Source organism: Anopheles moucheti, chromosome 2 (genome assembly GCF_943734755.1).
Source record: "Anopheles moucheti chromosome 2, idAnoMoucSN_F20_07, whole genome shotgun sequence".
In the NCBI taxonomy this organism is placed as follows: Eukaryota; Metazoa; Arthropoda; class Insecta; order Diptera; family Culicidae; genus Anopheles; species Anopheles moucheti.
In genome coordinates this window covers 87,222,864-87,511,221 of record NC_069140.1, presented here as the reverse complement: position 1 = coordinate 87,511,221, position 288,358 = coordinate 87,222,864, and the positions used below count along the sequence as shown (strand labels likewise).

Sequence of the window (288,358 nt, the reverse complement as noted above, 5' to 3'; positions counted from 1 at the left end):
GAGAATCGTCTCAGCAAACCACTGTTCTGTCCGAAGGAACGTTTGAGCGCGGAGCAGTGGTCCAAACTGGAGAAGCTCCAGAAAGATCTGGACAATGAGTATGATCTGCGAAGAAAGATGCTGCTCACACGGCTGGACGTAACGGTTCAAAGCTTCAAATGGTCGAACCGCGTAAAGGACAAGGAACAGATCATTGCGGAACGGTACGCTGAGAAACGGAAAGTGCTTGACACACTGGAGGCAGGTGGCCGAGATACAGACATTGCGGCGCTGCTGGCCGCTCGAGAAACCCTTGCCATCATCGAGAAGACGAGCAGTGCGTCCGTGCGAAAGAACACGAAAAGCAAAATCCAGCGTCACATTATTGGGCGTGTGCCGGATCGAGGTGGGCGTGCGTACGAGCATAACCCGCCGCCGCTGGAAATGCCATCCTGGCAAACTCAACGCAATACGGGCGGAGGGGGTGGTGGTCGTGGAGGTTTCGGCGGTGGCAGGGTATGTAAACCAGTGCATTATGTTGAGAAACAATTGCATTTCTTTGTAGTATTACCATGTTCAAAAAGAACAGCTAACCAATAACGTTTACGTAAGCTTATTGTAACAAAATTTCTTCTTAAACTCGCTTACAATTCTCTTATTGATCGTTTGTGCGTCTGTTAGGATATTGCTGTGAGTTAGAAATGGTTGAAAATGCAAAGAAAATAAATTGTTACTAAACTCTTGCTTTACTTCACAGGGTGGCGGCCGAGGTGGTGGTGGCAATGCCGGTGGTGGAGGATTTCAGCAACAGCAGGGAAACTATTCCAACAAGGGATATAACCAGGGTGGTCAAAGCTATCACCAAGGCGGTCGGGGAGGTGGTGGAGGAGGAGGTTACAATCAGGGTGGTGGAAGTGTTGCCGGAAACGGTACCGGCAATGGTGGCGGTTTCCACCAGGGAGGTGGTGGAGGCCATACTCAGAATCGTGGAAGCCGCGTTCAAGGTGGCTGGTCACAACCTCAACAAGGTTTGTTGCATTGAAATCGAAAGTGTGTTGGTTGTAGTCTTATTCGATTGTATTAAATAATTATATTACAGATTACAATCATACCGGCTATGGATCGGGATCGGGACGTAGTAGCTATAGTGGTAACAGCGATCAGTACAGTAACCATTCTGGGAGCAGTCGTACCAGTTACAATGACCATCGCGGTAGCTATAGTGATCGTGGTTTTGGAGGTGATCGTGGTTACGGTGGTGATCATCGTGGCGGAGGTTACGCTGGTGACCGGGGTGGTAGTGCAGGTGGCTATGGGGACAACCGCAACAACTACGACAATGAGTACAATAGCCGAGGTGGTGGCCGTGGTGGTGGTGGTCGTTCGAATTACAATCGAGGGGGTGGACGACGTTAAGCAGCTTTCATCACGTTCCATGAGCATTTTCAATTCGTTTCCTGGCCATATGTTGAAGCTTGGCACATTATCCGCATGTTCCGATCATTACCATCAATAAATCAATCTTTCGTTGCCTCATCATCTAATACCTGTGCTTATTTAGGTATGTCTTACTGCAACGGTCATTGCAAATATGATCTGTACTGAATTGTAAGTGGTCAGTAGGTTTAAGTTCACACTATTAGATCTGTTCCGTGTTACTGGTAGGCTTCGCAAAGAGAGACCGAATAAAATTACTGTTTCGAATGTAGGAAAGATAGTTTCATGGTTCGTACTTGATTATTAAATTTGTTTCTGATACTTATCTTGGACTGTGCAACATGTAAGTCATTTGCGTCACGAGCTAGTATTGCATTATCGCATAACTTGTTGGTGAAATTAATTTGTAAGCAGATTTTGCCATCTAGCGATCATTTAGAAAATTATAATTATACCTAAATTAATTATCGGCACTACAAATAATTATGAACAAATACAGTACAAATAGAGCAATTATTTGGCATCGACTGTAGCCAAACGAAAATTACTTGCCTAGTTGTTCCTGAAGGGACGCAAAGCTGTCAACTGTCAAAGCAACAAGCAAACGTAAACAAATATCGCGGCATTTCTTTCTGTGCACTGGCTTTTTGGTTAGTAAATTAGCCTGTACTCCCTTGAAATGGCAACCAAAATCGACCAGAAAGAATACTTAAAACGTTATCTTTCCAATGATAAGGACAAGAAAAAGAAAAAAAAGAAAAAGGATAAAAAAGCTGCTAAACCGGGCAAGTAAGTATGGCATATTTGGGTGTGTAAAGTGTGCCGGATCATTTGTTAATGCATATTTTTTTCTTTATTTGGGTTTAATCAGCGTGGTTATCGTCGATGATGATTTGGATTTAACGGAACTGCAAAGAAGGATGGATGCCGATGAAACGGATCTGTTCGGTCTCGACGAAGAGGCACCGCTGGTAGTTGGAATTATCGATGAACGACCGCCTGAATTGAGAGGGAAGGAGGATTTCAGCAGCACAAAGTGGAAAGCGGTTGCTGCAACGGATAGTTTTGATAGCATGTTACAGCAAACGAATCGAGCCGACAGATCACATACGAATCGCAAAAGTGTAAGTCCACTGTCTAGAAGTGTGTCACACCGGCAGAGAAAAGATTCGGATGAAAGTCCGTCTAGGAGGAGATCGAAGGAAAGGGAAAGAAGAAAGGCAAAGCGAACAGATTCGGATGAAAGTCCTCCTAGGAGAAGATCTAAAGAAAGGGAAAGAGGCAAATTAAGGGGGGCAGATTCGGATGAAAGTCCCTCGCGTAGGCCTTTTACAAGTAAAAGCAATCGGCACCAACATGATTCGGATGAAAGTCCAACTCGGAAGCGAAGGTCAATAGAAAGGCACGCACGACGGGAAGCTTCTGATACGAGTTTGCCACGCAAACGCAAGCAAAGAGATTATTCTGAGACAAGCCCTACTCGAAAACAACGTCCAAACGATTCGGATGAGAGTCCTCCCAGGCGAAAGGAAGATAAGGCATCGGAGAGGCGCAAACATCGTCGCGATTCAGACGAAAGCCCACCTAGACGGCACCGTGAGAAAGAACATTACGACAGAACGGAAAGAAGTGGTGGGAAACGGGATCACCCATCTACATCCAAGCCACGGCATCGAGCGAATGATTCTGATGAAAGCCCTCCGCGAAGAAAAAAGTCTTCAAATCGTCAGCGCAATTCCGACGAAAGTCCACCAAGGCGAAATCGTCCGAATGAATCGGAAGACAGATCACGAGGAGATGCGGAGAGAAGAGATCATTCAAGGAACAGTTCCAAGAATGGACGTCGTTGTAACGATTCTGATGAAAGTCCTCCCAGACGTAGAGGGAATGATGCCAGAGAAAGCTCCTCGCATCGTAATTCTGACAGCCGACTGCAACCTAAACCGAGTAGAGCAACTTCACCACGGGTGCGCATAAAACAAGAAAGAAACAATTCCGATTCCGACCTGTCCCCTCCGAGAAAGTCGGGGAAATCAACGCGCCAAGATTCGGATGAAAGTCCGCCTCGAAGAAAAGCATCCCAAAGACGCTTTTCAAGAAGCCCCGAGCGACACATAAAGCGGGAATCTGCACACCGGAAAGATTACCGTGAAATAGAGCATCGGATTAAGCAGGAACCACGGTCACCATCTCCACGAAGGAATGAATCGACCAACCGGATGACTAAAACGCTCGATGGCAAGCGTGCCGGATTGCAGGATGCAGCATCACTTCGCGAGGAGAACGAAAAGCATAGAGCAAGAGAGCGCGCCGCATTGATGCAAATGTCGGAAGATGTTTCTGGTCGCTATGCGGACACGGTGGTACGCGACAAATCCGGACGTCGACGAGACGTTGAGAAGGAGTTGCGCGAAGAGCTCACGAAACGAAAGCACGAAGAAGAGAAAAAGAAAATTTATACCCGTTGGGGTAAAGGGTAATTATTGCAGAAGGGTGTTTTGTGAGTGGGTACATTATGAAAGGTAATTTTCCTTTCCTTTTGTCTTTGCAGCGTAAAACAAGCGGAAGATTACAATGCCAAACTTCAGGAAGCGGCCCGGGAAATGGAGAAACCATTGGCACGGTACGCGGACGATAAGGATCTGGACGAGTACCTTAAGCAGCAGGAACGGGACGGAGATCCAATGTTGGAGTATCTGCGTAACAAACAGAAGGAGGAAAACAAACGCGCCGGGATTCCGGAAAAGCCAATTTATCAGGGCACATTCCCAGACAATCGGTACGGTTTGCGGCCTGGTTATCGATGGGATGGTGTAGATCGGTCGAACGGGTTCGAGAAGCGTTGGTTCGAGTCAACCAGCAAGAAGAAAGCGGTAGAGGAAGAGGCGTACAAGTACAGCGTGGAAGATATGTAAACGAGGACACGCTACCACCTCTCAACGGTTTCTCAACGAACGGAACATTTAGCATATATTTTTGGTAATAACGAAAAGGAAATAACGAACGCCCAATCACACATCGTTGTGGGATTTAAAGCTCAATGTAGTTATGCATTTATTTTGCCTATTGACAGTATTACATTCATGGCGGTGACATTTGTCCTCCACTAGCTTTCCTCATCACGTTTTCCCACGTGCGCGTACAAATCGGAGCAAATCGCCAGCGTTTTTGTTTTGCGGGGCGCAGGTTTAGATTGGTTTGAAGAAGGGGAAACAACCGTTGAACGCTTCGCTGTGTGTCTACTATACACGGTAGCTATGCTTTGGTTTGCCACCATCGTAACGCACACAAGCAAAGGGCAGCAAGGATTGGAGCTCCGAATGATAAGCTAGTTCCGATGGTACGCTCGATGTACGCGGTAATTTCGTTTCGGTGCGATAATTATCATCTATTCAAACCGTCCGATGGAATGTCTACAGAGGGTGTGAGATAACCGGCACGCTAAAAGTGGGATCCTTGCAGGTTTAAAACATGCTCGCATTATGGTAGTGCTTTATTTCTTGGAGCTGATCCCAGCCTACTGGGCGGTGCGAACCATTTCACAGATGGCGCTTTCCAAATGTTCGATCTCGTGCCCTGCTTTGTTACGGTTTGCGGTTTGTGTGGCTGTCTTTAATTAGACAAAATGAAACATCGGGCATTACCAACATGGTTTCGAGACTTGAGTTTTTTCGTAATTGTTTTTGCTTCCTCTTTGTGTGGGTGTTTGTTTCTTTTTAAAGTGATTATTTAATAGAAATGTTTTGACCGTGTTTTAGTAATCCATGGTTGTATTTATAGCATCTTTCTAATGTTTTGCATTGTATTAGCTTAAAGAGTAAACTTTGTGTATTTTTGTAGTTTTTTTTTTGTTAAATGATCTTTGATACTCGTTCGTTTCTCTATCGTGTGTGTAATTTATTTCAGGGGGTATCTTTGCTTCAATTACGGTTTACCATTCTTATACGTTTCCCCTTTTCGTCTGTCTACCTGTGCTGTGCTAATCCCACTTTTTCCCCTTTTTAACCGATACCCTTTTCTGGACTTGTTATACATTAGTTGCTAGAAATTCGCACAAACGTTCAGTAGAGGAGCTAGTGAGTGTGTAGTGTTTTGTGTTTCTTTTTGTTTTACTGTTTGTTGGTTCTATTCATTAGGATTGATTTTCTAGTTTTTAATATTCGATTCGATAAAATCGATAAAATTTATAAAATCATAACAAGTGCATTCATCCGTTTAGTTTAAGGTTTATCTGTTTTCTTTTCTTTCTTTTTTTATTAGATTTATCATTAAATTTCCACAAATTGCGATATACTCGTGGTACGCTGTCGGCATACACATACACACACACACCAAATATATCCCCTCTCGATCGTTCCCTCCGCCCCGACCGACGAACAGGGAGGATGATAATGGGGGAATGCCATCACCGTCGGCGATGGATGTGAGGGAACGATCTCGATTTACCAAAGGGGTCCGTGGCCGACGCTTCGACGCGGGTGTACAGTAAGTTGTTTGGCGCGCACGCCACCCGCTTAGTTTTCGTTCTCCTTCGGTACCTCCTTGCGCACCTTGTGTCCGCGGAAGGAGGCCTGAATTTTGCTGGCCGCTTTGTGCAGCTCCGGATCGTCCATGTCGATGTCCAGCTCTTCGGCCACCTGTGCGTTGGGAGTTGTAAAGGGAAAAGAATATTTAAAATCTACTGCCAGCCAGAAGGTAGCAAAGGTGATCGTTTAAAGCAATTTGCACTTTGTCGCGTCCGTACCTTTTTGGTAATTTCATCAATATCCACCTCCTTCTTCTCGTCCTCCTTCGTACCGGCCGTCTTTCTGGCCATGTGGCCGCGGAAGCTGGCCTGTATACGGGTCGCGGCGTGGGTCAACTCTGCAAATGAAACGTCAATCAAAAAAGTTAGCAAACGATTTGACAGCAAAAAATTGGATTTACGATCAGTGTTTTTTTTTTTCTAATGGATCAGCAATTGGGAATGACAAATGCAAAAAGGCAATTGCTTGGGCACTAGCCCTGCGGTTGCTTCGGGCTGCTGAACAATTGGCCTACATTTTATGTACATGGCAATGCGTGGGTGTACGTGCAGTGAAAAATCGTTAAATCAATTTCCATTTTCCATTTGATGGATCGCTCGGTCTCTGTTAAACGAAATTTTATTACACGCCACCCATTGCAGAGCGCTACCCACCGTTAGAGGCTATTTTAAAAGCTTTGGGTGGCTTTGTTTCGCCTCTGTGGTCTGTTTCCTTTTTAATAGTTGATGTGGTAGTAAAAAGTGATTGAAAGTTTACTGCGGTCGGCATTTTTTCCCGCATGCAAACTATTCTTATTTCCTTTTTTTTTTCATGTGCTGTTTAAAGGTTTTTCTCGTTTTATGTGGCAGTTTTGTTTATTTCCTTATTTTTTTTTGTTTAAAATTCGTTTCTTTTACGTGTTTTGTGTGTTATTAATACTTGTGTTTTTGCTTTGTTTAATTTGATTGTTCAAACTTTTGGTTGAAATTTTCAAATTGAGCTATTGCGTACTAGGTTCATTTGTTTATTTATGAATTTTGTATAGTTTTGTGTGAGACATATTTTTCTTATTTGTTAAATTGCGTTTGTTTTAAGCGCTCAAACTGGCTTATCCGTGTCTTTCTTTGTTTAATTTGTCCCTCTTGTCTTTGGCTCTCTATTTAATTGACTTGATTGTATTTTTATAGCATTTTATACACTTCGTGTTTATTTTTTTATCCGTTTTCATGTTTTAGTTTACACTTTTTTACTTCAATCAGGCAGCTTTTATTATTTTTATTGTAATTTAGTGTTTTCCCGTTATTATTAAATCATGCTTTGATTCGTTTTGCTTATTGTTTACATGCTTTTTAATTAATACTTTTGTTTTGTAACAAAAAGAAATGTTTCTGTAATTGTTGATCCTTGTTAATTTATTCTTTAGTTATTTTTTTTTAGTTTCACTTAGAAATGTCCATTAAAAACGACCATTAAAACTTTTAGATTGCTCTGTTATATTTCGCGAACAATTTATAGCCCCATGCGTGTCAAAGGGAAAACATTTTGTTATTTTCTTCGTGTGTCAAACGAGCAGCATCATTTTCACTGCACACCGAAAACACTTGTTACATCACTTGGCCCTCGCGTAATGATGGCTCGTTAAAGTGGGGTGGGGTTTACCATCCGGTTCTCCAATTTCCACTTATCGATCACACAAAACAACCGTTTGCGAAAGCGCGTTGAAAAACAACATCAGAAGCGGGGATCCAGCCTGGGGGATCTTAAGTGCGAGCAGGCATACTTAAAACCATCCTGGCTTCTTTCTGAACCTTCCGAATGCTCACTAATGCGTTCGAGTTGTTTGTGCTTATGGGCGTGCATACGTCGGGCTATGGTTGACTATATTGTGTGTTTGGGCGACAGTTACCTCGGTCCTTGCGAAGAAACAGCAGGACGGTATTTGGAAGGTGAAAAGTTTCTTTGTGCCATTAATATTACCAGCCGAATGGTGGTATTGATTGGTGCGAAATAAATAAAATTCTAAATCCAGCACGCAATAAAACGCTTTATTGAATTGATGGTCTTCCGAAGGAAACGCTCGTTAATGGTACATAATAGTTTGATAAATCGGGGCAAAATGGAAATAATAATAATTGACCGATGCTGATGGTGTTGTTTCAGTGATCGATAATGGAATGCTTATATTAAATGAGTAGCCCACAGAACTTTGAGCTCGTTTTTTGGGACGTTTAGCGACACTCGGCCCCATTAAAAAAAAAGCTGTTTCGTTATTCGAATACCCACAGGCGAAGAATTGGGTCTCATATTGTCTGATGCTGTGTTGCAGAAGGCTTCCTGTACCGCGTTGCTGACAGAAACCAGTCCACCGAAATTTTGTTCCCGTGCGTCCCCTTTCTTACGCGCTGGAACAACACTAAAAGGAACGTTTTGTGAAACGAATAGCTTAAGCTTTTTTTTTCTCCCGGCCATTCCCGTTGGTTGTATTCACGTCTAGAGACGATGAAAATGACATGGAAATTAGATTTCTCGGCGATTCTACCGAGACAGGCATGGTACACCTTCTTATAGCAACGCCAGAACAGATAAAACACAATCGTGTTGCTCGCTTTTGTGGAGATGGCCATTGCTGGCTTCTTTCCACTGTAGACAACATTTGTCGGCGACATTGTTCTGGTACGTTCTATTAAAAATTTAAAAAGTAAAATTTAAATGTTGCGTTTTCTACCTGTCTGCCGGAATCAAATATAAATGAATGAATTTAAAATTGTTATTTTTTTAACCGAAATGCCGTAAAGGAACTAACTTTACGCGTGAACGACAAATTTAACACTAATCTCACTTTAACTTTTAAAACTTTTTCCTTTATACACCCGGCGTGTTGATTAAAAGTTTACGTGGGCATGCGAAACGGAGCCGAACTTGCTGATGGAGGTAAATTTTGCTTCTCCTAACTTTTGTAACATTGCCCTAATTGGCCCCATTTTCGCTTTTTTCGAGCAAAAAGATGATTCTTAATTTAATGACACAATTTGTTTTCTTTTTCTACCTCAGTTAGCAGAAGAACACGTATTGCTGAGAGAAGGACAAGGTTTTGTAATTTTTAATCATTTTATTTGTATTTTTAAGTTATTTTTTCTTGAGAGAAGCGTTTATTAAGCTTTCAGGGAAAAATAATCGAAGCCTCACCACGCCACGCGCGGATGATATGAAAATATTGGCATTTAGTTCAGCTGTTTCACGACTTTGGCAATCAGATAACTCTTCATTCTTTCCACAAATGTATTAAAGAAGAGATTTTTCTAAACAAAAGATGATTAACCACATTGAGCGTGTTGTTAGTCTGCTGTTAAAATTGAATCTTTAATTAACTATCTTCTTCAGCAATTTCTTGACGTGGGCATTAAACATTAGAATGTGGGCAGCAACGTCTAGGAGACACTTTGTGACTATATTCCGAAATCCCGGAAGTATTCAACGATCGTAAAATGTCGAAGAATTGCATTTGGGGTGCATCAAGTTGGAGTAGTGATCGTATATGTCGGTTGTCTAGTAGATCTCTCGTCATCCATCAAGCCTGGAACATCTTTCATGCATTGATTGAGAGTTGCGTATATTGATGTCTATATTATCCAAACATTTCTTCAACATTTTGTAGGTTAGTTAGACCTCAAACTTTGCTTTTATTTTCTGGAGCCGTGGGAGCTGTCATTTATTTGATGTTTGAACATTTTTCCAGATGTCTCAGACCTCTCAGACATCTAAGAACCTAGTAGACATCTTTATCAAGAATAATAAGCTACATCTGGAGGACACATAGTGTCTTACGATGTCTAACTTCTTCTCTCCAAAGTGGAGTCTGCAATTTGCCACTAAACTTAATATTTATAATAACTTAATATTGCTACTGTTATCACATTTCTCTGAACCCATTGGGAAGGTTTCAATACACGATTAAATCTGAGCACTTTTGTTTCTCAAACGTATGATACGTTATTACCCCATAAATAGCGTAATTCGGTAAGCGAAATTCACCACCAGCGAAGCTTATTACAGAAAGCTTTCGATTGGAAGTAATTAACACGACGTGCTGCACCGTGTGCGTATAGCACCGAGTGTATCGTTTTAACGTTTCCAATACCAATCAATCCAAATTAAATTCCTTTTTGATTAATTAACACGCGCACATACGAAATTAATTCCATTCGCAGAAATGTTATCATTACTGACCATTTGTTACATACAGATAGTTCCTATTTTTTGTTGCTGTTGGTTGTTTCGATTTCATTCGACTCACGTATCCTTCTTTACGTTTATCGAATCATCAGGACGTGATAAATGAATGGCTTCCGGTGACAAACATCACCGTGAGCGGTTCCATAATACTCATTTGGGCGAAATGTTTCCCAATCATCGTGTCGAGTGTGATTTCCCCATTACCTTTTTCGCCGTGCATCGATGGAAATTGAACGACAGAACATGATATTGTTTATGCCTGCACGATGCTATGGCGCTGCACGTGATGGATGCAATGATGTAAAAACGGCTTCGAAAACATGACGGCACGCGAATGTACATGCGCTTGTAACGTTAAGGGGTTTCCCAATAAAGCAGCGCTAGCTGCGTGGATCGAGAGATTGAACGTCATTTCCGCAGCCCTGCCTTGCTTTAGGGGGATTAAATTTCCTTCATCCTTTAAAAAGTGTTGGAACCAGCCCGGTTTGTTGGGCGTACGGTGCGAACGAGCTTTCATGTGCTGCATGATCGAATGAAGCTGTAGCTGAGTGAGGTTCGTGTGTGGGTGTGCCAGCGCGTGTGGTTTGAGCGAACGAATCGAAATTAAATATTTACACAGAATTGTAGCAGAAGACCGTTCCCACCAAAAAAAAAAATAGTCAGCCTATCGAACACCGACGGAAGGAACTGTTTTATTTACAAAACCCGAAATGTTTACCGGAGGGGCGGGAAGTCACCGTGAAGCGACGAAAACGAAAGACCGTCGCTGGAATGATAGTTTGTTACGGCAAAAGTCCTTCGGATTCGTCGGTGAGTGGCACAACGACACGAGCGCCGTGTGAATGTTTTAGTAAAATTACTCACTTCGAGACGATGGCTACCATATTATCAAGCTGATTGTGTTTGTTTTATCCCTAGCCGAGCAAAAAAAAGGGGTTTGCCATAAGCGCTGAAGTCACGATTATGGGTAGAATGGAAATTTGGGTCAAGCAAAGTAGGATTGGCTGCTGGAATTGAGATATTAGGTAACGTACAACGGAATGCCGTTTTGTTCGGGTGTCCGATTATCCGTGCTACTCGAAAATGACAGTTGACGACATGGACGATTTGACATAAAATCTGCAAAACTGGTGATGGCAAGTAATAGAGTCATCATTTAGTATCATTCAGATTCAATAAACAATTTTAAGTTTTTGTTGCATTCATAACTCACAAAATAAAGTTAAACTTTCAAAAACAATAAAAAACTTATACTCTATACTAGTGTTGGACGAATAAGATTTAGTGTATTGAATCTAAATTAATGTTTGAGTGGAATGTATAAATCTTTATTTCTAAGAATCATGAACCCTCTAAGATTGATGTTGATATTTGAAGACGATGATTGCTTGATCAGTTGCCAAAAATGGGCCCTACATCCATTCCACTTTGACTAATGTTTTGAGAGTCGATGGCTAATTTGAATGACTCCTCACTAAAGATTCATACGAGGGACTCTTTTCAAAAGATTCATTAAGCAAAATACTACTCTGTACCTCTTAAACACTAATATACATGTTCAAAATCAGTTGTATCGATTATCCGTGTTCGTCCACTTATTCGGGCAAGGTTGACTCCTGAGCAGCACGGATAATCGATCGGATCGTATATGTATCTGTACCTTGGTAATTTTTTGTGTTTCCGAACCAATAAAGCACGAAACATGTGCACGCGAGAGAATAAAATTCACACCGCGCTGCCATGTGCAATGCTTCCAGTACATTAACTTTCATCGAAAGAATAGTGCAAAAGCTCCATTATGGCGTATTTATTAGCACGAGCATTTTTTTTATTTGTTTTGTTTACGCTTTACTCTATACTTCGATAAATGTCAATACTGCAAAACCAATATGGAGGCAACACTGGGCAGGCATTCAGCCGGAATGGTTAGATAATGGAGTTCCAGGCTGCAATGTTTATTTTGAATAAAAAAGTAGAATAGTTTAACCTGTTTTTTTCTTCACTCTGAACGTGTCCTAGACAGGTTTTGCATTTTTATGGCGGATAGATAACAAAACCGGTAGCCTTTTGAGCTGGTTCCTTCCTGGTTGACAAAGGACGACCGTTAAGAGTGCGCGATGGACTATTCGGCAAAACAGTTCACCAATAAGGTCAGCCTTTATTTTACTGCATCCGAATTATGCCAATTAAATGGGTATAAGTTTAGTTACACGCGCGAACTAAAGTGAAGTATATAATTCAAGGAAAGCCGTGGGGCTGGTGGGGGTCAAAAAGTTTTTTAATCTACCGCTCGGATGGGAGTGTTAGTTATGGTGAGATGGTCGCAAACAAGTCGAGAAACATTGTACCGGTGATCGATTTTTCTGCTTTATTTGCCAAGTTGCGCAGGACTGTTTGCTTGCTAATGTTGAAATATTTTCCCTTTCGTGCACACAAAGAAAATAAGCAAATAAATATTTGCTCTCCGCGTATCGCGTATCATTGTAATATATTGATATTAAGCAGATTAGGAAGATTCACCATAATCGCAAACCAATCATTCTGCCCACAGCGAATTAATCGATCCCCGGCGTTGATTGATTCCGTAAATCTACAAACCACCAGGCGCCTCCATCGATCAGCCGTTCCGGAAGCAATTCGATGTCGAAGAAATCCGTACGGTTTTTTGCGTATATTATTCACCATACCAGCGTGACCAGCGTAAGCCGCAAAATAACATCGAACCATGCCATGGTTTGTTTGCGACTGCGGAGAACATGCGAATTGAATTACCGCTGAAGCAGAACGTATCTTACATCGGTTTTGTCAGCCCGGTCTCGCGACTAATGGTTAAGGGAAGTTTCGATTACGGGGTTCGGACGTTTGGAGCGTTCGCATCGCGGGTTCTCTAGTGTAATTGTAAATTGGAGGTATGGATGGGACGAGAATTTGTGGCCGATGTGGATGGTAGTTTTTTTTCCCTCGCTCCCGGCTCTTTCGACAAGCAACGGAAACACCAATACAAACCGACAATCCGAAATCCTTCCTGTCAAGCGGCCTAGTCCTGTGGGCGGCCGAGATATGGAATCAAGTGTGCCAAGGGTAAAACAAAACACAACCGAACAACAACAAACACAATCCCGCATCATGGTCTCGGCGCATGGGGCGTAATTCCGGCTAAGCCTTCGGAAAAAGTTCGGCAAATGCGTAGCGTGGATTTATTTATTTATCGGTCTGTTATTCGGTTAGACGCAGCCACACAGCTACCGGCCGTACACACCGAGGACCGTTGGAAGAAAATTGAAAACACACAAAGGAAAATGGCGGTCCGCGGCGAAATGTGTTCACACGCACGGACGGAGGACGGGGCAAATAAATAATTCTAAAATCCAAAATTTTATGATATCGTACCGTTCGACCGGAGATAAAACCGAATCGTACCGATGATAAAAGAACCATGCCCCTGCTAGGTGGGTTTAGAACAAGCGGATTTTCCGGCTTCCGATCGTAAAGTTTGATTAGATGTATTTGGTACCGAACCGCTTTGGTGTGCCCAACGTTCGGATCCACAGATTCCGTTAATGAGTTCGCGAACGTATTTCTGGCGGACGCAGCAGAATATGGAAATTGATTTTCCAGCTTCCATTGATAGTATCGTTTTCTTTAAATTTTCATAATATCGGTTATTAATCCGTAGCAGCGCGCATCGCGCACCGCAGCAGGCGTGTGCCTCGGGCGAGTGTTAATGAACAGCCGCACACCGCTCGCCTTTTTCGGATTCCGGCAAAATTTTCGGCTTGATGCACCACGGGCACGGACGGCTGCTCTTCCGCTGAGAGTCACAGAAGATTATGCTCACGGTGGCGTGACGATGTAAACAGGCGTGGGTAAATGTTTATCCGCGGGCCGGGGATTAAATATTGGGTGGTATCGAATAAAAACAAAAGAGAGCACAAAACCCCCGGAGAGAAATCCCAGCTCAACTCATTGTTATTGGGGATTGGAAAAATGATTCTGCAAGGAAAGTTGGGCTTTGTCATGCGATTAGATGTTGGGAAAATGTCTTTGCACTTTGTGGGATGTTTGTCGTTTCGAGAGCTAAACTTTAACCATTAGATAATATCTGTTCTGAGTATTTTACTTTTTACTGTTTGTTTGTTTCGTTCTCTTCGCCAGAAATCTGGTTGGAATATTCTTAAATTACCGGGTAATTTTCACCATTTGCTTGCTGTTTTTTATTTACCTATAATACCAAAATGGGTCATTATTTCATAATTTTGAAGGATCCTCCTACGGTTTCCATGTACAGAAATTTTTTTATGGTATGATTAAATTATCAAGCAATTTTTCTACCCTTTTCCAAAGAATATTAGTGTGGGCGATTCTGGTCTTGATCCTAAATAAATAAGATTGTGAAAGAACCAGCCCTAAGGAAAATGAGAAAAGTGTTCGGCAGCTCATGCTGAAGCCACTTTTGTACCAACTATTAATTTTAATACATCAATTGTGTTTGAGCTTCTGGTATAGCATCGACGACTTTCAGAAACATAAGATAAATCGCTATACAAATTTTAGTTGGAGGCGACTCATAACGTTTCCATGGTAACATTATTTCCAACACCCTTGGATCATTTTTTTAAGTGGAGCGTTTTGATTTCCCAGCTCTTCTTTAAACTGCTATCTTTCAACGTCTTCTATGATTCCCTCGCCAACAATTTATTTTTCCATGCATGCTATGATTTTATCAAATGGAAGTTTTTTACACGGATCGACGTCCACAGACGCGCAATTTGTGAATGTTTTTATGTGTTGTCCTTGGGTATTCGCGCGTTTTCTTGCATTTTCAGTCGGATCCTTTACAAGATTTTCAAAAAGATTTTAATTTTGGTCGGTGATACAGAATGGTGAACGGTTTCTTAAACGACCTATTCGAGCCGTACCCCCGTACGCAGCTCTCACTTCTTCTAAGAGGTCTGAACCAGCCATTTCTGGTTTTCTGTATCTTTATTTACGCGAAGCTGGATAGTCAGTCCTGAGTACGGGTGATTGATCCGGATGGGATTTTTGTCAGGTCCGATCGTGTGAAGATCGCTAGGGTCGCTACCATCAAACCACCGGGCCGCTCCAACGCTTCCAAGTGCCAAGTGAGCGACTCACTATCCTGATGAATACAAATCAAGGAAGACCAGAAATGGTCGTTGAATCCACGAAAATAGCAGCATTATTTTCTAAAACAATACCATGCTTTACAGTAGCTTATAAATATTTTAAAGTTAAAGTTTACTGCTTGATTCGCTGCAATTTTTCATGTTTTATTTTTCACTAAAAGAAATGCGAGATTGTTTCAGGAGTAATTGCTGTTGTTGTGCTATGTTGTTTACTTCTCAGTTTAAATAGAGAATTTTTTATCAAACCAGGTAACCGAGAAGATTTTTAGTAGGGTCAATATTTTTTTCAAATCCTCTGTATTTCAATAACCCATGACACAAGCACAACATCAAGAGATATTGGCCAGCAAATTCTGGGCCTTTTAACTTTATTTACCCGCAACCTGGATAGTTGTTCCTGGGAACGAGGGATTGGTTGGGTTGTAATTTTGTACCGGTCCTATCTAAAGAAGACTGGCGCCGCTACATCTGATTAAATGGCACCTTATGAAATTTAAACATGTGTGTGTCTGTTACTGGAAATACATGACTCAAATATACTGTCTGTGAGGAAAAAGTTAGAAAAAAAACATGGGAAATCTGTGGTACCTGAATGTGGATGGCTACTTAACCTTAGATATATCCAATCAGTTGCTTTTATCTGATTGTGAAAGACGTCGACTTTCGACGAAATTATGTGCGATGCCTACGAAAAGCATAAATGCATAGCAAGCAACTGGGGAGCTGACGCAAAAATATTAAGAAGTGCTTCATTGTAATTTAGAATACTCATGTTAAAATGATATGTTGCATATGATCCAGATGGGAGCTGCACGCAAACACGACGTGACGTATATTTTTACGATACATTTCATTCGTGATAAATGACCAAGGTTCGGGACTTATCAACCACTAAGATCAATATATATATATATATATATATATATATATATATATATATATATATATATCAGACTAAGAGAAGAACGAAGTCATCAAGGCTCAAGGTCTGTTAAAACTAATAACAACAACAAAAGCTCAAAGCGACTTGGAATATGCTTTGCCAAATAGGTTTTTATGAGAGCCAAAGGGGCCCGAGGTGAGAAATTTGATAATTTATTAAACTAAATAAAATAAAATTAACAACATCCTCCAATTGGGAAGAAAACCTCTTTTTAAAACATCTTTGAGTTTGCGTACACAACAAAATTCTGCTGCATAGCCCTGTAACCGGGCCGATTAGCTAGTAACCTCAAATTGCATTTCCTGGCGAGTTTCAAGATTTCTTTTGTTTCAGATTTTTGTAATGGCTCTAGCTTTTCATAGGTGGTCGCAATGCAATTAAGAGACCAACTTCTATTTGTGTCGTTGGCTGTCCTTTTTGCAAGCAAATAACCTCCGTTTGTTGTCTCTCGGTGTGAGCACGTGCGGAAACCTTAAGTTATTATATTTACACTGAGTTCTAGGTAGGAAACCAAGTGGGTGCGGGATGGAAAGTGAAATGAGTAGATGTTTTATTTTTGACATTTGTCCACTTCTAAATCATGGAGTTATTCAAGTCTGTCGTTCAGATACACAATGCGAGACATTAGCTACTTTTTACATTTAGGAGAATTTGTGCTGTAGAAAATGAACTTGTTCCCTGAATGAGGCTATATTTCCATTAAAAATAGGCTATAAAATACTCTGGACATAGTGGAAATAGGATCATTTGGGCTGAGAGAAATTTCACTATTTCAACTTAATCGTATAAAATTGTAGTTAATTTCTTGTTACATTGCAATACTTTTCAAGCTAAAATCATGTAAAATGAAGTTAACAAATATCAATATATAATATATAATCAACTGTCTATTTTCTCAACAATCAATTACTAATCGCGTACGCTAGCGCCCTCTATTGTAAAACGAAGGCAACGTTTCGGCAGTTTTAATATTGAAAGCCTTCATTGCAAATTTATACGAATTATTATGTTAGGTTCAAAACTATAAACCGTTGTCCATACCCCAACAAACTCTTTCTTGAGAGAAACCTCATTAGAACGCAATTGCTCAAAGAGCAACATTAAATTGATAAGACTTCCGCTACGTTAAAATGGGAAACAATTTTAATGACACACAAACGAAAAACTCCCAACTTTCACGGCCCCCTTTGAAGCACTTCAAGCGATACGACCAGTGGAAGCATCCGTCACGTGCAGCAAACGCACTGACCCATGCTGATAAATGGTCCCGTACAATACTTACTAAATCACTCACCGCAACGCTACAACTGTCATTCTTTTTCACCATTTCCCGAACAGCGCCACGGTGACGGGGGAGACACTTGGAGTTGAAATAAAAACTCGGCAAAACTCAACCTCCTTCCCGCGTTGTCGAGTGATTGCCGGGCAAAGAATAGAAGCACCAGCACATTGAACGAGAGGGAATTCACCCCGTGCACAACAAGGATTCTCTTGCGCCATGATTAAATGATTAAAATTTTAAGAACTCCCACCGCGGTCACCGTTTTTCCCCCATTGGTGGCGAGGTGTGGCGAGCTGTTGGCTGGGTGGAACAAGATTTCATTTGATGCGCCCCGGGTCGGGCCCGGTTTCCACTTGAGTTCGTTCTGTTTGCGCACCGAAAGCACCGAAAGTTTCATGTACCATGTCCATGGTTTTGATGGTCGGTTTACTGTTGGCTGTTGTAGTTACGATTACACATCACATTTAATTAAGCTCCAAAGCTCTCGTGAGACAACGCTGTCCTCCAAGGTGGTCATATTGCTTCGCTTTTTGTTTTTTTTTTGTTTTGCTCTGTGCCCAACTTCTCCACTGTCTTCGCTGTCGTGAGTTCAAATACGCACCCAAACCCTCGCCCAGTATTCCGGTAGTTCTGAGAAGGATACGTCGGACAGATTATGGGCAGCAGTGTAAACATTTACCTGCTGATTTACCACGCTGTAGTGGTGGGGTCTCGCTTCTCGAGCTTTATTTGCGTCTGTTTATCGTTTTTCTCGTGCCTATTCCCGGTAAAGGTGGAATTGCCAACATGGAACCGAATTTCGTGACATCGGCGCCCCAAACCGTCCTTGGGGTTTGGCATTGGTTAGGAAACGCTGCCTGACAGGACCTGGCAGCGTGTTGCGGTACATAAGTGTGTGCTTATGTATGTGTTTCGAATACGAAGAACATTTCCTTGAGTGGCGAAACGTGAAGATCGCGCCCAGCCCAGGGTTCTGTTTGATAACGAAAGTGCCATAAAATTAGAGTGGATCTGTTTTATGTTGCGGAAAGGAGTGCCTGGCGCTGCGGGAAAGCTTCCAAGCACAACTAGACACGTTTCTTATTTAAATAGAGTTTATCAAATCGCACTACGCACCGGAGTGTCGTCGGATCTCATTTTTCATCTACTTTTTAATCAAAATCGTGATCTGCTTTTGTTCGCTTTTTTTTTGTTTTGGGCTCTCAGCCTAAACTTCGGTACGGTGCCGTACTTTTTAACTTCACTTCAAAGCTTTATACAACATTATAGGAAACGAGTTGGGCGAAAAACTTACCGCTCGGAAACAATCGCAGCCCGTGTAGTGTCAACCCGAAGGACAAGCATCATATTTCATTTGGCGCGTTTGGTTCGTTTGGCTGACATGGCCGGAAGGTGGTACGGGGCGAATTTTGCCGAACTGACACTGCAACACTGGTACGGTAACGAGCTTTGGTGCGCTGATCGCTACACAGGAAAAACATGAACATCCAACCCCCCCGCGTTGGCCGGGGTTTGATACTTCAAGTGATGGTAAAAGTTTTTAATTCACTTCATTCCAAAGGTTGGAAGTTGGAAACACGAAGCAAGCAAGCCCGGGAGCGTTGGCGCTGGCTGATGGCGATTATCTATTCAGCGCGAAGGGTTAGTCTGTTAATTGTTTTTCTTTTCGCTGGTACGATAATTCACTCCCCGGAGACCCACCAGTCCGGATTGTTGTCCACCAGCGGTGTGTTGAGGTTATTTTTTGTATCTTCAGTGCTTTAAATTCTTAATGCTGTATTTAATTACTGGGCCCAACAATAACGCAGGAGAAGGAGGTATTAATTGTTTGCAGATTGGTAGCTCATTTGAGAACTTTTCTACTTTATATAAATTCCTTTTTTGTTTCGGAAGGATATTCGCATTCGTTGATAATAAGTTTGTTAGCGATAGCCCTTCGCTGATACACAGGAAGTGATAAGAGTTTTACTATCGCACTTAGCAGAGGATTAAATGATAAACAGTTATACATTTTAAAGATAAAATACACGAAAGGGGCTGAATGGTAATGAATATTTTACGAGCAAATGTATAAACCGCTCAGAAAACCCTCCGAACGGATGTTGATATGATTAGCATGCGCATGGGCCCCAAAAAACAGCTGTGTCGATATTTGATGGATCGGATTTTCGCATACACACACACACACACACTTGAATAAGAATGTATGTTTCGGTATGTATGTTGATTTAACCGCCGGGTAGGTTGTGAGGTGGAATATAAATTTGCTTAAATAAACGCTTTCGACATTCGTGGTCCGTTCGGCTGTCCTGGCAGTGCAGCCCATTAGCATGTTATTTTTGTCGCTTCCCGTCGGCAAGTGTACAGGGAACAGCAAGGTACGAGGGTCAAACGGTGGCATAACATTACCGGAAGCATTACGATGCGATGGGTACTATTTATCGCAAAGCAGCAAAAAAGGTATGCGATTACGCTGATTTAGTACGCATCACGTACCCACAACAATCTGTGCGAATGGTAGGACGTGCTGATACTTATACCCTTACGACATTAAGAAGTGATCTTAAGCAACGTAAATTATTAAGGTTATGGTACAGTGCGTGAAGTTCAACAAAATTACTTAATCATATTTTGAGGGGCCTATCTCATCGCAAGCTTCACCCGAAGTTCATGAGATATTGCGTTTCAAAGTTACAGGTGTTCTTGCTTGCTTGCTTGCATGCTTCCTTTTTGAAATTTGGCGTCAGATTATTGTTATCGTTATCGTATCGATCGGAACCAATCTCGACTCTTTTTTTCGCTTAGAGCAGCATTGCCGTAAACACTCGAAAGCTCTCGATGCGCTTCGGCTGCCGTTTTCTTCGCTCGAAACAAAAACAGCAACACCTCCCGCATATGGCGCTTATCCGGCTCAAAATCAGACATTTTCAAGAACTAGGAACTTTTACTCGCACGAAATAATCACTAATCTGTTTACTCAGTTTGATTATGTCATTCCCGAACTTGATTTATGACGTTTGTAAACGTCAAAATCGCGCCACAGTCCACAGTGGCCCCATCCATTTTAAAACGGCCGTTGTTATTTATTTGCGGACCTAATAAATTAGTCAAAAATTACAAAATAATAAATAATACCAGCTTAATTTTAACTATAAGACCTGAATAAAGTCCGCCAATTTTGAGGTCGTCGTCGAAGGTGCCACGATACTCCTGATGTAGTTGCCTCAGGAGTTACCCAATGAAGGTAATTAATGTCGGAAACATGTATCCGTTTTTTTGTCATAAATTTTGAGTTATCTTTTAAACCGTCTCGAAAATCGCAGAGTTTATTATCTTTCCTCCCTTTTATCTTAATATTTTTAACTGTCTTAAGAAATGGCAAGGTAGTGTATCGCACAAAGAAATTAACCCTTGAAGCACATAATTCACACGATGGGAAATAAACACACACAATGAAAGGTGATTTAGTTTTGATCGCGTTTCAGTTCGCAACTTATCCAATTATCTGCGATTTTAAAGCAACCCAAACTAAGATATTCTTTGCACGAAACCCACGAATCACGAATCGATTTGGTGCGCAAGTTGTTTTGTACCGATACAAAAGTTTAAAGCGTGAGCAACAGCTATAATGTTTCGGCATGGAATTGAATTAAAATGCAATTTAGAACGACTGAAGTTATTTTGAAAGTTCATGTACAGAAAATTGAAGATAATGAGATTGATGTTTGGTTTATCTCCCGGGGTGTTGCCGTAATGCGCTTGTGGTCGTTTTTCCTCATTTAATCAAATGTGGAATCAAAATCAAAAGCGTGACTTTTCACCCAGCAAGCATATATCAAAAAGCTTTCAAACACTGACACGCCCACACTGTACAGAGTGTCTGGTGGGAGATGGGGGTTTTTTTTATCTCCTGCTGCTTCCACATTCAAATGCGCCACTCCACTGGTAGCCATTAATATCATTTACTAAGCTGCTTAGGATTATTTAAGAAGCTCAATCAAAACAATGGCCCATGCTACACGGAATGCCCTCCAGCAGGCTGCTTTCACGTTCGGGAAAGCGGGCAACGAAAAAACTCATTCGCAGCAACCATATGTGTGGAAGGAGGACATTGAGAAAATAAACATGAGCAGTCCACACTAGCAACGGCAACATAGCAACGTGGCGCTGTGAAAATTAAGTGAGACAACACAAACAAACAAAAAAAAAAACATCGGGAAGTTTCCAGTCGCCGTATCCATGTGATGTGGCCATATACAATTTTCTTATCCCACCTTCACCCTCACACCAACGTGGCCAGGGTGGAAAGTGCCACAAAAGTGCACAAATTTGTGGTGAATAATGAAACGAAAACATTGGCCGAAAATGTCTACCGGGTCGCAGTGCTGCCGGTGGTTGTGGTGAAGGTGAAGCGAAGGCAACAATTCACTGGTCTGGTGGATTGCATCGTGAGGAAAAGCGCTTGTGGGTGTGTGTGTTTTCCCTTTCGTGCGATGAATACAGAGTGCAGTTCTGACTTTTAAGTGGCTATTGTTGAAAGGAAAACAAAGAGCTCATAGTTGAAAGTTCTTTTGATACCAGCCCGGTACACCGACTTTACTATTTGTTCTGCGTGTTGTTAGGCACGTTTGGTGGGGTACAATTTTCTCACTTTGTACGTTCCAATTCTTACGGTTCTATTGTATGCCAGTGGAAGAAAGTGAAAAATAAAATCCGCAAACCAGACAAAATGTGTGTGCGACAATCAAATTTGTCTAATTTTTAAACAGGTAAGACAAACAAGCGCAGATGCAAATTTGTCTCGAGGGGAAAGAGAGACAAATGAAACATTTGACATGGAATACAGTGGAACAGACTTAAATTCAGACAATTGTTCGGATTTAGTTTTCTGTTAAATTGAGTTTAAAATTCGTTTATCATGTGGTCACATCAAGCAAACGGTCGTATCCAGGTGTGATGAAATATTTTTTTCAAATTACAGGACTTTAATATTGGAATTATTTTTCAAACTATTAAATTAGTTTGTTTACAGCTGTTTACAACTTATGTGTTACCGGATCATCATTATTTTGCCTCCCTGTCCTTTACATGTGTAACGGATGCGTAACGGTACGGATGCAAAGGTACGGCTACAACCAGCCTCCATCATTGGTATCATCAACTGTCGCTTCCAAACCGCCAATGAGTCCAAGCAAGATACCGTCACGTCAACCTACCATTTATCTACACACGTCACACTTCATTGCCCAATGATGTCTATAGTTAGATCATATGTCAATAGATCACTTACCAGTCTCGGCATTTGCAATGTTCTTGGAAGTGTCTTCTCATTTGATGGAATAAAATATATGAATTGAGCAACTCTGAGCGAAAAATTTCAACAGTAGATGATTGGTTGACCCTAACAAAATATTAAAAGCAACGATATACACTAAAGTTATGGATCTCTGCCACTGTTACAGCTAGTATCTTCAGTTTGTGTGCTTAATAACAGATGTTAGGGCTTAATAGCACTTTAGGGGTTGAGGCTCATGAAAACCCTTTATAAACAAAGATGTAGTACTTTGGAATTTATTTCTGGAATCAGATAACTGTATCGAGATATTGGCATGATAGGCAGATAGTAAGTTATTGAACCAGATATCAGTATTCAGACAATTACAGTCATTTTGCTGAAGGTATGGTAGACAGTATATGTTAAAACGAGTTATGAAAACAGTGTGACGGGTTAGCGATATTCCAAAAATAAGAATTATTAAGGGACGATAACAAATGAGTGCCACAAATGAAATAATTTTACAACTGTTCAAGGATTACTGAACTTCCTGTCACAGTCATAGTCCTCAACAATAAATTTATGCGACTCGAAGTTAATACAAAATACAACTGCAGATTTGATCATGAATTTATTGAAATTGAGATTTCCGATCGAATGTCTTAGGACTGAAATTATGCGTTAGTATATAACAAATATTTGTACTTAAAACCCATAAAAAGAGAACAGCATGCTCGTTTGATAATGCTAGAGGATCTAATTGATGAATGAGTTTGAATTAGAACACCTGAAAAGACTGAGAACTGCTTCATTTTCAGGTGTCCGAGTTCGCGTTTGCAGATCTGTCCATATGATAAAGACAAAATTCTGTTGTATCGTTGGTAATTAAGTAGTAATGACCTGTTATGTCATTACGTCAAAAAGAAGGGCTCATGAACACTGGCCAATGGTTCCGTACAATTATAATTTTAGTTCGATTATAAACTATTGTTCTTCTCGGGATTATTGAATGTTAAGTAGTCAATATCCGATTGCAAGACTCAAGATATATGCTCGATGACGTCGTGCATGATAAGCCTGTGTATGCAGCACTTCACTTACTAACAGGCAATTAATGGCTAAAATAGTCAACCATTGTAAAGCCAGCGAAGAAGAATAAATTTAGAAAAAAACAAAACCCACCAACCGATTGTTGGGTTCGGTGTGATGAAGTACATCCTAATGTGTAGAGCTCCTTGTTGTTTAACCAAAGGCAGCTTGACACCTGACACCCGCATGTTGTCAAGCGGAAAATAAGAAGCATGTGATTCATTCATCCCTGTTATCTGTTTCGTTTCCCACCGGTATCACTTGGTGCATCTGGAAGTGCAGTTGCAGGCCGCATGTGAGCGCACCATCCCGTGCACAAACCGATCTATTCATCACACGCATCGGTACGGCGTGCGGTTATTTAGCCACTGAAACCAGCACTTTTCTTTGTTTGCGAAAGCTCGTCCCGTCGCTTGCGCACACACAATAGCTACAATTCGTTGCTAGTGTCGTTCCTTTTTTTTTTGAAAAGGGAAACAGGATTGTGTTGTATTCCGATATTGCTACAGCGCTATTGGCGCTATGTGTGGGAGGAAGAGCTTTCTTCACTGCTGACAATGAGCAGATAAGTATTGTGCGGCAGATAACGCCTGGTACGCGGGGTGCTGGACGAAAGGCGCTCCCCGAGAGTACTTTTCACCTCGTTCGGAACAGTTTGAGGTTTTGACGGGTTTCTTGCTGTTCGCAGAAGGATAAAGTTTCTTCCAGCGTGTTGCGAGCTGAAAACCGGTCCTGGATGCTGATCTTACGGCAACCGGTACCACACTATTCGTCTCTCTTGTTAGCCACTTCTGCCAACCTGTGCAACGCAAAGTGAGCTGCCGACAGTCGGAGAAACCAATTTATTAATGGTGGTTAGAGTTGCAATTTCGTGGACGTAGCGAATTGCTGGGTCGTGTTTTACGTTCGCAAGTGCATTCGTGACCAGGAGCACCTTGGGCTTGGTTCAGGTTGTGTGCTGCGTCGCCAGCACAGCTTAAAGCTCCCAGCAGCAACTTTGTGCAGCAGCAAAACCACCGGCTGTGGACGGTTTGTGACTCGCTTGGAAGCACATTTATCGTTACCCAGTTTGTGTGGATTTTCGTGGAGTTATTCTTGCTGGTGGAAAGTGTTTGAGTAGGCTGAGCTCATTGAAAGTGGGAGGTGAATAAATTGTGCATTGTGAAAATTATTATCAACGGCTTGAGGCAATAATTGATTGCATTGTTGAACACGGTGAGCTAAGTTCGTCGGGCACGCAATACATCAATCTTTAGCGTTAACTATTTGTCGAGCTTATAAATGTCATTTTGCGACATTTATAAGGTTCCGTTTTTGAAATATTCTCTTATTTAGCTAAATTGAATGGAAATTTTTGAAGATGGTAAACACATAAATCAAAACCAACCAGGTATAGTCAGGCTTTAGCTCATCCACCATCAGATACTTCATTAAAAATATTGATATCTTCCACTTTTGCTATCCGCTTTACGGTGAAGTGGTTCTGTGTGAGCTGGTTCAAGCAGCGGAATCAAAATTGCCAATTAGTGTGCAACTGATTGGCCATTTTAGGCTTCCGCTCTTTTATCTTCCCGTTTTCGGGGCTGGGTGCATGGGTTTTTTTTGTGTGCCGGTGGGAGAAAGTGCCTGCCAGAGTCTCAAATAACGCTGCACGGTGCCATTTTCTTTGGGGAAAATGCGTGGAGGAGAGCCCAAAGAGGGCGCTTTACTCAAGCTAACGATCTTCCCTTAAGTCATTATACTCATCGTGTATCTGCTATTGTGGATCGCTATGTGAAGTCATGCTTGGGGATTTTTAGACATCTACCAACTACCCTGCGGTTATGCTGTGGCATTCAATACTTGGGATTAGTTATTTGCGGATTAGCGAGGAATTCTTCATCAGCAACATTATGGCCCGGAATGGAGGTCATTTCGGTTGATACCCATAGAAAGAAAACAGCAGCAGGAATGGCGAAAGCAAAAAGGAACGATTCTTTCTTTTCGATACCTTTTGACGTTTTGGCACCGCCGAAAGCGTGAACGTGGCACGCGTAATTGGTTGGGACAGGCACATTAAATCGTGTACCTTTCGACCATTCGGGCAACAACAAAAAAAGGGCAATTCCATCGGGTGCAAAAGTTGCGCACGAAACGGGTTGAATAATCTTTCGTTTTTTTTCTGTTGCTTTCTTTTATTACTCCCTCCAACGCGGGGGATCCCAGGCTGTCAAAAAAAAAGTATCCTGATGGGATCACCTGACCCATGGCCACCGTTTTGGGGACGGCGTGCACAAACACAACAGCAAAAAAGCACTTCTTCCCTGCTCCCATCATCATCACCTCACTCACCGTGCAATTTGTGCCCGGAGGGCAAAAGGGAAACGTCGTTTCGCCGTAGAATGTGGCGAAATATTGCGCTAAATTGGCATCGTGTGGGTGGAAAGAAACAATAAAATCCTCACCATCCACCAGCCGCGGTGCAACGGTGCTCCATTCGACCGTGACCGAAACTTCGGCAACCAACCGGGTCAGTACAAAAACCCGTGAGCCCCGGGAGCTAGAAGGAACGCCTTGTGTTGTGTTCTTTGTTTCAAAATGACCCTAAAACGGGGCATGCCGCTGGCATTCGCAGCATCCCCAACAACACTAATCCACTGCTGCCGGCTGCGGTCCGGCAAGGTAGCGGATGCAGGTGGTTTTGCACAATCTCGGCACCGGCCACCGAACTTTGCAGCAGGAAGTGCGTCCGGATGTGTGCCGCCGGGGGTGAAGTAAGTTTGAGCAGAAGTGATGCGCCCGATCGACCGGAGCCGCAACACTTGGCAGTTTGCGTTCTTTGGCAGCGCTGGAGAACGACCATTAGTGTCCATTTTTCGCAACGGCAACGATGGCGGTTTGGGCTGCCTGTTTGGGTCGTTCTGGCCCGGCGATCTCGTCTTTCACCCAATTATCCTTAATGGAGGATATCAATTTTAATTAATATTCTACCGCGCGTGTGATACGGTGTGCTCGCTGTCATAGCCGTATACAAACAGAGTCCCGAGGAAAACAAACATGGGGTTTGGTCGGGGTTTTTTTCGAGAGAGAGAGAGAGAGCGCGCGAAAAAGAAACAGTGAGCCACCTCGTGCTACATCGTAATTATGTGGTCAGAACAGTGGCAGGATCTGCAATGGATGTGGTTGCATTTTTAATGCTGTGGAGGGCTGTATAATCACACGTACAGGCGCGGGTGAATGACAAATTAACCTGTACAAGTCCGTACTGGATGAATATGTTGTCCCTTTGGTGATTGAGCAGAGTACGTGGTACTACCTACAGTGCGTCTCATAAGTATATGAATGTCTGTTTTTTGAAGAATAAATTAAAATCCTTAATTAAGTAAGAGTTGATTTAAAATGTCGTAATGGTAAGTAAAAGATAACATAAAAGTTTTCATCGTGAGTTTTCCATTTTTTTCTAACAATGTTTTATATTTCTTCGTTAGATCACGAGTTCGTACTAGTAATTTTAGCAAACTAACCCACTTATCACATTCTTGGTGATATTTTTCTTGCATTTTATTGTGTTTTATTCAATTCAATTCAATTCAAGTTTTTGTGCAGAAATATACCATCATGGTGCATCGTGGAGATTTCACATTCTTTTACTGTAATTATTGTAATTATTTTGCATAAGTCTTAATAATAATGATAATGATCTAATAAATAGGGATCTAATAAATTATAATCTCACTCGTCTATTTAATGCCTTTATAAGTTACTAAAACATCATGTTTCTTTTTCCATTGTTTTTTTCCCAGTTGTTTGTATAGTTATGATACGCACTGTATAATTAATCATCATAATTTATTAATTGGTGTAAGCGAGTAATTAAAACCACATTTTAAAGACGACAAATTAAGAGTTTCATATTTCACGACCATTTTTTTCTGGGGCTTTCAAGTGAAGTTAATTTGCAACTTGAGGTGTGTTTTTATTGCCTTAAACAACCCCAAATTTATCAACCCCCACTTTTATCGATACCCAATTATTGCTGTCACTGCGGCTAAAAATAGGAGCTGCTTGTGTCGGAAATGTTTTCAGATGATAACGTAGGATAAAATAATAGCGTCAATTGTAATGACATGGAAATGTAAGCAGTATCGATTCCTATCCCTTGCGATAAACGTTCGCGAGTGGTTGTTGCCCTTATAATTATTTAACCATTCAATTGAAGCTACCGCGCCCCGGTCATTCCCCGGATGGTCGCTGCCCCAAAAATAACGGACTGTGTATTTACGTGATAAAATTATCCACATTCTCTACCTTCCTTAACGATTGTAGAGAAGAACACCAGGGTTCCCCTCTCTTCGTGTCCCCTTACCTTGGTCGTTCGGGTCGAATTCGGCCTCCAGCTCCTCCTTGGTCGGTTCCCGTTCCGTCTGCTGGTCCTGCTTCTGCTGACCCTCCGCTCCGGTAACACCGTCTCCTTGCTTCATTTCTCTGCGCACTTGGTGGCCACGGAACGCTGCCTGGATCTTTGTAGCTGCCGCCTCGACTGTAAAGATAGCGCGGGAAATCATGATTAAATATTGCATACACTCATCGTGCGTAGGCAGCTATTTTTTCGGTGGAAATGGGCAAGTAGGCGGGAAAACGAAAATAAAAACAATTGAAACGTGGCGTTAAATAAAGTACCGGCCGTTTAATGAGGCCTTGCTGTGCTAACAATGGTAGCGCTGGTACGAGGCATTCTGCAGGGTTTTTGTTGTTTGCCTTTACGCTTACGGTGCCCTGAGAAAGGTACTTTGAAAGCTGCACTATTGTGTTAGGTATTTGCAATTTAAGCCAGATTTATTCCGCACCATTGTACGTCATTCTTTTAAAACAATCATAACATTTGCTTTTATGTACGGAATTTTATATTATTGAATGATTACAGGGTTTTCAGGTGAGAATGTTTGAACTGTGGCGGTGGTCACTTAGGTGAGCTGTGAGAGCAAGTTTTTTCACGTCGATGAGCTGAGTAATAAGTGTACTCAGCGAGGTTCTGAATGAGATGCGGTAATGTTTCCTTTCTAAAGATAAGATCCATTCTCTTAGAATTCAATTCTCTAAAATAAGACTTCACTTGTATTAGACAGCCTTTTCTGACTCCATCATCACTAGTTAAGAGAGCTAGTCAATTCGGATGAGCTTGATGTCAAGAATAGACAGAAGTTTCTGAAATAGCTAGCTCACTCGCGTGAGTGAGCATTTCTAAAGGTTAAGATATCTATGAACTTTTGCTCAATTAGGTGACTTGAACATTCGGTGTAGGTTCTGAGGCTTGAGGAGTTGTTAATCCGTAGGTGCTTCGCCGAATCGGGGTGTGATGTCTTCTGCATACGAGCGGGTATCTGTGTCAAGAAGTGAGTTCTCTAAGATTCTCTCCTCTAACAATCCAAAGGTGACCAGAGCACCGGAGCTACCTCTGTAACTCAGGACACAATATTAGTGAATATTCGAGAAGAAGTGGAATTCTTCTTGAAATGAATCCCGAAATGGTTTCAACTATCTTACTAGAACTCGAAAATCCTGCATGTAACATGAATGAAAGTCAATTGGGTGAATGAAGAGTAAAAAAAGAGAGTAAACTAATAAGTTTGTTAAGCTTTTTAATTTACACAAAATGGACCCTCTCCCATTACCATTATCCCAAAATCGAACGCGCTCGTATTATTTCAGCAGTTGATGCGATATCTTTAACTACACCTTTCGACCTTTTGCCAATCGAAGATGGAAAGCTTTGTGACAAACTTTTCAAATTAGAGCAAACTTCACTAAAGTTCCCGTGGGTATTGGTATCGGCAAAGACGTTCACTCCCACAGCTGGGGTGCGTATGGCATTTCGGTTTCGATAGCAATAAATCATGCAAGTTTCAAAATTTGCTTCCTACGGTTGTTGCGGTATGGGGACAGATTTCCCGCACTGTTTGCTTTGGAAAAGTCCCCTTGTTCCAGCACATTGGACATGTAAACAAATAAATATTGAATGTGCATTCATGCTGCTCGGAGTTGGGTGCTGTGCGGGCTGTGTGCACTATCTGCGCCCAAACTCGGAGTGGAGTGGACATTGCTGTGGTTTCACTGTGGTTATGATAGCGTGTGGATTGATGACGCTTTTGCTGTGCCAGCAAACGAAAGCGGCACCGTTTTAGGAGAAGCTCAGCTTAAGGTGTATAAATTATGATTTGTGTATTGTACATCAACCGGCACCATAGAACCATTCGTTTTCGGTCGTTACCAGTCCACAGCTCCATGCGTTTCGTACTTCACACACACACGCGCAGCAGAGACACATTTTGGGGTCGTTACTTTTCCGCCATTAGCATCATCAGCGCTCGACTGCTCGTACGTGGAACGTGCAATATACGGGCCCAGTGTCGAAACACGAACAATCACTTCCCGCACGGGAGCAACCGGTATTTGAATGGCGCTTTGTTTTACTGCTCCGCATCGTATGAGAAACATTTTTCAATAATGTTCGCACCGGTATTTTCAGTATGTTAAAATAGCATTACAGGCACGTAAAATTTGCCAATAAAGTGATCCACGTGTCCTTTGCAACGAGTTGTCTTGCACCTTCGCAAACGTGGCCATTAGCTGCAAATGGTGTCGAGAAGCGTGAAGAGATGTGCCTCCCGGGAGCGGACACGCGGGTACGGTGTGTGCAGAATTATTACGTGTTAGCACCCGAGCGTCACGGATCGTGATCCCTGGTGAGCAAGTGACAAAAAGTTCCTTGCTTGCTCTACCGTGGGCCCACACGTGACGTAGGTGAGGATAAGGATTTGGAAGGTGTGACTCGTGTTTGCCCGGGTATGATTAAATTTTGAGGCTGCAGAGAGGGCAGCAAAATTTTACTGCATAGGTTACCAATGCCACCGAAAGGGTGTCAATTCTGGCAGGAAATTTCACATCCTGTTTGGGAAACCATAATGTTTTAATAGCTTTTAACACTGTAGGTACCTATAAAAATAATGCCTTAATCTAAGCCGATTGAATCGAAAGCTAAAATATATGAAATTTTTTTTTGGATTTATTTTTCAAACCAAATGGAAAGCAAATCAGTTCATCAAATCAGCGCTCTGTTGTTGTATGTGATTTCAGTACAAAAATAAAATTGCCTTTTAAAACTATATGTTATATAATATAACATGTAATATAACATGAAAAGCCCTTTTATTTGAGAAAATTTTGACATTTGATTTGTACATAAAATTTTAGAAACGAATTGCAAGCTCTGAAGAGTTTCAAACGAAAAAAATCCAACGGAACCACAACGTAAAAGTACCAAACGCTAGATACTAGAAAATATATTTTGTAATACAAAACGTCGATGATTTTTTTTATCTATAAACCTTTGAACATATATATTTGGCAAATCTTGCATATCTTGCAACTTGAATATTTTTAACATCTAACAATAATTTTGGAAGAACGGAATATTCCTTGTTTTATCCTTCAACTAATCGAAAGATAAAATAAAACTCCTTTAACAGCACAATATTCTAATAGGTAGAGTTCGCTTTAAGTTGTTTTTGGAAGTTTTTTGCATTTTTGATCAAAAAAGAACGACAACATCTAGCGCAGCACCACTGGGCTAGTGATAGGAATCCTTCCAAGATTTTATCGACGAAATTTTATCCAGATTAGACGAAATGGTTTTGTCGAGTTTAAAGCTCTCTCGCTTTTCAAACGATTGCAGATTTTTAGGACGCTTAAGAACGCTATAATATAAAAGCCGGACAGTTAAGGTAAGTCAGAAACAGCCAAGTTAATGTTAAGGAAACAACAGGTGAAGGGAGTGAGTTGGGTAATTTATACGGTAATCATATGTCAAACCGAAAGCTCTCACGTTTGTCAAAAACACAATGGCACTAGATTGAGCTTTTTGTGAAACGTTTGAGTTTCATAATACCGCTGAATGTTGGTATGGATGAAAAAACGATAGAAATCTTCCTGTTTCTAGAAACATGGATGAAAAATCCACGCATTTTCCTTTAACTTTTGCAGTATGGACCTGTCAAGTAAAGCTTGATGGTGTCATGCAGTTTTTAATTTAGTTACTGCTACCTGCCAACAGTTCGCAACACTTTGTCGAAGTGATAATTTCCAGTCGATAATTAGTTTTCTACAGTGGCTTAATATGCTTCACATTTTCCACATTCCAATCATTGGATTGGACAAAAAAACGTTCTCAAAGTGTTCATTTAATGAATTCATCACTGATTCCAATTAAACTAGCTCGAACTAGCCCGACTTGGAGCTTTTGCTTTGTGCATGGTGGAAACACACTAATTACATTCATGTATGCTAATGAACGAAAATGGTGCCTTGGTTGTATTGGGGTTTTTTTTTCGTTCGCGTGAGGAATGTTTTTTTTCCCCCGGTGATCCTTCATTTCGCTGCCACCGGTAGCTCGAGGTTGCAGCATGCGGGAGCACCAAGGTATGCCACAGTCCCCCCCGATTAGGTTCCGGTGTGCTTTTGCAATTTTGTACCGTGCCAGGCACTAAAGTGTTGCACTAAACACGTACTGCAACTACCAGCACCTGGGAGGCTTGATTTGCATTTCAAATACTTCGCCCCAAACACTGACGGATGCTGTGGGGGTGTGCGGGATAAAATCATCCGATCGAAATGCTAATCGACTGCCGCCGTCTCCTACCGTCGCCATAATATTATAGCAACCGTGCAAGTTTGCATTGGTTTTGCACAAAATGTATGTCGGGAACAAAAAACGAACGAACCTGATTTTTCGTTTCTTTTTCCGTTTCAATCGACAGATCACACAACGACACCGCACCGCACAAAGTTTGCAGCGAGTTTCATCAGCCTGGGACGCCAAACTGTGTGTTAATATTTTCACCAGGTACGGCCAACCAGTAAAGAAACAAGTTTTGATGGAATGCAGAAGCATGCGTCTCCTGCTGTGACGGAAGCGAAGATGCCAGGGGAAATTCAATAAAGAAAATTTCCGTATTTTGTTTACCCCAAACCGGGCAGGTAGACGAAGATGATCGTTCCTGGTTCGGCGCACAAATTCGTGGCGCTGTGTTGTATGTTTTTTTTTTGTGGGTAGAGGTTTGAAGTTGTTTGCGTTACTTTGAAAATTTCGAAAATCATCCATGTTTTCTTCGCGTTCCATTTTCGTTAAAGGGAAGGAAACAATTCGCTTCTACAATCACTTTCGCAGCTGGGAGGCGGCTTGGGTGGTAAGGAATTAGGGAACCAGCCTCAAAATATGTTGACCGTACCTTACATACCACGGACCTTAAATGGATGTGGTAAAACTTGCGTACGAAACTTTGTCCCTTGTAGCTGTTGTGTTGTTACCTGTTTTCGTAGATTGTATTTTTTTTTGTTGCCTTGGTTGCGCTGCTACCGATCGTTACGTTTCGTGGCGGAGGTGTCCCGCGAAGGAGCGCCCGGAAGCTGTAGCGCGGTGGATGGATTCGTGAAAATTCATTCCACATGCGGGATTTTACGGTTCGTGTCTACTCTCCGGTGATCCATAAAATATGATGCGGATCGCCTGTTACGCTGTTGTTGTTGTTGTTGTCGTGGGTTGTACGGGGGGCCACCTTTGTCCAACCCCGTACGATACAGTCAACAGCGGTGGTCATTCATTCCTTTATATATATTCTTTTTTTGCTTCACACAGACTACCATCCTGTAACCTTTTTTTTTGTTGCAGTTTGCAAGTTTCGGGCCCTCCCCGGGTTTTAGGGTCACAGGTTGTTGATCGGGGGAGGGTTTTTTTTTTGGTCGATGGATATTTTTAGCCACAAGCATTATTTGCGCGAATGCGCGGAAGGGACGCGGGCACGTTAAAGTGGTGGTGTTTCGCTCTGTTTGTGATATTTTCATACAGTAATCCTGTAGGCTACCTGTGTTGGAACCATTTGTGTGCGCTAACGAGCGAGCGAGAGTGAGAGAGATGACCCCGATTTGGCCCCGTACCGAATCGATAGTACCGCGTGAAAGGATTTGATGGAAGAGGTTTTTTTTTGTTGTGTCCTTCTTCCAGAAGAATCGATAATGGTTTATGTGTATCGCATACGTTTATTATAAATCGCATATTTTTTCCGCGTGACACAAATCGGCCGGTCATGGAAATAATATGAACGATACCATTTTTTTCACCTTCATAATGCTGCAATACTTCCGGTGAACAGATCGCGCACCAAAAGCTTGCGTAATTTTTGCGTTTCTCCTTTATGAAGGGGCGTAGCAGGTAGGTAGGTTAGGAAAAATCAAGATTAATCACGGGGCTTTACCGGAATCAAGCAAATGTGCTACTCATCATGGTTGCCGGTTGCCTCCATCAAGCATCATTTCGCTGACCCGATTTTTTTTCTCTCTTGCTGGCAACCGGGATCAGGATTTTTCTTTCGGATTCGCCCGGCCGGAGAGGCATAATTTTTCATCTACAAATTTTCCCACGCGCCACGTCATCGCTCTTTTCTTTTGGGAAAGCTCGGAAAAGATGAAAGCGTATCGTGGCGAATTGCGCCATGATGTGTCCTGTGTGCGTGTGTATGGATCTTCATGGTATGTGCATCTCGTTGAGATGTGAGCATAAATCATTTTTCTTCCGCATTAAAACGGTTGGATTAGGATGATTAAAATTGTGCTTTTGATGGGGATTTTCTTGAAGAAAGTTTTTTTAATAAGCGAATGTTTATTGTTTATTATTATAAGTATTTTAAATACAATGAAACATGTTGTAAATTTGATTCCCCTCTGTATAAGGGACAGTCGCTATTTAGTACCATTAATATCGATGGTATCATCACGAATCCATACCGATCGGTTTTGCGCGTTGGAAGAGAAAACACATACAAAAATAGCCCTAATGGCGGCGGTTACGTGTACGCTTGTTATGCTGGCGGTTGGTATTAAATTATGTACCCGTCCCCCATCCAAAACCGGTCGGCCACCCGGACGGATAGGCACACCGAAGGACGCTGATTATGTGACGTTTGTTAACCAGGAAGCTTCACTACTTCCGACATTTGGCGGGCTGTATATTTAGGGCCAGAGCCGTAACGCCCATTCGGTTCAGGTTGGGCCAATGGTACGAGTTATGGATGGTCGGTAGGTAGGTATGTTTCGTGCAGCTAACTACACGATCCCAGGGTCGCTTGATGGACGTAAATAATCGAAGCTGTCAAGTGAATCCCTGTCCATTCCCGCAAACACCGAAAGGTCACGGGTACGGGAGCTCAGGTGTGCTTCGGAAATTTCGGGTTTTCCACGCGTTCTGGGAGCGAGGGGAGATGTTTTGGTAGTCGATTGGGTTTGTAAAATTATAACATGTTTGATTGCTGCTGGCAGTAAATTTTACAGGGGGTAGTTTTATAGCACAATTTTGCTCGATCAGAAATTCATTTTATTTTCATTCTTATTTACTATTTTAATGTTTCAAACTATAAAAAGCACGTGATTTTATTACTATTTGTGTTTTTTTTTATGTTGAGCTTAACAACTCCTTATTTTAATCATACATTCATTCATTTATTTGTTCGTGCAAAAATTGATTTCTTTTGATTTGATTTGAAATTTTTAGCAAAAACAGATAAAAAACAAGTAATACAATTATATTTCTCTCATTTTATATTCGATTCTAAGATTCTTGAATTTATTTATATCAGATTTAAAAAATTCAGAACATAAAAAGAGATTGAGGGGAATATAGGGGTGTTTTTATAGCACCATAATGGTTCATTCGATTCGAAATTTAAATATTATTGTATTGTCGTCTGTTATAAATTTTTTCGAAACAATGTTTATGAAACAATCTTTACTAGAACATATCGCAAAGCAAACGTTTTAATTATTTTTTATGCTTTATTACATGAAATTTAACGATTCTTTTATTTAATTATAAGGGTAGTATTGTAGCGCTATAAAGATTTATTTATTTATTCATTTTTGATACAGAAATATTCTTTCTATTATTCATATTTATTATTTTCATGAAACAAGCTATGCTAGAATGCGTCGTAAAGCAAGTAATTTAATTATATTTCATTCGTTTTTACTACATGCTACACTTAACGATTCTTTCCTTCCATCAAATCAATATCAGCGCCGACTGTCGTATCACTACCGGCACTAAATGGAATCGAAGGGCTTGGCCAGCAATAAACTTTGCGATCAACGATATAACGTTGCATTGATTTTTCTCCTCAAGGTTACGCGGCAAAGGACTACTGCTGGGTAATGGGGAGCTCTTATTTTTTTTTTGAGACCATCCAAATGGGTTGTCGAATTCTTGTCAGATTATGTCGAGTGTAGCAAGGCAACTACGTTATACGCTGTATTGCACACCGGCTAGAAAATGACGGCAAACAGTTACAGTTACACATTCGTTTAAATTGAATTTAGATTTTAACAAAGTAAGCCTTGCCCAATCCAATGCATGACACCCGAGTGTCGGTTCGAACATATCCATCTGGGATCGGTATCGTTATCGGTATGGATAGGGTTTTTTTTTTTTTTTGAAACATGTCTGTCTGCGGTGAAATGCTATCATTCTCGCAAAAGCTGGCCCAAGTGTCGGACGATGGTGAAAAGCACAAAAAAAATGGCGACAGATCCCTGCACCGATACGGGTCTTTAGTATGGGATTTTTTCCATCGAGTTATAGCCGCTTTGCAGCCTTTTTGGACCAGTGCTGCCAAGTAGCATTTTTTGGCCCACACCCAGCTGAACCTGCACGGCACGTGAGCCATCTGGGGCGGGTTGTGAGGGGTTCCACGCGTGCAGATGGAACTTTTCACAACGGGTGCCTTGTTTGTGTGTGTGTTTGGCCTGTCTGCGATTATCTTTCTTATTTACGATCGTATCGAAATCGTTCGCATTCGATCGAGCATTACGGTAACGGGACGGAGAGCGGAGCCCAAGAACGGGCGGAATTGCAGTGGAATTGGGAGGAAATAGTTTACTTTCTATTAGTGTTTTGTTCGCCTCTTCGAAACCGAGCGGTATGTACGCGTTCGCTGGGGTTGAGTTATGTGATTCGAAATGCTTCAGCTTCTTTTGCCCCGGTTCGTTCGTTAGGTGCGCCGAGTTTATTTATTTTTTGCTTTTCTTTTTTTTTATTTTTATCAAACAAAACTCCCTATTGTTAGCGAACTATACCGTCCCGTCCCTCTGTGCCGGGGTAACGAGCGAGGCACGACCTTAAGTGCTATCTGTTTGAGGAACCAATAAACGAGTGTTTACTTTTGCGGAAGAAACCGGCTGTGCCAAATAACCCTCGCCCGAGAGAGTTATGTTCTACCGTTGGTTCCGGGGTCCAAGGCTAACATAAATTCTGCACCGATTGCTGAGCGGATGAAAAGGATTTTACGAGATGTTCCGAGTTGTTGCGAGGTTGTTAGATTGCCGATTGCGTACCAAACTTGGACGAGGTTCATTTAATGGCTTATTCTGTGCGGATGTAAACTTTTGCTGCAAAGAATGCCAATTGCAAGATGTTTTCCGGAACGGTGGAAAGAATGCTTTTGCGAACGGTATTCCGAAAGTTTCGGCCAGACTAGTATTGGTTTACATGCTTTTGGGGAGGTGGAAATATACAAATAATTGAGTGTTGTTTCCGAACATACTTTAAAAGGTTTCAAATTTTTCAAGCTTTGTCATATCCTTGTTGATTGGATTTATTTCGAATTTAGTATATTGTTACAAAAATTCGGAAATCCTAGGCACTTATTATCATTCAAAAACCTTTTGTCATTCAAATGAAGAGTAGTTCAAAGTTAGTAGCTTAGTAGTAGCCGAAAAAAAATTGTTTACTCTATCATGCAATTACCAAAGTTTTAATGAGAAGCAACCTGTATTTTGATCATTATATTTTTTTTAAATTACCCCACAAATTTTAATTTGGCTTACAAATATTTAATTTAATAATATAATCTAAAGGTAATCTCTGAGATGGCTGATGTCCGATGGACTGGTCACGATATAAGAATGACACCGGACGATCCAAACCATAATTATTCCTTCAAGGTCGTCCACATGGACAAAGGACGCGTGGAAGGCTCCCACTTTGAGATGGAGTTATGGCGTTGATACGTCCGCCGGACGTATCGCATATCGTATCGCATATTCGCATATCGTATATGCCTGATGATTGAAGATTCGGCATCCTTATTTACTCACAGCTTATTCAGCATTTCAAGCGAAATTGTCAAAACGTTAATGAAAATCAAAGTAATAGTCCCAATATAAACTATTTGAGCTAACATGGTGCCTAAATGGCTGTAGTTTTGTGTAATAAGTGACAGTTAGTAGCGTATTACTTAGAGTTTGACTTTAAGTATTAGGTGACATAACTGTCAGAAGATGTCTTCTTCTTTTTTATAGGTTCTATAACCTATACAGGGTTATATCTGCCAATTGCGGAATTTCCTTTATAGCTGGATAGGCAATCCTACCCAGAAGGACCACCGGAAGGATTATATGTCGATAAAATAAAATTATTAGCAACTATCAAACAGTCGATCTGGCAACATCCATATCAATATCACCAGCTATTTATTAGTCAGTATCCAACAAATGGTATAATATCCATAAATTGTACAAAGACATTATTAATTTAGAGAAAAATTGACCAATATGCGATGTAAAATGCATCAAAAGTGCTGTGTATTTCGAAAACCAACTCTTTTCAAACAAATGGCCGCAAAGTGCTATGGTACAAGTAGTCTTAAAGTTCGTAATATTCAATTCACACTCGAGCATTTTGTTCGGTGCACATACGCTCCGGTATTCCATCATATGTATTTGATCAGAACCTACCACTTGCAGCTGCTGGAGAAAGTTCCCCGAAATCATTCGTCATGCGGATTGAAATATTGCTGACCGACGTGTTACCGGCGCGCATAATGATACTTTGCCAAACAATTTACATGTTTGGGCCGGCGGTGGATTACAAACACCCGGTAGATGCCCGGAGTTTGGACATTCCGACAATGGGTCGGAACCGTGTACGTGTGTCCTTAATTGAGAGCAATATTTTCACATTTACACAAGTTGCTCTTTTTCGTTCGTTTATTCCCTCATCGGTGTGGTGCACACAATTTTGTGTGCGCTGCCAGTGTGTGGTGAAGTTTTCTGAAGATACAACCTGACAAAAGTTTTCCAATTTTGTACGCCCTTGACCCCGAGCGATGGGAGTCCCCTTTCCTGTCTAAGATCGGAGACCCCCACCGTACAGTCTAACGTTACTGGAGTGGAATTGGATTTTTATCTTTTCGTGAAAGCTCAACAGCCGGAGAGCACTCGTGTTCCGGGCTAATGAGAATGGGATAAGAAGGCCGAACATGACAATCCGGCACGGCTCGTTTGAACTTTTCGACATACTCAGCACTAATCACGGTGCAGGCTAGAGGCAGGTGATGTCGAGAGCGCATAAATCAGACAGAGTAATGGAGTTGCCAAGGCACAGAGGTAGGGCCACCCAGCCCAAAGTCACAGAGGGATATGTGTTTTATCATGTCCCGTCTGTCTCGGGAGAGCTCGAGCGGGAACCCGAGTGCGGTTAAGGCCGCTTTCCGTCAGCTGCACGTGTCGAAGGAACGTCGCCGGATTGATGAAACAGCGTCATTCGTGGTCCGAGCGACATCGTTTGAACTGCTTGTGAATCAAGTCACATGATAATACGATGCTACAATTTCCCAGGAGTTTCTCCGGCAGAACCAAAGCGTCCTCCGCTCCGCAATGGGGCGGCTGGGACGACAACGATCGACGCGAGCATGTTATTTGTTCATGTGTATGCATCTAACCGAAGGATAGCATCCTTCTAACCGGATGCGGAAAAATGGCACGTGCGTGCTACGATGGCGGTTGCTGGTCATACACACACCGATCCCCGTGTTTGCAATTCTGTTGGTTTTTCCTTAGCAGGAAACAGGTACATGGTTTTGGCACGTGGTGTATTGAGTGAAATGCTGTTTGATATTTTCGATGTGCCAGTCGATGTGCCCGGTGCGCTGTGCCTTTTTTTCCGAATGGCAGTGGACGCTGCAGTTTTACCGAATAGAAATGTTCATTCCGGTTCGATGCCGGCAACGGTGCAACGAGTGCGTCCGGTGCATGTGTTTGCCGCCGCAGTTCGCTTTGTTTCACGCATCACGAGATAAGGCAAACATTAACGTACAGAAATGGGCGTCATGTTTGAATAAAAAAAACACATGGAAAACATGTTTCCATAAAATAAAAGAACTGAATTAAAAAAAAAGACTTTAAAATGGGAGAAACAGTATTAAGTATTAAGTATGAAATTTGTGTAAATTTTTATCACAGAAGTAAAATATATATTCGATAGAATCATTAAATTGATCATATGAAAACAGTAACAAAAAACCACTTTTAGACGACAGCAACTTTCATTTCGTCGTTAGTATCAACTTTAGATTTTAGTGAAACTAAACTTGACACGTTGTTTGGATTATAATTAAATTAATTATTAAAATAAATCTGACAGAAAGATAAAAACTTTACGTCAAAAACATTTTGTGTACTTCTCAAGATCAGATCTGTTGAATATAGAGGTAGTATATACAGGTGTTGGGTCGTGAGCGAAAGAGCTGTTTCAATCACTCTGCTCATCTAACTGAGCACGCTCAATGCGCTCCGCATCAGGTAGCTCTTCACTGTGCGATTGACGCTCCGAGATGCGCACTGTGCGATTATTGTTAGGAGCGGGATTATTGCCTTGCCTAATTGCTAACATGCCCGCTCTAGATTTCAGTTCGCTTTCGTAACACAGCATTCGAATGTCCTATTATTTTATTTATTTCATTGACCCTCTTTCCCAAAGTTAATTTTCCAAAAAAATGTGTATCTTATTTATTCCTCCTCAAATAGCACTCCTTACAGCTCGATAGCTTCCTTCTAGCGCTAATCGCTCATTGCTCAGCCCGCTCTTCGGAGCGTTAATCGGACAGCGCTCACCACGCTCTTCGGAAGACGATTCGCACAGTGAAAAGCTACCTCGCGCTCACCGCTCACTGAGATGTGCGAGAGCGGATCGCTTTGCTAATTCGAAACAGCTACTTGATCCATCACTAGTTCCAACAGTAAGGTTCTAGAAACTCTTGGAGTTACTATGAAAATTATCATGTTTGTTAGATGTCAGGTGCATATACACGATGTCCTGCTTGTGAATATCTACAGCAAAGCTTTCTTCAAAGAATCTCACAGCTAAGAACACTTGTTAGTTGTATTGGAATTCAACTATAGCGAGATCGCATTACTCTATAGACCTTGGTCCACAAGCTGATTTCAAGGTCAATTTCTTCTTGGAGCAACGAAACTTTTTCAACGTCGCCAGACACTCAATTCATACTAGGGTGGAATCCTTGCTATAGGATGTTTCATTACTGATATCTGTGTTTCAGTTAGATACGGTTATATTCGTGGGATTGTTGTTAAAGTAAAGAAAAAACTCAACTTATCATCAAATTCTTACACTCTGCATTCCTAATAATTGATGTCAGTAGTTTTCCACAATGTTAAGTGTTGTGAGTTCTGAGAACTAAATGTAATGAGTTCAGAGTATCAACAATAGAAAGTTGTCGTCGTTGAACGGCGCCTTATAAGATCTAATAAGGCAAGTTTCTTTTTTATTTTGAAATCATTAGAAATGTGTTATTAATAAACACAATGTATCTATTATGTCTTTCACTCGCTCCCTTTCTTTCTCATTCTCTCTAGCATTATTGGGGGTAGGTAAATTCAGGTGATGAAATAAAATGCAGTAAACTTTTTTGTCCAATTGTTTTGCCACGTTTTAGTCACTGCACAACCGTCATGAATTCATGTCCCGTAAATGAGATATTCATAAATAAAGACACAAAATGAAATATGCATCCCGTCGTACAATTCGCTATCCACCACTCAATTACCGGGAGCAATCGAATAATACCCCCCATTGCCAGGGTAGTTATGCAGATCAAACAGATGTCCGTGTCCGGGGACATCGAGTGGACACTCGGTAAATGCTTGCGATTATCATCGTATACCGGGTCCGGTAGCTACGGCGAGTAAATGGTAGGCATTTATTTCGTTTGTACAATCAATTGAGCGCAACGCCTGCTGAGAGCAACGCAAATTAGGGATGGATCGTTCCCAGTCGGCATTAAAATGGCAGCAAATCGAGTGCACATGCATGCGTGCATTTCGATGCTTGTTCGTTGGGTTTAAATTATTTACATCCAATTAGCTGCGCTCCAGAAGGTCGCATCGAACAGGCACGGGTCCAGCAATAGTGTTCAATCATCGGAACATGGCGGAAGTATGGTTTTAGCAGTTGTTCGTGTGGTTTTTTTTTGTATTTGATTTTATTGTCAATTTCCTAAGGAAAAATGGGGAAAGCCCTAATGTCCGCCACAAATTGGAAGTGGTGGCCTAATTAATGCCATTATAGATTCGCTGGTCTGGTCAAAGCCACCGATGCTTGACTAACTAAAAGCTTTTAACCACAGTCGCGGTCAACCACAAAATCAGTAAAAACCACAGAATATCGCCTGTTCTTCGGCGGGGTTGGCACCGAGCACATGAAGGGTTTGTCGTGCACAAATTGTTCCGAAAGGGTAGCCTCAATTTCGCTTACGGATAACATTTTGTCCGCGGAACGAAAAAGAAAGCGAATATTCATTTATTCTTATGGGCTTCACCACGTCCACTGCTGCACTAAAAATAGTAACCAGGCGGCTGTGGCTGGGAACTAAAATTTCTGGCCTGCGCGGGATATTGTCCAAACGAGAGAGCAAGGGAGAGAGAAAGCGAGCGAATGAAAGACACATCAAAAGAATAGATGGAAAGCATATGCAAGTTGACGTAAGCTGAGTATGACGCGAAGGTTAAAAGAACAAGCTGTCAACGCGCTTTCATCGGAACGTTGCGACTTTCCCCTTTCCGCGTGGTGCACGTCCCACCGTGGCTCGTGTAGTGCTGCTGTAATACAAACCCCCGGTATGGATGGGATTCGTCTTACTTCCGAACCCATTTATAGGCACCAGGCACCAGAAGGTCGTAAAAGGCGTGGAGTAAACAAAGCGCAAAACGGACAACAACTGCTACGATAACGAAGTGCCCTCGAACAGAAAAAAAACCAGGACCCCCGGGTTTGGATCGGTTTTATGGCTTTTGTTGTTATCTTGCGCATGGTAGCCAAATGCAACCCTCGACCTCGACGATTCTTGCGTTCGGTTCGGTTCACAAAAGGTTGAACACATTGAATAAAACATAAGCAAAAGCGAATAGGTGCCGACCATTAGCCGATGGATGGCGATGAAGAAATCCATCCGATTCCGAAACGGACTGGCCCGGGGGATGGTACGGGATGGTCCGTAAACCTGCCCCGGTAGAACGTTTCTCACGGGGGTCATTTTAAACTTTTCGGTTGGTTTTTGAACGAATGTACCGGGTCGTGGTATATGTTTTTTCCCTCCCCACAACTTCCACTTAACCGACTGTCGCCACATTTCGCTGAGCCGCATTGTTTGTGCTCCGGTACACAATCCGGCCCCCCTCAAACCAATGAAAAAACCGTGGACCAGGCTTTTGTTTAAAAATGTCCTTTTTGTGTGTGTTTGTTGCTTTTGTTTAGCTAGCTGCGATGCGAATTCCGTAGATCTGTGCCCGTGCCAAACAGCCACCGCGTTTGCCGGAGGTAATAAATTTCGCTCCAGCCCAGCTTTAACGCGGGCTACGAACGGTCAGGTGCCTCTTTTGACGTTGGGAAAGGATCAAAAAGATAGTGTGTTTCCCTTGTCGACGGGTTTTCCGAGTGCTGCAGTGACGAGTTTGGTGCCGGATTTTGGAGCTCAGCATGAGCTGGCAGCTTTAATTGGTTTGGCTGCTGTGAGACGATTGTGCAGGATGGATTTTTTTGTCTACCAAATTTTATGAGAAAATGTTAAAAAAATTTAGTTGCATTTTACATTAATTATACTATTTTTTGCATGCATTTTTCAGAACTCGATTTATTACATAATTTCCTTAAATTATATAACTTTATATCTTGTGTGAAATTTCAAATTTTATTGTTTACTCAAGGAACTCTGCTAACAATATTATTGTTACCAATATTTATTACTTTTTAGATTTTACTTAAAAAATGGTAAAAAACTAAAAATCAGCTTAATCAGCTACACGAAAGACTTGGAAAAATTCCAACCTACTGTGGAAAACTCCAATGCTTTCGCTTAGATGACTTCCAACTCTAATCGACTTTAGAGTCCTTTTTTTAAATTTTTAAACCCTTTTGTATGAATGAATGTATTGGTTTGCGTAAGGTTCATCATCAAAGTATCGTGTCGTGTTTTCACCCGTAATGATTAAAAAGAAATGTTTACAAACCCTTTAATATAAAAATTTAAAGAAGATTTATAAATCTCTAGCGATTCATCAATCTTTCGGCCGACTGCGACTTGGAATTTGACTCTTTACTGACGATTCGTTACTCACTAAATCCAGACACATGAATCAACGGCACTTAGGACCACGTTTATTTATGGTCAGACATAAAAAAATGATTAAAATATGCTACAACAGCTCAAGGACGGTGAGGTCGCGCTCAGTTTCGAATGGAATTATAAAAAACATTTCACTCGCACAAGTATGCACAAGGGTAGCATTTCGGTCGACCAGCACAGTACTGTCCTCGGTTCGGCTTCGCTTGTAACGGACAGACCACTCGTAAACTCATCCCCAAAACTACTTGAAACAATGCGGCCTCTTACCGCTCAAGGTGAGACCGGCCTGGTTGGATGAAACCATCCCCAAAACCAGCGCAAACCAGGGCCAACTCTTCACTCGTTTACAATCCATAATTCTTCTCCATGGTCCCATAAAGGCATTGGAGCCGCACTGGTGGATCAGGATGCAAAATCCGTGGCTCCGTGCTTTTGCGTGCCTAGTGCCCTTGCTCGGTAGAATAGTTTCATCAAAATCCTCACCAACTCTGCATGCCGGTGTGTCCCCATCCCTTGCGGAGAGGGCGAAGCTTTTCACCGTTTTCCCAGGGCGCCCCGGTACAAATCGGTGGCCGGCACACAGTCTTTCTATATTGGTCGTTTTTTACCCCCCCACTGGTGGCATACTGAATTTGCATACTGTTCGGTTTGCTGACTATTAAGTGACGTTTTGTAGGTGGAATGCAGGAAACGAGGGAAAAAAGAGTCCGCCTCCGGCCCAGTGCAGTTCAAGAGCAATAGAAACGAAAGAGAGGCACAAAAAAAAACAAACCAGCAAAATAGTGAAGACAATTTATCGCTGTCGAGTAGGACGATAAATCATTCAAAACCAAAGTCGGTGGCCGTGTGCTTGAAACAAAAATTGAAACTCGTTTTTGGGTTAAAAATTCAATTGAAGACAGATTTTCTAACTGGATTAAATGAAAAGCTCTGACAGATTTTCTGACTGAAATAAAAAAACGGATAAAACAGAGAGAGTGTTGATTTACTGATAGGTGTTATAGATCGTGATAGATTGATTGACATTTGATTGAGCTGGAATCTTTTTTTTCTTAGACAAATTGTACGCCTCACCTCAGTTAGCAACATCCAAAACGCCTCAATGTATGCAACCAGATAAAACTGATTTTTTTTTTTTGCAAGACTAACTTTCCACTCGACGATGGTGAGAAAGAAGTTTATAAATCATACCGACTCATTATGGCACTCGTATGCACAACCCTGCACAACCCTGCTCCACTCCAGTCGACAGTATCATCACGAAGGCCATCATCCACTTCAATCATATTTGTTTGCGAGCGGCAACTTTGTTTCCTCACCCTTCATTTCACCAACCACCATTTTCCACTTCCCATCGCACACTTGATGCCGCACGAAATGGAAATTAAAACATATCCAAACCCCCCCAAAAACGAGCCGTTTACGTGCTGCAAATGATTGGTAGGCTTGTCGTCATTAATTTTCTTGCAGCCTGTTGATCGAAAACAGAAGGACCGCGTGCCGGCCCGGTGATGACGAGGTCTAGGAGGTGAGCGGGAGAAGCGAGAGTGTGAGCCACTGTTCTGGCAGTGTCACGCACAGGACGAACGATTAATTTTTCAACCAGTTTTCCCTCGCGCGAGCTTCAGCTCACAGCTCCCCGCCACGTGGCGCTCACTGTCTAAATCATCCCAAGCGGCCTCGTGACATGATTTATTGGCGAAATTTGTTTGCAAATTAATCTTCCTATTCTAGTGTGTCTCATAGAGCTACATAGAGCAGAGTGCTGGCAAAGAAAAAGCGAAAACAAAAACATCACCATCGATGAAGAAGAGCAGAATCAGTCGAATGACTACAGTAGTTAACAATTATAAACATAATTACCATTAATGTTTTTGCTCGTTACGGAGTTGTCTACTGAATGGGTGCATAGAATTCACCCTGGGGCTAGGTATAAAATCAATAAAACCAACTGTCAAACCGGTTCGCCACACACACACAAGTGACAATGGAGTAAACCACCATGCGCCTCCATCGTGGTGGTGGAAATCATTTTAACAAAACGCTGCTGGGTTTCACTGGTAGAACGCTGAAAAGACGACTATTTGAGGCCGGATGTGAATGTGGCTATTGTTATCACACAACCACCCCCACCCCCCCCCCCCCCCCCCCTGGGGATTTGTTTTCAATGGTTCAACCACACGCGGTACCAGGCGTCTCCATCGTGACACATTTCTTCGGTTGCTTCGTTTGAGCAGACTAATTTTAATGTTTGAAAAGCACTGCGTGTGTCTGTGTGTGGTTGTCTGTATTCAACCAAGTGAAAGATGGACATGAAATTGAAATTGTTTCACGTTCGTAATCGTTTGTTCGCTCGGTTTGGCTGTGTGTGTGTGTGCCGGAGTGCTGTGTGTGTGCTGTGCTATCTCGCCGAGGTCACAAGAACACACTGATCATTTGACCAAATCGTACGTATCATCGCTTCGCAGTGTGTGTGTGTTTTTGCATTTGCAAATTCCGCATAATGCTAATGGTGTATGGTCGTCCCATGTTCATGGGCAAGGTCGCAGAAAGCATCCAACTCGGCCGGGGCACAAAAGTTCAATCAGCAGTACGTAATCCTGCTGCGGCAAATGCTTGATCCTCGGCAGCGGAGTTTAATCAACATCTCACAAACGGCAAAGGGCTTCGTTTTGCATGCAAACGGTCTGTGTCTCGCCGATTCTGCGGAATTTTGTGACACTTAAGACTCCCTTCTCTTTCCCTCTTTCCCCACACAGCACGGCCGCTGTCGAGGCAGCTTTGAAGTAGAGCTCGTCTCGACCGATGTCACTAGCATCCGTACCGGTTCCCCACCGGAAAGTGTGTTCAACCAAAATGCCATGTCGTGACGCAGGTAATGGCACACCGGTTTCGTAGCCGTCAACATTCCTGCGTGTGTCTAGAGTTAAATCAGAGCAACCTTCCCGTTGACTGACGGTGACAGTTTTCGGTTGCCATTTTGTGCTTTCCAAAAGCATGGCAACCGTAACCCGTAAGCGACATGTCGTCGTACGTCGGTTTTGCTCTCGGGTGCAATAAAATAATGTTCTCACGCTTATCTCGCGCCGGTTACAGGGTGGAAAATGTTTTTCTTTTTCTCCCCCCCACCCGTTGAAAATGTTGGTGAATAGCGGTTTAGTTTGCTGACTGTACTGTGCACCTGCGAGCGTATACAAGAGTGTAAAATTGCATTATGCCCCGTGTTCGGAAGCAACAGCACCCGGCACTCGGATTTACTAAACACTGCCACCCGGAAGTGGATCCTTTCTTGGTATGGTTTTACACCACAAAACCAAACCACTTAAGCTTGACGAGTGAATTCCAGTACTGACGCAGTGGTTTTTACCTTTTACCCTTACCTGAAGCATTGTTTGAGTGGGACTCGAAAAGTTTGATCTAAACTGTAAACGAGATTTATGTTAGGAACAGGAAGAATCATAGTATCAAACTGTTGCTTGCTTGGCCCCCCATTTTCGACCATCCCCATAGGTATGCCAATGGTAAAAAAAGCAATAAAAATGACATAATGGCAGTGAGCTTTATGGGGCGAAACTTTTTGTGCTTTTTTTTTGGTTTTGATACGACAAAACTTTGTCACATTATCGATCATTAATGACAGTTTTGTGGAGTGTTTTTTTTTCTTCTTTATGGTACAATCGATCAACATTCTGCTTTTGGGAGTGGCTTTTGGTTGAAAAAGTTTCTTTTTCTTCTACTTCTACACACTTGCCATTAACGGACGGTAACGACATAATCATTACACTGGTGTGCCCATCGTATGCTTTTTGGTGTTGCGAAAAGAGACATATTGTCTCAATTGCATCACTTCTTCTTGTCCTTTTCTCCCTTTCAGGCAAGATATTTTTCTTTGTAAGGTTTCATTTTTGGAAGTCATGTAGCTTTTTTAGTTTAACGAAGCGTTGTCCTGCTTAACCTTAAAAAGTGCTGATATATTCTTACCGCTTCTTAAAGGATATCACTACCTGTATTACTACCATCATATTCTTCCTTATTCTTTATTTCCTCGAAGATCAGGAACTCTTCGGAACTTCATGTCATTGCAGCTTTTCAAAGTTCGCCTGATATGATGCACAATTTCCACCTTTGCTAAGGTGGACTCCCTTGTGACTATTTCTAATCTGTTGCTCACCAATCTTCTCGAAGTCACTCCATCTTTAACGAATTTATCAGCAGGCTCATATCCATCAATGTCTCTGTCCGGACAACCATATTATTTCTGCATCTGGTATATGCTTCATATGAGTAAAAAACGAATGGTATCTCTTTTTATTGTTGGTACGAAGGTTTATTTTATATTTCAGGGGTTTCGAGTTAAAGAGAGAAAATTGGAAATATTTTTGGATTCTTTTCAAGTCGAGTTCAAATATGTAGATGTAATGAGGCATTGACACAATGGAAGCAATGGAGCTTTCTCTACTCAAACACTGGCTAAACTTACCGACATGATGTATTAGTCACATATAAAATAGAATAATATTCTTTTTGAACGACACCCAGAAATTGAGGCGACTTTCTACATATGCTTCAACACGGAATCATATTCTAAGCAAGTTTTTTTGTATGCGTTTTGACGTTTCTCCGCTGCGTTTGACGTTTGACGCTTCGCTGATCCGCTGACAGCTCCCTATACAAATGACAAGCTAAGCCTAGGAAAAAAGGATTTGATTGTTTTCCTGATGTAAGGCTCGGTCACCTGACGACAAATGTCAAAGAAGGTATTTTGCTTGCTTGTCAGAACCCAGGTTAAAGGTTAAGGTCCCGTATGCCAAAAATGTAAACAATCCTTTTTTATGAAAACAACAAAAATAGGATTAATGATACTGATTTCTACAGTTGTAACGCTCTAGTACAGGAGAACCTAATGTATCTGCCAATTACTCATCGTTTTATATTGCTTCGTACTTGCGAGTAACAATACACTAGTAACTAGTAGGACTTTAATAAACCTCACATACAGCTCTCATTTTTATCACAGCCATATTACACATAATAGTGCTTCAAAATGTAAACAGGATAAAACAAATATGCACAACATGGGTTGCGAAAAAAAGCGTGAAAAAAACGAAACTTCCAAACATATCTTTAAACATGGCCCATTTGCTGCGTCACCATACCACTAGAAAGTGTGAGGTGCGCAACGTGGGCAGCAAAGTAGCTTATCATGCTGTCCAGGATGGATGACGTGCAGAAGCACCCAGCACGAAACTAAGGGCGTGTTTTTTCGTCCAACGGTCCCCGCTGGTCCGGCCGTACTTTTGATGTTGAAAAGGTTAATTTACTCTCTCTCTGCTGGCTTTTTGGGGCGGTGTGTTTTGGTTTTTGCTGTCCACAACCCTTACCGAATGGTGGTGCAGCACCAGTATGCACTACGTTCGAACGACGTGCCGTAAACTGGGCCGACCGAAATTTCCAAGAAACAGTGCCCCGAAAACATTTTCTCACGGTACGGGAAAAAAGATGGAAGAATAATGTTGTTTCTTATGGTAGATCAATTATTCAACAGTTTTCTATCGGTTGTTTCGGCCGGCTGTGAATGCCTGAAGGGAAGGGTTTTCCGTTACGCTGTCGCTTCTTTCGGTGGTGGTTTTTTTGGTGGAGTGTGGCTTAAAAATGTTACACCCCAGCACGAAACGATGGTAATTGTATAGCGTAAGTGCCTATCGGGCTGCTCGGTACGGTCTGTCCGTTGCGATGGTACACTCTGTCAGCCTCGTTGTGCTGATGGTACTCACCAAGCAGAACCAGTTGTCCAGTGTCCGAATAGTGTCCAAGACAACGGAATAGGCCGGTGGCTTTGACGTTTTGCAGTGAATGGGTGCAAGAAGAAGAGGTAGAAAATAAGGGGCCCAGCTTTTTTTGCTGCTCATACGGTTGACCTCCAGGACAGCAGAGCGGTTTCGGAAATTAAATTCATCGACCAAATACGAGCTCACGCGATTTCGAGCATTCGTCGTACAGCTTTAGGTTATTTTTTCTCTTCGCGAATTTGATGCTTTTGACCCAATAAACAGGGAGAGAAGAAAATCAATCGAACCAAACCGTAAACGAAACCGTATAATGAAGATGGGTTTTTTTTGCGAAATTCGACAAGAAAATTTAGACACTAGAGTGTAGGAAGGCTCGGCTTCCGTTTATTTTTTTTCTGTCCGTTGTTTTGCTACGTCTATTTGCTACCCAGAAAGAAGCACTTTGGCGTGTACATATCGGAAAGAAAATGAACCAACACTTCCCGGAAACATTACAGCAGGGAAATACGGGAGGGGGGGAAAGAGAATTCCAACTTCCGACTTCCGGAGCGTATCCATTTCATACAACTTGGGCGTCTGTAAACCCGTGTTTTTGAAGCCTATTGCCACCCAAATTAAAATGAACTATCCCAACGGTGGTGCTTGGGCAGCGAAGCACAACGAGCGTAAGCAAACACAACGAAAAGCCCTAAAGTAGCCGCACATAATTGAGTTTGCTTTGCTGAGCAATGGTATGGCCGCAGCAGTTCCAGCTTAATGGACTGTCACCCAATAAACGGATCGTTTGAGTCTGACATGATAAATTACCGATAGTGAAACCGGTCCCGGTTGGCATGCAGCTGGCTTTCACTTTACTAGCGCCGGTATTGCACCGGATGTGAATTATTGAAACGTTGCGGATCAATGCCGTTCGATTATTCATCGCAATGTGCGCTAGATGCCTGCAGGAAAGCACACGGTAAGGAGAGAGCGCAGTGCAACAAAAAAAGGAAGCTTTGAAGTTACCAGTAAGGTAGATAAAAATGCATCCCGGGACGGTGTTTAAATTGCGATGCACAATTGATCAAACAAAAATTTGTGCTTAAAAGCATGAACATAAATCGAAACAACACAAATTCAATAACGCAACCCACCGCGTCGGAGTATAATGATTGGTGGTAGAACCAATAATCTAATTACTTCCACGGTCCTATGATATCGTGCGTTTTATTTGCTGGTTTTATAACAGGCTCGAGGTTTAAAATTAGTTTTCTGTTTATTAAATCAACCGATAAATTGGCTTTTTGAAAACAGGGAAATTAATTGGGTTTGTTACCTTTTAAAACCTTTACCACCAGTTTTTTTAATTAAAACAAAAATGTCATACGCTTGGAGGTGTTTTACAACCACTTAACCAGAATCAGCCACATTTTTAATTACAATATACTGTGGTTTGTTTTGTAATTTGTTTCTGGTTCAGCTTTTTTCGCTCCGTATTTACAGGGTTTGACGCGTTAATTGAAACCATTTCGAAATTCGTTTTAGTTTGAAGTGAAATGTGTAGGGAAAGTTGTAAAATATTTCCTTGATTTTAGATTATGTTTAGCAAAAGCATTTATGCGTTCCAACGCTTTCTCCGTTCTGTTAGAAACACAGTTGTGGCAGTTCACCAAATGTGTCAGTTGAGAAAGCTTTCCAAAGAATTCATTTTCAACATGATCCATATAGTGAGATTTTACTTTTACTTCCTACATATTACAACACTATTCAGTTCCATCTGAATAAAATCCAGGATGGGTTGCACTTTAACTACTACAGCTTAAATACCTTGAACAATAAAAGCTAACAACTTTAAAAGCTTGATAATATATTTTATTTCGATAAGCTTTTTTTTATAGGAAGAAGTGTTTTTTTACCTTTCAATAGTTTTGGTAAGATGAAATTGATTATCTACAAAGTATTCTACACTCGCTTAATATTCCTCTTAAACTTAAAAAAAGTCTGAAAATCTGGTCTGAGCTTTCTCACTTGAACTTGAAAACCCCTGTAATACGAAACTTAATATGACACCACGCATCGGGGGGGTGGTTTTCGTTTGTTTTCTTTTTCTTACGGTATTAACGGTGTAAAGTTTCAAAACTGCTTTTAATTAACATCATTTATTATCGTACATTGTAACACAAAACATTTCCCACCGCCGTCGCCGTGAGGATAGCGAAAAGCACACACATGTGCATGGAGGCTAAAAATATCTCACAGTCTAATGAGCACACGGGAAAAACTTTTCTCGTTAGTTATCATTAAATTTGTAAAACCATCTTTTGCGCCGAGCCCCTCCGTTTTCGGTTTGGTTTCACGGAAGGAACGGAAACGTGCAGCGAAACAGTGCACACAATTCGAAACGGGCCGTACATTCAGCGGGACTTTTAGTGGGCGTGAGCGATAGCGGCCGCCGGAAACGTGCGGAACAATGTGTCCATCAACCGCACACTGTTCCACCGGCGGTTCCGTAAGCCGGGGGTTGAGTTGACAGTTTGGCTGGAATGAAGGAAGTGGCCTGTACCGCATAGAAGGTTCAGTGCCGGTGAAAGTGTTGCTATCTTCACTTGAAAACTTATTCCTTATTACATTTATTGCCATCCTGCGCGGGAACGCCATTTTCCTTCACTCAAAACTGATGAGGGATATAAGTTTGTACCATTATCAGTGACGACACACATCAACTGGAGCCTGACGAAGAAATATTAAAGCTCTTCACTGGCTCACTGGCGGATAATAATTTGCTTATCATCTTTTTTACACACACACACACACACATCCGCCCACTTAATCTATTGCTTCGACCATATTACAAAGACATCCTTCCTTCGAATGATGACCGTGTGTGGCTCGGGGTGCTCTAACCGGTTGGGTTCCATTTCTTTGGCTGCTTAATTGTACGCTCTTGCAAACATTGACTTAAACAAGTTTTCCGGCCAATGCCGGCATGTGTCGACACGGCCGGGCATCGCCAATGATCCGAGGCTGATTTATCTTCTTTGGAAAATAATTTATCTCCACTCATGTGGCGGGTGAGTCGACGATGACGGCGACCACCGCCACCATCACCACCGCCGCAAAGACACGGAAAGGCTCTTGGCATAATCTTTTGCTTCGCTTCTTGGTGGCGAGCTGTGCTTTTGCGATGAAGTCAACGCGAAGAACGTGTGTGCCATCGAAGGACACGAACGCGTGACTGGTCGGTCGGTGGTCCGGGGGGGGTGGGACTTTGGGAAGAAAAAACTTCATAACCCATCTTTGGTGTGCTTATGAAGTGGTGTACCATGTAGCGCAGCTATATTCAGGCTTTGCCTCGGGCACCCGTGTCCTGGGGAAGGATGCGCCGGAATGCCGGTAGGTGGCCAAACCCGTTAATTATGCACGAACTATGTGAAGGACACGGAAGTGGTCCTTGCCGGTTCGGTTGATACAAGGTTGCCTGAAGTGGCTAAGGAATGGAGAGAGAAAGAGAGAGAGAGAGAGAGAGAGAGAGAGAGAGAGAGAGAGAGAGAGTGGGAAGGAAACAAGGGAAGAAAGCGTATCTACAGCATTACAACGCGTGTGCCCATACACCTCTGATGGTGACCCAGATACGGGTGTAGGTTCGGTTCGGTCCATCGTCGGGGTGTGGGTAATCCACGTTCAACCAAAACAGCTCCCGTTGGATCACGTGTGCTGCCGTTCAGACCTTTGGGGCAAATTTTGACTGCCTTCCATGCTTTTTCTCTAGCGAACACGTCCTGTAAAGCCTGGCCCTGTATTATTTAGGGACATGCCATTTACACAAAAAGGACCGCCCAACCACCTTGCGCTTTGCGTTGTCAAACCTTCCCTTCCGATTCCAAACTCAACGTGCAAATTGTTACAAAACATTTGTGACATTTTACCTCATCGAGTACCCATCGGCATCACCATCGTTGACGGGCTTTTATGCAGCCCATGCACTGTTCCACAACACAGCAAGGAATGAAAATCATTTCCAACAACCATCGTAACGGTTGGACCACGTAAAAGAAAAAAAATGGGGAAAAAACACGTTTCCATCCAGTGCAGGAGAGAGCCACCTCATTCAAGTACGCCTTTTCAGTGTGCATCGTTGTCGATAAATATTTTCTCCTGCAATATTATATATATCGATGCTATTTCCAGCATCCGAGCGCCACCGGTGGACGGTACATTCTTCGATGCACGCGCTCCGTTGGTATGGGTGAGCGCGTTATTAAAATGTTCCGTTTGCCTAGCAACGGCAGTATCGAACACATTGATCGGTTCGATAGCGCAAATAAAAAAAAGAAGTGTATTGAAAAGTGCACACCCATTTTGACATATAGCCCCAGTTGGGATGGTGTGCATACGTACAAGTTAGTCAACAGTTATTTCCACACAACCGCCTCTTTAATGAAGGGTAAAAGCAGCAATATCAATTTCCATGAATAATTTCTATGGCGAATAGGGAAAATTTAACACTAGTGTTGTTGAATAAATATTCAATAGTGCGTTTAACGGTATTATGATGAACTTTTATACTTATGGTTTCTTTACAACATGGATGTCATGTGAGATTCAGTGACCTTTATGCAGTTCCTAACGTCTTGAAGATGAGCAGATGTTCGACTTTGTTAGTGAGTTTTATGGTTCAACATTTGAGCATTGCGATTTAACTTATAATTCTGATTACTTCTAACAAATTAATCAACAAGATCATTTTTCCAAGGTTTTGAATATTCAAAAGAAAATCGAATACCTGAAACAAAGTTTCATCAGCTAAATATTTCTTCAAGTATCAGTTAAATGATTCAAATTTAGTAATTGATATATTATATGATTTTTCGATTTATTGAACGATCTGCAATAATTGAAGTTGTATGGTCCGGAGGTGTACAACTATACAGTTTTTATTTAGTTTAAATTTCTACAGAGTTGTACGACATTGTTTGAGTGTAAAGAACTTGTTTTATTATTGGTTTTATAAGACACTCACAGCCAATACAACCGAGTATGCCCGGGATAAGGCAAATTGCAAGGAGGAAATGCCTTGTAAAATTGTACACCACTCGACACTACGGTGTCGATAATACGGCTAAAGCCGTCATAATGTAAATATAAATAAATAAATAAATATTAGACACTCATCTATAATCTGTTTATAATAAAATCTGTAATAAAAAGACCAAGAGGGATGAAAGCTTGGTGTATTAAGCATAAGAATTCTATATTTAAGGGCGTAAAGTGAGTACCAGAATAGAAGTTGTTTCTCCGTAACACATACTACTAAACTATATTACAAGTGTGGACATCCATATCAAAACTCATACTGTTAGAGCTGCGACCCTCAAAACCAACGTACAATACAACCAGGAGATATCACACATTAAGATATTTCAGTTAGCTGTTAATATTATTTGCAAAAACTTTTATCGCCATAAAGGTCTAAAAAGCTCCATTTTGCTTGAAGTATCACAACTATTACTATTACTTAAAGATCCTCATCTTAATCTCGAGGTTATCCCAAGACTATGCATTTTATTCAGGATTTAATGCATGATATAAAACTTGAGTGAGTGAGTTAAGATCAATGGATTATTGTCAATAAATTTAAATTAAAAAAGCTCTCCTTAGTACAAGAAAGAACCTTCAGTTTGAAGAGATAGTTTAATAGAGATGAGATGCGCTTTTTCAATACCCCGAATTTCTAGTGTTTTTATGAAAATAACTTTCTACTTTTTTACCATTTCTTGGACCATATAGTTTGGTTATGGTCACAATTTTTGTAAATACCTTGTAGCATCGTATAAATATGAATAAGAATAACAAAGTCTCAACTATTGCATGAAATCCCTTAAAAATCCTATAATCATAAAGCAAGAAAAATCCGAACTCGAAACGAAAATGCTTAGAATAACATTAATCTTATAAATTCCCCTATTTATTTCCTTTTCGCCTGTATCCAGGATCCGTACTCAGCATGGATCACTTTAATGTTTTTACTCCACCTGTCAATCTGATTTTGGTTTAGCATTATAGACCATATCTTCCCATCGTTACCGGCGCAAAGTCGAAACGGTGGAAGCCTCTGCATATTCGGCCGAATAGATTTATCTTGCTATCAGAAAAATATGATTATTTTGGTAGTCCGGCTTACGATCTTCGTACCGTTTCCGGAACGGTGTTGGTGCCGGTAACACGCGACAGGCTCTATTTTCAGACAAAATGCTGACCAATGTTGGTAGCTTTGCAATGGCCGAAAAAGTACGACATTCTACAAGATAATCTCACACACGGTTCGGTTCCATTTTGTGCAGGACTATCTTTGCAAGAAAAAAAAATAAAACGACCACCACCATGAGATACGAATGTCACACAAACACACCTGGCATAATGCCTTGTCCTGCCACCGGTACTGATGTCTGATTTCCGTCCGCTTATGACGCATGGAAGTCGAACCGGAATGGAAAGTGTCCGTAGCATTGAACTGGTTTTGGGCGAAGAAGAAACATTATTTTCTTCTCTCGTTACTGACTTTGTTCTCCCGGCGCTTTCGTCCATTCTCCAAAAGGTACGCTCAATTTTCAAAACCCCACTTCCAGTGGACCCATCTTTCCGTTCGACCTGTTCGACGTACGAATGCGCCGATTCGAATGGATATTATTTATGGCCACCGTGCTTCACGAGCTACGAGTAACTAGGGCTTTTCGTTACTTGTTTTCATTGCTCTGCTGCTCTTTTTGCTCCGTCTGATTTATCCACCCGCTTACAAAAGCGAACCGCATTAGTGCTTCCGGTGCTGGTGGTGTCCTGTCGAATGGGCCCTTTTTTGTTGCCATCGATTGTGACGTGGTGCGGAACCTGTGCGCGGTCTGGCAGTTTTATGGGCAACGTTTTTTTTTTGGTATTCTATTCCACCATTCAGTGGTCGACGTGAACCGATTGGGAAATTCGTCGTTTTCGATAAATTGAACGCCGATGAAACGATTGTGGAAAATGATTAAACGTTCACCAGTGCTGGTGGTTGGCCGTATAATGTACTTTTTTTTTGTCTCCAGTGTACGTTTTAATGTAAAACCGGGGCGATTGATACTCGCAGCACGGTTTCCAAGGGAATGAAAGCTTTTTGTTAACGAAATAGAAGCCCTGAAGCTGCTGCGAATTGGAATGGTTTGGGACATTTTATGCATGGTTATAAAATATTTTGCTGGCGTGAGGTTTAGCACATTAAGTTCATTATTTGAATAGTTTCTACTATTACACATTAACTGCAGATATAAAACCCATTGACCGAGCTTGAAAATAAAAGATAAGTGAATCTTCTTGTACAAGGATAAAAGCTCGCATAGAAAAGATTACAAATGTCATATGCGAATAATTCGAATTGAGAGGATAATTATTACACTCCATGTTGTGTCGGGTGTTAAAAAATAAATAAGTCGGCTTGGAGAACACGAGGACTTTGTCCAAAGCTGACGAAAACCTTCTTAGCCGCGTTCGAGAGGTAGATTCTCAAATAGATTTTTGGTCCCGTATGTGTGGAAGAACAATATGATAGCTGTATGATTAGCGGATAGTAGACTCGCCAGTATTCAGTGGGCTGTTCATGTCATGAGAATGACACAGAACAACCCAGAAATCGTCGATAAAATACGACGAAATCTAACCGTGCGAACTCCATTTATTTACTTCATTTCAAGGTAAGTGAGTGCCTGGATGGACGGTCAAGGTTTATACAGTTTTCAGAAAACAGGTATTGAATATGGATGTATGAAAGAATATTGACTTTCAACATGATTCGTACTGTTTAGAAATTAATTTGAAATAATATGAGAACATAAAAAAGATACGGAACCATTTCTTGCAAAACACATAACTAACGCACAATTTCCAAATACAATCCAGGAAGAATATAATCTTCCAGAGAGACGACTGAAACGAACACCACGAATTAGGGAGACAAAAGAGATGACTCTGTTGGAAGTAGGAGGAATTCTTGTTTGTTTTAAAGACATATCCAATTAAAATTTAATAATTTCTTCCTGAAAAAGAAGGACACTAGTGTTGATACTATAAAAATCATGAATATTTTTGATAAAACTGTTAGCAAACAAAAGCAAAAGCGTTTTTTGTACAATTTTTTGTTCTTAAATCCAATATATACCAAATTCCAATATACATCGGAATTGTATGGAATTGTATTTATTCAATCTTCCAATGTATATACATTAGAAGATTGAATAAAATTTAAACGCTCTCGTTTAGTGTATCTTAAAGTATAGCACACCATTTTTCTTCGAAAAACCAAATTAAACTGGCAACACTGTTTATTTACATTCGGAAATCACGGGCACGAAAATTGTTAGCAATTTTAATGTGGACGCGTAACGTACAGCAACTGCAGTTGGCCACTACCTTCCGTGGCCCTTCCACTACCACAAACAACCGATAAAAATGATTGACTATCATGGGCCGTGGGCAAGTACGCTTTTAGCTTCGCACAAACTGTTAGACAATCTGTTCAAAAATACTGCCCCGGACCTTCCAGGAAGTGCTTCCTCATCGAGTGATCCTTCCAGGAACTCGGTTGGAAAAATAGAACGAATGTTAGAGAAAGACCGAGAGCGCGTGAGTGAATGTGAGAGTGAGAAGCTCTCGCTGCTTTGAATTTCCGTTTTTTGAGCACAATACCAATACACGGGAGCAATATTTAAATACAATTAATCTAAATAATGGTACAAAAATGTAGGATTTGCAAACGGAAAACCATTCAAACAACGCCAGCACATCTATAAGCACACTAAGCCCTGCCGGTTGTTAGCACGAAATTCTATAAGCTTTCGTGCCGCGTTCAACGTCTAGCGTACACGTTACTTTAATTATACAACCACACCCATTTAACGCCCCATAATGCGCCCGGTAGGATCAAGCTGTTTTGCCGAGGCTAATTGCCATGCACGGTATTAGGCGCATGCTGCAAAATACGATACATCTATTCAAATCCCTTTCGGATGCCGTTTCCGGTGTTCCCTTCCGGGTGAACCGTTCTGGCGTGACGGCACCCAGCAAACACTACGTTGCCGATGCGTTAAGCTGCTGTGAGGGGAGCAGGCCTCGGAATGGCTTGTGCCATTTCGTGAGCGCTATTCGATAATTGTCCCCCACATAATGTGGCTGGCTGGATCTGCGCTGATCCGAATGCAGAAAGCGATGACTTCCAGATGGTCTCACAATCGATAAAATCATCATTTTTGGGGTATGATGGTTGATTAAGACCCGCGCCGATTCCAAATTCGCTTCCCGCCACGAGCGTGACTGGTAACATCTGACTCCTATTGCCAGGAAAACCGGTATTCAGTCGATAGTCGATGTATTTTTGCACATCTTATTTCCGTAATCGCCGTGACAAACGTACGCCGGGATAGCATGCAGGTTGATAACACCGCCAAGACTCGAGGAGTTCACGAGTGTGCAAATTTGTTTTCGTTTCATGTTGGAAAGTTCAGGTTTTGAGGCGTACGGTGATATCCGTACGTCATCATCATGGGTCCCCATGAGCCGATGAGCTGCCGGGGATTATTGAACTCGAGCGTGCACATAATGGAGGGAAGCGGCACATATAAAACATTTAACCTGTCTGCCCGGTCGGTCGCGAGCTCAGTGCCCGTAACCTCAAGTGCTCTTAATCCAATTTGCACCAGATCCACTCATCGTGCGGTAAATTGACAGTTTTCCTTCCAACGAGCGAGGAGGTAGAAGGGACCACATTCAACTGGCAGCGACCATTGTGCAATGTGTGAAGAAAAATAAATGCATTCCAGATATGCAACAGCTAGTTTTGCTCCCCTACATCGTCTCTGTGGGAATAGAGCCATCGGTGGGTTGTACGATCTGGACTATCAGTGCTCCAGGGAAGTTGGCAGAATAACGAGCCTAAAGATCCATCTCAATTATCACGTATTCTACCAAAAAAAAAAAAAACCGGCAGCCAACCCGTGCCCCCGCTCGGAGGCTTTAGCTTGATAACAATTTCACGACTCGCAATCAATACTAATTACATTCGCTAGCGTTGGCCAACGGTTGGAGAAGGAACCGTATAATGAACAGGTGATACAGGTGTTTCGTTTCGGGTGACCTTTCGCACCCGAGTCGCCTTTTCCGATTAGCCATGGCGAAAGAAGCCAACGCTGGCTGGAGCATTTCTGCCCAGCACGAACGTCCAAGATTCGGTGTCCTACCGTCGGGACGGGACGTTAACATTTCCAATGGTGAAAGGCACTGCATTGACCAAAGCCTTCCCGGTGCGCCTTGTATACATTTTAATTAAGAGCTTTCTCCTGTTGTTCCGGTAGTGTTTCAATTATTTACGACACACCGACGGTCGAACGCACACGGGCGCACGTTACCATAGCAACGGTACAATCGAACCCAGGAAACCAGCGAATGGCATTGAGAAATGAGTTTTTCCCCGTAATCGATTTCCAGCAGATGAGTGTGTGTGTGTGTGTGTGTGGGGGGGGGGGGGAGGCGGGAAGGGGATTAATGTATGTTTGGTACCAGCTTCCCTGGAACGGGGTACCGTACCATTTTGACCTTAGCCTTAACCATTATTGACATTCACCTCGCAATAGGATGCCCCGCACAGTGTTTAGCTTTAGCCGTAGCTGGCAAACAACGGTACGGAACGTTGGAATGTGACACAGAATAAACAGAAATTCATTCCAACTAATGTACGGCAAAAGCCATCATTGAGGAAGGGAGAAGGAGAGTGAAAGAGTGAGACCTCCTCTAATGACATCCTGGTGATGGTAGAATGGTGCAGGGGTTGCTGTACAAAAAAGAAAAAAAAGTACAATAATGGAACCGTTGATCGAAATCTCCGTTCCGGAAGTGATGACGGGGTTTTCGCCTGCCTGCCCGACTCACCGTGCATGATTGCACATCGATTTAGCAGCGGTTTAGCCGACAGTACACACGGCACAGTAACACACCTGATGGGACAATGGAAAAGCCACACAGCATAGAGAAAAAGGTCAATACGAGCTGGACGCCATTTCGTTTTGTGCGTCCCCCATCCCACCCCATTCCGACGTGACCAATCGGTTGGAACAACTAATGGTTCAGTGGGTCGTGGCCGGTTATGGTTAAGAACTGGGCGCTTTCTTTTTTTCAGTCTCCTTTATAAGGTAATGAGGCTGTTTGTTAACTTTATATGTGCTGATTGTTGGGGGTTTTTCTTTTTTGCGATTATAACTGTTTGCGCACTCGTCTCACTCAATGCTAATGGAGCCCTTTTGTGATGCTCGGCAGTGGCAGGGAAGAGAATTAGTCGATGTGGTGCTAGCGTGCGCCTGACTGGACGGAGATTAATGATGTGTACGGGGATAAATAGCACTTTTGCTGCGCGTCCTTTTTCTGGCCGGAACATATGTAGCGAGAGTGGCGTTACATGTTTTAGTGTCGGTTTCCTTCACATTGGCATTACTGGATAAATTGAGTGCGAAAAGACTATTGGGGCTGGGGGTTTTAAGGGGAAAATAGCACTAATTGTGCATATTGGTGGTGCATTTCGCCTTTTTTTGAAATAAGAATAAAAGAGTGATTTTTTTTCTGCCTAAAGAAGCTTCGTAGCTTCTACGACTTACTTTATGTTAATGGTTACCATTTTCGTTGAAGTTCTTCTTTGAACACGATCCATCTCATGATAAACTTGCCTTAATTTTACCACAAACTCTAATGGAATTTGCACCTTGTTGTTGATTCAGAAGAATATTTGAATAATGTTGAACACATTATTGCAATTTTCTTTGAGAGGTTTGTGCCATACTTTAAGTTTTAAATTATACTCCAAGAGCTGAAAAGACTTCCAAATATTTATAACCTATTACCATTATGCTACGAACAATGCAAGAGAGCTCGCAACTCCTATAATCTGAGTTCTGTTATGACAATTTTGCATCAATAGAAACAAATATTGGCAGGTCGCAATCAGGCAGATATTTAACATCTCTCATATCTCATCAATTTAAGTCCCAAACTCCATCTTTTGGCTTATTAAAACTCATTGCATGAGTATGTCCGTCCATGAGTCGCATTGTTCTGAGAGGTTTGCTGCTCTAGGACATAATCGATAAATAATATTGTTTTAGTATCAGTAGTAGAACATCGTTAATTAAGCAGATTTCAGATTAACCGTCAGGTGGATAATATCCGTAAGCGGAATTTAAACACACTGCATAACTGTGCCCAACCTCAACATCGCAATTGTTAACGGGTATATAATAAGGACTTGCAGTAAATAGCTGTAAGTCCCCAGTTATCCGTGGAACTCGATAAACCGTCGATGACGCGCGTGGGTTCGTAAGTCCCTGAATAATTGATATTTTACTGTAATTGAAAAATATGTATTTGCCTCGTATAAAAGAGGTTTGTTGCTGCAGAAGAGGAGGGATTCGAACCCCGACCTTCAGTATATAAGACCTAAAGCGAAGCCCCACCACCTCTCTCATTCGTTAAAGCAAAAACGCTAATAAAATCCTACTAAAACTTTTCATTGCCAAGGAATAAGCATTTTTCAAGCTCAAACTGCACAAAAAAACGCCTAATTTTATGCAACCTGCATGAATTATGAATTGTCGCATTACTTTTCTGCATCCCAACGGGTGGAGTGCATTTATATGCTAAAGTGCACCGTACCTTGGCAGTGCCAAACCGCAAGATTGCATTCTTGCTAAACGTACAGCAACTAACTTTGCTAACCCGCCCTCCCAATCGTCTTGGCAAACCAACCATCTTCTGAATACGGAACCATAGTTTTCCATACATATTTTCACTTGAGATTCAAATTGAATTCCGTGACTCGGTGTTTCTTCGCTCTTATCGGTACCAGCAGCTGTACCCAGGCCCCCCGGGTGTCACATTCTGAACGAACCCCGTTTTTTTGCACTCACTCCACAAACATCCAACAGCACACTCTCCGATGGCGTGATGTGAAAAGTGTCGCCTTGTTGGATTCCTTTCATTCTCGGTTTTTTTTTTATTTTTCGTTCCTTCCACGGTGAACTGTGTCCACTCTCACCGAACGACCCGATTAAGGGGTTGGGTTCCCCATTTGGGAATTTCAATCCCGTTCGGTAGAAACAAACGCAATCGAACTGAACGAGGGACATTCCGACGTAGATTGAAAATAAACACCGATCTGATGAACCGATGAAAATTTGAATCTAATTTTAATTAAAACAATCTCCCCGGGCCGATCGGTCGAACGTACCCCGGTCCGGGCACGGAACCATCTTAACTGGCGATGAACAGCACGGCAGGATTTCGGAGGGGGAATTCGGAAGGGGACAGTTTTTTTTTTGGTTTTTGGTTTGTCCAACCTCCTATTAACTCGAATCATTCTCGTCTGTTTCGAATCCGATTACGACACCATAAAGAATACGGGCGACACTGGACACTGGGAGGTTTCGCAATGGGACCCTTTACAAAGTGCGCTAGTGGCAAAAATCAATTTATTGATTTTGGGGACTGCCTAAGTGTTTTCTGTGCGTTTGTTTATTTAATGAATATAAAACAAGTACCAGAATTTTGCTTTTCATCAGCAAGGCTAGCGGGGGACAATAGCCGATGCTGGTCGGGATTCAATTAAAAATGGACAAAAGACCTAACACACTGAACCTTCTGGGTTATGCCCATACAGAGGCGGTGTAATATTTTGTCTTTCATCATGTCCATTTTGATGCCTGACGTTGTAAGTAGTGATGGGAAATGTTGAAACGAAACGAAATTGATTTACTGATTAAACACTGATTAAATAAGCTCGATGTTGTTTGTTTCTTATTTCATGTCGTTTTGTTCATTTCATTTCTTTAGTAACTTTTCCGTTCCGTTGCATTCTTCGCATTATTTTCCCGATCTTTTTTCATGATTTTTATTCATACAATTCTTCGTAACTTTTATTATTATCGTTTCTTTACGATTATTTTACTTTCTTTTTTGGTGCTTTCACTACCATTTCACTCATTTTCGTCTTGTTTTATGCTTATTCTTTTCTTTTCCGTTCTTTACACTTATTTATTTTGTTTGTAGTTTCTTTTAATTCCTGTTGTTTTAGTTTTATCCCCTTTTCTCCAGTCCTTTTGTGTTCCTTACCATTATTTTTATTCCTTTTCTTCACACAATAATCCTTTTCTTTTCGTTACTATTGTTTGTTTCTGCTTTTTTCATTATTTTTCCGTTCATTTTTTGTTAAATCAAAAACTGTTATTCAAATAATCGTTAAGAATAATAAGTTTTATTAACTTTCTCCTGCTCTGATTTATTCAATAACATTTATTTTATACTAACTTTAGCTTCAACGAGTAAAAAAACTTAAATCGTGTTCCGATCATGCCATTTAAAAAAAAGGAACAAACCATCATTCCGATTTGCCCATCACTAGTGAGTGGTAAACTTTCCCCATCGTTCTAGCACTCATACGCACGATGATAAATAAATAAATAAATGCAAATTGCCTTTTTATGTTCCATTTTTAATAAATTCAATAAAGCACTCACTTCGTACTTTTAGTTTCGGCTTTAAAATGCACGCTCGTTCTTGCTCGGTGGCACGTATCGTTTAAAGTACCATGCGTCTCCATTACACGAAGTGCGAAGCAAACCCGAAACCAGCGGGTTGAATATCACCTTTAACGGAGCATTTAAAAACAAGCTCCCATTGCTGCGACACGCGCTGGCCCAATATGGCAAAAACAGTTCTGCGGAAAGTAATCGCTTGCCTTGCTTTTCCCAAGCGTACTGTTGGGTCGCGGAATGAGATGCTGGGAATCGCTACACCCGTCTTATCTTTGCCGACTGTATCACAACACCGCACATGAAATAGTATCATAAAGAGCAATGGGATAAAACCGTACGTGATGGTGCAGATGGTGCAAATAGCACGAACGGGATAAACATTATGCGAATTCCCCCCGGTCGGAATAGTTTGCCCGTTAAAGGGAAGCTGTAATGGAAAGTTGGTTTGTTATCAAGCACATGCCCAAAATGATCATCAAAACGTTGGAAGCTCTTTCCAGCAAAAGGGCAAAAATTCAGAAATTAAATACTATTAACGCAATCATGCTTGTTGGTTTCCCAATAACAGTCTGCCACAATCTAATTATCGTCCTTAACGATGACGAAACGGTACATGGAGCTGCCACAGCGCAAATGCCAGTCGTGGGGAATGTAGGTCAAGGGCGGTGGCGTAGTACGGGTACGATTAAATGTAGCCTTCACTCCCGTTTGCTGGCTCTCCCCGAGAGGGGAGGGGCAATCAAGCCACCTACGGTCGGTACATTCAACCGTAACCGGATTTTACATGCTATCGACATTAGTTTCATCTTTGTGCTCAGCCGAACATGACTGATTGAAGCGTCCGGCAGGCGAATTGTCGCCGATCGATTCACTAACGGCACTAATCAGTGTTGGTTGCGTCATACATTGCCACGCTTCATGCGCTCGGTGTAAATTCGCTCAATCACTTGTACGACTTCCAGTCTGACAAGCACGATGAGGCCGATTCCGGGGAGGCTTAGTCCATATCCCGGGTGAGATTGCAAAGTCCTAAAGCCGGCTGAGCGGAGCTGAGGGAGAAAAAAAATGCTACTCCACAGCACTGGGAACGTCGTTGAAGGTGAAGGGAAGTGAACCAGCCCATAAGCCAAGTGTGGGCGATCGATCGACACGCCGCTGCTTACAGGTGGGCGAGGTAACCGTACCGTGCTTAAAAACCTTGGGTGATAAAGAGCAGGGAAAGTGACAGTGAGATAGAACCGTTCAACCAGCACTTCCGCTAACCTTCCGCCCGACGGACAAATCCTTTCCACATGCCGGGCAAGTCCATCGGGCAAGTTTTCTTGCCTATTCGCATCCCAGGTAGACCCGTAGACCCGTTCCGTTCGCTAAGCTACCACAAATTGCAATTACAGGCTGCCATTATGTTTGTCAAGCCCCCAGGATGTGGATGAAAAATGTTCACAACACGACCGAAGGCAGATGCACCCGGGGAAAACGAGTGACGCGAAGGGCCGTCTGTGGACGGCTAGACGGGTGACATATTGGCAAATGGTGAATCCCTAAGCCCTGCTATGCCCTGCTATGGCCCAATATCATTCTACCGCACATTCGAATCGGTTGCCCCATTCGCTCACTCCCTTCGGTCGACAAAGGAAGGAAACTCGCTTTTTAATACCACTGCCACAGTGTCGCTACGTTGATTTATCGATTTCAATAAAAAGGATTACTCCGTGGGATCAGTATGCCGCAAAAAAAACGGGGACTGTTGTGTTGCTGTTGTGGGATTGTAAATGACTGTACCATTTTGTCATTGACGAATCCGCAAAACCGATACGTATGGAACACGCAAACGGTAATGGAGCGCGGTTTTGCGATAGAAAGGTAGACGGGCCTAATTGGACAGAAGGATGCACAAACCACATGCTTACAACGAGTCTTCAAACGATGCAAGGCCAATCGTCTAGCGGCAACGGGTTTGCACTGGAACTGGTTATACGACATTTTTGTCCAACCACCTGGCACCAGCTATTAGTGGCAGCAACAGAAGACCAGTTCTTTGACCCATATACTCCATCATGCAACAATATGTTGCATGTGTTGTGTACCGTGTGGTCAAGGTATCGCTCACGTGGGTGACTGGTTGCCAAGACCGAGCGAAATAATTTGCTCAAGTGCAGCGTCCAGCGATGGCACGTGGCCAACGGATATTGCAGAACAGACAGGCGGCATGTTGTTTTCAATTACTGATATTTTTTCCCTGTCCGAAGTCCGTAAAGAAACATGAATAATTCTGCACAACAAAGCTGAGGCAGTTTGTTTTTAATTGAACGGCCGGGGCTAGTTTTACCTTTGACGCACTTGAACGACAATGGAATGCTGTGTATATTGTCTGCAAGTCATAGAAGACTCACAGAGAGATCCGAATTCCATTAGTCATCTGCCAAAAATAATGGATGACTACCAATACAACGAAAGAAACGTCAATAGTTGTTCTTCGAAAGCGGTTACTTATGGGAGTTACCATGGTGGATACCCTTATGGTATATCAGCACGATAATGTTTCTCTTCACGTGTCGAACTTAACTGGGAGACCTAGGAAACTATGAGAATCACCATGGAAATGTGGGTTTTTTATGCTCTCCTGCTCTTGCTCTACCACTAGACTGTCTGAAGTACTTTTAACACGAAGTTGGATGGAATTCTTTAGCTCTTGAGGGAATAGAGTAATTCAAGAAAGATAGAGTTGAGTTTGATATTTTCAGGCAAACACCGATAGAATACCCTAGAAACGTTCACAAAAAACGTCACTAACGACGACACTAGTAGGCATGACGAAGGATATCTTTAGGACATCCTGTTGGAAATTGGTAGGAATCACGAAGACAAACTTGTAAGATGAATGTTCCTCCTGAGCGATGGAGACGTTTCGCAGTTGGAGTGATTCAAAGGCAATGGCTTTCCTAATCTGTCCGTCAACAATTCTTTACATTTAGTCAACGCCAGAGAAAGCGGATGGAAACATTTCTCGAGACTCGATCACAGCGATCAACGGATGAATCACTCCTAGATCGCATCTAAAACGGGAAGTTTGCGGCTTCACTAGAAGAAGATTTCCTTGAGAGATAGCAGACTGAAAAATCGATCTTATGGGAACTCCTACAGCCGATGACATCGTGAATGACGATTTTACATAAGGCATAGAAAAGAATAGAACATTCCAACCAGCAACACTAGTAGGGAGAATCTGATTTAGATTCATTAACCTGAATTATTTTTTGACCTGAATGAATGAATCTCAATCTGTATTCCAAAGAATCATGAATCCTCCAAGATTTATGACCTCGGCCTCGGTCATCAATAGCCAAAAATGGTCTCAAATACCGTTTCGCTTGAGGCCTCTAAGGGGCAAGATTAGCTCCTGCTCTGAGGATTCATGAATGTGTTGAAAGTCGATCCCTGATTTGAATGACTCCTCACTGAAGATACATCAAGCAGAATACCAGAAGATACCCAAGAGTCCGAAGTCTAAGAAGCTTCTTCATGCAAGAAATTGTTATGACGTTATGTTCGATCACTTCCATACTGCGTAAGAATGAATGAGTGAGTTAAATCTTAGTGATCAGTGGGATAATTCATACCTTCTTCAAGAGTTCTTAGGATTTATTTGCGAGAGAGTAAACTCAGAGAAGGCTTGTTCACTTATTGGGTTATAACTTTTTGCGGTCACAGAGAATGCGTAGAGATTGGAAATAAAGAATTATAAAGTAGCCAAGAGTCAAATGAATCATTCATAAGTAAGTTGCTCTCCAACTTCAACCTAACCAGGTTATGCTAGGAAAGAACTTGAAGGACAACAGAGTTAGACAAAAATAAAAGAATTGCAAATGAAGGATAACCGAGAGAGCCATCTCGTAAATAGCTAAAATAAAAAAAAATGAAGTTGAAAATATTTCCTTCATAACAAATTTAATAAATAAATCTCTTGCAGCGCTGCAATTGAATTACAAAACCAATTAGTTTTTCCATTTTATGACCGGTTCGGCATTGGCAACGCCGACAGACAATAGTTTCATGTCCTTTTGTTGGTGCCGTTTTACGTTCTTCCACCAATGTCACGATGTCCTGGCACCCCGGACTACGGTGACACCGAGCACCAAACAAACTTCTTCGTGGCGAATTGAAATGAAATTTGCATTGACAACGTTTGCGCAACAATTCATAAGCCCGTCACGTTTTGTGGCCACCGTCATTTACAACTTCACAACCCGATGCGTCACTCTCGCTGGTGGAGGGAGTTCCACAGATTTGCTTCGAGTGCGATGGAAAACGATCCATAGGAAATGGGAAGTTTTAGGGTGTGTCACGGTGGGAGAGTATTGTATATTGTACACCGTTTGGGACAGATTGACGGGCAACGCTATAGCATGAATATGTTACTTCTAAAACCGACACGGAATGGGTGGAAACACACGCCTGCAAGCATTACCATAACCGATAAATCATTGCATGCGAGGCAGGGAATCGTTCACACCACCGGTTTGTGGCACTACAAGTGGTGCACAATCTGGTCCTCATGCGATTGGTTGCTTTATAGTTTATAGCGATAAGTAAAGGAAACACCGGGCCAGAAGAAGCGCTAGCTGAAGTAAGACGAAGAGAAACATTAAGGGTTCACAGTGCAAACGAGACAATACGCGCCTGGTGTGTGGCTAGTTGGCTTTTAGTACATTTTTATTTCCACCCAACAGTTACAATCTCTCAAACTTATCATTAAAATCTTGCCTTTTCCGGTTTCGTTGCCCTGATCATTTTATTCTCCTTTTCCATCGCATGAAGCTATCGACCGTCCGTTTTTTAGCATTCGTAGCTTTATGTGCGATTTGTGCATTTGGTTGTTAAAATTTTGCTTCAGGTTTCGCTTCTGCAAAGCACGGTATAGCTCGGTCACGAAGCAGCTACGCCAAAAATCGATACGATGACAACAACCAACCAGCACTAGAACGCCGCCTCGGAAGCTCGTCGCATCACTCGCGTCCCTTTTGTGTTTTGTATTCTGTACGGACCGCAAGCTCACTGATAGTAAAGCTCGATGTTCATACCGTCGTGAATTTCGTAGTCCGCCAACTTGATATTGTCCTTATATATAGTGTACCACTTTTTCAGCACTATCTTGTCGTAGCGCGTACCGGTCTGGGCAGCGATCAACTTTTTCAAGTCGCCAATGGTATCGTCCGGGTTGCACTTCACGCGCACCTTCTTGCCCAACCGATCGTTGCACGTGATTTCCAGCATCGTGGCTTTATTTATCGGGCTGGCAAAGAAAAGGTAAGAGAAAATAGGCGCCGGCAAATTAGAAAAAACTGCACCACGGACGCGTTTTAATTCGTTTGTTTCGGTGCGTTTTCTGCGCTGGCGATTGAACTATGCTGCTGGGGCGAACGCGGTATGTAAACAAAACAGTACGGTGCGCAAATGTCAAATCTGACGTTAGACAAGGGGCGCGCCGTGCGGTCACGCGCGGTTGACGTTTGATGAAATGAATTTTATCAAACGATCCGACTTTTGGCAATGTAATTGTTTTACATGATTGTTTGTGGTTGGTTTTCAAATTCAACAGGTAAGTGATTGCTTTATTAGACATTTTCCAAGAATATTTGGATACTTCGACAAAGGAAAGTTTCTTTATTCAATGAAAATTTTCAAATCGGTAATGGCATCATTCATTTTCCATCCGTATTTAATTAATCTGTAGCAAACATTCTGTATTAACTTTTCTAGGTAGAATAAAGGCAATCGGAAAATAACTTAATCTAGATAACGATCTGGGTGCTATGTAATAACTGAGAGAGATTGAGAGGAATCCTTTCAAACGGTCCACACACAACGGGCTCCAAATCGATCGAGTGTTATTTACATTTCTTCCTGAAAGTTTAAAACAACCTACAACGCACGCCTTAGAAGAGCGTTATGTGAGCGTCGCAGATGCTTTTGCTTTGCGAAGGGGTTTTTGCAATTTGCCAAATTATTCATGAGCGAATGAGATTTTCATCGCATTAGGGGTTTTGATAATTTGATAACCGATGAAATGGTTTCCAAAGTAAATAAAGCATACACATGTGCTCCGGGTACAACTTTTTGATAAACAACTTCCCATGCAAGATGAACAATGTAGAGATATTTGTTATTGTACACTAAAAGTGCATTACTCTCCTTGGACAACACTATCATGTAGCTTCTCATCGGTGGTCGCATGGTTCAACAAAATTTAAATTCCATTCACCATAAACACCAGCTTGCCCTCGGTGTGGAGCTACAGCAATAACCTCGCCAGGAAGAGCAACAAAAAATAGCCAGAAGAAAAACAGGACAATCTGTTTATCGTCGAAGAATAAGGTACCGAGCCGGGGGCGAGAGGTTTTCGCACGGGAAGAAAAACAAAATATTCTGCCCCAGATAATGCACGGACGGTAAAAAACAAAAACACACCACTCTGTTTGTGGGAATGAAATGCTGCTCCGTTATACGTACAATCCATCTTAGGGACCCTTTGTGCGAAGGAACTGGCACCAGATAATTTTATTCATAAGCGCCCGTCTCTATGCAAATGGTCACATTTAGGGAGGGCCTCCATGAAACGAACGATTTGGTGCCTTATAAGATGGAGGCCCGCGAGGATTTGAGGCTGGGACGCTTCAGTAGTGCAGGAAAGATTTATTGTCCAAGTGCTTTGCAAGGGTTATTAGAGATGCGTTCGTTTTGGGCAGACGGTGTGGGGAGGTACTTTTTTAAGTGTTCCAGTGGTAAGCATTATTAGTTAAATTGGCCATATTGAAGCTAATTTGATTGTGTCGTTTGGATAAATGATGTAAAGATGGTATTTCAGGCACAAATAAGCTGTGTAAATTTTTGCATAATTATTAAAAAAATAGAATAAAATAGTTTGTTTTATTTGATGTTTGATGAGCCAACAGAGGTTCAGGTGTTGCGCTTAAAGATTTTTTTTGAAAGGAGTCATTCGTATGAATCTTCAAGTGAGCAGTCATTCAAATCAGGGATCGACTCTCAAAAGACTCATGACTCCACAGAGCAATGGCGGATTAAACCCGTTCGAGGCCTTGGAAGCCCTAGTTGGAGAATATTTGGAGGGTTGGGTAGTGGGAATGGCAAACAAACTCCTTGGAAAGTCACTATATTTAAGATTCATGACTCTTCCAAAAAATGAATCAGATTCATGACTCTTTTAAACAGGGATTCAGATCCATAACTTTCGTAAAAAGAGATTCAGATGCATGACTCTTCTAAAAAGAGATTAAGAATCATTCCTTCGGATTCATGATTCTTTTAGAAAGAATTTCAAATTCATACGTTCAGGTTCATGAATCGTAATCAGATATACGCAACACACCCAACAGAAATTCGAAGAGGGCAATCTATCCTGACCTCTGTGTTAAGTTTTTCCTGGTGAGATCAATAAACGGTATAATTCCTTGCCCTGTAGCGCACTACTTGGTAGCTCAATACATTCCCAATCATGCCTCTGTAATGCTGTTTCGAAATCATGTAAATGCTACTGAATCGTTTAGTGGCCCTCCCTCCCCCACTCTTTTCCCTTCAGCACAACGTAGTGTCATTTCAAGTACACGTGGCACGCTCGCACCCTTGTGCGATTTCTCAAGAACAGAAAACCGCCTTGCCACGATAAGTGAGTTCACCAAAACGAAACAGACGAAAGAAATAAAGTGTCTTTATTTTGTGCGAGTTTTTGAGGAGTACATAAAAAAAACTGTCACCATACAGCGAGAATGGTTTCACTATTCTGTTCGAATTCGATTCACTCTGGCCAAAAAAAAAACAAAGGGAACAGCACAAGATGGAAGCGAAGCGAAAGCAAACGGCTACCGATGGTGAACATTAAACGACCGCAGCGAAACCGAACCGAAGTGAAGTAAAGCAGAAACACTCGAGAATGGCTGGCAGGAGCCAAAACGACCCCTCACGGTTTGGGTTCTTATGCAACGGTGGGCGCCCTCCTTTACAAACGACGACGAAGAACGTAATGGAGCCATTGGTGAGCCGCATTTGACGGCATTTGTTACATTGTGTTGTTGAAGGTACTGGGTGCAGGTAGCTAACTAAATCAAAGCATTCGTTGAGAGAGGAGGACCTTTCGGTTCGATCGATCCATTCGGGGACTCAGCTCGGTGTGTGCAAGCACAGCAGTAAAAGCCCACCGGGAAGTGCATCAAAAATTGAAGCATGAAATCAATAAGCGTACCTCCGAAAGTTACCCCAAAAACACTCAATTCCCCCCTTTTGCTCCAGCAGCGGTCGGACGCAGGAAATGGAATCTGGTGCACAAACTGGCAGATCGATTCGGAAGATCCTGCCGGGCATTTCTTGGAAAGCAGCAACGAGCGACGCATTAGCAAAATCCGTTCCCAATTTGTGCCCAACGGCACAGTGCCCCGCGTACATAATTCAACGCGCAAAACGGAACGGTTCAAAAGTAGCGAAGCACGGTTTTGAAAAGTTAGATTGATGATAACGCGCCAATAGGGCGGAGAAGTTTTCGCCTTTCCGTTGCTGTTTTTGAAGTGGCTTGCATGCGGTGGGCAACACAAAATCTGGAGCCCTTGCGACCCTGCACGAAGCACAACGGGTTCGGGTTGTCGGAAAACAATTATATTAATAATTTACCACACCTCATTGGAGGAGGCATCCGCAACGGTTTGAAACCGGGGTCCGGGTTGAAACCGAACCGATGTAGAATCATGATAAAACGTTACCTTGCTTTTTTGACGGTAGCTTCTTGCCGGATGCTTCCCTGGGCGGTTGGTGAAGGGTCTGTGTTACTTCACACGGGTGGATGTAACACGCACGCAAAGATGGGCAAACACCGGTAACCGGACGCTGGAATGCGCGAATCTGCCACTGAGCTTCCGAGCGGTCGAACTCGGAACTTCACACGCGATTATGCAACCGGGTCGTACAACTTTAAGCACCGTCGGCGGCCTCGAACGAACTGACCGTACCAACCGGAACACTGTACAACCAGTTCACTTTGCTTTGTCGAAACAGGCGGCACGACTCGAAACGGGTAGAAACGGTACGCTCGCGCTACAACAGGGTTACGACCGGGAGCCTGTGGTTTCACGTGTGCACGGCAGCGCGTATCACTTCAGAGTGAAAAGCCTTGAAAGCTTCGGGCGAACCGTTCCGAACCCGGCTGCACACACACACGCGGTCACCGCGGTGACCACAGATACACAGTGGTGAACGTACCAGTGGCACCAACAAACGCAGCCTTTAAAAAACCCGAATCGGGATCGCTGCCACTGCTCGCAAAGCCCGAACCGATGGCGAAACCGGTGCGACGAACACGAATCGTGTACGCGTGAGCGTGATGTAATAGTATGGATGGGCGAGTAGCTTTTTGATTGCAAATCGGTGAGAGTGAGAGCAGGCCGAGATGAGAGAGAAAGTGAAAGAGCTTTCGAAAGCATCGCCCGCAAAAAGCACAATTCGCGCAGATTCGAGCAGGTCGAGTAGAGCGTTAAAACAACCTGTAAGTGCATGTGCAGTTTTGTTATTCAAATAAATTTAAAGTCGATTTTAGTAGTACTCATTTGTATTATAGCTAATATAAATATCTTTTTTGTTAAATATTAAAGTTTTCTTAACAAAAATTTCATAAATCCAAGCCTAAAGCTCGTTAGCTTAAAATTGAACTACTAGGATTAATATGGTTTTTAAACATTTTTTTTTAATTTAAAATTCACTAATCAAAAGTAATAAAACGGATTACTCGAATTTACAAACCACCAGGCGCCTCCATCGCACACGTGATGAGCAACCGGGCGTCTCCATCAACCGCTTGGGAGGAGTTTTCATTTGTTCGACTTACCCTCTTCAATATCACCTTCCAGCAGCTCACCAAGGGCAGCGGCCGAATCGGTCGCCTTCTGTCCACCGCCGTAGCTCGGTATCTCCTGGCTAGTGTTGCAACCCATTATGGTCCACGGCACGCAACCGAGTCGCTACATGGAAGCATCCGCTTTCGGTGGGGGGGAATTTTTATTTCACGCTTGCAAAACTCACCCCCACCCTGGTCCTTCGTGCCCACCGTACACTAATTGCTTATGAATTATTGTCACTTTTTTTCACTCCTCATTGCACACGTTATGGCGCGCAAACTGCAACACAAAGTGTAGCGCGGTAACTGTATGGGTGCGAAAGTGCCAACGCTGGACACGGTCGGTTGGTCGAAGCGTCCTACACTGCAACCTGTTGTTGCTGTTGCATGCCCAACCGCCTGCAGGTACAGCCGTACAGTCTCGCCCTGTACCGAATGCGCTAACCGTTTCGATCAAACAACGATTGATTGATTTCACGCTCCACTATTTACAACGTGGTTGCGGTACGCGCGAAGATACGATCACGGGGCGTGTGCGAGATGAAGGGACACTGTTTTGTGTACTGTTTTACGAATTGCCCATCGAAACTGTTGCGATTTTGCGCTTAAAACGAATGTAAACTCTTACGGAACGCACAGACAATTCGTACGGCGGAATGATCACACCCTGGCAGAACCTCCGCCAAGCAAGGAGTGAACTTTAATGAACCTGCTATCGATTAACAGTGTCTAATGCCCGTGAAACGAGGGAACTTTCGCACCCGCAATCGGGCCGGTTGCGATTAACGATGTGGGCCGGAGTTCCACTGGCCTGCTGGTACACCCTCGGACACTCTGGCCCCGGGACAGCCGATCTACGGGACACACAGCACAAAACATTCGCAGTAACCTTCGTACGCGAGCTCACCGTGAACCGCAATCATATGTTGTAGTTCCCGTGTACCGGATGACGTGTGAACCGACGGTCGACTGACAGCGGGCGATCGGAACACAGCCGAACGAAAACGGTTGGCCCTGGCCCATGGATACGAGTCCCTCCAACACTGAAGCGACTGGTGTGGGTGTGTGTGTGTTTGTATTTGTTCGAGGGGTTGTTTATTCATAAAATGGACCATCGGCATGACAACGGTTTCGGTGGGTTAAAGGCGGAACACACAAAAAAAAAAACATTGCATAAAAAGCCTTCGTTCTTCCAATTCGTACGGGTCGGGTTTGATATTCGAAAAAGGGCACGCTCTGTTTTGTTCGATGGCTCTTAGACACACGTTAGTACCTCCCGTTGCGGGCAGGCAAAAAACAACGGGACGACAGTACGATTGATCCGGCTAACCGTACGCCGACGATTTGATTTGAGTTCCATTTGATTAAGTGACTGCAAGGCGAACATGGTGGCCGAAGCATTAACTATTGATGGTGGGTCCCCATTACTGGAGCTAGTGTGAGGCCATGTTTTTTCCCCATGTTTCTCGATTTTGTTAATCATTATTTATTACTAGGAATTGTGCTGTAGGCTGGGAAGTATTTGTTGGTATTATTACAGGGTAACTCAAGAGATCCCTAGGCATTACTTCTTAAAACATAAATGTAATAAATAAATATAGAGTGCTTTGTAACTCCATTTGGTTCACTGAGCAAATCGTGCTGACATGGTTAAGTCATCAAACCGATTCCAGGAAATCCTGGTTAATTCCAATATCTTAATCTGGGCTTAACTCCAGTTTGTTTTCAATCAGCGAGTTCGCTGTCTACACTTACTGACGATTACTTTTTCCTAGTAGAATATGAGTCCGAAATCCTCAACCTGTGATCTTCCGGTTTCGGCCAGCATATCTTCTTCGTCTAAAGGGCATCCTCTTTCCATACTGTCCAAGGCTAATGGCCATAGAGGACTACCGGACGTATCAGAGTGCAATATATACTGCCATTCATATTTTGGAAAGACTTCGCGAATCGTAGATGCTTTTGGAGTCCCATAATAATGCGCGACAGGATTTCTTTGCTTACGTTGTTGTCCGAAATTATCAGAACTGCCCTACTATCTCAAGATCGTTGTCGTGTACTGCTACTAAAGCGGGCCCTATCACGATCAGAGCACCCGACAAGCAGATATTTTGTCTTCTTCGGATGAATCGTCGGTAAAATCCTCAATACTTCGCGTTTTAGTCGAGTTTACATTTCTCACACTGCCTCAGATGTACCTCTGATGATATCGATGTCACCCCCGGAGCCAATAAATTGAAGAGAACGGGTGAAAATCATGCCCTGTATAAGATAGCGCAAAGCAAGGTCCTTTTTTTCATTTCAATACAACTCTTTATTTGTTGCTATTGATTGTTTTCTTTCGATTATTTACATCAACAGTTATCATGTCCTCAGCTTTAGCTGTAGTGAATGTCGGAATGGATTAAAAACAAATAAACAAAACAGCAAGCAGGTGTATGTGTGTATAAGAACGCATGAGAGATATCGCGTGGCGCATATTTGGGATATTGGATACGTTTCGGGGCGCACCTTCATAGTTTGGCAGCAAAAAAGACATTAACGGCCATAATTAATGCAATCACTCGATGTTACGTTACAGTAGTGAAGAAGCTTGTCCACTGGTTTGGTCCGCCATCGCATGGCATTGAGGTTCCACGGTAAAACAATCATACCGTCATCATCCCGTCCGTTTGGCCAGGCAGAGATGGATAGACAGGTAATTAACTGTGACCCCCCTGCCTGTTACATGCTAGAGTCTACGTTCGGTGGCTTATGCAGCAAATAAAGCACGACAATGGTCGCGAGTGCGCTTACCAAAAAGATCACATCGAACCACCGGTGGTAAAAGTTAAAGTGTAAACCGCCCAGCACCTCCGTTATGATGACCCGATACTCGGCGGGCATGTTCATGCGCATTAGCAGCACGGACGAGCAGAAGTACATGCCCATTATCTGGGCGAGCACCAGCACGATAATGTTGGACGATTTGCTGGAGGAAATTTTGTAGAAAAACTTCGTCAGCGTTAGCAACAGTCCACGGATGGAGGTGACGACGATGCACCCGACTAGCAGGAAGGAAACGTGCTGGCTCCAGAACGCAATGTCCATCTCGAAGCCGCACCAGTGCACCGCAATTTCGATGCCGCGCGTTACCGGATCCTTTTTGCCGACCCGGTCGAAGATTATATTAATTGTGCACTGTAAGTAAACAACATTAATTACACGCGACAGGAACATGGCTAATAACAGCGAAGCGGATGTATGTGACTTACGATGAAAATTTTCCACAAACAGTACAGGCTAAAAAAATGCCCCAGCACGTTAAAATATTTGCCCTGCAGTGTACCCGCCCATCGTTGACGTTCCTGCATGTTTTTCATCGAGTGCGCTTCGAGGAAGAGTTGTCGGGAAAGTTCTTCTAGGGCGGAAATTTCTAACCGCAGCTGACCAATGTCTAATGGGGTAAAAAGAAGGTGATAGTTATATATTTTTGTTAAGGTTGGATGACACTCGATTCGTTCTTACTTTCTGCACCGGCAGGTCTTTGCGTGACGCTGCTTATCATGCCCCAGATGCTTTGCTTCTGGTTCGGTTTGTTCCTTCTACGGTCAAGTGCGATGCGCTTCTTCTTCACCAGTATCATGTCCATGGTCTGAAGCAACCGTCGCTCCAAATTCACCACATCGCTCTGTAAGACCGGGCGAATGAAGTAAGACATGCTGGTGTACGGATAGTTTACCGCACCGAATCCGGAGAGTATTGCCATCACGGTGACACCGACCACACCGATGCGTGACACTGCCTGCTCGATCGTGAAGATACCTCGGCTAACGCTTAATAGTGGAAATGGATCACCGATGCGCCAAAACCCGTACAGATAGCAAAGCCAGATGAGTGTCGTCAAAGGTTGAACCCACCTGGCGGGAACTGAAATAAAAGCAACACAGGAAAATGTCTGTCACACACGCCGGGTTGTCACATAAACCGACACACAACAGTACGTACCTATTCGCACATTACTGATGCAGGAATATGCGATCAAGTATGGTATCACGGCGATCACCATGATGAGCAGCAGCGTTAGGCCCAACCGCCAGTGGAAGTACCGTGACGTCGAATCCAGGAAGCCGATGATTTCGAAAATAATCAGCTCGAACATCGTCAGCGAAAGGGCCAACGTGGATGAGAAGATGAGCTGTACGAACACATGCCGTATTTCGTAGTTGCGGAACAGCTGTTTCACAAAAAATACCCATCCTCCGATGAAGAAAATGAGCTAAAAGAAACAGGACACTGAGTACGTGTTGCATTTTTCGATCGATCGGATCGGACACCCGCACATACCTGGGACACGAGAACGATCAGCGTATCGCCGAGCAAAGGCAGCTCCATTTGGCTGCTGGCTTGAGATTGTGTATTGAATCCGGTAAAAAGTATTTTAATTGCGATGAGTTCGCATCGTTTCGGTTTTCTTCGGTGTAGTTTGGCACCTTTAACTAGCAAAGATTTCTGTTAACGAATTTGTTTTACCGTGGCAAAAATGTTTGTTTATATCGGCATTTTCAACGACTGTCAAACTGCAGCCACCCAGGTGACAAGAATCGGTGACAGCGTGGGAATTGAGATGATTTGCGGAACAGCAAGAAGCTTTTGAAGGGGTATTTTTTTATATTATGCGAATATGTGTTAAGCTAAAATATGCACACTTTTATGTTAGAAAGGCTTCAGAAGCTTAGAATTATTTTACATTTTGGATACTTCGTTTGGGACAGAAGTTCGATGTCGAAGTGTCGGAAACCGTTTCGAACGTTTCGAAGGATTTTTCGCACATGTCGTTATCCGACAATTTAAATGTTCGAAAGCGATTTAAAATGGTCGTTATGATGTCGTACAGTATCGTAAAATAATGCCCTTTAACAGTGTTTTTGTTAACATATTATATTTTCATTATTTTATTTCATTCTGACACATTGCTTTAGTAAACAACATCCTGAAAAAAAAAACAATTATTTAATTTAACTTATTTAAATTGCACTCTTTATTCGAAGAATCGATAAAATTGTCCCGGCCAATAATCCCGCATTTGTCACCACATACGTGGTGAAGAACCGTGCCCACTGGTGAGCATTCCACTTCCTGGCGGTTGCAACCCAGGCGCGTGAACTGCTCCAAACGATGAATGATGGAAGTGGGCCGACGGTGCGTGTTGATGTGCATGCGCAAGTCCTTGTTGTTGTTGCTGCTGCTGTGCTTGAGCCTGCTGCTGATGGTGATGCTGATGCTGTAGTACATCCTGACACGGTTTACCATCGCGCACCAACACCGGAGGATTGATCTTCTTCGGTGGACTCCCACCAATCACGGTCGGGTCACCATAGCAGTTTTTCTCCGTCTGTGCACGCTTCGTTTTGTAGCGATGGTTCTGAAACCATATCTTAACCTGTGTTGGTGTCAGATTTATCATGCTCGCCAGATGTTCCCGCTCCGGGGCGGATAAATAGCGGGCCTGCTTGAAACGTCGCTCCAACTCAAAGGTTTGTGATTTGGAGAACAGAATGCGTCGCTTTCGTTTCTTGTGGCCGCTTCCACCGGTGCCCGGCTCGCTACGATGTCCTCCGGAACGGGTACCACGAGGATCCGGCGAGTCCAGACCATCTGGAGTGTCGTTTGGACTGTGCTGGTTGTTGTTCGTGTCAACGGAACATTCCGGATCGAGCGATGGACCATCGGACTCGAGTGCAACCAACCGGTCGGATGCTTCGTTTACCACACGGGGAATGTTGCTGTAACTGGCCAGGGAGTAGAGTTCCGGACCGGGCGAGGTACTATCTGGACTGAGCTGCTGAGCATTCGCACTGCTCGTCTCATTGGTGGTGCTGTGCTGAATTACCGAAGGTACTGGAAAGAGTTTGTAAGGAGAGTAAGTTAACGCAATGCTACATCCGAATACGAAGCGACAGCTTACCATAGTCCAAATTAACTGCCCCATAGGAATAAGACGGACGAGTTGGTTCTGACGGTACACCGGATGAGCCCAAGGCAGCACTTGGACCTCCGAATAGATGATGTGCATGATGCGAATACGAGTAGTACGGTGGTGGATCGTACGGTATGCCGGCACCAATAGTGGAAGGATTAAGCACGGGTTGCAATGGCAAACAGGAGCCACTCTGTGCGGACATTGCACCATACGGAAGGGGTGACTGATCGTCCACTGACGGTCCTGGATAACTACCCGTAGTGGACACATCCAGCGTTTGTTGTGAGGCAGCATTTTGTTGCGATTCCAGCTCGGATATTGTGAACGGATAGGTCGTGGGATGAGGTACGTGTGGCTGTAGCACGGCAGACGTTGAGAGACTGGGAACGGTCGGATGCTCTTTGCTGGAAGTTTCCTGCTGATGCTGCTGTTGATGTTGCTGACTGTTCAGCTCCAAGATGTTGCTAATATGAAACCGTTGCGAACGCTGCGATGGAGCCATTCGCATGCTGTCAAGGATGCTACGAGCGGGGAAGAAAAGGACAGTTAGGGAAAAATAATCAAATAATTTTAAGATTAAAGAGTTTTTCATTTGAGAGATGCACTGATTTATGACAAGGATGTGTTTTGAGAACTCTAATTATTGGAGCTAGTGCCAACCATTTTTCCTATAAGTATTGTCAAAATTGAAATTGTCAAAATTTTAAGCAAAAATCATCCAATTCCAACTAAAAACTACCACCATTTTTTATAAATCGAACAATTTCAAGACTCCAGTACAACTAGTAGTAAGCACCTTCTTTCAACATTTGGTAAAATGTTTGAATTCCGAAGGTTTTTGATGAAACCGCAAAATCGGATACCGCAAACTCGTTTTATTACGGCCCTCTGAAGAAAGGTCTGTAAAACACATGTTTCGTGTTTTTAACTCTAATTTCCATTTTTTAAATTTCCTTTTTATGATTGAACATAACCTTACAAAACATGTTTACAAATTCGTGATGTTATGTCCAGAAGTTAACAGGAATATAACAGTTTTATAACTAGATATGCATTTATTTTTGAACTTTGTTCAGAAAGGAAATCAACTTTAAAGCAGTTTGAATATTCTGATTATATCTTTAACAGTTTTTTGAAACTTTGTGTCCATTGTACCAATTAAAAATAACACTCTAGAAAACCATTATGATATTCTACCAATGCTACCAATTTCTTATGATATTTAAAGATTATTTATAGTAGGATGATACCTACGAAACAAGATGAATTAAATTTACGTCAATTCACGAGGTTATGCGACTGTTTCCATCATCTTAATAATCTCCCATCATTTTAATAATGGATCAAAAGCATCGAATATAGACGTATCCTGTACAACTTCACTTCGCACAACTTGTCAATGAGAAAAATCACTTTAAATATTCGAATATATTAAAAAAAGCTAGAACCAACACCCTCATAACCCTCAGTTCATCTCTTTCAACACACTTCCCATCCATGCGACGCATTTAATCAGCTCTTATCAGTTGCGGTTGTAAGCCACGGTTGGCACGTTTCGTTGCGCACTAATCCTAATCACAAATCCCTTATCAATTATCCTCCAAAAACAACTCCGAGAAACAGCAACAACGACAAGCAATCACCCTTTACCGTGGAATGGAGGAGTTGAGCACGATCGGATACAGCGCTGCCCGCAGCAGGCTGTGATTGAGCGTGGCTGCGGGCATGAAAATTGGGGCCCACGACAGAAAGGGTGCACATTTTGTAAGCAGCTTTTCCAGCCGCGGATCGGTCACTTTTTCCTTTGCCAGGATTGTTTGCTTTTATTATCAATTGTTCACTGCCACTTGTCCGGCGGTAGTTGATCATCGAAGGATCTAAACGTTACTGAATGTTCCGATGGTGCTGATGGTGAGTTTAACGTGGGCCACATTTGGTGGACCCTTCCTCGCAAGGACGCTGGCATGCTTGTGTTTGATCATGCGCAGTAGTATCTTGTGACGCAAGCAACGAACCCTCTGTACTTTGGATATACTCCACCAATTACTTTAGTAATTAAGCATTTTCGTAGAAAGTTGGAAGAAAGATACATTGTTTAATAATTGGTGTATATGTTTATCTAATTGCTTTTGCGTTTATATTTATTATTCACTTCCATAAACGTCGATTTACTTTCGAAATCCACAAAAAAATGTGTTAAATAAAAAAAAACGATTATTAAAAAAAAACGGTTTTACAACGAAAACTCAAGAACTGAAGCATTTTACAGTACTGAGTGAAATTGTATGCTTAATTTTGGTGAATATGTGCTCCCTGTACACTTAAACTTATTTTCCCACTGTTAGGACACGCCCATTTCATAGAAATAGAAGGCGTAGCATGCGTGTTTTCAAATCGGTTTGAGATTAGAATTAGACTTTGGTGTACATTTTGTACGATCTTATCGCTGCAGTTTGAGAGTTGTTTTGGATAACTTGAAGTGATTTTGTAACAAATTTTGATTATTTACTTCAAATTTATTTTTAGCCTTAAATAAATTAGATTAGATTGCTTTAGAAAATAGAGATGTAAATCAATGACTATGAAAACTGTTACAAGTACTAAATAGTTTACATATTATATTATATTAATGAATTGTTTTAAGAGATTGCTAAAAATTAATTTCATTACATATTTGCATTGTGGTGTAGTTTAATTACACAAAATTATAAAACGATTTTCAGAGGTGTAAAAATAAAAACGACCTATTTTTAACTAAATCAAAAGCTAACTGGTTTGAAATTCGTGGAAGTACTTTTAAACTTTGATGAAACACAATCAAACATCTCAGATTGATTCGAACTAGCATGCTAAAGAGCAAGTCTTCAAATTCCACTCAATCAGCGGTTGTGTGTGCATGCACTCAGCCATACTGTGCGCTGAGTGCATCCAAACAGCCTTCCATTAAACTCCCATGAAACTCAACAGCAGCAAGAGGTTAACATAATGCACAGCAACAGAAAAAAACACAGCGCGATAAATCTTCCAACATATGGAGAGTGAAGCTTCACGTATGTTTTGTTTGCACGAAGTTCCATTCGCGTTGGGTGCAGGTTGTGTGTTTGTTGCAAGTGTTTTCCGCCTCACTTATGATTGCGGACCGATGCGATGCTTCTTTGCATGCCCATGGCCATCTGAAGGGTTGTATAATGAAGAAGACATAAAGAACTTTCGCAAAAGTTGGGCTGGCCGAAAATAAAAATACGAAATGGCAAATAGCATTACGGCAATAGCGCAGTTGGATCGCGTGCCACCGATGATCGGCCTTTTTAGGATCGTCACCGTGCAAAACAATAAAAAAAACGGAACACAAACACGCTCGTGCCAAAGGGCCATTTCGGTGTAACGATTTTGGATTACGATGGAAATGGAATCCTTTTCAACTGCGGATACACACACTTGACTCGGCAGCCCAGCCGGGAAGGCACGTAGACAGTTCCGGGGTGCAGCAATCGAAACTCGCCGAACCTGAAAACCATGCTGAAGCGTATCCTGTCGCCCTATCGTTACGAGCTCATCAAACAGTGTGTTCGCATAAACAATCATAAATATTTCATAATTACGGACGAGCATGTAAAAGCGATCGTAAAAGCCATCGAGCTGGGACGCAAATGCGCCACACACACACACACACCAAAATGCGGACCAGGACTCGGTTTTGTTACAAAACCCAAACTGCTGGGGCTGTTGAAATTAGTTTGTTAGCGAAGCAATGCGCGTCAATTCCCACGGCCATCACGGAGCAGGTTGTGGTATAATGGTTTTACCACGAGTTCTGCCGTTTGGCAAACGAAACCCATTAAGACACAAGTAGAGCACTCACGGCGGGACAGACGAATGGACAGAAGTTAATTCGCCGTACCTTCCACGGCATAATGCCACAAATCAACGGTATTGTTTTGCGGTACTTTGCGCGATCCTTTTGTTTTTGCAATTGCACTTACACAAAATGCACTTTATCGATGGCGTATTGGAGGTAAAATTGTTGAAGACTTTCATTGCTTCAATTACTACTAGACGAGCCGCTCTGAGTCGATCGTCTAGGGGACGATACGGTGGTTTAGCAATCGTACATCAACAATCCTTTGGAGTTGGAGATCCCCGCGCGTGAGGGACCGAAGCGTCGTGGGAACTTTGTAATTGGTTTTTTTAAACAAAACTATATTCTCCGTGCTGAAGGAGGGGACGCCCTTTTGGCAGAGTACCAATCAATCAGGTTGATGAATTGTTGTGTTGGGATTGAAGATTTTATTAAGATCACCTCATTTAATTTATTTATTTGTTTTTTTTTTATGTTTATTTCAAATCATCATAGCTTAAACAGTGTAAATGAACAAGATTAAAATAAATCAATACCTAATTTTCTATTACTAATTGCTTAATTGCTTAGTAATAATACTGTGCGCCTAAATGTAGGCAAATGCAACGCATAATGTTACCATTTATGAGATTTTGCTATAAAGCTCATATTTTCATCAAATTTTCACACAAATCTGCTTTCCCCTGCTCACGGCAACGGTCTATAAATTAAATGAGCACGAAATTGGATCGGTTTCGTCATGCCAAAGGCAGACACAAAATGCTTTCCACAGGGGTCGCCCATAAAGTCAAACGTCTCGTAAAGCAAATGGAAAGGAAAAACAGCAAAAATCAGGATCAATTTGAATGAAGAGCCGTGTTTGTGCCGTGTGGCCGGGAAGGTCGTTTATTTATTTTTATCCAACCACCCGGTGGAATGGATTCCGTTTCGGTGCAAAACCACAATTATTGATATAGGGCTAATTTGATTTGGGCTGTGACGTGAACCGGTACTGATTTTATTTCGGAGACGGTGGGGAGAAATTTGATTGTCATTTTAAATTAAGCTTAGCGTGTGGAAAAGCCGGTATGGCTAACAATGTAAGACGATGAAAATCATTCAGATGGTATTTTACCTGTGATTGATTAGTTACTACATTGTAGTGACAATCCTATTATATGGCAAAAGAAATATTAGGGCAAAACTTTATAGCAGAGCACCTGAAAGTATGCTAAGATTGTATGATCATCGCTGTTAGGTCACTGGCTTGATGGAGTTTTTGCTACAATATTTCACTTATTTCTATAGAAAGCAACTAGAGACGTAGATCCTCATTGAAGCATTGGCACCCTGGGTGTGTTAACTGATTGCATAGTCGTAGTAGCTAACACCCAAACTACATGCTTGTAAAGAACCTTACTATTCTTTTCAAGATTAAATGATCTTGATCTGCAGTAAAAACAAGATTAAAAAACCACGAGAAAAAAACATCAACAGCAGTTCCAAAAAATAAAAACTTTCCTCTCAAAACAACAAATTACAATCAATGCTACCTGAAATGCGGGAACCACTTGAGGAGAATAGCAAACCGATTTAGTAAAAACCCAAAAATCAAACCCAATACTCAAGTGGCCAACAATAATCTGCTAACTTTACCGGGTCCTCCAAAAATATTTTATTTTTATGGCATATTCCTCACATCAAAAGGCACTGACGCTGATTGCCACTCGGGGCAGATTAGATTGTTCCCGGCTTCTGAATGAGCCGGTTTATATTAAGGGCCGTGAAAAAAATCTTTTCACCGTTTGCTAGATCATAAATATAACCTTTACGGGGCATGGCGATAGTCTTCCCGATTGATATGATATGAATCGCCCTATAGTCGATGGGATCCCGGTACGCGGTACTTACTCCGTCCGATAATCACACTCCGGCGCATAGTAGTCCGGGGGAAAGATATGAAAGTTCGCATCATAACCTTCGTCCGGTGCGTGGAGTCCGGTGTAGGGATAAAATGGTGCCGTCGGTGGCTGACCGGTGGGTAATCCGTTAGTTCCTTGACTCATGGTCGATAAGGTCGAATCGCACTTAGTAAACACTTACTTTAGCGTTACTTTACCAAACAATGCGACCTTGTTGTGGTAATACTATCTTCAATCACTGATTTTCACACATTTTAAGGCACATTTAGGGAAGACACTCTTTGACACAACAAGAAACATACTTTTATCAACACATTTTTCGCTCACAAATCAACAAGAAAATTAATTCTATATTCGACACTTGACACATTCATCCCTCTTTAACAAACGTGGAAACACTTGCTCACTGATGAAATAATGATCCGCCCACCGATATCTAACGCCCGTGGCATCTGACCATCGACTAACTGCACTATCGATCCCGAACGGTGGACCACCGGTGGACACACATCGGCGGAATTGACCAATAACGCCCGATTTACTCGAACTCCCGGCCGTGCTATCACTGCGGTCGAGTGTTATCGAGCTTTAACGGTGCTGCATGCACTGGCACCGGTGCACCACAGTGCAGCAATCATCCTTCAGCAAGGTGTCTCTCCGTACCTGCATTTCACCCTCCTTTTTTCCTCACTGCACAAAACGCACCTTATTAATACGGCAGTATTATTCTCTAATGTTTAATTTCACATTATCAACGATTGATAAAAGAAAACGGGTGGCCGGCGAGTGGCCCCGTTGTGCATTTGCACTGCCTGTCACATATGCACGCACAACCAGGAATGGGTGTCCCCCCCCCCCCCCCCTTTCGTTCGCTGCTATCTTCTTTATCAGTTGCCTGGAAGCTTTTATGGGGGACACGCAACGTTGCCGGGTGGAGCGGAATGGAAAGAGATTGCCGATGGTTTATATTGGAAAATTTCTGTCACTATCAGCAGTAGAAAAGTTTTGCAAAAAAAAGTTATAGTTTACCGGAAAGAATGCGAAACAGTTCCATAAATTCGCAAAACATATCTTAATTATTCTCCAATAATCGTCAAAAGCATCTTTTGTGTAGAAAATGCATACTTTCGGGCGCAATTAACCAAATTCGCAGTTGAACTATCCCAGGGGAAAAAGTTGCACTTATGGTTACAGTTAAAAGCTTGTTTTAGAATTTGTGAAAATTGATTACACATAATTAAACGATTGATATCACAATTTGAAAAATCAAGCTAGGTAAATGTAAACTTATCAATTTATTTTCGTACTTTCGTCTCAGTTGAAAGAACTGAAACAGAAATTTATATTCATGATGATCATTACAGTTTATCCCAGTGGAGGATCAATCCCCTTGGAGGCCCAGGGCGGAATTTTTAAAGAGGGGCCTATAATTTTGCTACGGCATTATCGGTGTTGGGGAGGTGTACTTCAAACATGATTTAACAACACCAGCAAAGTCTCGGAAAGAAAGCTCCCTTGCGTACATCTCAGAGTTCTGTTGCGTAGCCCTGTAAACGGGCCTAGTAGGCTAGTCTATATATAAACGTTTGTATGCGCTAAGGAGAACCATAACGCCACTACTTGGATCACATTTTCTACGATTTACGTACATTTACGATTCCTGATTAGTCCAACGCCTTCTGCGATTTTGTCGATACCAGGAAAGCATCCACGGAAGAGGTAGCACCTCTACAGCAATTTTGCTCGAAAACCGCCGAAAGGTATGCCATGTTTAAACACAAACTTTCCCGTTGGTCGTGAAAAATTTCTTGGAAAACTACCAGTTTTCGAATGTATAATACCAGGCGAGCATCCACGGAAGAGGTAGCACCTGGTATTTTGCCCGCCAAAAGGTATGCAATGTTTATACACTATATAAACATTGCATACCTTTTGGCGGGCAAAATACCAGGTGCTACCTCTTCCGTGGATGCTCTCCTGGTACTATACATTCGAAAATTGGTAGTTTTCGAAGAAATTTTTCTCGATTAACGGGAAAATTAGTGTTCAAACATTGCATACCTTTCGGCGGTTTTCGAGCAAAATTGCAATCCCAAGTTGTTGCATGAAAGATGTTGCATGCCAGATGTTGCGCAACATATGTTGCGCGACATATGTTGCATGTCAGATGGTGTGCAACATATGTTGCGCAACATGTGTTGTGCAACATGTGTTGTGCAACATGTGTTATGCAACATTCTGGTACTCGGCTGGTACCAGGTGTTACCTCTTGAAAAACATGCTCCCCTGGTATCGGCAATCTGAAAACAGCTGATTTGTATGGAAAGTTAGTGTTTAAACATTGCTTACCTTTCGGCGGTTTTCGAGCAAAATTGCTGTACAAGGTGCTACCTCTTCCGTGGATGCGCTCCTGGTACTATACATTCGGAAATCCTGGTGCAATTTCGTTCATGCTTTAAAGTCACAAAGTCGATATTCTTCTTTGCATTTAATTTATCACATAGAAACAAATGTTTTATATAACCAAAGAAGATATTTTTGATCAATTTTCAACCTACTTTAGGGCGCTATGAGTTTTTGAAGAAATACTGTGTATTTTATGACGTTTCGAAAAGTGTTACAAACAATTTCATATATTTCACTAAACTCTAATAATTTCATTAAAGAAATATTATCATAACGGACCTTTAGAATTATGTTACCAATGTTTGATTTTCTATTAAAACATAACCGTTTGCATATCAATTGCATACTTTTGAACGCTGTAAGCCAAAACTAATTCTGCCAGTCGAATTATATTCCAGAGCAATGAATAACTTGCGTCGTAGCTAAGCCATTTTGTTTGATTTTTACATAACAAAAAAAGATCAATTTGCTGCATATAGCGGCGCATTCGTCGTCATCAATGTGATGCATAAAGAAGCGAGCGCCGTATACGATTGTTCAAACCATATACGAAACCCAAACCCAAATTGGACATTCAGTGTTCGATTCAGTGCTTCTGAACAATAAGAAAGTAACCTTATATTTCAATTTCTGAACAGTTTTATGACGTCCCGAAACAGTGTTGCAAGCGAATTTATTACGGCAAGTGATATCGTCACAGGGAAAGCACTCGGCTGCGGGTCAACCTATTGCTCCATCGCAGATCAACACCAAGGCACACACAGTTTACCCATCCTTGTCCTTGCCGATCGATACATTCAGCCAAGCCCTGCTGTTCCCGATCCGATGCACATGGTGCATGATGCACGGTGCATTAGTGATAGTCTGCTCTTATCATCGGGCCAGTCGGGCGGATGCAAACAGTGACAATTGAGACGAGGTAAAGCAGAAAAAAGGAGAATTTTTAAACTTTACCACCTTTTTTATATGGGCTACATGCGGCGCAGAGATATGACGAACCCCGTCCGGCCTGGACGGATGCGCAAACATTGGTGTCCCTCTTGCCTGTTCCTCCCTCAAGCTTCATCATGGCACCCTCAAGCCGTGGGATCCAATAAGTGAAAAACCTGCCACATTATTGCCTTCCGTTGATGGTTGGCCGATTGCAAACTATCGTTTTGCGATAACGCACCTATCGGTGCTGCTCTCCGGCTGATAAGGCCGTGGGTGAAGACATCCGAACGGTGCAAGAAAACCCCTGACTCACATACACCTGCCGGAGATTTGCTGCGAAAGGTTAAAAAATGCCTCACTTTTGCTGCACCTAACGGGTACCGCAGTGAAGGGAACACTAAATCCATCTCGTTGCGTTCCACTTCCGGCTGTGCTCGAATGGACCACATCCACCGCGTTGAAGTGACTGTTTGAACTGCTGAAGTATTTTCGGTAGCAATGCAAACGGCACTCGAGCCGAAGGTGCGAAACGAAATGCTAATTAATGATATTTACCGTCCGGAAGTGCCCAACCAATTGAGCGAGAGGTTTGAGCAAGGGTTGTTGTTGGTTTTGTTTACTAAATGAAGCCACTTTATGGTTTTGCGTACTAGGCGTTGGACAGTTGTGCGCCAAGTGTGCTCACCTTGTTGGTCGCACCGGATTTCGAGCGTTCCGTCAATGGGAACCGCTCGCTAGTGGCGATGAGTACAAGAACATGCCTTCTCCTCTTCTGGCAGCATAAGTGCGATACCATTGCACTATCATCCAACACGCCATTCCATATGGGCTTCCATTCCATAGTTGTAAAGTGGAAGTTTCTGCAAATGGAAGTGTTATTATGCCGATTTTAAATATATTTGTCCTTTTGAGAGACGTTATTAATTAACAGCCATCGAACATGCGAACGAGGAATACGTACCGAGTGGATGTGCCCCGGGAAGTGTAGTAATTTGATTGCCCATTTGCCCGCGTTAAGAGCACTTCTCGCGTTGAGCTGGTGAAGTTAATTTTAATACAAACAGCACACAGTCCCACGGTGCCTCTTCTCGGTTGGAGTGTTGCAGGTTAAGGGTAGCGTTTTATTTGCTAATATCTTTCACGGTGGACGCTCTTTTACGATAGGATTGAATTGTGGACTCTGAAGGATGAAAGATTGATGTATGTGTTTACGATAAATGACACTGCAATTGATAATCTCTAGAAACATTTAGATTGACCACATTGAAAGTTGCCGTGTTATGAAGATTAAATGAACAATATGCCACTCTTGGGAGTAATAATCTTTGAGTTTCAACCGCTACACTTATTACTTTTTCTTTGCGTATCTTAAAATTTAACTAGTATAATCATATTGGATGAAAACATTTCAAATAGCAAGAAGAAAAGTGATAGCTAATGGAAAGAAAATCAATTTTGAATGTTAAAAGAGATATTTTTAACGAAAGTTCGTTCTTCCGCCTCGATGTAGGCAATTCGCAGCATAGTTGTCGTTGGAAGCGTTAGAACGAGACAGACAGTAATTATAACCACTTGTAAATTTCTTTATCAACATTATTACATATTTTAATGTAAATTAATACAATTTGCTTCAAAATAAGTTCATTTTGAAGCATGCTGTCAGAAATCCACTGGATTGCTAACGAATTTGAAGAAACAAGACTTTTTTTGCCGGACACGGTTCTAACGCGTGTGCCAAAAAATTGGTCTTTATTCTTTAGTTGTCGTTTGAAAAAGAGGTCGCAGGCGCATCCTGCGATCGTTTTTATCCTTTTTTTCTTCTTCCTCTTCTAAGTCGCTTTTCACCTTTCCCTAACTCTCTCTCTCTCTGACAGGTCGTTTCATCCACTGTTGTAGTGTACCCAACACATGCCAAGGATAAATTTTGTAAACCTTGATGGTGCGTTTCCCGAAGTGAATATTTTAGTTACAGAAGCTTACAAAAAAAATCACTGAGCTTTCAAGCTAACTTCGTGTTCTAATCGATTTTCCTGTACACAACAATATTTAACGCTCAGTAATTTAATTGACATCAAACGAACATCAGTTAATAGATGGCTCTCAAACGTGACATCAATAGGTGCAGGGCCACGAGAGTTGACAAAATGCTGACAAATTTGTCAAGTAACAAAATCAGCTTGGCAACTGCGAAAAACCACTATACCGCCACGAAACCACTTTTCGAATATTTGGTACCAGGAAAACATACCACGGAAGAGGTATGACCTTGTACAGAAATTTTGCTCGAAAACCACCGAAAAACTGCTTCAAAAACTACCAGTTTTCGAATGTTTAGTACCAGGAGAACATACCACGGAAGAGGTAGCCGGAAGGTATGCAATCAACTTGCAATGCAATGCGCCGTAAGGTATGCAATGTTTATACACTAACTTTGCAACCAATTTTCCGCCGTAAGGTATGCAATGTTTATACACTAACTATTCATACAAACCAGCTGTTTTCAAATTTCCGATACCAGGAGAGCATGTTTTTCAAGAGGTGACATCTTCCTTCCCCCTCCCTCCCCTTCTTCCAGACTCCCATCCCCCACCACCCTTTCCACCACCAACCCTTCCATTTCCACCCCTTCCCCACAATAGCGCTAAAGATGGCGACCAAGATGGCGGACAAGATGGCGGCCAAGATGGCGGACAAGATGGCGGACCAAGATGGCGGACAAGATGGCGGCCAAGATGGCGGCCAAGATGGCGGCCAAGATGGCGGCCAAGATGGCGGACCAAGATGGCGGACAAGATGGAGGATCAAGATGGCGGACAAGATGGCGGACAAGATGGAGGACCAAGATGGTGGCCAAGATGGCGGCCAAGATGGCGGCCAAGATGGCGGACCAAGATGGCGGACTAGATGGCGGCCAAGATGGCGGCCAAGATGGCGGCCAAGATGGCGGACAAGATGGCGGACCAAGATGGTGGCAAAGATGGCGGACAAGATGGAGCATCAAGATGGCGGACAAGATGGCGGACAAGATGGCGGACCAAGATGGCGGCCAAGATGGCGACCAAGATGGCGGACCAAGATGGCGGACCAAGATGGCGGACAAGATGGCGGACAAGATGGCGGACCAAGATGGCGTACAAGATGGCGGACAACATGGCGGACAAGATGGCGTCCAAGATGGCGGACCAAGATGGAGGACCAAGATGGCGGCCAAGATGGCGACCAAGATGGCGGACCAAGATGGCGGACAAGATGGCGGACAAGATGGCGGCCAAGATGGCGGACCAAGATGGCGGACAACATGGCGGACAAGATGGCGGACAAGATGGCGGACCAAGATGGCGGACAAGATGGAGGATCAAGATGGCGGCCAAGATGGCGGACAAGATGGCGGACCAAGATGGCGGACTAGATGGCGGCCAAGATGGCGGCCAAGATGGCGGCCAAGATGGCGGACAAGATGGTGGCCAAGATGGCGGACAAGATGGCGGCCAAGATGGCGGACAAGATGGCGGCCAAGATGGCGGACCAAGATGGCGGACAAGATGGAGGATCAAGATGGCGGACAAGATGGCGGACAAGATGGCGGACCAAGATGGCGTACAAGATGGCGGACAACATGGCGGACAAGATGGCGGACAAGATGGCGGACCAAGATGGAGGACCAAGATGGCGGCCAAGATGGCGACCAAGATGGCGGCCAAGATGGCGGCCAAGATGGCGGCCAAGATGGCGGACAAGATGGCGGACAAGATGGAGGACCAAGATGGTGGCCAAGATGGCGGCCAAGATGGCGGACCAAGATGGCGGACTAGATGGCGGCCAAGATGGCGGCCAAGATGGCGGCCAAGATGGCGGACAAGATGGCGGACCAAGATGGTGGCAAAGATGGCGGACAAGATGGAGCATCAAGATGGCGGACAAGATGGTGGCCAAGATGGCGGACAAGATGGCGGCCAAGATGGCGGACAAGATGGCGGCCAAGATGGAGGACCAAGATGGCGGACAAGATGGAGGATCAAGATGGCGGACAAGATGGCGTCCAAGATGGCGGACCAAGATGGCGTCCAAGATGGCGGACAAGATAGCGGACAAGATGGCGGACCAAGACGGCGGACAAGATGGCGGACCAAGATGGTGGCAAAGATGGCGGACAAGATGGCGTCCAAGATGGCGGACAAGATGGCGGACCAGGATGGCGGACAAGATGGCGGACAAGATGGCGGCCAAGATGGCGGACCAAGATGGCGGACAACATGGCGGACAAGATGGCGGACCAAGATGGCGGACAAGATGGAGGATCAAGATGGCGGACAAGATGGCGGACCAAGATGGCGGACAAGATGGAGGATCAAGATGGCGGACAAGATGGCGGACAAGATGGCGGACAAGATGGAGGACCAAGATGGCGGCCAAGATGGCGGCAAAGATGGCGACCAAGATGGCGGACAAGATGGCGGACCAAGATGGCGGCCAAGATGGCGGCCAAGATGGCGGACAAGATGGCGGACCAAGATGGTGGCAAAGATGGCGGACAAGATGGAGCATCAAGATGGCGGACAAGATGGCGGACAAGATGGCGGACCAAGATGGCGGCCAAGATGGCGACCAAGATGGCGGACCAAGATGGCGGACCAAGATGGCGGACAAGATGGCGGACAAGATGGCGGACCAAGATGGCGTACAAGATGGCGGACAACATGGCGGACAAGATGGCGTCCAAGATGGCGGACCAAGATGGAGGACCAAGATGGCGGCCAAGATGGCGACCAAGATGGCGGACCAAGATGGCGGACAAGATGGCGGACAAGATGGCGGCCAAGATGGCGGACCAAGATGGCGGACAACATGGCGGACAAGATGGCGGACAAGATGGCGGACCAAGATGGCGGACAAGATGGCGGACAAGATGGCGGACAAGATGGCGGACAAGATGGAGGACCAAGATGGCGGCCAAGATGGCGGCCAAGATGGCGGCAAGATGGCGACCAAGATGGCGGACAAGATGGCGGACCAAGATGGCGGACAAGATGGCGGCCAAGATGGCGGACAACATGGCGGACAAGATGGCGTCCAAGATGGCGGACAAGATGGCGTCCAAGACGGCGGACCAAGATGGCGGACCAAGATGGCATCCAAGATGGCATACAAGATGGCGGACAAGATGGCGGACAAGATGGCGGCCAAGATGGTGGACAAGATGGCGGACCAAGATGGCTGCCAAGATGGCGGACAAGATGGAGGATCAAGATGGCGGACAAGATGGCGGACAAGATGGCGGACAAGATGGAGGACCAAGATGGCGGACAAGATGGCGGACCAAGATGGCGGACCAAGATGGCGGCCAAGATGGAGGATCAAGATGGCGGACAAGATGGCGGACAAGATGGCAAACAAGATGGAGGAACAAGATGGCGGCCAAGATGGCGACCAAGATGGCGGACCAAGATGGCGGACAAGATGGCGGACAAGATGGCGGCCAAGATGGCGGACCAAGATGGCGGACAAGATGGCGTCCAAGATGGCGGCAAGATGGCGGCCAAGACGGCGGACCAAGATGGCGGCCAAGATGGCGGACAAGATGGCGGACCAAGATGGCGGCCAAGATGGCGGACCAAGATGGCGGACAAGATGGCGGACAACATGGCGGACAAGAATGGCGGCCAAGATGGCGGACAAGATGGTGGACAAGATGGCGGACCAAGATGGCTGCCAAGATGGCGGACAAGATGGCGGACAAGATGGCGGACAAGATGGAGGAACAAGATGGCGGCCAAGATGGCGACCAAGATGGCGGACCAAGATGGCGGACAAGATGGCGGACAAGATGGATAACCAAGATGGCGGACAAGATGGCGGACCAAGATGGCGGCCAAGATGGCGGCCAAGATGGCGGCAAGATGGCGGCCAAGACGGCGGACCAAGATGGCGGCCAAGATGGCGGACAAAATGGAGGACCAAGATGGCGGCCAAGATGGCGGACAAGATGGCGGACCAAGATGGCGGCCAAGATGGCGGACAAGATGGAGGATCAAGATGGCGGACAAGATGGCGGACAAGATGGCGGACAAGATGGAGGAACAAGATGGCGGCCAAGATGGCGACCAAGATGGCGGACCAAGATGGCGGACAAGATGGCGGACAAGATGGCGGACAAGATGGCGGACAAGATGGCGGACAAGATGGCGGACAAGATGGCGGACAAGATGGCGGACAAGATGGCGGACAAGATGGCGAACCAAGATGGCGGCCAAGATGGCGGCCAAGATGGCGGCCAAGATGGCGGGCCAAGACGGCGGACCAAGATGGCGGCCAAGATGGCGGACAAGATGGCGGACAAGATGGCGGACAAGATGGCGGACAAGATGGCGGACAAGATGGCGGACAAGATGGCGGACAAGACGGCGGACCAAGATGGCGGCCAAGATGGCGGCCAAGATGGAGGACCAAGATGGCGGCAAAGATGGCGGACAAGATGGTGGCCAAGATGGCGGACAAGATGGCGGACAAGATGGCGGACCAAGATGGCGGACAACATGGCGGACAAGATGGCGGACAAGATGGCGGACAAGATGGCGGACAAGATGGCGGACAAGATGGCGGACAAGATGGCGGACAAAATGGAGGACCAAGATGGCGGCCAAGATGGCGGACAAGATGGCGGACCAAGATGGCGGCCAAGATGGCGGACAAGATGGAGGATCAAGATGGCGGACAAGATGGCGGACAAGATGGCGGACAAGATGGAGGACCAAGATGGCGGCCAAGATGGCGGCAAAGATGGCGACCAAGATGGCGGACCAAGATGGCGGCCAAGATGGCGGCCAAGATGGCGGACAAGATGGCGGACCAAGATGGCGGCAAAGATGGCGGCCAAGATGGCGGACCAAGATGGCGGACAAGATGGTTGACAAGATGGCGGACAAGATGGTGGCCAAGATGGCGGCCAAGATGGCGGACAAGATGGCGGACAAGATGGCGGACAAGATGGCGGACCAAGATGGCGTACAAGATGGCGGACAACACGGCGGACAAGATGGCGTCCAAGATGGCGGACCAAGATGGAGGACCAAGATGGCGGCCAAGATGGCGACCAAGATGGCGGACCAAGATGGCGGACAAGATGGCGGACAAGATGGCGGCCAAGATGGCGGACCAAGATGGCGGACAACATGGCGGACAAGATGGCGGACAAGATGGCGGACCAAGATGGCGGACAAGATGGAGGATCAAGATGGCGGACAAGATGGCGGACAAGATGGCGGACAAGATGGAGGACCAAGATGGCGGCCAAGATGGCGGCAAGATGGCGACCAAGATGGCGGACAAGATGGCGGACCAAGATGGCGGACAAGATGGCGGACAAGATGGCGGACAACATGGCGGACAAGATGGCGTCCAAGATGGCGGACAAGATGGCGTCCAAGATGGCGGACAAGACGGCGGACCAAGATGGCGGACCAAGATGGCATCCAAGATGGCGTACAAGATGGCGGACAAGATGGCGGACAAGATGGCGGCCAAGATGGTGGACAAGATGGCGGACCAAGATGGCTGCCAAGATGGCGGACAAGATGGAGGATCAAGATGGCGGACAAGATGGCGGACAAGATGGCGGACAAGATGGAGGACCAAGATGGCGGACAAGATGGCGGACCAAGATGGCGGACCAAGATGGCGGCCAAGATGGAGGATCAAGATGGCGGACAAGATGGCGGACAAGATGGCAAACAAGATGGAGGAACAAGATGGCGGCCAAGATGGCGACCAAGATGGCGGACCAAGATGGCGGACAAGATGGCGGCCAAGATGGCGGACCAAGATGGCGGACAAGATGGCGTCCAAGATGGCGGCAAGATGGCGGCCAAGACGGCGGACCAAGATGGCGGCCAAGATGGCGGACAAGATGGCGGACCAAGATGGCGGCCAAGATGGCGGACCAAGATGGCGGACAAGATGGCGGACCAAGATGGCATCCAAGATGGCGTACAAGATGGCGGACAAGATGGCGGACAAGATGGCGGACAAGATGGAGGAACAAGATGGCGGCCAAGATGGCGACCAAGATGGCGGACCAAGATGGCGGACAAGATGGCGGACAAGATGGATAACCAAGATGGCGGACAAGATGGCGGACCAAGATGGCGGCCAAGATGGCGGCCAAGATGGCGGCAAGATGGCGGCCAAGACGGCGGACCAAGATGGCGGCCAAGATGGCGGACCAAGATGGCATCCAAGATGGCGGCCAAGATGGCGGACCAAGATGGCGGACAAGATGGCGGACCAAGATGGCATCCAAGATGGCGTACAAGATGGCGGACAAGATGGCGGACAAGATGGCGGCCAAGATGGCGGCCAAGATGGCGGCAAAGATGGCGACCAAGATGGCGGACAAGATGGAGGATCAAGATGGCGGACAAGATGGCGGACAAAATGGAGGACCAAGATGGCGGCCAAGATGGCGGACAAGATGGCGGACCAAGATGGCGGCCAAGATGGCGGACAAGATGGAGGATCAAGATGGCGGACAAGATGGCGGACAAGATGGCGGACAAGATGGAGGAACAAGATGGCGGCCAAGATGGCGACCAAGATGGCGGACCAAGATGGCGGACAAGATGGCGGGCCAAGATGGCGGACAAGATGGCGGACAAGATGGCGGACAAGATGGCGGACAAGATGGCGTCCAAGATGGCGGACAAGATGGCGGACCAGGATGGCGGCCAAGATGGCGGCCAAGATGGCGGCCAAGATGGCGGGCCAAGACGGCGGACCAAGATGGCGGCCAAGATGGCGGCCAAGATGGCGGCCAAGATGGCGGACCAAGATGGCGGACCAAGATGGCGGACAACATGGCGGACAAGATGGCGGACAAGATGGCGGACCAAGATGGCGGACAAGATGGAGGGTCAAGATGGCGGACAAGATGGCGGACAAGATGGCGGACAAGATGGAGGACCAAGATGGCGGCCAAGATGGCGGCAAAGATGGCGACCAAGATGGCGGACAAGATGGCGGACCAAGATGGCGGACAAGATGGCGGCCAAGATGGCGGACAAGATGGCGGACCAAGATGGCGGCAAAGATGGCGGCCAAGATGGAGGAACAAGATGGCGGACAAGATGGCGGACAAGATGGCGGACAAGATGGCGGACCAAGATGGCGGCCAAGATGGCGACCAAGATGGCGGACCAAGATGGCGGACAAGATGGCGGACAAGATGGCGGCCAAGATGGCGGACCAAGATGGCGGACAACATGGCGGACAAGATGGCGTCCAAGATGGCGGACCAAGATGGAGGACCAAGATGGCGGCCAAGATGGCGACCAAGATGGCGGACCAAGATGGCGGACAAGATGGCGGACAAGATGGCGGCCAAGATGGCGGACCAAGATGGCGGACAACATGGCGGACAAGATGGCGGACAAGATGGCGGACCAAGATGGCGGACAAGATGGAGGATCAAGATGGCGGGCAAGATGGCGGACAAGATGGCGGACAAGATGGAGGACCAAGATGGCGGCCAAGATGGCGGCAAAGATGGCGACCAAGATGGCGGACAAGATGGCGGACCAAGATGGCGGACAAGATGGCGTCCAAGATGGCAGACAAGATGGCGGACAAGATGGCGGACAAGACGGCGGACCAAGATGGCGGACAAGATGGCGGACCAAGATGGCATCCAAGATGGCGTACAAGATGGCGGACAAGATGGCGGACAAGATGGCGGCCAAGATGGTGGACAAGATGGCGGACCAAGATGGCTGCCGAAATGGCGGACAAGATGGAGGATCAAGATGGCGGACAAGATGGCGGACAAGATGGCGGACAAGATGGAGGACCAAGATGGCGGACAAGATGGCGGACCAAGATGGCGGCCAAGATGGCGGCCAAGATGGCGGCCAAGACGGCGGACCAAGATGGCGGCCAAGATGGCGGACCAAGATGGCGGACAAGATGGCGGACCAAGATGGCGTACAAGATGGCGGCCAAGATGGCGGATAAGATGGCGGACAAGATGGCGGCCAAGATGGTGGACTAGATGGCGGACAAGATGGCGGACAAGATGGCGGCCAAGATGGCGGCCAAGATGGCGGCCAAGATGGCGGACAAGATGGAGGATCAAGATGGCGGACAAGATGGCGGACAAGATGGAGGACCAGGATGGCGGACAAGATGGCGGACCAAGATGGCGGCCAAGATGGCGGTCCAAGATGGCGGCCAAGATGGCGGCCAAGATGGAGGATCAAGATGGCGGACAAGATGGCGGACAAGATGGCGGACAAGATGGCGTCCAAGATGGCAGACAAGATGGCGGACAAGTTGGTGGACAAGATGGCGTCCAAGATGGTGGACAAGATGGCGGACAAGATGGCGGACAAGACGGCGGACCAAGATGGCGGACAAGATGGCGGACCAAGATGGCATCCAAGATGGCGTACAAGATGGCGGACAAGATGGCGGCCAAGATGGCGGCCAAGACGGCGGACCAAGATGGCGGCCAAGATGGCGGACCAAGATGGCGGACAAGATGGCGGACCAAGATGGCGTACAAGATGGCGGCCAAGATGGCGGATAAGATGGCGGACAAGATGGCGGCCAAGATGGCGGCCAAGATGGCGGACAAGATGGCGGCCAAGATGGCGGACAAGATGGTGGCCAAGATGGCGGACCAAGATGGCGGACAAGATGGCGGACAAGATGGCGGACAAGATGGCGGACAAGATGGCGTCCAAGATGGCAGACAAGATGGCGGACAAGTTGGTGGACAAGATGGCGTCCAAGATGGTGGACAAGATGGCGGACCAAGATGGCGGCCAAGATGGCGGACAAGATGGCGGTCAAGATGGCGGACAAGATGGAGGACCAAGATGGCGGACAAGATGGTGGACAAGATGGCGGACCAAGATGGTGGACAAGATGGCGGACCAAGATGGCGGCCAAGATGGCGGACAAGATGGCGTCCAAGATGGCGGACAAGATGGCGGCCGAGATGGTGAAAAAGATGGAGGATCAAGATGGCGTACAAGATGGCGGACCAAGATGGCGGACAAGATGGCGGACAACATGGCGGACAAGATGGCGGACAAGATGGCATCCAAGATGGCGGACAAGATGGTGGCCAAGATGGCGGCCAAGATGGTGGACAAGATGGTGGCCAAGATGGTGGCCAAGATGGCGGCCAAGATGGCGGCCAAGATGGCGGACAAGATGGCGGACAAGATGACGGACAAGATGGCGGACAAGATGGCGGACAAGATGGCGGACCAAGATGGCGGACAACATGGCGGACAAGATGACGTCCAAGATGGCGGACAAGATGGCGTCCAAGATGGCGGACAAGATGGCGGACCAAGATGGCGGACAAGATGGTGGACCTAGATGGCGGACAAGATGGCGGACAAGATGGCGGCCAAGGTGGTGGACAAGATGGCGGACCAAGATGGCGGCCAAGATGGCGGACAAGATGGCGGACAAGATGGCGGACCAAGATGGCGGAAAGGATGGCGGACCAAGATGGCGGACAAGATGGCGGACCAAGATGGCATCCAAGATGGCGGACAAGATGGCGGACCAAGATGGCGTCCAAGATGGCGGACAAGATGGCGGACAAGATGGCGAACAACATGGCAGCCAAGATGACGGCCAAGATTGCGGACAAGATGGCGGACAAGATGGCGGCCAAGATGGCGTTCAAGAAGGCGGACCAAGATGGCGGTTAAGATGGCGGACAAGATGGCGGCCAAGATAGTGGACAAGATGGCGGACAAGATGGCGGACCAAGATGGCGGACAAGATGGCGTTCAAGAAGGCGGACCAAGATGGCGGTTAAGATGGCGGACAAGATGGCGGCCAAGATAGTGGACAAGTTGGCGGACAAGATGGCGGACCAAGATGGCGTCCAAGATGGCGGACAAGATGGTGGACAAGATGGCGGACAAGATGACGGACCAAGATGGCGGACAAGATGGCGGACCAAGATAGCATCCAAGATGGCGGACAAGATGGCGGACAATATGGCGGTAGTTGGCGCGCAACTTCTTATGCATTTCCATGTCAAATAGCCGTCAATTAGCTGTTACCACCCACCTCCCACGAGTAACCACCCACCTCCCACGCGTCACCACCCACCTGCTACCTGTCATCACCCACCTCCAACGTGTCAGCACATACCTCCCAAGAGTCACCACCAACCTCCCACGGGTCACCACCCACCTCCAACGAATCAGATGACAAGAGACAGATGACAGGAATGGACATCTTGTTCTCCATCTTGTCCGCCATCTTGAGCGCCATCTTGTCCGCCATCTTGGCCCGCCATCTTGTCCGCCATCTTGGACGCCATCTTGTCCGCCATCTTGTCCGCCATCTTGGCCGCCATCTTGGTCCTCCATCTTGTCCGCCATCTTGTCCGCCATCTTGGTCCGCCATCTTCTCCGCCATCTTCTCCGCCATCTTGGTCCGCCATCTTGTCTGCCATCTTGGATGCCATATTGGTCCGCCATCTTGGCCGCCATTTTGTCCGCCATCTTGGCCGCCATCTTGTCCGCCATCTTGTCCACCATCTTGGTCCGCCATCTTGGACGCCATCTTGTCCGCCATCTTGTCCGCCATCTTGGACGCCATCTTGGTCCGCCATCTTTGCCACCATCTTGGTCCGCCATCTTGTCCGCCGTCTTGGTCCGCCATCTTGTCCGCCATCTTGGACGCCATCTTGGTCCGCCATCTTGGACGCCATCTTGTCCGCCATGTTGTCCGCCATCTTAGTCCGCCATCTTGGCCGCCATCTTGTCCGCCATCTTGTCCGCCATCTTGGTCCGCCATCTTGGTCGCCATCTTGTCCGCCATTTTGTCCGCCATCTTGGTCCGCCATGTTGTCCGCCATCTTGTCCACCTTCTTGGATGCCATGTTGCTCGCCATCTTGTCCACCATCTTGTCCGCCATCTTGTCCGCCATCTTGGTCCGCCATCTTGTCCGCCATCTTGTCCGCCATCTTGGTCGCCATCTTGGCCGCCATCTTGGCCACCATCTTGGTCCTCCATCGTGTCCGCCATCTTGTCCGCCATCTTGATCCTCCATCTTGTCCGCCATCTTGGTCCGCCATCTTGTCCGCCATCTTGGTCCGCCATCTTGTCCGCCATCTAGGCCGCCATCTTGGTCCGCCGTCTTGGAGGTCATCTTGGCCGCCATCTTGTCCGCCATCTTGGTCCGCCATTTTGTCCGCCATCTTGGTCCGCCATCTTGTCCGCCATCTTGATCCTCCATCTTGTCCGCCATCTTGGTCCGCCATCTTGTCCGCCATCTTGGACCGCCGTCTTGGAGGCCATCTTGTCCGCCATCTTGGTCCGCCATCTTGTCCGCCATCTTGTCCGCCATCTTGGTCCGCCATCTTGTCCGCCATCTTGTCCGACATTTTGTCCGCCATCTTGGTCCGCCATGTTGTCCGCCATCTTGTCCACCTTCTTGGACGCCATGTTGTTCGCCATCTTGTCCACCATTTTGTCCGCCATCTTGGTCCGCCATCTTGGTCCGCCATCTTGGTCCGCCATCGTGGACGCCATCTTCTCCGCCATCTTTATCCTCCATCTTGTCCGCCATCTTGGCCACCATCTTGTCCACCATCTTGTCCGCCATCTTGTCCGCCATTTTGTCCGCCATCTTGTACGCCATCTTGGTCCGCCATTTTGGTCCGCCATCTTGGCCGCCATCTTGTCCGCCATGTTGTCCGCCATCTTGGCCGCCATCTTGTCCGCCATCTTGTCCGCCATCTTGGTCCTCCATCTTGTCCGCCATCTTGTCCGCCATCTTGGTCCGCCATCTTGTCCGCCATCTTTATCCTCCATCTTGTCCGCCATCTTGGCCACCATCTTGTCCACCATCTTGTCTGCCATCTTGTCCGCCATCTTGTCCACCATCTTGTCCGCCATCTTTTCCGCCATTTTGTCCGCCATCTTGGCCGCCATCTTGTCCGCCATCTTGTCAGCCATTTTGTTCGCCATCTTAGCCGCCATCTTGGTCCGCCATCTTGGCCGCCATCCTGGGCTTCATCTTGGCCGCCATCTTGGTCCGCCATCTTGGTCCGCCATCTTGGACGAAATCTTGGCCGCCATCTTGGACGCCATCTTGTCCGCCATCTTGTCCGCCATCTTGTCCGCCATCTTGTCCGCCATCTTGTCCGTCATCTTGGTCCGCCATCTTGTCCGCCATCTTGGCCGCCATTCTTGTCCGCCATCTTGGATGCCATCTTGCCCGCCATCTTGGCCGCCATCTTCTCCGCCATCTTGGTCCGCCATCTTGTCTGCCATCGTGGATGCCATATTGGTCCGCCATCTTGGCCGCCATTTTGTCCGCCATCTTGGCCACCATCTTGTCCGCCATTTTGTCCGCCATCTTGGTCCGCCATGTTGTCCGCCATCTTGTCCGCCATCTTGGCCGCCATTCTTGTCCGCCATGTTGTCCGCCATATTGTCCGCCATCTTGTCCGCCATTTTGTCCGCCATCTTGTCCGCCATTTTGTCCGCCATATTGTCCGCCATCTTGTCCGCCATCTTGTCCGCCATCTTGTCCGCCATCTTGTCCGCCATCTTGTCCGCCATCTTGTCCGCCATCTTTATCCTCCATCTTGTCCGCCATCTTGGCCACCATTTTGTCCACCATCTTGTCCGCCATCTTGTCCGCCATCTTGGCCACCATCTTGTCCGCCATCTTGTCCACCATCTTGGTCCTCCATCTTGTCCGCCATCTTGTCCACCATCTTGGCCGCCATTTTGGTCCACCTTCTTGGCAGCCATCTTGGCCGCCATTCTTGTCCGCCATGTTGTCCGCCATCTTGGCCGCCATCTTGTCCGCCATCTTGTCCGCCATCTTGTCCTCCATCTTGTCCGCCATCTTGTCCGCCATCTTGGTCCGCCATCTTCTCCGCCATCTTTATCCTCCATCTTGTCCGCCATCTTGGCCACCATCTTGTCCACCATCTTGTCTGCCATCTTGTCCGCCATCTTGTACGCCATCTTGGTCCTCCATCTTGTCCGCCATCTTGGCCGCCATCTTGGCCACCATCTTGTCCGCCATCTTGTCCACCATCTTGGACGCCATCTTGTCCGCCATCTTGTCCGCCATCTTGGCAACCATCTTGTCCGCCATCTTGTTCGCCATCTTGTTCGCCATCTTGTACGCCATCTTGGTCCGCCATCTTGGCCGCCATATTGTCCGCCATCTTATCCGCCATATTGTCCGCCATGTTGGCCGCCATCTTTCGCTCCATTGTGGGGGAAGGGGTGGAAATGGAAGGGTGGGTGGGGGAAGTGTAGAGGGGGAAGGGAGGGTGGAAGAAGGGGAGGGAGGGGGAAGGAAGATGTCACCTCTTGAAAAACATGCTCTCCTGGTATCGGAAATTTGAAAACAGCTGGTTTGTATGAAAAGTTAGTGTATAAACATTGCATACCTTACGGCGGAAAATTGGTTGCAAAGTTAGTGTATAAACATTGCATACCTTACGGCGCATTGCATTGCAAGTTGATTGCATACCTTCCGGCGCAGTACCAGGAGCTACCTCTTCCGTGGTATGTTCTCCTGGTACTAAACATTCGGAAACTGGTAGTTTTTGAAGCAGTTTTTCGGTGGTTTTCGAGCAAAATTACTGTACTAGGTGCTACCTCTTCCGTGGTATGTTCTCCTGGTACTAAACATTCGAAAACTGGTAGTTTTTGAAGTATTTTTTTGGGTGGTTTTCGAGCAAAATTGCTGTACTAGGTGCTACCTCTTCCGTGGTATGTTCTCATGGTACTAAACATTCGAAAACTGGTAGTTTTTGAAGCAGTTTTTCGGTGGATGCTCTCCTGGTACCAAACATTCAAAAACTGATAGTTTTTGAAGTATTTTTCGGTGGTTTGCGAGCAAAATTTCTGTACTAGGTGCTACCTCTTCCGTGGTATGTTCTCCTGGTACTAAACATTCGAAAACTGGTAGTTTTTGAAGCAGATTTTTGGTGGTTTGCGAGCAAAATTGCTGTACTAGGTGCTACCTCTTCTGTGGTATGTTCTCCTGGTACTAAACATTCGAAAACTGGTAGTTTTTGAAGCAGATTTTTGGTGGTTTTCGAGCAAAATTGCTGTACTAGGTGCTACCTCTTCCGTGGTATGTTCTCCTGGTACTAAACAGTCGAAAACTGGTAGTTTTTGAAGCAGTTTTTCGGTGGTTTGCGAGCAAAATTGATGTACTAGGTGCTACCTTTTCCGTGGTATGTTCTCCTGGTACTAAACATTCAAAAACTGGTAGTTTTTTAAGCAGTTTTCGGTGGTTTTCGAGCAAAATTGCTGTACTAGGTGCTACCTCTTCCGTGGTATGTTCGCCTGGTACTAAATATTCGAAAACTGGTAGTTTTTGAAGCAGTTTTTCGGTGGTTTTCGAGCAAAATTGCTGTACTAGGTGCTACCTCTTCCGTGGTATGTTCTCCTGGTACTAAACAGTCGAAAGCTGGTAGTTTTTGAAGCAGGTTTTCGGTGGTTTTCGAGCAAAATTGCTGTACTAGGTGCTACCTCTTCCGTGGTATGTTCTCCTGGTACTAAACATTCGAAAACTGGTAGCTTTTGAAGCAAGTTTTCGGTGGTTTTCGAGCAAAATTTCTGTACTAGGTGCTACCTCTTCCGTGGTATGTTCGCCTGGTACTAAATATTCAAAAACTGGTAGTTTTTGAAGCAGGTTTTCGGTGGTTTTCGAGCAAAATTGCTGTACTAGGTGCTACCTCTTCCGTGGTATGTTCTTCTGGTACTAAACATTCGAAAACTGGTAGTTTTTGAAGCAGGTTTTCGGTGGTTTTCGAGCAAAATTTCTGTACTAGGTGCTACCTCTTCCGTGGTATGTTCGCCTGGAACTAAATATTCAAAAACTGGTAGTTTTTGAAGCAGGTTTTCGGTGGTTTTCGAGCAAAATTGCTGTACTAGGTGCTACCTCTTCTGTGGTATGTTCTCCTGGTACTAAACATTCGAAAACTGGTAGTTTTTGAAGCAGTTTTTCGGTGGTTTGCGAGCAAAATTGATGTACTAGGTGCTACCTTTTCCGTGGTATGTTCTCCTGGTACTAAACAGTCGAAAGCTGGTAGTTTTTGAAGCAGGTTTTCGGTGGTTTTCGAGCAAAATTGCTGTACTAGGTGCTACCTCTTCCGTGGTATGTTCTTCTGGTACTAAACATTCGAAAACTGGTAGTTTTTGAAGCAGGTTTTCGGTGGTTTTCGAGCAAAATTTCTGTACTAGGTGCTACCTCTTCCGTGGTATGTTCGCCTGGTACTAAATATTCAAAAACTGGTAGTTTTTGAAGCAGGTTTTCGGTGGTTTTCGAGCAAAATTGCTGTACTAGGTGCTACCTCTTCCGTGGTATGTTCTCCTGGTACTAAACAGTCGAAAACTGGTAGTTTTTGAAGCAGTTTTTCGGTGGTTTGCGAGCAAAATTGATGTACTAGGTGCTACCTTTTCCGTGGTATGTTCTCCTGGTACTAAACATTCAAAAACTGGTAGTTTTTTAAGCAGTTTTCGATGGTTTTCGAGCAATATTGCTGTACTAGGTGCTACCTCTTCCGTGGTATGCTCTCCTGGAACTAAATATTCAAAAACTGGTAGTTTTTGAAGCAGTTTTTCGGTGGTTTTCAGCAAAATTGCTGTACTAGGTGCTACCTCTTCCGTGGTATGTTCTCCTGGTACTAAACAGTCGAAAGCTGGTAGTTTTTGAAGCAGGTTTTCGGTGGTTTTCGAGCAAAATTGCTGTACTAGGTGCTACCTCTTCCGTGGTATGTTCTCCTGGTACTAAACATTCGAAAACTGGTAGCTTTTGAAGCAAGTTTTCGGTGGTTTTCGAGCAAAATTTCTGTACTAGGTGCTACCTCTTCCGTGGTATGTTCGCCTGGTACTAAATATTCAAAAACTGGTAGTTTTTGAAGCAGGTTTTCGGTGGTTTTCGAGCAAAATTGCTGTACTAGGTGCTACCTCTTCCGTGGTATGTTCTCCTGGTACTAAACATTCGAAAACTGGTAGTTTTTGAAGTATTTTTTTGGGTGGTTTTCGAGCAAAATTGCTGTACTAGGTGCTACCTTTTCCGTGGTATGTTCTCCTGGTACTAAACATTCAAAAACTGGTAGTTTTTGAAGCAGGTTTTCGGTGGTTTTCGAGCAAAATTGCTGTACTAGGTGCTACCTCTTCCGTGGTATGTTCTCCTGGTACTAAACAGTCGAAAACTGGTAGTTTTTGAAGCAGTTTTTCGGTGGTTTGCGAGCAAAATTGATGTACTAGGTGCTACCTCTTCTGTGGTATGTTCTCCTGGTACTAAACATTCGAAAACTGGTAGTTTTTGAAGCAGTTTTTCGGTGGTTTTCGAGCAAAATTTCTGTACTAGGTGCTACCTCTTCCGTGGAATGTTCGCCTGGTACTAAATATTCAAAAACTGGTAGTTTTTGAAGCAGGTTTTCGGTGGTTTTCGAGCAAAATTGCTGTACTAGGTGCTACCTCTTCCGTGGTATGTTCTCCTGGTACTAAACAGTCGAAAACTGGTAGTTTTTGAAGCAGGTTTTCGGTGGTTTGCGAGCAAAATTGATGTACTAGGTGCTACCTTTTCCGTGGTATGTTCTCCTGGTACTAAACATTCAAAAACTGGTAGTTTTTTAAGCAGTTTTCGATGGTTTTCGAGCAAAATTGCTGTACTAGGTGCTACCTCTTCCGTGGTATGCTCTCCTGGAACTAAATATTCAAAAACTGGTAGTTTTTGAAGCAGGTTTTCGGTGGTTTTCGAGCAAAATTGCTGTACTAGGTGCTACCTCTTCCGTGGTATGTTCTTCTGGTACTAAACATTCGAAAACTGGTAGTTTTTGAAGCAGGTTTTCGGTGGTTTTCGAGCAAAATTTCTGTACTAGGTGCTACCTCTTCCGTGGTATGTTCGCCTGGTACTAAATATTCAAAAACTGGTAGTTTTTGAAGCAGGTTTTCGGTGGTTTTCGAGCAAAATTGCTGTACTAGGTGCTACCTCTTCTGTGGTATGTTCTCCTGGTACTAAACATTCGAAAACTGGTAGTTTTTGAAGCAGTTTTTCGGTGGTTTTCGAGCAAAATTTCTGTACTAGGTGCTACCTCTTCCGTGGTATGTTCGCCTGGTACTAAATATTCAAAAACTGGTAGTTTTTGAAGCAGGTTTTCGGTGGTTTTCGAGCAAAATTGCTGTACTAGGTGCTACCTCTTCCGTGGTATGTTCTCCTGGTACTAAACAGTCGAAAACTGGTAGCTTTTGAAGCAGGTTTTCGGTGGTTTGCGAGCAAAATTGATGTACTAGGTGCTACCTTTTCCGTGGTATGTTCTCCTGGTACTAAACATTCAAAAACTGGTAGTTTTTTAAGCAGTTTTCGATGGTTTTCGAGCAAAATTGCTGTACTAGGTGCTACCTCTTCCGTGGTATGCTCTCCTGGAACTAAATATTCAAAAACTGGTAGTTTTTGAAGCAGTTTTTCGGTGGTTTTCAGCAAAATTGCTGTACTAGGTGCTACCTCTTCCGTGGTATGTTCTCCTGGTACTAAACAGTCGAAAGCTGGTAGTTTTTGAAGCAGGTTTTCGGTGGTTTTCGAGCAAAATTGCTGTACTAGGTGCTACCTCTTCCGTGGTATGTTCTCCTGGTACTAAACATTCGAAAACTGGTAGTTTTTGAAGCAAGTTTTCAGTGGTTTTCGAGCAAAATTTCTGTACTAGGTGCTACCTCTTCCGTGGTATGTTCGCCTGGTACTAAATATTCAAAAACTGGTAGTTTTTGAAGCAGGTTTTCGGTTGTTTTCGAGCAAAATTGCTGTACTAGGTGCTACCTCTTCCGTGGTATGTTCTTCTGGTACTAAACATTCGAAAACTGGTAGTTTTTGAAGCAGGTTTTCGGTGGTTTTCGAGCAAAATTTCTGTACTAGGTGCTACCTCTTCCGTGGTATGTTCGCCTGGTACTAAATATTCAAAAACTGGTAGTTTTTGAAGCAGGTTTTCGGTGGTTTTCGAGCAAAATTGCTGTACTAGGTGCTACCTCTTCTGTGGTATGTTCTCCTGGTACTAAACATTCGAAAACTGGTAGTTTTTGAAGCAGGTTTTCGATGGTTTTCGAGCAAAATTGCTGTACTAGGTGCTACCTCTTCCGTGGTATGCTCTCCTGGAACTAAATATTCAAAACCTGGTAGTTTTTGAAGCAGTTTTTCGGTGGTTTTCGAGCAAAATTTCTGTACTAGGTGCTACCTCTTCCGTGGTATGTTCGCCTGGTATTAAATATTCAAAAACTGGTAGTTTTTGAAGCAGGTTTTCGGTGGTTTTCGAGCAAAATTGCTGTACTAGGTGCTACCTCTTCCGTGGTATGTTCTCCTGGTACTAAACATTCGAAAACTGGTAGTTTTTGAAGCAGGTTTTCGGTGGTTTTCGAGCAAAATTTCTGTACTAGGTGCTACCTCTTCCGTGGTATGTTCGCCTGGTACTAAATATTCAAAAACTGGTAGTTTTTGAAGCAGGTTTTCGGTGGTTTTCGAGCAAAATTGCTGTACTAGGTGCTACCTCTTCCGTGGTATGTTCTCCTGGTACTAAACATTCGAAAACTGGTAGCTTTTGAAGCAGGTTTTCGGTGGTTTTCGAGCAAAATTTCTGTACTAGGTGCTACCTCTTCCGTGGTATGTTCGCCTGGTACTAAATATTCAAAACCTGGTAGTTTTTGAAGCAGTTTTTCGGTGGTTTTCGAGCAAAATTTCTGTACTAGGTGCTACCTCTTCCGTGGTATGTTCGCCTGGTATTAAATATTCGAAAACTGGTAGTTTTTGAAGCAGGTTTTCGGTGGTTTTCGAGCAAAATTGCTGTACTAGGTGCTACCTCTTCCGTGGTATGTTCTCCTGGTACTAAACATTCGAAAACTGGTAGTTTTTGAAGCAGGTTTTCGGTGGTTTTCGAGCAAAATTTCTGTACTAGGTGCTACCTCTTCCGTGGTATGTTCGCCTGGTACTAAATATTCAAAAACTGGTAGTTTTTGAAGCAGGTTTTCGGTGGTTTTCGAGCAAAATTGCTGTACTAGGTGCTACCTCTTCCGTGGTATGTTCTCCTGGTACTAAACATTCGAAAACTGGTAGTTTTTGAAGCAAGTTTTCGGTGGTTTTCGAGCAAAATTTCTGTACTAGGTGCTACCTCTTCCGTGGTATGTTCGCCTGGTACTAAATATTCAAAAACTGGTAGTTTTTGAAGCAGGTTTTCGGTGGTTTTCGAGCAAAATTTCTGTACTAGGTGCTACCTCTTCCGTGGTATGTTCGCCTGGTACTAAATATTCAAAAACTGGTAGTTTTTGAAGCAGGTTTTCGGTGGTTTTCGAGCAAAATTGCTGTACTAGGTGCTACCTCTTCCGTGGTATGTTCTCCTGGTACTAAACATTCGAAAACTGGTAGTTTTTGAAGCAGTTTTTCGGTGGTTTTCAGCAAAATTGCTGTACTAGGTGCTACCTCTTCCGTGGTATGTTCTCCTGGTACTAAACAGTCGAAAACTGGTAGCTTTTGAAGCAAGTTTTCGGTGGTTTTCGAGCAAAATTTCTGTACTAGGTGCTACCTCTTCCGTGGTATGTTCGCCTGGTACTAAATATTCAAAAACTGGTAGTTTTTGAAGCAGGTTTTCGGTGGTTTTCGAGCAAAATTGCTGTACTAGGTGCTACCTCTTCCGTGGTATGTTCTCCTGGTACTAAACAGTCGAAAACTGGTAGTTTTTGAAGCAGTTTTTCGGTGGTTTTCGAGCAAAATTTCTGTACTAGGTGCTACCTTTTCCGTGGTATGTTCTCCTGGTACTAAACATTCAAAAACTGGTAGTTTTTGAAGCAGGTTTTCGGTGGTTTTCGAGCAAAATTGCTGTACTAGGTGCTACCTCTTCCGTGGTATGTTCTCCTGGTACTAAACAGTCGAAAACTGGTAGTTTTTGAAGCAGTTTTTCGGTGGTTTGCGAGCAAAATTGATGTACTAGGTGCTACCTCTTCTGTGGTATGTTCTCCTGGTACTAAACATTCGAAAACTGGTAGTTTTTGAAGCAGTTTTTCGGTGGTTTTCGAGCAAAATTTCTGTACTAGGTGCTACCTCTTCCGTGGTATGTTCGCCTGGTACTAAATATTCAAAAACTGGTAGTTTTTGAAGCAGGTTTTCGGTGGTTTTCGAGCAAAATTGCTGTACTAGGTGCTACCTCTTCCGTGGTATGTTCTCCTGGTACTAAACAGTCGAAAACTGGTAGTTTTTGAAGCAGTTTTTCGGTGGTTTGCGAGCAAAATTGATGTACTAGGTGCTACCTTTTCCGTGGTATGTTCTCCTGGTACTAAACATTCAAAAACTGGTAGTTTTTTAAGCAGTTTTCGATGGTTTTCGAGCAAAATTGCTGTACTAGGTGCTACCTCTTCCGTGGTATGCTCTCCTGGAACTAAATATTCAAAAACTGGTAGTTTTTGAAGCAGGTTTTCGGTGGTTTTCGAGCAAAATTGCTGTACTAGGTGCTACCTCTTCCGTGGTATGTTCTTCTGGTACTAAACATTCGAAAACTGGTAGTTTTTGAAGCAGGTTCTCGGTGGTTTTCGAGCAAAATTTCTGTACTAGGTGCTACCTCTTCCGTGGTATGTTCGCCTGGTACTAAATATTCAAAAACTGGTAGTTTTTGAAGCAGGTTTTCGGTGGTTTTCGAGCAAAATTGCTGTACTAGGTGCTACCTCTTCTGTGGTATGTTCTCCTGGTACTAAACATTCGAAAACTGGTAGTTTTTGAAGCAGTTTTTCGGTGGTTTTCGAGCAAAATTTCTGTACTAGGTGCTACCTCTTCCGTGGTATGTTCGCCTGGTACTAAATATTCAAAAACTGGTAGTTTTTGAAGCAGGTTTTCGGTGGTTTTCGAGCAAAATTGCTGTACTAGGTGCTACCTCTTCCGTGGTATGTTCTCCTGGTACTAAACAGTCGAAAACTGGTAGTTTTTGAAGCAGTTTTTCGGTGGTTTGCGAGCAAAATTGATGTACTAGGTGCTACCTTTTCCGTGGTATGTTCTCCTGGTACTAAACATTCAAAAACTGGTAGTTTTTTAAGCAGTTTTCGATGGTTTTCGAGCAAAATTGCTGTACTAGGTGCTACCTCTTCCGTGGTATGCTCTCCTGGAACTAAATATTCAAAAACTGGTAGTTTTTGAAGCAGTTTTTCGGTGGTTTTCAGCAAAATTGCTGTACTAGGTGCTACCTCTTCCGTGGTATGTTCTCCTGGTACTAAACAGTCGAAAGCTGGTAGTTTTTGAAGCAGGTTTTCGGTGGTTTTCGAGCAAAATTGCTGTACTAGGTGCTACCTCTTCCGTGGTATGTTCTCCTGGTACTAAACATTCGAAAACTGGTAGCTTTTGAAGCAGGTTTTCGGTGGTTTTCGAGCAAAATTTCTGTACTAGGTGCTACCTCTTCCGTGGTATGTTCGCCTGGTACTAAATATTCAAAAACTGGTAGTTTTTGAAGCAGGTTTTCGGTGGTTTTCGAGCAAAATTGCTGTACTAGGTGCTACCTCTTCCGTGGTATGTTCTTCTGGTACTAAACATTCGAAAACTGGTAGTTTTTGAAGCAGGTTCTCGGTGGTTTTCGAGCAAAATTTCTGTACTAGGTGCTACCTCTTCCGTGGTATGTTCGCCTGGTACTAAATATTCAAAAACTGGTAGTTTTTGAAGCAGGTTTTCGGTGGTTTTCGAGCAAAATTGCTGTACTAGGTGCTACCTCTTCTGTGGTATGTTCTCCTGGTACTAAACATTCGAAAACTGGTAGTTTTTGAAGCAGGTTTTCGATGGTTTTCGAGCAAAATTGCTGTACTAGGTGCTACCTCTTCCGTGGTATGCTCTCCTGGAACTAAATATTCAAAACCTGGTAGTTTTTGAAGCAGGTTTTCGGTGGTTTTCGAGCAAAATTTCTGTACTAGGTGCTACCTCTTCCGTGGTATGTTCGCCTGGTATTAAATATTCAAAAACTGGTAGTTTTTGAAGCAGGTTTTCGGTGGTTTTCGAGCAAAATTGCTGTACTAGGTGCTACCTCTTCCGTGGTATGTTCTCCTGGTACTAAACATTCGAAAACTGGTAGTTTTTGAAGCAGGTTTTCGGTGGTTTTCGAGCAAAATTTCTGTACTAGGTGCTACCTCTTCCGTGGTATGTTCGCCTGGTACTAAATATTCAAAAACTGGTAGTTTTTGAAGCAGGTTTTCGGTGGTTTTCGAGCAAAATTTCTGTACTAGGTGCTACCTCTTCCGTGGTATGTTCTCCTGGTACTAAACATTCGAAAACTGGTAGCTTTTGAAGCAGGTTTTCGGTGGTTTTCGAGCAAAATTTCTGTACTAGGTGCTACCTCTTCCGTGGTATGTTCGCCTGGTACTAAATATTCAAAAACTGGTAGTTTTTGAAGCAGGTTTTCGGTGGTTTTCGAGCAAAATTGCTGTACTAGGTGCTACCTCTTCCGTGGTATGTTCTCCTGGTACTAAACATTCGAAAACTGGTAGTTTTTGAAGCAGGTTTTCGGTGGTTTTCGAGCAAAATTGCTGTACTAGGTGCTACCTCTTCCGTGGTATGCTCTCCTGGAACTAAATATTCAAAAACTGGTAGTTTTTGAAGCAGTTTTTCGGTGGTTTTCAGCAAAATTGCTGTACTAGGTGCTACCTCTTCCGTGGTATGTTCTCCTGGTACTAAACAGTCGAAAGCTGGTAGTTTTTGAAGCAGGTTTTCGGTGGTTTTCGAGCAAAATTGCTGTACTAGGTGCTACCTCTTCCGTGGTATGTTCTCCTGGTACTAAACATTCGAAAACTGGTAGCTTTTGAAGCAGGTTTTCGGTGGTTTTCGAGCAAAATTTCTGTACTAGGTGCTACCTCTTCCGTGGTATGTTCGCCTGGTACTAAATATTCAAAAACTGGTAGTTTTTGAAGCAGGTTTTCGGTGGTTTTCGAGCAAAATTGCTGTACTAGGTGCTACCTCTTCCGTGGTATGTTCTTCTGGTACTAAACATTCGAAAACTGGTAGTTTTTGAAGCAGGTTCTCGGTGGTTTTCGAGCAAAATTTCTGTACTAGGTGCTACCTCTTCCGTGGTATGTTCGCCTGGTACTAAATATTCAAAAACTGGTAGTTTTTGAAGCAGGTTTTCGGTGGTTTTCGAGCAAAATTGCTGTACTAGGTGCTACCTCTTCTGTGGTATGTTCTCCTGGTACTAAACATTCGAAAACTGGTAGTTTTTGAAGCAGGTTTTCGATGGTTTTCGAGCAAAATTGCTGTACTAGGTGCTACCTCTTCCGTGGTATGCTCTCCTGGAACTAAATATTCAAAACCTGGTAGTTTTTGAAGCAGGTTTTCGGTGGTTTTCGAGCAAAATTTCTGTACTAGGTGCTACCTCTTCCGTGGTATGTTCGCCTGGTATTAAATATTCAAAAACTGGTAGTTTTTGAAGCAGGTTTTCGGTGGTTTTCGAGCAAAATTGCTGTACTAGGTGCTACCTCTTCCGTGGTATGTTCTCCTGGTACTAAACATTCGAAAACTGGTAGTTTTTGAAGCAGGTTTTCGGTGGTTTTCGAGCAAAATTTCTGTACTAGGTGCTACCTCTTCCGTGGTATGTTCGCCTGGTACTAAATATTCAAAAACTGGTAGTTTTTGAAGCAGGTTTTCGGTGGTTTTCGAGCAAAATTTCTGTACTAGGTGCTACCTCTTCCGTGGTATGTTCTCCTGGTACTAAACATTCGAAAACTGGTAGCTTTTGAAGCAGGTTTTCGGTGGTTTTCGAGCAAAATTTCTGTACTAGGTGCTACCTCTTCCGTGGTATGTTCGCCTGGTACTAAATATTCAAAAACTGGTAGTTTTTGAAGCAGGTTTTCGGTGGTTTTCGAGCAAAATTGCTGTACTAGGTGCTACCTCTTCCGTGGTATGTTCTCCTGGTACTAAACATTCGAAAACTGGTAGTTTTTGAAGCAGGTTTTCGGTGGTTTTCGAGCAAAATTGCTGTACTAGGTGCTACCTCTTCCGTGGTATGTTCTCCTGGTACTAAACATTCGAAAACTGGTAGCTTTTGAAGCAGGTTTTCGGTGGTTTTCGAGCAAAATTTCTGTACTAGGTGCTACCTCTTCCGTGGTATGTTCGCCTGGTACTAAATATTCAAAAACTGGTAGTTTTTGAAGCAGGTTTTCGGTGGTTTTCGAGCAAAATTTCTGTACTAGGTGCTACCTCTTCCGTGGTATGTTCTCCTGGTACTAAACATTCGAAAACTGGTAGCTTTTGAAGCAGGTTTTCGGTGGTTTTCGAGCAAAATTTCTGTACTAGGTGCTACCTCTTCCGTGGTATGTTCGCCTGGTACTAAATATTCAAAAACTGGTAGTTTTTGAAGCAGGTTTTCGGTGGTTTTCGAGCAAAATTGCTGTACTAGGTGCTACCTCTTCCGTGGTATGTTCTCCTGGTACTAAACATTCGAAAACTGGTAGTTTTTGAAGCAGGTTTTCGGTGGTTTTCGAGCAAAATTGCTGTACTAGGTGCTACCTCTTCCGTGGTATGTTCTCCTGGTACTAAACATTCGAAAACTGGTAGCTTTTGAAGCAGGTTTTCGGTGGTTTTCGAGCAAAATTTCTGTACTAGGTGCTACCTCTTCCGTGGTATGTTCGCCTGGTACTAAATATTCAAAAACTGGTAGTTTTTGAAGCAGGTTTTCGGTGGTTTTCGAGCAAAATTGCTGTACTAGGTGCTACCTCTTCCGTGGTATGTTCTCCTGGTACTAAACATTCGAAAACTGGTAGCTTTTGAAGCAGGTTTTCGGTGGTTTTCGAGCAAAATTTCTGTACTAGGTGCTACCTCTTCCGTGGTATGTTCGCCTGGTACTAAACATTCGGAAACTGGTAGTTTTTGAAGCAGGTTTTCGGTGGTTTTCGAGCAAAATTACTGTACTAGGTGCTAATTAATGCTCGCCTGGTAGCGCAAATTGGAAAGCGGCTTATTTGTATGAAATTTCGTATCACGCTCAATGATAACACGCGAGAATCTACCTCCTGCTTCCTGGTAGCGCAAGTTATTCAGTCCGTGGGAAAATTGAATAAACGCTTATGTTCGGAAGTGATATTTAAAATTCTAAATTCCATATTTAATATATTTTCACAAACGAGGTGCGTTCGATACGTACATGTATGTATATATTTTGTTACTTTGTTTCCACTTGCTTTAACTATATAATGTAAGTATTTCTCATTCATTCGATTCGCTAGCAGCGCTTACACCATATGCGTACCCACATACTTAACTTACGTCGAGCAACAAGTTATAACACTGCACAGGATTTGATTTTCTTCTCAACACACTCACAGTTTGTCACGCCTACCGTCGAAACTCTTCCCGTATCGGCTAGCTAAACACGTACGCAATGTACAGAATAAACATTTCCTTCCGTTTCTGGGGGTACGCGGTCGTGATCAGATTGATTGATACGGTAAGAAACAAGGATAAAAACTATACATCTTAAACACATACACAAACGGTGTCGTGTGTGTAGTTTTGCCATATAAAACATAAAATGCTAACCTTACGTTTTGCTGCTTCTTCGGACCTCTGTTCTGCTCCGGTGTCTTTACCTATATCACTCTATCTCGCTACATAGAGCATATCGACACAATTCTAACGGCGTGCACCGAGTGTGATAATGATTTGGCTACTGAGTTCGGAATTCGTTCGTAAAACCGCAGCGCTTGACAAGTTCCCAAAGGTAGCAATCGTCAACTCAGTTGTCCCCTATTGTACAGTACCTGCTCTTATTAACATTGTGTATACAATTTGCACGAAATTAGCTATCAGAAGAGTCGCTCCACATCTCATCGGGCATGCAGATCATACCAGTTACAAGCTAGAACTCTTTCTTTTCCACGATCGTACGACATTTGGCTATTTTTATACATTTTTTATCGCTATTATCAGGTGTTAATTGAGGGGTGTCTCTTTCGCTTTCGCACTGTCACTGTTTCCATTCGTTTAGCTGTTTACGGTTAACACAAAAGATGCATCCACTGAGAGCGGATACCGTGTTTATCTCGTGTTTATATTATGTTTACCTTTTAAGCTAGTGTATACTACCATTAAATCTTATCTCACAGTCGTATTCACCCGGCACAATGCGCGTTTATCAAGGTGCGCCCGCAAAGGAATCATTTCCACCCTATGCCTTTTCTCCTCTCCTAAAGTTATGCTGTGAGTACTCCGATATCTTACATCCTTTGACCAGCGTTAGTGTGTTTGACCGACGAACACACGAGCTATGTTCGGCGAGGTCCAGCATGCTAACCTATACATACATTAATCAATTCACGCTCACCGTGGAACGCGCTCTGTTCTAAACATATGATGAATTCTTTTCATTTTTAAACTTCTTGTTAGCGGTGCTTGTAGTTCGCCTTGTTTTACAGTCTCGAAAGGATTAAAGAAGACAGCACGAGTTAGGCAAAGGATACCTTTGCCGCTCTCTGTTTACCCATGGTTATGATTTCTTTTCCCGCTCAGCACACGCGACAAGTTACTGCCCTACTGTTCGCATCCTTGCATCCACGGACAGTGCAGTAGCAGGAATTGTGACCGGCGTTTGGTCCGGGTCGTAACAGAGCTACGGAAGTGTTTTACACAGGTGGGTGTCATTTCTTCTTAATCCTTTGCGCTATCCATTCTAATCCCTGGTACAAACTGGAACGGAAATAGAAACGTGACGAGGTTGGATTAATGTTAATCTACGCTGCCATCGGGGGCTTTGCGTCCGCCAATTATATTACCCTTCGCCCGTCAGCGCGCAACAGGACTGTATGTGCCACTGATGATTCTTAATTGAGGTTAGGTCTAATTGTTTCGAAATTTCAGCTGCACTCATCGAGTCTTTTAGATCCTGCAAATAAACGTAAAGGAAGAAAGAATGTTAGTGAAATATTATATCGAAGCGCTTGTTTGGAAGCTTTTTTTAAGCTTTTTTGTGTACAAATTATATTGTGCGTAAGAAGAAATATATATTAAGTAATATAAATGAGAATTTTCTTCGAGAGAAAGTTCGATCCAAATGAGAATATATTGAGGTAGCTTGTACCGTGTCCAATGTTTTTTTTTTAGCTCAATTCTAAATTCCCGCATCTACTAGCTGTTTCATACTACTAAATCATTTGCGTTGCAATGCGACAAAGCATATAAAAATCTTCTATGAATCATTTACAAATTCAATATTGCCTAACACTGATCGATTTTAAGCGAATAAATACATCTCATCAATTATATTAACACGTGCAACGGGTTCGTTTATTACATCCCAGCCTTCAACGCATTGAATCTAGTTTGCTTGAAGTTTAACTTAAGTAGTTGGCATTGATTGATTGTGATAGGTAAACATTGAATTCACTCTGGTGAAACACTACAATCAAAAGCTCTAATGCCTGTCAAATAGAAGACACGTCACGAAAGCAAGTATGGCAGAGAGCAAGGAGTCAGCATCCGAAGCAAGGAATGATCCTTCCCAACAGGAAGATAATTGTTCCAACAATTCGAAAGAGATAGATGCCGAAGCAGATGACGACTGCATACTAATCGAACCGGATATTAGCATCATCATTATTTCAGACTCGGAAGGCGAACAGGAACAAGAAAGTACATCGCGTGTGGCTTTCTCCGCCCGTGGACAGAGCAATAGGATGGAAATGACGACAGAAACGCCAAAAATCCAACATGGGATCAAGGAGCAGTAGCTGCAGATAACTGAACCGTAGAGTACAAAGAAGGATGCTATAGTTACAGTGTTTCATTATATACAAATCGGTTAAAAACCTACAACATTGTCATTGTTCTGATCATTGCATTCAGAAAGAAACCGGAGCACCATTACCGGAGAAATTGAACTTAACATTGGACGAAGTATATAAAACTCACCTGCTTATTTGCGTAAACGAGTAAACTGGCTTTCGTTAAGTCTTCATGCTGCAACATTTTGTACAATTCTTCGCGCGTCACCGCTAACCGTTCGCGATCGGTTGAGTCTATTACCATGATGATGAACTGAAAAATAGCACACAAAAAACGTCTTTAAATGTTACTACCATCCAGTCGCCTCTGTAATTGGCGGGAAGGGTCATGCTGCTCGTAATAAATGGTTTACATATGCTTTGTGTCACATGGTGAAGCCCCTGTATTAGGCTGTCCCGTTGTGCGGTGTTACTATTTTTACACGAAAGGATGATGATGCTAACGAACAAACGATCGCCACGTGCAGCACGTGGTGTGAACGCATTGATCCTGCTTACCTCTGTGTTTGTGTAGTACGTGCTCCATGCCGCCCGCAAACTCTGCTGTCCGCCCAGATCCCACACGAGAAAGTGAATGTTTTTCCATACAATCTGCAGCATGTGTGAACCAGTGCCCGCCCGTTGATAGTTTGTGGTGTTTTGCGTACGCGAAAGAAGCAAAAGAAATAAAGCAAACAAATGAGGTTAGTATGGGAATGTGCTCGTTAGATAAGCGGCTTATTTTGACTCCCTGTGGTGGCGGAAGCATATTCCACGCGGAAGAAAAATCTGTTCCACCATTTGCCACCAGGTTCGTTGTTACGAAGAGAGCGACACGAATTATGGAGCGTTTATATCGCTTGAAAGACTGTTTCTGTTATCCTTAACGATGTCAATTACCTCCTCCACGTTCGATCCGATCGTTGGGCTTGTGTGGACGACTTCGTTCATTAGAAATTGGTACAGGATGGTGGTTTTGCCGGCATTGTCTAAACCCACCATGACGAGTTTGTGTTCTGAAAGAGGAGATAATAAAATATTGAATATTAATTATTTGCAGAGCAATGAGATAAAACAGAAGCTAAACTAAATATATAATACAAAAAAACAGGATGGATAACAATAAACAAACAACCGTGCAAAACCCTTTCCCATTCTATCTTTCTCTCTCTAAAATAGTTAAAGACACATCGTAAAATTAAATAATTTAGTAGACTGTAGTAGCCCCATGAATGTTTTGCTCAATAGCGACCAGTACGGGAGCCGAAAGCAATAAACATATGGGACACATTAAAACCATAACCGACTATCTACACGATGCGCTTTTACACACTTTTACCCGAACGCGCTTTTATTTTGACAGCTGCTGCACAATGGTAAAAGGATTATGATACTTTGTGGTCATCATTTCGGTATTGTTATTGCAATATTGATCAAATTCCATGATACAAAACAATTCAAAGAAAACAAACAAGGGGAAAGCCTTGAATAAATTAGTTAGTTATAATTAATTAGTTAATAAATTAAATTAGTTAATTAGTAATAATAAATAATTAACGTTTACATAAGGTTTAAATGTAATATTTGAAAAAGCCATTCTAACCATACTGCTCGCACACCGATATACTGATAGTGAACAGTTGAAACAATAAACGCTACGCTGCAAGAAGCACGTCGTTTAAGTTGTCGGTAACTTCGGTTAAAAGCCTAGGCAGTCGGCAACCGGTAGAAGCAGTTGAGCAAAAAAAATCATCCTTAAACTGTGTTAAAATCAAAGAGCTCTTTACATCAGATGTTCAAACTGGCTTGAGGTGCTCCAGTTCTAAACCTGCCATGTATGAAAAACAAATCTTTTCCTCACGGCTGAGAAGTCGGACAGTTGCAGAATATTTACCCTCAGGCATGTCTGCATACTGACCAAATGACTGCTACTATTTCTGTGCTGTCACACGTACCCCCCCTGGAGTGTTTGGTTTATCTTCATCTCTACTGCTGCACCTACATGATGCAGGGTTAAAGACCTCCCGATTAACCCCAGTTTAGGATAGCGATGTAATTGTCAATTAAAGCTGTATCACGATTTCGGAGGTCCAGTACCGTGAAGTAGTTCCAGCGCCAACACGCAACAGCAGGCCGAGAGAACTCGCCCTATTATACATTACAGCATGTTCGGGTTACGCGTTAAACGCTCGATCGACCGTGACATTATCAGATTATTCTCCCTCGTACACTTCCCTTCGTATTACGCGGGAACGCATTAGACGGGACGGTTGATGTACATTGTCCCACACATGATCGGGTGTGAAGTTCGTGGAGCAAAATGCTCCTACCCACCTCAAAAACGAAGGGGGTTTGTTAGCACCAGGCATCCAACCACCGGTGCAAGTGGAGCAGAGGACATTTAAAACAAACCCCACAGGGTCGAGGAATTAAGGCACACAAACACACATGATCCGATCTTGCCGATTGCGGTGTATATCTCCTTTACTCCGAGCAAGGGTTGGTCAGGGTCTACTACTACCGCACTGTCAATCGCTCTCATTACGGCCACGGCAATATTAGCCGCAAACTTAAGCCAGTTGACCGATTAAGACCACCGTTTTACTTGAAACTTTTGATTGGCTGTGTCGGTAGGGAGTCAGAAGTGATGTCAGAAGTCATGTGCAGTGGTTGCAGTGCAGCAAACATCTGTACCGTCTGGCAGCCACGTATGGAGTCGAGGAAACAACAAGCGAAAGTATGGCTAGGTAGTGATTTTCAACAGTGATCCATTATAATGGGTATGGAAGACGTAGTTTTTTATAATTTCTCTAACCACTACCGCAGCCAATGCGTACAGTTCCTCACAAATTTGGATTGAAATGTACGACTTTATGGAACTACGAGTGAAAGTTAGGATTCAATGGGAATGTGTACATTGAGGAATGTATTTATTGTTGTACTGTTCAACAAAGAATGCGAAATAACACTCATAACATTAAATTTACATAATTATCTTAAATAAAACATAATTCTCAAAGTGCGGATGAGCCATAGTTTTTGAGTCAGCTTATAGAGACTTTGAACCTTATTCGTCTCTCGGATAAGAAATAGTGACTTTCAAGAGATGATGTTTCAAACCGATCAAATAGTGGAGTTGGGTAATACGGCACTAAACAACACTACCGGCATGGGTTCAAATCTCAGTTCACATTATTACAATTATGCAAAAATATATGAGGAATTTTAATATAAAATGTATATTATGTTTTATCAAAAATATAATCACTAAAATGATGAAGAAGTGGCTACCGGAATCATAATTCCGGGATTTGTAACCAAAAAAAGGCGCACAAACACATTTCCCAATGTCCACGCAAGCCGCCAGCGCCACCCCCTAGCCCCTTAAATCATGCTTTTTATGTAACATTTAATTGATTTATCACACCGAATGACACCGCCGGGACACTCTGCCGGGGTTTTGTTGTGGGTCGTGATGAAATGTTTAAAATAAAACACACTCGATATACCGGGGAGGGTCGTTCCAGTGAGTGAAACCGGACCAGTTTCGTACGCTTCACCAAACGCAACTACCTCATTCATTTTTGGCCGCATTTGATGTGGGTTGGTGGATCGATTTTTGCCTGCCCTGTTTTTTTATTAGCCACCTGACAAATGCTTGTCAGTCGTGTGTTGTTTCATCAGAGCACGTACTACTGATAGGCTTGTACCGGTGTAGATTAAATTATACTTTTCCTGAAAAATGTCATGCTATCGCTGGAGCAGTCGTGAGTAAAAACTGTCCAATACCAATCAACCAGCGAACGGGTATTTTAGCGGATAGTTAACAAAAAAGCGTCAAAGTTAATACACTTTAGCACCCCCCGGGGCAACCCCCATTCAAGCGGCGTGATGGAAAGCAATCGAGATAATCGTTTCCCTCTAAATTGATGGTTTCACTTTTCAACGTGACCTTCGGAATTTAAAGTTCGACAGACGGTCTCTCGTTTGAAAAGAAGAGAGAAAAAAACAACAACTACAGCACCCTCATCAGAAGTCTGCAATCTCCGCGGAATTTAAAGGAAGGAGAGAAAATGATAGAAATTGTTTTAGTCACCAGTGGTTTTTGGGGTGAGTTTTTGGCCCACTCTACTGTCCACAGTTGGAAGGGGGAACAGCAAATAAAGCTTTTGCGACAGACTCCATAAAGTAGTGCTTGGGAAACCTGTTGATGCTGTGGAGTTTTGGTGGGGACCATTTCGTTGGTTTTTTTGTTTGGCAAACATTCAAATCCTTTTCATTCTGAATCTAGAACCTTCCGGGAAATAATACAACTTTGAAGTGTGCCTCGAATCGTCCTCTTATAACCTTGTCTTGGTTTGCCATTTTTTGCTGCTCAATACGTTTAATTATCCATATCGGTTTCTGAAAACGGTCCGGATGGGATTTGGAATCGATCTTTCTTGAGAGCAATTTGCGCTTATCACTGTACTTAAGTGTACCATGCATTAGTACCCAATACAAGAATCTTAAAAACCAGTGAATTTTACGTATTTTAATTTTACTTTTAAATTAAGTTCGTTTAAAGAGTGATGATCGGCATGATGGCGATCATTGCCTATCAATGGGCAAAAACTATTTAGTGGAGTGCATTTTGCCTGGAAAGTGCGTACTATTCAACTTCCAACAAACCAGGAGAGATATAACAAACTGTTCAGCACGTTGATGTCCCCAAATTCTAAGACAGTGCTCTACGTGAGATCAAGTAAGACATCCAACAAAACTATTTCTTTTTTATCGATATTCAGTATATATTAAAATTGATAATATAATTCGAATAAGTCTTGCGATTGTCCAGTCAAAATGAACACAGATAAATTAGAGTTGCGAAAATTGAATCCAGTCAATATCAAACCTCAACCGAATCCCAATCGGAACGAGTCCTAATTGAATCACAATAACTTCGATCATCGGGATTTGATCCATTTCGAGGGATTAAATGTTTCAAATTTCTAAAATAAATGGCCTTTCAATGTACATTTAAGACGATTCTTGTCATGCTACATCTACTTTAGCGTGTCAATGATGTAAATTGAGGTCCTATGCTGGAATATAACAAATGGACATTATGAACAATCCGAAAGTAAGGTGAAAAACAAATGCATTTAACTTTAAGGACTAATTAACTTAACTTTAAGCATTAATGTCGGAGGAATCTTAGAGGGTTAATTAATCTTTTATAAACAGAGATTCGAATTCCTTCATTCTGTTTAAAGCTTCATTCAGATTCTAAATCTGAATCAGATTCACCACACATTACGCACAATGGTTTTTTGTTCCGCATATGTGTGGAAGGGAGATGAAGGAGCCGCTAGAATGACGAACTCCACGTTCTGTACGATCAACTCACTAACGTACAGCGAAATTTACTCTCACTAGTCTCCGATGGGCAGGTTACGTCATGAGAATGATACCGGACAACCCAGCCCGTAAAGTACTCTTAGGTACTAAGTACTTCACAAGGACAGAGGAGGCGTGATAGAATCCCATTGAGATGGAGTCCGAATGCCCACTTGCAGTAGGTCAATATCGCAGAGCGGTCGTAGCGTCAGATAAGTGAGTAACTCTTTCTAGCATAGGCCACTTTCGTATACATTTTCCTATCAACTATCTAACGATTTAGTGATTGAATGTGTGTTTAATGACCACCCTAGGAGACTAATTATCTATCATCTGCCTTTCCCTTCCAGGCGCTTGTTTAACGGTTGAGAAAATCTTTCCACCCGCGAAACAGCATTCACCTAAACGAAACATACTTTCAGTAATCCATTTTTCTTTTTACATTCGGTGGAACATTGTTTACATTTCCCCGATCCCGGTGTGAAGCGACTGACAGCAGTAGATGCAGTAACAACATGATAAGCAGCTGTGGGGCCACGAGCAGTAGGCGCCCATGCTACATATTTCGTTGATAAGCGCGCTGTGTACGGGTGAGTGTGGATGGAGACACAACGCAATGGGTGAACAAGAAAGGGAGCAAAAAAAAAAGATCCAAGCAAATAGTAGCGATGTTTTCGATGATGATGTTGCTGTGATCACGACCGTGATCGAGAGCAAAGACCTTTCACTACCAACGAAGAAAACGATACCCCGCGAACTGGGTTGGCGTGACGTGAGTAGGTGGGGGGTAGGTTTGTGGGCTCCCATTCAAAATGTAGGCCAACGTACGATTTCATTGCCGTTGCAATACGGTTGCGGGTGACGTATGTCAACACGCGTTATTAGCTTACCTTCATTGCCGAATAAACTCCAGATTTTGGCAAACAGTAGCCCCATGATGACGATGACGATGTGAGCCTCGTTTGATGTGCGTTTGCTTTTAAAATCCACCCAGAGTAGGCTTTCTCTTTCAGATGGATGCAACTCTTTGACAGATGCAACAATCACGCACAATGGAAGCAACAATACAGAACGCGCTAACACCACTCCATGAATGCCACAATGAAAAAGGAATTGGTCTGTCTACTTTGATTGCACTTTTGAAACATTTGTAATAAAAAGAACACAAACTACAAAAAAACACACACACTCACACACGCGCGCGCGTGTTAATTGCAACACACGCGAGTAAGGACAATATCCTGCCGCCGTCTCGAGGGACCTTTTTAGCACTGGCAATCTGCACGACACCTGAAGCGAATCCTTACAATGGATTCCATCGTCACACGGCCATTACGATGGGGCTTCGGGCACGAACACGAGACAAACTGTTGGGGTTGCTGTCTGCTGCGTTGCACTTGCTATTGTTTTCAAAACACACAAATACACACGTGTACATTCGCCTTTTTGTTTGTTGTGCTTCTTTCACTCGTTTCTTCTCCTCATCGCTTCGCACACTTCTCTCTTTCATTCAAGAAGCAATCATTACAGCTGAAAACATACGCGCATAAACGCACACACAAGGGGACGGTGCCACGGTGCGAGCGAAAGTGTTTTTGCTGATTTCTTTCTTTCGGTTCGTTTTCACTCTAATTGTTGTTTACTTGCCGTTTCTCCTGCGTCGAACGGATGCGTGCGTGTGGGTATGTGGGTTTGCTGTCCCACACTACCATAATTTCTTTTTCCACCAAGAAAGACAACCCCGATGTCGAAAGCGGAACTAACTTATCCGGGAACCTTTTCGGGAGTTCCGTGGAGTAACCAGGATGTGTCTTGTGTCGGTCGTGCTTTTCAAGTTTCTGACGACAGTATCGACACTCCTTGCAGATGAATAACAAACAAAAGAAAAACCCACACCACCCTGACCTTTACTCAGCTGCTCTGGGTGGGTTTCGGTTTCGATGTGGAGCAATGAACAAATCTTGCGCCCTTGGTGATGTTGTGCGTACAGCTGGCAATTGCTTGTCTCTATGCGGACGAACCTGGTGACACGTTGAATATTGCTAAAAGTGAACAAAGATCACGGGAGTGTGCAGTGACGATTATCTGAGTACCTGATGATAAACACAGTAACCAAGGTCCAGGCTTAACGGGCTTTTTGTAACATTCACGCACACTTCACAAACAACAAACTGTCTTCACACGCAGCCTGCAGAGTACGACGCACGAACGAAGCGAACGGAAATGCATTACGAAGAGGTTTTGTTCAAAATATTCATTAGTTTTAACAAAATACAGCTAATGTACGACCTACGCTGGTACGGGTGACATTTACTGCAGTGTCCGCTACACGAATGACATTCAAGGTGTATAAACAGCGGTGATACACCACGAGTGGTGAGAATGGTGAATTGCATTCAACGGAAGGGAACTACATTTGAAAAAGTATGCATTTTTAGGAAAACTGCCTTACTTTCTGTGGTTTTAGATCAGATTGTGGAAAAATGTGATTAAAAAGGATACAACTATTTAAAAAATACTATTTTCAAACGATATAAACCCTATATTTATTCCACAAATATAAAGATTCGAGATGTTTACGTATTTCTTTTCTGAAATAACGGCAATATCACGAATCATGCTAACTATTTGGTTAGATTTGTTATCAGCAGGTAGTTCGGCAAGCATCGGATACGGGAGAGTCTGTTAAAATGTATATATTTTGCACGAAAACACCAGCAAAAGCAATGTTTGAATTGTTCTTATAAAACGCAAACATTAAAACGAGTATGCTGAAATAAACAACCACAGTTTATCCATAGAAAATTACATCATTTCCAATCGCATAACTGTTATTCTGCATCTAGTCCACTTTTATGTAACTTAAAAACTTTCAAATTTTCACAAGGAATTGCAACGTGTATACGGTGCTTTGAAATTAGTGGTTGCGAGAGAAAAAGTGATGCGAAAACTTTCTTGCAAAGAAGCATTCCCCAAAATACAGTTATCGACAATTGTTTTATCTAAAACTTAAACAAAAACAACTTCAGCATTGTAGTACGACAAAATAAAATCAAAATTGCATTACAAATGTGAAAAAGCAAATTTGAAATAGAATAAAACAATTGTCACATCTCACCTTGCAGCAATCGTGATGTGGCACGTGCACTGACAGTTGATTCGCGCAGCTATGCTGTCTGCTCGAATTTTTAATGTTTGTTGTTTTTTTCCCCCAAACGTAGATGCGTACACCATAAACTAAAATCGAACGATAGTTTGTGTGATGCTATGGTCGGTGTTTTTCATAGCGAGTGTAGTAAGTGTTCGGGTTTTCTTAATGTATTTAAAAAAAGTGTTTCCCAACAATATTTTCTATCGGTGAACCCAATGTGTTGCAGTGTGTGCAGAAGTGCAAGTGAAGCATAAAATGAAAACAATTCAGTGCATGTTTGCGAATGGCAAAGGAAGTTGTTGATTGAAGGTAGAACAAAAAAGGAATGAAAAAAAAGTGTAAAGAGATAATCCAATGCAGTAATGTATTAAATAACGCGCCCGCGGTGTGTTTGCTGAGCAGAAACGACACTGTACAGGGGAGGGAAAAAATAAACAAAATTTGTTTAGCGTGCGTTGGGTGATATGCTGTGGTATCAGTGAAGATATGCGATTACAAAGCTTATGCGGCACGAGGGATTATACTGCCAATCACTGCGCTTAGTGGTGTAGTGGGTATTTTTTTTAGTTTTTGAGTTCTTGTTGGTGGCTTTGGTGTTAAAGTAGTATGGGTGTGTGTTACATGAACTTAATAAAAAAAATCATCAAAAATCAACGAGAACCGTGGAAGAGACAGTTGCCTGTGTTGCCAGCATGATTGACGGTATGTTCACTTAATTTTATGTACGAATTGATTGTTCCGACTGCATTCTATAGACAGCTGCATAACGCCCGTGCACCGTTGTGCCTTGTTGGTAGCAATAAACAAAAACGAGCGATAGCATAAATTTCACCCATAAAAGAGCATTGTGTTATGAAGGGGTGGCGCACACGTACAGGCGCACATACATCCATTAAAAAAATAATTTCTTTGCCTCGTGCCCGTCACGAGCGGGGCTGCAATTAAACGGGCGCAACTTTCCAAGGTCCTCCTCCCCTGTACTATTTTCCCCCAAAAAATGGGAAGCGCAAGTGAAAACGTACGCGATGCATCCTACGATTGCACTTTGTTTAAAATTGTTAAATAAATACACCGACACCGTAATTTCCATACCAACAGACACAGTTGGCGGTTTTTTTGTTAGGTTTCATGTACCCTCCACGGTGGTTGCCCTCGTTCCGAGTAACACCACCAAGAAACCGTAGCAAGCCAAGAACGGCAGCAGATGTAAACTTGTTAATCACAGAAATAACACTTTCCTTTGCGTAAACAGTACACCCCGGGCAAGTGCCAACCGTGGGACCAGCTTTGGAGTTTGACGCAAGCCGGGTGGGTCATTTTTCGGAAGCGAAACCGTTTTGCACCATACACACACGTGGCCGTGGAGTAAGTGACTAGAATAGTACGCGTTTGGTAGGTCCGGAAAATTGCACGGCAATCGGTTTTAGTTTTTTCTTTACCCATCTCTGTAAGGGTTCTGACGTGATTTTGTACTGTTTTTTTTGTCGTTTTTTAGATTTTCGTTTGGTTGGTTCTGTCAACTGCAGCACGTACTCTGCGGGTAATTTCCTTTCCATGCATGAGATTGTTTTTCTTGCCGTCTCATTTGCGTTTCACGGAATGGAACCATGACTGCCACCAAACACAGCACACGTCCCACGAAACGATGATGAGTCCGCTTGTTATGGTTCTGTAGAAGGAGCCAAAAAAAAAGAACAGGGAAGCAGTTCCTGTCATCCGTTCAATCATGTTTAATCACCAGGTTAAAGAATTGCTAGACCGTGAAACGTCTATAACTGCATGCATGACGGTGTAGTTTTGACTGCTGCACACCCGAAATAAAGGGCACCGACGTGTGGACATGATGTACAGAGTCATGGTGTGGATTTAACACGAAACAAAAATGCTTCAAAAACACACATTACTGTGTAGTATTGCATTTGCATTCATGAACGATTTAATGTCGAAAATGTTTGAAATTGAATGATGGTTCAGTCCGATCGCTAATTGACGCGGAGATTAGGTTATAAGGATTTTTTTTAGGTTAGATTAGGAAAAGACAATTTAGAAATTCAACCTCTTGTCTTCGGGCAAGACAAAGAGATGATTATCGTCCCTGATATCGATTCTGACGGTCGGTAAGCGATAGTGTTTTTCTTTCTATCATCTCACGCTCGAGTCGTGCCTTTCGAAAAGTGATGTCCGTTGGCCTTAAGAATCGAAATGTCTAGAACTGCCACAGTTGTTCTAAAAGTGAACAGATCCCATCACTAACCCCTCCATTGGATGCAGATGGTCGAATTATCTTTTGGTATTAAAATATAACAACATTAATCTAACAAACGAATAGATGTTTGACAAAATATTTCAAATAGAGGGAAAGTTCTATAGATACGTCATCTGCGGCCGTTTAGTAATGCTGTCTTTTGGGTGGTTTTTTTTTAAATAAAACTGATTCAAAAATATTACTTAAATCCGTAATAATCCTATTTTATCTGAGGAATTTTGCAAAAATAAATCTGAGGCAAATGTTGATAAAATGTAGTGGGAAATTCGTGGAATACAGCCAGACAAATCCGTGTAAAACAGTGGGAAAACCTGCAACTAATGCTGTTGTATCTCTGTTGTTCTACCTCTAATCTGGAGTGATCAAAGTAGTCTGGATCAGTTTATGCTTAATCAGTTCTGCTTAATGAAACTTTAAAAAAATCATTTATAGGAATCTTTAATGAGGAGTCATTCCGATCCGGAATTAATTCTCACAACATTCTTGAATTATCTGTGCAGCGGTGGATCCAGGGCTCGGGGAGAGGCGACAGCGGACAGAATCGTTAATCTTGGATGATTCATGAAGCTGAATCAGATCTACCCGACTCGAGTTTATAATAATCCGTACCAGTCTGGAAAGTAAACCGGACTTGGACAGAGTCTTCGTAGTATCCTGGAGTTGCAGTGAGAGAAGTCTGAAGTATTCAAAGTAGCACTGGTTTGCCACGGAAATCGGAGAACTGGAGTCTACTACGGAATTTCCCTGGAAAGAGGGAAATTGCGCCGAAGTCCTTGTGGTGTTAGTGAATCATACCCTGTACGAGTGGTGTGGTGCCGTGTGGGGATAAGAAAAAAGCATTAAAACTGTAACGAACCTCCGAGAAAAACTTTATTAGAATAAACTTCATGAGAATGTGTACTGGAAATCCGAGAAAGCCTTGTTGTTAGCCACCATTAAACCCAGTAGAATATTCAATGCGATTGTCATAAAAAATTTACGGAAAAAAAACAAAAAACCTTGTCTAGTGGCAGGAAATTCCAAAGAAAAGTACTGAAATTCTCAGCAATTCGAGTAGTTTAGTATAGATCGAAGTACTTGAAGTAGTCCGCAGATATTCATATCAGTCGTGAAATTCGTGTTGAAATTCCAAGTAATCGGTGTATTTCTTGAGTAGTCCAGATCAGTCCGGATATTTGTAATTTTCAGAACTGTGGAAACCCCCATTGAGAAGTGATAGAACTCAGAGTAACGGGTGTAAACCGGAATAGTTCTGAGCAGAGCTCCGATTATTTTGAGTTAAGCACTGGAGTTAATTCCAAGTTTCCAGTATGGATTTCCCATAACCTCATTTCCAATTAAAGCATTTATAAATCATTCGAGTCTGTTAACTTGTTCCAGTCACATACACAAAAAAACACAATTAACGATAGTGTCAGTTTGCAATCCTGTTCGTCCAAGCGCGTACCCAAACGTACGTGAAATAATTAATTCATCATTTAGCACATTTAATTGTGTGACTAACGGTGTACTAAAAGTGTAACAAACAAAAAAAAGCTGTTACGTTATATGCTTCAGCTTCGGTTAACACCCGGAGGGCGACGGTGTACATCGAAATTTAATTATTAGTTACACAGGAAATCGTGCAAATTATCAAACACACACTCGCACACCCACAATAGTGCGCAAACGGTTTGTGTGGTTTAATGTTACCCTCTATGGATTGACTGGTGTGAAGGCATGTTGATTGATGAGTTTGAATTTGTGCATTGATTGAAGGATACGCGAAAGTGCGTATAATTGCTGCTGATAGCCATCAATTTCATATTTTTACGTTTAACGTTCCCGGGGAAAATAAAACCACACACCGATGCCCAAAGTTAAATTACATTTAAATGAATTTTGGACCCTGTGAAGCACCTGTCGGAGGGAATGTTCAAATGTTCAACCACTCCTGAATGGGGATTTGTTTGCACATTACAGTTTGCGTATCGGTTTCGATAGAAATCGCTGAAGGATTGTTGCCCGCCTGACACTTGATTTATGCATGCCATTGGTTGCGATTAGTTTTTGCTGCACTTGGATAAACAGCAACACACCAGTTCCGTGTGCTCAGAAGCGGGGAGTCAAACGGTGGTTGAATGGCAACAACATCCAATTGCATTGCTCCTCACTCATTACACACCATCCGAGTTGGATGCTGGGTGTGCTCATGGTACCCCGGTACCGGGGCCCACACTAATCGTAAGCACTAATCGAAAAGGTCACCCGGCAACACGGTAACTGGCCGCTACACACATGCCCGCTTAGCATACGCAAACAAATCAACAGATGATGATTACATGTGCACAACAACCCCGCGCACCGATGCCCAATGGGACACAGGAGCAGCAGCAGCAGCAGCCACAGACAGGCTTGGCCAGTTTTGCACGAAGATAATGCATCTTTATGGCCTAATCCTTGCGGCCGGTTTCGTTACGAGACGACCATGACGGGGCCGGCGATGTATCTAAACCCCCTTCTAGTACGCCACTGCGAGCCTGCGCTTGGGTCTCACAAACGTCACATTGCGCCTCGTACGTCGAGGACTTTGATCGATAAAATGTACTCGCTCGATCGAGTGATTGCGCGCGGTACCGGTTTGTTTTTTCGTCTTCTTCTACATCATCAAACACACAGGACAGGAAATAACTGGCAGATCTTCTCGGCGATCTTCATCGATCCTCCGGTTTTGTGGGTGAAGGCGCACAACGCCAGTTGACTCATGACAGGGCCGCGTACTTTATGGGCGTACCGCGGATTGGCGCGATATTTTAGTGTGCTTCCCCCCCGCCTTTCGCTGTTTTGTATCAATATTGTGCCAAACACAGTGCCTGTGCAGACATTCCGTGGCGCATTATCATCATCATCATCTTCATTGGCACATTATTGATTCGTGTGGTACGGAATGTTTCACCTAGCAGAGTCTCACCCGTCGGAAATGCCTTTTGCCTTTAGCGAGGTGTACGAACGAAAAAAAAGCATCGTTGAGTGTGTTGCTGGCCGTGCATGAGAGCCAGGAGGAGAGAAAAAAAACAAGCCCTTGGTCAACCGATCGGTCCAACCGGCCGGTGGACCAACGGCGGTTTCGCGTTGCGTGGCGAATGATTAATGCATTAATCATCGGCTGTTCGGTATCGGTGTTGTTGCCGGGGCCAATGGGGTTTTTGTTTGGCCCCCGTTCGGTGTACTGCCAGAACGAACGCGGGATTAAATGTACTTTCTCGTGTGCCGTGGTGCGGGAATTGCTTCGTGCCGATCGTAGCCTCGGTCGGGATGGTCGGACTCAATTGCCGGGGCAAACCGTTGCATTTGGCCTCAGATGAGATGCCTCCCCCGATCGGTTGCATCACCGTGCAAGTCCGTGCTCGACGACCCGGCACTGGTACCATTTCATCGAGGGAAGGTCTGTTCTTTTTTGCCGTCCCTATAGTATCGTGATTAATTTTTTATTCGCCGGCCATCTGACTCGCAGCACCAATCAAGCAATGGAGATGGAAAATGCTGTGCTTTTTTTCTGTGCTCCTCGCTGATTAAAGCACCTCGTTTTTTGTTGTTGTTGCAATCAAATTTGAAGGAAAATTATGCATATCGGATCACCCCAATCTTGCAATGCATTTTTGTCACACGTTTTAGCTGACTGGCCGGTCATAATGATGGCTAGTCCGGCGGTACAAAATCACGACTTGTTTTGCATTGTTCACTTGCGCAAAGTTTGACTGTTGCGGAAGGTTATAACAAGCGTGCTGTTTCGCAGTGTGGTTTAGGGTTAATGGTTGGTGCTTCGTTTGCTAATGGTTAAAGGAGTCTCAATGTACTAAAGATTGCAATGGTTTACTATTTGCTCACACGACATCTTTCTTTAATTTCAGCGCCCCTGGTGGCAATTTGTTGAAACCTCTTTGTCAGTGACTGTACTGGAAATGTGTCTGAGAGGAAAGAATTGGTAATCTTCAGGGTGAATACAAATCGAAAGTAGCTCGACATGGGTTTAAAAGACTGAGGCTCTAAGGCAATAGCGATAAAGGTAAACATTGGAGAGCTGAGGTAATCCTGGATCTAGGATATCAAGGATGAGATTGGATTAAGAAGCGGAAGGGAATCAATAGACATACAATTCAAAAACTAATTAGAACATGCCCACCAGGAGATTTACGTTAATATTAGGCTACTAAGTATTTAAACATCAACTTCAGGAAACCTTTAGGACAACATTTTACTACCTTTGAAGTGTTGGGTCCAGAAAAATTGTGTTAATTCAGGCGAGTCGGTGTGGTATACTAGGTGTTTCTCAGTGATACTTGTCGTGCGCTTTCAACTAGCTGGGAGTATATTTTACAAAACAATGCATCCTTCAACATGTCCACAGTGTCATTCCATAAAAGACATTTTGAACTAAAATAAAGAGTACACTTGAAAAGTTTGAAACATTATACAAAAATCTGACACTACAGAAGGTAGAAAAGAATAATATAGAAAGTGGAAAAGCTCATTGTGCAGAAATTCGCGAGATATCCAAAAGTTTCAAGAACTTATAGACATAGAACCTAATCATTGTCAGTTGGACGTACTTGAAGTTAGGTTAGGTCTTTGCTAGCCTCACGAGTGATGAACTGTCAATTGGAAAATGAAATAATCTCAAAAGAAAAAGGACAACTCTGGCGTCTAAATTGAAAACAATTAACAAAAAAAGGCATCTTCCAAAGATATCTCAATCTAAAGCGGAATTAATTTCGATCGTAATGGACGACTACCTTGCCTTATCTTAACCATAAAATTGCATCCCGGGAAAAGAGCAGATGGAGCAAAACTGGTTCAAAGTGAAATCTTCTTGAAAATGAAGGGTTAATTTACAGTTGATCACTATTCCAGTATTAAATATCACCGATCCCAAAGGCATTCCCGATGGAGTCTTGAAGAGTTTCGTTGACTGAAGGAAACAAAATCCAGATTGCTTTTGTTTGTTACACCTATCAATCTAAATCCGTAGTCCATTATATGCCCACAAGACATGGTGAAACGGTGCCAAACCCTTTTGAATCTCTGTGCGTTTGATTCATCCGTGTACTCATCGGGGACTGTTGAAGGGATGATGCCGGTACGAAACACCTAAGCCATCCATTCGCAAATGAAACCCATAGCTGTGTAGAGGCAGTGCACGCGGGTTTCATCACCCCCACTTTGGGGACCGGGTAATCCAACACCCCCATACAGCTCACGCGTTTCGCGTTCTGGGTGCTGAATCGTATCAATCCCAGGGAATGCACTCGTACGGAACAATTAGCCCCGGCAAAACACGAGGGTGGTACGCAACGGGGGGAGATTTATTTACTAAGCGCACCATCGTCGTCGTCGTCGTCGTCTTCCTGTCATCCGATACAGAGATGCTGTGTAACGCAATGCAGTGACAGCTTCGCACCGTAGAATATTCACTCCTTGCGGAGTGCTTTTGTGATAAATTTTCCCGCACAGTTTAGAAGACGCTTTTGGTTTCGGCTTTTGAAGTGAAATTGAAAGGGAGCGCCCAGGAATGGGCTTTTGAAATTCTCGCCCGTCCAGCAAACGAACAGGGCGGGGTGGCGCGGCCTGCCACCGGTGTGCCCCCATTTGCAAACACAAAAGCGCGCAAGTAATTTTCTTGCTCTGTGGAGCTGCGGTGGTGGTGTGCTTGTTGCATCGTCTTCCGCATTTTCCTAACCTTGATTGTGCCTTGATTGTGTACTACGGTGGAACTTGCCCAGTCTCTGGGCGCAGGTCACGTATCGTGTAACACACGTACGTGCGAAATAAAACCGGAACCAGGCCACTGCACATGCACACAGGCCCCGGGGTGAAGAAAGGCGAGCAGCAGATTGCCATGTGCAACACACCCCGAAACCGGTGGCATAGAATTGAAGGAAAAATCCATTCTCGCAAAAACGGTGGCTTCCATTCCGTTTATCCATCATTTGCTGGTGGGATTATAAGCACACCGGGAGCGACGACGACGACGACGGCACCATCATCTCTTCGCCATCCGGATCCCTCACGATCGTCTTTAGAATGTTACGCAAAGCTTCGAGAAGCCAGAAAGCGCAAAGTGTGATGTTCAGGCGACTATAAAAAGCTCACCCGCGGAATTGGGGATGTATGTGTATGTTTGCCTTAGCATAGATCAAGCCTACGGGCGCCGATATCAATAGCTGGCAGCGGTGTTGGCACATACCACGTCACCTTCACACACGCAGCACCCCTCGCGTTCGCTGTGGTGCTCTTTGCTTGCTCTGCTGCTACTGGAAGGAACGTTCACTGGCCCGGGCGAATTGCGATTGGCCATCCCGCAATGCATTTTCCCGTCGTCCGTGTGCATGTGTTTCTTTTATTTCTCGTTCATCTCCACAATCGGAAGCTGTTGTGGGAGCAACGATGAGGCAAAGAAAGGAAACGCGGAGCCAGAGGAGGAGAACCATCGTGCACCGGCATCGTTCCAGCAACGGTTGCACACCGTAGCACATAAGACAAAGTAAACGAAATGCAATCGATTCATAATCCGCGAAAAGTTGCCGCTTTCGAGTGCCACCGAGTGCCGGTGTGTATGTGATCGCAAGACTGGAAGGAAGGAAAATTGTTTCATTTCGTTTCGTGCGGTTGGTCGTTGGGGACTTTCCACACGCCCAGGGCTTGGAGGAATGAAATCGACCTTTCGCGATAAATGAAAAAAAAAACACAATGTGAATTACTGTTGATTTTCTTTTCAGGCTGAGAAGATTGCGAGTAGCTTGTTGTAGTAGGTGTGTATGTGGGTTTGCAATTTTTATGGCGAATCTTCGTTAACCACAAACATTTAAATGTTTCATTTTCTTTTCAAATATTAAATTAGTTTTGATAATCTGAACATTAGCTATTTCTAATTTCTATTTCTCTTCTATTCTACTTCTATTCTATTCTCTATTATTATTATTATTATTCTATTCTATTCTATTCTATTCTATTCTATTCTATTCTATTCTATTCTATTCTATTCTATTCTATTCTATTATTATTCTATTCTATTCTATTATTCTACTCTATTCTATTCTATTCGATACTATTCTATCTTATCTATTTCTATTCTATTTATATTTGCTAATATTGCTATTTATTACTTTTGCTATATGTGACTATCAATTTGAAAAAAAAATACTGATTTTAACTATGTTTGAGGTAATCAATCACTATAAATGATTGTGGAATGAATAACACTATAATACTAAGAATGTTAGTGGAAAAGATTTTAAACCGAGATTATAAACTGAATTATTTAAATGAATTCGTTGTAAGTTATAGCAAGGGAGCTTAGAATTAATTACTCCTCTGTCCTCAGCCACAAGCGGATAAGTATGTATGATGACATATCCAACAAAACATTAGAAAAATTAGTATTAGAGTATGAAAACTAATAATTTATATTACAATATTGGTGTGGTATACTATTAGGCGAAGTTAGGGAATTTCGTTTATAGTGTATGACTTTTTATTATTCGTTTATAGATTTAATTTCTGCTTACTGTCGGGCAGAGTTTCCCCTTACACGGATATAAATTCTGATGATCTCCGTTAATCCTTAACCGCTATTTATACCAAAATCCTACCTATCTAGTCCTAGCTAACATTATGTATTCCTCATTTTCTTATGCTAACTATTCTAATGGCTATCCCTATCTTTATGTAACCTATCCTATTCTATCTTATTTCGCTACACAACTACCAATCACGCTCTTCTCTATTAAATACTAACAGACTAACAAATACAAACGAACCTATGTCTAACAATAATTATTTTACTATAATCTATTTATTTATTTATTTATTCCATGATGACGGCTCTCGCCGTATTATCATTTTACTATAATCTAACGTACGTACTATAATAAACGTAGTAAACCATAATCTAATATTCATCTATAATGGTTTACCATTACTAGCATTGTGCATAAATAATCATTTCGAAGAGTCATTCATGTGAATCCTCAGTGAGGAACCATTCAAATCATGAATCTACTCGCGAAAGATTCATAAAACCTAAAGAAATCATGGCTTCCTACCATTTTCTAAAAGATCCTCAAAGATTCAACTGAAGATAGCATAATGAATCCCCATGGATTTGGCAATAGAACTGTGGGGTTATGATTCCTTGGAGATTAATGAATCATTGAAGAATCCTTGAGGAGTTATAGAATCTATAAGGAGTCATGAATATATGAAGATTCTTTGGAAGAATTTTTAAAGAATCATGAATCTTCTGAATAAAGATTCAGAGTCATCCATTCAGAGATTCATGAACATGATGCTCTAGCGATCAAAAGAAAGAATTCAAAAGAATCTCATCGCACGATCTTCTGTATACGCCGCGTACAATTCCTGTAATAGCCAATAATTGATCCAACATGGAACTGCAGAAACTATTGTTCGGTTCGTGTAAAGTGGATCATAGCACAGCCAACTTTTAATGCGCTGTAACAAGGTCTTTCCGAAAACGACAACGTCTCCTAACCTTCTCCCCCCCCAAGCATCACGGTTCCGCCGTTCGAACTCGCTTTATTTATTTATTCGTCCCACCGCGCCACTATTTCATGCCCCCGCGAAATCCGTTTTGAAAAACGTGCACAAATCCTTTACAGCATATTACGATTCCATCGACTTGCCGCTTTGCCCGTCTAAACTCTCCCGGACCCACCCGAGCGCGAGCGCGCGCGCTGGATGCCCCGCAGCGGTTTGGGCACCTTACAGCGTTACAGATGCGCCCAGCGGGATAAAACCGACAAAATGGAACCGCGCGTTGGATGGATGCGCGATACCCACAACCGTACACATGCAGCAGCCAGCCCACCACCGATACCGGTACCGCGCGACCCGGTTCGGTGTACGGAGCGCAAACTGCACAGATTGAACATTGAAACTCATAAGCTCCAATCAAACGTTGTTTTGCGTTTCCTTCCGTTGTTCCGTTGCGAAATACTCCCCTAAACCCCCGCACATAGGCGAGGAACTTCCACCCAACTTTTCACCCCTTTGGGTAACCGTCGTTGGCAGATGGTTTCGCAATTTCTTCGCACTCAGCCCTGACGAGGGGGGGAGGAGGTGCGTGTTATATTTCTTATTTTGTCAGCCTTTTCCATTTGCCGAGGCAAAATAAAAAAAAAACATGCGAACAAAATCCCCACGGATCGGTGTCCTCTCCTGGCTGGCGTTCGGTGTGTTCGGGTTTTAGTAAATATTGCGACAAGACAACCCGAGCAGCGCACACGGCAATCACAAGCAAGAACCTATTGGCCATGGCGCAGTGTTTGGGGGGGGGGTTGCTGCTTCCTTTCGTTGCGCGTGCCCATGCTGCCCACTAATGCGACGCGCGTTTCGGTTGCGCCTCATCGACCGAACGGCTTAAAGGCGCAATAAGTGAAGCTTTGGTCTGTCTCCGCCAGCTTTGTTCCAGTGCCGTTTTGTTCGCGAACGGTCGGTCGGAACAAAAGGCTACGGTGACGAACGGCGGGTGGGGGGGGGGGGGGGGGGAACGGGCTGTCTTGCCCATGTATTACTCATATATCACACAATTTATGGGGATTTGCTTTGGCTTTTTTAGACAACCGCAACGCAGCGCATCGGCCGTTGGTTTTGTGTTGGTTGGTTGTTTTTTTTGTTTTACTTTCCACGCGACACCGCTACGGGGGAGATCCGCTAGAATTCACTTGCAAGCTTACCGAACACCGAACCGCGTCTCTTTGCGCGATGCAGTGCGCAACACTAGAAGATGTGTGAAGTGAGAAGAATATCATGACACTTTTTTGTTTTGTTTGGCCGGCATGTCTACACCGCAGTAGAACGCAGAAACTTGACCACAGACTACACACACACACTTCGGTGGTACCGGGCATACCGAAAGGCGTAGAGTTTCATGGATCCTCGGCTCGGGAGCCTAGCTTAGAATGGTTGAAATTTTCACCCCCGTCGGTATGTTTTTTTTTCTTCTCTCGGCACCGGGTGACAATTTGTGCACAGCTGGCGTTTGGGATTTTTCCCTCGTTTAAAGCGTGTTGCATCTTGCGTTACGCGACTAGATGGTGCATGATGCATGGCCCGTGATGTTTAGCTTGTCAGTTTTCCTGGTATCGAGAGCGATTTTTCATGTTGGACACATTAGAAGGTTGTTTGTTTGTTTATTTTTTTAAACTATGTCAATCTTTGGGACATGGTATGATGCATACACTGGTGGCAGTAAATTTAATAGCACCACCATTTTTGACCTAGTCATGGAAATTGTTTGTATAACTCTTTTAGAAGATGGAATTTTTATATTTTGTTTTGTTTGTTGTATTATCAGATCGATGGCAGAACCTGAGTTGTTGAACTAAGTAAATGCGATATACATATGTTAATTATTAAATAGTGAAAGATCCATCCAAAGACACCGTGAGAATTTTGTCGTCTAATTACGTAAAGTGTGTTATTTATTATTAGACCTAGAAGCGTTTTACACTTTTTTTTTTGTTCTAAGGTGCTCTTTCACTGTTGCGAGAAAGAAATGTGAATTGTTCCTTAGGTTAACATTTAATAAATTTTCAGCAATACGGTTAACGCTATCCTTATAAAAAAATACTATCTATTTTACAATGAAAAATCGTCACATTTGGTGCTGTAAAAAGTTACTTGGACAGATTATTCAATCCAAATTCACTCACCGTCCAAAACACAAATTTTATCCATTTAGCAGTTTTCCACTACACTGTATTGATAAGATCGATAAGAAATTAGAAAAATTAACACAACCCTGATGTTTATTTCCACTAGTGTAGGTTGTGATAAACGATGATTTATGAGAGTAAAAATTATACCAAATTTATGATATAAAATTCGGTATGCTATAAAACCGATGACTATTAGTACATGTGTAGCCCCCCTAGGATACACTATTATGGCGGAAGTTTTCCTGACCTTTTAATTTCTGTTCCGAGAGCACAATCCTTCATACTAGAAAGACGTTAAGTCGGCTTCAATTGTTCGCTTACCGTGCAATTTTGGATTTTCTAAAACATGTAATACATTTATTGAACTGAATAAGACGGCATTATGAATACAGGCAGTCCCCGAGATACGCTATTATATAGCGGACCGCTATAACCCGAGAAAAATCCGCGTAAGTCGAATTTCCGCGTAAGTCGAATCCTGGTGCAATTTCGTTTATATTTCAAAGTCACGAAGTCGACTTCCTTCTCTTTATTTATTCAGCGAACCTTTTTTAGATTTTAGACAGATTTCGTTAAAGTAAGTGAGAAAGAAATGTTTTATGTGATGGATTTGAGACCAATTTTTCACCTTTTTCCTTAGATTTTGTGCTATTAGCTCAGTTGTCAAATTAACAAAAACCGCGTATCTCGGGGACTGCCTGTATGTTTTTCTAGTGTGTTTGATATTTTTGCTTTAAATTAAATGAGAAATTTCAAAGCGGGACCAGAACGGAGACTACTTTAGTGTTAAAAATAATGTGTATTTCGTCGTCCAGAGTGAGTGTATGGCATTAGTTACGAAACTCCAAACAATCAGCATTTGTGAACGTTCTCGCAAATAGCTTTATCGCAGCGCAGTGTCGTATTACCGTCCCAGCCATGTATTTGCTAACCTTTACAGCAACGAATTACCCTTTTGCACATAAATAAGATGGAACACATTCTACGACAATTGGGGTTTAGTTGTGTCATTTTACCATATCCCCCAATCCGTCGGTTGTTTTCGACATACATTAATCAATAGGCTACGTAAAAGGCTTAAATTGGCTTTGGCTTGTAATCCGGTGAAAGAAATTGTTTATGGTTTCACTTCGTGTGTTTTTTTTGTCGTTTGTTTTCAAAACGGTACACATCCACACCCTGCTCTGTTTGTAAGTCTATCTATTTTTAAACCCCACCACCCGTGGGCACTCGCGTTCACCATGAACGGTCGCGCTTGCCCAAACGATCTTCCCTTTTGCGTCGCGCGTTCCAGTCTGCATGGGAAGAGTTCCAAAAAAGGACGCACCGCCGCCGTGCGGTTAGGTTCTTCATTTGCACTTCGATCGATCGATTGATCATGGTGATCGAGACGGTGAACTGTGCGTCGGTTCATTTCCCATTCCATTTAGCGGCCAGTTTCGTCATCGTGTCGCCACGATCCTTACCCGGTTCGCGTTTTGGGAGGGAACTTCTTTCGCTCCCAGTGCCTATGATGTAAGCCCCGGAGGACAAGGGAGTTTCGGAGGCATTCGTTATATTTCCAGTACGGTTCGCCAATCGCCAAATCGTGGCTCGATTACGTTCGCTCGTTAGCGGTGGTTTTTTTTTGTTTCGATGAAGAATGGACCGCGATGCTATTTTACGGCGCTGACCTTTGCACCGCGAAACGGCCGGGACACTGGCCCACTGGTGGAGACTCACTAGGGGCCGGCCCAATGCTTCGACAGGTATGCTTCGAATGCGTTTCCAGTGAGTGTTGTGTCCGTTTGGGGGTTTTATGCAATAGAGAAACGTGGCCAATCTTTACGACGGGGTTCGTTAAGGTAGTCGTGCCGACTCGTCACCGGTCACAAACCAGCTGTTCGGCGGTGCTGCCTTTCGCTCCCTTCCAAAAACAAAAAAACGGTCGCGTCTTCATGCTGGACTGCATCCTGGATGCATGGCGGACCTTCATGCTAATCACATGCGCCCCTTTAGCTGGTATCCCCCCGGGGGCAGGTTTGGTGTGAACTATCCGCCATCCGCAGTACAACCCGTTGGGATAAACGTCGCCCGTTCGTGGTCTGTTCCATCTCAATCGTAACTCTTCCGAGTCGTCCGTCGCCAGGGCGGTTAGCCCGAGACATATTTCAGTCAGTTTCACAACCTGAAAACCAGCATGTGCATACGTTCCCCATTTTCGCGCACGATTCGAACCAGAAGGCGACCCGGGACTGAGGTGTCAGGTTTCGACCGTTTGTCGTTACACGAAATGGCCATACATCGGGGTGTCTTTCCCGGGATGGTTTCCTACTTTTCCCGCCCCCCCCTTCGGCCCTGGCTAACTGGGTGGGTAGATTACGCAAACGAGCGTTGTTTATTGTTGTCCATCTAGCGCACCGGGACGAACAAGGGACGCACTTTCACGTCCGATCGGTCGGGCCCTATTCGGGAACGACCGGGCTTGCTAGATTTTCATTAGCTAATTTGGACACTGGCGAGTGTTCACTAATCATGCGGTGCGCTGCTCGTGCTGTGTGCTGCACACTAGGTAGGTCGTACCGTAAGTGAATTCTTCACTTGGCTGGGAATTGTGTAGGACTCCTCGGTGTGCTTATGACACGTCAACATGAAAAATGAAACATAAAACTATGTTGGGAGAAAGTGAAAAGAAATAAACTCCTACGTGTGACGCCAAAGGAGATGGAAGTAATTTCAGTTAATTTTGTATAATTATTGAGCTTATTCCAAGAGACATTGGTCAAGATTTTTTATAAGTTTTATTTTAGGTTAATCATGGATGTACTAAATCAAATGAGTTTTATCAGGTCTTTTTGCAGTGGCGATGACGACAAAATAACCAAAAAATAACTAGAAGACTTTGATGATTTTGAACTCATATGTGAATGGCCAGTGCAGTGGATCTTCAAATTTGTCTTTAACACAATTTGAAAACTTAACGTATTGAATTAAATACTTTACATAAGTACCTCATTATGGTTAGTTGCCATCTTATTAGTTGGTTTACAGCAGTGTTGCCAAATTGCCTAGGCTTTGATCCAAAGGCTCGATTGTGTATCTCAAATACCTTGCATCCATTTCAATTCTAAATTATTGAGTATTGAAAATGTTTTACGGAGTTTTTTGTTCTACAGCAGTGTTGCCAAATTGCCTAGGCTTTGGTCCAAAGCCTCGATTGTGTATCTCAAACACCTTGAATCCATTTCAAATCTAAATTATTGAGTATTTAAAATGTTTTACGGAGTTTTTTTTTGTTTAATAGAAGTGTTGCCAAATTGCCTAGGCTTTGATCCAAAGGCTCGATTGTGCAACACAAAGACCTTGCATCCATTTCAATGCTAAATTATTGAGTATTTAAAATGTTTTACGGAGTTTTTTGTTCTACAGCAGTGTTGCCAAATTGCCTAAGCTTTGATCCATAGACTCGATTGTGTATCTCAAACACCTTAATTCTAAATTATTGAGTATTGAAAATGTTTTACGTAGGTTTTTGTTCTACAGCAGTGTTGCCAAATTGCCTAGGCTTTGGTCCAAAGCCTCGATTGTGTATCTCAAACACCTTGAATCCATTTCAAATCTAAATTATTGAGTATTTAAAATGTTTTACGGAGTTTTTTTTTGTTTAACAGAAGTGTTGCCAAATTGCCTAGGCTTTGATCCAAAGGCTCGATTGTGCAACACAAAGACCTGCATCCATTTCAATTCTAAATTATTGAGTATTTAAAATGTTTTACGGAGTTTTTTGTTCTACAGCAGTGTTGCCAAATTGCCTAAGCTTTGATCCATAGACTCGATTGTGTATCTCAAACACCTTAATTCTAAATTATTGAGTATTTAAAATGTTTTACGTAGGTTTTTGTTCTATAGCAGTGTTGCCAAATTGCCTAGGCTTTGGTCCAAAGCCTCGATTGTGTATCTCAAACACCTTGAATCCATTTCAAATCTAAATTATTGAGTATTTAAAATGTTTTACGGAGTTTTTTTTTTAACAGAAGTGTTGCCAAATTGCCTAGGCTTTGATCCAAAGGCTCGATTGTGCAACACAAAGACCTTGCATCCATTTCAATGCTAAATTATTGAGTATTGAAAATGTTTTACGTAGGTTTTTGTTCTACAGCAGTGTTGCCAAATTGCCTAGGCTTTGATCCAAAGGCTCGATTGTGCAACACAAAGACCTTGCATCCATTTCAATTCTAAATTATTGAGTATTTAAAATGTTTTACGGATATTTGTTCTACAGCAGTGTTGCCAAATTGCCTAGGCTTTGATCCAAAGGCTCGATTGTGCAACACAAAGACCTTGCATCCATTTCAATGCTAAATTATTGAGTATTTAAAATGTTTTACGGAGTTTTTTTTTGTTCTACAGCAGTGTTGCCAAATTGCCTAGGCTTTGATCCAAAGGCTCGATTGTGTATCTCAAACACCTTGAATCCATTTCAATGCTAAATTATTGAGTATTTAAAATGTTTTACGGAGTTTTTTTTGTTCTACAGCAGTGTTGCCAAATTGCCTAGGCTTTGGTCCATAGACTCGATTGTGTATCTCAAACACCTTAATTCTAAATTATTGAGTATTGAAAATGTTTTACGGAGTTTTTTGTTCCATAGCAGTGTTGCCAAATTGCCTAGGCTTTGGTCCAAAGGTTCGATTGTGCAACACAAAGACCTTGCATCCATTTCAATTCTAAATTATTGAGTATTGCAAATGTTTTACGGAGTTTTTTGTTCTACTGCAGTGTTGCCAAATTGCCTAGGCTTTGGTCCAATGGTTCGATTGTGTATCTCAAATACCTTAGCATCCATTTCAATGCTAAATTATTGAGTATTTAAAATGTTTTACGGAGTTTTTTTTGTTCTACAGCAGTGTTGCCAAATTGCCTAGGCTTTGGTCCAAAGCCTCGATTGTGTATCTCAAACACCTTGAATCCATTTCAAATCTAAATTATTGAGTATTTAAAATGTTTTACGGAGTTTTTTTTTGTTTAACAGAAGTGTTGCCAAATTGCCTAGGCTTTGATCCAAAGGCTCGATTGTGCAACACAAAGACCTTGCATCCATTTCAATGCTAAATTATTGAGTATTTAAAATGTTTTACGGAGTTTTTTTTTGTTCTACAGCAGTGTTGCCAAATTGCCTAGGCTTTGATCCAAAGACTCGATTGTGTATCTCAAACACCTTGAATCCATTTCAATGCTAAATTATTGAGTATTTAAAATGTTTTACGGAGTTTTTTTTGTTCTACAGCAGTGTTGCCAAATTGCCTAGGCTTTGGTCCATAGACTCGATTGTGTATCTCAAACACCTTAATTCTAAATTATTGAGTATTGAAAATGTTTTACGGAGTTTTTTGTTCCATAGCAGTGTTGCCAAATTGCCTAGGCTTTGGTCCAAAGGTTCGATTGTGCAACACAAAGACCTTGCATCCATTTCAATTCTAAATTATTGAGTATTGCAAATGTTTTACGGAGTTTTTTGTTCTACTGCAGTGTTGCCAAATTGCCTAGGCTTTGGTCCAATGGTTCGATTGTGTATCTCAAATACCTTAGCGTCAATTGCAATGCTAAATTATTGAGTATTTAAAATGTTTTACGGAGCTTTTTTATGATGAATGCAACCATTTCTGGATGATTTACAAGGTAAAATGGAATATGTTTCGAAATTCATACTCATTCCTAAGCCTTGGTCTAAATACCAAGCTAAAATGCAATGCATAATTCATGTCCTGCATGTATCAGTTTACAATATTTTATTTTCATTCCCATTTTTAATACACAACCCTGTAATGTGTGCTTATATACGTTGAAGGATATTTTCCCATAATCTGTGGAAACTTTCCCCGCTTTATTTATGTCACATCATTGCACGGTATTCGTATACATCAGCCAACAGTAAAGCGCCATTACACGAACGGATTGCTTCAACTTTATTTATCTTTGAAAGTATTATACGCTTTACGGTGTGCGCGCTTGTACGCAGATTTTCACGATCGAAAGTTCGGGATTTTCGCTTTCCCAGATTTCCCTCCCCTGCTGTTGTTTGCTGTCATATGTGGCACAGTTCTTCGTATTTTCCGGGCGATGCGAGGAAAAAGTTTATGACAACCAATGTGTTTCCCGAGATGCGAGATTCGCCCCCAAAATGGGGTCGCGGGGGTAGTATGGCTATGTCCATGAAAAAGTTCCGTTGTTTTCCCGAAGCATACCCCGGTAATTGCAGCGCTATTTGCACATCGAGCTAATTACTTTCCGCCCGGTCGGAGTGTGGGGGTCTCTGGTGGTCCACATTGGGTGTCACCGGGAGAGGAAATTGTTTTTCTCCCGCTTTCATCGCAAAAGGATTTCCCCTTCCGTGCGGCGACGGTGGCCTTGCCTTGATCTTTTGCCCGAAAGGAGAGTTATTTCCATTTCCATATCCACGCGGTGGTAAGCTTTTTTTTGTCTTTTTTTTCCCTGCGAAACAGTGCCCGCTAGACATAGGGAGAAAGCTGGACGAAAAAAGGGAAGACAACGAAAAAAAGAAAAAAAACAGTAGCAAATGCCAGTGACAAGACAAACAAAATCTCGACAAAAGATGAATCCATCGCACGGGCCCCGGCTCTTGCCGCTTGCGAAAGCATTAAAGGATTTCGAAGGTTTCCGCAAAAGGAAGACACACGGGACGCATCGTTTAGTGGAAACTTTGCAGCTTCATTAACATAACATCCGGAACGGGTGTTTCGTGATTTGGTTGGCGACGCGCCTTTTTATTTTCCGTGAGGGATTTTGATGCTTTTCCGCTATTACGAAGCCGATCGGACGGGAGCATCCTTATTAGATGATGCAGGGCATCCATCTTCTCCGGGCAGAACCCGGTCGGGGGGGCCAATAGGAGGAAGTGTTGCAACGGACGACTTAAAAGCTGGTGGTGGTACGGTTTCATAAATAACCCAGCAACGAGCAAACCATCACGTTTCACCATTCAAACACGGCTCTTCTGTTCGTCCTTTTTGGGCTGACCTTCACGATGATGGCTGACCGTTATCGCAGTCCTCGCCACCGAACGATATGCGATAGCAATCCGCCGTGGTGTGGCGCAATAACGGGCGCTAAAATTAACCGCCATAAACCAGTTGGTGCAGTTGGAGAAATGCATTTAAGCGAAACGATTCGCCCGAGAGCGTGTGGTCGCCGGCCGTGCAAGCATTCGGTCAACAATTCCGTCTGCTTGTTTTTCCTTCCCGCTTATGGCTATCGCACGACGGCGGAGCAAACTCTAACCCTGGCAGAAGCTAGCAGCATCCCAAGCCAGCCGTCGTCACTACCGGAAGCAGTCAAAAACGCAAATACTTTTGCACCACCAACGTTTTTTTTTTATTTTTGCAACGACCGTGTACGATACGACCGAAACCGGTGGCAAAAAGGAAGTGAACCGGCAAAGGTCAGATGGGTGAATTTTCCTATTTCGAAATGTTTCCCTTTTTTGTGTTGTTTCGGCACAAGAAGCAAAACTAAAAATACGAAAAAAAACAGCAAACCCTCAGAGCGCTCGGGAAATTCCTCCCCAAAATGTGGATGGGACCCGTCGATGGCAAGCGCTACCGGGACAGTGTACAACCATCGCGTAATCCTTTCCGGAGTTCTTGTAAGAGGTGTCCAACCGTGGCGGAGCTTTTTTTTGTTTTGTTTTCGAGAGCAGGTGGGCGAAGAGAAAACTTGCTTTTTGTGGTAGACGAAAAAAAAGCTCACAACACAACCACCACGGAAATATCCCGCATTCGGTGAGGTGAATTGGAATGTTATGTGTGTGTGGAAGGAGGAAAGAAGGAACACAGAGGGGCATTAGTCAGCGTGTCGAATCCTCCGAACCAACTGCTCGAGAAGTCTTCTATGCTGGCCTTCGGATAGGACGTACGCGAGCGGACCCCAAAAGGAGCACGGCAGAGATCCTGACCCATAAATCCGTCAGTTTTGTCTTATATCTCATTTGCAAATGGGTTTTTCCCAGTGCCCGGATCCTCCAGCTTTTAGCGCTTCACGAGATATCCTTCAACTCCCCGAGCACGTCACCGAACCGGCGATAGTTTCAGGGTGTTTTCAGGGCACCGGCTATCCAGGCCGTCGGGGAAAAGTATTTCTTCGCAAAAATGCTGCTGTGGGTCGGTTTGGCCGGTGGTGATGGGGGTGGGTTTTGGGGGCCGCTTTTAAGGGTTGGTGGTGCCGAGGTAAGCATTTCGCTTCACTATTTACGACACGGCGGCTATGGTGGTGCAGCTTTCGCAAGCTCGCTGTGGATGGGCCTCTGCCACGCCTGGGCGTAGGGGGCGCGCTTTGGACGGTGGTTACAACTTTTCGGTTGCAGATTTCGGTGCCAGCGAGTTTTACGATTTATACGGCGTGGAGATGGTGGGTCGAATAGCCGGAGATGGGGCCAGTAGTAGCGAGAGCTTAATTTGATGTGCCTCTGCAAATTGTGTCTTAAATGCAGAAATGTGTGCTACTTGGGGCTGGTCGGGACGAGCGAAACTTAACCTACTACGGTGAGAGGTCGTGTTGGTTTTTTTTTTGTTTTTTGCCCTTTGGCCAAGGGTGAAACGATAAGGTTTGGAGCTGCTTTTTAATGTAGATCCCTTTTTTAAGATAGGCTGGTTTTTACTAGACGGAGGGTAATTGTTTCGGTTTGATCATTTTCAGTTGATGGTTTAGTTGTTTTGCTTGACTTATGGTTGGCTGGTTATGCGGTATTGCGGCGGGGGTTCATTTGCGAAATGAATCTATTTAAAAATGGTAAAATTATGTGCTGGATACACAATTTCTAAGTAAATTTCTACTAATACTATACTAGTCGGCTTTAAGGCCAAACAGAGGAAGTATTAGTAAATCGTTGAGTTAGTCGTAAAGATAGTATTAAAAGGAGTTTTATATGTAGAAACTCGAAAATAAATACCATATTCAAGTTATTTTAAAGAGTGTTTTAATGGGATGATATACACATTTGAAGTGGGGCTGCCCGGTAGTATGATGGTGGCGGCGCCGGTCTTCACACGGACGGACCGGACCAAAATCTCATCCGGACCAATCCCCTTGTAACAAGAACTGACTATCCAGAAAGCCAGACATATGGCAGGCCTAAACCTCTTGAGGTTGTAGGGCCGATAAAGTAGAATACACATTTAAAGGCACTGAAAGTGAATAAAATTAAATATCGAAACATTATTCGACAATTCTCTTAACAAATAAAGTTCAATTACATCGTCGGATAGCCTTATTCTTAAGGAAAGTATATTTAGCTTTATAGTCTTATGTCAGAAGCTAAATTAACTATCATTAATTAAACATTTGTCAATATGTTTTTCGAAGGGCTAAAGAAAATTTCTAGCTAATCAGTTTAATTACAGATTTTATAGAAATTCTGATTATTAATATTCGCCGTTTGCCTGGGAAGATTTTGTATGAACATTAAAAAAAAACATGTGATTTAGAATTTTTTTTATATGCTCTGATGCTGTTACAATCATCGAAAGATTCTGTCATCTATTTCTCGTCGACATTGTCGATCTTCAATTCTGAATATGAATAAGGTTTAGATAGATAGCATGAGAACAGCATGAGACATACCTTAATTTTGCTTAAAAGAAGGTTCGAACAAAATAGAGTTTAGAGCAAGACTTTTAAGTCAAAAATGTAGTTCAAGCAGAGTTTAGAACATTAAAACCTTCTCGTCTATATCTATACACCTTGACCGAACTGGCAACACTGGCGCAATGAACCTATGGGAGTCTTGGATTTAACTGCGAATGAAATCTAATATTCATTACTGCAAATAAAGCTAACACCCAGTCTACACATTGCTGACTACGAAAACCATACATTCTTGCTCACGTTACTCCAATCTCCTCACGTAATACGAAAATTTCAATCCCGAACAAAACGTCTATCGTGCAAAACCGGACGAAAACTTTGCACTCACACCCCGTCCTTCCCCGGGCGCCCTCCGGTGTCTTCCCTGATTTTTTTTTGCAATCAAAGTTTTACTTCAATTTAAGGTCTTGCTGCTACCCGGTGAACCATGCCCCCAAAATGGCCCACGTTCGCAAGGAAAAAAAAATCGCATCATGTAGACGAGAATTGTTGAGAGATGTGGAGATGTGTGTGTCTGCTTTTTTGCTGTCTTTCTGCTGCTTCTTGCTAGGCCAAAAAGGACACACTGAAGTACACGCGCGTTGCGGTTCAACTGCTCAGTCATGAACCGTTACCGTGGGATAAGCGAAAAAAAAACGCCTGTCGTTTTGCTGCTTCATGAAGGGTTTTTTTTTTTTTGATTGAATTTTTGTACGTTTTATTCAATTTATCCTGGCCGAAGCTACATTTTTCATGGCGATATCCCGTGAGAGGCACAGTGGTGGTGGTGCCGACTCGACAACTTGCCCAAAAGCCTCGGTTATCTCTGGTGCCGAGGTGGGAAGCGATCCGTCGCACACGGCGGCCCGCATTATGGGGGCAAGGTCAGCCGTAACCGTAACGTTATATTTCACGGATTCTCCGATCATGCCTTCGGGTGACTTCTGGTCACAATTTAAGCAGCACCATAAGTACCTACTAGCGCGAATGAACTGGACTTGGTAAATCTTGCCCGTCGTCTTTTGCCCTCTCTTTTGGTGGCTTGGTTCGCTGGGTAGAATTCACCGAATGTGTGTGCTTGGACCACACAGCGCGAGTGCGAGTGCTGGGAAGATAAATTTCTGGCTGCATTGCGTTGGACGCAAAGAGGTGGCGAAGACAGTGCAAGAGGAAATCAGAAAGCCTGTGCACGGTGAGCACCACCACCAGCAACAAGACGAGAACGCAACCCTGGGCAGCTGATTCATCGCATTCTCCAGCCCCTGGACCGCGGCGGTCGGAGATTACCGTACGCGAAGGGGCAAAACCGCGCGTCCCGGGGCGAGTTGAACAACATTTTGACACAAATCCTGACCATCCATAAAGTACAATATAATCTGTCTCGGTTCGGTTTTTGGTCCGGCCCGCTGCGAGGCGGTGTGTGCCAGTGCTGCCTGTGAAGGCACACAACGCTCGGCTGAGTGATGAACCGTTCGCATTTAACGCGCCGGTGTTAATGGCATTCGCGACGGTTGACGTCGGTTCGCTTCGGGAAGGAACGTTGTGCACGGTGAGTTTAAGCTCGACCCTCACGCACACAGCGGACAGCCGAATCAAGTGCACCGAGCAGAATCCGGAACGGATCCAAATCGATCCGGCCGCGAGAATGGCCATCGGTGGAGGGCTACAGCTTTTAAGGAGACAGCGGGAATATATTTATTTGCACGATCGCTACACCGAACCGTTTCCTGTTGCTGTTTTCGTTTTTTTATGAACTAATCCGACGGTTTTTGGGGTGGACACCGGTGGACCGGGTGGGTGGTGGGTAAAACATGTGTTTTGTGCGATAGCTTGCCGTGGTTCCCCGTGGCAAAGACGAACTTCGGTAGGCACACCGCGCGAAGCCCACCAACGGTGACGGCAAAATGGGCGTCCACATGCACATATGGTGGACAGGCCGGAGAGCTGATCTGTTTGGGAGCCGCATTAAAGCTTTATCGTCTGTTGCGACAGTTGTTTGTAAATCCGTATCCGTTTGATGGTTTTTATTTACTTCTTTAATTACCTTTGGTTTTTACTATCCGTCGGTGGCGATCGTTACACAGCCAGGAATTACACATTGCCCAACCGACATTAAGCGTAATTCGTCTGATGAACCATTAAACGTCGAAAACGATTTCGAACCGTACCCGTACGCCGGATACGCAGCACGGCCCGAAGAAACATAATCATCAGATTCGTGGCCACTTCTTGGACCACACCTGGGGTTTTTGCAAACCGGGCCTCACGCTGGAAAAGGGTGAGAAACGCCTGAGTTATCATTTCGCAGTGATAAAACCGTTCGGCATAATCGTTTTGTGATAAATCTTGGCCAGAAAATTAGCCACCGAGTATCACTCCCTCTCTCTATCTCTCGTACACACACATGCGCTAATGGAAAACCGGAGCTCTCTAGGTTTATCAATGAAGGCGCACAAGAAATTGCATTGCTAAACAGAGCGCACTGAAATCGCATTAAGTTGATAAATGGTCTTTGTATCGTAGCCGCGCTGCATTACGGAGTGAAGTGTAATCGCCGTTCGCTTCACCGAACCCATTTCGTTGCCCGGTTGAGTGGTGCTTTTGGTTCTTAAGATGCAGAGCACCCAGGTCCCGAGTCCCGAGGAAAGTGCATTCGATTGTAATAGAGTTTTGGAGATTGGCACTTAAGTAGTATGGTTCGGGATTGGGAAAAACGGATGAGCTATAAAGGTAGACTCGGTCTGGCGCGAGTGGTCAATAAGATTGCAGACGGAGTTGCTATTGATTTTCACATTAAAAGATCAAATAGATTTGAAGATGACTTCCAATGAGCAAAACGACTGTAGGATGATAGGAGGAAAATATGAATTGGTACGGTTCTTGGGTGGTTCTGTGGATGGGTGAATCTGATTCGGATTGATGGTTATGGACAAATCGTTAAATTGAAAGAATTGAATTTGAATTTCTACTCCACAGATTCATGTATCCTTAAAGATTCATAAATCCTCAAGGATTCTAAAATTCTCAAGGATTTTTCTCAAGGAAATTCTCAGAGATCCATAAATCCTCAAGGATTCATAAATCCTCAGAGATTCATAAATCCTGAAAGATTCTTGAAGATTCTTTCGGGTTGATTCCACGCTAAAGAGTTATTTGAATGACTTTTCTCAACAGATTAATAAGCCCACATCCAGTGTAATCATTTGTCTAATCTCAAGGTGAGAAACTTACGATGTCTAGTTCAACTTGTTTCTGGAATTCACCAAGTGGCGAAGGAAAATTGTTGATGCAACACTCACATAGTCGTTCTCCCCCCCCCTAAAAGCACACCATAATCTTAATCTCATTGTCACTTTAAGAGCGGCATGTACACGATTGCGAAACGTCGTCATTGGAGGCAGATTCCGAGGCGATTCGAATCGAACAGCGCCGCGCAACACATGATGTCTCCACTTGCGTGTATGTCCACGGCTCGATGCGTGAATATATCTCTGCTGCATACGACACACGCGGTGGTGCTTACGCAATGCCTTTAAAAAAAAATACACACAGCCACTAGTGAAGCATTTAGACGTTATTAGGTTTAGGTGCACGGTGTGTGGTTCAGTGGTACCGCCAAAGGAGAGCCTCACCTTCGCCACGACGACACGCTGCCACCGGTGTTTAGCCGACGGTAAGGTAGCTTTTAGCCTTCTTCAGCATCTCTGGCATGAGCGACGGATTAAATCGAAAAGAGCACACACACACACACACACACACCTTGCTGTTCCAACAAATCCTAGATCTCTTCATCTTCATCGCGATAGATTGCGGTGCGCCTGCCATCGAAGAAGACATCGAAGAAAACAAATCACCAGCCACAGACATGGCCTCAAACGTTCCACCGCCGATGTCTCGGGTCCCTCGCCCCACATTTCCCAGCTCCCTGGCGTGTGGTGTCGAATATGCTCATTTTCTAATTGAGGTTAGCCAAAATAATATAAACCTCAGCTTTAGGAGCAAGGAGGAGGAGGTTGTGGTGGGGTTTGAGGTTTTCGGGAGATGTAATTACGGATTGGCCACGGAGGTTTTATGGTGAGATTATCTTCACCGAGACGCTGTGATGAAATAGTAAAAAGGGAGGGCGAAAAAACTCACACACTGTGGGCAGAGTGAGAAGCGTCTCACCTGCAGCCCTACAAACCAATAGGCGACCTGATCCGCTGGGAAGGAAGATGCAGGTGAGATTAAGCCGAATGATGTGACAAGCGCTCATTTCGTTCACCGGTAAGGCTCATACACACTCACGGTGAGCTACGAGTTCAGGTCGGTGAGATGGAAAGATTTGTACACAAGGAGAGATCCTAATTGGAAGCCTCCCATGCTAGTACACCCCTATTTCCCATCCACTTGGAGCACCACTTTGGCCACTCGGAATGCTACAAATTGAGGTAGAGAGCGTCGTGTGTTTTCTCACGACATCAAATTATAGGGCCGATGTTATGGCAAACCTCACCTCCCAGAGGCACCGTGCCAGGGAGAGCGTTTACTTCATCGTCCTTCAGACTGCTGGGGGTTGGCTTCTAGTGCATGGGGCGTACACTCTAGTGTAGACACACTGCCAACCAAAAAAAAAAAAGGCTCTAATTTATGCACGATTCCATTCGCGGCACTGCCACAGAGTCGCGGCGACGATACCGTCCGGAATGGTTTTTGGTGTTGTTTTATTTGCAAATTGCAACTCCCTGCAAAAACCGTGAACATTCGTGCATCCTCATAAATGGGTAAGGAATGGCGGCGACGGTGGCGGCAGGCCCCCAACCACTACTGGAAAGCTCCTAGCACCAGAAGAAGAAACCCCCACCGACGCCGAAAAGCGATCCATTAGTGGGTGACCTAAGAGGAACCTAATTTTCGCTTGCAAGAATAAACTAGAAAGAGCGCTGCAGACGCTGTGGCAAATTAATCATTTTCGTTTTGGCCTGTGTTGTTGCCATTTTTGTTCCTTTCGGTTTCGGCTCCATCGGTCTCCGCTCGGTGCCTCTTTGTTGTGGTTGGAAATGGAAGTAGTTGCGTTTTTTTGGTTTTTTTTGGCCGATGCAATTTCGTTTCGTTTCTCCGTCCTGCGTTTCCCCAAAATTGCCCAAAATGGAAAAAAGGAGCGTACGATTTGTACTCTTGCTGAGGGGGGGGGGGGGGGGGGGGGGGGGGGGTAGGAGGCCCCATGCTTATATTTGCTGTAATTACCCGTAATTAATGCGCCCCGGGTTCGGTGACGGTTATTTAATTACTAAGTGCTGCTGCTGCTAACTAAAAGGAACAAACAAATCGTGGGATACCACACCTTGAACTATTTTATTTCGGTTGTTTGCCGTTGTCTTTGGCCAAAGGAACCTCCCGGCGGGGTGCCGGGAAAGTTCAAGGAAACAATAGCCCAAACGGGTTAGACCAAACGGTGACCGGATAAAGTAAATAATTCACAGAAATATCGAACGAATGGTGAGTTATGGTGCGAGAGCTGGCATGTTCGAACGCTGACCCGGTGTAGAACGTTGCTTTTGTGGCTCTTTGTGAATGAGGTGCGCACACACAAAGAAGGTCAGCCCTTATAGCACCATGGCACATAATGCTAAGGCAAACAAATTGCGAACCCGTGGTGTTGTGTGGCTGCTTAATGCACATGCATTTGAGCTATTTGTTTCTTATAACCATTCTACCATAGAAGCATAACGTTGCAGGACCTTCGGAAAGGAGTGTTTATTTTTTCGTGGTGAATTCCAACGCAAAGGTTAATACCTTCCTGGAAGAAGCATACAGACAGGCTGGACAGATTGGTTGGTTTTCGTGAACAATGTGCGATTTTGTGCCTTACCGCTTCGGTGACTTTGGTGCTGGAAGTGTGAAAAAGCAGTGCAAACGCTGGACCACTACGCACGCTTGTCTAATGCTCGGTTCGGTTCGCTTATGCTTTCTCAGGGCTTATTTGATTATTTGCGTGTCCCTGCCCACTGCTTGCCCGCACAATTTCTCCAGGATTTCGAAGAATTAGCAAAACTATGCGCGCCCCGGATAATAATTATATTTTCATTTAGATGTCAATCCGTTTTCCGCTTCCCGGCGAAACACACCCCACGCGTTGTCTCTCGCATGCCACAAAACCCGTGTCTCGTCTAAATCGAGCGATTTACGTCTGACTTTCGCAAAACGCAAAACGGTTTTTGTGCTTGCCTTGTGACTCTCGGCCCGGCGGAGCATAATAAATTTGGATCCAATCTACGAAAATTTGCTGGCAGATTGATTTGGCTCTTACGATGATAATCACATTAAAATGCTAATAACTCTCGGCGCGCCATGGAATGCTGTGCTGTGTGTGATGCTTCGGTCACGGCACGCAAAACGCTCGCACACCGAGACAACCGAGACCCGTTTGGGTTTTGCGGGCGCGCACGTACCGTGTTCCCCCGTGGATGATGACGATTGTACGGATTGTACGAATTTTGCTTCCGATATGATATGGCATACCCCCCAGGGGAGAGGGGGGGGGGGGGACCCGGTGGGGTTCTGTTCGAAGGCCCCGTTGTCCGTTTCGTTGGGAAAGGGCAAACGGTATGGGAGAAGACCGGTTGGGTGGTGGTGGAGCAAAAAGCTGTTGGAAATCCTGCCCGAGGATCGCCTCTGCTGGATTGGGGAAGAACTAAATTTAGACAGCTTTCGGACAGGGCGTGACGTGACAGGATTCCGAGATTGGCCAGGCTTCACGTCAGTCAGCAATTATAGCGCTCCGATACTCGCCGAAGACACAGAAGCGTTTGAGCGTATGCAGGCGTAATAATTGTAGCTTGGGTGTGTTTTCTTTTTTTTGTTTTGGTTGTTGCTGCTTCTCGCGCACAGTTTTTCTGGTCTTTTGGATAGTATTTTTATTTATATCTGTGTGTGTTTTTTTTCTCTACGGTTCTCTCGTTTGGTTTTCGTTGCAGATGATTTGATGCGCACCTAGGAAACTCGTTCGTGCGGATCGGATTTCAGCGTGAGCTTTTTGCGGACGTCGATTCAAGGTACGTTTAGCTGGTGCTTTATATTTTTTATTACTATTAGCTATTAAACATTTGCAGTGTGAATGTTTTTAGACTTATTGCTGGTGATACGTGGATGTATTTTATTTATAGGAAAATTTCTTAAGGATCTCTAAATTTTATATGCGTAATATCGAATATCCATAATGTAATATGCGTCTAATATCCATGGTCAAACATCAAGGTACCAATGAGGGTCCTGAACAATGGATGGAATAAGTTCAGACAGTTCGTGGAATTAAGTCAGCTTTCGTATTCAGCGTTAGATTCGATTAGTATTTAATATATTACAGGGAGCGAACTGTATTTACATGTCACTGCTGGTGTATAAGCTTCACCAGAACATTAGTTCACGAGGGAAAGTCCGATGGTTTAGTGGTAAAAGTGCAGAATTTTACAGGATGGACATCAAATCCCTCCCTCATTATTACTCTATACGTAGTTAAGATCTCCAAAGTTAAGACCTCCTTGACTTGCCTGAGATTCTTGCGCCTACTACAGTCGTAGATCTCGACTGTGGTTTTATCCATGCGGTTTGCCTCAGAAATCCGGACTTTGACGTCCGATATCCCTTTCACCGATATACCGGAGTACCCTCAAAAGTTGATAAATGTTATTCATTGCTACTCACAGAACTAGTCTGGGTACTTTTGAAGTCTTTGAGGGCCTTTTTATGTCATTTTAGAATTTAATATTGAAGGTGTATTGAAGAAACTTTCCTTAGTTTTGGACATATTTTATGTCTGACAAGCATTCGACCAAAGCTCCAAAGTTCTAGTACTGCTGAACAGGTCTTTATCAAGCAAATCCAACAGCAAGCAGCCGATACTGCTTCAAAAAGATCAGTTTGTTCTGTAAATCTAAATTAACAGAACCCTGCTTCTTAAACAATCCTTAAAAAGAGTTAATAAGAGGCAAATAAGACCAATATCTCTATGAAATTAATGATCTATGTAGATCATTTGAACCTCTTGACGAAAAAAGGAATTCCTGAGTTGATTGAATAGATTATTATTTATTCATATTGGGACAGATCATACCATACGTCAGAATGCTCAAGCTTTTAGCCTAAATCTGTCACATAATCCAGGTACCGGGTTGTATCATTCTAAACAGTTTCGTAAAGGACATTTTGACATACAGAATGACATAATTGATCATTCTTGTGGAACCACAATTGAGAAAAAATCGATTTAGGTTTAGAAAGTCAACTATAAATTCACTTCATTTCAAACAAATTATAAGACTGGTTATTAATAATATTAAAAAATCAGATTTAGAAATCTTTTTTTTTTCATAAAACAAATGTTTGTTTACATTTTTGGCACGCGGTAAACATGGCATAACCTGGTCCAGACCTGGTCAAGCAAAATGTTTTGTTTTGATATTTGTTGAGCAGCTGACCGAGTCTTTCATTAGGAAAACAATCGAATCCTTTTTTCTTACATCAAAACGCATACAAAAAAAATGGCCTAGAGTACGATTCCGTTTATTGTTGATGATATAGTGGCTTCTTATAGTCTATAGACTCGCAGTATTTTATTGATAATGGCTCATATTTCCACCAATTTGTATGTCACTTTCATCTCCTTAAAATAATCTTCCCACGAAGTACCCGACTCGTAACTTATGAGTATAAACTTTCCACCGTCCGCGTGGAGCACATTAAACAAAGTAATAATAATTTCTATTACGTCAACGAATCGACAAACCCAATACAAACCGTCCACATTGCAATAACACGTTACACACGTCCATTGGTTATGATAATGGATTGCATCATGTGCAGTTGATCGTGCGAGAATTGAATTTCGTCGTTTATCTTAACGCCAACGTGGCCCCGTCACATTCCACCCGGTAAATAATTGTCTCCTTAAGAGACAGTTACACACACACACACAGGGCTGGCCGGGGACCAGGGCATTCGGAATGGGTGTTTGCACCGTTGAGTTTCCGAACCTTTCTGCGTCAGTCAACCAACCACCACCACCAGCAGCAGCAGCGGACAAAACAGAAAGGAAACTTCGATTCCTCCTTAATCCACTAGAGCTGGGGGGAGGACGGGATGGAGAAGGGGGTATGGGACGGTCTTTCCGGCAAGTGGAAAGATACAACCGTGCACCAGGACGGACAGTGGGGACGCAACAATGCAAAAAGAACCATAAATCACTCCCGATCTTCCGTGAGCGTCGGTAGGGTCGCAGCTGAGCTGCATAATCATTTAGAAAACGTCTCGCGATCGGGTCGCGCGCACGTTCGGTTTGTTGCCGTTTGGAGTTATTCTTGCAACCGCACACTTATGAGCACGCTAAATGTTATTTTAATTTGAGCAAATCCGTCAGTTTGTTTCGTGCGGCGAAAGATTCGGAACGGGGCGATGTTTTGCGTTCGCCCTTTTTGTCACTCCCTGGTTTTTGTTTTCTGCTCCGTTGGGGTGGCAGACGGTCCGTTGTCTTTGCCAGCGGTCCGGATCTTCGGGACGGGGGAAGTCTCGTACGAGGGCAATAATAAAATAGACATTACAACCGTGCGCGAGAGCTTCGCACTCCCGTGCATTGTGTGATCGCACATGCACCGGTTCGGAATTGTGTGTGTTTTGGTGGTGGAGTCGGGCGAGCCAAAGACCAAGCGAACGCAACACAATGCACGGTCGGAAATAAATATGGGAGGGTGCTCGGTGCTGTACACCGAGAACCACCCGAGAACCTCGGTGCTGGCTGTCCCCCGTTGCATTCCCCATTGAGCAATAATAACGGTTGCCATTTGTTTTGTTGCGGCTCGTTGTTGATGATATAAAATGATTAACCATTTGCCAGCCACCACCGCAGAAGCCATGATAAATAGTAGCAGGAATGCTGCACACGTTTCCTCCCCCAATGCCTTGGACTCCCATGGATCCTTCCGAAACGGATAACGACGTTGACCTGCTTTTTTGCTTCTCTCCCTTTTTTTTATTTTGTTGTTGTTTGCAATCATAGAGGAAGGACAACCTGGCACGGAGTAACCTGGCACCAACCATTGCTGCCGCTGACCTTTCCGTTTTTTCGAAATATGTGTTTCGTTCGGTTTTCCTTGCTTTGGGCCAACCCTTTTGCTCAACACTAATGCTATCTTCGGATTGTGTTTGCCCTTAAGGTGTGGCAGATTCGGTTTTGCCATTGCGCTGACGTTGGTACTACCGCAACTTCGACCGGGCGGGGGCACTCACTATCCCGGTTGGTTTCCGTTTTTGGGGTGAAGAATACAGACGGTCGTTTTTTTTTTTTGCTGGGGCAGTGTGTACAATGGAGCTGTTGCTGTTGTTGATGCTATGATCTTGACATCCCACTACTATCCTGAGGAAGAGATCCTGAGGTATTTTGTTTTCGGCTCCCATTTTCTCACAGTGGAAAATGTGGCGGTGGTGAGGGTTTTTCCACCAACAGCCGCAACTCCCGCATGAGCAGCTCGAACGGACTGTTGCTGATGGTGGATTTGAGGATGAAATAAATATTAACGAAATAAAATGTATTTAAGATGAAGTAGGTTGTTGGAAAAGTTGCTGCAACTGATGTGGATTATGGATTGGATGAAGTCTTGTGTAAATTGAGGTTATGAAGATTTTATCTCTGAGGTCTGTCATAACTTCAATTAGTTTTTTTTGCTATGAACATTTTTATGAAGAAATCGAATCTTTGTTTAGTAAAAGATTCTGTTTTATGAAGATCTTTAAATAATTCGAAATTCTAGTAGTATTTTGGATATTTCATAGCCTAATTTTAAAAACAGGCAGTCCTCGGCATACGCTATTATAGCGGACCGCTATAACCTGGGAAAAATCCGCGTAAGTCGAATCCTGGTACAATTTCGTGTATGCTTCAAAGGCACAGAGTCGACTTTGTTCTTGGCACTTAATTTATTTGCCGAATCAGGCGATTTTCAGAAAGATTACAATGAAATAAGTTAGAAAAAAATGTTTTATATGACAAAGATTAGGATTTTAGACCAATTTTTCACCTTTTTGCTTAGATTTTGTGCTATAAACTAGCTCAGTTGTCAAATTTCCAAAAATCGCGTATGTTCGAATCCGCGTATTAAGAGGAACCGCGTGACTCGGGGACTACCTGTAGTTGGACCAGAAATTCGAATTTTACATCAATTTTTCATAGAATTTTCACAAGCAAAAGGTTTGATGAGTTCAAGGCGCCAGTAAACGTATATCAAACCTTTCGAGTTGATTTGAAGAGTCCAACTTCAGGTTAATCTATCCGTTCCTGGTTCCGACATCTGTTCGATTGTACGATTTTGCATCAGATTCACAGGTATCATGGAAAGCGAATGCGAAACTGAATACGGAAAAGGGATTAAGCTCTCATTTTGATATTCTAATCATATTTAAATTCAAAGCATAGATTTAAAGCTCGAGAAGCTGAGATTATCCGTAGAATCGTCTACTACTGTCTGAGAAGACTTGGGCTAAATGTTTAGAACAATTAAACTGCGCATTCACGAGTAATGAAAAGGGCCTTATTCCGTACTCGGAAGACTGATTCTCACGCTATACACAAATTTTATAAAACTCCGAAAATTTAGAGATTTTAGTCCTTCTACGTCCTCAATGTTTCGGAAAATGTTCAATTATCCAGTAGCGTCGCAAAGCAGCTATATCATTGAATTTTATTTTCAAACCTAACGAACACCCCTAACTCAAATCATTTAGACACCTTTTCCCTCCCCGAAATCGTTCGCAGCCGGATTTATCGCACGGTAAGGTGTGATTCTTAAGCAGAACTCCTTAAACAACCCAATAAAACATCACTGGTGCGGTCCAACCAAACGGAACGAATAGTCTTCATTTTGGGCAAAACTTGGGGACGGCAAAAATTGGCAGCGACCACATACGGTAGAGAGTCGACAAACAGCAAACGGTCACAATAACAGCAACACAAAAAAACTATATCACTCTATGCCCTCGTTGACTTCACTTGGAGCGTGAAAGGCAGTGTGCCTAGTGCTACTGGAATACCTAGCGGATGGCAAACGGAGCATGAAAGGTGGAAGCAACAGAAAAAAAACACGAAAAAATACAGCCAACGAGAAAACGCGCACTCTGGTGACAAACGATATTTAGGTCTGAAACTAATTTTATTGCATACCCAACAGGCAAGGAAAATCCAATAATTCACCATCTCATCGTGTCACACCAACAACCGGCAAGACGGGCTCGACGGGCTCGACGAGCTCGTACTGCGTCGTATCGGCAAGGGAAAGGTGGGAAAAACTCCGCGAGGTGTTAAGTCGCGGACCAGCCGCCTGTCGGTGGCTCCTGGGAGCGGGGAGCGGGGAATTGGGATCGGTTGCGGTATGCAGATGTGCAACGGAGTGTGGAATGCAATTGCGAATGTGTGTCTGCGAATAACGTCGGGCAAACTGTGTTCTGGGGGGGAGGCTAAACTTCGTGCGAAACAGGGAGTAGACGGTCCCAACGGTTCTCCATAGCGTACCGGGCGCGGTTTCGCTGTGACGGCGGCTCCCGGCCGTAGGTAGGTTGGTGACCGCGTCTTCTGTAGCGAGACGAGCGAAATTCATTCTCATCTGCTGCAGCAAACGTCGTTCTCCGGTCGAGGGGATAATGAATTTGGCATCGGAGCACATGGGACAGAATGCTCGGGGATGGGATAGTGATGATGGCGACGACGAAGACGTCGACGAAGGACTCTCGCTGGAGTCTGTCTGTTGCGTTCTATATGCACGTTCGCAGCGTTCTTTTATCCGCGGCCCACGAGGGTATCTGGCGCGTTTATTTGCACGCTGCGAAGGCGATTTGCGTGCTGGGGCAAGACGATATTTACCTTTATTTTGATGTTACCTGTGGCTGTGTGCGTGTTTTTTGCTATTATTTTCTCTTCGTTGTTGCTGCTGCAGTTGCGCGCATCTGGGGTTTTGTGGCGCGTTTATGGCGCAGAGTGCTCCGAAACTAATCTTTAATTGTGTGCAGGCAACAGGGAAATGATTACTGCACCGAGAGCGCATCATCGTACCATTGATTGTTGTCTTCATCGTTCATTATTGTAGAAGTGGTGGTGTTTTTGTTGTTGCTCCTCTTACCTCCGCCAGATTGATTCGGACCGCTGTGTTCGTCCGTTTCGAGACGGTGCCGGATTAAAAACGTTTTACCACGGTTTGAAGTGTGCGAAACCGAGCTTAAAGTGTTGCTCTCCCTCCACCGAAAAAAAAACCAAGCAGAGATTGGGTTGGGCCTAGTCGGCTGGACGAGATCGGCCGACGATTCGTTGATGGATCTCCTGGTTCGCTGGTGGCATATTTGTGTGTGCCTGGGAACGTTGGAACGCAGACGGCCGTCGGACACTTTGGATGATTGAAAGTGTCCGACCAATCGGGGCCTGCAGTGTGGCGGCCGTTGCGTTCTCCTTGCGGGGCTAATGAACGTCTAATGTTCATAATTATGATCTGTCATTCGACTCGCGCGCGCACGATTCGGTGTGGCCTCGCAACGCAGGAGAGAGAAAAAAAAGCGAGACAAAATAGGAAAAAAACATAATACTTGTATATATCCCATAATCATTCCATTCGCGGGATGGCTTTCTTTTCGGGCCGGCCAGTTTAGCGTTCCCATGGCTTTTGGGGTTGGGGGAAGCAAAGCGTGTGTTATTTGCCAGGGTTTTGCAAAGCGCTGGAGAGTGTAAGTGCGAACGGATGGCGCATTATGATGTCACCTAATCCGTTCGTGATTTTTACGTGTTGCGTGCTCGCGCACTTTGGGTGGGCAGAGCAGGCGTGTCTCGTGGCACGTTGCCTGCCTGGTGGGTTCGTTCAATTTCACCATAATCGGCTTGTTGAAGTAATTGGGGCTTTAAATATGTCATCGAGCAAAACCGATGTTGTGGTGAATGGTATGAGGTGTGTTTTTGGGCGTTTATTTGTCAACTGGATTAGTGAAATTTATTTGTAGATGTATGTTTTGTATTGTAAAACATAATTCAATATCACTTGTGTTGAATCTTCTCCTGGTGCACATTTGTTTGTGCGAGGGACAAAGATTCAGCACTATTTGTATATGGTTACACTAAAGTACTCAGTTATGGTAATGAAATATATTTATTCTAATTTTGGATAGTCTTCCTATTTAATCGAGCTCAACCATTTTTCATTCCGTAAATAAATTGAGCTAAAATATTGCTATTGAAGTGTTCTAAAAAGCTAAATAACCCTGAGTTCGTACGAGGCTGACCAAGAGACTAGAAATATATCCAAAGATTATCTTGAGAAGAGTCGTTTATATTACCCTTGGATGAAGAGTGAATCAAATCAAAAGATAACCCTGTAAATACTCTTGAATCTTAATCGATTCATGAGTTAATATATATCTAAATATCCAAAGAAATATATCCAAAGATTATCTTGAGAAGAGTCGTTCATATTACCCTTGAATGAAGAGTGAATCAAATCAAAAGTTGACGCTCAAAATACTCTTGAATCTTAATAGATTCATGAGTTAATATATATCCAAATATCCAAAGAATTATATCCAAACATCATCTTGAGAAGAGTCGTTCATAATACCCTAGAATGAAGAGTGAATCAAATCAAAAGTTAACCATCTAAATACTCTCGAATCTTAATAGATTCATGAGTTAATATACATCTAAATATCCAAAGATTATCTTGAGAAGAGTCGTTTATATTACCTTTGAATGAAGAGTGAATCAAATCAAAAGTAGACTCTCAAAATACTCTTGAATCTTAATCGATTCATGAGTTAATATATATCTAAATATCCAAAGAAATACATCCAAAGATTATCTTGAGAAGAGTCGTTCATATTACCCTTGAATTAAGAGTGAATCAAATCAAAAGTAGACCCTCAAAATACTCTTGAATCTCAATAGTTCCAAGAGTTCTGAAAGAATCATGTATATATCCCAAACTTCTTAATCAACGGGAAGAGTCAGAATTCAATCAAAACAAGAGTCACAGAAACTACTCTTATCGTGCAGATTAAGTGTTATATGCAATTATATGGTCGAGAAATACCTTCGAAAAACTATATTTCTTACCTTCAGTGCTGGGAAATTGCATCGAAGGTTAGATATTGTGGGAAAACATAAATATTTTCGCCCTGATAGTACGTTGTCGTTGCAATCAGTCGTTTCAACGCTTAAACGATATTTTGTCTCAATGGGAGCCATAGCCTTCAGAATCAAAATGTGGCTTTAGACAACAAACACTGTATTTTGGGTATATGAAAAACTCAAGGCCACTTCCTGTATATGTATTCAGTTAAATTTTAAAATCTGATAGACCTTCGCAGGTATTCAAAACAAAAATTTCCTTACTTATCCAATTCAAGAATGCATATTTTAAAATTTACAATAATTTGGCATAATTCAAACACAATTCTGGATGCTCATATCTTAATCTCTTAAATAATATCGAAGGGTGAGCAATCTTTTCCCCAGACAAAGCTAAAACCATATGCCCCACAGACTGTCCCTTTATTGATTGCCATATTGGGGGCTAGGATAACAAATTGCAAACCGTACAAAACAATACAAATCATTCCGCACGGAAACACAGATCGATTAGTGTGGCCAGAAAGTGGCGACGGGTGACGGGTGTTCGAGCTCCAAATCGAACAACCCGCCATAAAGACACCCGCCAGGTTCGCCTCCAAGGATTACCGGAGTGTTTGTTTTCGAAGGAAGGTGGGGGGACGATCCCACGAGGGAATAAAAATCAAACCATAAATTTACAACTTCAATCCACCGTTGGCCGATTGGCCGACACCTTCTGTTTTTTTTTTCTTCTCCACAGCCTCTCTTGCCATCGCCACAAAGCAAAACCACCGCCGAGGCATGCCGATAAACACTACCCCGCGCACAATCTGACCCTGACCATAATCACCCTCCTGTGCGCACACCTTAGTCGTCCGGGGTGACTTACGGGGTTCACTCTTTGATGGCAACCGGCGACGAATGCAGTTTTTGCTGCTGACGCACCACCTTGGTATGGGAGCCGCCGGGTCGGGCCAATGGCGAACGTAACCAACTGTGGCAAGGTGCGAATAGTTTCACGGGATCAGTGTACGGCGTGGCGTTACGGTTGAGAAGCGGCTTACGGGGGCTTGATTGCACTCCACGGCTGCAAATGGTCGGTGTTGTGCCAAGGTGCCACGACGGAAGGAGGAAGCCCGGTGTTGTCGGTGATCTGCTGGTACTTAGGGGTAAACCGGACTTCCACAGCACTTGGTCGCCATTAGAAGCGCTTCCACCACCATACGGGAAGCTGCTTAGGTACGGCGGTGGATGCATAATTGCCCCCGAAGACTCCGAACACCGGCTTCCATTAGGTCGCGAAGAGGCCACCCCATTCCAGCCACCATCACATTGTGGTGTGTGGGGCTATGAAAAATACCATAGCAGCAACACGGTATTAGACACCCTGGCGAAGGCCTACGGCCTCGATTCGGAAATAAGCGAGCACACAAAGCTCTTCCCTTTCGCCTAGCAGTGGAAAAGGTGGCTGGGGTTGGAGCGGAGCGGTGGCAAGCGGCTTAAAAGCTTAAATATATGCGCTAGCTTTGTGCCCGGGGTCGCTCGCTTTGTTTGTGTCTTTAAAACATTCGCATCAGGCGGCGTTCGGAATCGCCCTCTTCGCCAGCGTTGGAGCGAGGCTGAGCGATATCCAAATACTGCACCACCACCACTAACCACCACTAGCTAGTTGCAGTCTTTTCGATCCGGGACGGGAAATGGTATCACACGATCATCGATTGTTGCCTTTCGCCGCGTTGCCGCATCATCGGTCGTCAATCGACGCCATTGATCGGGGATCATCAATGGTGGCGATCTCTCTGTGGCACAGTGAAGGGCTTTTGGCTGTTACGAAGAAGGCCAGCAACAAGCAGCTCACGGGGTGTCTGTGATTCACTATCGGTTTTCCACCGTTTTGTTCAACAACCACCTCCTCGGCTTCCTTCCTCGTCGAGGCGTCGATTGCAGATTGAGTGGTGGATGAATTAGTGCGCCCGCGAGAGAGCGAAGTGATGCAAATAGGCGGTTCCGGTGCCACGGGGGTTTTTTTCCTCCCCGTTGCCGTTGATGTTATACCGATGGATCTGCTCACAACGCATGGATCGCACACCGGCCATGATACTTAATCGGTATTTGATGATTGTTATTATTTCCTCCGCTTTTTGTTGTTGCGCCTTTCGGCGTTTGGGACGGTTAGTAAACGGTCTCGTCTATTTTTTGCGCTTCCCTTTCTGGCAAGCAAAGGCACTTGCTGTGGGCAAATTTCGCATTTTCGCCACACGTCGTACCGCCACCATTAAATACACGGATCTCAACAACGCAACCCTTCATGTGAGCATGTGAGAGGGATTGCTTTTTTTAATGTTTGCTTCCAACAACCCATCACTCATGCCCGCGCGTACGGACGTACATCTCCGGCTAGAAGCCGGAACGATGGCGTGTGATTTTCGAACCCCGTCAGCAATCAAACACACGGACACACAAACGGAGGTGAGTTAACGATGGACCAGACCAAAGGGGGAAAAAAGTCGCGTTCCAATAGGTACAATAATCCGCTCGCTTTCGTCGATCTCCACCGAAAAAAAAGGGGGTCAAACGGGAACCGTTTTGTGCTGACCCCTACCGCTGGCACATGGTGGTGTGGTGACCTTAGTGAAAGCGAAATTTAAATTATTCATTGACCATCCAAAGACGGTTTCGATCGGCTCGCGAAGAGTCACCGTATTGGGGGGTAAAAACGTCTTACAATGTTTTTCCTTTCGGCAGCACAACAGGAAATAATTACTTTTTCTGGTCGGCCTAAATATGCTTCTATTCCACAGCAAACTGGCTGTGGCTGTGGGTAAATTTGGGTAAAGAAATTATATTTTGGAGTCTGGGGGACTAATTATAGAACATAATTTATCGTTCCAATGTTAACAATGGTGACGACTAAATCGATTGATGGCAGTACAGTGTGTAACGAAATGATCGCCGAACATAGTTGTTTATGCTAATGATCGTAAAAAATAACTAAAAAACTAAATCTTTGTTGGGATTTCGTTAAAACGCGTGTTTTAATTAAAATGCCTATGAAAAGTGATATAAAAATATGAATTTTGAGATAAGAAACCAAATAAAAACAATATCGATTACAGTTTGAGAGGGATATCTTCCTTATAGATAGGCTCTGAAAGTCATCTTTTCATCCCCAAAAACTTCCCTCGCGTAATAGTCAGAATTATTTCTAATCCAACTCAAGGTTGTCACAAAAATTAAATCGTTTACAGCTTAAATATAAGCATAATCACTGTGTCGAAGAAATTCCATTCTATTCGTGACGTTGTGAGTGAAGGCAATTATCTCTCAAATTATTAGTGTTGGTGTCAATGTTTTTGACATAAGCTGCCCATTTAGAGGATCGGAGCTTAGAGAGAATGACGGGAGAGGGCGCCACCATCAATGCAAATAAAGAGTGTTGCATTTCGCGGATTTCGAGCCCTATTCCTGCTGCAAACGAGTAAAAGACCAGTAATAAATTTTGAAAGTCTCTCATGTAAATCCGAAACTTTGCAACAGTGGGATCTATCTGATTTAGCTTCACGAGTCTTAACTAAAGCTGAAGATTCATTAATCTTTTAACTAAATGAATGATTCTAAATCTCTATTCTACAGGGTTATGAATGCTCAGTGATTCATTGATCCTAGACAATATTTTAAAAATAAAAATTCAAAAGAGAAAAAATAAGATTCAAAATATTTATTAAGAACAACACTACAAGTCGCTAGTTTGAGTTTTGCAATTGACCACGTGACATAGTTGAAAGATAGTAAGTCATGCTGGCAGGTGCTTAGTTCCACTGAGATTATTGGAATTGGTTAATTGATGCTGGATATTAACATGAATTATCGTCCAGCTAATCATCTTTAAAGGTGGCCGTGGGCAGTGGAAAAAGCTCACAAGTTACACTAATTACTGGCGAAATTTGAGTCGTGAGCCTTGATTTTTTTTAGCACAAACTATAAACAATATTCTGACATGTCAAAGCGTTCAGCTGTCATAGTAAAAGTGAGTTGGCGAATGATTCGAGACGCGCGATTACAACGACAGCTTGGCGAACCCTTTGAAACCTTGGCTTGACCTTCATAACCCTTTATTTATTTTGTATATTTGGTTTATTTTGTATAACAAAAATGCGTTGCTATACAATATCAAAGTAACCAAAGGCCGAGCACCATTGGGGAACAACCCGATGACCTGGGAAGATAACTTAAAACCAATGGCGAATTTTTGAAATCTTGAATATTATTTCACGAGGTCAATGAAGACGGTCAACCGTACGAATCTGCATACGAGCTTAGAGCTCTCATTAAAAATTCTTGACGGACTCTGCTTCTTGACACTTATTAGACAGGTTACATAGAATTACAATATAGGTTACTCGGAGATTAGTCCAATAAAAGCAACATTGCATGCCTTACGATTGTCAAAAATTGTCCCAAAAAACTGAGTTTTTTTATTCTTCAGTTTGTGTTTTCTTTAGTGGTTACATTTAATACCACATTTCGGAGGTTACAGACCACAACCCACGGTAGTAGATGCAGTGATAAGAATTCATTTTATATTGAACATCGTACGCATTATTGAAAACAAAAATTGATCTGTTGTTTGATTTGGATTTGTTTTCCGATGTTGGGTTGTTGGGTTTTGGGAACTGATCGCACACGGCCCACACCGCTAGTAACCGTGTTGTGCTTTTCCACCGAAGGAAAAATACACCCCAGAGTCGGGTTATCTTCTGCCCGGAGGCGAGGATGAACTCTTCTCAATGATGATATTCGATGGGTTCGCTTCGGATGATGTTATTGATTTGCTCTGACGCTCGGTGTTGTTCGGTGACCGGGCATATTCCTGCGAGCCGCCATACCTATCGCCCCGAGGACATCCGCTATCTGGTGGGGATGTATCGGGTAGCTTCGACTCCCGTGGCAGCACTGCTTTAATGCGGTGATGCGTGATTTTTCTAAGATTTTACAACGACTAAAACGGAACGGAGCTTTGGCTTTTTTTGTTGTTGCTGTGTGTGCTCTGCGCTGGCTCGACAGTATATCCTTAACCACACTGCCGACGAACGTGCTAATGTTTATCGGAGTCAATTTATCAAATCAATCGAACGCGGCCCCGTTGTTGCGGCAAGAGCTGTTCTCGAGCCTCGGTGCCACATGACTGCGTTTTGTGTGTGAATGTACGTTGTTGTTCCGTTGTCAGCTTCCCCAGAAAGTGCCTCCACCGTTTTTCCGCCCTCCACAAATCATCCATTACGTTCGATTACGGTGCACAATTTTTGCTTGGTGGCTACCACCATCACCACCAACCAACACACCGCAAGCAGATTGTTTAAAAGCGAAAAAAAAAGAGCACATAACCCATCAAACCGTGGCTTTTCGTTCTTTCATCGCGCGTTTACGGTTTGCCACTTTTGTCTACTCTTTTGTGTAAAACTCGATCGTTTTGTGCTACTTTATATTTTTATCCTTCCATCGGCTACGGCGGTCGGGTGCGGTTTGCTGCGTCAGTGCGAAGCGCATCGGAATCACTGACGTCATCGAAGATCGGTCTGCTCGAACGCTCGCGCAATCAATTGACCGGTGTCTTCCCATGCCCTAGAAATAGAGCACTGGAGGGGTCCGTCGTGCAGGGTGATGCTAGGTGGGTTCGTTTTGGGAGGTTAGGGCAAAACTTGGGGCAGACTTTTACGGGTGCTGAATAAGTTTATTCCTTTGACGTCAGGGTGTCTATGAAAAACAGTCCTGGCGATACAATGTTTGGCAGGATGTTTGTTTAGCACTGCTGGCCCATTTCTCTGTTTGGTTACCAGAAATACAAAGACTTTTGTAAGATTTTAGTATAGCGTGTATGGTACCAACCTCAAATACATTGGAAATGTTAATTTTCGATTTTTTTTTCGGGCATTTGTGGCCAATTTCCATGTCTGCCCTGCCTGAACTAGACATGAGCATTACCTTGGAAGACTTTCAGAGTAGATTTGTTCGATAGCATTTCAGATCAAGAGCTCAATTTAAGCTCATTTCTTACTTAATTCTGGTGGATCTTCTTGTCTAGAACACTTCTGCCCCGTTTACAATAAAGGGTGTGGAGATATAAGCTTCTAGGATTTCAAGTTTGAAGAATTCTCAGTAATTCATAACAATCATATTAATTAAACTATTTTGATAGCGTTCTAAGATAGTTCTAGTTCTTGCTCAGAATGCAGCAACTTTGTTTGAGAATACATTTTTATAAAAGGTTATTAAATCATAAAAAGAAGAAAAAAAGAAAAAGTCCTGTCAAACATATCCTGCTGGGTTTATACTCTATTGTCTGCGGTTTTATCCCATTCACAACGAATCCTGCTGCGATGGTTCCCCATTTACGGTTCTCAGAGGGCATTTAAGAAGCCCTCAGAAGTCCTGTCGGCGTTCAGTGGTTTTGGTTGTGATTGTTTTGCAGAAGCATTTCTTTGTTTTAAATGTTTTGAACCTTTCAAAAGTCTCGCACGGTTGACCAATGTCTGGTGGGTAAATTTAGCAAAGATGATCCTCTCCGCCGTGCTTCCATCTAGGGGGAGTAATTCGTCTGGTTTTGGTTGGGGGGAAAAACACTACTAGACTTAGTAGCTGGAATTGCACATTGTAAGTACAAAATGGGCTGTCTGACAGCCCATTTGCCATTCGTAAAGGCTTCAACAAGATAGGAGAAGTAATTTTAAATATACGTTCATTTGAGTTACCCCATGTGGACATGGGGCATACGAAACGAGGTATGGATGCCATAATTAATTTTTGTAATGACCTGCATGAAAATTTCAACAATACTAGCTCTTGTGTGTGTGTTCTTTCCCCAGTCTCGACTTCACTTGTTCACTTGTTACACCGAAACAAATGAAGAACCTTAAGCTCATTTCAGACTGGGAAAACAGGATCAGCGCACAACCGTACAGTCAGCAGCAACACTATGAAATACCTGTACATACATTCATCACAAGCACACACATACACTGCACAGATACACACAGATACCGGTATGAAGGTTCGGTGCTGCTGCCGAAAAAAAAAGGATCCTTTCGAAACCGACAGCCACCAGCCCGGGGCGAATTAATTTTCCAAGAATGCAAAAGACTGGGGCTTAATTGGAAAACAATTTCGGTTAGGTAATTTTTGGGCAACTTTCCCGGCTACCCTGTTGTGCTGGGGTGGGAGGGGAGGAAAGCAGGGAACTACCGGAAAATGCTGCCGGAATGCTGTACCCGGTGACGTCCGTAAAGAACGTTGTTTGGGGGAGGGAACAAAAAACCAAACGTTACGTGTCGACGTTCCGGGATGGATGGGGTTTGGCTATCCCGGGACGATGGACGATATGTGTGTTGGATGGCTTTCGATTTTCTTTGTTCCATCAAAATGTTCTCTACCGTTTTATGTGTGTGGGGGTGTTTTTTTGTTGCTGTTGTTAGTAGTTGCTATTTGGCCGATCCATTCTCATTTCCAACTATAATTAACTTCACTGTTCCACTTTCCATCACATGTGCGCGTCGGGAGTTCACATGCTGGGCCACATGTTGAGTGCTGGAGTATACACACCATTAAACTTTCCCTGCCCCGGTACAGGGCTGCAATGGGTGCCCGTCTCCCTGCAATACTGCAACACGCATCCCCCCCGAAAAAAAAACACATACGCCCAAAGGTCAAAACCTGGGAGAAACATTCGTTTGACAACCATAAAGGAAAACCCGTACAAACGCGCACAACGAAAATTATTCATCCGTTAGCGAAGGCATCTTAATCAGGTTTTACGTTTCCGTTGCCCCTTTTTCCCGCCCGGTGTGTACCAAATCGCATTAAACTGCTCCGGGTGTTGTCCCCCCGAAAAAGCGGGCCCGGTGGCTGGTGGCGCAGGTATAATTCTTGTTAATTTCCCCTCGAGGGGACTGTTTTAAAGTAGCATTAACCCTTCGGTGTCCTGCTTTCTTTTCTTTGGGGTGGTTTTGATTTTTCCGAGAAAAGGTGGGAAAATCACAAAATGTTCATTAATTAAGCAACTTTACGTTGAAAAAATAATTTTGTTGTGTAAACGATCTGTTGCGGTGTTTTAACGGATGATTGTTGGGCGATTTTATTGAAGTGCTTTCTAAAAATTCGGAGAACCTTGCACGAAGTACCACTCTTTGTAATACGAACACGAATATCGATAAAAGTTTTGGTAATGTGGTAGATAATTGGACCAAAATTGGTTTCTATAAAATTGTGGAAATAAACCATTGTTTAATGTATTAATATAATTATTTTTTGTTATGTAAATTTTACATCGAATGCTACTGTTGTAACTCGTCATGTGTTTCCTCTTTTGCGTTTTGTTGAACTCTACCTAATTACTCCTGTTAAGTGTTTTTCCATTTTTTTGTAAGTAATATTCATTGTAAACCATTGTTTAATGTATTAATATAATTATTTTTTGTTTTGTAAATTTTACATCGAATGCTACTGTTGTAACTCGTCATTTGTTTCCACTTTTGCGTTTTGTTGTACTCTACTCTAATTACTCCTGTTAAATGTTTTGCTAATTTTTGTAAGTAATATGCATTTGAGTGTTTTTCTTTATACTTTTTTATAATTTTCATAGATTCTTTTTAACGTTTTATATATTAAAGTCTCTACATTAGTGTGGTCGTTGACATGACGAATCTCTCAGAACGATTCAACGCACCGCTCGATTTAAGCTCGATTGTTCGACAAATACCTTCTTATAACATTAAAATTGTATCTTAAATTATCATCACAGCCCCATTTCTATTTCTTTTGAGGGGTGAGGCTCGTGCCATCAACAAAATCCTAATACCCCGATTCGTCATCCATTTGCCGCGACGAAAAGCCACCTGCCACTGTTAAGGGTTAAACCTATCAAACATCAAACCGTAGTCAGTAAAAACGGTAGTCATTTGTCGGTGTTGCTCTACAGTACTTGAATGTTTCCACTGGCTGTTTTACGATGCCGATCAGCTTTATTATGTAAAGCTACGTTTACATACTAAGAAACCGCGTACCCCTGGCGTACACCGGAGACAGCGAAAGGAAGCTGGCTGGCATAAATTCGACCAAATTGCGGCGCAACACAACAGCGGACCCGCCGTGCAAACGATCGGCTTTCACAACTCCCCCTTTTGCACCGAAACACCGAGAACACAAAACTATTTTCAGCTCATCATTATGTCACGATGGCCCTTTGCGTTCTGCTACCCTGCGGAGAGCGGGGGGCCACATCGCCACAGATTAGGCCACTAATAAAAATGAAAACAACGGATTCCCCGAGGAGCGAAGAGTCCGGGCCTCTAGAGTCGTTTAGTTTGAAATTCTATCCTCTCAACAGGTTAGACTTCCCTTTTTACTGCTGGCCCGGGTGGGGTGTGCCTCGGTACTGCAAAAACAGGCCGCGGAAAAGATCCGATTGCAGCCGCCGATTGGTCCGTCGGCGGGCATAAAAACACAATCCACCATTAACGCAGAACCGGGTCATCCGCCGGGCCGGGCCGGAAGAGACCACCCCTGGGTTGGGTGGTGGTGGCGGGAAAGTTATCCTACGGGGTAGACGAACATTCGAACCATGGTCTCTCACAGGAAAACTCGCAACACAGAGTGCGCAAAACGCAGTGAAAGCCTCCTCCTGGGGGCGGATTTTTTTGTTTTTAGTGAAATCCATTTCCATTCCCGCGTGGAAACGCGTTCCGTGGTGCGGGGGGGTTCGCTTTTCCGCCAGCCCACTTTTCCTCAGTGGGGCGGCCGAATGTCATTCGATTCCGATACGAAAATAGAGCGAATTGAGTGAACGAATACATGCGTTCGTGGTTCGGAACATCGCTTCTTGCGCTCATGCATAACTGTGTATATGACCGGCACACAGCAACACGCACGTTTCCTCCCCCGTCCAGCGGTTGGCGGCGAGTTCCAAGTAATGCGCTGGAAAAATGGGAAAACCCATCGCAATAAGGTGAGCAAAACGGTGGACCCGGGAGTGGCGATATCGTTTGTCTGTTCATTATTCATACATCCAGTTTCCGGTTTCGCTTGGCCTGTTAAGTTATGGATGAACCGACGGACCCCGGGGAGGTTCAGCAAAATTAAACAAAAAATAAAACAGTTTTTTCTATCTTGCCTACAAACTACGGGAAACGAGCCAGAAACAAAAATATATAAATCTATTCATCATACAGGGTTTGACAAGTTGAATTAAAGTGCGGGTGTGGGTTTCAGCATACAAACGAGTTAGATGTCATAACCATGTACATTTCTGACATTTTTGCGTTGAATCAGTCGGTTAATCAAGACCAAAGAGGAATATGAGTACGAAGTCTTCATCCACATGCCATAGTAGTTAGTTTCCCATATTAATAAAATATAATAAAAGGGAGCTGTGGCATTATTTTTATTTAGACACCTTCAGAAGTGGAGATGTCTAATGAATAGAAAATCATTTTTCCGTAATATTTTTTTAAATTTTTCTTCCGTTTTCCTATCATGTTTTACTTACACATATTCGTTTAATCATTCGACGACAAACAACATCTATATCGAATCGTTTAAATAAACCATTTTAGACGCATTTGGTGATCATTTTTTTTATTTAAACTTTTCCCGAACTTTGCACACTATGAACCACAGCATAATCGGCCAAAATTGTCCCACGAAGGGTTACTGGCACTTAACAGTTGATCTGAGTTTATATAAAACTATTATTTAAAATAAAATGGACGCTTTAGTTTGATAACTAAACCTTTTTTTATAAAAAAAAGTATTTGGCCCTTGCAGTAACCATTTCGTACGCTGGTATGTGTGCATTTAGATAGTTTTAAATTAAATTTAAAATGTTAACAGCATTTTTCATACATCGAACATATGTTTTTTTATGTGACATAACCCCAGGGTTCGAATATCATTTCTGTCCACATGGTTATCAACATTTTTGAAAAGCAAGCGTAATATGGTGCAACTGTTCGATGTTTTCTACAATTTTTAATACTTTATTTACAACTCAGCAACAGCATTTAGTTCCATCAGAAAAATGAAACATTAAATATTATTGTTGCAAATGAAAACCAGCTGCAAGTTTCTTAATTATTATATTGTAAAACATTAAAAAAACAAACATATTCAACATAACAAAACAACAAAAAATATTCTATTTTAAAACATTAAAAAAAATAAACTTAGGAATACGGCCTTTCTTGAAGAAACAAAAAACTTAATTAACAATCTGTTGAATTTATTGCTGGCGGAAATGAATTCACAACAAGGGGAAAGGAAAAGTCCAAACTAGAATTTGCATAGCGATTCTTGAGCTAATATTATTGCTGTTGCCATTTAATATAAGCTTGTAAAACCCTGCATACAACCCACAGCCCTCCGCACAACCGAGTGACACAATCGAAAAGCTCATTTTGCTACAAACTAAACACCATTCGGATGAGTTGCGGACTGTCAATGCTTCAAATCGCGATATCTGCCAAACCGAACCACGAAACAAACAAAAAAAAAACAAATAACGATGGGAAAAGCCAACAAACAGCGACTTGATTTGAAAAAACGAACCACTTGTATATATATAAACATCTACCATTGCGCTGCTACCTGGCTGCTTAAAAATTCATCTCCGGCTGGTGAAAAATTCATCTTACAAAGCTGAATAAATGATTGTTCGGGTCTGACACTACGGAAGGATGTTCCGGTGTGGTTGCGTTTATTATAAATTTTTCTGCTTTCCACCCTTCTTGGGCTTCTTCAGCGTGAGTTCGGTTTTTGCACTCGCCACTTGTGGGGGGGGGGGGGGGGGGGTGCGTGTGTGTGCACAGTTTCCGTCAGTTTCCCCTCGAATGCGGTAATTATGCATTCCAGTGTCAGTATATTGTTCTGCGCACGAATTAAGATATGGTGCAATGTGAGGCAAAAAAAGGCAATAATAAAATACCAAAAGGCCACTCGAAGCAGACGAGTGCATGGGAGGGGAACAGGGATTTGGAAACGTTTTACCACCCCGGTGGTCACCCTTGCTGGACACTAGCAAGGAACGGAATGTAACGGTAGGAAAAAAAACTCAAATAAAGCACCGAAATTTCCCTTTTTCAAACAATGCTGACAGGAATGCGCTGTTATTATTCCCGGAACCTGCGTTATGAGTCACACTTTCGGAAAGGGATTTAATCGTGTTGAATAAAGGTAAAAAAAATTAAAATACCTTTAATGCAATTAAATCTAATGAAAATACTTCTCTCCCTTTCTCTCGCATTTGTTGCCACACGTGTCTCGACTGCATGGCCCTGCGGAGGGTAATGCATTAATCGTTACGGAAATTATGAATGCTGTCAAAGCTTTTGCGCTCAGATTTACATAAAGCGTCATTGTTTGTACATTCATGGTAGCACTAGTGTTTGCAACAATGCTGTAACTAATTCGTGCACGTCCGTAACGAATGCCACACTTTTGTTTCGCTCAGGTCAGGACCCTCCCCGCGCCCATTGCTTAGCCCTTTCCGGCACGTAATGAACCATTAGATGGGGCCCCACTGGGGAGTGCGAAGAAAGGAAAAAAAAAAACATCAGACAAAAACCTACACTAGAAAAGAGCGCATGGTCTTGCGCACCCGTAAAAGCGTGTGTAACTTCCGTTCCAATGTTACAAGTGTCACAACGCATCACCGGACGGTGGTCGGTCTCCACCATCACCGGAATGAAATTATGTTGTAAAAATAAAACCCGAGGGTCGAGGGGACGACAAAGGCACAACGTCATATAGGATGGCCTCCGGCTAAGGGCAGCCGGCAAGACAAGACAATCGAACATGGCAAAGGTCGAGGACAGTTCGCGATCTCTCTCTCTCTCTCTCTCTTGGGCAAGTGACCGGTAACCGGCCTGTCGACGAATTAGAGACGACGACGGCAAAATGATTATCGAACGTTTCTTGGGTCGTTTGGGTCGCGAGATGGGGACATCTTTCCACCCCCCCGGGGAACATGTTTCCTGTCAAGCGACAAACCGCAGCGGGCCCAGGGGTTTTTGTCCCGACCTGTGTGGCGGAAAGAAGAAAGTGTATCACATTCCCTTTTTGGCCGAGGTGGGTATGACGTGAAGCGACTGCAATAAATTATAATTACTTTTCGTTGCATGTGATAAACATGCGACAAAGATAGATTATTATTGTTACTAGATGGGGCACTGATTTATGAATATGCTGGCCGGTGAAGTTGAACACATCTTATTGTTGTTTTTAATGTGGTCCTGTTTGTTGCTATTTAAAATTCCAGTTTTTCAATTTCATTCCTTGGACTGGGAGGAGCAGCTTTTTCCGCAGAAGTTATTCGTGTGCTCAATAAATTCTCTTCATTGGCTTCTCATTATGAGTGGAAATTTTTCGGCTCGATTTATATCAAGTATCGTAGCATTTGTTTTTAAATTATTATTAAATGAATATTTCTTGTACCAATACAACCCCGAGTAGGCGCGGGATAAGGCAAATTGCAAGGAGGAAATGCCTTGTAAAATTGAACACCACTCGACACTACGGTGTCGATAATACGGCGAAAGCCGTAATAATGTAATGATAAATAAATAAATAAATATTTCTTGTGTAAATTATTCGGCTAATTTCAAATCGTTCTGGCTAATGATAATTTTTTAACACGTACCGTACCACGTCACCCAAAAAATGGGTGACGCTTTTGTGCACTTGGAATAAACGGTTCGTTTGCCTTATCGGTAACCATAATGTATCTCCCGAGGGTATTATTTGATGTAAAATATAGCTCGAAATGGTAAATTATCCAATTGCTTCAATATGTTGGAAGAATATTAACTTCTCGAGTGTTTGGAACATCTTGTCGTCTTAAATGTTTAGTTACCGTATGGTAACCTTCATACGAATCGTACAGAAGAATAGATAATATAGAACCTTGAAACATTATAATAAAATTGAACTAAAATGTGATGAAATGAATGCATGAAATTTTGATAATATGTCCATTTGGAATCATTGTTGATTGACTTCGAGCAAGGACACCAGCTGCTTCGTACGTCGTGTGAGAAATGTCCATAACGAACCATCCGAATCGCATCCATCATACGCGCGGTTCAATTTAAATAATAATCAAAATAACAACATTGTTGCTTGGCCGTAGCAAATAAAATTACACCCAGCAGCAGCGTGCTACCGCATATCTCGAGCGCGCGCATCCTACGGTGCATGAACCACACGCTTTCGCTGTCGCGCGAAATAAGCACCGACCCGGTCCTGGATTTTCTCACCCATCCGGCAACACGGTGGCACACAGCATTGCAATTTAAATAGCCTCCCACACCTGGATGAAGCCCTGCATCTTGTTAAGCCCTTATACCAACGTCCCCGGGGAAAGATGCTTTCGAGTGGGTGTGCGCTTCGAGTCGCCCGAATCGCAGGGCGTCACGAAGCAGCGCCACCATTGTCGCAGCCTCCGACAAAAGGAGGAAGCACTCTACACAAAAACGGAGTCTCTGCTGTATCGTTTTGCGTTATGCGCTCGCTACCGACTCTGACGGCGGCTGGTAATGCAGTACAGTAACACCCCTCAATGACTGGCATTTTATTTACATCGTCAGCCGACGATGCCCAGCACAATGAGGCATCCCAGGTAGGTCCCAGTTAGGATATTCTGGCCGTGAAGGGTCTGGCCTGTCGTCGCTCTTAGGCGAACTAATTAATTCTACAAACATACCGCTTGGCGTAAACATCTCCACTTTTGTCTCGGTGCCCTTTTGCCACACGTGCCAACACCGTTTCTTTTTCGGTGTTCTTATACTCGGTGCTGGTGGTGAGAGTTAAGCGGCTGGAGCTCTGGTGCTGTTTTGCAACCTCCGGGTACGGTCGGTGTACGGTACGGTAGCGTGGTTGCTTTTAGGTTTTGCTCCACCAGGCGGCGCGGTATAACGCTTGTAGTAAAAAGCCGATACGATGACGTCTGGATTCTGGGCTCACGGTTACTTCTTGGGTAGGCGGTAGAAGATCTAATAAAAGGTAGGACGTTGCCCGTAGCACGCCTGCACCGGAAGAACCACTAGGTAGATCCTCTTGAAGCGCCTACCTACCTGCTCCGAAAGTATTATTATTAATCACCAGCATAACAAACCCCAATCCCCCCGTTCCAAAAAATAGACGACGACGCACCATTCGTCCGGAACCCCGGAGATGAAACACTTTGGCCATCGAATTAACATCCAACAATTAATTACACTCTCGCTGAAGGATTTTGCTGGAGAGATCCAGCATCACCAAGCCCGTGGAAGTCCTTCTTAGAACGAACCAAGCGAATGTTAGAACACCTTTTTCCTTCCGCTTTCCACCTGCAGGCTGAATGTGGCTGTGAAAGCTTTTCATAACATAACCCTACAAAAATGGCCAACAAAACATTACAGCATACCACCTCGATGTAATTAACATGCCGAGTTTAAAGGTTCCCGAGTTCCGCACGGAGGAAATTGGTTTCTCTGTGAAGCAATCCGTAACGGGTAACGCGTAACGGACCCCACTCACGGGTTGATGAAATGAAATGAACTATTTCATTGACTCAGCCGTCATGATGGATTGGGTATGGCGAAAGAATTCTTCTGTTATTTTTGCTGTGCTGCGCGCCTGCGATGAAATTCCTTCACGTGACATCCACGCCAAGCTGATAGTGGGCTGAACGGCGAATTGTGATTGCATTTGCGTACCCACCATCACCATCAGTCGATTGATTTTCTGCTGTTGTTGTTGTTCACGGGAAGTGAGTGAAAGACAGCAGCATTAAATGAAGCACCCAATTATTGATTGCACCGATAAGGCACACACCCAAGCGCCAGTGCTGGTAGTGTCGCTTCGAGGGTTCTGTCTCGACCATGAGATAACACGTCTGGCTGGTGTGCTCTGGAAGTACTTGTAATCAAATATAACTCCACATCAAATCATGTGCCATGACACCACACACTCGTAAAAAAGGAGAGCCGCCCTCGATGGGGTGTTTGAAGAGGGCAACAACAAGCAAAAAAAAAACACGAAAGAGTTTTGCAATCACTGCGTGGCGCTATCTTAGTCAAATACAGCCACACAATCTCATCCCAAGCATAACAAGCACTAGGTAGGGGTCCACCCAAAAATGGTCAGATTTTCCTCTGTCTGAATATCACACAATCCACCCCTGGACGGTGACGGTAAATGGCTCGTGCAATCAATCATCGCCAGTGGACGGACGCGAGATTGACTCAATTGGCACGGAGTTGTCTAATAACGCACAGCCCCCCTTCCCCAAAGCTGGAATAGGATGTGTGCAATTATTGGAAGTGGGCCATACAGAACCTGCGGGGACCGTGCGAGAGAAAGCTTCATGTGCGTGTGTGCTGTTGAGGTTGACCTTCCACGATTCGATTCGTTTGGTTATTGGTTTATGGTACGCGAAATCGTTTATCGGCACTAAAGATAAAGAAGGTGTGAACAACACGTCCAATGAGTGTCATGATTTGCTGTGCGAGAGGGTTTTCTTTTTGCAGTTGAAAGTGCCCCACAGGCGATACGTTTAAAACAGTATTAGCTATCGTCAGATAATTATAGACATTATTTAACATTTAAGGTGAAATTTGTTGGCATTTTTGGTCGAGAGTGGATATATTGTTTATAAAAGGTACATTTTGGTCACCTTCTTGGCGGTGGCTTGACGATCTACTTACTATGCCCGATAGGGTGTTGCTATAGGGGAAAGGTCCCCGGATGGGCCCTGTTTTGTGAAGATTAACCGCCGTTTGGTCATGAAGTTCATCGTGCTCTCACGAAGCCATCATGAACTTCTGGAGCACAAGTGAAGGCAATTTCTTGAGCTTTTAAGCAATAATTCCAAAGATGTTTAATGTTTATTAATTCATTCGTCCACCGAGAACGGTTTAACGAGGATCATTGTTTAGAATTACAATAAACGCAAAGAACTTCTAAATTGGGACATGGACATCGTAAAATCGAACTGACACGAACATTGATTGAATCGTCTAATCATGGCTTTAAGTGGCGCGTTAGTACCGTATACTGTGTTAGCGCGAGTTTCGTGCAACATTTGTCGATATCTAGATACTGATCGCGGAACAGCAAACGGAATCCTCACTCACTAGCGAGGGAATCTCATCTATGTTTCCTAGTAGTAGTCCTGCAATAAAGATGACCTGAGCTCTGCCGCGCCTGACTTCTAATGTTTCCATGCCCAAAAGAAGGCAACGCTGTTTGTAGGGTGGTAGCAAGGATCCGTCTGCCCAACCTAGCTTTCTTATGGCGTATCGTGTGAATCTTTTCTGTATTGTCTCAAGTCTTCTTATTGATATCGTAGTATACGGACAAGTCACAATTGAACAGTATTCTAATAACGGGCGAACCAACGAACAATACAGAGATTTTAGGCAGTGTGGGTCATTAAAGTCCCTCGTCGATTTAAACAGTAGGCCTAATGTTCTATTTGCGCGGTTAATAACGTTGTCATAGTGATGCTTGAATGTCAGCTTATTGTCAATCAAAACGCCTAGGTCACGCATTTCTTTGGTTCTTGCTATACTGACTCCGTTTATCTGATAGTCGTACCTCACAGGCGAGCGCGCCTGTGATGAATGTAATTCATAAAGATTCATAAAGATGAATGTAATTTTGTAAAACTGTCTATTGGTAAGTTGTTGTGTTAGTAATTCTAACCAACTCGTAGCAATTCTTGTATCACTAACCACCACTACCATTACGATATCAGGTCAAAACGTTTAGTAGTTTAGTCTCGAAGTTCATCATATCTTCGTTAAAGCATCTTGAATACCTGAATCATTATTTTAAAGAATTTCTTGCAGTAGTTAATTACATGCACGATGATATATGCAATCATATAAAAATGTGAAAAGAAGAGCGTTTAAAAAGATTTGTTTTAGGTTTTTGGACCTTTAAAGTTTTCAAGGATTTTGTTTGGAACAATCGCGGGAATTGGGTAGTAGCTCTAATATCTGAAGTTAATTCCATCTCTTCCAATTCTTGCAGTAGTTAATTACCTGCACGATGATATATGCAATCATATAAAAATGTGAAGAGAAGGGCGTTTAAAAAGATTTGTTTTAGGGTTTTTGGACCTTTAAAGTATTCAAGGATTTTGTTTGGAATAATCGTGGGAATTGGGTAGTAGCTCTAATATCTGAAGTTAATTCCATCTCTTCCAATTCTTGCAGTAGTTAATTACCTGCACGGTGATATATGCAATCATATAAAAATGTGAAAAACAGAGCGTTAAGATTTATTTTAGGTTTTTGGACCTTAACAGCATTCAAGGATTTTGTTTGGAATAATCGTGGGAATTGGGTAGTAGCTCTAATATCTGAAGTTAATTCCATCTATTTCAATTCTTGTAGCAGTTAATTATCTGCACGATGATATATTTTTATTTTATTTATTTCCATTATGACGGCCAAGGGCCGTATGATCAATGCACGATGATATATGCAATCATATAAAAATGTGAAGAGAAGGGCGTTTAAAAAGATTTGTTTTAGGTTTTTGGAACTTTTAAACTATTCAAGGATTTTGTTTGGAATAATCGTGGAAATTAAGTAGTAACTCTAATATCTGACGTTAATTCCATCTCGTAACGCTATGTCCTTTGACTAAAATATTGTACCAAAGTCAGGTTTCGATTGGCTTACCAAAGGTCGGAGAAATGTTTCTGTCTGTGTGTAAGCTATATTATTTGTACAACCAATTGGGCCTGCTAAAGTAAGCAAACTTCATTACACAGACTCTACCCAAAAGGAAGAAGGCGTGAAGAGGAAGAAACATCCACTCCTCAATGCGAGTTCGACATCAATCACAAATTGTTCCCCGAATGTCTCGGATCGGTTTTCAGCACGCACAATGTAGCAACGGGCCCCCTCAACAAGAGAGCAAACTTCTTCAGGCACTACAGGCACCGTGGGCCAAACATGGCTGGAAGTGGTTTTTTCGGGTCACTTGAAATTGATTACGAGAGAGATCACTTCGTGCTCCGGCAGCAAAACGATCTTGAAAACCGGCCCCTTCGCTGGAATCGCTGGAACTACGAACAAAAGTCTCTTTCTCTGGCCATTAGAAAATTAAACACAATTTATCCAACTAAACACCGATTGGGCGGGGAGTAAAGCGCTGCGAGACGCGCGGCCCTGACAAAAGCGCGCCACGGTTACATTGTTACACTTCTTTTTTCTCGGCCATTTCTTTTGTAACTAGAGTCGAGTGTTTCTTGGATCCCGCTTCACCAACGTCAGGGTTTGAGTTCGGAAGTAGCAGCAGCATCCTTCCCAAACTCGCTGCAGCTGGGGGTGATCGGGGGGATGGCGATGCCGGGTGTGCGTAAAGTTCCGCCAGCGTCATATTGGGCGCTCACTTTAAAATTAGACTCCATTCAATCAATCAACCAATTCAAACACACGCACACAACCACACCGCACTCGTAGAGGGGGCGGTGGGGGGCAAGTTCTTCGCCTATGTTTCAAATCACCCGCGCGACATCATCGGGAAAGTTTCAAAGTTTTGTCGTTCGTTTGCCGCCGCCACAACGGACCTGATTGATGGGCACGGCGGGGTAAAGTGTGTGACCGAGCGCGGGATTGTTTTTATTATTTTTTGCCCCCCCCCCCCCCCTCCCCCTCGTTTTCCCGCATTTTCCGTGCCCGGGGTGGCATGTGTCTAGTGAGAGAGAAAGAGATTCGAGCCGGCGTGCACAGTGTGGGATTGTGATGGACTTTGAAGTAGGCATACCATTCGGCAATCGTCAAAGTGGAAGCGTACGCGCATTCCCCGATCATGACAATTGGGTGGCTTTGGATCGTCGGAAACATTGCAGTGACGGGACGGGGAACTGGACTGGGGATGCTATGGAAAACACTCGAACGCGACTCGTGAAGTTAAACGTCACATTTTGGACGTGTTTTTCCTACGCCAGCCCGCGATGGCCCGGACTGTATTGGTGGATGAGTTCGTGGAGTTGTGTGTGTGTGTGTGTGTTTTTAAAAGTATTTCAAATATTTCATACACCCGAAAAGAGTACTCCAAATATGAGCGAGATTTAGTTAACACACAGCAATAATTTAAACAGAAAACTTCCATGAAATGATTATCACAGATTAATTATCGCAAAAAAAAACAATCTCCAGCACTAACAACCGCAAAAGATGTCGAAAAGAAAAACAGTGTACTACATTCGTGATTAACAAAAATGAGCGAAAAGTGAGTTATAATAAGTGAGTTATTTGTTTGTGATAGATATCTAATTTTTATCTTTAAAAGTTTAAAATTACTAATTTAATGTTTATTTCAAATTTACGAATTTTTACGATTTTTTCCAAATTTTAGTCTAAGTGTGCAAGATCGTCACTCATATTTTGGGTGACGGCGTGGTCCTGGTGGCAGTTTGTGTCACCCATACATATGAAACGTGTTAAACTTTGACTCTCTAAAATATTAATGCAGAATACTTTAAAAATTCAAAGTTTTCAAGCTCAGTAAGAACTTCTATCACGATGCCTTCATGCATTTCTAACGCGAGAGCGACAAATAAACATTTGTTTAGCGTTCGTGTACAACAGCAGATCATATACAATGGGGCAATTAAATACGATTATGAAAAACTATGTTTATACACAGGGGGCAGTATATTTTACTTTACGACGTGACTATTTTACGATTCCACAAGTGCCTGCTTCCTGCTATTCTTCAAACCTTTCAATCCATCCAATTGAACCACGATCACGCAACGCGCCTTTTGCCGGTCGGTCCAGCTGTGCGCGCACGGAAAATCGTTGCGGCACAAATCAATCCGGCAGCCAACCACCATGGCTGCAGACCAGGCGGTTCGCTTTCGATTTTGCTGAGTACGAGAGTACGAGAATGTTTATTTCGTTTCAAAAATTTTAGTACCACCCTTAAAAATGACACGAACAAATAATGTCCCACCGTGACGCCATGTCACAGCCCGAGCAGATGATAATGGGGCGCTGGCCCCAACAAGGTTTTGAAGTGTGCGGGGTGTACGTGTGCCTTGAAGAATCTCAAACATGTACTTTGTAAAGTGAAATAGAACGAAGAGAGAGAGAGAGAGAGAGAGAGAAAGAGAGAGTCAAAGAAAGAGAGAGTATTTGCAAGTGAAAACAGATTGAAGATGTGTCTGCCCACTACAATGATGACCTACATTTTCCGACGCTCAAATGCGTCCTGCACCAGACCTCAATCGGATAAGATTGTATAAAGGCAGGGAAAATGGAGAATAATTAGCACAAAATAAGTTCTCTGTCGGGCGCTGCGTCCGGTGTGTGTGTATGGAATGTGGTACCGTGTTTTGACGCATCGATCTGCAGCGTTTTGGGTCCGGTTGCACTGATTGTATTCTGGCTGGCTGCCGGAGGACAAAAGCCCCAGCGCTGCGTACGCTTTTATGCCACTTGTGTCTTGTGTCACATGCGTGCATGTGTGTGTGTGAGCTCATCACGCTCCAGATGCCAACCACCGTTGACAGATAATTAATTTGTCCCGCATATGCAAATGCGCCATACGCGTTTTTTGCCATCCGGAGTGTGTCTCCACTGTGCGGCAGCCAGATGGCAGAGTGCCGTCCAGCGTCATTCATCTTGGGGTGGGGTGGTGGGAGTTGGAGAGCAGAAACAAAAAAAAAAAAGAAAAACAACGAAATATCTATCACTGACAGGCACTGCATTGCAATGTGAAGTTCCCGTTTTCGGAATTCACTTTTTCACTGTCTGTGTGTGTGTGTGTGTGGAAAATGCAGTTGCCAGTCCTGTGTGGCGCAGGACATGCCCGGATGACACAATATGTTATCCTTCACCCGTTTTTCCGATCGTACCGAGTTTGGGGGAATTTTCGCACTCGTTCTCGTCCTTGCTTCGTCCGGGTCGGCGACGTTCTGCAGGCTGAGGAAAATGCATCATAAGCATCAACACCGCAAAACCGGACGACGCTGCGATTGACTTCATTAGTATGCGCAACTCATGTCCGGGACTGGCCAAAACCACCACTGTGTGTCCTGTCTGTTTAACTATCCTCCCACGGATGCCGATATCCGTTTTTCGCTCTCAAAAGTCCGGTGTATTCCATTTCTGTTTTTCTTTGTGGTTTGCTAAAGCTAATGCTAGAGGAAACGGTTATTATTAAACCGCTCTGAAAGCTTCCGAGATTCGAGAGATTATATTCTACGCGGGAAAAGACAAGCCTCAACCCACACACTGGATGCTGGAAGGACGAAACATTGATTGTTCGCCTGGAATGGTGGCACACTCGCTTGTACGGTGCCGACAACCACTTACTGTTTAATACCACTTGAACGGTAGCGCAACTTTTGCGCTTTTGGTCACGAATTAAAAGTCCTTAAAACATTTAGCTAAACCGCTACCAGGAAAAACCCCGATGCTTGTCACAGTTGCATTGGATTGTTGCACATGCGTAAGTGTTTTCTTGCCGTGAATTCCCCGACGTTTTCGACGAGCGAAAGTTTTAATGAACACACTAGAGCACAAACAAATCGGATGCGTATGGTTCCCACACGGCTGCAGGAATCGCGTCTGTGGAATGTAAGATTTATTATTGCACTTGGCAAAGAGTTTTGTGCGAGAGGTTATAGGGAACTGTTCCACTAAGGCCATCGTGAGCCTCGTTTTGGAGGCCGAGACACAAACAACACACTCCATCCTGGTGAGCAAATTGAGATTGTTTGTCGGAAAGGGGTTTAGCTTTTGCTGTCGAGATCCATTGCCCATCGCCTGGAAGTATTTAGTTGTTAGTGCCCAACAAAATACAGGCGGGCGGTGGGTAGGTAAGTTATGACCTCAGAAACGCAGCAAAAGAAGTTTCGGGTTGTCGAAACAGTGCACAACCCCGAAACTAAAAGTTGATTGTGAATTAGCTGTGAACTCTACGCGGGCTGATATGCAGCCGTGATTATGCTCACACAGCCCGTAATGTGCTTCCTTTTCAAATTCAAATTCCCTTGTCCCTTCCGAGTTGATCCGGACAAGGAATCGAAGCCAGCTACCGGGCCGGGAGTTGGAAGGAGGAAAATAATAACAATAATATCATCATTACTATGGTTTCACGGTGTTCCGTTCTATAGCGGTGATCCGGTGGTGAAACGGGCCCAGAAGCGTTTGATGGCACGGGTGACTCGTTGAATATCTTGTCCAAATTTGTCACCCTATGGTACACGATCATTAACCATTCCGGTAAGAGTGTGTGGGGTAGAGAACATTGGTTGGTGGTGCTCTGTTGGTGTCGGGGAGGGATAGTTTTTTTATTTTTTATGGCCCATTGTTAACTGACGCACGCTACCAGGGCGGTTGTGCGTAGCAAATTACTTTCTAGCTGTGGTGTCTTTTGTTGTGGACTTCGTTCTAAAATTCGTCATGATATAAACAAAAGCCTTTGTGCGTGTGTGCGTGTGGGGATGAGGTAGGCAAGGAGCTATTTTGTGGCAAAAGATTTATTTCGTTATGGCAATGTTTAGTGATGTAATGTATCATATTGTATAAAAGTTGTGAAATATTAAAATTAGACATTTTGTTCAACCTTTTCTCTTTGTAACAGGTGGGCTGATAATTGTTTGGCCTAACACATTTATCGCGCTAGAATATTTATATCAATATTATATTTCGTTTGTACCAACCTTCATACGGATTCTGTCCAAATTTGACAGCACTCGGGCCATAACCTAAGAAGCTAGAGCATTTTGTGTGACGCAACTTTTGTGTTTTGAGTAATCATGGAAAAGAAGAAATTTTGCGTGATGATAAAATATTGGTTTTAAAGGGGAAAAATACAGATGAAGCTAAAAATTGGTTTGATGAAGAGTCTTTGGACACTGCTCTACCAAAATCAACCATAAGATATTGGTATGCTAAATTTAAACGTGGTGAAATGAGCACTGAAGATGGTGAACACAGTGGAAGCCTAAAAGTGGTGGTTACAGAGGAAAACATTAAAAAAATTCACAAAATTATTAAAAGCAACCGTAATGTGAAGTTGATCGAGACAGCTGACACCCTAAAGATGTCTAAGGAACGTGTTGGACATATCATTCACGAATATTTGGATATGAGATAGCTCTGTGCAAAATGGCTGCCGCGCGAGCTGACCAAAAACAACAAGGATTTAATGATTCATTGGTTGAAGCAGTGTTTGGAGCTGTTTAAGCGAAATAAATCAGAGGTTTTGCGTCGGTATGTTACTGTGGATGAGTGTTGGCTTCTCCACTTCACTACAAAGTCCAATAGACAGTCATACGAGTGGACTGGACGCGATAAACCTGCTCCAAAGCGGGGGAAAGCGCAACAATCAATTGGGAAGGTTATGGCGTCAGATTTTTGGGATTTGCAAGGAATAATTTTCATCGACTATCTTGAGAAAGGAAAGACCAATAATAGCGATTACTATATCAAGTTATTGGAGCGTTGAAGGACGAAATTTCATCAAGACAACGCACCGTTCCATAAATCAGCGAAAACAAACAAACAATGTATTTCTCAGATCGCAAACCGATGCTCGCTGGGAAGCAATTTTCGTCGGATGAAGAGATGATTGCCGAAATAAAGGCCTTTTTTGAGGCAAGGGACAAATACTACTGCAAAAATGGTATCGAAAAATTGAAAGACCGCTATAATCGGTGCACCACCTTTGAAGGGACGTATGTTGAATACAAATAATAATTTGGCCAAAAAAGTGTTTTACTGTCATAGGCCAAACAATTATCAGCCCACCTGTTACTTAACTTTGTTTAATTTAGGATATAATTCTGACAATTGTCATTGAGTGCGTCTGTTTCAGATCGTTGTATCTAAATGAATCATTAAAGCAATGTTATAATTCTACGTATCTTATGTAAAGATTCATTATTTCCTGTATCTTCACGATGCTTCACGAATATCTGATTCTGAAGATATTTAAAAAAATCTCAAGGATTCCACATCTAGCTCTATATATTCGGCATCAATTTGAAAAGCTTCCAGCCATTCTCAAGATTTAATATCCTGAACTGAATCTGCAGAAGTCAATGAATCTTTGAATAGCTACGTATGATTCGAGGAGGTTCTCTCTGCCTTGAGATGTCTAGAAATTAATTAAACATTAGGGAATTGACTCATAACCCGAGCATCTCTTCACTGAAGTTTCATATGCTTGACACTTCCCAACCGAATTCTCAAGCCCAACAAATCGATATTCAATTCTTTGAGTTGAGTGAATTCGTTGTGTGTTTAAAATTGAAAATATCATCAAAAAACACTGACAGAGTGATTTTTGTTCCTAATTCGCTTTTTAAACTAAACACATCTTTAAGATACGCAAGCGTTCCAGCAAAGCTGTTAACATATGTAATATTTATTTCAAATCGCCCCCCTATTGGAGAGGAATGTTCCATTCCGATTTGAATAAAAAATCAGTTCCAGTTTAAGAAATCTTTACCTTCACCGGCAATTTGTTCGAAGCATTCACAGATGAAGATGGCCCTCAATCGGGGGGCCAATCGTCTTGAGGGCCAACGCCAATCAAAACCGATCGTTCGCATTTGAAAAAAAAAACTTCCAAATCCTCAAAATGTGTTTATTTATACGGTGACGGTGAAGAAAATGGCCGGTTTTCCAGCATGTGTGTGTGGCGCGCTTGTGTACCGGTATCGGCACAAGGCTGAATGGTAGCGATAAGCGTTTCATTCGCTGCTCGCTGCGCGCTATATCAGAACAATTCAGCGCATTAAAAGGCTTCTCTTTGCGCGCGCCAGAAGCCACGCCACCGCCATGCATAACCATCGTCAAAGGCTCTTCTTCGCATCCACCCCGGGGGAGGGTTGGGGAACCGCATTATAGATCGCGGGAGCCCGGTGCTCGGCTTCGGAAGGTCAAACGTCCTCCAACAACACGGGGGTGATCGGTGACTAGAATTTCAATGAAATTTTGTCATCGATTTTTCTCCTCTTCCCAATCACGTTCAACGCTTGTGTGCCGAAATGGTGGCTCCTAGCGTACGCTTCCTCTAAGCCCACGGTGAAGCATTAGTTGCGGCCCGGTGCGCGCCCCGGCGGAACAAAAGTTTCTACGGTACGTGCGTTGCAATCCTGCCAAGACCACGACCACCAGAGAGATCCACGGGTTAGTTTGGCGAACGGTTCAGCGGTCGTAACCTGCACGATTCGCAGCTAAATAAAATAAAACCTCCGGATGCACGAGGTGTTTTTGTGGAAGAGCTTAAATTAGGTGAGTTTTGGTATCCAATTATTTGCCATTTGGTTCGGGACGGGTTCTTTTTTCTGAAGGGAGAAGCCGCCTTAAGGGAATTTACATACAATTGTGCCAAGTAGGGCACAATGGTATTGCATCGAGGGGGAGATTCCTTCCTGCCGAATTGCCCAATGTCTGGGGGGCGAGATCAAATGACGCTCGTGTTGTGTAAGCTGGAAAAGAGCCGTAATATACCTTTAATTTTGTGCTCAAACGCATTCGCTTTCAGAACCGGATCGGAGTTTTAGATAAAACAAAATTCCCTTAAAAAGATCCCACGGCTGGCGCTTAAATAAACCCGCAGATCGAGAACCCGAAAGCGCAGATCCAATAACCAGCCTGGCTCAGGTAGGTAGGATGTTCACACACTCGAAAAAAAAGGATTCATATTCCTGACCGGACCGATGCTTCTCGTATCGATAGTATTGGAATGTTGACAACACCATATGGTGAGCATTGGTAACTTGTTTTTTTTTTGTTGGCCTCTCTCTCTCTTTTGTGTTTAGCTCATCTTCCAATTTTTCCTATGACACAGGTTTTGGGTTCCAGGAGTTGCCAGGTAGTTCCATCCAATAAAAGTTCCCTTTTTCTGTTCCATTCCATATCAGCCCTGCAGCATGTGGCGTAAAGCACACCCTCAGAACGGCACCCCGCTGTACCTACCTACTCCCAAACCCTCTTCTCTCCTTGTTATATTCTTTTTTTCCCCGTGGTGCATCGCAGCATAATTGTTTCAGGTTTCTGAATTCATGGAATTGAAAAGCTGCGGTTCGGGGATTTTATAGCGTTTCGAATCGATTCGATGGAGGAGGAACACCGGAAAGAGGACGAGCCCCTAGTTCTAACTCCCCATTCGCACCAACATTAAACACGGCCACTTATCGACGTATTGATTGCAGTTGGAGAGGTTCTTCTTTCTCTCTTTCTCTTTCTCTCTCTCTCTCTCTCTCTCCCTCTCTCACTCTCTATCGTATTTCTTTAAATATGCATCCGCCTGCTTGAACGTTTTGGTTGCAGCTGTGCCAAGTGCACCATACCCATATCACGATGGCCTAGTTTCCTAGTTCCTAGTGCTCCACACTCCACAAACAGGAAAATAAAAGGACAAAATGGCAGCAGAGATTGGCAAAAAAACAGGGTGACAGAACGCATTTTCCACTGCAAAACCATACAATTTGCTTCATGGACAAATCAGTCCCCGTATAAAGCAGTCCCGAGTGTCGTGTCGCAAAGGGGTAATCAAAGGATCGATAATAATTCGAAATCTGAATACTGTGTTCGGTTATGAAATGGAGTTGGAAACATAAGGGTACGTGTTACGGATCTCCCAAGCAGAAGAATGTTCCACCAAGGAAACACGGTCGACGCTCGAGAACTTCTGTCGCCACAAACTTCCTGACCCGAGAATTCTCCCTCCCTCCAGTGAGGGGGGACACAGATATGCAGCACCGGAAGACAGCTGACACAATTCATTACTTACGGCTGACCGGTGGTGGACTATCGGTGTATTGCAAGCGTGTTACCCGATCGATGAGTGGCAATAGTGGTGCGCCGTTGTGATGTGATTCATATTTGTTTGCTGGGTGGCAAGTCGGCAAAGGGAAGGCACGGGGTATTATCATACCGTGTTCATATGGTGCTGTGTTTGTCTATTTCTTGGAGGTGGATCTCCGGTGAGGTCTCGGTATCTTGCCCCCCCGCTTTTACGCTTTATTGGCGGTGAATCGATCACACTGTACGCCATTGACTCACCCGCCGAACATACATATCTCTGTGTCCGGAACAGTGCGGAGCGGTCCCTGCCTGCGGGTCTGTTTGCCCACACAGGCAAAGAGGTGATAACAACCCACCCGGGCCTACCCGAAATCGACCAAAGGCAGACCCCGCTTGCTCCGATCGCGAAATGACACATAATCAAAAATGATTGATTTTGTCCATCCGTCCTGCTCGGTGCTCGATCCCCCTCCCCGCCTTTGGTGTGTCTTACTATTGCACTCGAGGTTCAACGCAGCTATGATCCGACACTATTCCAATGCCACTCCACCAGGGCGGACGAAGCGAGTGTCGGAGCGGTTCGATTATTAGTATGCAATTTTAGTTTGACTTTTTGTGGCCGGGGCTCTTCTTTTATTATTTTCCCTTTCTGCGAATGCTTCCCCCGTGTGTACTTTTTTTTGTCCGTTGCGCGTTTTTTCTCACGCATGCAATTAAGCGAAGCGGGAGCAGCAACTCTCCGGACGCGGAAGGCGCGCACGCCTGTGGGTGTGTGTGTGTGGTTGGTGGAAATAAATTGAAACTCACTGGGAACAAATAAATTGAAATCCGACGACTGTTGAACATGGGTGAAAAACAAATGCATTAGCTCGCTCTACGGAGGGGCGGTACTGGAGGGAGCTGGGAAAATTATACTGTCTGCCGTCTCCGATTCAGTGGGCGGTAAATCCGTGTGGGTCGGTCGGGTGTAGCGCCGCGTTTTTGTCTTGGCACTGTTGTCCGGCACTGGTAAATAATTCATTAGCTCCATTTTGGCGTATGAAGTGCTTTTATGACATAGCGAGCGAGCTAGTTTTTAGTCCTTGCGTCGCGGATGTAACACGGGAGTCGCCTATTCCACATTGAACTTACATGCATGTGGAATAATCGAGCATAATAATTGGTACCAGGTGGTCTAGGTCTAGCTGTTGTGATTTTGCCCAACACACTGTTTCGGGGACATAATTAATGCATTATGCATTTTGGGAGGACGTTTTTGTCGACAGAGCAGACAAAATCACAAAACTCTCGCGACGGACATTTTGGTCAGGCATGACAAAGTTTATTATTTCAATAAGAACAGGTTTTAATTTATCTGGCTCAGAATTTTAAGGTTATATTTACGTGAAGTTAGAAATCTTATATCGTAAATTTGCAAACAATCTGTCAAATCTGACATCCCATTTTGACGCAAATAATGACATTAGACATTACTTCAAACCAAGAAACCAGCAGAACAATGACACATGATAAGTAGTAAATTCAAAATAAATCCTTATTATTATTGGCGTAACGATCTACTAGATCATAGTTGTCATTTCTGGCTAACTAGATTTATTCTAATCTCGTAGCCGAAAAGTCAATCCTTGTTGCGATAAATTGACTTGCCTAACTTGGCTTGTCAATGTGTATGGGAAGCTGACAGCAAATAAGCAGAGTTGTGCTTAATGTATCCTTGGAGAAGAGTCATTCATATGAGGCTTTAGTGAGCAGTCATCCAAATCAGAACTCAACTTTCAAAACATTCATAAATCCTCAGAGATTCATGAATCTTCAAGGTTGCATTCCCATCTACAAAATAGATGAGAAATAGATGGATCGTTTGGAATTAAAATATCCCTAAAGTCAAGAGCTGAAACGCGTTTATGTCTAAAAACAAACTAGATTAGATAATGAACTCCTTCATCAACTAATGAACACTGCATAAGATGCTATAATGAACACTATGTGTTACAAAGGACACCTTCTACACAGAATAAATGAGCACATGGTTCGTTAACAAAATTCTTCAAATATAACAAAAAACAACAAGCAAATTGATTTAAGTTGAGTTTACAGGCAGACTCCCCGAGATACGCTATTATAGCGGACTGCTATAACCCGGGAAAAATTCTTTATGACTTTATGAAATAATACATTAAAATGAAATAAAAATAAATATTTTATAAGAGAAAGGAAGGTATTTTCGACCAATTTTCACCATTTTACTTAGATTTTTTGCTATAAACTCTAATTTTCAAAAACCGCGTATCTCGGGGACTGCCTGTAGTTTGAAAGTAGTAGTACAAAAAAATAATTAAGCTAGCTTACCTTTATAAGCATTCTTGTCATAAAGATCTGTAATGAAATATAAGTAGAATAAGAATGTATAAGTAAACTCAAAGTGTGAAAAATAGTTCTAAAGTTCCAATCTACCTTATACCTTCCCGCAAAACATGTATTAAGAGTGAAAGCATTGAAACCAGCAGAGAATATTGATTTTAATATATTCTTCCCATCGGTTCAATGTCACACTGCACGTTCAAATTCCTGAACGAAGTGTGGGCACCTTTTTATGCACGATGCCATTTTTATTACGATCGCAGTTTTACAATTTTAATCAGTTTCTTATGAGTTATTTCCCTGCTTCTTTATGGACAATCCTTTTATAGTTTTTTCCCCAAACGACCGATGCGTTTTTTTCGCACCGAATGACCGATGTCGAGATCTCGCTTTGCACTTTTTTTTATTATTATCACCCTGTGGCAGCAGAAGAAGGCTCTCCATTTCACCACCATCATTGGCCGAGTGGAGATATTTTACGCAATATTCCACACCAATCCTACGGTGATTGCTCATCACTTCGGCGTGCGTTTGGTGGCCGCACAACACCGTTCTTCTCGGACCGTAACAGACGACCGTCTATGACCGTCAAAACCATCTATTCTCGGAGCTGGGTGCGCTGATATTATTGCTTTGCGCCTTTTTTTCGCCTCTCTGACCATCCAACCCACGGGCGCATCTGACACGGGATGACTGACCTTCCCGTCCCGATAGATTCCCTTTTCCACCCAGCGCACCTTTATTTGCGGTCGTTCTGGTGGCCCTGTTGAGACACAGGGTTGGAGTTGATGGGTTGTTCATAAAATCGCTAATGATTTCCGTTTTGAGTAGGGCGAGCAATCAATTTCTTTCGTACATTCGGTGTCTTTTTTGTTTCGCCTGCCTGTTGTTATCGTCTTCTTCTTGCGGCTGCCATCCACTGTCACGAACATCCCCAACACGCGGGCTTCCAACGATGGAGACGAGAGCGCGCGCGCGCTCGCTTGGTCGCTCGCCCTCGAACCCGTGTCCACGCCAGAAGTGACATAGTTGGAGTTTTATTAGGTTGTTAGCTTGATCGATGGTTTATTGATGTTCTCTCTCTGCCCCGATCATATAGCGTAAGCGTGCTAACTCGGATTTCGGTTTTAATTGCATCGGCGATAGTGATGTTCCGTTCGCTTCTGATGTCACCTTTGTTCGGTGAAGGGCTACTGCTTTCGTTTTTCGGGTAGGGGGTTTTTGTGGAACGAACAAAAAAAAACCAGTGCTCGCGTTTAGGAAGCATTTTGTTGAAGATGATGCTACATCTACAGGGATAGCTTGTTAAAGTAGCTCAATGTCTGATACACACTCTCCGAGAAAAGAAATATCTCAACACATCGCAATCGCAGCAAAATTGTCATAATAATACAAAAAAAAAACAGAGTTGAAAGTTGTAATAAATTAGAGATGTTTCTCCGATGGCGTTAGCAGCAAGGGACACTTTAATCCACATTAAATTCTTAATCCAGCCCGTCCTGAAGCCACGAGGCTTCGTGCACATTTTAAGATTGGTTTGTCAACCTAAATGATCCAATTATATTTATTGTCCCCAGTCCCGTTTCCAACACCACAGGCCGACCGGTCCCGTGACCCGTTTGTAACCCGTTCGTTCGTCCTCCTACGAAACCGTTAACCTAACGTGTGAATTCCACACACATGGGGGGGCAATGCAATAATCTTCACATTACATTTCACTGCATGCAGAGCCCGGATCCGTTTCCAGCCGGCTGTGACGATAATAAATGGCGGGCAAATTTGTTAACTTCAACAAGCTGGCTCTCGTGTGCAGCTCTTGTCCGGCGTGAACGAATGACACCGAATTCACGTGCAGGAGTTGAGAAATAAGCGTCAGGATATCCGACGTCAGAGCGGATGCGAAGCAGTTGTGTAGCCGTTTTTAAGGAAAAGCCATTTACCATTTGTTTGCTGCACATCGTCGTGGAACAAGATAATCCCCTTGGCCGTCCGAGGGGCCGTCCTGCTGATCCACAAAGCTCTCCGGGTCGCCAGTGGGGACCACGTGGGGTAGAGTTGCTTCCTGGGGATTTCGGGAGGTGCTCGGGATGCTATTATTCAACCCGGGCATCGTCGTAATAACTGGAGCGCACGATGAGCTTCGGCGATCTCCGGTCCCCGGTAGCGCAAGAGGCCGGATATGAGTGAGTGACATGGTTGAGATTGATTTCGCTGCCGAGAGGTGGATCCCCTTTACCCGGGTATTGGGGTGGCTCAGGTGCTTGCCCGTAGCCAAAGGACGATTTCTCTATTTAGCAATTCTAGCCGTGCAGTACCTTCTTGCTTGTCTCGTGGTCGTGCAGAAGAAACTACCCGACCCGGGCTCATCTCGTTTATAACGATTATCCTTACCGATTGACCATCGGTAATCCTATCCCCGTATCAATCAAATTAATTCAATTTACGTTCACTGTCGCAGACACGCTGCCGAGTCTGGCTGGCGCTTTGGCGTCCGGTGTTGCTTTCGCGGTGGAGTGCTCTGGGTCGAGAGCAGAATTTATTCTGACTGACTGCAGCCATTAACCCAGGCGCACACACACACACGAGGCATCACATCAGCACCCCGGCGGCGGCAACGGGCGCACACAAGAAAAGCGCATTATAAAGCGCGTGTGTTGCCGACGAGACTAATTCCGTACTTCATGGAGCAGCATACGGTTATCGTCTCCCCGGGGTTGTGCCTGTCATGCGAAAATCGCAAGCGCCCAAGTACGCGCGCGAGCTGGTCGATGTCGAATCTCGTAATTACCACCCAGCAGCTCCTAAAGCTCCACAGCCGGCGCACATTATCACCGCCCGGGTCACCAGATTCACTTGCGGTGCGGTGTGTGACACATCGCTCCAGTGTGGCGACCACCCTGGAGCGTCTTTCGGTTCGGTCGGACTGTCTTTTGCTACGTCGGCCGGGGGAAGCGCAAAAACCGTTCCATCGAACTAACCGGAGCGGATGCATTGATCCGCCTGCGGGTGAATTCCACAGCTTTGGGGTTTTAAGAGACGCACCTCGGTCGCTGCCGAGCATCGTTTCGGAATTCATTAATTTTATCACACTTCCAGAACTCGCCATCTTCCTGGCTTTTCGGTCGACAACACCCAGATCATCCGCCCCGGCCGGAGATTCACCAGACGTGCTTCTGCTTTCGGGGTGTCCCAGTGATGTGTGGCCGATGGCCAAATATTTATTTGTTTGCCCTTTTGCCCGTGGGCCGGTTGCGTTTGTGCCTCTCTCGCATGGCCGGCATTCGTACGGCATACTGCCGTTTCCTGTTTTCGTTTGGGTCCGGCGGTGGGGGCTCGGTTTCTAGATCAATGCCAATATTGTTGTCCCCGTGCGGTGCGGTTTTATTATGATTTTTGCCGCCCGGTGTCACGCGCGCCCCGGATATAGTGGCGGCCACCCGCATCGCTGCGGTTTGCCGATTTGCTGTGGTGTGCAATAGTTTCCGTAAACCGTTTTTTTTTTGTAAGGTGGATTATTTTTGGTTTTTGGTTGAATCAGTAAGTTTTATTTTATTTTGCGAAAAAAAATTGTAGCTTCGGAAGGGGAAATAATTCGGGCAAATGGTTTTGGTTGTCAAAGTGTTACTTTGTACGTCGCATTTTAAGCTTTAACTCTCGAAGGTTGAATTTCTTTTTGTGCGAATGGCCATGTACCATGAGCGTCTTTTGTCCAAGATCAAAGAGTCTCGTCTATTGCCGGATTGAACAAAAAATCGTAAACATTAATTTTTTGTAGCACGATATTGTTATGGATTCTTTAAATAAGTTAAATAGGTTTAATTAAAATTTAAATAGATTAAACACTTTCCGTGACACGGCTCTCATGTATGGGTAACGCGGAATGTTTCCCGAGAATCGTGTCACCCAAAATATGGGTGACGCTCTTAAGCATTTGCTATAAAGGTTTGTTTTGCATTTTCGAAACGGAACCATTAGAACTAGCTCCAAAGTGCAAATTTGAAATGATTAACAAAACCATAATATAAACTTTTTTTATAATAAATATTGCATTATGAACAAAACAAGTAAACAAATAATTATTTTTTTATATTTTAATTACACTATATTCAAGCAATCTATCCACAGTATTAGTGAATTTGTTCAACTAAGGATTGTTTTTTCCTTTCTTGATAATTTTTTCTCATGTTTATTGTAGAATATTCTCTAATTATTGCGAATCCTAATTGAGAGATGAGATGAGATGCCTGAGTACCTCGTTTTTCTCTGGTAGGTATTGTGCCAGAGAAAGGTTTTAGCAAAAAAAATCAATATTTGCCAATCATTTCATGAAAGTTTTTATTATTATTTTTATACCACTTTTATACCTTTACAATCACTGTCTCATGCAAAAAAAAGTAATCGGAAATGAAATCGAATACAGGATACGTCCCTGAGATACGCGGTTCCTCTTATACGCGGATTCGGGGAGATACGCGGTGTTTGGAAATTTGACAGCTGAGCTAGTTTTTAGCACAATTTATAAGCAAAAAGTTTAAAATTTGATTGAAATAATTTTTTTGTGTTATAAAACATTTTTTTTCTAACTTATTTCATTGTAATCTTTCTAAAAATCGCCTGATTCGACGAATAAATTAAGTGCAGAGAAGGAAGTCGACTCTGTGACTTTGAAGTATAAACGAAATTGCACCAGGATTCGACTTACGCAGAAATTCGAGTTACGCGGATTTTTCCCGGCTTATAGCGGTCCGCTATAATAGCGTATCTCGGGGACTGCCTGTACTTGCTAGCTGATAACATGTCCCACCGTCTCAAGGAATCATTTTCATAAATTATATGCTTTAAAATGGTTTATGAAGAAGATATAAATGTATGCGTCATTTCGAAATGCATAACTCTCCCATCTCTAATCATCATTTTGCAAATGCTAATTTTGACACAGATTCACGAGGTAGAATAATGATAAAGAATATAAAAAAACATTGCCCTAATGTTGCTAAACTGTGACTCCTCTAAACCCATAGATGGGGGGAAAGCTTTGCCCGTACAGCCCATAAATAATTGGCCATTTTGTGGCGATGCGCCTACCACCGTGGAAATTACCCACCTTAAAACCACATTGAATTTCAACCCCGCTCGCGTCCCAGTTCCAGTGTGTGTGTGTCTGTGAGCATAAAGGTGGATCCCTCCCGGCGGTGGTTTGCAACATAGTGCAATACCGAAGTTTAATTAGTTTATTAAATTCTTGTTTTCGTTTGTGCGAGAGAAAATACGCGCTCGTTATCAGTGGAATGTTAAACCACGCGCGCGCCCAGCACATACACACACGTACGAAATTCTCGTATTATGAATAGTTTGTTACCGTGCCAACGGGGAAACCAATGCCCGCCGGGTAGGCGCTGCTCGGTGGTATGTGGCTCCCAAAGGGAATGACGAGGAGTGTGTGTGTGTGTGTGGTTGGCTCGTTGGCGGTAAAGCATAGGTAGAAGCATAGTTCCTGTCCTTCTCCCATTATCACCAGCCCTCCTCTACGTGTGTGCCCGCCGCATGTTGCAACGCCTCGAGCCAGAATCAACAACTTCTGACAGCTCTCTTCTGCTTCTGGTGGCCTACATCTGATAACTATAATATGTGCTACCTTTTCCTCCCGTCCCGTCCCGTCCCGTCCCATTGCCCTTCTTCGATGCTCCCAGCGGGAAAGTTCGTAATACATTTTTGGAGCCCAGCATAGCAATTACGACGGGGCATCGCGTTCCGGTGTTTCTAGGCTTTATGAAATAAAAAAAAAATAACGCTACCTTCAGGTACTTGTGCGATAATTACAGATCCGGTACACGGATTTGCTGTTGGGGTATTTATTTTTCGGTTCGATCCGCCCGTGCCTTGGGGAAGGAAATGAATTTGCGCGCACCCAACACAAACGCACCGAAGAGCCGAGGCTAATATGCCACCCGCGAAAAAGTCCATTACGCGATTGCGTGACAGTGAAGAGTGGCCCCGGATATGGATGGAAATCTAAATTAATTTATTGCTACTTTGGTGGTTCACTTCCTCCCCCCCACCCGTACTGGTCCTGAGCCGTGACTTCTCTCGTCGGTCCCTCCTGAGTGCTTCATCTCTTGTGTACATGTGTGTAACGCTTTTCCCTTTTTTTGCTATATTGCAGGTGAGCAGCTTCAGAGTACGAAATTTCTGCCCAATGCCTGATGTAATTCCGAGGACGGATGGATGTGTTGGAAGGAATGAGACCGATGGACCGGGACCGATGCATGGTATGAAATATTTTCCCCATACAAACTGGGTGAATTCCGGGATGGAATGTCTGGAGGGTATATAGTACCCCAAAACTGTCCGTGCGTTTCCTTTGTGTTTGGCTTTTGGAGAGGAAATGTTGGAGACCGATCAATAATGTGCATTAATGGATTGTGTTGTGTTATTTGTTCTTCTGAGAAGGATTCAGAATTCTTTTACAGGAGTTCAGGTAGAATGCTCTGTTTGTGATCTTAAATTATTGAAGAGTTCTTGATATCTTCATTGTGTTGTTATTAAAATTTGAAATACAAAATTGAAAATACTCAATAAAGATCACTCTACAATCTCGCAATTCTCGTTTGGCCTGGCTGGTATCTAACAGTTACTTTGTTGACAGCCTGATGGTCCCGCCTTCGCACACTTCGCCATCAGGTCTGTTAATGATAAACTCGTACGCTCTCGCCGTAAATTGACTAACGACTAATCAGGCGGGAGTTATTGAAAATTGTTGCTTTCAACTCTCAAATTCAAATCAAAGTGTGCACCAACCATCCTCAATTTCACGGAAAATGACCTGTGAAAGGGGACCCGAGAGGGCACCAGAGCAGACGATCGATCACCATTTCGCACCATCGCCTGGGACGTGGTTGCCACTGTTGCCTTCCATTTGCAACGTTCGTTCCGGTTGACCAGGTTTTGCGAACCTTCCCCGGTGCGCACCGTGCTTTGATTTGATGCATGCCGAGCATAAAATGATAAGCTCCGTTCCTGGCAGGCTATCTCGCATTTTTTTTTTGCTGGGTTAGTGCCACGGGCCCGACCGATGCCGAGTTGCTCCGGTACGGGTGTAGGGTCCCCGACCACCATCCATCCATCTGATAAAAGCAATCAATCTAGGGTTTTGTGAAAAGTTTGTTAATTGAAATGACATCGCCGGAGTCGGAGTCAGACGAATGACTTCATCTGGGTGCGCGCTATTTGCGTACATATTTGCTTTCCATTGTGTGAACACCGTTTGCCGAGACAGTGCCGTTCATATTGCGCAGGCTTTTCGAAAGATTGGGAGGGCCTCACGTTGATAGATTGTCGCACACAAAATGGTTAGGTTTTTGTTCAAATCTTTATCGGAGAGTGTTCGGTGCCGATTGATTGTCGCCCACTGTTTGGGGGGTTTTCTAATTGATTTGGGGAAATTATTTCTAGACCCTAATGAGATGGATCTCCAATGAGTTATGAGTTATTGGAAGTCAGATGTCAGATGTTTAGCTTCATGCTAGTGATTGGAAATCCGAAGTGGATGCACAACGAATCCGATGGTGTAAAACCGAAGTCAAGTATCTTTAACTTTGAATACTTCGTGATGCTCCAGATTACTCCAAATTATTACGCACTGGTTTGGAATGCTCTAAACTACTCCGAAAATCATCAAACATCCAAGGATCTTCATTTGGTGAAGGATCACTTGGAAACTTGCCAAAGATATATCTGTAAGGAGGTCAAGATGAGAGTTCTCATGTTTTCACATTGTTGTTAGTAGCTCTTCATGGGAATTGTTCTGGAGGACTTCATATAGTTTGCTTGATGCTTTCAAGAATTTATTCCAATGTTCCAATTTTTCGTGGAAATACTTGAGTTTGAGTTTGTCGTATCATTCTTCAGGATTTCTCACTATATTCATCAGGGTTTTCAAAGATTTTCTCAGATTTTCAATAGTTGGCTGCAGTTTTTCAACAGATTTCCACTGAAACCTAGTGCCGCCGACATTAAAGAAGTTCTGCTTTTACAAATATTTCGAACAGTGTCGAGTCTCGGGTCTCAGGTACTCTAATCCTGATCATGATAGAGATTCTAAGGCTCCCTGCCATCTTTGGTGATGCAAAAGATCCTGTCGACAATTAAAGCTTGGAAATGATTCGGAGTCAAATGTGGAGTTAGATGACTTAACTGACTTGACTGACTTGACTGAGATGACTTAACTCTGGTAAAATAGACTTTGCACCCCATCTCTATTTATAACATTTTTTTAGCTTTTTTACGTCGTTCCTTTTTTCTTTAAAATTCGAACGACTGTGTTATAAAGCGCTGGGCTTTGAAAGAGCTTTTTGAATAAACAACAAAGAGCGAAATGTTTTTTCCCAGCTTCCTAATGATTTTCGATTTCCATTTTTTCATTATTGTACTCTGTCTAAAGTAATCTAAACATGTAAAACACAAAAAAGAAAACCCGGTGCTTGGCTGGGGGCATTCACCATTAAAATCCCGTTCCAAATGCAAAGGAAGTAGCTTAATCTCCCTTCAACGCCGCGGCGTTGGCGGGTGGGCTGCTTTGAAGGTTTAGAATTAGAAAGCTTGTACCACTTTTCATCGCGAGCGTGACATGTTGAAACAATAAACCGTAGGAGATGAGTGCACATATCGGAAGAAATTGCGTGTTTTTGTTGTGTGCCCTTTTTTGTGTTGCTGTGCATACACTGAAAGCCTTCACCTTCCATGCAAAACTCCGTCTGCACACACCAGCCACACCACCCCGAAGGCTGGTTTTCCATGTGCCGCTCTTGTTGTTTTATTTTGACGTGCCGCGCTCATCGGTCGTAGCATTGCGGTCCGTACGCGCCAGTGTACACACACCGCCACGCCGATAGCATTAAATGGCGATGAATTGATGATTATACCGATTGGCCTGATTATTTGACTGAAATGGATTTTCCTAACGGTAATCGGGCGGATGAAGCGCGCTCTCGCACGTATCGGACAGCGCGAGGAAAAAGGGTTTTTGGGCATGATTTTTCATCCACCGCTGTGCTTGTGCCGGACGATTTGCTGCCATCCTTCCGATGGTTGCGCTGCCAGTCGGCGATGGGTCGAAAAGCGCTTTGCGCACAAATTGCGTGCCTCAAAATGTTGGATGAGGAGGAAAAAATGGGAACAAACACAAAATATAAACGAAAGAACCAATATCGAATGGTTCTATCAGGGAGACAACAGCCCGAAAGAATGGGAAAAAGGGTGGCAGCGAGAGGTTAAAATCGGTTCAGCTTCCTTGTTTGTTTTTTTTTGCAGCCGGCAATGTCTAGGCCACGATGATCACGCAATTCAATCGCGGTACAGCTTAATTTCAATAAATTGTCTACGATGATTATCGAAACGTTGTTTGCGCATGCCGTTTTTGTACGCGTGCAGGACGGAGTACGGAATAACCTGATGTTTATTTTCTTTTTGTGTGAATTATTTTCGAATTTCGGATGTTTGTGCATTACTATCAATAGCAAATATCATGAAATATAGTTACACACAATTGATGACTTTCATGCATAAATGACCTACACGATGCACGATTTCAAAGGGTTAATTAATTGAAATTAATTCTAATGAAACTTCAAAATTATTAACAATAACATCTACCGGACCTGCCTATTGATGGGCGAATCATGAATCTGGAGGAATCTTTGAACCAAATTAAGGAATCTGAATCTCTTTTTGAAAGATGCAAGAGAATCCTCAAGATTCGCTCTTAAAATTTTGGCAATTGAAAATTCTTAATAATTCCTCTTGTTTCATCTCCTACGGTTAATTTCGATTAAATTATGTATATTTCTCATTTTCCACAGTAACTTTGTCTAATACAATTATCTTTACAAAACCCGGACTATCCGAAATATATAAAATTTAAGCTTCTTCTCATTCTTTATAAAACTTTTACAGAGAATGAAAGTAAATTTGAAACAATTCTAAAAAGTTGTTAGATATTTATTTTCACTTTTCCTTCTCCTAACCCTGATTATGTGTTGTCCGCACCGGGCTCATGTTGACCTACACGATGCTCGATTCCAAAGGATACATTAAATGGAAATAATCCTAATGAAAGATTCCCATTAGGTGATCAAAATTATTAACAATAACAACTATCGAATCAGCCTATTGATGGGTGAATTATGAATCTGAAGGAATTTTTGAACCAAATTAAGGAATCTGAATCTCTATTTGGAAGATGCAAGAGAATCCTCAAGATTCACTCTTCAAATTGTGACAAAAAACTTGTAATAATTCCTCTTTTTTCATCTCCTACGATTAATTTTGATAAATTAAGATTCAATTCTGTACTTTTCTCATTCACCATAATAACTTTGTCTAATACAACTATCTTTACAATACCTGGACTATCCGAAATGTTTAATGTTTAATAAAACTTTTATAGATAATGAAAGTAAATTTCAAACAATTCTAAAAAGTTCCCAGATATTTATTTTCACTTTTCCTTCTCCTAACCCTGATTATGTGCTTCCCGTACCGGGCTTATTCGTTTGTTCAATAATATGTATGTGTGGTCTAACACGACCGGCATAAGTAAAGTATGCTCTTTATGACAAACATCGTAAAATATCGAGCAACATTCCAGCCCGCGCCGCAGCACGCGTTTCGGTTGGGTTGGCTGCAAAATTTTGACACTTTATCGACAGGTTTCACACACACACACACCGCTCCGCACAAAACCCGCCACAAAAATTTATTTCGAATGTGTGTATCGCATCGTGGTAAAATTTAAAGGCACACGCGCGGCGCTCGCGTTTTGTGGTGCTGATGATGGGAGCTTTCCGTACGTTTCGCGGTTCCCCCGGCAAAAACAAACAGAGCCCCGTCGTCGACGTCGTCGTCCGACCGAAGGCAGCCGAAAGTGTTCCTTCTTTGTGAGAAAGCAAGCAACCGAAATAGAAGGGGGAGAGGGGGGGCGGGGGTGGTGGAAAAAACATGAACTCGCCTCGCATTAAAGAAAGCATCATTCCGCGTAGTAGAATATATATTTGAACGCGCCGCGGCGTGTGAGCAAGCAAGCGAACTGGAAGAACGGGAAGAAAACAAAAATTGTTCAAAACCGACCAAGCAACAATCCAAGTAGCAAATGCAATAGAGTGAAAAAGACGGTTCGATGTTTGATGATGAGGGGGGGGGGGGGGGGGGACCGACAAAAAAAACGGCTAAAGGTAGGTCCTGCAAACGGAGGCTGGGTGGAAATATCCTCCAACATCAGCACAGGTTTAACAAACAACAAAGCCAAAGCCAATTTGGCGCAAGGGCCGGGAGGCGACGGTAAAGCATTCTCTCTTGGTATATCCGATCCGATTCTGCCGTTGATCGAACCCGCGCGTACAGCGTAATAAAGTTTTCGTCGGGCAAGAAGAAGCCAGAAAATGGCAGGCAGAGCGCGACCATCATCCCTCTTCCAGCCTGCCCTTTTGCACGCTCTTTTCATTATGTTGCCCTCATAAAGATCGATCGGGTCTTGGATCGATGGGAAAGGATGAAAGCGGCGCGGAGATGTGAACAGATTGGGAGGGGGGGTGGTGCCTGCCGGAACAAGGCAAGAACACATCAATGCGCCAACAACGGCACAAACGCCAACGATTTGGTCACGCTTTCACAATCGATATTATGAAAATCAGATAGAAATCATCATTAAGCAAAAATAATGGGCTTTTCCGTGGCGCGCGCGGTGGCTTCCGTGTCGGGAGCGCAGTTGTGCGACGGAGACCGAGCATGGAAAACGGGAATGGCGTGAGATAGACGATGGAAAACACTATTGGCCCGACTATGGAGGAAACTAACGCAAAAAAATCAACCGACAACAAAACATGCGGCAAAACATCCGATTTCGGAGGCGAATCGGGGAGGACCTTTCCACCGAGGACGAGAAAAGGGATCGGAAAGAGAATTGCAAAACCTAAAAAAATAAATAATAAAACACACACAGCACAACATGAATGAGTCTTGGAATGGACAAAAACGGAACGGAAAGATATTTGCACCGCTCCGCGGGTCGGGGGTCGGGTTTGATAGGAATGGTAGTGGTGCCGCCGGTGTGTTTCCAATGTTGCCTCAATTGGAAAATCGGGAGGGAACCCCGAAGCGCAGAAGGGAAGAAGAGGAGGTGAACAGAGAGTTCAGAGCATAATTGTGAACTATTGACAATATAGCGGCCTTGCAAACATCTGACGGGGCAAGACTTCGACGGCAAGAATTCAAATTGAAGAAGTGAAGGGAACTAGCTTCACTTGTACGGGGGCGATTGGCAAACGCTGGCTAGAGACGGTGGACGGATGCGAAAAACGGGGAAAACGTTAAACAAAAATGCACCCCGGCACGACGACTCTGGCGGGCCCAGCCAGCCAGAGTTGAGGCAAGAACAAGCGCGCAGGTAGCAAAGCGAACGGAATCAACCAAAGACCGACCCGAAAGGTCCGGGCCCCTCCGAAAGGCTCCTCCGAGCAATGCAACACCCCGCCAAGGGGTAGAAACGGCACAGCAGAGCCCGAAATGCAACAAGAATGCAACGGCGCGCGCGAGAACAACGGTGAGACCCGGGTTCGAATGCACCACAGCGACGCATAAACCACCACACACCACACACCAGCATCGACGACGGTTCCTTTTGGACTCGGAATGGTTGTTCTCGTTTGTCGGTTCACCAGGTTCCTCTCGTTGTTATTTCTCTGTGTCGTACCTTGTTTTTTGTTCGTTCCTCAATTTTATCATCACCGTTTCGCTGCAAACATCAAACGTCTCTCGGCTCTCGTCTCTGGCAGTGCAGCGGTTTGTGTGTGTTTTTCTTTTTTTTTCATCCGTCCTTCCACAGTTCCTGCCTCGCCCAATACCCTTGCTCGGTGTCTGTACCTAGTTTGAATTAAAAGCGATTAGAATGGTGAATTATGGCTTAACAGGCGGACGGGGGACGACGACAAGGACATTTTGTCAAGCGTTGTCGAACCCCCCCACGAAACCAAACAGCTGGGAACGGTTCGGTGCAACAGCACAAAGTGTGTTCCCCATGCCACCTTCCCTTATGGACGTTTGAAGTGATGTTGAAGCTTTCGAATGTGGCATTTAAAGACATACGGGGCCCGGGGGGTATGCAATGAACTTGGACGAGCGATCATAATTTTATGCTATCGAGACACACGGGTCATGCCTGCTGAAACACGAGGCCTAAACATTCTCAGTTTGGGTTCATTTGGGATGCCAATTTCATGGCGTTTTAAGGCGTGAAACGGGAGCTAATAGAATCTAATATGCGAAACTCTGTTTGGCATACATTAATTTCAGCTGCAAATAGTGCGTGTAATTGGGGGGAAACAATTTGAAGGGCGCGTTTGAGCGACATAAGGCCAAGGGTTAGGTAAAGTTCCGAATTGATTCTGCAACTACTGAGTGATTTAATGGTGCTCCGTATCAGGAAACATCGAAGGAAGGTAGTCCATTCGCAGTACAATGGGTTTTCTGCTAGTAATTTTAGCATCCATCGAACTTTTATCGATATTAGACATCCCAGATATCAGATTTAGATCTCTAAGTCGCTTAGTCACGATTATTTTAGGCGTCTTTTTGGACTTCAGCAATAGCGTTAGGTAGATTGGTGACCTACTGCCTGCAGCAATTGCACGATTCTCTAGAACAGCTCAAGAGATCGCTACGATCTCTACTAGATCAGTACTACTGCCTCTTATTTTAATACAATGATATGACTCTCTCTTCGCTAGTAGAATACTGGGTCAGTTCCCAGGACTATAGTGGTGATATTTACTGTGATCTTCTCTGTGTCGACATATTCGAACATATGACCTGTTAATCCACTATGTGAATGCTATTCCAGAGCGCTACTGGTGATCGTTATAGCTTAATGGAGCCTCTGTAGACGATGCATGGGACTTATCCGTTAGTAAGATACTCCGCTGATTCCCAGAACTGGAGTGGTGATATTCGCTATGATCTCTGTGATATGTGTCGACACTTTGGAATATGCAAAGCCTGCGATCTTCGGTGTCTTCTTTACCAAAATATCTCCTCCGAGACTGAGACTCCGTAAAAGACTATCATGTCGGTAAGATGATCCTGCATGAAGTTGCTCCTTCTTAAATTAAACTTGGACATCTTAAAACTCCTCACGGATATCGGAAATGGGGCAGAGAGTTCAAGCATCTTGCAAAGACGCGAATCAATTTCGCTGTTCAAAACTATACCTTGTTCCAAGCAAACACCCTGTACTTCGCTATTCAGCATGACTTCTAGCGAATTCTAGTGGCTTCTACTGCTTTCGCATTTGAGCTTGATTATTAGGTAGCAGCTCTCTTATAGTCTTCTAAGATATTGTACGTATATTAGACACTCGTCAAAGCGAACTCCTAAGCATCACCAAGGAATACCAAAGGGATTTCGAGTTCCTTACCCATTTTTGAGCTAATACAATTAATACAAAAAATAGCTTAACAGTGGCTTTACACTCAGAACTCTATGACAAAAATGCACACCAAGCATAGCACCGTAACAGACCGTAAAGAATTCATCGTTCTCTTGTTTCCCAAAAAAAAGAAAAAGGAACCAAGTCAGACAAATACGTTGTACACTTCCTCACACGCACGTTCTCTTTAACGCAATGCCACTCAAATCCTTACTCGAGAGTGCGGCTGTCCTCCCAACTGTGTTGCCACCTCTTGTGCAGTGTGTGTGTGTGTGTGTCATGATGCTTGAACCCCGGCGTATTGCCATCATTCGTTTTCGAGATTTCGACCTCCTACACAGAATCCTCGCTCGGCGAACGAAGCGAACGAACGAGAGAAAAAGGTCCTCGTTTGCTTTAACAGTTTTTCTGTTAATTTTACGGCAATATTATTACCGTGTCGATGAAGATAATTCTTTCTGCTTTTTTTCCCCCTCCGAGTCTCTATCGGCAACTGATCCGGGTGGGTAAGAGTGAGCGACAGTGAGCAGGCGGGAAGGCCCAGGCTCGAAAGAATGAAGGATACTGTTTGAATGGGACTGGAATGCAACACTGGAACGAAACCATAATGTATATCCTCGAAGGTCGTTTCGAGCAAACCAGAACCAGAAATAGATAAAAAGAAAGAAAGAAAGAAAGACAGGAACGGAGATTAACCGATCGGCGTACCCTGAAAAACCCCTTGCCGTGGGAGGAGGTCACCGAATGAAGATCTTCGCGCAGAGTCGTAGGAGGTCGATGGGCACCCGATGAGCAGCAGGACTTTCGAAAGCATTCTGTCGTCACTTCTAGCCCGGCAACGTTAGCAGCAGCTCGAGGGGCGGTATTGGGTTGTAAAGTAAGAAAAAGCATACCAAATCCACACTGTCGCCTCCGTGTCCTCGGCGTGTTTCCGTTTTATTGCCGTTTAACGATGTTAATGCACCCCACAAACCCCGGCCCAGTGCATACTCCCGGTGGGACAAACTTTTATGGTCCGTTTTACAGCAAAAAAAATCTCGCTGAAGGGAAATTGATATTGTGCTCGTTCTCGCAGGAGCACTGGCCCGGCTATAGTGGAGCTGCTGCTGCGGTGCTTCTGCAAACGTGTTAAGTAATTACCGGGTATTTGAAGGATTATTTTTGCTTCTGCTTCTTCTTCGCACACTCACTCAACGCACACGTGTGCGGCAGTTGGGCAGGATCGAAAACCGGTGCAGAAGACCCTGTAACGATGTGTTGTGCAGCTGTGGCACGAGGATTTGCTTTTGCGCCCTCCTCCACCACATCATTCCGGCGAAGAAAAGCCGTGCGATGCGCGTCTTAGGCAATTGTTCAAATTAAAATTGCTTTCGTTCGTCGTCCGTTCGGATCGCCCGTTTTGCACAGGTGGTTCATTTAACTAATAGGGCACGCGATTTGTTATTGGAGTTCGTTTTCCACCTTCCCAAAACGCTCCCAAATCCTACCGCTCTGGTTGGGTACGACGACGGTATAATCCTACAGAGACCGGGGACCGGAATACAATCGTGAAAGCGAAAGAAACTGCACCTTTCCTGCCGATGGTGGTGGCCGTTTTTTTTTTAGTGAATGGAAATACCGGAAGAGAAATAAAACACTCACTAAAAAAACACCAAGCTCACACTAACGGACAAAACAATCGTCATCTTTCTTGCGCATCTAGCTAACGCTCGGGGTTGCCCCTGCCCTGCCTGCCACTGCCTGCTCGTATCGTTCCATATGAGCTGGAAAAATGGCCACATAAATAAACAATCAACTAATTGCTTTCATGGCTTTCTCACCGTCCGCTCAAATCGTTACCCACCCTCTTGGAACTTTTAAGTGAAGTTTTTGCCTTGCTTCACCACACCCGGGGATGGAACCGGTTCGGCTCTTGATTCTCATTCATAATTAGCGCGGAGGTTATAATTGTGTTGCATAAATAATCTATAATAACTTCAAATCAAATTGCATTCAACTGGAAAACTCAACGGGCCGAGTGCTTCATCACAGCATCGGGAGGTTTCGGACGGCACCAACGCAAAGATCAGGCAGCTCCCAGCAGTTGCGTTTGTCGATTTTCATCGCTCGAGCAGCATTCCTGCAAGGAGTCGGCCTTCGTTCGGATGAGAATTATATCGTTTTCTTCCTGCAGCCTCGGCTTTGATTTTTCCATTTCTCCCACCCATTCTTCCTGTGGGGTGCGCGTGTTGTTGCTTTGTTTAGCAATTTCGAAACCTTTCTTTGGCCATACTTTCACTAACCTGCAATTGCGAATTGCAAAACCTATTTCTGTATGCCATTCCGTTTTTCCCCCCGTCGCATTTCCCCTAATTCATTCACCGCCCCTCCCTTCTGTGTCACGGGGTTTTGGGTTGGCTTGTTTTCTTTTCCTTTCCATCCCAAAGCATCCCCCAGCAGCATGGATTGTGTGCCGGCCGGGATTGGGCTAGAATATGAAATATCACCGGCTCTTCTCGGGAATGGTTGGGTGTTGTATTTTTCCTGCCCGTTTGCTCGGAAAAATGTGCTGCTGGGGCATCACGGGCATCACGTGCGCGGGGTTGGAATTGGGCCGCACCACACCCTCTCTCTCACGCTTCGCTGACTTCGATCGAACGATTGGGTCGGGCGAAAAATGGAGCACAGCATACACACAGTGGAAAACTCGTGTGCGCGTCCGTGTTTGGGTTGAATAGTGAGGAAAACCGAATCGAAAATCTAGGTTAGGTGCTACACACACACGGCGTACGGTTTGGGACATGTTTGTTTGTTTGTTTATGGTGCTTTTGCTGGTGGTGGATATTGTGGAGCGGCGCAGCCACCATTCGGCACGGCCCGGTTGGGTTGCGGCGGGCTCTTATACTTATTTCAATCCAGCCTGACTCGAATTTCCGCCACCGTTCGGATGCCATTTCAAACCCCTCTACGCTGCCTCTTGGGCCCTCCCCCACCCCCCAGCCACTTGTACGAAAAAGGAACTTGTATTTTATCTTAAAGTCTCTCCATGGGACTCTATGGACTTTATAGGGATAAACCCGGGGATAAGCATACCAAGGGCGAAACAACATTAACAAAAAAACGAAAAACAGAAGAACCTCCACCGCACGAAGAAACACAAAAGAAGCAACATAACTCAAGTGCGCTTTGTTTTTCAGTGTTTTTTTTTTCTCTCTCTCTTCTCTCTCGCTTCGCTTTCTTCCTTTCTTTTCCCCTAATGCCGTGACGGCCGTTTGTTTGAAGCTAAGATGAAAATATTGTCATAGTTTGGGTTTTTGCTTGTGTGCGGCTCCGTATGTTTGCTTTTCTTTTTTTTTTTTATTTCGTGAGAAGTGGTTTTTCATTTTTACGAACACGACTATCTCTTTGAACTCTCTCCTGTTCTCTCTGTTGTGCTGGGTGTGCAGTGGGTGTTTATGTTTGCAGCCGAATTGTATGTTTTCGCTGCTTTAATGCTTTCGCCCAAAGCTTAAACTTTATGTGACTGTTTTTTTTTTGTTTGTTGCTTTGTTTGCGGGCGTAATGCAAGTAACTGACGTAATTTATGTGTAAGATATTCACTAATCGTGAAAGTAGACTAGGAGCTTTGTGGAATGCCCTGTTCCCTTTGTGGAAGTGATGTATTTCGCTTGAATTTCTGGCTGTTCTGAGTTCGTTGTTGCTTTTTTTCTAATGATTCATTCAAAACATTACAAATCCAATGTCAAACAAATCCGTTTATCCCCTAGTCGCTTAACAAGTTGTCCATAAAGTTTCAAATATAATACCGTAGAAAAGGAAAGAATGGAAACCTGATTCACCCGTTGACAGCTAATTCATGATTTCTTTATGCGATCCGGGCCATTTCACACTTAACACTGTACAATTATTGTTCATTGAATCATCCAAGAATAGGAAGCCTCCCTAACATATATACTTAAATTAATTAATAAATTAGATAAGAAATAACGAATTGTGCGACGTTGCTGTGATAAAAGTGAATAATATATTAGGGGAATACCTTGGTGTTTGGTTCAACTCCAGGCTCAACTGGAGCATACATATCGTCCAGCTGATCAAAAAATGTTCGAAAAGAATCAACTTTTTGAGGACAGGCACAGGATGCTAGTAGAGCGCACACCCATCAGATGTCCATCGACTGTATAAGACTACGGTACTCTCCGTACTGGAATATAGAAGCATATGCTTCCATTGGGCATCCAATACGCAGCCCCTCAAAGTGAAGAGATTATAGTATCGTAGTCTTAGACTCGCACTAGGCAGCATGAAGTCTACGCACAACGTGTCCCTAGAAGTGATGGCCGGAGTGATGCCGCTGAGGTTTCGTTTTGAAATGCTGTTGCTTCGTCTTCTAGTTCTTTCTTCAGTATCAAAGCTCTTGATCTTGACTCCTCGTTGCGTGAGGATATCAAGATCATTCCACGTGATCTTCGCCCAAGGACCGTACCGGGCATTTTTGTGAACAAGTACTGCCATATTGACAAAATGAACCAGTATTACACTGATGGGTCATCCTCTGAGGAGGACACTGGCTTCGATGTTTTTAGTGAGACAACCGGAGCCTTCTTCAAATGCCTCATTTTTTTACGCACTATTATTAATAGCAGCTAGTCCTCCGGATCAGTACTTCATATTTACAGATAGCCTTAGGGCTATTGAAGCACTGAAAACTCCAAGGGCTGTTGAGAGCTAAGACTATTTTGTAGTTACAATTGTTGAGTTGCTCGGCTTAATGTTCAACAAGGTGTTTAGAATCTCGCTAATCTGGGTCCCTTCTCATTGTGGAATCCCCGGCAATGAGATAATAGATTTATTGGCCAAAACAGGCGTCAGAGAAGGCGATTTTTACGATCGATGCATCTCCTACTAAGAGTTCCAACGCTCTCCACAGCAACTTTTCTGACATAGCTTGTGGAAGGCGGTTGAACTCGGACGATTCCTTTTTTCGATCTCTCCGCAAATGTCCAATGATGTCCTAATTAATGTCGAAGCATTTCGCGCTGGATGCACATCTACAGCGTATCAATCTGGCAGATACAAAAGTGTGTGGCTGCGGGGTAGGATTCCATGATGTGGACCATCTTGTATGGCGCTTTGTGAAATTCGAAACCGCCAAACCCTCCTTGAAGAATGCAGTCGTGGACATCGGTGGAATTCCGGATACACCGGTACGAGATGTTTTGGTTGGCAGGGATCTGAGATACATGAGGCTTATCTTCAGCTTCGCCAAGGACAATGGTCTACTCCTTGGAATCCCTCCCTTGTATATCTTCCTCTCCAATATCTGTTACATCCAATATCTGTGTTATCTCTGTCGATAAATGTTTAATGTAGTGCCACATTAGGCCGATGAGAGATCAGCCGCCTTCGAGGACAGCGCCAAAGCCAAAAAACAGGCGGGCAGACTTATAGGGGTATACGTGTAGTCCGTCCAAATCCTATTTAGTAGCTGCGCCAGTCCCACACGGCAGACCCGAAACAAAATGGTGTCCAGACCGTTCCTTAGTAGCAAGTACTGATCATCCGGGCACGTAGTAAAAACAAATCTAGTGACCCAGGAATGACAGGTATGACATTGTTGATCATCACGCTAAACCGAAGCCAGTTCGACGTGGATGTTTAGAAAAATCTTTTGAATGGTCTAATTTTTTTTATGCCTTTTTTAGTGGCATTTCGACCTCAAGTGGTCTAGTTCCGGCCTGAAAAATTGTTTTTTTTTTCTCTAACAATTCTCTCTACAATCATGGTTTTGTCTTCCAACACAAAAGCGCATTGGACTAATGAAATATGAAAATTCAACAGCGTGTCATAACGAACGCCAAAACGAACAGTCGTGATTTAAGTGAATGAATTGATACTCTGTTTTTCCTTCTCTATTAGATTGTGCTATAAATTTAATTACAAGAAAAATCCATGTTAACAATCATTCTTAATTATTACTCTCTAATTTCAACGCCTTGATTGTACGTTGAATTTCAAAGTGAAAGCAATTATTTAATGTTTTCTTTTCTATTGATGTTATCATATCAATCGCTTTCGCCGTGCCGTCTTTTGTTCATTAGCTACGCTGTGTGTATTGCATTAGCTCTTTCTCTTTGAATGCATTAATTACCGCTGATGTAAGTAAGTTTAATTACGGCCTACGTATTTGCAAGCCCACCAAACTATAGGTTCACCCTTTTGGTAAATTAAAAATGTAACAATTTGCTGCTAATTATCAGCACATACTGCTGCTGCTGCTGCCGGTACGATTCCACTTTATGCATTTCCTCATTACGCGCCGCATCGGGCCAGACCTTAACTGCATAATGATGATGCAATAAGCTGCAGCCTTTAGGAATTATCCAATTTTGATTCTGCAATCGAACGTGTCCTTGCGAGGTGATGATGATTTAATTACTTCCTGTGCTCTCTCAGGCGCGCAATCGCTGCGCCACTACACTGTGGGCCGCTGGTAGTGCTCTTTTTATCCCCATTACATCGTTAGCACCAATATCCTCACTTGGTGGTTGGAGAGGTGGTGTGAAAAAAAAACCCCGCATACACGCACACGCGAAATGTAGCATCGAAACGCACCGACCATCATTTCTACTTTATTTGCGGAAAAGGTCAACCGGCTCATCTCGCCGGAGAGTGTGTACGCGCGGGCGCGCTCACGATCGCACACGCGGCTATGGCGCAGAGGGAATTCCTTTCACCCCCAGCGACTAGGCCGAATTTGAATCTGAAAGCACACAGCACGCTCGAGACGGAGAGCTGCCCATTCGCGGCAGTAAATTAGACACTTATGTAAACGAACCACCACCAACCGTGGCTGAGATGGCATTTTCGATACCGCAACAGTGGAGATGACCTATCGCACCCCTTCGCCATCCATCCGTCGAAACCTATCGCTCTTTCTGCTCCTTCTGGTTAGCTGCCGCCAGGTGTAAAGCTTTGCGGTATCGACCTTTTTGGCGGTTTAATTGTGCATCGCCAAATCGCGCGAAGGGATCCGGTTGCCTACCATCCCATAATTTACTCGTAAGAGCCTCTTGTTTCCCCGGTTTTCGAATGTGGAGGACTGCTCGTTTTTTATATTCTCAATTCAATTGTAATTATTAATTACAAACTTCAGCATCAAATGCACTCTTGAAGCACGGCGACCACAAAGCATTGCCACTCTCTACACGCCGCGTCGGTTAGCATTATTATGCGATTGCCTCATGTTTGCAGCATGCGCATAAAACTCATGGCCCTATTTTTTTGGGACGATACATTATGCCGACTAGCTTCTTCTGCCGGTGTCCTTCTTGCTTTGTGATGCAAAATGAGATTGGTGTGAGAGGTGTTATTTTCTCTGTCGTGCCGTTTATGGGAATGGTTGAATCGTTTCCAATCCGTAAGGTATTCTTTTGTCGTATCATAAAATGCTGATAGATGGAACAGTTTTTGGCAAAATTTAAATTGCTGTTATGAAGTTTGAAACGTTTTTTTTATGCAGCATAGACGAATGGAATTTCCTACCCATGAAGGAAATGTTTTGAAGTATACATCAAACACTACGATTGCGAAAGCTTCCAGAGTTTTTCTTAGTTACTCCGTTTCCGCGAGGGCTATAAGGCTGGTTGTTATATGTCCTCTCTACCTCTCTAAAGTAAAAAAAAAATCCAATAGGGTTTCCTAATATCTCTCACGGCATAAACTGTTGCAAATTGCTTAACTAAAAATAGGATATTAGGCTTCAAGATGCGTTTAAGATTTTCAATACCTTCTCAGGATCAATATCTCTTCCCTGGCTTAATATTTCCCATTATCATTTACTGCACTATCTGACAATCGCTTCATTTTCGCTTATGTAATAGTGTAGTTATAGTAGTTATAGTAGTGATGTATATTACAGTGCAGCGCCGATTATCCTGATGCCATTTAACTGTGATGTCTGATTACCCGTCTTGCTCAGAAATGACAGTTTCAAAGGAAATTTAACATATTCCGGGAAACACGGTTGAAGGAAAAATTGGAAGATTTCAATTGTATAGGATGAAATGAGTTCAAATTCTTAAAGAAAACAACTACAACTTCTTTTGCAACAATAGAACATACAGAACAAATAAATTTCACTCTAAAAAAGATCTACCTATGACCTAGGATATGTGTCTATTATCCGTGATATCCGATAATCCGGCAAATGTCGAGTCCCGATGAGCATGGATAATCGGCGCTCCCCTGGACATATGTCAGTAACGTAGGTACATGTTGTTAAAGATTTTTTTATTCAGCTTGAAGACTTAACATGATTTTTTTATATGGATTCTTAATAACACTTAAAAAATAACACAAATTTTCACAATAACTTATCTACAAACACCAATAGTTGAGTCTTTTCCCGCGTTACGCGAATAATGTGTGCCAGAGAAATTCGCTTATCTCGAATTTTTAGCGTAAGTCGAATTCCCTTTATAGTATCGTTTATATTTAGTATCCAGGGATCGATTTCTTCTTTTCACGTTAAGAAGCACGCAAATTTAGAATATAAATTTTAAATTTAGAGTAAAGAGTGGGAAAGTTTAGGAAGTTTGACAAATAAGCAATTCAATTACAATTCTTACAAAAATAATCGAACTGTCAAAATTCGCGTAGCTCGAGTGTCGCGTAATTCGGAAAATGACTGTATTTTAGGATATTTTGTTTAAAAATTAAAAAAAGTATTCCACAGCTACCCGTGCACATTGCATTTAAACTGGAAAAGAATCCTTTTAGCGAATAACTAGTAGTGAACTAGTGAAGGTAAACGTGCCGGAACCGTATTATCTATATATTTTACTCCTGGATGTCGAATGATCCAAGATTACTTTTCTGCTTCTCGCATTCTATTCCTCAGTGATTGCCGAACCTGTTCGTCTAGACGGGCAAAATTGCCTCGAATTTAAATACTTTTGTACCAGAATATAATTTGTGTGTTTTACCAAGGTTCAATACCTGTAACTGGTCGTCGGCGCTTTGGACAATGTTTCTTTTAGAGTAATGCTTCTAGAACAGGGTTAAACAGTTGTACATGGTGTAATCAGGTTTTTGGAACCTTTGCAGGTGCGTTACTTTTATGCAACGGTTCCGATACACCTGGTCACGACTATCTGAAGGTTTTGGACTCCGAAAGGCACACATCCATCAAGTAAAAGAATCAAGATCAGCGCCTTAACATTTGAAGCAATTAACCCCACTGGCGACGACGTCCTGTTCGACGAACTGTTCGGAGACAGTAATAAGTCTCGCCTAGAGATGGCTAAAGCATCGTCGTCATCGTATGACAGTTTTGCTCACCGACCAGAACCGTCCGGACCGCGCCATATATCGGGGCGCTATACTTATGAGCTCTACGAGAACAAATTTCCGATGATTGTTGTTGGGCCTTTTCCGTCTTGTTTTGTTGTCGTTTTATATTCCCACCACTTTTTGGTGCGTGTGTTTTGCACCACACACTTTGTTTGCTGTTGGCCGCGATCCCGCTCATTATGGAATCGATGATCGGGTTTTTCACAGGAATACTTTCTTCGACGTTTCCTCCGGTTGGTTGTGCGTAGGCAACGAAACAAAGCGAGGATGGAGGGAAGAGAAAATGAAAGCTAGCAGTAAATGCTATTACTGTAATTATTTCATAATCTGTAATTTGTGCGATCAACTATCGGGAACGGATCGCGGTTTTGTGTGTGTGTCTGTGTGCTCTTTATGCTTTATTCGAGTTCGAGTTTGTTCCGTCTTTTTTGGTGATCTGGAATTATGACACTGTGTCGGTCAGAGTGCGTGTGTTGTTCGATGGTTGAATCGAAATGATCCACACGGTGTACCGCCCTCGATGCTTCGTTCTGTGGCAAAAATGGATGCGGCAAACCAACACCAGCAACTCGTGTTCGTGGGACTCGGCGTTAAGCAGGACAAAACGAAGGCGTCGCTCGATCGACCGATGACGGTGGGAAGTGGAAGTGTGTTGCGGTGATCAAACAAATGACAACGATGGACACGCAATCGACGCGATTCGCCTTTCGTCCCGCGATTCGTTCGGATTTTGGTGAACGTTCTCGTCGGGCCGCTCTTTTTCCTTCCATTCCGTTCGCATATTTATTTATTCATCGTTGTCATCCTGAAGGTTTTAATTTAGTTTGGTTATTTAGTTATTTCTCCTTCCTTTTCGCACCCGAGAGCGAGGCCGACGCGCGGTTGCGCTTTCTCAATCGATCGCTTTTCGATCTTTCGGGAGGGTTTTTTTTTTGTTGTCTTCTTCATTTTGCGCCACTTTGGACATTTCTCGTTTGGTGGACACACAGGGGTTGGGAACAACGCTGTGCGACTCATCGATGCGATATGCACGATTTTGCTTCGTTTCTATACGTTTACGGAGGGGGGGATTTTTATTTCTTTCCTCCGCTGTGGATGCTGTTTTGGTGTTGTTTTAGTTTTGCTTTGGTTATTTGTAGGTTTTTATTCGACGTTTAGTGCGGCATAACTTGGCCGATCTTGGCCGGCACATTTGGCTTCCCTCCTTTGGCCCCCTTCCTTCCCCCCCTCTGCCGTGTCCCTCTTGCCCCTTCGCTTCGCTTTATGGGTTGACTTTCCTTGCATCTTAAGTTGCGATCGGTCGCGGTTTTTTGGTCGTGCCCTGCCGGGAGTTTATGTACCGTTTAACTGCCGCAAATCCGAACGCGCCCCGCTGGTGTTGTCATCCTGGCCGGTTATCTCGGTCCGCTTCACTGGCACTGCACCAGCCACCCACCCCTCCTCCCCCCCCCCCCCCCCCCCCCAGGCGGTTGGGATCTGTCCCCAAACATTCCGAAGAGGTGTTCGATTCGAGCGAACGGATGGCTTCTCGTGGTCGATCGTGGTCGCAATAATGTGCTCCCGGTCGGTGTGCTGCACGCGGTAGACGGAAAAGGAACGGTGTGCGACATTCCGTGCACTTGCACGGATCGTTCGAAATGGCGCGTTTTCGGATTTGGGATGCAAATGCAAGGCAGAACCTGTGTTGTCTGTGCAGAGATCGTATCGGGTGGCTCTTTCTTCCTTCGTTTCGCAGGCACAGATGCTTTGCTGGCTGTGTGTAAGTGGCAGTAATTCTTACCCACCCTGCTGCGCGATGGTGGGGCTTTTCCCCCCATGTGTGTGTAGTGCTGGACGATCGTAAAACGATGCGGAACTGGAATAAACCGTTCACGGCGGGAAACGTCATTCGAGGTGTTACAGAAGTAAAAGAGCGCAAAAAAAACAACGCAAATAAAAGAAAATAAAACGATTCCGAAGCAGAGGACGAACCAAATAAATGCTTAAATTTTATGAGTTAGTTAAACAGGACAGTATAAAATGGAGGTAAAACATGCAACGGCTGGTGTGGTTGGGCAGAACGAGAGTTGGCGCTGTTTGCTTTGTTGCTATTTTTGCAGTTTTAATTTAAAATCGTCGATACTGTTTGTAGTTTATTGAACATGAGGACGCCCGGACGCTATCTGGTTTCCCTTTTTTATGTGTGGTTTTCATTTACGAATTACATGAAACGTGTTATTCGGCGCACAACTTTGTACGTTTTATGTATTGGAAACAATAGTTTAGTGTAAGAAACTAGGAGTAATCTAAAAAAAACACGTAGAACATTTTCTCTTCTGCGTTTGTTTTTGTCTGTTTCTGGTTTTATTTGTATGTCTTTCAGGACATCATTTGTTTATTTTATATCTTTCTTTCTTTTTCATGTCTGAATTACGCTTTATACTACTTTTTAAAAAGCAATTATAAATTTTTTTCATTTTTTTCATTTCTAAGCTTTTAAATTACTTAATTTTTACATATGTAGTCAAAGTTTTAGATAGATATAGTCTGGTTTTTGTTACTTCTTTTTGTGTCTTATTTTTTTCGGTATTTTTTACAAATATTTGAATCAAAATTTATGAGTTTTGCAACCTTCAACTGCAAAAGTCTCTTTCAAGCTTTTGCACAGTCTTTTTCCTTTCCCGTAAGAGAAAATAACCATACCAAATCCTTTTCGTTTTATTTGCTGTTTGCTTGAATACATTGTATAATATAGTAATTTTCTTGCATTAATAACATTCTTCTTTTATTTTTACAACTTTATAATTCAAAATTGTAAATAATTAAACAATTGTAAAATCAACCAAATTAAAAAAAAAAAACATTTGTTTTCTTCTCTTTTGCACACTCTATTGTCAAATTTTTCAGTTCAATGTCAGTGTATAAGTCTTAGTATCGTTGGGACAATATGTTTCGATTTTCTCCGCTTTGTTTTCAACCTCGTTCCAACTCTTTAGTACTTTTAAGTTGTCAATTAGGTTTTCGCTTTATTTTCCTTACACTTCTACGACATTGGAGTACAATATTTGCGCCACTAGTTAGGTTGGGTTCGTGTGTGTACGTGCTTTATTTTTTTCTTCTCTCTTGTCTCCTCAATTGGTCCTCTTGCTTTCGCTGTGCGTGTGCTTAGGCTTTTGGCAGTCGAGTGCTGCCCATTTTTATTGTTGGCCTTCCCTTTTGACGGCGTCAATCATTCAATTTTTAACGTCGAAACGTTTGTGTTTGAGCGCCCGTGCCCGTTTTTTTTTCTTCGGGGTTTGGTTATTGTGTGTACCTCCCTCCCCCCTGTCAGTAGAATTGTTTATTTTTTGTTTCAATTTAACTTCACATGTTTCGTACCACCGACGCATTAAAACGCGTTTTGCCCTCCGGGAGGGAAGCACACCACCACCTCGTCGTGGCAATCGTGTGGTGAAGTAGCGAATTTTTTTGTTTTCGAGCCTCTCGTTCACTTTTCGGAGGTTTTGTTACTTTCTCAGCGGTTTATGTTGTGACGAATGTTGTCGTACGCAAATACACACACACACACACGCACGCACTCACGTTGCCTAATTTGGGCAGCACAAGCATAATGTAGGTTACGGGGGTCCATAAGTCGTCAACGATGTTTTACCCGTCGTGACCTTATCATTTACATACATCTCTTTACAGCAGTGGGCTCTAATTTTTGTCGCTTTTTTTCCAAGCGGCTCGATGTTGCCACGCTGGTCGGATTTGTGTTTTGATTGGTTTGTCTTTTACTTCTGCGTGTTTTTCTTCTTCTTCTTGTACGCATTACTGCCAAGCCATTTCGCGTTTGGCATGCTGCCTGTATAAAAGCGGTACAAATTGCTCTTGGCACCCCTTTTTCAACCACTCTACCACCAGTCCAGTCCCCTTTTGCACCGGGGACGAGTTTATCATGATCGTGTGTTTGCGCATTTCGACCGTTGAAAGGTGCAAATGTTAAAACACATCTTTCACCGCATGACATAATGATGCTGAAGCTGGGGGTGAGAGAGTATGCAAAATATCATCGCACACTGCAACACTGTGGGGACCTGTTCGTTTTGTGCGAATGTTTTTTTTTGTGTTTGTTGCAAAACGATAAAGATCTGAAACAAAATAGCAAAAACAGAAAAAAACGCAACATCCACCCACCAGCAGCACCAATGACAGTCAGGTACGGAACGTGACAGCAGCGTCGAACAACTCGAACGTTTCATGTGCCGTCATCAAAACGTCCACCCCGCTCGATTTCCCATGCTATTTTTACACGCCTCTCGATGAAAACAGTCATAAAATTAGAGCTGTCGATTTTTAATGATACACCATACTGGCCCCCCCACCCACCGAAACGGGAGCGTGATTGCCATTGTTTTGTCGCACAATTGATAGCTTTCAATACAACACTACAAACGTCGGTGCGCCGTTGTATTCTTTGTTGTTTCTTCTCTGTGTATGTGTGTGTGTTTCTGTGCGTGTATACTGCACTGGAAGTGGAAAATGTTTTCGTTCTGCACGGAAAATGGTAGTGCTTTTTTCCCTTTTATCAAACGAACATCTTAACCCTTGCAGGAAATGCTGTGAAAGGGAACAATGTAATTAAAGGGATGGTACACACACGCTTAGGGAATTTGTTGCAAGGGTTAGTATTTCGAAATGCAGAGGAATAGTTTTATTGTAAGTGCACGAGACCGTCACCCATTTATTGGGTGACGGGGCGTTGGAAATACTTGGATATATGGAACGTGTTAATGTAAATGTTTGCTGCACATTTGTGGTCACATTTGCGAGTAAATAATTTCGCAAGACACGCACCAAAATGTGCAATGTAAACAAAGGATGTGATAAAGAGATAAACAGAGAATGACCGGAATCATATTCTAAGCCAGCTTTTTTTTGTATGCATTTTGACGTTTCCAGGCTTATCCGCTTTCAATTTTCCGTACAAAAAGCAAGTCAAGTTAAGCCTGGCAGAAAATGACTTAGATTGCTTTCCTAATGAAAACTTAGCGGATACCTGTTCGACAAATGTCAAAACAAACCCATTTTGACGTATGTTAAAAATGGAAACAGAAATATTTAATGAAAACAAAAAAGGATTATTTTAATAATCAGATTTGTACATTGTGTCAAAACTGGAGATACAATAAGGAAACTAACAAATTTTATAACAGAAAAAAATATAGAAATATAAGAATAGACAAAAAGAAAACACTAATAGAAGGCCATCACCTGTTTCACCTTTTTCACATGGGGAAAAAGCATGATAAGAGGATCGCCGAACTGTCAGAAAAAACAACAAAGGAAGAAAAAAAAACAAAGAGAAAAAAAAGAAATAAAAACGCAGAAAAAAAATAGGCAGAGACTCTAACTACATGTCTTTTGCTCAGCAAAATACATGATAGTTTAAAAAAAGTCAAAGCATAGAGAGAAACAAAAAGGAAAAAAAAAATACAATTGACTAGAAGACCCACAGAACAACTAAAAATGAAGATACAAAAATAGATAGATTGGAAAAAAAAGGAAAAGAAACTAACCTACCAACGGCAATTTTAAAACACAAAAAGAAAGAGAAATAGACTGACAGGACTAATCTACAAAGACAGTAAAACTCTGGTTATGAGCCAACCTGGCATCATAGGAGGTAAACACTGTCGACAGAAGAAGAAGAAGAAGACATTGTGTCATATGAATTGTATTTAAAGTTAATTGATTTTCCTTAAATTGTAATTCCCTGTAAACAATCCCTTATGTCATTCTTTACGTCAAAATGTTATGTCCTTCACGAATCTGTTCTGAATAAAACAACAACCTATTAACTGGATTATTTGACAGTTACAGGCTGAAAGCTTAATATTTCTAACTTATGCTATGATCTGTTAGCATAATTTTTCATGTTCGAGGTTATGCGGTTTTTAATGTTTTGTTTTAAAAATCAGATTGATATTGCTTCAAACTATATTTCACAATCCAAAATAATGTATTTTCATTAACTAGTTCAACTAAATAAAAACACACACCCTCCTTTAAGGGTTATCCGGAACAATAGCTAGTGTAGGGAGCGCGGAGAAATAAAATAAACCGTACACTACACAGCGACGCACATTTCGTACATTTGGGTTGCCCGGTGATGATGATGCCATCGCGTGTCAACTTCAATTAGATGGCGCATGAAAACCTTAAGTAACTCCCACCGTCCCCACCGTCCCTCATCCGTCCGTCCATAGCAAAAAAAAAGGGAATTCCACCCCGAATGTTGAGCGTTTCGCTTTGATGAAAGATTTAAATTCATTCAATTCATTAAAGCTACCAGCAGCGCGGCGGTGATGCATGATTCGGTGAAGTAATGTGCTTTTTCCCACACGGAAGCAAACCCGTGTGCCGATTCAGCAAAGGAGACTTTCTGTTGTTGTTGATGCCTGTTGGCTGTGATACACATTACATTCGATATTTTGTACAAAACTCTCCGTCACAGTGGCGTGTTTTTTTTTTTCATGGCTTCTTTATTTTCATATATGCAAAATAACGATAAAACGCAACGCGGAGTAGAGAGAACAACGCGATGGGGCGGATGATGCCATTCGGTACCGGGGGTTGCATAATACATGATGCCAAAATGGAAGGGTTTTATGTTCGAACGCGCTCGAAAATGCGGATCAAAAATACAACACCCAAACCCTTTTGTCTGTGGCCGGTGAGAAGGTTCGATGATTAGATGAGCATAATTGTTATTAGGTCTCCACGAACACGAAACATTTTGCCTGCCTTGAAAAAGGTGTGTGTGTAATGGTTTCGGTCGAGCCGGGGGGGTGGTGGGTATTAAATTTCGGTGCAAAATTTTTAAAACTAACGTCCGAAATTCCGTCCAACGGAACGGGGCGCTGCAATTTCAGCCTTCGTAGCCTTCGAAACCGATCGATCGGTAAATGGAAATGGTTGCACGTTTATTCCTGGATTCGGTGCCAAAAATTCGCCGATAACTACAGCAACCAGCAGTTGCTGTACATGGAACCTTTTTTTTCGTTTTTATTTGCCCAATGTTTCGGATGAAACGGATCCGCTACGATACACATCCACTTTTAGGACGAACGGAATATTTTTCCCGAAAAACCGTCCACGCGTTGCTCCGCGTCATGCTTCGTGCCCTTTTCTTTGCTGTGCCTTTGATGGTTTGTTTAGCCCCGGGGGGAAGTGTACCCCGCGCATGTAACGATCTTCAACGTTCAACGGCACGTGTGCGTGCCAAAATCGGCAGGCGGCCAAACTATTTTGCCCCCCTCCCGCCGAAGGCTTTTCCGGGGGGGGGGGGGGGGGGGGGGGGGGGCGACGACTATTGTTTTCGTCGGAGGCGGAAAAGCGCTGTCGCGGAAAATGTTTGTCATAATAGTTGTTAATACTTCCCTCTTCAATAGGAACGCTCCATTGCGCGTGTTTCCACCCTGGCCTCCCCCCTGGCTTCATCATATCCCCACGCCTCAATTTTTCCCAAGGTAAACTTGTTCTTTGTGTTTAAGATCTTAAGAAGCCGCCTCCCGAAACTATGCCACACGAACGAACCGGTTCGATCCCGAACGGAAAATCGCTAGTGATGCCAACTCATGTGTCGCTTCCCACCCCCCCAGGGAAAACTTTCATCTTCCATCGGCGCTCGCGCTAGCCACCGTTTTTCCGGCTTTAAGTGCTTTCGACGGGGTACACGGATCGATGAGTGAATTTGGCATCTACACACGCTTTGCCGAAAACCAGCATGCTTGTTTTGCCTTGCGGCGTCCCCCCCCCCCCCTACATGCCCAATCCTACCTCGGAAGGCTCTTTAACTGCCACCGGTAAGGAAAACAGTTTACCTAACCCCCCTTATCATTCTTCCTTGCCACCCCCCCCCCAAAAGAGCCTTTTCTTCGTGCGCTTTGGAGAGTGAAAGGATAATTTTAACTCAAAATCGTGGCGGTTGTGGATGTTTTCCCCACTCGAGCATAATTTGCTTCAATTGATCCCCGGAACTGCTGGAACTGCACTTACTGGCCAAAGGGAGGAAAAGGCTGCTATTAGCTACTCGTTGACAGTGAGGGGCGTCCCCAGACGCCCCAGACGGTCGATTAGAAGGTGGACCACATTAGGGTGAGCGCAAAAGCGAAATTTCCCGGAAGGTGTTCACCGAAGGCATGCACCGGGACAAAAGAAGAAAAAAAAGTTCCTACAAATGTCACGCATGTGTGTAGCGCTGCTCGGTAATCATCATCATTGTTGTCGACGAGTCGGGTCGAGCGACACAATTCAAAAGCTTCCACCAGCCGAAATCGATAAAGCGATTGCGTTCCGAATTTGGAATGTGGAACCCTTTGGAGACATTGGAACGCTTTGTGTGTGACTCCCTTTGGGGAGTTCTCCTGGGGAGGTTTTCCCCCAGGGTTCCCAGGAACAAGAGGGATCTCGCGTCACTATCATTATAATTTTCCACCGGGACAGCACTGCCCTACATTCATCGACATGTGTCGATGGTAATATATGCGAATTCTTCCTGCATTGTCGTAAAATATGCTGAGCTAATGAAAAGTTTGTGCAAAAGGATGTCCCGGGAAAGGACACACCGAATTGACATGCAATTCGGTCTGTCCGAAAAAGCGGCCCATTAATACCGGGTGAATCAATTATACCACACATGCGTTATAACTGCACTTTGAGATTATCTTTCCTGTCTCTCTCTCCGCGTGGACGTATCTATATACAGGCAGTTCCCGAGATACGCGGTTCCTCTTATCCGCCGATTCGGAGATATGCGGTTTTTGAAAATTTGACAGAAGAGCTAGTGAGCTGACAGATGAGCAAAATCTAATCAAAAAGATGAAAGTTGGTCGAAAATACCTTTTTTTGTTACATAAAACATTTCTTTCTAACTTATTTTAATGTATTCTTTCTTAAAATCGCCTGATTCGGTGAAAAAATTAAGTTCAGAGAAGCAAGTCGACCCTGTGACTTCGAAGTATAAACGAAATTGCACCAGGATTCAACTTACGCGGAAATTCGAGTTACGCGGATTTTCCCGGATTATAGCGGTCCGCTATCATAGCGTATCTCGAGGACTGCCTGTATATATGAACTTTCGGACCTCCGGAGCGTGAAAGATGTTCGGGACCTGGGACGAGCAATAAAATCTTTACAACTTCCGAACTCATCTCCCCATCTCCCCGGGGGGTGGCGTTCGAACTGTTCGCGTAATTGATGTTAAGCTCACTCGGCGCTCTGTGTGTTAAGGCCCTCTAATTAACATGCGGCCGACGTATTATGGCGGCGGCCAAAAAGTGGGCGGCCACACATTGACGTACGCGGCGGCGCGGCACTTCACAAAAGCAACAACCAAAATCTGGAAACGGAAGAATGATGAGAAGAACATAAATGTATGTTGTTGGCACCGTTTGGTAAGTTGTGTCCATTGGCCAAAACAAAAAAAAAGTGGCAAATTGCCAAAAAGGAAGCAGGAAGTGTTTCTTAACACCTTGCAGTTTTGCTTTTCCACTTTCCACATCTTCTGGTGGTGTTGGTCTATTTTATGGTCCATTTTGAAGACTTCACCTCACCTCACCTCTGCGTGCACCAAAAGTCAGTTCCCGGAGAGGGGGAGGGGGCTTTCAAAGTGGTCGCAATTAGAAGAAGGTGTGCAACCTTTCAATATATTGCCGGCCACTCACGTCACTCTCCTGCAGGCACAGACCCATCCTAATCATCAGCTTGACTTTGAGCCCTAACGATGGGCTGTTGGAGAGTGTTCGCCCAAAAAGGGACACAACCTGGACAACTAAGGGGAAGCAGCAACAACAACAACAACAACAAAACGCACCCCGAAAACAACAAAAACAAACCAATCCCGGGTTGCCGGAATCCTTGAAGCGCTTGAACTATTTTGATCCTAAGAAAACAGTTTCCTTTTGATTTTCATGTGCCGTTTGTGCCGGGCCTTTTGCCTTAATCTACCACCTCTGCTGCTCTGGACGAGTTCCTGAGTGAATGGAAGGGACTGCACAGTCTCATCATCAGGTGCGTCTGTATGGGTGAGTTTCTTGCGAGGTTTATTCTTCCTACAAATTCTTGGTGTCCTGCATTTTTACGATATACGGTCCCTCCTGAGCGAGCGGAACATTTCCGGAGGAGACCCAAGAGTTGGGAGCAACACAGCAGCAGAAGAAGTCCTTAGTCCCGGAAATGCCTCCAGGCTACGGCGGTCCGCACAGGGGTACACCTTAGGATGTTTTTCTTACTGCTTCACCATTTGGGCTCTCTCGTTGCCGTCTTGACGGTTGTGTTGAGCAGAAAAAAGGGACCAAAAATGCAAAGAAATGGTCTAGGAACGTCATCCAGAGAACGCGCTGTCCGCTTGTTCTGGCACAGAGTAAAAAGCGCTTCTTTTCATACACGAGGAGGAACGACGATGTAGGGATAGTTTAAACGTTCTTCCATTCGATCTCTTACACTCTTCTAAACGGCTTGCTTGCACACCGCTTCCTTCACCGCTGTGTTTCCAATTTTTATTCGACTGTAGACGACCGTTTTTTTTTTTTGGTTCAGCGTAGACTCCGGCACCAACTCGGGACGCGCGCACTTCAACGGAGCCATTTTTGGGCTTTTACGCTCCGGGGTTCGAGTGCGTCGAGTGGTTGTGGAACACCGAAACTGATGGAATTCCATCGCTTCCTCCTCCGCCATTCCATTAGCGGTTTTGCTTTGCCGGGTTTCCATCTTTCTTTTCTTATCGGAGCACTGGTGCTGTTGGCACTGGTATTTCCTTTGCCAGACGCACCCCCAGTAGTTTTCTTGCGGCTATCCAACCAACCAACGAAAACAAACAAAAAAAAGAAAACCCCTCCAAAAATCATTGGAAATGTACATTTTTCCGCGCCACTCGGCTTTCGGAAGCGCATAAACATCTCGAAAGCACAAAACACACCTACCGGTATCGGTCGTCCCCGCACGTATTCTATGCGATGCGCTGTTGCTCTTTCGCCTGCGGGGCATTTTTCTTGGACAAGAATTAGGAAAAAAAGCGCTTGGCCCAGTCGATGCCGAGGGAAGCTCCCAAAAGGGAGTTGAAAAGTTCCATCGCCTTTCCGCGCCGGCAGTGGTTCACAGGATGCGACGAGTTTTGCTGCTCGACAAAACCAACACAACGCATGAAGAAGATGCTACGGAAACTTCTCGCCCCGGGTTCCAGTTCACTGCCAACGAGTTTCCCAACTTGGTGCAGCGTTGTCCACCGGACGCAAACTCTCCACAGGTGACGCTGTTGTTGAGCATCCCGTTGCCTTGGTACTACTGGCTGACAAGGGTAGCAAACATTTTTCGTCTGCAAAAGGTCGAGACATTGGCGGACAAGCGTTCCAATGTTCCAAAACATCGCCCGAAGCTATCACCCCTTGGGTGTCCACAAGAGAGGATGTCCTGGATGTCCCGAACGGTACGGCATGTTACCACAGAGCCCACAATGCGGGGATATGGGGGGAGGATATGTACTTCACTAACGTTTACTTCTCCATGAGCCCACAACCGTTGTTTATTGTTGTGTGGATCTTACACCGATCGGGTCGCATTAGTTGCAGGCTTTGACCGTACCACTTTAAGGACCAAAGCGTTCCCTTCGGGCGGTTTCTGAAAGTCCTTTTCCGATCCACTTGGTCCAATGGGACCGGAGGGGACAGCACCAGCTCCGGACCACCTTTGGCAACCCGGGGATACTCGGCAACAACGGGAGGACTGACGGGATAAAAACCACTTGTTTATCGCATGCTACCTTTTTCCCATAGTCTCGCACCTTTTCGGTAGCCGTCGCTGTCGGTCTTAATCCGCTTGGATCTGTTACCGTCGAAACGCGCTAGGATCGGTACAAGGATGGGAACGGTAAACGAAAAAAAAACATGGAAACGTGTACACCATGGCGCTGTGTGTTCACCCGGCCCGGCACCTGCGTCGAGATTAAGTAAAGATTTAAGAAGCGTGACGATAAGCACTTTTTCCATTGATCCGATTCGATTGAGCTCCATTCCCAAGAATCCGGTACACCCATCGACACAACCGGAAGGTCTTTCTCCACCAGGGGACGGGAAAGGTGTTGATAGAAAAACGAGAGGTTTGAACTGGGGATACGGGGATTCGATATTGTTATTTTTCGCTTCCTACGAACTCGATATCGTCTGATATCGGCGGGCGCAATCGATTGGGAGATTGTTTTGTATTTTTTTTAAATACAGCAAAGCACACAGCAAAAGGTTTGCTGTTTTTGTTTTTCACTCCACCTCGGATGTTTTGAATTGATATTGTGCGGCAAAAACGTGCGCTCCACAGGAACGGCAATTTAATGTTTGGCCACCCCGAAACGGACGCCCAATTCAATCGTACGGATTATCTAAGACTTTTCTGGAATTGTTCCGGTGAAGATTAAGCGGTTATGTGTCGCTGTATTGCTTTGTTATTGATCGTTAGAGTTTTGTGGTTTTGTTTTGATATCGTAAATGAATGGGCGGCAATTGAGGAGCTGTTTTCGAGTAAGTTCAAAGCGTAAAGGATTTTCAATGGGATTTAGTTTTTATCTTACAAAATCCTAATACCATTGAAGTTGTTTAATGTGCGCGTGTTGGCCACTGGTCCCCAGATTCGATTGGATGGATGGATTTCATTCATCTACAATGATCTAGCCTTTCTACGCAATATCGCCTTTCTTGGGACGTATTGATAATTGATCATCTTTAAGTCCCTTAATTCCAAAATCCGTAATTCTGCTTATTGTCAATCTCGTTCATCTTGACATGGGCCACATTCCTGATGAGGTATTCCGAGCAACATCAGACTATTTATTCCCAAAATCTACAATCTTCAATCAGCGATCAAATGGCGATCTTCAACAGGATCACCCAACCATGGATGACGCGAAATGCTTCCAAAGATCCGCGTCACCCAAAATATGGGTGACGGGCTTTTTGCTCTTAGAATAAACGAGTTGTTTTGGAATATTTAATATATTACGCACGCAGGAATCTATACTGAGTTGCGCTTGATGTTGAATGTATTAAACTAGAACTACAGGGGAACCAGACCTTAAATGACGCTAATTATTTTTCAATTTCCCCACCAAGATCACCAAGATCTTATCATTTGCAGGTACTGTTGGTTCCTTAAATTCTCCACAGTTATTCAGTAGCAGTAATGATACCAACAACTTCAACCTTACTTGACTCAAATGACCCTAACAAGCTGTGAAAGTTCTCTGTTGGCAAACCCTTTAGTTTGTGGTTTTGCTGTGGAGATGATACCTGGCGTGAAAACTTCGTTCTACTCAACTGAAAGGGTAATATTATCATATTTCTTAAGGACAAAAAAATACACCAAATCCTTCCTTCAAGCGTATAATCCTATTACTTGTTTGCATACAATGAAAAATGATCTTGTAATGAATGCCCTCTCGCGCGTTCATTAACATATATTTTAAATTCACCCCATCCTCCCCGATGTGTTTATTAATATCGAAACTATGAATCACAAAGATCATATGGTCTCTTTCATATTCTAATGAATCACCAAACTATGGTAGGGCCGTGTTAGCGTACAGCCCCGGGAAAACTGTCACCACTTGGGCCAGTCGACGCCGTACACTGACAAGTTTGTTACTCATGTCCACCTCATACGACCGTCGACGCAACAGTCGGCGAGACGGGGAAAATAATCCTTAAGGGTAAGCCCTTAATAGTCGCCACGGTGGAACTAATGAATTTAATAGCACACACATACAGCCTGGCATCATGTGATCATCTCAGCCTGTCCCGGGACTGCTGATGACGGCTATGATGAGGCGCCGACGATAATGATGCAGGCACGCTGATAAGCGCGTCATAAATGTAATCAAACTCATTCGAATTCTTTCCACAAGTTGCGCTCCGCCTCGTTCGAAGCGCCGCTTGCAAGGGTATCATTCGCTCCTCGATACACCCGGGTAAGTACATTTATTCCTCGGTCAGCATTGAATTATGTGCTTCCTTCAATTACACGGCTGTGCGCAGCGCAGCACATGTCCCTGCTTTCGGGACATCAGAGACAAAACCCGGAGATCACCCAGCGGTCGCAACAATCGGTTCGGGCTCTCGTAACTTGATGCGGTGGTTTATGCCACTGGTTTCGGTTATTATTGCTGGCCACACACACATTCGCTACCGGCACTCATCCCCCTTCACGGGATGAGGGATATAAATATGGTTACGGCGCAGTTTTCGACGATAGTTTTCCAAGATTTCGCCATCGTTGATAAAAGTGTGTGGCCGCACCCCCGGCGGTCGTCATCGGTTGCTCGCTGCACGGGAAAAAAACAGGGAAAAGCGTCGCCCCTTTTGGCTGCTGCTGTTTTTGTTCCGAATTTTGGTGCAGGGGTTATGCGATAATTCGATACTGCCGGAGAGCCCAGCCACCACTAACCTTCCGGGGTTGAAAGGTTCACTTCATCGTGATATGAAGCGAGCAAAATCCATTCCGCGCGTGTGCGATTGCAATTTCGGCAAGGATGTGTTGATATAGAGGACAATTCGGGTCGAGTGGTTCGAATTGTCTGTGAATACTATGGACCAAAACCAGCGTGTCCCTTTTTACAGAAAGGCATTAAAAGATACATTTTTGGAGTTTAAATTAACAATTTAAACAACAAAAATTTAAGTAAACATTAGACCAATGAATAAAATACATAATATTGCTTGCAATATAATAATTTACCGCGGCAATTGGCACGTGTTTGCTCTTTGCCGGTTTTACCACCAATTCCAGGGGTGTCCATCAAGCCAAAGCCATCAAGAAAAGTATTTTTTATGTTTGTTTCTTTTTTTTTCGCTTTTATTTCAGCACACGACCCACGAGCTTGGCGTGAACATTTGTGAGTGTCCCTTCCGCACATATGGTGGCATTTTCCGTCAACAACTCAATATTCTGTCAGCGGAGCGCGGCAAACCCAAAAAGGCAGGTATAGGAAGCAAACTTCTATTCTACGATGATAGGGAATTTATGAAGATGGTTCTATCCAGCACATTGGAAGGTAAAGAAGATTACAATTAAATTGTTAATATGCATTTCGAGCCGTCGGAAAGCTACTGTTTGACTTTGCTACAATAAAACAAATGAAACCATTTTTTGGGGTGCTAGATACCTTCACACACACGATTGGGTCGTAAACGTGTGTGTTAAACCGTCGTCCGGCATGTTGATTGGCCAAAAGCTTTCCAATTCTCACCCGTATGGATGGAAGCACGGTGGTTCTTGTCGTAAAAAAAAATCCCCCATCCCCGAATAAGGTTACAAGCCAAACGGTCCCGATCGTAAAAAAGTCCATCATGACGTGTTCGGGCTCGGAAAAACGCTCTCAGATAGGGACATTTGTGTGCCGGCCGTAAAAAAAAGAAGCTTCCACTGTCTAAAGCAACCAGAGGAAGGAATTGAAGATGGTGGGAAGAGCTCAAGGAACAGCGAGAAAAAAAAGCGAAAACCATCTCAAAAAGACGCACCCATCCACATCACGTCACGATTATGATTACTTTTAATAACAAAAATCGACAGCTTTTTTTTTTTGTTGGTGACCAGGTCGTCGCGCCTGTGAGACGCGCATTTTCCAACCATAGCGCCCTAAGAACAGCGCGAAACCATTACGAGTCGGTGGTGGTACGTGATGAATTTTTTGGAGGTTAACGAATGGAAAAGCAGCAATCTTACACCATTTTTCCATCCCACTTGTACCGGGGGAGACATTCTATACACGCGTCTCTAGCATTTTTCAAGAGATGCCAGAGCGAAAAATAAAAAACACCCAGAATAAACCACCACCACCACGCCAGAGTGGTCTGATTGTCGTTCATCAAGAGTTTTGATTACTTAAGATGCTGTCCATGGCTTAAGATATGCTGCTGCTGCTGCTGCTGCTGGGGTTTGATATGATTTTTGTTCACGTTTTGTCACGCTGCCCGTCATGCAGCCTCTTCCACAGCCCGTCCTCGAGGGAAACATTACTCGACGTGGAAAAATATCTCGTGGATATCTCGGTGTGTTTTTTTTTAAAGCTTGCAAGGGCCATTGGCACCTGACGGGCAGAAGTTTGGTCAAATTCGCTCACGATAATACACTTTGGCACGCGGTGGAATTCGGCCGCCAACCTTGCGTCTCTGGATGGGAACAGTCTCGGTGGTGGAAGCGCACTGCAGCAATGTCAGTGTCTCTACGAGAAGTTTAAAGTGCTCAAACACGCTTTACACGCCAATATCCCATGCTCAAAAGCCGGGAGTGGTCCCGAAGAATCAACCGAAATGCATGAATTAAAAATTTAATTTGTACTGCATTTGATGAACAGTGTTTTTTTTTTATTGCGAATTAGTTTATGGGTGTTTTGGACGTGTGGTGTGGAGAGCGTTTGGTAGAACGTTGTATATATCGGATGGCTGCTGAATAACGTATTAATCTGCGTTAACCCTCTGAAGGAGAGTGAGCACACGAGGGAGGAACAGCTGGTCAGCACCAGCTGAATTAAAACTCCAATTTCTTGATTTATGCTGCGTTCTTAATGGGTGGATGTTGAAATTAAGTAGAGTAATTTATAATGAAACATTATACATTTCTTTTCGGAATTATATTGGCGTTATCTCGTCGTCATAAAAAGGAATCTCCAGCAGGATGTAACTTCAACTGAAACTGTATTGTAATTTCTAAAAATTTGTGTTTTAGTTTTTTTAAACCACACAAAATAAACTTCAAAATTGCATATTAACTTATGACCCAATGTCGTCAGAATGTCGTCCTGTTTAATAAATTCTCTACTCAAGCAATGTGTATTATTCGCATTCCGTGCCATAAAACTTGCCAATGGAGGACATTTTTCGTTAAGAATTCACATCTTAAATATTTTAACTCAAATTATGTTCGATTTTGTTATTTACAAAACCTTGAGAATGACTCTTTACCACAGTGTTAGACAATGGAATATTGGTCAGTGATACGGTGGAGCTTAAAGGGTGTCCCAGAAAGTATAAGCACGATTTAAAAGTTAGATTAAAAAAAACCTGTTCCCGAAACTTAATGTTTATTTGATAAATAGAATTTGTGGAGTGTTTTGTACTATTTCAAAAAAAAAAATTGTGCAGAATGCTTTTGCGCTTTTCAACGGAAATGCCTCGCATTTCAACAGACGCTATTGAAAAAATTAGTTTTAATGCACTAGCTAGTAGCTCTGAATGTAAGCAATCAAGCATATCAAGAATCAGCTGTTTTACGCCCTCCGTTTACTAGATACGTCATTTAGAAATCGTGCTTATACTTTCGGGGACACCCTTTAAGCTGAATAATCTAGAATTTGAAGGGAAGTTTTCTTGTATCTTTCGAAGATAGTTTCAAGATAGCGTGTAATGTACAATAGCATATTCGTTTTGAATAATAACCACAAACAAGTACAAGAATTCATTACTGTTTACTCCTACATAACGAACTTATCTTGGAGAATTCTCGTCGAACTGCTGTCACCAATGAATGCAGTCAGGTTTAAACGTCAAAACGAGGTGCTTGTCTATCAACCACATGGTTTTAGTATTGTTAAACAGTGCTAAAGCTTATCAGTAAAGGTATTTTAAACAATTAATAAATTATGTTATCTTATTTCACTTATCTACTACAAACAATAACACTCGTGTTGACATTCTAAGACGAGTAGAATACTCCAAAGCGAGTTCGATACGTGAAGATAAACCAGTTTAAGTGCATTTACATTCAGTTCGTTATTTAAACATGCTTTATGTACTGCAAACAATTAAATTGAAAATGGTTTGAAGTCAGAATCAGGAGGACAACAAGTTCCATGAGATTCGTGGCCCAAATGGACGAAGAATTATAAAGTAAGATGATTTTTTAGTATTTATATTTAATATTGGTTGAAATATTTGTAACATCAAAATGTTCCTCTTTTGTTCTAATAAACAACATCCACGCCTTTAACATTGTTACTGCGGGAGTTTAATACAACGTTAATGAGCAATGTGCTATCTTGGTACTTGGTACTGTTTAACTGCAAGACAAAACAAAAAAAGGCAAAAATATAACAATTCCTTTCTTAACCTCACTTCTACGCAGATGAAACTCGTAAACGAAAAGAATTTCTTCATGTAGGACTTTTGATATTCATTACCACCTTTACACGCTTGCAAATGGGCCATCAGTACCGTCAGTGCTGCTTATCAGCACCAGAGGCCTGTTATTTCCCTCATTTCGCTTTTGCTCCCCCCCTTCCATACTGCGTCCCACATTAAACCACCAAAAAGCACGGGAACCGTCCTAGATAATAATGGAAAGTGAACTTTGCATACCTTTTTTTTACTCCCAAGCCGAAACAAAATTCCATCCCTCTTGGAATCGGCCACCAATGGGGAATGGTTCGTTACTCCCGTCCCAAAGCCATGGGGGAAAAAAAGGTGCATTTAAAAAGTTACGTTAGAAATAAAATAATCATAAAATGCTCATTCGCTCTCACCTTTCGCCGTGGTGTGGCGAGACACACACAAACAGGCAGGTCCAGTGGAGGGCTTATGACAAATTAATTACCACCTCAACCTTCTCACCTACTCTGCATCATTATAGCGCGCCCAGCCGACCACTGTTGCCGATCCCATATTCATCCATCCTTTCTGCGCTGTTCAACTGACCCAGGGAGACACTCTGGGGTGCAAACGCCAAACAAATGCATTTCCGGGTGGCCAACGTGAAGGTTGTTCCTAATTTGTGTCCGCCAACGAATGACAAAAAAAAGCACCCCTCTCCCCCGGACTAGAAACAACACCCAATTCCCCCAATTTTCGGTTCGGTTCGGTTCTTTCTGTCTGCCCTTGTCCCGGAACTCGCACACCGTGGAAGTTGAATTTTTCATTAAGCCGTGCGCGATTTAGACTGAATCAAATTTCCACCCTTCAATGTGGGGGGGGGGGGGGGTGCTTCACCCGTGATGGGTAAACATAATTCACCCCAAGAGCCGCACATCATTTCTTTTGTTTCGTTCCGTTTCACCCACTCCTGTCCCTTTTTTTTTGGGGTGGCTCTTCGTTTTCATAATGCTTCGTCGGACAACACCTTCTTTTCTCCGGAGGTATTGGGCCTTTTTTTACATACACATCCGCACGCGGGATGGGTTAATGTTTGGCTCGCTTGTTTTTTTTTGTTTTTGAGGAAATGGACAAAGCGCTACCTACCCCCCCTCTCCCCTCTCTGGTGATCCGTGAACCGTGAGTCAGTCACGCGCCGTTTAGTCCAGTCCGGGTGCTGGTTAGGGGTTTTTTGGGGTATTTCTTCTCCAATTCCAGTTCCAATTCCAGTGCCAGTCACCGAGCAACTCGTTTGCCTCCCCAAGCACCTCATACACACACACACAGACACGCAGTAGTCTCGGTGGAGTTTTTTTGGGCAAAAGTGCCGCGATGGTTCGACGTTGATTTGGTTTAGTTTTTGGCGTGTTTGGATTTTTCGTTTCTTCTTCATGCTTGCCTGTCAATTTAACTGAGCATAAACCGAGCCTGCTACTGCTGCTCTGGGAATGTACTAGACGTGTGTGTGTGCGTGTCTCAAACGCGTTTGAAACAATTCCATGCTCTAAGTGTGTGTGTTTGCGTAGAGAAAATCATTCAAACATTGCTGATGGTGGTGGTGTGTGTGCCACCAGGAGAGAAAATAGCGTAAAAATTCTATGCTCCCAGCTTTTATGCTAGAATGCTTCTCCCAGCTCACGGACGGAATGCTGCACGGTTGTGCTACACTCCAACGCACACGTAAAGGCGCTCTCTGCTCTGCATTTTGGTGCTCTTTAGAGCGTGAGTCTTTTTCTTAAAGTGGAAAAATTTTAAATTTAACTTACAAATTTGAATACGTTTTACTCCAAACATTATGCTCTCTTTAGCATAATTACTTATTTCTTTAAAATTCTATCTAAATACTGCACATTATGCACACAATTTGTGTACAAAATTCGAGGAATGTCAGAGACTACCGCGATAGAGCATCACCGCACGCAACTCCGCTCGGCCAGAAAGAGCTGCAGCATGAATCTCACTCTCTCTCTGGTGAGAGCGCGGTAGCATAAAGAAGTGGTGTGGTTTCGCTCTCGCTCTCGCTCTCTTTTCCGTTCACAACAGCTCACAACGGTGAACCATTCATGCGCTCACTTTTGCCATTCATTTTCGAACAAACCGTTGCAGAGTGCGTACACGGTACGAACGGAACGGGCGCGCGCGTGTATGCACTTCCAACATACACCGGGGTGGTGCACCGGGGACAAAATCCTGCGGGCAGAGAGTGTGTGAGTGTGTGTGTGTGTGTAGATGGTCGTCGTTGTATGCTGTGTTTCAATGGTGTTTCAATAGCAGACGACTCAAACCAACCAGGACACCGCCGACGTCCTTTTTCGCCCGTGTGTACGGTGGATGGTGATGATCTTTAGCCCAATGTGTAGGTTTTTCTTGTGTGTACTTGTGTATGTATATGTGTGTGTTTGTATGGTTTTTGGTAACGGGGGGTTGTTAGGAAGCGCGATACTTCTTGATTGCAGCATGCGAGGGTGCGCATAGATGAAGAAGCAGCACGCAAAAAACGACCACCCAACGGGCGGTGGGTTGTGTATGTGTGTGTGTGTGTATGTGTGTTTTTTTTTGCCACTGTGTGTGTGTGTTTTTAATGAGAAAAAAAAGGTGAATATTTTGTAGTACGCGAAATCTTTCAACCCCTTTTTCCCATTGCGGGGGTGGCCCCGGGAGTGGCGCACAAGAGGTGACGCGGATTAACGACACAAGCCTGAAAGGTGCATGTGTGCGTGTGTGTGTGTCGGTGTGTCTGTGTTTGTTTGTGGAGAAGTTGATTCGTTGAGGGGTGGAATGATAAAAGCTTGTGGGGATTTCTTCTGACTCCCGGGGGAAGTTAAACCAGGTGTACACCACGCGCCTTGGCTGCGTGGTGGTGCGGGGCCAACAGTGTTTGTGCGTGCGTGCTGTGCGCGGTGTGGATGTGTGTATGCAAATGTCCGTGTCTAATGCGGCGCGGGTTCGAGAAGAGTCCCAAGTAAAGGATGAAGCAAAAGCAAAAAGGGGCAAAGAATGCAAATTGTTGGTGTAGCGCGCGTGAAAATTGGCCGAAAGATACCCGTCCGTGCCGCCGACAGATCGCAGCGGCAAAAAGCCGTCGGTAAAGAAGGAGCAACATCAACGTGACACAATAGGAAAAAGAGATATATCAAACATCATCGAACGGAGCTGAAGCTGACGGTTCGTGTCCTCTTGTGCATCATCATCACCATCATCAACGGATTCGATGAGAACCAACATTCGGTGTGCAAATAAATGCGCAAATGGGTCAGTTGAAATCCTTTTATTTTCCCCGTGTGTGTGTGTGCGTGATCAAATTATTGTGGTACAAATTTTCAGTTCTCTGTTTCTTTTTTCAACACTTTCAAAATGGGGCAAGAAAAACCAGAAGGAGTGCAGGAGTACGCGAATTCCTCCTTCGCGTATTTTTTTTAATGTGCATTCTCTTTTTCACCAACGACCGAGGCGCCCTCTATCGGTCGGTATTGGTACCTTTGTTTCGTTCTCAATCGCGAGAGCGCGTGAGCGCGGGAGAGCGAGAGAGATGAAATCATAACGGAGAAGAAAGGAGTGCTTTTTTTTTTAATGAAATTCTAGAGAATGAGAGTTGCCGAAATTCGGAGAGGCATCGGAAGGGAAAAAAATGTCAAAGATGGCCATTTTGTTTACAAGGGCTAACTTTTTCTGATGGAACGTTTTTTTTCCCACTCCCCTACATTTATTGTACACTCTTTTCCATGCATCATCATCCACTTTTTTGCTATCCTTAATTTCTTTCCTTTTTATTATTTACGATGGAAAATGATTGGAAAATCGATAGTAAAACTGAGCAAAACAGCAGAGAAATGAGGCAAACAAAAAAATGTCTGTCAACTCTTTTGAATAATTTCCATCGCTGCGTGGTGGGTAAATGTTTCGTCTCTGTATCCTGCCGTATCCTCTGGAAAGGAAAATTTCCTTCGTGCGTACAAGAGAGAGTGGTGGAAGGAAAGTACGCAGCCTAAACAGAACCAACCACCGCCAATGGTCCGCCCAAACCCCGTTCCACGATGTGTCGTGCGCAATCGAAAATAATGTGTTTATTTTAACGGAAAGGTGTCACATTTATCGTGTTTAATGCTGCTAAATGTTCCAGTTAATCCGCCGATGCTAATAACGCGAGTGCGAGCGCCTCAGAGCAAAGTGTCCCCCGTTGATGGGGTGAGAAATTCCACGATGGAATAAAAAAAATACCGATAATTTATCTGCAAACATTAACCTAAAGCTCGTAAAATATTACAACCAGTGTGGTTAACTGCTTACCGCGGTAAGGCGAGAGTGTATAAGAAGTGTATTTGTAAGGAAAAGAGTGTTATTGCCCTGGTCCCTAGAAACGTGGACTGTGAAAAAAAAGGGAGCAAACAACAAACAACAAACTTGCGATGATTTCAAAACCAATGCAGCGGTTAATAGCGCAAACGTGTAAAAAGCGCTCCGTCTTCTCCGTCTCCCAACCTGATGTGATCATTTTCGTGGAAACGCTAATTTGTACTTCACGCAACGGAACGGAATTAATTGCTGGGAAAAGAGTGATAGGGCATCCCACCGATAGTGTGCCGGGATGCAATTACTGCCGATCGAGCGCCGTTCGTTAGTGTTTGGTGCTGGCTAGTTTTTCCCAGCAGAGCTTTCACATTCGCGGCTGTCATCATCAAGCCTCCCCACCACCCCCACATCAAGTCACCGCCGATTGGGACGTGGAATTGTGTGGAAACCTTTCACTTTTTTCTAAACATCAACGACGAGATTGTGAGGAACGGGTGTGAGAGGTTGAAGTAAAAATTCATCTCCTTTGTGAAGTGGCGTGTACCACTGAAGTCGCAAGTTGTGTCCAAGTGGTGCTCAACTAAACCACGAAATGCCTATGAAACCCGCCTTGCCGAAGAGCAAAACGATTTATGAAATTAAAAACCAAAAAACAAGATCCTTCACACAGTGAAGGTTAGAGAAAAGACACATAAAAATGTAATTTTTATGTTGCGATGAGAAGATGATGCTCGTAAAAGGGGGAAGATAGTCACAACAACAGAGAGATGTAGCGAGAGGGTAGTCATACCAACGGCTGCCGTTTGTACACGTTTTAGCAGCACATATAGCAAACACACATCAAAGCAACTCACTCTTGCAACACCGCCGGATACAGGGTGCGAGGAGGTGTTCGTGTGCGCTTTTTGGCTCATCTACCCATCGCTTCTTTTCCATGCTGGAAAGCCCTTTCCCTCCCTCCATCCGGATGTGAAGAAATAAGCACCCAAAAGATGCAAGCACAACGGTGGTGTATTTAGCAGTAAAACATCATCTCCAAACTCACTTCAAAGTCAGAAATCGGAGAAAGAAAAAACAAGATCCCCAAGACATCCCCAGGTGAATAGCAGGGAACAGCGGGAAAGAAGAATAAAACGAAAAACAGTTAGCATAAGAAGGTGGCCGCGTGTGAGTGAAGTGTGAGCCGACCGAACGAAACCCCTAGCAGCGGGTCAAGTGCGAAAAACCACCCCAGTGGTTTGTGGAATGGGTGCGAATGAGATGGAATGAGGGTGAGATTTTTGAAGAAAGTTCCCTAAAGTATCTTGCGGCAACCTTGCGGGAGCTTTAAGATGTGAAGGTAAATCTTAAAACTATCTTTTCTCCCAGGCGGGGGAAGCTCTGCACCTAAGTGGATCTTGGTGGAAAAGGGGGTTGATTGGTGAAGGGTAGGAGTGGATGAAAGGTATCGAAAACTTTTTTCCTAGAAAACCAATGACCACCGGCCACTCGATGCACGATGATGCACAGAGCCAGAGCAGTTGAAAAATACCTTTGTGGAAGATAAATCTTGCCCTCCTATATGTGTGTGTGTGTGTGTGTGTGTGTGTGTGTGTGGCTCCCACAGCTGCCCCACTCGAGGAAAAGCGAGCAGCGATACAGGTAGAAGCAGAACAAAAACACCAAAACACCACCCCCTCCTAACGCTGGGTGAAAGAGAGAGAAAGCACGATTAGGAACATTTTGGAATGAATGCGGATTGCTTTGTTCCACAGTCATCATTTCATAGGCTTCTTCTGGGCCCGTAAATACACACCACCCTTCAGTTGCGTGTATGGGTGCGACATTTTACCCATTCCATGTTGCATGTGTGTTAGTGTTGGGATAAATCGCTCTAGGGATGAACGGGCAAACGTGCGGATCGAAGAAAAAAATATGCCCGTGTGTGCGCGCGTTTTGTGCGAGAGCATTCACGGGGATGCTGTGCTTGCTGCGGTTGTATTTGTGTATTTGTGTACACGTACACCGTTTTTGGGGTGTTGTTTAGGCTTACAAAACCGAAAAAAAAACAGGCCGAGGTAAGAAACACACAAATCGGCCTTTTTTGTGGGACTAGAACGCGCTTTTTTTTTCTTTTCTTCTTGTGTATTAGTCTCTCTGACTCTCTCTCTCTCACACACATACACGCTGATCGCTCGAGTGAGATCTCATCTCGCGGCGTTCATCAACCTCTTCTCTTTCGCTCGGAGTATACGTATATGCGCCGCTAGATGGCTCTCCGTTCTTGTGAGCAGCAACTTTTCATCTTCTGCTGCTGGAAGCTGCTACGACCACCGCTTCATCACCCTACAACACCCCGCTCCGTTCCGTCCCGTCCCTTCACCTACCAGGGGTGGTTTTCCCTTTTTTTCTACGGCCTCGTCCGCCCTTCGCAGGCCGAAATTTTCGAGCAAGGCTGGAAACGGTTCGTAGTCACGTCGCGCCGCGGCCGTTTTTGACGCAGCGCGCAACACAAAAAGAAAACCTGGCAACGCTGTAACGCGGCGCGCTGTGTACCGATGGGTGAACCCGAAGCATGGGAAATTGAAGGAAACGGCAAGAAAGGACCGGGCAAAGCAATGGAGAGCCCGGTTTCGGGAGATAAATCGCTGCACTCGCTCTGTGCGGTGAGAAGACTGGACGGTTCTCGAAACAGGGAACGAGGGAACGAGGGAAAGAAAAAGAAACAAAACGAACCAAAGGGAAGGTACAGCTCGAGCGTCCAAAGAGCATTCCAGGATGCGGAGGTACGCAGCGATCCAACGGGAGGAAACCGGAGGAATGATCGCGTAGCTTTGAAGAAGAGATCAAGCTAAAGATAGAGCGAGGTGTAACCACCGAGAAAATGGGAGAGAACGATCACAAGAGGCAGCAAAAGAAGCCAAACTCCACTCGTTTGGAAGAAAGTGCACACGGGCGCGGGATCGGAAGGAGATCAACCGATCGGTCCGCGGATCGGGTGGAAGCGATCTCGAGTACCGAAACCGGGGCCCCTCTTGGAGCTTATTCTTCGCCTTGTACCCCCACAAACCATTCCACGGGCGTAACTCCATCTCGCGGTGGATGAAGGGGAGGTGGTAACGGCGCATAAAAACGATCGTTTTCTGACCCGATCGAACCAAACGGCAATGGAGCAATTTCGAACAGTCACTTCTCGGTTGTGTTCCACTTCCACCAACCCACCAACTGCACACCCGCCGTACACCACATTCTTATTGATTTGATGTTGATTTTTTATCCCTTCCTTTCCCTCTTCTGCCCACCACCCGCCGGATCGTTGGATTTCATTGCCAGCGCATTGGTTTTGAAGTGGAGAGGGAGGAGAAGAAGCGAAGCAGAAAAACGAGCAAGAAATACCCCGTAAGTGGCCCTTGTCCGGTTATTGGACGCAAGCAGGGCCCTGGGTGTTGTTGGTCCAACACCACACACCAGCTGACCAAACGCAAACCCAAACTCTCGACGCGCCCCGGAAAGTCGGTGGAGATTAAAAGGAAAACTATCTTCCCTTGATCGATGAATCTCCCCGACCCCTTTTGTCGGGGAAGCAACAAATACTCACAAAAAAATACCAGGGAGGTTTTAAGAATTATTCGTGCCTATTCAACCGGTCGGAACGGAAAACACCTCCCCCAAGCATTATGGCGCAGCCGTTTGGAGCTAAATCGTCGGAATGCATCAGAATCGCTGTGCTGTTCTTCCCCTCTCTCGGTTTTGTATTTATTCTACGCGTGTTTTTTTTTCGTTGTTCATTTGCTTGTAGTTAAAATGTTCATGCGTTTCAAATTAGAAAAGCAACACTTAACAACGAGCTAGAGAAATCAACCACTAATTGTGTAGTTATGCCGAACCGAGCAACGTATTCGTATTCGTAAATCGGCTTCTTCACTGCCGGCCAACATGATGACCGGCCAAATTGTTTGCGAAAAATAAGTCTTACAAAAAACGTCAGCTTAATGTCCGCGTCTTGACACTCTGGAAGAGGCACAATTCTTGATTGCCTGCATTGTGCGTGTTGTAGGGGGGTATCATAGGCTTTATCACAGGCACAGGCCTTTTTTACAAGTACAATGTTCTATTTGAATGTTGTTTAATGAGGTATGTGATGGATGGAAACAGTTTATTTTGGTATGCATTTTGATGTTGAGTGCCTCAAAATTCGGAAAGTCAAAGCATCTTTCCAAGTTGATGCTCTTAAAGTCATTATCTATAATTAATTCAAGATTCATTGTACAATATTATCATTTTATATGACATATTCAGGCAAATTCGACAAGCAATTATTAAGAAGAAGTCATATGACATACAGCAGGTTAGAAGAAATACTTCAGGATGTGTATCTCAGCTTCAAGACACTCCTCAATGTCTGCTCGATTATTCTTGGACTACTTAAACTTGCTTACCTTATTAATATAAATTGTCTGTAATACATTTTAATAATACTCCCTAAAATGATGATCCTTATCTTTTGCTTCAGTCTTAGGTTTATTCAGGTCTCTTAATAGACAATCTTGACGTGGACATCTTAGACATAATTTTGACATTTATCTTTGATTGTATTTGTATTGGAAGGATTTCAGATATTCAGCAGCAGAATTTCGTAATCATTCTCGATACGTCTAACAATTATTTAACTTTGCACTCTTATGTTGAAAATTCTGAAGCTCACGTATGGCGAGACTTACCTTTTCTAAAGATTTCGGTTTAATTCAACAGACCTAGGCCGATTGGTAAATGGGATTGCCGTTTATTTCTACCCAAGTGGTGAAGTTTGTTACCTTGGGCAAAACCTTGAGGATAATATAAAGCCAAGAAAACCCAAGAGCCAAATTTACTCCTTTCACACACAAGATTTTCCAACTCATTTAAACCACGCAAGTGTACGTTTTTCCCACCATTATGATGAAAAAGAAAACAGTTTTCATCCCCCGGTGCTAATGCTCTCTCTCGATTGTATGACAAATGGCCTGACAAATTCCGTCGCATTCGGAAATGAAACATTTTTTTTCTTACTTTCCTTTCCTACCGTCATGAGGCCAGTGTGGGTTTAATCTGTGTGTGTGTTTTTTCTTGGCTGTATTTTTGTGTTCGACGTTCACTTAAATCGCTCTTGTGATTTATGATGCGTCGATAGGGGATGATAGTCGCCTGCTTGCACATGAGACAGAGAGTTTCCCCCCCCTTCCCTTCCGGTATCGATCCACATCTTTGCGGCTTACCCCCACAGTCAGTGTGTGTGTCCGATTCGTTCGATTTCATCCTTTCCGCCCGACGAAAGCGAGGGATAGAAGGAAAAAAAACACCATACGATGATATCATCTTATCGCATGCATGATGCATTTTAAATGACATTTTCTTCCTTTGCCCTTGCGTTGGTGTGTGTGTTTTTTGTGTGAATTCCTGTTCACTTCTTTTTTTGCCAGTTTCATTCCCTGCTGAATAGCAAATTCTTGTCCGGAGTGTATTGATTTTCACTCGACTAGTGTATGCCGGCAGAAATTGCAAGAATGTGGTAGGAAAAATATCGAGTCCTTGGATTCATTGCTTCCTGCGGAAATGTTCTGCTGGGCGGAAAAAGGAGAAAACGCGATGGACCTCCCCCCATACTCTCACCCCTATCTCTGGTCCCGCCGCCGCCGGTAGCTCCTCCGGAGTATGAATTTTCAATAGGGAAGCATATGCCGCTGGTTCGGCAAGCATCTCCCACTAACTCATCGTCTCCATCAATAGAGCTCGGTTCGTTCTTCGGCATAATCGGGTTTTTTTGTATGCTCCCTCTGGCCCGTATCTCGCGCAGTGTGTATGTGTGTTTGCATCAACTGTTTGTGTCCATTAGAGAGTCAGCTACAACCATGACATTTATGGCTGACGAAATGGGTGGAAATGGGCCACACAGTGGGCGGAAGGAAACATTAGTCGAAGCGAGCGAGCGAACTCTAGTATCCTTGGCGTTTCGGGGTCTGAGAACCGGGGTGGAAGGTGGAAGGAAAAATGAGGCAAATTTGAAAAGAATGCACGGTAGGTAGACTAAGAGATGCGGGAAAGGAAGGAAGGAAGGAAGGAAAAATAGAACACATGATGGAAGAAAATAGATGGACCCGATCGACAGTCCTGAAGCTTCCAGTAGAGGGTAATAGAAGGGCAGTTGTTGCCAACTAGGACAAAAGAAGAGAGAAACAACGATGTGTGTGTGTGTGTGGGTGAGGCTACAGATGAAAAGCGAACGGAAAAGCCGGAATGAAAAGTTTCTCATTTATAACGTCGCTTCCTTTTACGATCAAGTTTTTCCCCCCTTCCCACCGCCACACACGACGAGAGAGTGAATAGAATTGTCCTTGCGGGTGGGATAAGTAAAGAAGAGGGAAAACGGGCTGTCTCTGTTTGTGTAGCAGACTGATGCGGGACAATTCAGTGTTCGCAGTGTGGAGAGCGTCAAATTCACTTCTTTTCTTTTATTGGCTCGACGCTCGGTCGCTGAATTATGGATTTATTTATGGTGGCTGCTTGATGCGCACCGGGCTGGACGACAGAGGCCTCGGTATCTTTTTTTCCCCGCTCTCACTCACTCCGTTTCCATCAGGCACAAACAAACAAACACAGCCGCACACAATCCGTGAGCAAACAACAGCGATCCGTCCGCTGCATCAAGGATAATCGACGAGGATAACCGCGGACCGCGGAGAGTCTTTGAACGGTCTGCTGCTGGTAGCTTTTTCATGCATAAGAGGAACAGTAAACTATTCTTCTCTGCCCTGTCGGACTTGTTGGCTGGCCATGTTCCGTAGGTTGGGTTGAAGCTGTTTGAAAGTTACCACCCTTCATTTGCAACACTATTTTTCCAGCGCAATTATATGTCTAACAGCTTTTTCCAGTTTTTTTTTCTGCTCTGGAATAAACGTAAAAATATAACTTCTTGGAAGTTGTTATTTTACGCTTCAGCCTTCAAGGAACGTCCGACAAACAAACCGGCTCGATACGATACGTTTTGAGGAAAAACATATTTATCTCCCAGCCCTGGGGACCATAAGTACGCCACCCCCTCCCCGCCCCCCCTAAGTGCTGAGTGCTGAGCAAACATATCGTGTGTTCGAAAAGCGTTGGAAAATTACGGCCTGACCGTCCGTGTACGCGCGCGGTGGATGAAAAGTTTCCCGGTTTTCTTTTTGCTGCTCTCCCTCTCTCTCCCTCTCTCTCTCTCAGCAAGATCACGGAAAGCCTTGAATTGGCCCCGTGCAATGACGATGAAAAATTGTACCCACCACCACCACCAACGCCACTTCTGGAAGTCTTGTGTGCATTGAAACCTGGTGGGAATCCATCGGCATTGGGGGTGGATAGCAGGAAAGGGAAAAACTTCTAAACATTGAAAGCTTCATCAACTAGAATAACATCAGCAACGATAACAATAATAACGCAAACGGCGAGTGACGACGATGACGACGACGACGACGGTGTGTTCGAAAACGCCAAAAGGAAACAAATTGTGTACGCGTTCTCGAATGCAAGCGGTTGCGGAGACTTCGGGGAAAAAGCAGAAGGAACGTGATGGAAAAGCGATAAAGATGAGAAGCTTATAGTAGTGCGAGAGAGAGGGTGGACGAAAGCGAAACACATCAAGTGACTCTACAGAAATGTTTCAGGCCCCCTTTTCCGAGTGATGATGATGATCATGAGCACCCCTCCGCACCATCGTGACCGCAAGGCCCACGGTGTGTGTGTGCGTATATGCTGGTGCTGTTGTACTGCTCCCTTCCTGATTGCTTTGCCCGATCGGTATTAACGGTAGGAAACGGAGCACAGAACTATGAGGTGGGAGCGGGTTTTCTTTTTTCTTTAATTGATTAATTTTTTATTATGGAGCTTGGATGGTAACGAACTAAGTACAAGTGGGAAAAGCAAGGAAGATTGTAGATTGTTAATGTTGTTTGAAATTAAGTTGCTGTATCAATATAGGTTGTTTTATGTTTCAAAATAATAACTTTAAATTGTGTTCACATAGTAGCATAAATCTTACTGACCAACTATAATTGAATGTTTGGTGGGACTAGCTGTAGGTAGTGTATTGTGAGCCGGAATATTTTTTGTTGCAAAATGGAGGTTTTTCGAACCAAAAACAATTGAAGATTTATTTTAAAAAAAAACAACAAATTCAAACCCAGTCCCAGTATCGTTCTATAGCTCATAGTGCGCTTAGTGAGCACCCCGACAGCCAACAGACTAATGTTACCATTGCATTACCACCAACTTCAGCAGGGTTACCCGTTTTAAGACCCTCTGACTCGTCGTACCACCCATCGTACACGATTTTATCCTTTATCCCCACTCAACCCACTAAATGCTGGGCTTTCCTTCCTGTCGTAAGAACGACCAGAACCGAGAACAGAGCGAAATCTCCAACACGGCACCGCACTGTTGGCGCAAAAAAGCACGGCAAAACCTTGGAAGAAAGAAGGCTGAACAACAAAATGAAGCTCACCACAGAACCTTCCCCCGGTAACACAGCACCGGTGATGAGTTGAAGATTTTCTTGTTTTACTGCCCGTGTCTGAGTGTGTGGCACGAAAGCCCGTTGGATTTCGCGTTCTACTTGGGGCGCACTTCCATTTCTCTGACCATCCGCGGTAGGAGCAAAAACTGGTTTTCCGTTTTGTCTCTTTCCGACTACCGCTACAATTTGCTGGGGGGAAAACATTCTTGAACTGCATCTCCCCCGTCCGGAGGAGGGTTTGGTTTGGTCGTCGCTTTATCGAATCGGCAAACCGCCACCAACGTATCCAAGCAGCGATATTTAATGACAAAGTCGGCCAAAGTTGGGCCGTACAAACACGAAGTGAATTCTGTCACACACCGATTGGGTGTTGCAAAGGCCGTCAGGCTTCCCATATACAGAAAGGGATAAAAATCCCTATTCGAGTATTGCGAATTGTTGTAACAGGAGAGAAACGTGTGTGTTCCATCTCCCATACGCCATTCATATGCATTTGGGCAAAGAAGGAAATGACGCAACTGGTCGACGGTTCGGCAATCAACGGCACACTGCTGAAGTTAAACAAAAACCAAAAAAAAACCCAAATTTGTGGAATGAGAACGCTACTCTTGCCGCAAAATGTTCGGAACTTGGAGGGCGACAAAACAAAACCAGACACAACCGCCAGCGCCCTAAAAGGCGTTGATGAGAACTCGAACCCGCCGAACTGATGGATTTTGGGGGACGCGGTACAGGTGTGCACAGTGTGCGGGAAGAACGAAAGGAAATGAAATGAGTAAATTATTTCAAATATTTACATTAAGTATTGCCCGGCTATCATTAGCGAAGTGAACCCCCGGTCCCCCGTGAATGGCAAAACGCGGCGCGGGGAGACCCAAACCATGACCGGGCAAGGTTTTATTTGTGTGTGTATGTTTTTTTTTCGGGACAATTTCCATAATCAATTTACTTCTCCGGGCGTTGTTGTCGGCCCTCGGGGTCTTCGGTGTTGGGTCAGCGGCAGCTTTTGTTTTCCTTCCTGTTGCTCTTCTATCTGACGCCCTTTTGCGTTGGGAAGCGTCACACTAAAACGTCCACAACGTATTCGATTTTTACATACACGCAAGAGTGGCCGCATTGGCTGAGTAGCTCCATTTGATAATCCGTAATGGACGACTTGGTTTTTACTCGTTTTGGGACGTTTTTTTTTCTTTTAATGCAATGTGAGCTTATGGGCCACCGTGGTGTTGCAACAAAAACAGTGTGCAGACAGTGTGATGGTGATGGTTTTGTTTTTCTCTTCAAACAAAATGTCCGTCCGGTATTACCAGTGTGTGTGTCCAGGGAAATTATCCTTGTCCGGGGACAGGATCGCCTTTCAGGATATCATCAGCGCATTGAAGTTTTGTTTTCTTTTTTATCTTGCTTCCAATGCGCCATAATGAACAAAGCGCCATAATGAAATGGACAACACTCTGTACCACTACACTTTGTTATGGTATATTTTATCATGCTGATAAATTACTTTTCCGCTTTTCTTTACCCTTTTTGTTGTTGATATTGTTGTTGTTGTTGGAAAAAGAGTATTCTCTTATCCTTACTTTAGACGTTCGGAACTCATTCGCAATTATTTTTTTTTGCTTCGCCCAAATGAACTCCCATAAAGGCAGGGAATGAAGGATACTGACATTTTGACGCATTTTGATCACACGATTGTGCTGTGTTTCGACAGCGGCTAGAATAATATTATTCTTTCACGCTCGTGGTATGTGACGGCGGCCACATTCGGGGGTGTTTTTTGCTTTTTTTGCTGTTTGCTCCGGTTTTTTTGCTTTTTTTGCTCCCGTTTTCATTTAAGTTCGGGGCTTCGGTGTTTATTCACGCTTTCACTTTGTGCGCTTGGATGAATAAAATTGTACGCGTAACAAGATTAATTATTCATTGCGCTTTACGGGGCGGGTGTGCACGTGTAGCATCATGTGCTCCTTTCGTTTTCATTCACGGATGACATGTTTGCTTAAAACAAATAATGAAATAACGAAACCCAAAATAAAAAAAAAAAAAACGCAGCATACACAAACAATTTAATACACCCACGATTTCATTTCGAGTTTCGAGTGTGACTCGGTTTGTTTAAACACACTTTTTTTTCATTTAAATAAGATCGTTGTGCATTTATTTTTATTTAGAACAAAAGCGCCTCCATGCAGAAGCTCTCGTTGTTTGCCATCTACCCGATTGTTCACTATTTTTATCTGCTCCTATATCAGTGACCTACATTTAAAAAAAAACGGTGCACCCACAAAGGCAAACCAATCTCCATCTTTGCTCAACAATAAATAGCGAGAACAAGAAAGAACCGCCTTCACTGACATTTTTGTCTGTCACAAAAGTCGTTTAGCATTCCGACACGAACCCCGGTTGACGGCGCGGCGGGCCCGGGCAAGATTGAGCCGTCAAAAACGGGCAATGTGACGAGGGTTACGAGTTTGACGAGATGAACTGTTTTGCGGGAACGGGGCCAAAACCGTACCGCCGGGCGCAGATAAAGCAGGCAAATAGTTGACTGCCGTTGTCTATCCATCCATTCCTTCGGGGGAGGAAAGCCCGGTGATCGTTTCTACTTTCTTATTGCTAAACATGCCGCTCAAGTTCTTTCGTCAGTTGGTTTTTTGGTGAACGAATCATAACGGGTTTAGCTAGATTTTGCCTCAGTGGCCGCAGTGGGATTTTCATCGACTTTCAGACGTATCTCTTTCACTCTCCACTGCCATTCCGGGAGCTCATTTCCGAGGGAAATAATATATGCATCGATTCGCTTCTTTTTCCCCGGCACACGCTCGTTTTTGTCGCGGTAGTATAATTATTACTGTCCATCGGATCTCCGCCGCTTGTGGGCTGAAATTGCATTCCACACAATGTAAAATGTTTCCTTGTGCTAAGGAAAAATCCATTTTCTTTTGCAACATGGCGCGCGTTGGCGTGGCACACAAACACTGTTTCCTTCCGTTTGGTGTGGAAAGCGCACCCGCAACCGAATGGAAATAACAACATCAAGTCCCTCTGACGGTCCCTCGACAGAAAAGGAAATATAAACCAAACAAAACAACAGAATAAAAAAGAAAGATGGAAAATAAACAACCAACACCAACGGATAGCCGAGGCAAACGAAGGGGGAAAGGGCGAGAAAACGATGAAGACGGTTTGAAGTTTCAATCAATCCCACCCATTTGCATTTAAATCAGCCTCTCTTTCACGGCGGTCCATTACCATAGTTATGAGTTTTTAATTATCCAATATATTAATATATGGATATCGTTTTGCGCGTTCGTTCTCCCTTTCTGTTTTCCATCTTTGTCTTCGACGGGACGTTTGTGACTCTACACGGTCTCTTATGGCTTTTTCCATTTGTGGAAGATATGCGCACGCTTGCTATGCTAGCTGTCCCTTGTGAAAAAGGGATGAAGGTTTTGGATCAACCTACATTGGGAGTGGGGAGTTTTTGTTTTCCTTCTTTTCTTCCGCTGATGGTGAATTGCGGGCATCAAAAATCATTGAGGAAATGGTGAGAAACAATAAAAACGCGGGAGATGAATATTGATATGCATAGAAAATTATACACGAGCAAATATGATGTTGTCGGTTTTGGCGGAACGGGGCCGTGTGTGGGTCTGGGATTTATGTAAAATGATCTGGTGTAGCGGGAGGATGGTGATATTTTTCCCATGTAAAATGACCATTCGTTGGACCATTGTGTTTACATATGCGAGTGGAAGAGGTTGCCTATTTTTGCGGCTCAATGGATTAATGGTAGCGGCGCTGGTTTTCATGCAACAGGACTGATATCAACTCCCGTACCAGGAGCCCATATAGCTACGGGCAGTTGATTGAAATAAATTTCCCTTTCTTTGATGCGTGATATAAAAAATTTTCAATGTGTATTGTACAAAACTTAACCAAAAATTGGAAAATATGTGTTCTTAATTCCAAAAAATATTATCTTTTTCCTACTTTCTTCCAAAATCTCACCCGAAATGCAAACCCATTGAGAACAAAGAAGTGATTCCGACTAGTATTGTGTGTAATGAATCTTATGTAAATGAATCATTAGTATGAATCTTCAGTAAAGAGTCACTCAAACCATGAGTCGACTCCAGTAGAATTCATAAATTCTCACGGATTCATGAGTCTTCAAAGATTCATTCTCATTGACTCATGATTCTTCCCAGATACGTGAATGTTCCTTAGATAATATTATCACGATTTTACTATTTCTGCTTCTGTTTTCACCTTATAAAATAAGGTTTAGCTTCACTGATGAAATTAGCCAAGTACTGTTAGCATTGGAAGGTAGATAGCTAGGTAGATAGATTAACATGTATTTTTAAAACAATCTTCAAGGATTCATGAATCATATGGCATTAAAGAATCATGAATCTTTTTTGGTGCAGTTGGTGTTCTGATTAGTGATTCAGAATGATGCATTCAAACTAAAAATCAAATATTCAAAAATTCACAGAACTCCACTAATAGAGTATCTCGGGAACTCCCTTTAATGTCCCATGAAATAGTGGAGTGCTATCAAAATATTAGTAAATACTTAAACCTACTTCACCTGTTATGAATTTCAATACCTATTGATGCAAAGAAACCATGTTGGGCATTCATCCCTTTACTATTTCGTCTATTAGCAAATCTTTCAAAGAGTTAATCTCAGATTCGATTATAAAAAAAGAAAGAAGACTAATTTTTTTCAACAAAAGCATCCCATCCACACTCGTCAGAAGTTGATGTTTGTATTTTGCTCAAAAGAGACTTTGATCCCACTGGCTATTCTTTCGTCTCTTTATTCCCTCCTCATCAGTATCATTGCCGCTCGGAAGTTGTGGTGCGCTGTTTTGCGATCTCCACATGCTGAACGACACCTTGCAAGAAGAAGCTCATGTTTCTCGCTATCCTTCAAGACGTCGATCAATCCGTCGTTCATTCATCCAGTGCTTGGAACCATTTATCGAACGTAAATTCGAATTGATCGGCATCGTGTCGAATATCGGCACCAAAAGAGAGAGAGAGAGAAAACCTCCAACAAAGGAACAAAGCAAACGAACAAGGATGGATAACGAACAGAACGGCGAACAAAGAAAAAGGAAAAACCCAAACCAAATTGGAAATGGAAACAGAAAATGGGATAAAAAGATAAATACACACAGGCAGGCCGCGGCGGGACCCGTGTTGGGATCCGTTCCACCGTATTGTGTGGCGTGTTTACTCGTAGTAAAATAGGTAGAGAACAGGCAATGGTTCACAAACACCTTTTGCGACCGGGACAGGACCTTAAAATGCGCACGCTCATTTAAGACCTTTTCGGGTAGCTTTTTTTTTTGTTTGTCTGTCTTTCTGTTTGCTGCCGTTGAAGGTTGATCAGAAATAACCCACATAAACGAAACAGCCAGACGAAACAGCTGCCCAACACACTTGGTCGCGCACATTTTCGGGCAGGACTTCCACGAATACGGGAACCAAGGAAGGGAATTTAGACGAGAATTCGACCTTTCCTTCATTGCGCTTCTACACCCCGCCGATGTGGTTGTGCCCGATGACAACCGAATGCTGCCACACCAGCGGCCACGAAAAAGGAGGTGTATTTTGGAACGGACCGCAAAGCGGCCAAATTTTGGGAACCCGAACGAAGGAAGAAGGGCGCACACAACACGGAGAAGTAGTGCGTGCGTTTTTTTTTTCCATCCACATTCGACGAAGGCATTCCACCGCACAATTTCTATTGCGAAGCACAGCTAACTAACCTATTCAGGATATTTATTGGAGGATGGCCTTTCTCTCGCCCGTTTCATCTTCTGCCGGCTGTTGGATGAAGGTGGAGGAGAAGGTGTGCGGGAGGGGAGGGTGCGGATGTAAGGGAAGTTTTTGGAAGTTCAGTGAAAAATTACCTTTAACTGAGCATTCACCCAGCAGACGGGAAAAGATATGAAAAAACGGAAAGGAAAGTTTGAGGCCGAACCTGGAAGATGAAGTTGAGGCCGCCGCCGCGCACATTTTAAACGCTGATGGGCTCTGAAATTTGATCCTTGGCTTGTTCTCCTTCATTCTCTCATTTTCATTTTATGCTGTGACGGGGGTGGGGGTGGGAGGCTTATTGTCTTTCTCATCATACTTCGAACGTCTGTTGCGCTCTCTACAACAGTGGGGGATTGGGATTCGAAATGGAATAGAGGAAATACCAGGTCGCGCATCGATGGCATCATCATCATCATCATCGGCTTCATCGGCTTCGGTGTACTGGCAGTACCGTTTTGTCGGCCATCTTTCTTCTTCTCTCCCTTGGAAAAAAGCCCAATGCCTCGAGCACCCAATGTGCCACGTTGGATGATCCGGAGATTAAGTTTCCGTTCCGGTTTCCACCCAATGCCCATCCCATGCGCCGCCGGCCGACGCGCGCGTGATGCCATTTCAATTAATTTAGATTGTGATTTACCGGCTCCCGACCTGTGTGAGTGGAGCGACCGTTTCCCGTGTCAGGTGTGTTGGACGCCTCTGGTCTACGCCTAGCACTACCAAGCAAAGGTCGCATATCGGTCGAGAGCCGATCGATTTACTGTTATGCTTTCCGCGGCTAATGTGAGCATTCGGTGGAGATTATGGGGCAGTTAATTTTATGTTTGGCAGAGATTACGGAGTGAGCGATCCAAGCACACACTACAAAAGCTTGCAGAATATTTCACATACAATTTAAATAAATTTGTCATTCCGCCCGGCCCCGTAACCTGATCGCTATCACTCATCGCGGCGCACTTTTATTCGCATGAATTATTTCGCCAAACTCGATGAAGTTCGAGTGGAGTTCCCTTCTTTTTTTTGTTTGCCATCTCCCGTGCCACGGTAGCGCCGAGCACCCCCATAATTTGCTCGGTTCGCTTTTTTAGTTTCGATTTCATTTCGCACGGTTTGGCTCATCAACATTTCCATAACCGTGAAACGCAATTACGCGAACGAGCGCCAGCCGTGTGTGTGCGCGCGCGGAGCGATTTGCAATTCCATCTAACCTGGCGGTGTTTTCGGGACGCCGAAAGTACGGGTTCGTCACATTTTCGTTTAATAATATGCACTAATATATTCCCGCCCCGACTCCAGAAGAGCTTGCAGAAAGGGGTGGGTGAGGCAGAAAAAAAACCTTTCATCCGGAGGACGGGAAAGAACTTCTTTTTTTTTTGTTTAAAATATGGCAGTGCCCAATTAAACGGCGATAAATTTCGATGGCGATGGTAACGGGGGCCAGTAAGGAGGATAAATAAAACGATACGGAATTCAACCGCAACACCATCGGCTTCCACCCCCCCCAAACCATCACCGGGGCCACAATTTGGGGCCGGTGTATCTAAAAGCGCTAATGAAATGGTCAAAACTCGGCCAGACGGTTTTCGAGTTCGAACCGGTGTGTGCTTTTTCCTTTTTTTTTTCTTTTATCTCCCGCTCTCTTATTAGTCCAATGCGCGCTAATGCTTTGGAAAGAAGATACCGGCGGCTCGCGGGAAAAATGAACACCCCCCCCCCCGAAGTGCGGTGGGAAATGGGAGTGAGATGAGTCTTCCTCTTCCCTTTTCCTCGGTTGTCGGGTTCCTAAAGTTGGCGTATCAATTTCCGAGCTCATCAGGAAATAATCAACCTAAAGCTTGAAGTTGCTTTTTTTGTTCCTTCTTCTTCGTCTGCTGTTTTATATTACCCGGCCTTAGATGGACTAGGTCGGTAGGAAAATGGTGGGAACTTTATCTAGCGGGGAATTTTGTCTTTTCGTCGCAATGCTCGCTGTGTGATGAAGCACCAAACACAACTTGACGCTTTGGCTTTCCGTGCTTTTATTGATCATTGGATCGGACGTAAATAATTTGCATTCAGGGGGGTAACGTGCGAACAAAAACTCTAATCATATTCAGCGGCGATATTGAAAAGTACATTTGCATTTGTCGGGGCGTAACGCTATATGCGGCGGGAAATGCATTAATATGTGGGATGCATGATGTTGTCTACAGAATTTAATGCATTTTGCGCTTGCCTTTCGCAGGGAATGGGGAGTAATGCCGATTTAAATTCAATTTGAAATAACATTTCCGGTTTTGAATGTATGAATTGTTGGATGTGTATCTTGTTACAACACTCTCTCTCGCTTGCTTGAAGTTAATTGAAAGAGAGTTTGGCTTACATTTGTTACTTATAATCACCTTTTGCACGTAAATTCATATCATATAGACCAATTTGCGGTCTTAAAAACCTTAAATACATTTGCTATAAAAATATTTATGGGACGCTGAAGTTTTATAGCATATTTTTGGCTTAAGACTACAGGCAGTCCCCGAGATACGCTATTATAGCGGACCGCTATAAACCAAGAAAAATCCGCGTAATTCGAATTTCCGCGTAAGTCGAATCCTGGTGCAATTTCGTTTATATTTCAAAGTCACAGAGTCGACTCCCTTCTCTGGACTTAATTTATTCGTCGAATCAGGCGATTTTTAGAAAGATTACAGTGAAATAAGTTAGAAAAAAATGTTTTATATGACGAGAAAGGTATTTTTGACCAATTTTCATCTTTTTGCTTAGATTTTGTGCTATAAACTAGCTCATCTGTCAAATTTCCATAAACCGCGTATCTCCAAATCCGCATATAAGAGGTACCGCGTATCTCGAGGACTGCCTGTATTTTGTTTTTATCTTTTACATTCCAAAGTTCAACTTCAACATGAAAAGAGTTCAGAAATCTTCCCAACATTCTCACTTAAAGTCAAATTGTTTCGAAAATATGGAAGTCACCATAACAGTACATGGAAATCTTACTCAAGAAGACGTTTTTTTAAGAAAAAAAAACCTCAGAGCTATTTAACGCAATATAGCGAGATTTTATTTTTATTAAATTGCAATAAAGCACGTACAAGTGCTATGAAATGGGCAAACTATTCACCTTCAAACGGACGTTTGGGAGCTTGCGTTTGTTAAGTTTCAAATCAAAACTTTTGATATTTATCTAGCTATAGCACATCCCAGCACTAAAACGAAAGCGTCCCCCTCCCCGGCACACTGATTGAAACTTGCTCACTCACTCGTTAGCTAAAACTTTGATTCAACAAAATGGCCCCCCCTCACTTCCCAGTCATGCAAAGGCGGAGTCTCTTGGTCGAGTTTCTTTTGTTCTCATAGTCAAATTTTGAGTTGAGTTTCTTTCGAGTAGACAACCGACAGGAAGACGAACTTCAACCTTCACGCACACACTCTCACCGCGATGGTATATAAAGCGGCGCGTAACCACGCCCGCTTCAGTCGCCCGGCGGCTTTTGCAGCGTGTGGACCTACGCCGGATCGTAGCAAAAATATGATTCTATGCAAAAAAAGGGGGGTGGGGGAACTAGCACCACTCTCTGGCTCTCTCGTGAGAGCCGTTATCAGAGAATGATACTCTTTTTCCCCATATATTTGCGTGGCGATAGTGCTGTAATGAAAGAGAATATTGGATTAAGTCGGTCGAGCAGCAGCAATAGGTACATCCTTCAGGGTCGCGCGAGTAGCTTGGCTCACGTGCGTTGCTAACGGTTTATAAACAAAGCCTAACGGGAAGGATTTTTGTCATTGAAAATTTTGAAAAACATTCAAATGGCTTGGCGATTGGCTGTTTTTAAATAAAACATAAAATTTAAGGCATTTTGAAATAATTTTTGCATTGAAAAATAATGAAAAAAAATTTTTGTTATAAGTTTTAGAACTTTTCAAACACCATAAAAAGATGTATTATTTTATTCTTTACATTTTTGTAGAACATCATTTTTATCTATCTCTGCTACTTTTCTAGTTATTCTTAAAAATATGTAAAAATTGTGGAAAAATCACCACTAATATGTATAGAAAAACTACATTTCTTATTCTTAACCACTTTGTAGAACAATGTATGTATCTAACACTTATACTTTTCCTGCTATTGTTAAATACTCCCGTGTGTTACCGATCGCCACAAAGCAATGTCTTCGAATGTATCAAATTATACCTAGTTTTGATCATTGAATTTGTGCGCTTGTCCTTCAAATATCCTAGGAAAAAGTGTTCCAATTGTTTAGTTAAAGTGTTGCCAATACTTTACAACCGATGGTTTATAAATAAATAATAATTTAACTACGATTAAATGCAGAAATCCACACACGCCAGTCAGTTGGACGCTTTAAATGAGAGGTTGAATATGTGGGCTTCGAGCCGCATATGCTGAGCTGCAAGGCGCGTAAGTTGCAAGGACAAAATTTTACTCTAGGTCGGCAGACGCGAGCACAGTACACAGGTACCTGTCGACACACGCGTTATCGGTCGGTCGCTTTGAATGTGTTCGCCTATGCGTACATAGGCGCGTAAGCTGCAAGGACAAAATTTTACTCTAGGTCGGCAGACGCGAGCACAGTACACAGGTACCTGTCGACACACGCGTTATCGGTCTGTCGCTTTGAATGTGTTCGCCTATGCGTACATAGGCGCGTAAGCTGCAAGGACAAAATTTTACTCTAAGTCGGCAGACGCGAGCACAGTACACAGGTACCTGTCGACACACGCGTTGTCGGTCGGTTGCTTTGAATGTGTTGGTGCGTTGCGATATCCGTATACGCGCGATGGAGGGCGTGGATCGCGTACCGTGATTTTGCGTGTGTATCACGTGAGTGTTCGATTTTTTATCTCGCGTCTCATGTAGGCCGGAACGAGAGATCCGAATAAAAAAAAGGTAGGCGGAGTCCATTTGCTCACTGGGTTCCTTTGCTGCGCTACTATCGGGAGTTTGTTTCGACATCTTTAAGCCTGGGCACTGGGGGTGTGGGCAAAGTTCTCATGACCGGTCCGGTGACTCCGGAGGGCGGCAAAAAAATGAGTACAAACACGACACGGGACGGGAGTACGCACGCGCGGGCAGGTTTGAAGAATTAATGTCGCTCAACTTTTGTCCCGGGCTTGGGCACCGGGAGAGCGAGAGTAAGTAAAATGGCGTCAGCTTTAGCGAAAGAAATGGGCGAGTTTTGCTTGCCGGTGGAAAGTTTATGTAAAACTTTATCGCACTGTAAAAGCAGCCATAACGCTACCGGACGGACCACCGGGCTACAACTCACGACGGCGTTGCATCGCGCACCGGGTTGCAACTTCTGTTAAGCAACTCCAACACACACACAGACAAAAGGGAAATGTCTTATCATGCCCTGCACTAACTTTTTCCTCGTTTCGTTTTTATTTAAACAGTGAAAACTTTCCGCCCACTGAGTTAGCGGCGAGTTGTGTGTGTGTGTGTGTCTGTATGCGTAACAACGGGGAAAAATGGTACGAACTTAACCTGGAGGGATGTAAATGCATAATTGATGTTTGGCATCTGCATCTCTGCTTGCCCGGGAAACACTTTCATCCACATCGGGTCCCTGCTGCTGCTGGGGGGAAGTATTGTACCACCGTCGAACTGGACAAAGGCGATACCATTCTGTGCTCGCGAACTGACGGAAACGGTGGGAAATTGAAGCCAAATAAAACCGAAAAATGTTCAAAACTTTCATTATCACAAGTCGAATAGTTTAAGCAGAGCCGGAATTCAGCTTCCTGAGCAAAACTATTACTCTTCCGCACAAGAAGGGCGGCCAGCCGCCACACGAGTGAAAAATCGTCAAGCAAATCGTGAAACAAAACGGACAAAATTTGACCGGGGAAGGGGGGTTGGTTTCTTGCTTTATTTCTGCAAACCGTTCGGTGGCCGCGTGTCGTGTAGATTTACGATTTCCTCACAACCGAGGTGAGGAAATAAATTATCCTCACCTCAATCCCCCCAATACCCACCATTCTCCGGTGCCTTATGGAGCGTGGAAACACTCCTTCCAGACGGTCTCCAGAGAGAGGGGAGGAAATCTCCTTCCGGCTACCGGCCCAAGGAGGAAGGAAGCCAAGTGGAAGGAAAGACAGTTGCAAGAGATTGCAGGAGACTGGAGAAAAACCTTCATTGTGCTCGCGTCGCTATTCCGCGACCAGCAAGGGGGAAAATAAGAAAGAAAACCTGAAGGAACCGGCATGTGATTGATGTACGCCACTGGTCTGGCCTGTCCCCGAGTATTTGGTGGTATGTCAGCAATTCATCGCCCCGTACCTCTGTGCTCCGGTAAAGCTGGTCCAAATCCAGCGTACCGGATCAGTCGCGATGCGAAGGACCGGTGAAGGAACGCCCGGGGAACAACACCGGTCAGCCAGTCACGGTGCGCAGCCGAACAAAAGCGCAAGACGACCTCTCTCCGGAACGGATGCCAAAGAAAGCAACAACAGGAGAGGGAGAGAGAGAAGAAGAAAAAAAAAAACGCAAGATTGATGGATGGAAGAGAAGCGAGAACATATACTCACGGGACGCGCAACAACGAAAGAAAAAAAAACCGACATCCAGGCACAGTAAATTAACAATGAGAAGAAGGGGAAGAAAAAAGCTCGAAGTCGAAGTTAAAGTTGTAGCGTGGTAGCGAAACTGCCCCGCAGGGCCATTCTCGACATCCGCCACCGACGTTTGTACGTTTCGTTAATTAAGAACAATCCCCGTAAAGGTCTCCGTGTGTAGCGCCCCTTTTAGGATGCCAACACAACCGTCACGCACACACACAGGACTCCGTAATACCCTGGCCGGGGTCCACCGTTTTACTTGCAACGGAGCATAATAATACGGCTCCAGGTACTTGCTTCCGTTTTGTTTGGTTTTTTTGTTTTTTATATTCCGGCAATACTCTTTCGCTCGATTCCAACTGGAAGAATGGAGAAGCGAATTTAGTGGAATAAATGCTCCAATATTGGAATTATGCTTTTGACCTTCCATCCTACCCGTATACTGCCGGACGGTTATGCGTCGTGACGGCGCAAGGGTCCGAGCGGAATGGGAAGATTAAATTTAATACACACCACCACCACCACAGCACGGCATGTGTGTTGGCGCACAGGCACACGCTCGGGAATGATTCCAAGATCTTGGCGGATAATTTATAGCCCTCCCCGCGCTTGACTTCGCAGAGGACGGGACAAGGAAGCTCCAGCACCGCCGTTTATGGGGTTTGATGTAATTTTAATATCTCCCCGGTGTTTTGTGATCGTCGCCATCGTTTGGGGTGTGCTGCTGGTGCCATATATATATACAATATATTGATGTATACACGGACGTCCCACACACGTCATGCCTCGCTTCTCACGCGACAAAAAAAAATGAGATCGAAGACACACCTTATGGCGTTGTGATTGATTTTCGTTTTCCACTCGAATCGCCATTCCGCTTGTTTTGGCGCTGGCGTGCGAACGGATTAGAAAAGCGTTACCGTTCATCTACATGGGGTGCTTCGGAGGTGCAGCTGGCACTATTATTTGCACAGATAACATTGGTGGTCATACAGATGATCATGACAGTTAAGTGATTATAAGTTAATAAGATATTAACACTACAATTGCCAGAATCGTACTATCAGCCAGTTTTTTTATATGCGTTTTGACGTTTCCATGATTATCCGATGACAGCTCCCCATACAAATGACAAGTCGAGATAATCCCAGGAAAAAAGGATTCGATTGTTTTCCTAACGAAAGGTTCGGTCAGCTGCTCGACAAATGTCAAAACAAAGCATTTTTCATGCTTGTCTGAACCCAGGTTAAAGGTAAAGGTCCCGTATGCCAAAAATGTAAAAAAATATTTTTTTATGAAAGCAACAAAAAAAGGATTATTGAACCTGATTTTTGCATATTATTAATAACCAGACGTATAATTTGCTTTAAATTAATTGAGTTTAAAGTTGACTTTCTAAACTTTAATCAATTTTTATCTAATCGTGGTTCTGTAAAAATGATCCCTTATGTCATTGTGCATGTCAAAATGCTTTGTTACGATTCTGTTCGAATGAAACAGCCTGGTACCTGGATTATTTGTCAGGCAAAGCTTTCTAACTTGTGATTTGATCTGCACCAATAATGATAAAATTATTTTATACAAATTAATTAATCTTTGTTTAAATTTGGCTTGAATGAATACTTAATGATTCATTTACATCCATTTAAATTATAATGTAATATTTCAGCAGAAAAGCGCATCGTGTAGACGATCGGTAATGACTACGGCTGCCTTAACCCGAATCTATCACGATGCGAAACGCTTTTGGTTCCAACCAAACCAACTTTTGCCATTTATTTATTGCCAGTTTTACGATGCGACATATCGCAGTCGTCGTCATCATCATCGTTTGCCGTTGGTTGGAAAGTTACATAAATTAACCACACACGAGAGTCTGGGCAAAAAAACAGTACGGATTGGAAATAGAAACAGACGGCACCAGCTTGGCCGGCCGGCGGCATACACACGCCATTGGGATGGGGCGGGGTAATAAAGTGATTAACTCGCGAAAGACTACCATCCGCCAGTTGTCAACTGTGTGCTTTGGACACACCATATTAGGCGGCGTCTTTCTTCTCTCGTCGTTGATCATATGCTTCTTGCGGTGGTGTTCCAGTTGAGATGTCCTCCGGACAAACCTCACCTCAAGCACATCTGTACGAAGATGACAGATGCTTGCTCATCAGCTTCCTGTTCCTTGTCGTGGCGGGGGGCAATTCATGATTCAATTCGGAAAAGGTTCTTCCGGGGTCATCTCACGTCACATATCTTAAAACAGTCCACTTGTCATTTCTTCCAGTGTGTTCCAAAAAAAAAACTACAAGAGGAAACATATCTTAAGACACCGTTGTCATTTGTGACTTGCTTTCTAATGCACCACTCCACTCCGGGGCGCACCGGCGATGGTTTGTGGCAAAGATGATTCCGTTTGTTAATAATATGTCACATCGCCACATCCACGTCTGGCGCTTCATTAGCCGCAACCAGGGCAAGCATAATTAACCAACGAAGAAGAAGGAGGAAACTGAAGAAACCCACAAGAGCATGGAATTTTTATTGCACACCATGGCAAGGGCACACTCACCATATGTTTTGCCGGAGCTCGGTTCATAATTGGACGCACTCTTGAGGATGCTGGGTACTCGCGTTTCATCGCACCGACTTGCACGGAATGACCCAAAGGCTTGTGTTACAGATTTCATGCATCATTTGAGGCACCGCGCACTGTACGAAGTCATTGCTTGAGCATATCTTTGGCAAGACCTTTTGAACCTTTTGGGGACCCCGTCGGGTTGCAATTTCCTCTAGCGCCTTTGCAAACAAAAAGATGATTTACCTTTCGGTTCACTATTTGCTGTGCGCCTTGAGCTCCGAGGACCGATCGTCTAAGAGAGCTATTCAAAGCAAACTTCCCATCAGAAACTTTCTTCTCCACAAAAGCGCGAGCATCGTTAGCGACATACATACAGCAGGGACTAGGCATTCCGATTTCATTACCGAGCACGACTCCCTTACTCCTCACCGCTTTATAAAAAAAAACGGGGAGGCCACGCGCGCTCGCACGTAATTAAATCTCGCTGGGAAAAGCTGTGTTGGTCGTCGTCTCCGGTTTGCTTTGGATGCAAGTTTCAGGTTTCAAGACCGCCCGCGTGTGACACGTTACAGAATTCTTTAATTAACCTCGCCCAAACTCGTACCCCGCGCTAGTCTGTCGGGTATTGATCCCGCGAGCCCGTCGCCATCTCGTGCGATACGAGAGTTCGGCGCACTGCTGAAAATCCAAGCCGGAGGGGACATTGCCATTTGACCTTCAGATTTTGTCCCGAATCGTCCAAAACCGACACTGCTGCTGCTGCAGGAGATGCTGCTTCGCACAAAGTGACAAAGGAAAAACCCAGTCCGGTTCTTCTGATTTCTCCAGTGCAGTGATGCGCACCAGCACCAGCATTTCAATAATACATGGAATGGAAAATGCGACCAGGGAACCTGTTTTTTCCCACCCTCTCCCTCCAGAGTTAGCTCAGTTGTCCCCAAACCTCCAGCAGTGGTGGTGTTTGTTCTCCTGCCGAAGGACTTGTTTTGCATCGTAACGAACACGAAACAAAACGGCACGGGAATGAACTTTCTTTAGCGTTTGTCCTGTGTGTTGTTTGCTTTTATCTGTTTGGAATGCTGCTCTCCTGCCCCGAGAACATTACTGTTGTGGGTTGGTTGGTTGTTATTTGTCTTCTGCCGGCACAGATTGGTTCTCCGCGTTCGTTCATCGTTCATGGAAAACAAATTTTCTCACCATCGATGGAAAAATCTCCAATCGCGTCCCGCCGTTGGGGGTTGTAATAAAAACACGGCGCTGCATTTGCACTGCTTCGCTGTGTAACGAAAAAATGAGGTCGATGCAGTAAAAATATCCAATCTTCCAGTGTTCAATCGTCAAACGCGCGCGTCAAATGATGGGCGCCGCCCCCGCCAGTAGTGGGGTAATGTAAACCGATCTACACACTTGACCGGGAATAGATTTCATTGCGTTCCTACCATGGGGACGGATAGTTAAAGGGGAGGAGAGAGGAATGGGAAGCGGGAGGAGAGAGACATGTTTGTTACACGCTTCATTGCACCGATGGCCGATGGGGGTGGATTGAACATCATCTCCCAGCATTTGCAGCACAGTGTGTCTTGTGGCATCACCCCCGGGAACGACAGCACATGAAAATAGTTCAATCAATAAAGCAGCACCACCATAAAATACGAGAGCATCCCAACACACACACACAATAATAGCTTATCCTTACGAACTCTCATTTCGACCACAATACCCCACGCAAATGGTGGTGCGCGTGTTGTTACCGTTTAATTCACGCTGTAAAAGTTAATCGATGATTAAAAAGGGCTCGATATAGGGCGGTGTATACGATGCAGGCAGGAAGTTTGGGGGGAGGACAGTTGTCCCCACTAGTGTGAGTTAATTAAAAACAAAAAACCACAATCGTAAGCCGCTCGGCATAGGCCGGGAACCGAGAACCGACCCCGAGAGAGAAGAGTGCATATTCCGCGGTTTATGGGTGCCACACATTTGGGTTTCGTGCACCGGAACCACCGGCACTGATTTGATGATCCCAAACTCTAGCGAAGAAGAGCGGGAAGAGGGAGTTATATAGTTAATGGATTTTATCTCTTTACACCGGAAACTCGATATCGGAACCGTATCACGGTTACGCTCTACCTAGTATCGTGCGCCCCCCGGGCTCTGCGTCACTCGCTGTCAGTTGTACAATAATAAACGCATCTTGTTCAGTCCGCGTCCGCGGATGGGGTTTTTTTGTGGAATGGAAGAAAAAAACCCAAAGGCCGGACGCAACAGGCGGACGAACTCGTCCACACGTTCACGAGTTGATTGCAGCATCGGCCGGCTACTACGGCGGTTCGGCTTGTTTGTTTGATGGGCGGCAGTGATTAAGTTTCAAATTTATATAGCCCCGCCAAATATTGGCTCTCCCACAAAATAGCATGTGCCGATGGACGACGACGACGACGGTGGCTTCGTGCTTTTTTTTTGTTTTCGGTTTAGGTTTTTCATGTTTCTCTCCCCCCTCCCCGGGTGCTGGTTTATTATCGAGTCATAAACAATGGTGACGTATCTTTATGTTTATAGTGAGTTTTTTGGAGGTTGAAACATTGTGTAAGATGACCAAAGTTTTGTGTATCATATGGTTTGCCGAACAGCCACAAGCAGTGCGTTTTTTGTTCCAATGTCAACGGAGGAGAATTTATTGGCCCTATATAAGCTTGCATGTTATTGGGAGGTAGTTTGCAGTCAGTTACGAAATCAGTTATTTAAATTGGGGCATTTTATGTAAATGCTGCAAATTTATCCACAATATGTCGCACAATAATTTATCGGTGTAACAGAAAGAAACAGTTGGGGCAGGTGAAGTGTCGGGATTTCTTTTTCAAATATAATGAGAATTATGATATTATTATATTAGATAGAAAAGCTAGATCCCTGTATGAGATATTAAATCTATTTAAATCTGTTCAAATCGTCACGATCTTCGTTTACGTTTATACAAATTAATTGATTTCCTGTAAACGTCGTTTGAACGTAGGCTAAATATCAGCAAAAATGTTCAAGTTTGTCAAATCCATAGCCAAGAGGCTCAAAGTCTCTAAAAGTCTCCGACTCAACAACAGCATAGCCCAAAGGCACATACAAAATGAAGAATAGTTACAAAATAAATAGTATTTTCGTTCAACGCGTTTATAACCACACTACAACAGTGATTTATTACGTTCTGTATCGCGTCACCCATTTTTTGGGTGACGCGGAAAGCTTTCAGCGCCCTGCGTCACCCATTTTTTGGGTGACGCCTTTGTGCACTTCCGCAATAATTTAAAAATCTCAATTTTACTATATAAGAATATAAGAATGAGAAATTTAACATTTCCAGTTAATTTTGTGAAACATCAAAATATACGAATCCATTAATTACGTTGCCTTATTAACAAGAATTACATTAAAGGTAACCTATAAATGGTACCAATGGGACATAAGAATGAACAAAAAGGCACAACGCCTCACGATCGTTTTCGGAACGAGCGAATCTTGGCATAGAACTCGGATGATCTTTTATTTTGCTGTTGTGGTTTTGGGGTGCGTAAAGCAAACGCTCAAATTCAAATTGCGTCCCATTTTCAAACGCTCCAAACGCAAGCTAAATGCTGAACCAGTAACGCTGCTACCAGAAGCGAGCTACCATCATCTGATAATGTTAGATCGATAGAAGCGGCACCACCACCCGGTAATGGTCACACAGATGAGAGCCCTGCGGCATGCTGACGGTCCAGTTTTGTTCCCTTTCCCCGGGGGGTTCTTCCTGCCTGCTTCGCTCCCCTTGTGTGCCGCCATGTTTTGCGATGAAAAGCACTCTCTTCTGCTTCACGGAAAAACGATGTCGGTGGCACTCTGGAGCGAAGGACAGGAGGCCGAATAGCAACGAGAAGAGAGAGCGAAAAAAAAAAACCGCACGATACAGCAAATGTGAACGTGCCTCTTTGCACAGTTTTGGAGCATCAGGCCAAGTGCCTACCGTTTCCCCCCTCCCCGTTCCCCCCTGATCGTTCGGGATTTTCCTGCGTTCCGTTTTGTAGCCGTTGTCATGAATTTCCATTTCCCTTTACACCCGTGCGGTCATTTATGCTGACAGTAGGAAGGTGCACCATCACACACACTTGCACACACACGGGTCGTACACCCAACACATACACTAGCACGCAAACCATCCCCATATTCCCCAATAGGTCTATTGTTTTACTAATATTTTAAAATGGCTGCCCTGGGAGTGATCTTAGGCGCGTTTGCTTTGTGCACTTTTACCGAGCCACTTTCTCCCTTCCAAGCCCTCCATCACACACACGCGCACACACAATCTACCGTGGCCCGTTTTGTTGTAACCCCGCGACAAAAGATATTAGAAAATGGTACACCACAAGTGGAGTGGTGGTGCAGCATAATGTTATGCTACAGCATATATTTTTTTTGGGAATGGAATAAAAGCGGAGATCGATCGAGCAGAATGGAATCGCCGCTGGTTTGGTGGTGTGTCCTAAAGAGATCTTTTTGTCGCCTGAAAAAGGGACACGGAACGAATCGGATAAGCGCCGAAGGCAGTAAATACACACAAACGAAAAATAATCGGTCGTAATAAAACGATGAAACACACGAAATGAGACATAAAAACCCCGGCGCAACGCTGCTGATGGACCAAAAACCAATGCTCCAAATTGGCTGCGGGCGCAAACAGCGCCAACAATGGAAGCAGCCAGAACGGTTCCCCCAGAAAGCCTGAAGTATAAAACCCCTTTCCATATGGCGATGATGGTGATGATGATGATGATGGTGATGGAAAAAGTAAACACCAGCTAGGCCGCGCGTTGATGTGCGTGCTAATTAGGCATTCATCCAAATTAAAATCAACATAATAAATATTTATTGTTTAGCTGTGTGTGTGTTGATCGATACAGCGATGGAGGACCAGCGATGAGAACCGAAACAAAACAAACAAAAGAAAAAAAATAGTAAAACAGTGTGAGATAAAAATAAAAGGAAAGTCCAACAGCAGCATCACACCACCAAGGGGGGTGATTTTTGGGGGGAAGTATGTTGAAAGGGAATGTATAATCGCAACCGCGTTCCAATATGTGGGATGGATTCGATTCACACATTATCCATCCATTCCGGTCGGTTTGGAAATGGTTGAGCTCCCCTTTGGCTGATTTCAACCAAATAATTTAACTGCAAATTCCGAACACTGGGGTACTCCTTTCTCCCGCAGCAGCAGGAACAATCTGTCCGGCACACTGTCAATCAATCCCCACTGTAGGTGAAGGGTTGGTTTTGTTAGGGATTGAGTGAGATTTTTTTTCCATTTCCTTACTATCTCAACGTCAATGTCCATTTTGGGAGCTTTGGAGATGACAGGCTCGTTCCTTCTGGTGTTTGTGTGGTGGCTTGTTTCTGGTTTCCCTGAACAGCGGTCTTGTAGTGGACGTTTGACTTAACATGTCTTATACGCCAAGGATTTTAAATGAATGTAAATATAGAGAAAATAAAAGAATAATAGCTTTTACTTTTATTCTTTCTTTAGCAAAAAACATATTATCATATGAATTGGAAAACAGGGGCTGACATTATGTCCAGTGTTTTTGTACTTATATGACGAACATTAAGAAATCCTTGATTTTTTCGGTATCCTTACTTGCTTGGAGCATATTTTTCGTATACTTTCTATAACTATATAAAAAATATGCATTTTTTCTCCATATCTGGACGTTTTATCACAATCGTTTCAAGAGAACCAACAATTCTAGCAGGTTTTGCATTTGATAATATAAGAGATATATAACTTTCTGCACTTGGCGAGTTCTTAGCATATCCATTTTATCATTTTTTGTATCTTTAGTGACGATTTCCCTATCTGCCCTTTTCAAAGAAGTTAAGGCATTTAAGATTGAGCTAATAAATCTGTAATATTAGTTAACTAAATTTTGACGTCATCTGTCATTCTTGATTTGTCATTTCCGTAATTTGACGAAAGAGGGCGCTCCTCAGGAGAATAAATATAAAGAGATGCCTGTTAACGTGTGAGATGCCTTTTTATTCAGAGATCGCAGACAACAAGACACCTGGACACCTGATTCCAGCATTTTTAAAAAATATTGATAGAAGAAACATTTTCAGTATCAGTTGTGATAGTCAAACCCAAGTTAGTCAAACTACGGATATCTCGATCTAGGATGCTTCAAGAAGATTTTATCGCACATTTGCACCATCTGGGGTGGTTTTACAACGGATATAATAAACGTTACAAAAGAGAATGTAATCATACGGTATTTAAGCGTTATTGATCAATGTATGTGGGTATGTCCACCCATTAACCTTTACTCGACCACTGTGCCACTCCGGAGTCAAATCGCAAGATCGCACAACGATCCTGTACCATTTCGTTCCGATGAAAGCACTAATCTAACAATACCGTGGAAACAGGCTAATCTAGGTCGCTTTAGCGATCGCTTTTACCATTCGTGGTGCGCCGGGAACGAGTTTGGCTCGAAAAAGGGTTTGCTAAAGGAAAAGAAAAGGGAGTGCGCTCTCCCTTCCGCTCACCCGTACTCGCGGGGGGATGCTGTTTAATCCGATGGTAGCGAATTTTATCTTACCCCCCGCACTGTAGTTGGGTTTAGTACCCCGATAAGGGTGTATCGGCATTAAAACAACGGAAGAAAAGCACACACAATAAGCACATTTTTTAGGTCACCGAAGACGAACGTTGTTCGTGCTTGGGTTGGTGGTGTAGGCATCCGATTCGAACGTCCGCGGGTCCTTTAGGTCCTTTTTCTCTTTTCTCCACTTTTCTTCCCATCCCATAATTTTCTTTTTGCTTCTTTTGTTTGAGTGAGCTATTTTAGCATAGCACATAAATCATAACATTATTCTTTTATTTTACGTCGCGCCTCTTGAAAGCTTTTCGCGCGTCTTGCAAACTTTATTCAATGGCGCCGACCGACAGCTCGATTTCCAATGGTCTCCTCCTTTCCTTCCCGCTTACTTCCATTTGTTCCAGGAGCAAAGCTGGGTTCGGTGAACCACAAGAAAATGAAACGAAAACGCTGAACATTGAAGCAACTTATTATTCGAAAACTCGAAACAATGGTTATTTATAGACCGTTGGTCGCGAAATAGTCGCCCGTCCGAGATGATGGGCTTGTGTGTCCTTGCGGTGTGCCGTTTTCGGAAGCCCGGGGGTCACCCAAGAGCCATTTTTGGCTCTCTCGCGCCGGCTAAAACTATTGTGTGAAAACTATTCTTTATATTGTAACTTCCTTTTGGGATGGACCCCGTTTGATGGCGGCACCCCGGTCGGTGGTCGGTGGCAACTGCAGAAGCTTTTAAGGGCGAGTTTCTTTCTTTTTCTCAACCCTGCCCAACCATACTACATTGTGCCATCCGCGCATCCGATTCCCGAAAGGCTTTTGACCATTGTTTTGTGTTTGATTTATGTCACGAAAAGTTTCTGGCCACAGTACGGAATTCGAACTCCGAACTGAAAAGGTTCGCTTATGTAAAAAAAGCGAAGAAAACTATCGCATATCATATTCATTATTGCATGGTTTTTTTTTTTGGGTGTTTTGTTTCGATACGAATACGTATGCGGCAAATAAGTTTTGCTCCAGTTTTTTTCGATGAAGAACTTTTCGGGGATTTCTTTGCGACATATTTCGCCACTGAGAGGCACTTTAGCTTATCGGTAATTTAAATGGCGACATGAAAGTGCTATCTGGTCTGCGCCTATTGCATCTTCTTCACAGCCACCGGGTTGTCGATCGGCGAACCAAACGGAGGAGACGATGAGGACCAAAAAAAAATATGTTCCTTTTTTTCGTTTTGTTGCCAAAGTCCGACTCGTGTCAGGCCCATTAAGTAACGCGATAACTCCCTGCCCGGTGGGAATTGGATGAGCTCGTTTTGTTCGTGGCGAGGGAACTTAAAAATTAGCACAACCACTCGGGGTTTGTGGTCGCTTGTCAGCCAAACAATTTTTACTCCGCTGTCACACATACACACACACACACACATGTAAAAGGGCATTGACAAATTCAACGACCCTTGTAAAGCGATCGGAGGGGTTCAGTATCCCGAGTACCCCCCGGATCGCACCACTTATCGGTTTGACGTTTTGAAGGATTCGACAATCGCGCTCTCGACTACAAACGACGCGCTATCTTCCGTGTATGTGTGTGTCTGTACGCAGTGACAAAAGCACCGCAAACAGTGAAACCAGCACACATTATAAAACAAAAACACACACTTTAAAACAACCGATCAACCGTGTGGTGATCGAAGAAGAAAGGTGCCTTTTTAATGCGTTTCTTATGTTTCTCGCATTAATCGGGATGGATTTGCCGTTTTGGACTCTTCGCTTCATTCATACCCCTCCCTTGGAACGCACAATACGAGCGATACGATCGCTCGTTTAATGCTAAACAAATACGTAAAGACAATCGCAACCCTTTTTATGCTTAGGGATGAAGCGAGAGAGAGAAAGGTGACGATTAAGAGGGCAAGAGGACGAAAAATGGCTGCGACTCCTCTTTAAATGTCGCTTCTGAGGTGGAGTAGATAACTTGAAGCATGTAGTCGAATGTGTGTCATCTTGGGTGACATCTCAACTCGATAGCACGAAAGCATCGCATCGGCAAAATGTCTTCAATCTGTCCCCAGGTAGCGCAACCTTGCGTTATTGTAAAGGGCAAAACCGTTTTGCGATAAGGTGCGGTTGAAACGGAAATGAAATCAGTACCGAAATAGCACAATAATCCATTTACTTTTACCGGTTTACCTTTAGAGGACGGTGTGCTCGTTTTCCCGGTTGTGGGAAAAGCTGGGATCGCGTAGAAAAAATAGGCAAATATTTCCTCTTTTTTTTTGTAAAATATTTTCGTATTTTTTATATATTTGTATTGCTATCAACAGAGAAAAAATAATAGCAATACGGCCTGGCCGTTTCTGAGTAAATAAAAAAAAAACAGAAAAATAATAATAAAAAATTCAGAATTACGTTACGACTTCATCTAAACATTAAGAAGACGCTGGAATAAACGAGCTTAAGGGAGAATTTTTTAGATGATTTTTTAGTTATTAAAATTCCGGCAGAGCGTGGATAGAAAAGTTTATAAAATAAAAAATTATAGCCTTTTTCCAACACATTCTGGCACACTATGGACTACAGCACTAACAATTCTCACCTTTTGGGCCCAAACAATAAGTTTGGTAATTTGCGAAATGTTCGATTTAAGTGAAGCATATTTCGTTGGGAATTGAGGAAGAAATTCCCATTCTCTCCTTCTCTGGATGGAACACGAAAACGAACCACTTTGATGATGGAAAACTATTGACACTTAAATTGTTTCTTATACCAGCCGATCTTCCTTCAATGCTCGCCTCTGCATTAAAACAGCTGAATTCCGTTCATTTAGAGTTGTTTAGATTATTTGGGAGCAGTTCGTAATATATGGCATCCTATCCTGCAGATCCCACCAAGTCGAAACAACATCATAAAGAGACCATGGCTCTTCGCGAGTGATTATTATGATTTGATGTCGATTAAGCTTGCTCTTTGACCTTGGGCACCTGTTATGGGTAGTTTTAAAATCTGTAAAATAAATTTCCTGAAGCAAAGAACAGACCTCAGGTGGGATTGTCGTTAATACATTGAATGGAAGTAACATTTCCAACGAAAGGAAAATGATCGCTTTCCCTGGCTGATGTTTTTTTGAACCAAGTGCTAATTTATTTTTTGAATTCTTGAAAGCGAAATCGATTTTCCGATATTTTCTTAATTTTGGAACGATTTTTCATCCAATATGCCTCACTTTAGGATATTAATTAAGACTTTGATTTATTCTTTCCAAAATATCCTCTCTATCCCCCAATGTGTATCTTTCTCCACCAATGTCGATAATATCCTGTTACTAATGTATCGTTTTTTTCTCTCCCTGTCTTTTCCTTCACAGGATGTCGAAGAATACTAGGCCACGCTGAACAGAGAGGACCATAATTCCGGAACACGTCCGGCTTTTAACCTTCGCCAAGCAAAACCAAGGCAAAGCATGTAAAAATAATTCACCGGCGCGGGTACGACCGTGTATGACATACGGCAGAGTGTTACAAGGATCTCGCAAAGACACACACCGATCCACCCTCCAATCCAATCAAGTCGCGCGCACAAGGCGCGTATGAGTGCGTGATTTATGGATGTAATTTTATTGAAAACGAAGCGCACCGCTCGCGATCGTCGATCAATCTTGTGCAGCGCACACCTCCACCATCTTCCCGAGTGTTGTGTTCCCGAGCAGTTCTAGCGAAGCGTGACATACGCACGCACAACCACACAAAAGACACTGGCGCTCGTTTAGAGCATCACTTTACCGAAGCTAAATTGTCCCGTTTAATCTGTGTGTGTGTGTGTGTGCGCAATGGTGAAACCGAGGGACAGTACAGTGCGCAATGTGTGGGGAGGACCACACCGCCGGCTAAAGAAGTACCGGAGAAACACAGATAGAAACGAATAATTAAATATTCCATCTTGACGCGAATGCGCCCTACTCCTTCTTCTGCTAGTGTGTCCACGCCTCCACGAACCCCCTTCCGCCGTCCACGGTTGTGTTACATTTCGAAAGCAACAAACTCACCCTTCGCTCAACACGGCTACGAGCACGATCGAGATCACGATCGAACGGTCTATCCCATTCCCACACACACATACTCGAGGGGAGGGTTTCGCTCCCAGGGCCAAGCCCAGGTTTCGGCTTCGATCCGGCTCCGGCTTCTGGGGCCTAATGCGGCGCAACGGCACGACCGAAGAAGAAAACCCGCGTCCCGGAATGCTGGCTTCGCGTGAAGGAAAGCTTTTTTTTGCTGTCTCTCTCTCTCTCTCTCTCTCTCTCTCCCGTGTGAAGATACCGAAAAAGGAAAATGGAAAGATAATTTCGACACGGCAAGGTGCAGAAGTGGGAATCTGGGGAAGGGCAACACTGTCAAACACGCGGCTCACGATTCGAAAGGACCCGCGAATGCCCACACACACACACACACACCCCCGGTGGTGGTGGTACAAGAAAAAAGATGGCGGAAGAGCAAGAGAGACAGATGGCGACGGGCAGATGCTTGAAGCGGTCCGTTCATTAATGCGGGGAAAAACAACACACAATCCGTGGAACGAAGCGAAACACCGACGCGGGTCAATCTTTTAAGGGGCCGGGGGGAAAAGGCAGACCTGCAGCAGCGCACACCTTCCTACACATTTGGGTAGAACAGATTAGGGGTCCCGGTGTGGACGGTCCCTTAGCGTAAATGCTAAGTCAGCGGCAGGTTCATCCCTCTCGCTAAGCAACAGCTTCTCATCCCCTGGGTCCATGTTCAAGTAGGTGATAAATGCGCACCGAGTGAAGGAAACAACTACTTAAGCATAGAAGGCGCATTAGGCACGGACACACACACACATGACAACGCTCGTGGTTCTCGCCTCAACGATGGCCCACAACGAGAACCGCGCAGGGTGATTCGTTCCGGGGAGTGATGGATTGTCCCGCTTTTGGGGGGATCGGTAGCAAACAAGCAGCGGGACGGACGCGCACGGTCCACTTTCGAGGGACACAGAAAATTGGGAACACATTGTGAAGAAGGGGGAGAGCGTGAACAGGGCTATTCCCTTCCGTAATACCCAAAGACATACTAGGGGGAACAGCTACTGAGTGTTACTGACTGCTGAGTGTATATTGTAACTATAAATATGTGAAGAATTTTACAGTGCGGGAATTTAATTGGCAACACTCGGGTACCGAGCTTTTCTAAATGTATTTATTTTTTTCTCTCTTTCCTAATATTTTAGCTTCCTCAGCCGCAGTAGTGTGGAGAGGGTGCCGTCAAGCAGTACAGTGTGTGTAACAGCATCTTAAAGGCCCAATTAAAAACAGACTCAATGAGCTGGTGAAAGTGTGCGTCCGGAGCGACGTGAAGTGTGTCGGTGTGTGTGTGTATGTGTGTGTGCAAGTATTAGAGAGGCACCCGGCCACCTGAGCAGCAGAACACAGTGTGTCAGACATTGGGTGCCTGGTAGTATTTCGCCCCCTGCTTTCCAAGGATACCGGCTGCGTGCATGTGCATTCGTGCCGGTGCATCCTAGTGGTTGCACATCCCTTACACCCACTCAACCCCTCCCCCCTCCGAAGCCGTCCGGTCACAGAAATGTCGTGCTGTGAGGGCACTCGGTCGCTGCACAAGCGCTACAAAATATCACTAGCTGGCGGTGGGAAAGGTGGTGCCGGTACGGCGGCACCATGCGCGACCGCAGACCCATCACCACCAGCATTATCAACGGCATCGTTATTAGGCTCATCCACCACAGCGCCCCAGAATGATAGTAGCCGCGTGTGCGGCATGGCGATCGCGGACCTTACCACGCGCCACAGTGATAGTAGTAGCAGCGGCAGTACCCGCGACAGTGGTTTTAGTATAAGCACTACCAAAAGTGACCCCCGGTTGAATAGGAGTAGCGATAGCAGCAGTAGTATTATCAGTCCCGCCCGCACACGCCGAAGGACGACAGCGGCGACGGCCGGCAGCCGGGTAGCGCCGGTACGATGGACGTCCGGGCATTATTGCCGGACCGGGATCGCGCGGCTGTTGGTAGTTTTTGTAAGTAGCATCCTGCTGTTCGTGCACGGACCGATCCGTGCTGGGGCGGTACTGCTCGACACGAACGGGGGCGCCGGTGGACCCGGCGACGGCAAGGCACCGGTGCAGGCGTTCGGCGACGAGCTGGGCGGCGTTAACCTGGAACGGAGCATAGCGGCTGTGTTTAGCCGCGTTGCGTACGGTTCCACCACCACAACGAAGCGCAGCATACCGGACAACGTGTACGTGCCGAGTTTGACGACCGTCTCCACACCGCTGCTAACCACGTTTAGGTAAGTTATTGAGGTTAGGATTTATACTGCACTCGGTTTCAAATGTCCTTTACTATAGCTGACTGCGGAGTCGAAGAGAATGAGCTGTCTGTCTAGCTCTCTTCACCATTACAATACGGGAATTCTAAGTCTGGCGTTAATTTTAGGAGTTCAAAACTCCTAATATATAAATAAATAAAAAAATAATAAAGGTTCGACCAGTTTTGAATTCTTTACAAGTTGAAATGGATCACGCAGCAGTAGATATGGAATCTTTTCTCCTTTCTTGAGGTTTTCCAGTGTGGAATTGAAGTGTGAAGTTCGAAATTAACAGAGCTTTTCAACATTGCGGATTTGCTATTTTAAAGCGCTAAAGATCTATAAAGTGACTAATGATTCTAGGTCCACTACACCCCCGACATCTTTCTCTATAAATTCGACTTCAACTTGAAAAGAATCGATAATTGATTCCAATTTTCTCACTTGAGTCAGAAAGTTAATTTCCGTAGAAGTAATTTTTTTTTGTTGGAAACCCCTGTAGTATTTCCATACTTTTAAATTCAGGTTTAAATAAGGTTTTAGTTTTCCATTTTTTTAATCATTCATCAATAGTAACTTCTATCAACAAATGTTCAAGCTCACTTCCAATTCGATCGATCGAAATCGATTTTCCTTTTCCATACGGTAAACCCTGCTTTTTTCCAAATTTGTGCTTCTTTGGAACGCAACGAAATGGTAAGAGAGGGCGAACGAAACGATAAATCATATTGGCCCGGAACACACCAAGTATGCAAATGTGGCACCTCCCCAAAACTGTATTAAGAACACCTTCCAATACTCCCTGCTGGCAGCGAGAACCGATCTCCTTCTCTGGAAATGGGGACCATACCGTGTCACGTTGGACATTTGGTTCGGAAAATCGTATGCACGAATGTGGGAGGAAGCGTATAGCGCAACAGTAAATTCATCAGCCGGAACGACAGTCCCCGGAAGTCGGCAGAACCGTAACCTTCGTGCGCGTAACGTGAAACCCAATTTCCTTCCAAGCGTATACGGTTGACCCTCCTCTGTTTCATGTGAAATGCGTCAATTAGAGAGTACGGAAGCGTCCCGAGAAAAAAAAACTAACGTACACGTTAATTAAAACTTTTCCACTCTGTTTCTCGCTTATTTACACGCCGTGTAGGTACGATAACAAGAATAAGGACGCACTGGGTGGTTCGAGTCCCGCCGGTAGTCTGGGCGATAAGGACTCGCACTACAACCAGCAGCAAATCAGCGCTAACCATCGGAACTACGAGCTGGATCTTGAGCGGGACCATGTACTGCCAACGTCGGCCCCGAACGCGGAGATCCTCAAGAGCAACAGTAATCCGACCTACCCGAACCCGAACCGGCACCACAACCACGACCGTCACCGGCACTCGAACTCTACGCCCTACCCGCACGGTAAGTTAGCTGCGTCTGGAGAAGGTCTGAACTCCTGGTAGATCGTGAGGAACACGAGCTCATAAATTCTTGCTGTCGACCTGCTGAAAACCTAAATTACTAACGCTGACTTTTCTCCCCTGTTTGAAATTGTAGGTCACAACGCGAAAAAGGGCTTTCCGACTAATTCGATGTTTTCCGGAGATATTCCAGCGTATTCACCGCCGTCGCGTACGTTCTTTACGCCTCCACTGCCACGAAATTACACGAATCCGTTCGCCGACAAGCCAACGCTGCGCGGTACGAACAGTGACAGCACGATCATCAACACGGGCACCTACGCGAACAGACGGCCACTGCCACCGCCAAGCTTGATGCCGGGTCACGAACGAATCCCAATGCGCCCACCGGATCTGGTCCCGGGTGCACCCGGTACCGGTGGTCTCGGTGGGGGCGTATCGCCCAACGGAGGAGGTAATCCAAAGGTGGCAGGAAGTCCGGATCTCAGTGGTGGCATGAATCCACCCGGCGCACCCGGGCCATCTTCCTCCCAGTCGATGGAGGCCCAGCGGAAGAAGGCACTCAACACACCGTCGGAAAAGTCCAACAAACTGGATGCGGCCAAGGGTGGTTACGATGGCAACAATAAGCTGTTCCTGCTGGATGAGAACGCCAACTCGAGTGCGATACTGCCGAACGGTATGCACTTCCCGTCGATCTCACGCATCCTCTCCGGCTCGAACGGCCGTCCGCAGATGATACCGGATGTGCTGCTGCGCTCGGTAACTTCGGCACCACGCCCCAACCAACCGGCGTACGATCTGGCCGGTGGCGCCGGTGGTACGACTTCCCTGAGCAATGCCAAAAGTCCGGGAGGTGCGTTCGGAAATAGACCGGTCGGGTTGGACGGTGACCGGGACCGCGATGGGTTAAGCAATGGTGGTGAGGGAGGTGCCGGCTCGGATGGGGCCGGAGGTGACGGAGGTGACGGAAGGCGACACTTCGACGATGAGGACGGTGAAAACGATGAGGATGAGGAAGATGACGAAGATGATCCGTTTGAGGAGGGTGCCGCGCGCCAGCAACCGCCGGGCAGCACGTCCAATGTGGCCACCTCCACCGTTTCGTCGATGCACGTCCAATCGTCTTCGTCGTCGCCGATCACGCAGCGTATGCCGAACCTGAACCTCAAATCGGTCATGATCAAGAATGCTACCGGCGAGGAGGCGGGCGGTGCGGGCGGAGCGTACGGGAACGATCGCAACTTTCAGGGTGATATAGCGGACATCAGCACGTGGACGATAGCGTGGAACATACACGTCTACCTGTCGGCGATCCTGTTCACCATACTGGCGGTGTACTCCATCTTCAAGATCATCTTCTACGACAAGCTGACGCACCTGTTCTCGCAGGCGTACTTCATCAGCATCCATCTGATACTGATCATCATCTGTCTGCTGCGCATATTCTACCTCTGCTACGACGCGTACAACATGCACTTCAGCTTCAACCTGTTCGTGTCCGAGCTGCTGCTAAATCTGCCGCTCACCTTCCTCACGACGACGTTCGCGATCTTGATATTGTTTTTGCTGCTGCGCTCGATCAACCACAAGACGAACCGGTACAGCTCCATCCTGCGGCCGCTCACCATCATCATCGGTTCGGTGGTGCACGTCACACTGTGCATCACGCTGCACCTGGTGGAGTCGTACGAGACGAAGCAGTTCTATCACAAACAGCACCAGCTGCAGCTCCAAAACAAACAGCTGCTGGGTGGAACGGTGGGCGGACGGGGTGGTCATGCACCGCCCACCAACATCCAGATACCGCCGCGCGTTCTGTCGCTCATCTGCCAGATCATCTACATCTTCATCTGTCTGAGCCTCGGCATACTCTACCTGTACATGTACCGGCTGCTGAAGCGCATCCTGCACAAGAGCCAGAACTACATCCACGGCTACAATAATCTTTCGTACGCGATTCACATCACGATTGCCACTGCGCTGCTGTTCATACTGCTTGCCGCCCTTCAGATCTACGGTGCCATCAGCATTAGCTCGCAGACGCGCGTCAAACTGTCGCCGAGCAGTGGACTGCCGGGCGATGGACCGGGTGGACGACCGGGCGGTGGTGGAACGCTGTGGGCGTCCCACATCGAGATCGATTGGTTCCAGTGGGGCTATCAGTTTAGCATCAGGTTCATCGAGATCGTGATCGTCGCACTGCTGTCCTGGGTGACCGGACTGAAGACGGGCACCTCAAAGGTGATACAGCGCGAGAAGGATATGGAGCAACCGAACGCGAGCGGGTTTGCGCTGTTCCCCTGCACGTCCTCCTCCAGCCAGGAGAACTTCGAAACGGACTACCCGGCGGTGTGCAATACGAACCGCAACCTGCACACGTACACGATGCGCACGGGCAAACCGATCTACGACGACAACTTTGCGCTGAATTCGCTCAACCTGGAGCAAAGCAATCAGCAGGATCTGCAGCTCGGTCCGCCGGGCGTTGGCGGTGTGGGCAACGAGTTCCAGCGTTCGCTCGAAACGAACAGCATGCGTTCGTCGTCGCACAATTACAGCAACAACTACAACGGTAGCAACAGCAACAACGAACACGGCCAGGATCCGGCGGATGATTTCCTCAACGAGACGGAACCGATGCCGGACCATTACGAGAATCCGAACTTTGAGCTGAAGCAGCATCATCACCACCATCAGCACAGTGGTAGTGGTGGTGCATCGTCTAACCAATACCACGACATCATGGACAATTGCTACTCGGAACCGATCGGTGCCCCGCAGTACGACACGAAGTCGCTGCGCGGTGCCCAGCCGGGTGGACACCCGATGGCACCACCGCACCGGAACTACGACTTCCAGAACTTTGAGCGGCCGAACTTTGACCCGCAGCATATGCCGACGCTCCCGCAACCGTCCGCGCTCAGTGCGGCCCAGTCAATGGCGCGCGGTGAGTTCCGGGCGTCGAAAAACCTGAAGACGCTCAAGAGTGGCCAGCTGCAGAACGATCTCGGCGGTGGTGGAGCGAACACGATGGGGCACCATCACTACAACCACCACGGTAACATGCCACCCGGACCGGGCGATTCGTTTGACCGGCGGATCGGTGTGCGAAAGAGTGGCACGTTGAACAATATCGGGGCGATGCACTTTAACCAGCAGCACGGTAGCGGCCGCAACAACAACTCCAACTCGTCCGCGTCCTCTTCGTCGGCATCCTCGAATAATCGGGCGGTACAGCAGCAGCAGCAGCGTCGTGGCCCAATGTCCGGTGCGCAAACGCTCAGCTCTGCCCACCATCATCCGCAGCAGCAACCGCCGCAGCCACCGCCCCAACATCACCATCCCGCCGGCCACGGGTTTCCGCATCCCGGCAGCTTCAACGATCGGTTGCTGAACGGTGCCGGTGCGGATTCGCTGGAACGGATCGCCGCTCACGGGCAGGAGGGTGGTGGTGGCAACTACGATGATAACGGTGTCAACGGTTACTATCACAGCAAGAAGCGGTCGCGCGAGTCGTCCAGCTCGAGCTACACGGGCGGTGGTGGTCCGGTACCGTACGCGACCAGCAACGATCACCATCCGGCACCACATCCCGGCCATCCGCACCATCATCCGCATCCGACGACAGATTCGTCTTCGTCGCCAACAGCCAGCATCGGCAATGGGAGTGGCAATGGTACGCCAACCGGTGCGCCACCGAACGGCACGACGACCGGTGTGCTGCCGGGGAAGATGGAACGGGCCCAGGACAATGGCAGTATGCTCGTAGCCGAACAGGGCTTTGTGCGATTCCGTGCCCTAGAGGAACCGACGTTAGGTTCGCGGACGAACCTGCGCGATAAGGGTGGCAAGATGTTTATCAACTCGTAAGGCGCCTCCCGCCAGCCGATCGTCGTGAAAAGATTTCCCAACGGCTTCGAGTGGGCCGTTGCGTGGATGCGTTCGGTGCGTGTGTGTGTAAGTGCGCGTATGTGATGGTTTGGGACACGTGGGAGTACGAAGGACACGATGGTTTATCTCGAGCATGTTAGGGGATCCCATTTTCCCGTGGGGATCCGGTCAAAGCTCCTTCTTAATTACTTACTTTTACTAGTGAAATGACTTGTAAAAGAGACATAAAAAAGGGCAAATAATTCCGTGCTGTGCATGTAAATAGTTTAGTCGACAAGTAAAAAAGAGCGAAGAAAACGTTATAGACCGAGAAAGGACTGATCTCTTGATGTGGGAGAGAGAGAGAGGATTGGCGCTTTCGGATGAAAGTGTTGTTCTCTGTGTCTTCTGGACACATTTTTATTTTTAGTTAACATCATTTGGTGGCACTTCGTATTTCCTTTTAAAGGAAGTGTGTCAAAGCGACTTTAGTATCCTTGCGCAGACGTTCGTTCCGTTACGTCGCGTTACGGACGTGCTGGACACACAAATCTGGCACAATTGGCTTGGTGTTCAATTAGACACTTCTGCCTCATAGAAAGATACAAGTGTGAGTGGAAAAAACGGACCGATACGGATTGTAACGTACTACGTACTACTAACCGCAACACCCAGCAACGTTACGTAGCGTTACCGTAACGATGTTTGCCTACATTAAGGCGCAAATGTCACTGGGAAGAGATTCCCTTGCAAGAGCATTTTCATTGGCTTAACAAAAGGAAACATAAAAAGGACAACTATTCTCTCTCCAATACAACACACAAACAAGAGAAGATTTTTTTAAAGAGAACAGTTAAATGCAACACTAAGCTAACACGTAAACTAATTGTGATGATTTAATCCGTCTCGTGTACGAACTCGTAAAGCATATGCGTTAGGCTGTAAATTCCCTTCCGTTTTTTTTCGTTTTTCTTCTCCCTATTGCTCCACCATTTGTTCAACAAACCAACCGGCATGTGTAGTAGTATGTGTTGTTATACAGCAGAACAAGCAAACAATAGAGATATATATATATATATATACATACAGATATAGTTTGTGTCACGCTTTCTTGCCATATGTAAAGGTGGAAATGGAGAAGTGGAAATAGATTAGAGAAAAATGGATGTCCAAACGCGCGCAAAAACACAAACACCCTTCTTTACCTACTAAAGCCTCTCTGTCACCATCACCGCCCACCACCACCACCACCATCAACCACCACGTGACGTGTCTCTCTCCGTGCCGTACCACCCCTCCCGCATGTCCGTATGTGATCGTGATCGTGAATGTTTTGCGGACAAAATCATGAAACGCTAGTCTGTTTTATATAAATGTAAACTGTACATGGACCTGTATCTATACTATATATATAAATGTATATGTGAATATCGTTTTATTTTTAAACTATTATTATGATTATTAATCTAATTCCGGATGCATAAGGCGTAGTAGTTGGATAAGCAGTCGTGGTTATGTTTCTTTTTATCTCCTTTCTCTCATTCTTTAATACGAAAGGGCAAGCACACACGCTAAGCTAAGTGAATCGTGGCATGTGACTTTTTTTTAAATATGTTTCGTTTAATATTTGCGTATTATCGCGATTTACACTACCACGGAAAGGATAAGGAGAAAATGCCCGACAACAAACAAACACACCGCGCACAAGGAACACACAAGGTGTAAAAGAGAGAGCATTTAGCAGCACATTAGCATTTGTTTCTGTTTTTTTTTATTCAACAGCGACTTATTGGTACACCTTTAAGGTCGGATAATTGCGTAAGGTTTTGTTTGTGAGATTTTTATCGAACTGTCCTTGTGTGCGTGTTAGCTGCGCAAAACAGTTGAACGTCCCCGGCGGTGCGTGTGATAGTCCGATGATAGTACACACCGGTGTAGAGATGTGTCAAATCACGCCACTAAAAAAAGCTACTTAATAAAGAAAAGAAAAATTTCCCCCGGAAAACCCGTTTCTCGCTAAGCCAGAAAGCGGCAAGGAACGTACGGAACTCGAAACGTTTAGTTGGTTAACTTGAGCGCTTGAAGAGCACCCACTCACAGAGAGAGAGAAAGAGAAAGAGAGAGGTTGATGGTGCGGTTCGAACTGAGAATAATGTATGTAAAAAGTTTATTGATACTAGCAAAAACAAAACAGAATGAACCGATCGTTTCGGCCAACGAGCGAAAGCGGTTTAATGGAATCGTTTTTGGGATTTGTGTTTCTTTCCCCGACATTTTTGTCCCTTCTGTGCTTTTCTCCCACGTCAAAGCCTGTGCACGTTTGTAGACGTCAAGCTAGTTGAACCACAAGTGATTGTAACGTTTAGAGTAAAACTGCAAACTGTAAAACTCAGTGCATAACAACTACCATCCCTCCCCGGGGGTTTGGTAGAGATTAGGAAAGTAAGCAAAGAAACAAATAACAAGAAAACAGGAAAATGAAAGTAGAATGCTGAATAAAAGAACACATACACAATAGAAGAAAGAAGAAAGAAAAAAAAACAAAAAACAAAGCACTCAAACGAGGAACAAAACAAAAAACACACACAATTTCTGCAAACTGTTAGAAGAGTGATAAACCCCTGAACAAGGAACAGATAAAAGTGTAACGCTGCTAAAGTGTTGACACTTTTATAAAGAAAAAACACACACACACAAACATTACAGTGCAACGGAATAGAAACACGGAAAGGGATAAAGATCGTTGTGAGAATGCGGAAAAACACAAGCGACAAAATCAGTGGCGCTAAACATTTGCAGACAAAACAAATAAAAAAAAGAAACAAAATAAAACAAACAAAAAGGTTGACAGGGGGGCGTGAAAACAAACAGAAGAAAAATATATATAAAAAAGGTATATAAATATAATAATAACTGATTAGTACGAGCGTTGGATAAAACAAGCGACCGAGAGAGAGAGAGAGGAAGACACAAAGAAGAGAGTGTGTGTGGGTTGTGAATGTAGGCGAAATTTAGCTAAATGAGATCGCCAGTAAAGTAAAATACACACACCCACACACGGTGTCGCGTGCTGAAAAATAAAAGAAAATTAAAGCGATGAAAGGAAAAACTCGAAAGAAGAAAAATACATTAAGAAAAAAACAAACAAAAAACAAAAATCGTGTGCACGGTTCGCGATATGTGCGCGGCTTGTGTATGAGTAATGAAAAATTATGAATATTTAAAGTAATTAAATTCAGTAAATTAAGAAATTACGTAAAAATAAAGATGCAAAATTCGACAAAAAACTTAACGCTTCGCTGTTTCTTGTTGTTTTTACTTGCGGAAAGAAATACGATTGGAATGAATAGAAAGTTGCGGTTGAGAATGCGGTAGAGAGTTGAACTCTCCACAATATCTGAGTTTGTAAAAGTTGGAAATTTGCTGAACAATAATTAAAAGTATAATTTTATAATGTTAATCATCCAAAAATATGGCAACCAAAGCATACCAAATCAGGTCACGTCATTGTTGGATTGACGTTACCGAACTGGGGGTTGACGACGGAAAAGTGACTGACGATGATAATCGGCATCAACCAAAATCAAGGGCCGCCTCCCATTTCCATGGTCAGTCAGAGGATAAACAAAACATTCCCCGACAAGGTTGCATTTTTAGGATGTAGGACACGGTATACCAGATTGGCTGATACAATAACCGCAAAGAAAACGTAATTCTGTTTCCGTTTCGAATTCACCTGCCATATGGAACGCCGCTTACGAATAACAAATGCATTCAATGCCTATTTTTAATGGAATGGTCACGGTTTCTGTCTATTCTTCAAACCATCTATTCATTCTGCTAGCCGTTTCGTTTCGATCTGATTTAATTTGGTTGGTCTGTTGGTTGCGCTAACAGCGCAATATGACGCTGGCAGCAAAATGATTGAAGATTGAAGTGGATTTTGTGTCGCATCTCAGTAAAGTATAATAATAAATTTATTTTTTGGTTTTTATTTTATTACATTATTCATTAAATCCTTCATTTTCACCAGAAATCGTATCTATCCTCCTAACTTTAATATAACTTGAACATTCTTTAAAAGATTGTGATTCATTGACTGTTTAAAAGATTTGAAGTTGTTAGTTTTAAAAACTCACAAGAGCACATGTGTTCTTGACTTCTACAGTTCAATAATCGAGTCACAGTAGTTTCACTTCGATTTTTTACCTAATGGGATTAACATCTTCGCCCTCAAAACGCAGAATACCTCAAGCAACCATTTGATTCAATTGGTTTCACCAGGTGACGCACATCGGCAGCATAGACGCGCGAATAGCACACCCAAAAACAAGTGCAGGTGCAAGTGCGGAATTATATGAGAGAATCTAACCAGTACGCACGGTTGACTTCTCATCGCCGTACCGTGCGCGCAGCTGGACGAAGTGGGATCTCTCCTTCGCGGGGATGATTCGGTTTGGTGTACGACTAATTTATGAGGCTATGAAGCGGCTTCGACGACTATTGACCGCATCGTGGCATCGG

The 288,358-nt window shown here is 43.9% G+C and overlaps 8 protein-coding genes and 1 long non-coding RNA gene across 10 annotated transcripts in view; 4 read left to right on the top strand and 5 right to left on the bottom strand.

The window, feature by feature from the left end:
• Positions 1-1,518, top strand: part of LOC128296816 (protein FAM98A-like) — a 2,362-nt gene extending 844 nt beyond the window's left edge. Inside the window, exons 2-4 of the mRNA XM_053032303.1 lie at positions 1-495; positions 737-1,007; positions 1,079-1,518. The exon at positions 1-495 is cut by the window's left edge and continues 493 nt beyond it. Of these exons, the coding sequence (XP_052888263.1) occupies positions 1-495; positions 737-1,007; positions 1,079-1,395 (1,083 nt within the window). The 3' untranslated portion in view covers positions 1,396-1,518. The remainder of the gene's footprint in view (positions 496-736; positions 1,008-1,078) is intronic.
• A 509-nt stretch (positions 1,519-2,027) lies between these two features.
• LOC128299853 (BUD13 homolog) lies at positions 2,028-4,457 on the top strand. The gene is made up of 3 exons (XM_053035973.1): positions 2,028-2,205; positions 2,288-3,892; positions 3,968-4,457. The coding sequence occupies exons 1-3, from the start codon at positions 2,096-2,098 to the stop codon at positions 4,329-4,331; spliced, it is 2,079 nt and encodes a 692-aa protein (XP_052891933.1). The 5' UTR covers positions 2,028-2,095; the 3' UTR covers positions 4,332-4,457.
• A 727-nt stretch (positions 4,458-5,184) lies between these two features.
• LOC128299854 (neuromodulin) lies at positions 5,185-74,745 on the bottom strand. Its single transcript, XM_053035974.1, has 4 exons — positions 74,640-74,745; positions 28,236-28,409; positions 6,161-6,279; positions 5,185-6,053 (listed from the first exon to the last, which is right to left on the bottom strand). The coding sequence occupies exons 1-4, from the start codon at positions 74,743-74,745 to the stop codon at positions 5,931-5,933; spliced, it is 522 nt and encodes a 173-aa protein (XP_052891934.1). The 3' UTR covers positions 5,185-5,930.
• Positions 69,449-70,175, bottom strand: LOC128299855 (ubiquitin-like protein 5). Its single transcript, XM_053035975.1, has one exon. It carries the CDS (start codon positions 70,025-70,027, stop codon positions 69,806-69,808), a length of 222 nt encoding a protein of 73 aa, XP_052891935.1. The 5' UTR covers positions 70,028-70,175; the 3' UTR covers positions 69,449-69,805.
• Positions 74,746-76,948: 2,203 nt separating the features above from the next.
• On the bottom strand, positions 76,949-79,183 carry LOC128297286 (Golgi pH regulator). Its single transcript, XM_053032906.1, has 5 exons — positions 78,975-79,183; positions 78,636-78,906; positions 78,156-78,557; positions 77,903-78,084; positions 76,949-77,828 (listed from the first exon to the last, which is right to left on the bottom strand). Exons 1-5 carry the CDS (start codon positions 79,020-79,022, stop codon positions 77,373-77,375), a joined length of 1,359 nt encoding a protein of 452 aa, XP_052888866.1. The 5' UTR covers positions 79,023-79,183; the 3' UTR covers positions 76,949-77,372.
• Positions 79,184-79,675: 492 nt separating this feature from the next.
• Positions 79,676-86,685, bottom strand: LOC128297518 (homeobox protein vnd-like). The gene is made up of 3 exons (XM_053033181.1): positions 86,360-86,685; positions 80,596-81,131; positions 79,676-80,528 (listed from the first exon to the last, which is right to left on the bottom strand). The coding sequence occupies exons 1-3, from the start codon at positions 86,512-86,514 to the stop codon at positions 79,717-79,719; spliced, it is 1,503 nt and encodes a 500-aa protein (XP_052889141.1). The 5' UTR covers positions 86,515-86,685; the 3' UTR covers positions 79,676-79,716.
• A 30,126-nt stretch (positions 86,686-116,811) lies between these two features.
• On the bottom strand, positions 116,812-127,154 carry LOC128310474 (ADP-ribosylation factor-like protein 5B). Its single transcript, XM_053047159.1, has 6 exons — positions 125,745-127,154; positions 120,376-120,491; positions 119,995-120,087; positions 119,624-119,749; positions 118,489-118,598; positions 116,812-118,402 (listed from the first exon to the last, which is right to left on the bottom strand). The coding sequence occupies exons 1-6, from the start codon at positions 125,788-125,790 to the stop codon at positions 118,354-118,356; spliced, it is 540 nt and encodes a 179-aa protein (XP_052903119.1). The 5' UTR covers positions 125,791-127,154; the 3' UTR covers positions 116,812-118,353.
• A 1,045-nt stretch (positions 127,155-128,199) lies between these two features.
• Positions 128,200-234,626, top strand: LOC128298352 (uncharacterized). Its single transcript, XR_008287264.1, has 3 exons — positions 128,200-128,707; positions 157,564-157,641; positions 234,567-234,626. It is a non-coding gene; the product is annotated as an uncharacterized LOC128298352 (long non-coding RNA).
• Positions 234,627-240,030: 5,404 nt separating this feature from the next.
• LOC128299473 (uncharacterized) lies at positions 240,031-286,423 on the top strand. 2 transcript variants are annotated; one of them, XM_053035455.1, is made up of 4 exons: positions 240,031-240,182; positions 277,457-278,534; positions 279,700-279,962; positions 280,098-286,423. In XM_053035455.1, the coding sequence occupies exons 2-4, from the start codon at positions 277,813-277,815 to the stop codon at positions 283,832-283,834; spliced, it is 4,722 nt and encodes a 1,573-aa protein (XP_052891415.1). In that variant the 5' UTR covers positions 240,031-240,182; positions 277,457-277,812; the 3' UTR covers positions 283,835-286,423. The 2 variants fall into 2 exon arrangements, with proteins under 2 accessions (XP_052891415.1, XP_052891414.1); XM_053035454.1 differs by lacking the exon at positions 240,031-240,182 and having other exon boundaries at positions 277,342-278,534.
• Positions 286,424-288,358: the final 1,935 nt, after the last annotated feature.

What these genes read in the sequence shown, in the direction of transcription:
- LOC128299853 (XM_053035973.1), top strand. Translation starts at nt 2,096, where the DNA reads ATGGCAACCAAAATCGACCAGAAAGAATACTTAAAACGTTATCTTTCC. An exon ending in AAAGCTGCTAAACCGGGCAA is followed by an intron (nt 2,206 to 2,287) that starts GTAAGTATGGCA and finishes GGGTTTAATCAG; the next exon opens with CGTGGTTATCGTCGATGATG. An exon ending in TATACCCGTTGGGGTAAAGG is followed by an intron (nt 3,893 to 3,967) that starts GTAATTATTGCA and finishes TTGTCTTTGCAG; the next exon opens with CGTAAAACAAGCGGAAGATT.
- LOC128299855 (XM_053035975.1), bottom strand. Translation starts at nt 70,027, where the DNA reads ATGCTGGAAATCACGTGCAACGATCGGTTGGGCAAGAAGGTGCGCGTG.
- LOC128299854 (XM_053035974.1), bottom strand. Translation starts at nt 74,745, where the DNA reads ATGGGTTGCAACACTAGCCAGGAGATACCGAGCTACGGCGGTGGACAG. An exon ending in GGAAGGTGATATTGAAGAGG is followed by an intron (nt 28,410 to 74,639) that starts GTAAGTCGAACA and finishes CTATCTTTACAG; the next exon opens with TCGAGGCGGCAGCTACAAAG. An exon ending in ATTCGACCCGAACGACCAAG is followed by an intron (nt 6,280 to 28,235) that starts GTAAGGGGACAC and finishes TTTCATTTGCAG; the next exon opens with AGTTGACCCACGCCGCGACC.
- LOC128297286 (XM_053032906.1), bottom strand. Translation starts at nt 79,022, where the DNA reads ATGGAGCTGCCTTTGCTCGGCGATACGCTGATCGTTCTCGTGTCCCAG. An exon ending in TGATCGTTCTCGTGTCCCAG is followed by an intron (nt 78,907 to 78,974) that starts GTATGTGCGGGT and finishes TGTTTCTTTTAG; the next exon opens with CTCATTTTCTTCATCGGAGG. An exon ending in GTTTGTGGAAAATTTTCATC is followed by an intron (nt 77,829 to 77,902) that starts GTAAGTCACATA and finishes GTTTACTTACAG; the next exon opens with TGCACAATTAATATAATCTT.
- LOC128297518 (XM_053033181.1), bottom strand. Translation starts at nt 86,514, where the DNA reads ATGAGTCAAGGAACTAACGGATTACCCACCGGTCAGCCACCGACGGCA. An exon ending in GAGTGTGATTATCGGACGGA is followed by an intron (nt 81,132 to 86,359) that starts GTAAGTACCGCG and finishes CCCCGCTCGTAG; the next exon opens with CATCCTTGACAGCATGCGAA. An exon ending in GGCAGTTAATTTGGACTATG is followed by an intron (nt 80,529 to 80,595) that starts GTAAGCTGTCGC and finishes AACTCTTTCCAG; the next exon opens with TACCTTCGGTAATTCAGCAC.
- LOC128310474 (XM_053047159.1), bottom strand. Translation starts at nt 125,790, where the DNA reads ATGGGGCTACTGTTTGCCAAAATCTGGAGTTTATTCGGCAATGAAG. An exon ending in TCGGATCGAACGTGGAGGAG is followed by an intron (nt 120,088 to 120,375) that starts GTAATTGACATC and finishes CACATGCTGCAG; the next exon opens with ATTGTATGGAAAAACATTCA. An exon ending in CGTACTACACAAACACAGAG is followed by an intron (nt 119,750 to 119,994) that starts GTAAGCAGGATC and finishes GCTATTTTTCAG; the next exon opens with TTCATCATCATGGTAATAGA.
- LOC128299473 (XM_053035455.1), top strand. Translation starts at nt 277,813, where the DNA reads ATGTCGTGCTGTGAGGGCACTCGGTCGCTGCACAAGCGCTACAAAATA. An exon ending in CCGCTGCTAACCACGTTTAG is followed by an intron (nt 278,535 to 279,699) that starts GTAAGTTATTGA and finishes CACGCCGTGTAG; the next exon opens with GTACGATAACAAGAATAAGG. An exon ending in CTCTACGCCCTACCCGCACG is followed by an intron (nt 279,963 to 280,097) that starts GTAAGTTAGCTG and finishes TTGAAATTGTAG; the next exon opens with GTCACAACGCGAAAAAGGGC.